Here is a 288,358-nt window from a genome sequence, read left to right as displayed (position 1 = left end):
AAGCAGAAATGTATTTAAAGCAATTTATGAAATTATTTTATTTGGTCCATCCCTACTTCACTTTGAGTAAAAGCAGAACACTTTATACCACTTTTTGGTTTGTTTTTATCCTACATGGACAAAAAAAAAGTCCAGATTACAGGGATGTGTGTAAATTATTATTATCAAAGTGACCACATACAAGGTATTGGGTGTTTTGAGAGATTTTACTAACACATATTTTGAAGGGAGGCGGAATGAACTTGCTATGGAAAAAAAATAAAACCTCAGAAACAGAGTACCCACACACATACTCTTCACCAAAGAATATCTAGAACCAGTTGGATTATAGCCTGATGCTTGGCAAATGAAGAAAATTAAAAGTTAACAGTTTAGATTCTACTTTCCTCTTGTCCCATTAAAATAAATTCATATTTTGTGTCAGTCCAGTAAACTGATATCTCCCTCCTTTCCTGAGAATCGTTGCTTGAGATATTCTTCATTTTTTCGGATGAAGGATGAAGTGGTAAAGATAAGTTAGAACACAAATATTGTATGAAATTATTATCATATTAGATGTGGTCTAAAATCATACCATAGGCATTTAACAATATATTTACTTTTGTCTGAACATTTAAAAAATAAATATTGGGTCTACTTATAAATGTCTGAAGTATTTGAGTCATTAGGGCCTGAACGAACAAGAGAACAGATTTGTATCTTAGTGTTCTGGAAGAATAAGATGCTCACACCAATGTATGCTCAAGGCGACTGTTCATTCTAGAATAGCATGCAAGTAATATACTCTTACCACTCTAGGGGACAATGTTGCTAGTAATTTGAGTACTCTAAAATAATTGAATGTTGAGGTTTTTGTGCAGCAATTTAATATTAAATTTTCAGCTATTATTTTATGAGCATGAGCAAATGCTTTTTAAAAGATTTCCTTAAAAGGCAAAAGAAACAGCCCTCCTCTGTGATCTTTGCCCTTCCCCCAAACTTTCAACTACCTCATATGTGGATATCCAAAGTAGTAGACTTTGGAAAACATTTCCTTTTCATTATTGATAACAATTTGGTGTTCTTTAAAGCCTAAACACTTATTGTTAGCCCTTTATCTTGCATTATAAATATATTTGTCTTAGAAACAATTTCCAGATTTTATTTACAGTCTCTCTCTTTTTAAATAAAGAGCAAACATTCAATATGTCTTGTTCTAAAGAGCTACATTTTCTGAGCTGCTTCTTCTTAACAAAATAAATTAAAACACCCATACTATATAACAAATAAAGTAGACATGGACAAATGGTAACTTAAAAAAAGTTCTACTGGAATAAGAATTTCATAGGTGCTAAGGATTTTTAAAGGTGAAAATTGGTATTTAACACCTTCTATTGAGAATGTAGCTCTAATTATTGTTAATATCAAATGTACATTTTTAGTATGTTTAAAATTTAAAAGTGAAGAGAATACATTAGATTCATAAAGTATAGATTTACAGTTGGTCTCATGTTCAGAAAACTTTTCTATTAGTTTTACAATTTTACTTCAGCTCACGAAGCTATCTTGTAAATAAATATATCGGAAGTATAGGCTTCATCATTCAAATTAGATTAGCAGGTTATGTCCCATATTTAAGCCTCATTTTTAACATTTATACATTGAAGTGCCAACTCTTGTGTCCTTTCTAGTAGTGAAAGAGAAGATCAGAAAAAGCCATAAAATAAATCCTTCAGAAGCTTTTTGTTTTTTAAACAAGTTTATTTTCTTTTTTTAAAAATTTTATTTATTTATTTATTTATTCATTTATTTTTGGCTGTGTTGGGTCTTCGTTTCTGTGCGAGGGCTATCTCTAGTTGCGGAAAGCGGGGGCCACTCTTCATCGCGGTGCGTGGGCCTCTCACTATCGTGGCCTCTCTTGTTGCGGAGCACAGGCTCCAGACGCGCAGGCTCAGTAGTTGTGGCTCACGGGCCCAGTTGCTCCGCGGCATGTGGGATCCTCCCAGACCAGGGCTCGAACCCGTGTCCCCTGCATTGGCAGGCAGATTCTCAACCACTGTGCCACCAGGGAAGCCCCCTTCAGAAGCTTTGATTAAAGGGATTGCCCAGAACTCAACTTCCCGTTCCTATACCCGGCTACTTTCAGGACTGCCTTATATGTTCCACAAAGCTGATTTAAAAGGTTACCACTTCACTAAAGATGGGAGGAAAGAGGATCTCTCTTAAATTCTTCAGGCTGCTTTAAACCTAAGCCAGATTCTTCTAAGATGGCCTTCTGTTGCTCTTTGGCTAAGGGGGATTGATTTGTTTGCCTAGGTAGGGAGAAGGCTGCTAAGCCTTTGAAATGAGTGGAGCTGCATTGCAATATTATGAAGAGCAGTAAATAACCATACACTGTGGTTAGACTTCCACTGCTAAGGAGGTCACAGGTTCAATCCCCATTTGGACCACTTCACTTTGTTTTGCTCTGACTCACAGCCTGCACCCTAGACCCTGGGCAGTGGATTACAAGGGGCCTCAGGTAAGAGCATGTGGATGATCCAGTACCACACCCCAAACCTCAGCATTGTCTCAGCATATGAGACATGCTACATTTGGAGTACCCCAAACTGAGCTGTCTCAGAAGTAGTTAATAGTAAGTCTAATAATAATTGCTTTGAATCTCAACGAAAAAAAAGAGAATGTTAAAAATGTTAGTTTCTTTCCACAAGCTCTCTGAAGAGAACCAGTGTGACATTGGAAAAAGAGCTCTTTGGAGTAGCGGTGGGACTGAGAACACAGGTTGGGTTTCAACAGGCCTGAAAATGCTGTGGACAAAAGGGGAGATCTCTGGTTGGATCCCTGGCCTCAGAGCAGCCTGGAGAAATTGTGTATTAGTTCCTTTTTCCTGAATTTCCACCTCTAATAAAGAGTAGTGGCTAGGGATGGGAGTCATCCCAGATAACAGTGGATTTCAGCTAAAGCAACTCCTAAGCACTTCAGTGGTGAAAGGATGACTGTTAAATTCATAAGGTTATAAAGACATGTTATAAAATGTAATTGCTCTTTTTAAAAGACATTTTTTGAAAAGGCTGCCTTTTAAGGTTGTCATCTCTGGTGTATTGAGATGTTCCTGTGCCTCATGTATCAGCTCACTAAGGTGTGTGTCTACTGTCTAAGCATCTGTGCCCTCCCATGCTGTTGCATCATCCTCTTCATAGCTTTTGTTACTGCTCAGAGCAGCTCACTTACCCCATCAGCCAAAATGGGAACAGACGTACCCACTGGCATGACTAAACTCTCCTCAGTTATTGTTAATCCTTATACTCGAGACAAGAAGCCCCCCCTCTGTCTACCCATCTTGTCTAGAGTAAAATTAGAGTCATTCCAGAGCCTGTATTTCACTCAGAATAAAGTTAATGTTCTAAAGTGCCGCCACCATCTTTGTCTGCCCCTGCCTCTCCCCCCATCTCCTATTCCCATCCTTCTTAAAAAGCACAGCATCAGAGGCCCTAACCTCACACTCCAGCCATGCACAGTTATTCGCCACTTCCCAAATGTAGTCTTTCGTGTCTCTCTGGCTTTGAACATTTTTTTTTCTCTGCCAACCACACCTGTCTCCATTTCCAGCCAGTCAACTCCTACTCATCCTTCAAGACTCAGCTTGCTCATTACTTCCTCTGTGAGATTTCCTAGACACTCCCCAGCAAAGCTGGTCCGTCTGTATGTTCTCGTAGCACTTTGTTGGGGCCTCTATTATAACACTTAATATATTGGATTGTAATGATTAGCTTTACATGTTTGTCTCTCCCTTTTGAAATTGCTCTCAGCAGTAGTTTAGCAAGCCACATCAAAGCAAATCAACAGAAACCAGGCTCATGACTTTGTAGCAACTTTCCTCGATCCTGAGAACCATTTTTACTCTTTTCCCTTTCTGTCTGCTTCTGTTAGCTTAGGTTTGTCACCTTCTCTTGCTGCCAGTGTGCTTGAGCTGGTAGGAGTTGCCGATGCTGATTGGTAGTGAGAGGGGTAGTTTAAGGCCACTTGGAGTTAGACTGAGCCGGGGGACAGTGTACCCAGTACACTTTAGAAAGCAGGTTAACGTAAGGTCAATCTCTTGTTATAAGTGCTATAAGTGATTGAATTGATGTTCACCATGGAACCATATAGCTGGAAGACATCCTTAGAAGTCATCTTAGTCCAACCACTATCAGGTACTTTAATCTCTCTTAAAGTCTCCCAAGAAATGAGCATCTAGCTTCTATCTGAATCTCTCCACTGACTTGGAACTCACTACCAGTTAAGTAGTCATTTCATTCTCAAACACCTCTAAACCCACTGCCACAGCTCCAGTTACCACATAGCTATAGTTGAAGTGCCAGAAGTCAAAGATTGCCTGTATTTAGCACTTTATCCTTTATAGAAAGCCACATTAACCAGCAGTGGTTAAACTTGCCCTCTGAGTAATGGCTGAGTCTTTAGAAGTTTAGGAGTGGTAAGATACACAGCTTTACAACTGACTCCCATCCACCCACTCATAACAATTTTAACTGGCCCCTTATTGAAACCTTTGAAGCTGCTGCCACCGCATCTTCTCTCACTGCCTACATTAGACTTCTGGAATTGTCTGGGCCAGAGAGTCCACAGATTCTGAGATAGAACTGGCACTAGAACTTTTAGTACCCCCAACAACTCATCACACAAAATTGTGTTGGATTAGAACACAGGTCCTCTGACATCACCAGGGAGACTGTCACTACAATTTCCACAATAGAAGGGATCCATAAAAGTATGTAAATTTATTTATTTTAGTTTTATGTTAAGAAGCATACAGTTTCAAGGCACCCTGTAATAAAATAATCATTTTGTAATGTAACATCTCACCGTCAAGTTATCTGCCTTGGGTCAAGTTTTTGGCATATTTCCGTAAAGTGAAGAATGCCCTTGGAGCTATTCAACCAAAACTACAAGTGTAATAGGATATGTGTATTGAGAAGCCCGAAGCAAAACATACACACACACACACACACACACACACACACACACACACACACACACACACACACACAAACTCATATATATATGAAGTGTACTCGTGTCTTAGATTTCCATTTTTTTTCCAAACATGCCTCCAACATACTACTAGTTATATTTCCTAAGCACAATAATAACTTCTGTTTTTGTGGGTGTGCTGGACCTGTCCTAAGTATTTTATGTAAGTTACCTCATTTAATCTTTTCAACAACTGCGTGAAGTTGAAGGTATTTCACTTATATTACAGTTAGGGAAAACCAGGGCTTAGAGAGGTTGAGTGACTTGCTGAATGACAGCTAATATTTACATGACAGTACCTGAATTTGAACCTGATTCTGTCAAAGTCTGTGTTCCCAACCACATTGCTATACTGTTCCCCTCCAGTAACATCGCTCCCGCTTCTCCCATGAAAGCTTCTTACAGCTATTTGTTCTGCTAACTCAACTGGTATCCCCTGGTCTCAGCTCACAGGAAAAACAAACAAACATTGAATAACTTTTCATTCGGGGACTCAGTTTCTTAACTCAGGAATCCAGAAATCTCCCTTACACCCTCAGCCTGTTCATTCCAGTCTTACTCAACTTCTCCTGAGTTCTCTTTCCTTTTAGAATCCTGCGGTGCAATGTCTCCCTCATGTGCCTTTTTTCTTCACAGCTATCCTGTCAGTCCAGTTTGGTGTTCTGAACTCCCATAGTCTCATCAGAATTGATCAGTCTCTCAGGGATACACACTTCCCAAGCTTTGATTTCTCTCTGTGCAATTTTTGCATTTAATATCAGCAAGTTTCCATGGAATACTAGTTCAGCCTTTAGGTTTCTAGTCAGGCATAACCCACTGAAATCTACTGTGACTTTTCAGGGGCTCTGCTCTTCTCAACAGTCAGTCAAAAGGGAGACATCATTTCGGGGATCGGAAATCAGTCTGTTCCTTGGAAATTATAATTAAGGAAACATATTCCAAATATCTAGGTGATTCAGGCCAAATTTATTGCCTTAGTTTTCATTTTTACAACTTGAAGTTCCTTAGGGCAACTTATAAAACAAGAAACAGCTATATAAATGGAGGACAAATATATCCATGATGGACATTTTTCTTATAGTAATAAAAAAGGAATTTCAGGAAAGACTTGTATGTATTTGGTCATGGACTATGTCGGTTTTACCAAACTTAGATTTCTTACAATCATAGGGTTTAAAAAAATAAAACGATCCAGTTTTTGTCTCTCTCTTACTGCAGCTGGGATTCAGGGATCTGAGTATTTGGAAGACAGGGAAGATTTTTTTAATGTATTTTTAAAAATCGTATGCAAGTCTTTTATGGGTGCGTTATCTTTTTTAAATTTTGAGGTGAATGGTAATAAAAACTTTAGAACCATAGGCTTTGTGAATATCTTCTGTTTTTGCCCCTGATCCATTTAAAAAATTTTCTTTGTCTAAAGCAAGTAATACATCGTTGGAAGTCTATTTTCAGGAGAGTTATTTTAAAATCTGACAGGAAAATACCTTTCAAAATTTATATTCATATACTGCCTGTTAATTATTGTAAACTTAATAGCAATGTTGGTTGGTACATTGTCCATGTCACATGTTTCTTAATAGGCTTTCAAGAATTTTGCCAGTATAAGAAGTCATTTCACATATTCAAGGTCCCACATACCAGAGACTCAATCATGGCAACATGGCAAATTAATGATGCAGTGGAGGAGAAACCAGCAAATGGCTTGGGGATGCTAGCCCAGAAATTAGTAACATATTTAGTCTTTGGGATGCCAGTGAGGCTAAACAAGGCACTTAAGTGTCATTTGTAGGCTTACGTCATAGGCCAAAGAGGTGGGAGGAAAGGGTGATGGGGGCCTGGTAGAGCAGAAATTCTGTGGAATTGTTTAATGTCAGAGTTGATTGCTGCTGTTCTGTCTCTTGCCTTAGGTGTATCCCATTTTAAGTTCAAGACTAAGAAAACCTTCCAGAAAGAAAATTGAAAAATTTCAAAGCAAATAAATTAGTAAACGCCCATGGCTGTCGAGTTTCACGTTGCAGATTCCATCTTCTGTTTCCCAAAGGATTCACCCAGGGTTTTCCCCCAAACCCCCAGAGTTACTGCTGCTTTTTTTGGTGTGCTCGTTACACACTGCTTGGTGCCTCTGTTACAGCACTTGCTTTATCTTGCCTTGCAGTGTCCTTAGTTTCTTACATGATTGTCTTCCCTACCTAGATGGATAGTCCCTTGAGGACCTGGGCTAAATTTTTCACATCTTTGCACCCCTTAAGTAGCTGTGGGGGATTAGGCATAGATCAAAATAAATGTTTGAATAAGAGAGTTCCCTTAGTATACTGAAATAATTGTTTACTTAGGTGCGTAAGGTAATTAAAGAAAATGTTAGGACCCTATGCAAGGGAAGCAGGAGATGAAGATTAAAGCATCTCTGAACACGTAAACCATAGGACCATAAAATTATTTTACAAAAGTAATTTACTTTCATTTTTAGGAACCTAGATATAACCTAAGGTGAGACATATCTGTATTTTGTTTTCTATTTATAATTTTAAGTCAAGGAGTTTTTTTAACACCTTATTTGCTTTACAGTTGCATCAGTTGTCATTTAATGAAGGACGGGAACACAGTTCTTATGAGAGGCTTTTCAAGGTTGACAGAATATTTCAGTATCCTAGTTGCAGCTGCTAAGTTTTGCTATTATAAAGTGAAACAACTGAAATGAAAGTTTAACATGTGCTTCCATGGCAAAGCCTATATATACTAATTCTACAAATGTGATGAATGAGAAACAGAAATAGCCTGAAGAAAGGAAATGAGAGTGATATTTAACATCCTATATATTACCTGTAGTGCACAATTGCAACTTATAAGCATTTGGTGCCCCAAGGCTGATTATTAGAATTGTTTCACGAGGGACATTTTATTCACAGTGGCACTACTGTCCAGGTATTTTTTTTAAGTCCTCGGAGATGGCCATTTCTGGGAAGTTTTACATGTACTTCCTAGTCTTAAAAAGGTTTGGGTTAGTGGGTGATGGTTTGTCAGAAATGATCTTTCTGTGATGGCCAGACACCTTGGGGGGATCAAAGTTTGAGGTGAGCAATCCCAGGTAATGTCTTCACGTTGTGCCATTTATTAGTGTCTAGTTAACTATGCTTGAATCTGTTAATGGATGAAACCACACAGAAAGGCTGTGTTGACATAGAAATAAAACTCGAATTCAACAAACAAAACAGTACTTCACCCCCTCTTTCCCAATGAAGAAGATTTGGGCTAGGGATTGCGACAACATTTTGATCATTGTATTTATTAGCAAGTTCAAAAAAGTCCCCTTGAGAGATGCCTCAAGGGCTCCCGTTTGTGATTATCTGTGGGAATATTCGCTCAGGGAGTGGATCCTACCCTACTGTGAGCCCGACTTTCCTTGTCATTCCCCCTGCAATAAATACTATGCAATACTTGTCTGTGTAACAAATAAACAGTTTGGGGATTAAATAGAATGCAGTGGAAAAAAAGAAGTCCTTTTGATATGCATTTGATAGGAATGTGTTAATTTCAACAAAACATCTGGTATAAAAAAAAGTTGTGAATGCAGGACGTCTGAGGGAGTTGTGGAAGAAGGGATTTACTGTGCTTAACAATTGCCAGTAGTCAGGCCACTTCCAAGTTGTGATTTTGTCAGACTTGGAAATTAAGTGGGATCAAATCTACTCAGCCCTTCAGTGGGAGAAGATCCAAATCCAGCTGCAGCAAGGAGCAGTTTACTGATTAAGAACTCAGGCTGTACCCAGTGTCTCTTCGCTAGTTTTCATGCTATTAAGGGCAATGCTTAATATTGCCCTTTTTATATTCTGGGTAAAAAAAAAAAAAAAAAAAAAAAGACTGCCTTTGTGGTTTACTGGTTGAACTTGTACAGCTGAATCTACAGTAAAAGGTCTTTCTTCATTGGCGTTATTTTACTACAGATTTCAGTGTTCTTACTGTTCTACTTATTTTCTTAATAAGGTAATTCAAACTTAGAATAGTTACTGTAGTTTCAAAGCTTGATTGAAAGATGCATTCAGTATTTTCTCTAAATAAGCAGCAATTATAACAGCACAGCTGTAGTTAAAGATAGAATTTATTATAAATCCTGACAGTCTTGCTTCTCAATTACACCAGGCTGAAATAAGGTTTATTCAGTTCAATTCCACATTTATTGAGCACTTAACTCAGCATGATACTGTACCAGGTACTGTGGAGCTACAAAGATGAACAATGCATGATATCTACCCTCCATGAGCTTGTAGTCTTGTAAGAGAGATGGATGGACACACAAAAGAACGATGAGGAAGAAAGTATAAGTGCTATTTAGATGTATAAACAACACTACTGGAAGTTAGAGGAATTAGCTGTGGTTGGACAGACTGTAGAAGGTTTTACAGAAGAACTGACATTTAAGCTGAACCTCTGTGGACATTTAAGACTCCATTTCAACATTTAAAAGTGAGGATGTGGAGAGGGTATGCATTATGTGTCCAAAAAACTTCCTGAGCCAAATGCAAGGAGGCAGAACAGTGTATGTTGTTTGGGGGAGAGCAGTAAGTAACCCTGTGTGGCTTGAGCTCCAGTGAGAACAGTGGGAGAGAAAATGATAGACTGGGGCTGGATTTTTTTTTTTTTCTAATGGCATTAAATTGCCGTTGAAAGATTTTCAGCAGAGTAAGAAGATCATTAGGGATGACTCCGGCTGCTTGTACATCGGATGGAGTGAAAAGGATAGAGATGAGAGACAGAACAGTGCAGAGGCTAATTTTAAATATTCCAAATGAGAGATGCTACAGGCCTGAATTAGATTAGTAGCAGGAAGGATGTAAAGAGACTTATAACAGAGACATGGTAGTTATAGAACAAGATGAGACTGTATGTGGGGAGTAAGGTAAAGGGAAGAGTTGACGATGGCTCCAAAGGTTCTTTCTTATGTGACGGGGAGATGGCACAGTTACAAGTGATAGGCAACACGGGAAGAGGTACATGTTTGACACATTGCTTGTAGAAGAGTCATTTTTAATGTCAAAGTAATTTTGGCTTTAATCTTAGGTTATCTTTTTTTTCTGAATTTGAGCCTTGAAGATTTTTTAAATTAAAATTTTATTGAAAATTGTTTCCTTTCAACGGCAGTGAGAGTGACGTATCCTCTTTAATGTATTATTGTCTTATTTCACTTCTGTTTTCCTCCAGTTTTGCTGAGGTATAATTGCCATACAGCACTTTTTTTTAAAATTTATTTATTTTTGGCTGTGTTGGGTCTTCATTTCTGTGCGAGGGCTTTCTCTAGTTGCAGCAAGCGGGGGCCACTCTTCATCGCGGTGGGTGGGCCTCTCACTGTCACGGCCTCTCTCGTTGCGGAGCACAGGCTCCAGACGCACAGGCTCAGTAGTTGTGGCTCACGGGCCTAGTTGCTCCGCGGCATGTGGGATCTTCCCAGACCAGGGCTCGAACCCGTGTCCCCTGCATTAGCAGGCAGATTCTCAACCACTGCGCCACCAGGGAAGCCCCGCCATACAGCACTTTTTAAGTTTAAGGTGTGCAGCATCATGACTTGACTTACACATATCATGAAATGGTGACCACAGTAAGTTTAGTGAGCATCCATCGTCTCATACAGATAAAAGGAAAAGAAAAAGAAACAAAAGTTTTTCCTTGTGACGAGAACTCTTAGGATTTACTCTCTTAACAACTTTCATATATAACATACAGCAGTGCTAATTATCTTTATCATGTTGTACATTACATCCCTGGTCCTTATTTATCTTATAACTGGAAGTTTTTGCCTTTGACTGCCTTCATCCAATTCCCCCTCCCCTCACCCCCACCTCTGGTAGCCACAAATCTCATCTCCTTCCCTATGAGTTTGTTTTTGAAGTACAGTTGTCGTACAACAGTGTGTTAGTTCCTGTTGCACAACATAGTGATTTGATATTTCTATACGTTTCAAAATGATCACCGTGATAACTCTAGTTACCACCTGTCACCATGCAAAGATATTAGGTAATTATTGACTATATTCCCCACACTGTACATTTCATTCCCGTGACTCATTTATTTTGCAACTGGAAGTTTGTATTGATACTTCTTAATCTCCTTCACTTAAAAAAATATATATATTATTTTATCGGATAGTATTATTATTTAATATATTATTTTATATAAAGGCATAATAAGGAAAACAGAGGAACAAGATCCTTGATATCATTATTTTCTTTTAGCCCATGCCACAAAGCAAAACTCAGAAAATAAAAGATAATTTTTATAGGCTACACTTGCTTGAAAAAACATTGATGTTGAAACATTTGTTAATGTACAACTAAACCCTCAAAATTCCTTTTCTAACTAAATATACATTTTGTGGATGAGAAATCTATAAAGAAATAAATGTTTGTAAACACTGGATGGTTGTTATGGAATTTAAATATCTGTACTTATTACCTAAGAATGTCTGGGTTTCAAGGCTGAATTAAAATAGATTCCAGGCTTCCTTAAAGGTAAACAGCACATCTGTTAATTTGTCTAGGATGATGGAAACTGACTGAATTTTGTATTATGATAAAAGTCAGCATCTCCTCTTCCATCTATTTAGCAATACTTCTGGGTAATCTTTTCTCCTTTGGGGAACTTGCCAGATGTTTTGTGAACATGATTCCAATTTAGAAGAATTGTTTTTATATTGTAGCTGACTGATGTCCTAACTCTGAAACTCTTAGACTGGTGTAATTCTATCCAAGGGGTCCTCTGCCGTATGTGTAGGAGTGCCCTGTGACACTTCGGCTTCCTCGACTGGCCTAGACTGTCAAAGCTGCCTATGGGGGCAGTTTCCTGGAGTCAATGAATCCAGCCCCTATTGCAGTAATTTCCATTAACAAAGAAAATAACATTTCCAGGTATCAGCCAGGGTCACTGAGCTTTGAGCAGTGTTCGTATAGTACAGTGAGCATGAACAGCTAATCCCACAAGATTATTTAGATGGTTCCTTAGGTACAAATGTCGACTTGTATTTTCCAAAAGGAAGAGAAGCCCTGAAATGTAGTGAAAATCACAGGATGGTTGCTGTTGTATACATGGTTCAAAGAACCATCTTCAAATAAAAGATTGCAAACATTTATTTTAATGCTAATGCATTGTAATAGTCCAGCATTAAGTAGTGAAACAATATTAGACAAGTGTCCAATCTGTATTATGACTACATTTGTTTCTTAATATTTCTTTAGAAAATTAATCGCCAGTGCTTAGTTTTATCTGGGTATGGATTATGCCTTCTATGATCTTCCACAGAAAAACCCTCCCAGACCGGAACAACTCGGAGCTACCTCACACTCGGCCCAGCAGTTGGCTTGTGTCTTGTGTTTGCTGACCACCTTAAATATTTGCCTATACCAGGCATAATTTCAAAAGTAAAATTCTCATCTGAAAAAAAAAATGGTTCTGAAGAACCTAGGGGCAGGACAGGAATAAAGACGCAGACGTAGAGAATGGACTTGAGGACACGGGGAGGGGGAAGGGTAAGCTGGGACGAAGGGAGAGAGTGGCATGGACATATATACACTACCAAATGTAAAATCGATAGCTAGTGGGAAGCAGCCGCATAGCACAGGGAGATCAGCTTGGTGCTTTGTGACCACCTAGAGGGGTGGGATAGGGAGGGTGGGAGGGAGGCTCAAGAGGGAGAGGATATGGGGATATAGGTATACGTATAGCTGATTCACTTTGTTATACAGCAGAAACTAACACAACAATGTAAAGCAATTATACTCCAATAAAGATGTTACAAAAAAAACCTATATATGAATAAATTGATTTTATAAATAGAAAAAAAAAGAGTCACAAGCTTATGGTGTCCAGTTGTAGATGATTTTGAGACTGTGGACCCTCTCATAGCTCTCATTTTAACACTGATACAGAGATTGACACAGATGATCAACCCAGTAGATAAAGAGACCTATGGTTTTTTGTTTGTTTGATCGTTTGTTTTTTGTTTAAATTGAAGTATAGTTGATTTACAATGTTGTGTTAGTTTCTGGTGTACAGTAGAGTGATTCACTTGTACACATATATACATATTCTTCTTCATATTCTTTTCCATTATGGTTTATTACAGGATATTGAATATAGTTCCCTGTGCTATACAGTAGGACCTTGTTGTTTATTTCATATATAGTAGTTTGTATTTGCTAATCCCAAACTCCTAATTTATCCCTCCCCATCCCCTTTCCCCTTTGGTAACCACAAGTTTGTTTTCTATGTCTGTGAGTCTGTTTCTGTTTTGTAAATAAGTTCATTTGTATCATTTTTTTAGATTCCACATATAAGTGATATCATATGATATTTATCTTCCTCTGTCTGACTTACTTCACTTAGTATGATAATCTCTAGGGCCATCCATGTTGCTGCAAATGGCATTATTTCATTCTTTTTTATGGCTGAGTAGTATTCCATTGTGTATATATACCACATCTTCTTTATCCATTCCTCTGTCGATGGACATTTAGGTTGCTTCCATGTCTTGGCTATTGTAAATAGTGCTGCTATGAACATTGGGGTGCATGTATCTTTTCAAATTACAGTTTTCTCTGGATATACGCCCAGGAGTGGGATTGCAGGATCATATGGCAACTCTATTTTTACTTTTTAAAGGAACCTGCATACTATTTTCCATAGTAGCTGCACCAATTTACATTCCCACCAGCAGTGTAGGAGGGTTCCCTTTTCTCCACACCCTCTCCAGCATTTGTTATTTGTAGACTTTTTAATGATGGCCCTTCTGACCAGAGTGAGGTGAAACCTCATTGTAGTTTTGATTTGCATTAAGAGACCTGTGTTTTAAAAGAGAGTATGTAAACTAGGAGTTTGGGATTAACATATACAGGCTACTATATAAAAAATAGATAATCAACAAGGACCTACTGTATAGCACAGGGAACTCTACTCAGTATTCTGTAATAACCTATATGGGAAAAGAATCTGAGAAAGAATGGATATATATATATATGTATAACTGAATCACTTTGCTGTACACCTAAAACTAACACAACATTGTAAATCAACTATACTCTAATATAAAATAAATTTTTTTAAAAAAAGAGAGTATAGACTTTCTTGCCCAAAACCATTTCAAAGAACATTTTTCCCTATAAAATTTACTGGCTAGCATTTCACTTTTGTTGGAACATTGACCTATGATTATTTTATTCAGTATTCTTGTGGGACACCTATCAATTTTAGTGTCCCAAATTTTCTTAAGCAAACACATTTCGTGGTTCTGGTATTTTCAGAGTCTCTATAGAAACTAGAAATTTGGGCACCTTTTTTAAAAAAAAAATCCTACTGCTCTGATTTACAGTTCTGTATATGAAAAGAGGGAGTCTTATCACCTCAACCCAAGCTAAATTAGTAGCGTAGCCACCCATGATGTGCTAGTTCTGCGTGTCTTGTGCTTAAGGGAAACTGGTAGGAATCCGGGAGCTTACAGTATTATTAGAGTGGTCATACCTAAACTTGTGACAAGGTAACCAGGCCTCTCAGGCAGTGAGCCATGTTCACAGAGGGAGCTGGAAGTCTGCCCTGTGCTAGTGAAGTTAGAGCCAGTATGGAGGTGTGAGGAGTAACAGCCTCAGGAGTACTTCCTTTGGAGAGTGATGCTACTTTGTTGGACTTTCATTTGATATTTGTTTCATAATGACTGAGTATTTAGGTTTCCCAAGGACTTTGTTGCTTTCCCTTTGATTTTGTTTGTTCTGGTGTGTAGGCCTCTAATCTAAGGGATATAAGGCTTCTTTTTGTTGTTGTTGTTCTCTCTCCCCCCTGTTTTATAGCTAGATGTAACCCAAGGTATTAAAAGTTGGTGACTTCTTTAGGTCAGACAGTAAGGAAGTGATTGAACTCAGTCAGGAGGCTTGGGCCATATTTCTGATTCAGTGACTAGTGATCTCCCGTTAAGACTTGTACTCAGAGGTCTTTGACCGTGACCACAACTGTAGGCGAGTAGCCTAGCAACACCAAAGTAGAAGTCAGAGCTCCCAAATTCAAAATAATTGCAGGAAGTCCAGAATGATCAATAAAGAATGAATGCAATATTTCTTTTAAAAATAGTTCTGCTTGGTTTAGTGACACAGGTAACTCCAAATGGGCTGAGTGTTATTAAATAGAAGTCTTCCAGAGATCTGCTTTTTCATACACACACACACACACACACACACACAAGTGTGTAATTATGATGTTACAGTGCACGTAGATGGTTAATTCTAAAGTTCTGAAAATAGTTTCTCTTTCAGCCAGTCCTGTACTTCTCTTCCAACCTTAATTACAAAGTTGATTTGCTTAGCGGAGCAGACCCTTCTTTTCCTGTCAGCCTAGGTCTGTTTGAATTAGCACAGATTTTGAATTAGTGGAGCTCAAATTAATGACGTTTTATTTTGCTACGAAGAGTTTGTTTTCCATCACTGATAATTATTTCCAGGAAAGTTAAGTCCACAGAAAATACTCTCTCAGTTTCCTTCACTTTGTTTACCAAAGTCTAAGAAGTGGCTTTTAGTTACATGGGGGAGGGAGAGCAAAGGAAAATGAGGTGCTACAACTTGGCCTCTCAGATTTGTGGAGCAGGCTCTGAGCAGCATTCTAAACCATTATTTCTTGTAAAAGGCAAACCAGACCTGGGAATGTTAAAGTCTAATGTGATTGAGGGAATCTGTGCTGGTGCGTACTAATTCTTTAACCCCCATCAGCCCGGTGGGTTGTCAGAATGTCTCAGTTGACGAGCGTTCTGCCAGCCCCACCAGAGGGGCATCACAGGTCCACCCATCTTCTCCAGAGTCAGCTCTTCTCCCTCTAGATCATTCTTATTGCCTCTGAGGGTTGATTTCCAACAAGTCCCCTTTCCCCCTTAGATGCTTACTCACCTGAAATCCCACAGAGAACCGGAAGAGTAGGCAGAGGATTTTTTTTTAATTTGTGAACTGACATCTGATTTCTTTTAGACCCATGCTCATTTAGAGAGACTGTTATCTTGTGCTTCTTTTTTCTATGCCTGCCCTTGCTGACTTGTGATTCATCCAGTTCATAAGATGTTCCTTTATAAGAAGGTGTGAAAGGCATAAAAAAATAGATGAGTAATATGGGTCCCTATATGTTCCAAACTACAGCAAAATAGTAGTAATAATCACTGCACAAACGTAAGAGGCCACTGAGCTCTTCCAGGTTGCAAAGCATCTGTGTTTTCTGCGGGGGGTGGGGTGGGGTGTGGGGGGGAGGGAAGGCCTGTGAGATCAAAGCAACTCTGTAACTCTATCAGGGAAGTAGATTATTATCTATTTATAGCAGTCTATGAGTTCTAGATTGAAAAATGTCGCCAAACTGTGCTGCACTGTGAATGCACGGTAATCTAACTAAAGACTCAAAACACCAGTTACCACCTTCTAAATGAACAGCATTTAATAGATACTAAACAGAGGAAAACACACTTTAGTGGACAGTTTTTAAGTTGATGGATAAAAGGATATTATTTAGAGTATAGGGGAATGTTGACTGTTTAATAAACTATAACCAGTGGGGCCATTTAATGTTTATTATATTGCCAATAGATGTTTATTAAATATGCAATGATGTGAGACTACCTTCCTATATTCTTTCTTTCACTCATTAAATATTGACTCACTAGCTACTGCATGCTGGGCACCGGGTATACAGTGGTGGGCAGAAGTGGGCACATCATCATCATCACACTCAAGGAGCTGACGGTCCAATGAAATTATACATATAACACACGCATAGGTGTAAGTAGTCAAAAACCTAGTTTTTGAGTTTCTGTAGGGTTTTTCTTAGCCTAGTAGATTCTCTATACGTAGCCTAGTATCCATAAAGTTAAAAGTAGTACGGCACTGTGAGTTTAAGTGCCGTTCTCTTTCTCTCTCTCTCTCTCTTTTTTTTTAATGTCTCTAACACATGACTTAGTTTGAGACTTGTACTTATCATTAGGTACTCTGAGTTGCTCATGTAAACGCCAGTTGTACCATAGTGAAACTTCTATGAGGGAAGGTGTTCCACAGGACTGCAGTTGAACAGACTATGCCCCTATGTGTAGACTTGTACTTGGCATATAGCAAGCACTCAATAAATATTTGCTGCATTAATTAGTTCACGGTCATAGATATTCTCTTCCATCAGTAATCATTAGGACTGCCACTTATTCACTGCAAGTTTTGCTGCTGTGGGGGACAGAGCTATTGTCACATGACTGTAATTTAAATTGCATGGCTTTTATCCATTGCATTTTTTCCATCCCCAAATGATGCAGTTTCCTTTTAGTATCTATTGTGGTTTTCCTAATATGTACTGCAGTACAGAATCAGCAATTGTTGTTATTTCAACAGCATATTGTGAAGCTTTTCCAACATATTTCATTACCCCATGTGCTTGTCTCATGGAAACAAAATCAAAGTAGGACCTCTTCAATGGGAGAATTATGTAATTTTTAATGGTAATAGAATGGGAAACTATACATGTGAAATTTTTCTTTGCCTTTGAAAATTAGTTTTATCAAGATATAAACCAAGCAAGAGATGAAGCGTTAAAATATCCTTTTCTCTTCGACCAGGCTCACTTTAAACATTTGTTGAAAGGAATAAAGTAAAAATATTTTCCAAGTTAAGAGACAGGAAGGTAGATTGGATTAAAGTCCGAGGGCTTTAGCAATACATGAAGAACGACATATTTCTCCTGTGCTGGATCCTTGCATGGTGGTGTGCTATTTACTGGAAAATGGGCATTGAGGTTACCTTGCCCTGACGAGCTTATAGTCTGACATATTTATATACACACAATCAGAACATAGTGTGGCATTTACAACAAGGACAGATTCTCTAGTTGCGAGAGCTTGATAAAAGGGAATTAAATATCTTATTTTAAAAATGTATAACTTTTCTGTTGTGCGATTCTTCTATGTAGCTCAGCAGCTAGGGAGAAATGACGGGCCAGAATGGATGGCCCAGACTGCAAGGGCGAAAAGAACAAGGGGAAAGCACAACAAGGAGAGAGCAACACCTACTATAAAGAGAGGTGAGGAGGGAATGGATTAGAAACGCAGAGGAGGGCAGTAGTGATGACTGCGTTCGCTGCCCTCACAGCACAGCATTTGTGCTCTGCTGCTCCCTCACCCTTATCTGCTCAGTTTGTAGGTTCTGCGTGACTTCAGCATGCTGGCAAGTCCCAGGGGCCTGGCAGTGTTGGGAAGCTCACTGCTTTATTGTTCTAGCTATTCCCCGGTGCCTTTGGCATCATTTTCTTCTTCCTACTCCGTACATCCCTGGTAGAGTATTATTGGATTAGAACAGAGTTGGTCAACAAACATGTGAAAGAATACAGGAAAGATGAGTGGATGGGGGACAAGGGAAGTCGGGAGATGCAGCAGACGAGTCCCGACTCCACTGCTCAGTAGCTGTGTGACTTTGGGCACGTCACTTTCTGCTCCAGTTCCCCCAGATGTCAAGTGAAGGGTGTGGACTAGATGGTCTCTAAGTGCTTGTAGCTCTGACATTTCGTGACTCTGTGACTATAGGGGGTCTTGTTCTTGGAGGAACACCTATTATGGTTTCTAATATAATGTAGCATTAGCTTGTCAACTTCATGAGGCTGTTTTGAGCGTCAGGATAGAAGATGTGAAGACCCTTTAGAAATTCCATGAAGAATCATATAAAACAAAGGTGATATGAATGATTTAAAGGAAACTTTCCCCTAAAGATACCACATAGTGATAAAAATTAAGGTAGTTCCATTTAAACGAATGTAAGGAAAGTTACAGAGGCCTTAAAAACAGGCGTGTAGTTATGCTTCATCGTAGAGATATACGTCGTTGGAAATTACACAGATCAAAGAAACTGATTCTGTAACCGTTGTGTGGTTAAGCAGCTAGGCTTCTGGGGGTGAGGCCCTTGACTTTTCATCCCAACCCCCATCCTTCTGCTCTTCAAGGGTATCCTTAAAACCCCAGAAAGAAACAGGCAGTGGATTGTGTACCTTCCTCTGTCACCATCACTCATCTACTTCCCGAAGGCTGAAATAGAACATTAAAACCAGTACGGAATGGAATGGGTCATCTTGACCCAATGGCAGCTGCCTTACTTAATGTTCCCATCCCTCCCCGCCAGCCCCGTTCTTCTCTTTCATCTCCTTCTTGTGACATTTTACAATTCTTTCTTCCTTTCCTTGGTAGAGTAAGAAGAGGAAGAAAATGAGGAAAACATCCAGAAGGTGGGGGAGGGGAAGAAGAGAAGGAAAATAAAGATGAAAAACATCTCGGTTGAGGCAGTGGAGAGGACTGGAGTCCTTCGCTCCCCCTTCCTCAGCAGGACCGAGTTGATAAGTTGATTTTGGACCTCATCTTCAAGACTGACTTAACCCTTTTCCTTTGTTACCTTTAGTCCCCTGTCAGAGACATCTGAGAAAATTAGAGACAGCCCCCACAATAAGAACCAGCATGCTGGCTCTCAGCAGGCCTGCACCATCTAGAACTGACAAGAGTTTAAGAAAGGACAGTAAACCCGTGGGTAAGACCAAGCCACCTTCACACACGGCACACAAGTTAGAGTGACACCATATGTTTTGCAGTTTACAGAGTTTAATTTATAGATTTGATTACCATGGAAAGAGGGAAGGAAAAAAAAATTGCATGACTCTTGTGGTGAGTATGAGAGGGCTTATTCATTCACGTTGGAAAAGCAAAGTTAAAAATCAGAAACAGGCCCGCCAGCCTAGATATGTCCGAAACTAGTACTTTGGTAACGCTATTATGACTTCCAGTAGATTAAATTTCAAATTGTGGAAAGGCTTCAGAATAAGGGAAGGCTTAGTGTCCCACTAATAGGGCTTATTAAATTTAGATAAAACAGATGTTTTTCAATGACAGCAGCTCTGAGTCACCAAGATCAAAATGGAGAAAGAAGAGAACAAAAACAAGCCAAAACTTTCACTAAAAAAGTACCATTTATCTCCGTTGCAGAACTTGCCCACACTTATAACCTAAAGCATCCAGTTAAACCCCAGGAGAAGCATTAATTGGGGGGAAAATTCCTTAAAACTGACTGAATGTGCATATACTGAAGTTGATTTGCTAACATTCTAGAAGCGGTGCTGTGAAAAGAGAATGGGCCATAGGGGCAGGCAGCCTAGAGTTCAAATGTCAACTCTCTTACCTGTTTTTGTGACCTTGGGCAAGTTGCTTAATCTCACTGAACTCAGTGAACCTCGGTTTCCTCATCTACAAAATGGGGTTGTTTTGAGGACTCAACAAGATAATACATGTCTAACACCTGGCTCACGGCAGGCGCTCCATAGATATTGGCTCTTTTGTATTTAAAGCTCTTTTTGCTCATAGTGTCATGTCTAAGTATATTAGGAGGACCAGTTTCTTAGGACTTGATTAAGAGCTTTAGATTAGCAGTCTCCTAAGAGGGGTGCACCCAGATGATCCACTGTGGGGCAGGAAGAAAAGATGAGAAATTCTATTTATGATCTTTTTATCTAAAATATAAGAAAGTACTGAAGTAGTATTAGTTTCAACTTGTGGTTTCTTTGCAGGAATCTTCTTAAACCATTTGACCATTGTGCATAGGTTAGCTAAAGCTAGATAAAGCCACTCAGGATGGACAAGTGGCTTAAGATTCCTGCAAAGGAACAATGGAGTGACGATAATAGTCATACTACAAGCACAAGGCAAGGACAAGAAAAAGGTGGAGCTAGCTGCCACTTCTCCTGCAAGTCGCCTTGTAACTTGGTCGGCCAAGTCATCAAGTAAAAATGAAGATAATCTAATCAGACCTGACAAGATGTCAGCCCCCAAATAAGAAGGAAATTATCAAGAACGTTATTTGAAATACGTATTTATACCCACTGTTTTTTTAACAACAAAACTTATTTAAGTCTATACTATGCTTTGGATATATTAGCTATACATGACAGTAGTACACGTTATGTATTTTATAAATAAATATACATATTGAGGATGTGTGCTCAGACTTCTACTGATAAGAATGCTCAGTCAAAACAGTTTGGAGACCATTGGGTTAGATGAGGAAAGCATGGAGCTTCTCAGCTCTCATTCTCTGTCTGCTGCTTAGAGAGTATTTTTGTTTTGTTTTGTTTTTCCTAAGGACTTTGCTGGAGCATATCCAGTAGGATAGAGAATAACATATCTAAATCCATTGAAGGCTAATTGAGTACCGTTCAGGGAACTACATCTCTCGGTAAACATTGTTTTTTGTATGGAAGTAAAAAAGCCAATCCCTGCCCTGGAGATTTTTTAAAACCTAGCTCAGGAAATCCAAGAGTTACATTACAAAGCAACATGTGAATGCATGGCTGCAGGATAATGGAAATTTTTGATGAAGAAGTACCTCGCTTGATGTAGTAGATTTCTTACTAGAAAAAAAATGTGTATACATTTAATTTCTGTAAATTTACTTGCAATTCTGGGTCACTTGGTAACAAGTAAACGAGTAGCAGAGAGTGTAAAACAGATCCTTCCAGGAAAGACGCTAAACCTTGTCTGACCATTCCTCTCAGCCTTCCTGTCGAAGTCTTTTACACATATTCATATATTATTTTGTAATCTACTATTCTTATATCCTCTGTGGCTCTTCACTTAATAAAAGGCATATAGCCTTAATAAATATTTTGAAAATGAAAGAAAATGAAATGAAGGCTTCTCAGAAACACCAGAACCAGAAAGGGTAGCCATTATCCCCTTTAGATGGTCACAGTAAATTTCTAGAGCAGATAACTTGCTTAGACCTTCTCATCATAAGGTTGAATGGTCAATCTTAGTCCTGGGGCTCCATTCTTTTCACCAGAACCATGATATGGAGGCAGCCCTGTGGGCATAAACTTAACAAATATGCCGAGGACCAAAGTTCTTTGACAGCCACTACTTATTGAGCACCTGGTGTATGTAAGGCACTTCTGCAGGTATTATTATTTTGTCCACTTGCCACAGTAGCTCTGTGAGGAAGGTACTAGTATTATCCCCATTTTATAGATGAGGACATGGAGGCTGGCACAGGTTAAGAGACTTGCCCAGATGTCACACAGTTAGTGTGCAATGGAGCCAGGATCCAAATGTAGTTATGTCTGACTCTAGAATCCAAGCTCTTAGCCATTCATTCTCCTGTGCTGTGTTCTATAGGACTGTGAAATAAGGCTCATGTATTAATGATGACTTCAAGTTTTCATTTTTAGGAGCTACATTTATTGGCAGTAAGTCACAGTTATTACACCTTGGAGAAGTGCTTTTGATGGCCCTGGGGAAATAATACTTGTTCAGGGTTGTGGAAGTTTTTCTAGATTCTACGAGAAAGGCAATAAAATTTACATTTAATCCAATTCGAGAGGTAGTTCAGTTTTATAGTATCCTAACTTAGAGAACACAGAGACAAGATCCCTAGAAACTTTGAAAGTCTATGACAGGTTATTTTTGTGTTACATTCTCTTAAAAGTAGAGACTATCTCACGCTTTCAGATTTCCCAAGATGGAACTTGCTGGTGGTCATACTGTTAATCTGTTTTCCATACCCACAGATTTTTTTTTTATTGCTATATTGAGAGCACTGTTTCAGTACCGTAATGAATGACCCAAGTCATATTGAGTCTTAAAGATGAACCTGACTCATTATGTCCATTACACTCTGGTAGAATATATTTTAAAAGATTTTGTCAGAAAAATAATTAAAACAAAACCCAGTTTCTAGCAGTTCGTTTCTAAAAACCGTATCAAGTAAATCCAGAAAGTCTGCAGGGAAAGCATTATGTGGATGTTACATGGAGGGAGATGAGGAATACCCACCATATACGCCAGACATTTAGCCGTATGTTTCTTCATGTACCTTGTATTTTCCAGTTGTAGTTCCACTCCACTAAATCAAATTCACAACCTCGTCTCCTAATTTAAAGGTGAGGAACTTGTGGCTAGGAGGCAGATTCTTGACAATATTGCTCTAGTCATCAGAGCATGCAGCCCACAGAGTATTTTTCCCTCCTGCTGGGCAGCTGTAGCCATCTCAGAGAGTAGAGGCTTTTAAGAATTCGAGATTAGAGCAATTCAAGAACTTTAAGCCAATCGGAGGGCAATAGGTGATAACACTCTAAAGCCTAAGGGAATCCTGTAGGATAGGAGCCAAATAACATATATGAAAACCTCCAGCACCCATCCCACTGGATTTCCCTCTCCCTCTTACCCCTCCACTCTTCCTTCCTTGTGTTCTCTCTCTGCCCCTTTGTGTGTCTCTATTTGTTTAAGTTTCTTTGCTTCCCACTTCCTTTTCCTGCTTCTTGTTTTCTCTCCCTATCCATCTTTCCTTGCATATATTTCCTTTTTCTTTTTCTTTCCCACCTTCCTACTTTCTCTTCCTTTTGTTCCATGCCTTAGTTCTTTCCTCTATTCCCTGTTAATTACCCATCATATCATGTTTAAAAATATATATTACAATGAATAAATTTTAATGTCAATGTTCATCAAGCAGCAGGTAGGTTGTACTCATTACTCTAAAGGGGAAAAACATCTCCCAATTAAGTAACACTTTACATATGGCTTACAATGGAAAATTTCCCTTTTTTGGGTCACAGCTCTCACCAAAATAAGGTTCCCTTCCTCCCTCCTTAACCATGACCATGTCCTTTGTTGCTCCTCTCTACCCTTAGGTTTGATGAACAGTCACTTAACTTTTTTGCATTTTGTTTTGTGTCTATTATTTTTTTAACGGTGGGAAGCTAACATTGCTACTTAATGTGAAAGAGAGGATATAGATAACTTTTCAGATTTGGGCTTAGGATTCTAGTATTCTAAGTTCCTGGAATTCAGACCTGTCACATGAGGAATGGCAGAATTTCCAGATGATTGAAACCCCTCGTGAAAAAGCTGTTTTTTGGGGGGTTTTTTGTCTTAATTTTAGACTAATGTATGCTTGATTTGCTTTTCTTCACCTATCCAAACAGGGATTTTTAATTTTAGTTTTAATTACTTCCTTGTCCTGAAAAATGATTGCCTGTAATTATGAAGCCCTTTGGCAGTTTGGTAACTTTCCACTGTTTAACCAATTAAGGTCATCAGTGTTTTAGAAAGCAAAGGAATGAATGGATGAGTGAGTGAATGGCTAGCTGGCTAGATTCTTAAATAATTTCTGTTGCATGCTATATTGTTTGTGATGAGCCTTACAATATCTAAGGCTTTGTCTCTTTTCAGCTGTTTTTTTTCCCTCATAGTTTCCAGGTACTGTCACAAACCCTTTGATTCTTTGATAGCTAATTCCTTTTTTTAATGTTCATTTTCATTAAAGTGCTATTTAACATTAGATATTAACTTTGACAGATGTTAATGCTGCTTCTCAATTAGGTGAAATATATTCTTGGGAGGATGCCAATTTGAATTGAATATATTTGAATTTGGTATTGAATTAAACTGTTGTTTAAACCTTAGCCATCCATCATATGGGTGATGGAGCAGCCCGCAGGTTTTTGTACATAAGTGTTCTTTTTTTTCCTAGCAATATTTAAACACTAGAAAATGGCTTCCTATTGTAGCAAAGAGAACTTCATACGAGTTTATTACAAGATCTCTTTCTTTGTCAGTTCCTTAGACTGCCTAGAATTTAAATTGGCAGACACTACTTTGGTATAAAATGCTTTCCATGGACAATATTAATATTTTAAAGTCCTTTTTGCTCCTGCAGATTTCCAGTAGACAGGAAGTCTAGCTCTATCTACCCTTCGGCTACTAATGAATGCTATTAAATTATTATTTATCTTCTTTAGGCAGAGGCACTGCAGGTATGAGATCAGAATTGCCTAGTAAAGCAAGCATTTCATTTTAAAATTAAAAAAAACCCCATAAACCAGTCAAAGGTGGCAACTAAGGTACAGATACTAGAAAGAATTGCGGACTTGAGTCAGAGAACCTGGGTTGTACCCCAACCTGTGTCACTAACTAGCTGGGTCACCTTGAGCAAGTCACTGCCTGACTCCAGACAGCATAGCCTCTCTAAAGGCTCAGCTTCCACATCACATATTCTATATACTAAAGAGAACGGGGCTGAGAGAAGCTGAATCCTCTTGTTTATCAGCCATCCACACCAGCCTAGCAGCTCTGAGGTCAGTCTCCAGCCACATTTTTCATCTTTTTCTTATAATCCCTTAAATCCTTGCTAGGCTTTCATTGCTAGTTCTTTTCCCTAGGAATTTGCATTTAGAGATATTGAGGGCTTCCTGCCTTTTAGAATTTGTCTGTATTCATGAATTTAATGAAAAGTTACTTAGAGTTGATGAAAAATGCAAGAATTAAAAGTCATGTTTGAATGAGTGTTTCTGTAAAATCAGACTGTTTCCATCATGATTAATGTACCTTCACTATTTCAGAGTTTTGAAGTTAAAACATTTGAGTGTTGGTATGGTGAGGCATGATTGTTATTTATGTTATTAGCCACACTAGCCCTCTCCCACTCACTCTTTGTTCTAAACATTCTTTTTTTAAAAGCCCCAAATGATTGAGCAACCAGCTCCATATCACGAGGAAAGCTTGCTAGCCTGATCCTCAGTTACATTTTAGGTACTTGAAAATTTCATTGATTTGAAATAGTTTGAATTGCACTGAGCTAAAATATACCTTTCACTGGTTTGCTAGGAAATAAACAAAATAATAACTTGCCTCAAAGTGTTGAGAAATTAACTGCATGGCAACTTCAACATGTGTATTTTTTTAATGTAAAAGCTAGAGCTAGATACAAAAACCTTTTCATTAAAGGAGGCCTAGCACTATAATGAAAAAACCAGACAGTAACAGGTGTTGGCAAGGATGTAGGGAAATTGGAACCCTCGTACATTGCTGGGGGGAATGTAGAATGGTACAGCTACTATGGGAAACTGTTTGATGGTTCCTCAAAAAGTTAAACATAGGGCTTCCCTGGTGGCGCAGTGGTTGAGAATCTGCCTGCCAATTCAGGGGACACGGCTTTGAGCCCTGGTCTGGGAAGATCCCACATGCCGCGGAGCAACTAGGCCCGTGAGCCACAATTACTGAGCCTGCGCGTCTGGAGCCTGTGCTCTGCAACAGGAGAGGCCGCAATAGTGAGAGGCCCGCGCACCGCGATGAAGAGTGGCCCCCACTTGCCGCAACCAGAGAAAGCCCTCGCACAGAAACGAAGACCCAACACAGCCAAAAATAAATAAATAAATAAATAAATAATTCCCATTAAGAAAAAAAAAAAGTTAAACATAGAATTACCACATGACCCAGCAATTCCACTCCTAGGTATCTACCCAAGAGAAATGAAAACATTATTGTCCACACAAAAACTCATACATGAATGTTCATAGCAGCATTCTTCATAGTAGCCCAAAAGTGGAAATAACTCAAATGTCCTTCAACAGATAAATGGATCACAGAATGTGATATATCCATAGAATTGAATATTATTGGGTAATTAAAAAGATGATGTACTTTTATAAAATGTAACATGTCAAATTTATCAAACAGAAAAAAATATATTAAAAAAGGATTAAGTACTGATACATGCTACAACATGGATAAAATCTCAGAAACATTATCCTAAGTGAAAGAAGCCAGACACAAATGGCCACATATTGTATGACTCCACTTACATAAAATGTCCAGAACAGGCAAATCCATAGAGACAGAAAGGAGATTAGTGCTTGCCAGGAGCTGGGGGGAGGGGAGAATAGGGACTGACTCCTAATGGGTATAGGGTTTCTTTTTGGTGTGATGAAATGTTTTAAAATTGGATGGGGTAATGATTGTACAATTCTGAATATACTAAAAACCATTGAACTGTGTACATTAAAAGGGTGAATTTTATGGTATGTGAATTATATGTCAATAAAGCTGTTATATATGAAAAACATTTGCGACTATATTACTATAATTATTTGAAATTATAAAAGTGTATTTAAATTACAACATTTTTGCCAAGGGCTGGGAGGAGGGAGGAATGGGGAGCTGGTGTGTAATGGGTACCGTGTTGCAGTTGGGCAAGATAAAAACCGTTCTGGAGATGGTTGGTGATGGTGGTTGTACAACAATGTGAATGTATTTAATCCCATAGGAATGTACACTTAAAAATGGTTAAAACGGTAATTTTTATGTTATGTATATTACCACAATAAAAATCTATAACCCTAAAAATTATATTTTATGTTATTCTAATGTATAAGGCTCTTTTCCCCTCTTTTGCTTTTCACAAGGAAAACTGAAAGTGTGACTGGCCTTTGGGTTTTTATGCATGGGATTCTTCTGGTCTGTATTTTAGAACTTCTCTCCTGTGGCAGGTCTGGGGCTGGGGGGACGTTACACACACACCATATATGTCTTTATCTTGGCTTTGAATGAGAACTTGAGAATATTTTTTAAAACTTTATTTGCCAGTTGGAAAATAAAAGAAGCCAAGCCATAGGAAATTTATGTTGTTAAATTATAAAGTAGTGAAGTGCTGTTCTCAGAGTATGAATTATCACAGATTTCCTGATTTTCTTGGTTAATCTTGGCTCCTCGAATGGGGAAAAACATGTATGCTTTATATATAACATCTCTATCTTTCTGTAAGCATTTTCCTCTGTATAGCAGGATAGAATGAGCACCAAAATGTATTGAAAATACTTACAAACATAGGGGTATATTTGTACAATAGAGTGAGTGAGTTTCTGAATGCAAAGGAAGGGATGGAAAAAAGAAAATCCAACAATGAGGAGCTCACTGAAAAAGGAATTATTTCCAGAGGTCATGGAACTTTGTTATGACCCAAGCAGTTTGTAGGCTCTAAGTTTTTAACCTCTAAGGATTAATCTGTGAAAACATTTTCTAAGCCTGGCTCTACTTTATAGGACATTTGGAGAGCGACGGCGCAAATGCCAGCAGTGCCATTAATATAGTGTGTAATCAGAGGTGTGTTTGTTTTCTTGACCAGGAAGTGGTTTCTTTTAAAAGTACAAGGAACACACAGTGCCTGTGTGTGTGTGTGTGTGTGTGTGTGTGTGGTGTGTGTGTGTCTTTGTATTTTCTACTGTATTTTCTACATTGTCTATTCTACTGTTGTAGGAAGAATTACGATCTTCCAACGTTTTTGTCCTTTACAGTTGGGTTTTTCTAGAGTTAGGCACTGTGGTACACTACCCTTGATTACAGGGTCCAGTCAGACTTGATGTACTCAGAAATCCATTGATGTGATTAATGGTCTCCTAATCATAATTTTATTTCCTAAGATTAGCCCTATTTCCTGAAGTTTCACAATTTTTGAGTCATATCTTGAATTATCCTTTATAGGGGGCCTGAAATCCTTGTATTTTTAGTGTGTAATTTGCATGATTATTTTCATTTTCTTTGATTTCTTTTGCTTGAAGAAAATAAAATTATCTTTTTTTGAACTCTTTATATGCTGTTCTATGGTAACTGGCCAACCTAGTATGAACCTTTTTTTTTAACAACATGAAATATGTATATATTTTTTCCAACAGTGCTAGATCCAGAAGTCTTCCCACGAGTTTCCACTACTCTGGTTTTTATTCTCCTCAAAAGTAAAATAAAACATTGTCAGGTTCTATAAGTAACAGGGAAACATACAAGGAAATAACTGTACAGGAAATGTAATTGATCATTCACTCTTTACAACTGAATTGGTCACAGGATTGGCTAGTAAACACAATCTACTGAATGAACAAAAATAACGACTTCTAAAATCTTTGGAGCCTGTGAATACACTTGAAGATTTGGGCACCTTTCTCACCTGAGATTTTTTTTTAATCTCATACCTTTTTCAAATGATTGCCTGCCTTTGAAACTAAGAACTCCCATATCTAGTGATTGCTTTAATATTTGCTTTGTTTTCAACAGTGCCCTTAAAGATAGCCGTTTTCCCCCAATGACAAGGGACGAGCTGCCGCGGCTGTTCTGCTCAGTGTCTCTGCTCACTAACTTCGAAGACGTCTGTGATTATTTGGACTGGGAGGTAAGGCTATAGAGAATTTTTAAAGAAAAATGAAGGTAACTTCTGAGTAATTGTTTAAAAATTAGGCCCAGAAAATAACTCTTTCAGCCCATTTCCTATTGTAATGGAGGTGGAGAGTAACTTGGATAAACCTCACAGCTGATCAATGAGATTGTGAGCGAAGGAGTTTTTCTTTCTTTTTTTTTTTTAAAGGCAAAGTACCCTGTGTTGTTTTACTCCCCCAAACTGAATTTGCTCTTCATTTTTATCCTATTACTTCACTACAGCACCTCATAAAAGCTGTTAACAAGTAGTAGGCAGGACTGATTGGAATTTATTTCTCCTCTTATTTCCATTCCAATGCACTCTGGCATGACTGCCATCAAGCAGTTAAGGTGGTCAGAGGATACATCACAGAAACAAGGAGCAAAAGGGTTAGGATAATACACCAGTTGGGGAAATCAGCTCATGGATAATAACAGGGTGTTGGTTAACTACAGGTAAACCATGCTAATTCATTCTTGGCTACCTTAATCTGTGTATTTACACACACTAACAGGTAAGGGTATATATCTAGGGTGTCTCTGTGCGTTGGGATTATCAGAGTAGCCTATACTGATCATATTTTTGTTCTTCGTTAGTATGTGGGGTTGAGTTGTTAAGGAAGTTCAAAGTTCTCACCATGATTTGTTTTGGTGGTTGGGGGGAGTTAGTTGAGTGTATGTCTATGAAATTTTACACGCAAACATACCCCATGTTACCTGACTGCTTACTGTATTCAAGGCATGTGCTACATGTACAAAAGTGTTAAGATTTGGTCCCTGCCATAAACATCTTAGAGTCTAATAGCAGAGAAAAGGAGTATACACAAGCACGAAGAAGTAAGTGCTATAAGAATTAAACAATGGGAATTCAGTGATATACAGGGCATTCTTGTGTGTACACACACTCATAAATGACATGACTGTATCATCATGATATAACATGTTTAATTCTACTGCCTTTTTAGAATGACTGTCCCCCATGATAACTGAGATATTTTGCTTTGTGGACAGACCACTTTCTTGACAGTTAATTTCATTTTTGGCTTTCCCCTCATTCCTTGTGAGACTTTGGACAACTTACTCCACTGCGATTCAGTTTTTCCACACAGAGAAAAAGACATTTATAAAGTTCGTAATCTTCATTGAAAAAAATCTCTGTGATATAAACGTTGTTTTTATGCCAGAGCTATTTAAAGAATTCTGCAGAGAGTAGGATGAAAGAGTTCCTTTCTGCATTTTGTGGTAGGGTTTTTTGGGAGCATTATTAGAATACGAAAGCATCTTAAGATTTTTTTCTAAAGGAAAAAATAAAATTTGTTGATAGTGTTGATCCTGGGAAAGTTGGAGTGTGTAAAATCTTTTATGGGATTAAAATTTCCTAACTGATTGTTTTCTATAGGTTTTATTGTTCCTATTTGAATTTTTCGTAAAGAGAAGTCCACCGATATTATAGAAATATTCCCAGTACTTCATTTTTAAATGGTCCCAAATCATATCCCTTACTTATTAACAAATATTACAGTTTGGGTGGTTCTTTGACTGTTTTAAGGGGACTACTCCCTCTTCTCCAGCTAGAATTTTATTCCTGCTTTCTGAATTGCAGGGTGCTGTGTGTGTATTGGTGGGGATGGGAGTGATAACAGAAAAAGCCTGACACCTAAGGGATGATTGAGCTACAAAAACACTTCTTCCCTTACTTGCAGCCACTGAGTTGGAAGTACGGTTCTGGGGGGAGGGCGTGCATTCGTGTGTGCATAAGTGTGCATGTGTGGCATGTACATGAATGTTTATTGCATAAACATGTGTGCATGTGTTCTGGGGAAAGTTGTTAAATAGGTGTGGGTAAGCACACCATCATCTTCTTTAGCCCACATCAAGTACTGTCTACAGCTAAAATGAACCTTGATATTATTGGGCTTTTATGTTCATGAGACGTATCATCTTTCTGTTGGGAGGGTGGGAGGTAGAACTCTAAGAATTGGTACTGTGTACTCTTTGAGGGTGTATTTATCCTCTCTGATCACCATCTGCCAGTTTGAATTTCTGGAAGATTCTGTATGCTTCTACTTGGTATTGTATATTTAATACATCCCTTAAGGTTTAAATATTGATGTCTATTTAGTGATGCTCTTCTTTTAAAGAAACAACAACAACAAAATACATATATTTTTGTACTTTTAATATATAAGCATTTGAAAGTGATTTAGGTACTGCTAGAATGGCTATGCTAAGAGGAAAAGACTGTCCTTTTCAGTTAGTTCATCATAGTTTAAAGTATTTAGCATAAAAGAAATTTGTTCCCAAAGAATAAGGATGAAAATTACATTTTTGAAAAGAACGTGATTTGGCCTTTAAAAAAAATGTACCATAATCAGTGATTGAAAATGGAATGGTATTATTATAAGAATGATATTATTAGGGTTATCCTTAATAATTCTGAAAAAGTATTGCTACTTTAAACACAGAATGCCAAAGTAGAATTAAAGACATTTTAAAAAAAGCATATGTCAATAACATTCCTCTCCTAGGTATATACCCCAAAGAAATGAAAACAGATGTTGAAGCAAAAACTTACACATGAATGTTCATAACAGCACTATTCACAATAGCCAAAAGGTGGAAACAACCCAAATGTCTATCAACAGATGACTGGATAAACAAAATGCATTATAGCCATACAATTGAGTATTATTCAATTGAGTATTATTCATAAAAAGAAATGAAGTACTGATACATGCTACAACAGGAATGAGCCTTGAAAACATTATGCTAAGTGAAAAGAGCCAGACACAAAGGCCACATACTGTATGATTCTATTTATATGAAATATCCAGAGTAGGCAAATCCATAAAGATAGACAGCAGATTAGTGGTTGCCAGGGCGAATGGGAAGTGACTGCTTAATGGGTACAGGGTTTCCATTGGGGGTGATGATAATGTTCTGGAACTGGATAGTAGTGATGGTTGTATAACATTGTGAATGTACTTAATGCCACTGAATTGTACACTTTAAAGCGGTTAAAATGGTAAATTTTATGTTATGTGTATTTTACCACAATAAAGAGGCACATATGCATATACATGTATGTATTTAAACCTACTGTCCATAATAATATAGTAATTCTAAGAAGAAGAAAACTTTAAAAATTCAAAAAATATAAAGAAAGAAATGCAAGCCATTTGCGGTCACACCATTCTGAGATAACCACTGTTAATAGTTTGGAATTATTTCTCTTCTTTTTCTGTGTCTTTGTATCAATAAAACTGCATATTTGTTTATGTAACTGAGATCATATTAAATTTACAGTCACTATTAAAAAGAGGACTATGGGGAAGTCTTCGTTTATGGTTTACCTTTGTATATAAGTTAATTATTTATATTGTGGATTTCCTTTATGAGGTGTCAGTCTATATTATGAAGGTATACGTTTCACTTTGAGAAATTTCACACTGTCAAATAGGTACACCTTTTCTTCCAAGAATGAAATATCCTTTTCACCATAAGTGTCTCGTTTTAACAGGAAATGCAAGGTGCTATACATGTTTATGCCAGAGAGGGAAACAGGAGATGATTACAAAATTTCAATAGAGAATTTTTAAGTCAAGGATTGGTAATGAGTATGTTTCATATGAGCAGAAGCCTCTAACATAGGGCTTTTCTGGTGGAAGTACAGTTTGAGAGTTGACCCCCACCGGTGCAGCGTGTTACTGCAGTAGAATTCCTAATTAAAGGGACAAAAATGCCCAGATCAATGCAGGGAGAGGGCAAAGTCTAGAAGTCCCCAAGGGTAGAGTTAGGTAACTTCAGCAACAAGAAAGACATCCCTGTGGTCATGAGGATGAGGGATGTGACCAGTGGTAATAGACACCTAATTTTCAAATGACAAGTGAACTGCCACAGGGCTGGCAGTTACTCTCCACCCAAGGTTTTTAACTCAGCCTGTTTGGGAGCTGTCTTCTGGTAACATGTCTCTAATTTTATGATGGCAGTTAGTAGGAAAATAGGATCTACATCAGACTTTGTTTTAGAGGCTAGAATCCTTCTATTTGATAATGTGAAGAATGTTTGATAAATGGTTTCACAAGTGGATGTAATTAATTTCAAGTCACTATTGAATTGACAGAATGATCAGTAATGCTTCCATCTGTTATATTTCCTCAAAGTAGTAATTATACATTTAAAATGAGTGTCTGTAGGTAGCCTCTCAAGGAACCTGGGTAGTCATTAAAAACAACAAAGCCAGCCACAAAAGGCTGTAAAGACAAATTGGAACAGTGGTCCCTCCCTTATCATTGCCCGCATCATGATCTACTTATTGCCCTGGTAGGCATGAGAAGAATGAGGAGTGATTGAACCGGGGGAAAAAAATTCATTGCTGATAAGTAGAAATATCTACCTACAAGACTAAAATGATTGTTAAATGAGGAAAATTGCTCCCCTAGGGAGAAATCTGAAGTGATCTGCCTTGTGTTTGAACACGGAAACTTATCACCATTGTTCTGTGTTCTTCAATCGACAACACTCTCTTAATTCTGAATGGCAGCATGGCTGACAGACATGGCATTTTAGAAAGAAAGAAAAGCTCATGCAGCATGTTGGAGTCCTCTAAAATGATACAGAGCCTAGAACTTGTATAGTTACACTATTTGGGAGCCATGCTTCCTTTGAAAGATCTGAAAGAAGATAAAACCAATGACATCACAATCCCTGGAGTTTTGACTCGTGGGATGATTCTAGGTGTGTCATCTACTAGCTGCTCATTTTCAGGGAGATATAAATGAATAAGCTTTTTGTTTGTAGAAGAACTTGTATAGCAAGTATGCTACCAGTGATCCTGTGGGGAACCGATGTAGCAATTTGCTGACAGACGTCAAAATATTTTATAAATTGTAGTCAGGCATCTTTTATCTCTGCTTTAGAGACAAGATCATTTTGAAGGTATGAGGAAGAAATATTTTTTGTATTCTGAAGTAGACCTTCAGATCATATTTCAATAGATTACTGACATTTTCACAAACCGTAAGGTACTTTTTGCTATATCTAGCTCCCCAAATCACTGAGATCTCACCTGTGTATACAGCTGTCACTTGTGGTCCTAAGGCAGACGGTTCCTTTATAGCACCCAACACTTACATGGAATAAACCCATGCTGGGTGGGGCTGGCCAGCATGATCCTTATGTGACGCCAAAAATCTGTCCCCAGACTATAAAGCTAGGCCTCAAGCCCCTAGTCTCACTCTGTCCCTAAAGCACCCAAGCTTGCTGGACTGCTGGTACTCAGAGAGCTGCACTTCACTTTGAAAGCAGCCTCCAAAGCACACCTCTTGAATGATCACAGCTGATTTCTGACGTGGTCAGTTGCAGTTAATAATAGGGAGCTTTTGTAGCAACCCTCATGAGTAAACAGATGAGATGAATAAATCAGCTGCCATCATCATCTCGCATATATTTTAGAAGTTCATGTTCTTCTTTTCACCCTCTCTCCCCACTTAAAGGTTTACCTTTTTCTAGATCCTGTTAATGTTCCACTGAAAACAGTGTTCCCATTCATACACAGATGATTAGCATGACTCACAAAGTCACCAAGTGAAATGACTTCTAGTGGTACATGTTCTGTCAACCCCCAACCCTTGGTTATTTTTTCCCAACTGTGATATACACTATGTTTTCCTTCTCTTCTAACTGAAGATTTCTGCCTCTTTAAAAAAATACATAGGCTTCATATATCCAAGAAAATGTTTTTCACAGTATTTTCTCAGGGACCTTGAGGTTGTTGTATAAGATGTCACTATCATTATGGTAATTTAGTCTTTGTCCTGATGCTCTACTTTAAATGTTTTTTCAAGTGCTGTGGAACATTGGGAAAGGAATGCTTCACGCTTCCTGGCCATCTAGAAAGAATTTGCTGTGAATCAACAATTCAATGTATCAGAAGCCTAGTGAGGAAGCAAGCCGAACAAAGTAAAGTGACTTCTAGAAGGTGATTTAATGCATAAAAATTTCCATTGGCTATTGATACTCTTAGTGAAATGGGCTGCTGTAGTCCATTCTCAGGCCTCCTCCAGTCGCTTCCTGCTTCCCTCCCAGTGTGTTGTTTGGTGGTGGGAACGTTTTCCTGCTTCTTCCCCCAAATCCATAAATTCTTCCAGCCCTTTCCCTAGTAGTTGCATTCCAGTCTACTCTTTCCTGTACAGTTTGACTCTGTGTGTGTATCCCTGGCATTTGATAAAAAGAGAGTACTGAATTGTGGGAATGAGGGGACTCGGGTTCTCTTCCTAACGGCCACTACCCAGCTTGGTGACCTTTCTGGATCTCCGTTTCCTCACCAGGAAGCTGGAAAAGTTGGACTAGATAATTCCTAAGGTTTCTCTGGATGCTGACACAGTGTGACGCTGTGACTCCCGTTTTAAAAATGGCTTGTTTCATTTTACTTCCAGGGAATCAATCACTGCTAGCCATTTAGAAGTCATAAGAGGTCCCTAACTTTTAAAATGGCCATTGCCAACTTAAATGTAGGAAACAAAGTAAAAGATAGTCCAGTTTTTAAAATTTTACATTCTAGATTTCTTTTTCACAAAAGGATTTTCTTCAGGAAGAAAAATACTCTATTCTAAACCATATATGCTTCTATTATATTACTGCATCATCCGCTAAGTCAACATTATATGTATAAATCTAAATTAAGCAAACATATTAGGGAGTGATTATTCACTTTACAAATAGATATTTTCCTTTGCAGAAGGACACACTATAGGGTTTCTTTACTATCCTCCTCATGACTTGAAGATTAATTCATTTACATAAGTTCAACCCATATGGAACTTTTTAGGAACAAATCTCTTGTAGACTGAGTAACACCGTATTGAGTCAGATACTCAATGTACAGTTGTAATGTGTATAAGATTTTTCTCAGTTTCTTATCAGGCAAACATTATTTTTATATTGGGTACATTTGCAAGAGGTATTTTTTTCCCCAGACTTTGAAAAGCAAACTAAATCACATCTCTAGGTTTTAAGAAAATTTTATTACTTTAGTTTCCTTGTCTGTAAAGTCACCCCCTTCCTCATTCCCTTTTAAAAAATGGTAGGAATGCACTTTTCTAACTTTTGACAAAAAGCAGGCTTTTTATTTAAAGGTCACCTGTGTTGCCTGAACTTTCCTTGGAAAGCTTCAGGATGTTCAATTTTTAAGGAATGCTCATTATAATTAATCATTACAGAGAATAGGTTTTCTTTTTTTTCCTTAATTGCATTCTGAGCTGTCTCTTGTTCCCTGCAAAACCTTAGAGTAAGAACAGTTTCTTTCACTGCAAATGATATATAAACATGTTTGGCTTCATAGCTTTTCAGAGCACCTCTTCATTAGCCATGCTTTATTTTAAAACCTTAACTAATTCTTTCAAAGTTCATGGGGGTGATTATTAGCTAGTCCAGGTATTTTAGAGTTGCACGTCTATTAGTTAAAATACAAGTTTTCAGATTGTTGTTCAGTGGCCTTTGTGAAACAAATTGGCAGCCTTATGTTCCTGATAGACAAGATGTCTAAGTCTCCTACATCTCCTACATGAATCAAAATTGGCACTAATTGGTCTTTTGGTAAGCTCTGCAAAAGCCAAGAATTGGTCCATGGAGACCAAACTAATTTCTAAGCTAAAGGTGTCTGATTTGCAGGGATTTTAGAGAAGAGCAGCTTATATGTATTTTGGTCAAGGAGACCTTTGCAGTTGTTTTCACAAAATAACAACAGGGGGGAAAAAAAACCAAACCTCAGCTGAGGTAGATGGTGAAGTGGAGTTTTTATAGTAGAATATATTAAAAGGTTACTTGTGCCCAAGTGATGGTTTTGCAGTCAATTACCCTTTTTGATTTATTTTTGTAGTATTTCTTCTGCTTTTAAGAGCTTCTCACTTGAAGGAGATTTGAAAGCAAGTACAGCTACAGGAACTGGTCAGATAATGGATAAAAACAGCCTAACAATATAGTCCTTGGCGACATCTCATTTGGTTCAAGAGAAGATTATTTTTTAAGTCACGAAGGCAAGAGTTGTCTCTAGCTGGTACTAGGATTACACGTCATCTTTATTTTCTCCTTTATACTTTTCAAAAGGGATGTTTTTTTTTTTGGTAATATGCATGTACTATTTTTATAAACAAAAAAAAATCCATGTTTATAATTTTTAAGGTTTACAAAAGTAAAAATTACTGAGAAAAAACCCCTGAATTGCAGCAACACTGTTTTTAAAATTTATTATTTGCCCAGATTCTGAAGTGTTAATTGTTAACCATTGTTAATTGTTAAGTGTTAATTGTTAATCAGATGGGCACTTTCAAAACTTCAGACTTAACTTCTGAAGTTGATGGGTGGATTAAAGCGTTGAGGAATCACAACTTTGAGGATTTGATGGGCAGATCTGGACAATCAATACGTAGTCAACATTATTTTTGTGTAGTCGACATTATCAGGATTGGGGGAAGTGTTTCTTTATGATCTGTGCAAATTGTCATCAGCCTTTATGATGAAAATGCTAATTTTTCTTGCTCAAATAAGAACTATTCTTGGTGGAGACCCAAGTTTGGAGTATTTTCTTCTTTTATGTGGAATTTGCTTTCATTGGGAAGAGGAAGAGTCAGTCTGCAGAAGTCTGAGCTGGGGATGGGGCAAAAGGTACCGTGGGGCTATGAGTGAATGAGTTGAAGGTGCTGCGTTATGGGTTTTGTGCTTTCAGGCAAAAGTATCACTTGTGGCTTTGTCCTCCTACAAATATTAGAAACACCAGACTCTGGGTCAGACCCATAGGTTGTCCAATGCAGTGTTTGTTTCTGTCCGTGGTACCACGGGCTGTTTTGTGAGAGAGCGTGTGTGTCTCCTATGATGCCAGCCTCTGGAAGTTAGGGGGTGTCCTCTCCTTAGAAACAGAGTCCTTCCATTCAATTCAATGGAACTGCCATACTGAGCCTGGCAGGTCAGTCTTTCATGAATGACCAGCAACTGGCTGCTTTGTGAATTGCAAAGCCTGTTTTGCCAAATGATATCAGCAACAAAGCCATGTCAGACAAACCTTCGATTCTTTGATCTCCTGATATTTTTTATTTTATTCAAGGTGAACCCACTGAAAATCAGTGGAGTGAGCTATGGCCATACCGTTACAGGGAAACCCAACATTTGGTTCGGAAAATGGGGACGAGTGGGACTAACTGTGACATTGCTAAGACAGGATGAACCTGAGGAAGTAAATTGGTTTTATTGGCCGGGATGTGATCAGGGGCAGATTTAGCTTTGAGGGTCAGGACCATGTAGGTAATTGGGGACCCAAATGGTCCAAGGCTTGCATGGAGCCTACTCCACTTAACCAGAGCACATTTTATACTCACTGATGCTTTTAGCCAGATGACTTTTTCATGTTTCAGCATATCCAGATTGTTGGCTTGCTGATTAGGCTCACAAGTAAAAGCGAGACCCTTTTGTAGCGCTGCTAGTGGATTATAGGACTAACACTTGCCTTATAGACAGACTAGGGTGTTTTAAACTTTGTGCAGTTGAGCAGAGCATAATATGGACTATGTATTATAATGAGGAGGGAGAGGGCACTTATTTTTAATGTTCCTGTGTTGAGAGTCACTGCATTAGGGGGTAATAGTTTTAAATGAAGCCACGTTTCTAACAAGGGACCAGATAACGAGGATAAATGAAATCTGCAGACAGTCTAGAAGCTTCATTTTAGCCATTATTTATAATCTCTTCTCCTACCAAACCTTTTTACTATGTAGCAAAATTGATTAATTTGCGTGTATCTCTTTTCCCTGTGCCCACATGCTCTCTGATAGAGCGGTGAACAAATAGAGAGATGGACAAGGGAGGAAAGAGGATGAGGCCGAGGCCAGGGGGAGTTGGGGATGCATAATCCCCACACTGAATAATCAACTCCAGAATAATCAAGATATATTTTAGGGTCCTAACATTAATCTTGATATTTAATCATTCTGGGTGATGTTAAAAACAAAAGATTGTATAATAGCATTAATAAAAATCACTTGCTTTGGAAAGGTTCGGAATAAATATGGCTTTCTTTTTAACATGAAATAGGAATCTGTTGAACTGCTCTTAATGTTCGCTCACAGCACACACAGATACAGCTCTGTTTAATTCCATATCCTCTTATCTATAAGTCCTACATTTAATTTGCTACCATTCGAGTTGATTTATAGCTTTGCTTAGCAAAAGTACAGTCTTGATTAAAAGGACATTATCACAGCTGATGGACCTTGAAAGCATTTTTCTCCCCAGACCTTCTAATAATTTTGAAAATGACCTGAAGACTCCGATAAGGCTAGATTTGCACGTCTCCAGCTTTTGCTCACCTGGCTGTACTTCGGGCAGTGGTGGTTAGGGGTGTTTGGTGACATAGTTTTCCCATATGCTAACTCCTTATCCATCCTGAGAAATGGAAAGTTACTGCGATAGAGTTTTCTAGCAAGTTTGCTTCAAGGAATCCCAGAGCCCTGGTTAGCTGATCTCTTATCTAGCTGATCACTGCAGATAGAGCCTTTGTCTCTTGGGACGCTGCTGGCCCGAAGGATTCTCCAGTCTGTTGAAGGGAGGATTCAATTATTACACACGAGGGTTCCATTCTGGAGTTGCAGCTGTGACAGATGCCTCCCTCCAACAGTACAGAATTCGTTTTGGTGCTCATTTCAGTGGAGATGACTTAATTTGCAAAGCCAGTGATTTCCACAGGTTGGCCAGATTGGGTCAGTCTCCACAGCAGGCCATTTTCCACTCTCCTGTTTTGATTGCGCAGTATGACTACTTGGTGGCGTCTGTGGTTCTGGGAGCAAGATGCTGTTGCTCAACAGCTGATAAAAGGCTATTATACTTTGATTCTGTTCAGAACATTATTACCATTCTCCTGATTCCACTAGTTGAAAAAAAAAATGAGTCACTCTGGCTTTGGCTTTATATCTCTGTGGAGTATATTTTTGACCTATGAAATAAGTTATTTCTCACAAAGGAATCACTTGAAAATCACCATACCTACAGTTCAATTTACAGGGCTTTCGATTGTTCAGAATCGTAGGAACACAGAAAAGAATAAAAAATTGTAAATGTGGTACTAATTCAAAATGGGGGAATTTGGGTAATTTCTTTCATGTCAAATTTGATGGGGGGGCCTTCTCAAAATACAACAGTAAATCAATTTTAGCCATGAGTAATTTTTATTTTGGTCAACATGTCCTTCCAGTTTGGTCTTAACCTCTTCATATGCATATATCTTTATTAAGATATTATTTGCATACCATGCAATTGGTCTTACCTCTTTTCATTTTTAAATTACTAGGCTTCAAAATCTCTGTCATTTTTGTTGAATAGCACAGAATGTACTCCTATGAAGAAAGGATTTATGTCTAAATCACCTCCAATTTGCGTAAATCACTTTTTTTCCCCCCAATACTTAGCCACAGTTTGTCAGAGCTAGACTGATTATTAGAGGTTATCTAGTTAACCCGGAATAAAGATCACCTGGGGACTTATTCTTTTTACAAACTATACTTGCTGAAGTAGGAAACCTGAAGTTCTGATAACCTTTGCAGCCCACACCCCGACCCCATACCAATTAAACAGCACTGATTGAGTCTAACATTCTCATCTCCCAGATAGGGAAACAGTCTTCCTTTCACAGTTTTGATGAGACACCTTAATAAACACCAAAATTCTTTTCAATTTTAACATGACAGATTTTTGATACATTGAGTTGAAGTTGCAGAATTCACCTCAGTGAATGATGGGAGCATAAATTATTTATGCCGTATGTTTTTAAAAACAAATTATGAAGGATCTAATATTGTTGAAGGAAAAAAATTCAAAGTCACTGATCAGAAAGTCAGTATACAGAAACTGTTGCAAATCTGTCATTGTCTCCATAACGTGTCAGGCACTAGGGAGATTAGTAGATGTCCTTTATCCTGGAAATGCCTGATAGCTAAGCACTCATATTTCTTCTCAGCTGTCCACAGTCATTTCCCACAGGGTATGAGAGGCCTTACTGTGTTAGTTTTTAAACAGCTGCCCTGATTGCATTTTCAGCAGAAGGATATTCATAAGAATACTGATATTAGATAGAAGAAATAGCCACAGAGATAGGCTTTAATAAAAAAACATCAACTGCTCAGAAGATCTGACAGACTCTAATGGATGGATATGTGAAGACCTGGGGAAAAAATAAAATGGATTTTCCAGAGGACTTCTTATTCCCTGAAAAACTGGGAAATTTCAGGCTAAGTGCAGAAGAAGCAAAAGAAGTTTTCATGGACCCCTTTTCCTCTTCTAGACCTTTACCTCCATACAGATGAATGGATATAGCCACCTGCTCTGAAAAGAAGCCCCTTTCTCCGGTAAAAATGTTTACCTGGTCTTAACATCTTCCCTCCTGGACCTTGGACAACCTTAAACTCCACCTGGGAACCCTTGATCTAAAGCAACCATAGATTTGGGAGAGCAGAATGGAGTTGTTATTCGTTTGAAATGTCATTTTTATTATCAGCGTATATAAAGAAGACAAGAACTTTTTGTGATCTTTAGCACTAAACACTATTCTATGTAAGACATGACGGGAAAGGACAGATTCCTTTTGACTGAATGCTAATCAAAGAAAAAGTACATTACTTTCTTAAAACATTAGCAAGAAATTACCCACACTTACTTAGGAGACCACCTTTTTTAGGGTACCATCAAAAGTTTGTCTTTCACATAATAAAGTTATAGTGGTCTCTGGGTTAGTATATATGAAACTATGTAAAAATGCCCTGCCCCAAAGTCATTTGAAATCTTTACTGCTCTCAGATTTGGCAGCAGTGTTGTAGATAGACAGTGAGGGTTTGCCACCGGCACGCTTTAAGCCATAATACATTTTTTTAGAAATACCGTAATGGGTGACGATGCAGGATCTGATTGTTAGATTTTTTTCAGTCTTATCTGTGTTTGTTTATCTACATATAATTCAAGGTTTCAAAGAGACTAGACAGTTTGGGAAGAGAGTCAGCAGTCCCAGAAGTTTTGGAACTCAATCTGAAATGGTGATTATTCCTGAAAGCAGGATGGTTGCTTGCTACCTCTCTGAAGTCGGTTCCCTTGGTCTAGTTCCTTATTGTCATGAGCCACAATTTGGGGGTGGGGGCAGGACTCTTGCCATCATCGATTGTCTTATTCTACACACAGCCTCAGAATGGTGGCCCTGGTTCCAAACAGAATGGCATAGCCCGGTGCATGCTGGGCACATGCAAAAATCAGTGTTTTCAAGTCTCTGTGGCCATCATAACGGCCTTCAATCCTCAAAGTTAGTGTTTCGGAAAGAGAAAACGGATATGCCCTTCCAAAAGCAAGGGGAAAGGAAGAACTGCATTCTCTGAAAGTTAAATTATAACTTTTTCTTTCTGTTTCTATGAAGAAGACTGTACTAATAAAACTGCCACTTTCTTTCAGGTGGGTGTACATGGCATTAGAATAGAATTCATCAATGAAAAAGGATCAAAACGCACCGCCACCTACCTACCGGAGGTTGCAAAGGAGCAAGGTCACTGTTGTACTTTATTTCATATGATCTAGTGAAGAATTTAAACAAATATACAAATTGAAATGCGTTATCTGACCTTGCAGTTATATCTGGTAATTGATCACTGTCAGATTATAAGAAATGACTCTTCCATCGCTGCCACTGCAATGTCTGTATGAAATCGGTGAATTACACAGAAGTTGAATCTCTGCACTGAAGTTTGGCAGCAAAAACATATAAAAGTATACTTTCAAAAAAAGCATAGATTTGTAAAAGTTGGGCTTTATTTTAGGCAATGGTTTACTATGAATTTTAAGTGCCATTTTCCCATATTCCACTGGGCTGTAGCCTTGTGGCATAAACAAGCCTTTAGTTTGACGATCAGCCACACCGTTCATTGTCAGTATCAAATGTTTCCTTCTTAGGTGGTTGCCATTACTCCTTCTGCTACTATTAAGATTGTAAGTTTCCCATGAAGAAAAGGAGCATTGAGAATACATGAACTATTAGTGTTTTATATGTTCCTAATCAACAAACGTTTTTTGATTTTACAGATACAGCACAAACCTTTATGAACTACCAGTATAACACAAAATAACGTTTCACTCTGTAGTATCTTGTCCTTTCTAGCCACTACTAAATTATAGTTTCATGTTAGTTGAAATGAATACCTCTTCTTTATCTCATGGAGCTTTTCTTCTCATCAGAAAGCATTGGTAATTTGGTTTTCCCATATCTGTTTCATATAAATATGATATATAACTACAAAATTTAATATCATTAAACCCCCAAATGAGAGCGTTAGTCTTTAAAGCAGCTATCTGCAGATTTATTTGGGTTGCTTTCGAAAATTTCTTAATTCTGTAGTTCCACTGACTCTGTAAAACATACATAAGAGGTCGAGGGCCTCGGGTATGAGTGTGCATCCCGTGTCAGAACCCATAAAAATGCCTTTGAATGCTGCACACAGATGCACTTGATAGCCTGCAGAAGATACGGTTAGAAACGGCGATTACCATGAGTTAGCGTGGGAGTCCTAAGTACTACTGAGTTGGCTCAATGAGGCTTTTCCTTCCCTTTTAAAGATGTCACCGTTAGAGGAGAGTACAATGTTTGTGGCTTGTTACTGAGACACGACCGAGCAGTTACTGCCAGCCTCTCAGGCTCCTTGCCTTCGAATGCGGTTGAGATAAAGAAGCCAATGTTGCTAGCCAGCAGGGATAGCTAGAATTTAAGGTGTGCCATGGTGTCCCTGCTTCTGTGCAGGATGAAATCTTAGCTCTTCTGTGTGACTGTTTTTAGGACCAAAGGGGTCGGTGACAGTGATAGCTGACCTCTACAAAGTCATTTTGTATTTAACCAAAGGTGGTTGTTACATGTGCTTGACTGGTATTTTATCTGGTCTGCTCTCCACAGGATGGGACCATATTCAGACCATAGACTCCTTACTGAGGAAAGGAGGATACAAAGCTCCGATTACTAATGAATTCAGGAAAACCATAAAACTGACCAGGTACAGAAGGCATTTCCTAGTGCAAGGCTGACCAGTACATTTTGATGCGTATACCTATAACCTTTTGATTTCTTTGGTCTCTCTAACTACACTTGCTTCTCTTTTCTGAAACAGAGTGGAAATGAATGGCAGGGCTGTACTGAGGGTGAATACAATGAACTCTGCTTGGCAGTAAAGCCCATATGATGTATGAGCCCATCCTTTGCATCGTAGCTCTGTGGGCTTACTCTGGCTTTGTTAAAGCAGGCCCTCTGAGCCTTTAGACTACATTATTGAAGAAAGTTGCCTGAATTAGAAATTGGCCAGCTTTTGACACTGCTTAGCAGAACCCCAGGATCCCGATAAGCAGTCCTCAAATTTGAATTTCACCTTAGACTTTTGGCAGTGATAGAAAGCTTGCTGAAAAACACAATTGAGCTAGACTCACAAATGCTAAATGAATTTCTGCATGGGCTCATAGGGGTACTTATTTAAAAAGGAAAATATCAAACATTTTGGGAAAATGGGTTGCTGTTTCCATTTCTTTTAATTCCACAAAACCACATTGAATGCCTATAGTCTAAAAATGGACTATTCTCAGCTCTGAGGAGTTACAAATTTGAAAATGCCTGCATTGCTGCTCTCTCTGAGTTCATATTCTAGGAGAATAGAAGGGCATGTACAAAGATAATTATTAGTATACAGCAGAATGTGATAGATGATATGAGATCATAGAGTAGGGAAAGAGGAATTCCAGGAGGGGGTTGAGGGTAACAGAAAATTTCAAAGAGGAGGTAGATGTGAGGCTGGGCTTGAAGAATGAGTAGAATATTTGACATGTGGAAAGTGGGGGAGGAAAGGGATTAACTTAAAGAGAACTTGGTGAGTCAAGGCATGCAGGTGGCGAAGTATGGGGCAAGTTCTAAGGAATCTGCAATAGTCTGATTTGGTTGGTCTCTCAGTGTACATAGAGGAGGTGGTCACTGGGGAAAATATGGCCCAGAAGGTAGAGAGTAAGAAGTTTAAACCTGATGCTATAGGCAATTGGTAGCCATTGAAGGGTTCTGAACAGATGGGTTTGGGGAAGTGTAAGATTAGAATTGGAAACAGGAAAAATAATTAGGAGACACTGTTATTATCTAAGAATCTGTGGCAGCAATCCAAAGAAGGTAAAATGGGAGCCTTAACACGAGCTGTGGCAGTGGGATGGGAAGAAAGGAAGGAAAAGAAAATATTGTGGGAAAAATGAAAGGACTTAGTCATCATTCGAAAGTAGGGAAGAGGAGCAAGTCAAGGCTTTCATCTCAATAAAAGGGACCAAGGCAGTCCCTTTTACCAAGAGAGGGACCACATTGGGGAGAGTTACATTAACGTCTTGATTCTGGATTTGAAGTGCTTCCTAGGCTATCTGTATAGAAATGTCCAATAGGTCACTGAAAATGTACGTGTGTAGAGCTCATGGCTAGAGATGGTGATTTGGGATCATCTGTAAAGAGGACATAGTTGAAGCTGTGAGGCAAGAGTTCACTGAGCTGGGACAGAGTGTAGGGGCAGAAGAACTGAAGGTAGAAATGTAGGAAACTCCTACAAGGCGAGGGTAGGATGAGTAGCCAGAGAGATAAGGAGCAGTCCGAGAAGCAGGGGGAGAACCAAGCGAGTATGGAGCTGTAGAACACAAGGCACAAAAGAGCTTCCAAAAGGGAGTGGCGCGTGGTATCCTAATGGAGAGGTCAGGCGGGATGAGGGGTGGCTTCTGAAAGAGCAGTTTCTGCGGAAGCGCGGCAGTAGAAGCCAAGAGGCACAGGGCCGAGGAGCGGTGTGAGATGAGGGATCGAAGGTAGAAAATACACGTTACTCTTCTGAGAAGTGTGGCAATGAAAAGAAACCTGAAGATGGGGGGAAAGAGGATTGAGATACCACGATCAAGACAAGTTTTTTGTTGCTACTGTTTTCCCTTAATGGCAAGACCTGAGACGTGTGGACAGAAGGAAAGGAATGGTTAAAGAGGAAGCAACGGAAGATCCCGGAAGAAAAAGTAGTCAAGTGAATGAAATGCATACATGACAGTAATAGGCTGGCTTTCCTCCGTTCTTTCCTGTTAGCAAACCGGAGCTGAGGGGGCAATACAATTTCTAGAACAATTTAAACAAGGAGTAGTAGAGTGCAAAGAGCACCGGACTCAGACTCTGGATTCCTGGGTTCTGATCTCAGCTTTGCTGCTTATTAGCTGTGTGACAGTGGGCAAGTCACTTCTTCTCTCTAGGCCTCTGTCTCCTGATCTAGAAAATTATCTCTAAGGGTCCCTCCTAGCTCTGACATTCACACGTCACCTATTTCGTGATGTTAACTTTGTCTCTTCCCTAACTTTCTTTCAGGTACCGTAGTGAAAAGATGACCTTGAGCTATGCTGAATACCTTGCTCATCGCCAGCATCATCATTTCCAAAATGGCATTGGGCATCCCCTTCCGCCATACAACCATTATTCCTGACACTGAGCCACACAACCAGTCACTGGGCCTCTCTGCAGACCTCTTCCCAGGAGACCCTACCCCTTCTTGGTCTAGCTATCTCTTTTACTGTACCATTTTATGATGATAGTTTCCGTTGCCATGGTGAAGCTTCGACATCGTCAGTTAAGATCATCATGGTAACGGGTAGGAAAATGGCATTTATTAAGATGATCCTGTTTTATTATTTTAGATCGTTTTTTTTTTTTTTTTGCAGCATATATGAATTTTGGGGTTTTCTTTCCTTACAATATTATATGGAATTTTGCTTTGCTATCTCAGTCAGGTTTGTCTTTCTGTCCTTTTTGCCTTCCTTCCTGTCTTCTTTCCTTCTTTCTTTCTTCTCTTCCTTCCTTGTGTTGACTGTGGATGGAAGAAATCATGCAGTTTCTAAGGATTTCATTTAGGTGTTTCTTTCATTTTCCTCAGTAAGATAGGTAATTTTTGATAGCTGTGTTTGGGAGTAATTCATACCAGATTCAGGTATTTGTATATTACTCTTGAATTTGTCTAAAATTCATTTTGTTATGAGAGCTTAGTATGTGGGTCTTCTCTGTTTAAGTATATGTTTTTCCCACGGTTAGAATAGATGAACTTTCGCTCTAGTGTAGAACATTCGAAGGTCCGTGATAGGACTTGTCACAGAGAGTGAGAAATCATTTATGCCTATTGTGCTGGTTATCACAGGAAAAACTGCCTCATCACTTTATAGAACCAACTTACAAACTAAAACACTGTTTTAAGAAAGTACAAGCTACCTTTGAAATATGCTACAGAAATTATTTTGAAGAGCAGCAAATATCAGGAAGAGAGCAGATACAGAATTTAGTGCCTTTGAGAAGAATATAATTAAGTGGAATTAAGAGGGGTTAGAAGAAAGGCAATTTAGAGAAATATTCTTAAAAATTTTATTTCTATATGTGAAACAACAGATTAGACAAATTGCTTACTCTTAAGTATTTTTTTAAGCTGAAAAATTTATTTTGAGCAAATAACCAAAAAGAGACATGTGTCTATTATATATTAATTTAAATTTGTTAGCTTTAGCTTTCAATAAGTCATGATTGGCCAGAGACAATTTTAGCTACCATTTAAAGAAATAGTAAAGATAATCTAGTGAAACAAAAGTTAATACATGTCGTGATTTCAGACATGTTTGTCATGGGGACAATACTGGAGTTTTAGAAATACTATAAAATTGCTTGAATCTCTTTCTGCACTACATACTTTTGATAGAAACACATTTACTATATCGATAAGATGTTGTGTTACCCCTGTAAAAACGGAGTTGGCATTTAGATACGATATAGTCGTTAGAGCCCAGCTCATTTGCAGGGCTAGTCTTCCCATGATGCATATGCAGAGAACTTCCTAATGTCAACGAGAGGTCTGTATGTATATCCCCAGGAAAAATGACAGATGATTCTGGAGAAAGATTACCTTCATTTTATGGTAGTATATATATATATATATATGTATATATATATATATGTGTGTGTGTGTGTGTGCAAAATTTTTTTCAAACAGGAAACAAATACTTCAAGTGATGAATATAAGTGTGGTGCAGAATATATAGTCTAAAACTATGAGATGTCACGGAATATCAAGGTGGCATAGCTTATACATGCAGTTGCTGTGACAAGTGACAGACTGCTAGTTCAGAATTTGAAAACCCTTTTCTAGTTTGTGAGATTAATCGGCTGAATTCCTTCTGCTTGTCCTTATGGCAAAGCAAACTGCTTTTGTTTTTGATGAGAGTTTTCAGAAGTTTGTTGGTATTCCTTCGTCCGCAGCATCTGTTGTTGGAATAACCATTTTCAGTCGTGATGCCTTAATCAAGAAGCCAATTGTTAGCCTGAAATGGAATCTCGGTAGCCAGTTCCACTGAACCTAGAGATTAGTCAGAGAAAGCTAGCTGCTGGGCTTTAGAAAGGGATTTTGAGTCCTTTCATTTCTACTTGGGAGCATTCTGGAGCAGATTAGTCTTTCAGTATAAAAACAAGTGGCTACCTGATGGAAATTTTTTCTTGCCCTTATAGGGAAACTGAGCACAAGCTGAATGATATTGTCTGCTGCAAGAAAAAAAAAAAAAAAAGTAAATAAAACAAGCAAACCGAAGAGAGACAAAATAGACCAATATTGATCCATCTTATCTATCATCTCATCAGTTCAACAGGCTCCTTGTCCTGGGTGAGCTCATGGTTAGAAGTTTTTTTGTTTTTAAAGAAAAGATCTATTCCATACGTGTGTGTGTATACTTACAATACATACATATGTGTGTGTTTATGTATTTAACGGTGCTAATCAATCTTGAGCAGGTCACGTGACTGGTCATGCGGACTCTAAAATCATATCAGATTTTTAAAAATTCTTGATATATGCAGATGTTATACAGATTTTCTTACCAGTGTAATAATGTTATACTGAAGAAATAACCATCCTGCAGGCTTCAGAGGACGAGGTCAGCAATATTTCCCACCGTGGCTTGGGGGAAAAGGATAGTTTTGTCTCCTTTTGTGTTCAAATTAATGCACAGTGCATTTGTGTGTCTAAGTAGTTGTTGACTAAAAGACTTTGTAGTGTAAAGGGTGTTATACAAACTTGTAATGGTGTGCTTCAAACAAATGCTAGACCCTTTCACCTTTGTCGTATATTACAAAGCTGTTAAATATGTAGTTTGAATTAACTTTGAACATGTTGAAATATGTAGCATGTGTTTTTAACTCAGACGAAGATTCTGACTGCACAGGTTGTGTTCTAGCCAGTTGTGGTTTATTTGTGCAGAAACACAAATGTGAATTGCACTCTTGTCACCAGAATATTGTGTAAGTTCAGCGATCTCTAAACAGCTCAGAAGTAATACTTGAACTTCATTTGAGTAGCACAAAGTTTACATAGCCCCCCTTTTAAATGTTAATTAGTTCCATTTATGTTTTCCGTTTTCAGATGCAACTGGGTATTTTTTTCCTCTTGGAAAATAGTACGTATTTTACTTTGGTATGTAGCAAAAGGCTTCCATTTCTGGAAGGGTTTTCTTGTTCTTAAACAAGGTCAGCCAGGTACCAGATTCTAGAAGAACAATTGCCCCTCCTCCTCCCCCCCATTAAGTGGCCTTCTGACTGCACGAGAAAATGTGCTACTGCCCTGCCCGCTCCAGTCTCCGGTGTGATTGATGGAGGAAGTGCAAGGCTTGCTCTTTACCCCCCGCCCCACTTAAAGCAGTTATAAGAGTTTCAGTCCAGAGCATACAGCCCCAGTGTGCAGCACACCGGAAGTTTGTATACTGGCCTCTGTTCATGTCTTCAAATGTGCAGGAAATCCGAAACTGTCATCTGGAATAGGCTCCATCTCTTGTGTGTGTTAGATCAAACCAAAGAAGCCCCCAGCCATGCCCAAATGCTGCTCCAAAAGCCTGCCTTCCAGTCCTTACAAAACCTTGCAGGATTAAATGTGTTAACTTTTTTATTTTTGTACAGTTTCTAAGTGATTTTTGCTAGTGATGTTAAATTGAATTAAGTTTATTTGAGGGGTGTGAGCACCTCCTCCATTTAAATAAACTGGTGACTTTCCTTTTATTTTATAAAAGCAGAAACCCGTTGTGTGCCTCTCGATTTAAGGGTTTCTGATTACATTATTCTTAAGACCAGCATTGATCCTTTATATACAAAGATATGTTTTCCTTGTTTTTTATTACTGTTTCAGAAGAAAATAAACCTTTTATTTTGCTCTGGACCCAGTAACTGCGCTGGTACATAGACGCACTGAGAAAACAAACTTTTGTAACCACCTCTGACTGTTTTTGTATATGAAAGTTGATTACTTTTGAAATATTTGGATCGAGTTTCTAAGTTATTTTAGTGTTTTATATGTTCCCCCAAATTACTTTGAATCGGTCACCAGCATAATGAGTTTTTGGTGATGCAGTGGTTGAGACTCGTAATGAGCAAAGCTACCTGGAGTAGCTCTTCTCCTCCTCCCTTTCTTAGTACCCTGTTTTTTGATTACAGTAAGACATCACAGATTACCTGAAACCCCTTCAAGTATAACTAGATCCTCCTTCCTTCCACATTTAATTGCTTAATAGTTTGAAGAAACTATTGGAAATGGGCATTTTATATGACATCATGTATGGCTTTAAAATATTACAAATGAAGAAAAAGAAAAATGGGAAGGTTTATGTGGGTCTGTAAGGTATGGCTGTGGAAAGATATTGTAGTAGTTTTGACACTATTGTTATTACCTTTAAAATCATTTACCCAATAAAATGTTAAAACTGAGTTACCATTTCTGGTGTCTTTCTTTAACCGGCCTCATCAGAGGATTCGGGGCTCGTGGGTACTTCTTACTAAAAGCTAACAGTTGAAGCCTTTGAAATAATATACTTAGGAACTGATACGGATTTCTTTCCAAACTGGCACTTGGGAAACCTCATCTGCTTACAGTTGCTCCCTACCGTATGATTTACCTATGTCATTCTTTTACCCAGCCGTGAATCCTGGCCTGGCCATACAGTAGTCTCTGGCCTTTATTGGGCACCCTACCCTGGCCACGGATCTGAGGCCAGCAGCAGACTTGAATTCCAGTGGCGGCATGGCTATACTTAAGCCCGCTCCAAATTTCTTCCAGATCAGTGTATTACTGGGTGTTTCCCTTTGTGAGCTGGTAGGGGGCAGTAGCAGTGCCATCCAGCACAATCATCTGGTGAGGTGGGAAGGCTTTCTTCTGCCATCAAGGCTTTCTTTGCCATTTTCTCAGTACAGGACAGAAACTGAACATGCCCAAGATGTGGCCGCTCGGAGCTTGTCCACACTCACTCATACACACACTGGGCACATCACACACATAAACGTATTTCCAGTTTTCCAGTTCCAGAGTGGTATGAGATGAACCCTGTTCGCCACTTGAGCTTGGGGAAAACGTCTTGAGTATCGGGCAAGGCAACTAGTGCTACTGCCTTCCAAGGGCCAGATGGGAGCCTGCTTCAAGCACGGGATCTCTCGGTGTGCTACCTCTATCAGCTGTTGCCTTATCTCTTCCTCTATGGAAAGGCCGTCAGGGACATTGCTGACATACCTCTGGCTCTTTCTAAATCATTTGCTGTCTCAGTTTCATCATGCATATTTCAGGATTAATTGCTAATGAATATATGCAGGACAATTTTCTGTTACATTGCCCCAAAACCCCACTCCCCGTGTGAATTTGATGACACGTGCTCACGTCAATCACAGTGGCTAAAAACAGCCATCTCGGCTCTAGAGGACGATTGTGGTTTGGAATAGAGCTCCATTAAGGCAGCCATCTGCTCAGGGCCAGTTTCATCATTCATGTTTAATGGTACACAGGATTTTTTAATGATGTAGACGATATTAATAGGTTCAGGTAGAATGAAGTAATTTAATGAGCCCACAGCATTCTCTTTTTATAGCATTAGTGGTTAACTCAGTGGTCTGGACAGATTTCAACTTCAGGAATCACACTCCACCTACCTAAATTCTCCCCAGAGTTTCAGCATTTCCTCTTTAGACTTCATGCCCCACTGGGCACCTTTTAAATTGCTCCACTGCTTCAGAGGGCAAGTGTGACTGTGTGAGTTGGCGGCAGCTCCTCTCTGTTGATGGAAAATACTGTCATATCCAAGGAGCACCATCACTGTGAGCTGGGAGGAAGTCGGCTGTGAGGAAACCACACCTGGTCTCAGAGCTGCCAGTCAGGAGCACCGAGTGAATGCACTTCCTGCAGCTCTGACCGCATGAGCCGAGACAGTGTGAGTTTGGACCAAGCTCTGATGGCTTCCCATCTGTCTGCCCAGGCTTTTCACCGGCCAGAGGAATAGCTGAATGGGAGGATGCAACTGAGGCAGGCCCTGGGTATACTGCTTTGGCTACTATATTCAGCGGCCTTCCTTGATCCCTTTAGCGCATGGTACAATCCCCTGTTCCGAACCCCCAGCCTGTTGGAAGAAATCTTTTCAAGAATCGGAAAAAAACTGCCTTAGGGCCCAAGCCAGTCCACCTCTTCCTCCCAAGAACTTGGTTATAACCATGTTTAAAATGACCCTTAATATATAGTATGTTCCGAGTAGATGGACTATGTATCTCAAATGGTTTCAGTGGACCCACCCAGAGGGCTGGTGAGGGCATACGCATTATATAAACAAACACTGACCTGCACTTGCAGATTTCCATCATGACGGATGATCGCATTAGCTCGACAGAGGTTAGATGTAGGATGCACTAAGTCTGGAGCGCGCGCTGGCGCAGGGCTCACAACTGCCCTGGCGTCCTTGAGCTCCTGCTCCCACTCTAAGAGGATGCAGCCAAGTCACAAGGGGCTGGTAATTTGTTTAGCCTTTAGTCTCCCTCCATGCTGGAAGAACCTCTTTGCTTTTTAATCAGAATCTTAGCTGGCACCTCATTAGGTTACAAGTACGGGATTAAAAACAGTATTTCACTGTTACAAAGTACGAATGCATACCAGTTACTTATAAAGTTAATGAGAACGACGGGGCTGTCTGGGTGACTATAAAAATTTGTAATTGGGGTGACAGATGACAGGTGTAGTTATAGTCTCAGCGCTCCATTGATTTCTGTATTGTTTTGGCTGTACAGCAGCAAGAAGGTCCTGATTTGCAAAGAGAAAGAGGTGGTATCTTAGTATAGTTTTATGAAAGTGAGTACATATTGGCCTAAATTATAAAACCCCGGTGCAGTCAGTCACAACCTTCTGAACCAGGCCTGACGATGGAGGCCTGCAAGAAGTTTTCAGGCAAGAGAAGCATCACGCCTGAGGTTTGAACAGAATGTATCAACTTGATGGTTCCTGCTGACCCACTGGGTGGTCTTCAATTGCCATTCTGAATGTAACACATTAGACGTTTTGGTTAGGTGTTTTGGGGTTTTTTTTTCCAGTTTTTATTACAGTGTTTAAATATTATACATTTAAACACACACACGTTTTTTGAATCAAATGTTTATGGAAACTTCGATCAGTTCCAACAGAATGCCGGGTCCCGCGGGACAACCTGAAAAACCACTGCTGCCGCCCCAACGTGCCCAGTTATTTCGAGAGCCTTTGGCAAAGCATCATTTCATCTCCTTTTCCATCTGGCCTTTTCCTCCCAAATGTCAGGCTCAACGTGATCCATCAATATTTACTGAGTGCCTGTCCCCCCAGAGGCATGGCACCGTGCTTGGTTTCAGAATAAAGACAGTATCATTTTGTAAGACAAATTAACAGTTCACTCTGAGCTAAGAGTTGTGAGTGGCATACAAGTTTGGTCTAGCTGGCAAAAGTCATTCAGACTGGGGCCCAGGTGACACTGGGCTGGATTTATGGTGTTTCCCTTAAATGGCTCCCACCTCAGAGTGGCACTAATGAGCAGAGTTGTAGCGGCGCTGTTGGGAAATGGCATTTCTTTGGCCCTCCAACGTGTTAGCAGCAGAGACCACCCAGAAACCGGGCACGGTCATGGCTCCTTGAGCGGAGGAGAGGATTTGTTCCCACAATGAGGCGATCTTGCTCCCTAGCGGGAATGCCACGGTGGTCGGGAGAGAAATTATCAATACATGACCGTATAAGAAACAGGTCTGTGTACATGCAGAGTGGCATTTGGTGGCTCAAAGTTTTGTTTTTTACCGCAGATCTGCCCTCTGAAAGGTATCAGGCCCTTTCCATGACCAGGAGAGAGAGAACAGCACAGAGAGAGACTACGCTGTTTGCTCTACGAGGCTGCCCTGAGGCCTGAAGAAAGTTTATAGTATGCTGACTAATGGAAAAACCCATTCATGGGGCAGGAGGAGAGATAAGATAGTGAGGGTAACCCACCCAGAGAGGGAAATCAGAGTCACTTTCTGAATCACCCGCTGCATAGAAAGGGCAGGAAGGCAATATTAAATTTGGATATTATAAAACAGGAAACACGACTGGTACACAATAGAATGTTTAAATCACATTTTAACTGACAGGAAGCTGCGGAGAGTCGCAGTCATTGCCTGAACACCAGGCAGATTTGAAACTAGGAGTTGCTATCGTCACTTTTCATCAAACTAGCATTTCCATCTCCACGATATTCTGGAATGATCCAACGTTAGCATATGTGTCAACATGTGTAAGTGGATTTGTGTGCATCAGCACAGGAGACAGGGGCTGGCCGGACAGATGGATGGGGCAATCAAAGTCCCCACTCGCACACAGCCTGGCAGGGTAGAAAGGGGGTCTTGGATTGGAAAGAGCGGAAAACCCCCATCTTGTTTGAAGGACAGTACTAGTGTGAGTAACGCAAACATTTCCCTAAACTTTCTCTACTTCAAACATTCACATGAATTCCAGGAACTCTGCATGGAGATATTGCCGCCCTGCTGGCACAGGCCTCAGCAATGGCCCCTTTCCCAGAATTGTGGTGGGGGACAGTGGTGGGTGGCCATAGTGACCTCTGTACATGAAGCCATACCCCTCAGTGCCTAGCCTATGTGGTCCGTGGTGCTCATGAATCATGGGGTTGAGAAGAGGAACACGGGGTTAATCCAGTTGTTCAAATAGGTTGGGATTGCTCCTGCAGGGTACGTTGGGCCCCTCCTCCCCCCTTTGGGTTTGCACCACTCCAGAAGAATCTGTGGCCTTGGAGAAGATCAAATAGAAATTGCTAATGATCAGCCCTAGGCTGGGAAAGTGCAGGCAACACATTTGCTCTTGGGAAGGTTACCCAGTGAGTCCTGTGAGCAGGGTGCACAGGGCACTTGAGAGTTAAAAAGAAATTCCTTTCTTTTCACCTCCTTTTGTTGACTTTTTTTTAATTGCGGTGAAATCCACATGACACAATTAACCACTTGAAAGCACACAGTTCAGTGGTATTTAGTGTATTCGCAATGTTGTGCAACCACCTGCTCTCTCTAGTTTTAAAATTTTTTCATCACTCCATAAAACGCTCCATCTCTATTAAGAGGTCGCTCCCCATTCTCCTTTGGCCATCACCTAAGTAACCTCTAATCTTCTGTCTCTCTGAATTTGCTTATTCTGGACATATCATATAAATGGAGTCATACAACGTGTGACCTTTCGTCACTGTCTTCTTTTACTTAGCATAATGTTTTCGAGGTTAATCCAAGTTGTTGCATGTTTCAGTACTTCGTTTCTTTTGATGGCTGAATAATATCTCATTGTATGTACAGACCACAATTTGTTTATCCATTCGTCCACTGATGGACATTTGGGCTGTTTCAATCATTTGGCTCTTACAAATAAAGCTGCTACAAACATGTGTGTCTAAGTTTCTGTGTGGACATATGTTTTCATTTCTCTTGGGCAGATACTTAAGGATGGAATCGCCAGGTTATATGGTAATTCTACGTTAAGCTTTTTGAGAAACAGTCAAACTGTTTTCCACAGTGGCTGTACCATTTTACATTCCCACCAGTATGAAGGTTCCAATTTCTCCACATCCTCACCAATACCTGTTATTATCTGTCTTTTTGATTACAGCCACTCTAGTGGGTATGAAGTAGTATATCATTGTGGTTTTGATTTGCACTTCCTTAATGACCAGTGATGTTGAACACCTTTTCATGTGCTTATTGGTCATTTGTATATCTTCTTTGGAGAAATGTCTATTCAAGTCCTTTGCCCAATTTGTAATTGTGTTGTCTTTAAGCTTTAAGAGTTCTTCATATATTCAGGATATTAAACCCTTATAGGATATATGATTTGAAAATATTTTCTCCCATTTTGTAGGTTGTCTTTTTCACATTCTTGATAGTGCCCTTTGGTGGACAAAATTTTTATAAAGTCCAATTTATTTTTAATTTAATTAATTTTAATTTTGTTGCTAATGTTTTTGGTGACAAATCTATGAATCCATTGCCAAATCCTATGTCATGAAGATTTATCCCTATGTTTTCTTCTAACAATTTTAGCCCTTATGTTTAGGTTGTTGGTCTATTTTGAGTTAATTTTCCTACATGGTGGTGTACTCCAATGGTTGATTTTCTTATGTTGAACCACCCTTGCATTCCTGGGGTAAATCCCGCTTGGTCATGGTGTATAATCCTCTCAATGTGTCATTGGATTTGGTTTGCTGGTATTTTGTTGAGGATTTTTGTGTCTGTATTCATAAGGATACTGGTCTGTGGTTTTCTTGTGGTATCTTTGCTTGCTTTGGTGTCAGGGTAATGTTGGCCTTATAGAATGTGTCAGGAAGTGTTCCTTCCTCTTCTATTTTTTGAAAGAGTTTGTATAGGATTAGTGTTAAAACTTTAAATGTCTGGTAGAATTCACCAATGAGGCCTGGTTTTTTTTTTTTTTCTTTTTTCTTTTTTTTTAAGTTGGGAGGTTTTTGATTACTGATTCAATCATCTCTTTACTTGTTCTAGATCTGTTCACGTTTTCTATTTCTTCTTGAGTCAGTTTTGGTAATTTCCATGTTTCTAGGAACTTTTCCATTTCATCAAGACTAATTTGTTGGCATACAACTGCTTATAGTATTCTCTTATAATCCTTTAAATTTTTGTAAGGTTGGTGGTAACATCCTTGCTTTCATTTCCAATTTTAGTTGTGTCTGTTTTTTCTTAATGAGTCTAGCTAAAGATTTGTCAATTTTGTTGATCTTTTTAAAGAACCAACTATTGGTTTCATTGATTCTATTTTTTTTTCTATTCTCTATTTCATTTAACTCTGCTCTAACCATTATAATTTCTTTCCTTCTGTTGGCTTTAGGTGTAGTTTGTTCCTTTTTCTAGTTCCTCAAGGTGTAAAGTTAGTTAGGATGTTGATTTCAGAGATTCCTTTTTAATACAGGTGTTTAAAGCTATAAACTTAACTCTGACCACTGCTCTCACTGTATCCCAAAGGTTTGGTACGTTGGGGAGATTGGGATTGACATATACGCACTACTATGTATAAAATAGATAACTAATAAGAACCTACTGTAAGGGAGCTCTACTCAATACTCTGTAATGACCTACATGGGAACAGAATCTAGGAAACAGTGGATATGTATAACTAATTCACTTTGCTGTACAGCAGAAACTAACACAACATCGTAAATCCACTATACTCCAATAAAAATTAATAAAAAATAAAAAAAGCATATTGCAAGAAATATATGCAGAAAAAATTTTTAAATGGTACATTGTATTTCCCTTTTCATTCATCCCAAAGCATTTTCTAATCTCCCTAGTGATTTCTTCTTTAGCCCATTGGTTAAGTGTGTTGTTCGATTTCCACATATCTGCAATATTATCAGTTTTCCTTCTGTTTTTGATTTCTAGCTTTATTCCATTTGGTCAAAGAAGATAGTTTGTTTAATTCCAATCTTTAAAAATTTAGTGATAATTGTTTTACGGCCTAAAATATGATCTCTCCTGGAGAATGTTCCAGGTACACTTGAGAGGAATGTGTGTTCTGCTCTTGTTGGGTAGAGTACTCTGTATATGTCTTTTAGGTCTAACTGGTTTATAGTGTTGTTCAAGTCTTCTGTTTCTTACATATGTATTGTCTAAGTGCTTTATCCGTTATTTAAAGTGGGATATAGAAGTCTCCACCTATTATTGTAGAACTGCCTGTTTCTCTTTTCAATTCTGTCAATGTTTCCTTCATATCTTATGGAGCTCTGTTGTTTGGTGTGTATATGTATATAACTGTTATAGCTTCTTGATGAACTGATCCTTTTATCAATTTTATTTGTCTCTGGGTCTAAATTGAGTCTCCTGTAAGCAGCATATAGTTAGATCATGTCTTTTTAAAATCCATTTTGCCAGTATCTGTCTTGTAATTGGTGAGTTTAACCCATTTACATGTAAAGTGATTACTGATAATGAAGAATTTTTTTCCTGCTGTTGTGCTATTTGTTTTCTACATGTCATATCTCTTTTTTTCCTCAATTCCTCTAGTACAGCTTTCATTTGTGTTTGATGGACTATTTTCTAGTGTACCATGTTGATTCCCTCTTCATTTCCTTTTCTGTATCTTTTATTTTCTTAGTGGTCACCATGGGGATAGAGTTAACATCCTAAATTTATAACAATCTAGTTTGATCAACTTTTTCTTTTCCTTTTAAATAGACTATAATTTTAGAGCAGTTTTAGGTTCACAGCAAAGTTGAGCAGAAAGTACAGAGAACACCCATATACTGCCTGCCCCACCTCCTCCGCCTCACACACACACAGCCTCTCCTACTATCAGCATCCCGCACCAGGGTGGTACATCGGTTGCAACTGACGAACCTACATTGATACCAAAGTCCAGAGTTTACATTAGGGTTCACTCTTGATGCCGTACATTCTATGGGTTTTGACAAATGTCTAATGAAATGTATCTACCATTATAGTATCATACAGAGTAGTTTCACTGTCCTAAAAATCCTCTGTGCTTCACATATTCATCTCTCCCCCCAACTCCTCCTGGTAACCACTGATCTCGATAACCCCTTTTTAACAATTATAATAGCCAATATTTATGGAGTGCTTACTGCACAAAAAGGACCAGGTTATACACTTTTCAACAGCCTTATGAATTTTTGATTTTACAGACTCTAGATCAAAGAAGTTATCAGTTACCCAAGGCCACCTAGCTACAAAGTGGCAGAGCCAGGATTCAGACTGTGTTTTTCAGGCTCCAGAGACAGCTTTCCATCATTCACTCTGCTGTCTTAATGAAGATGAAGATGATGGTGACAATGGTGGTGGCAGTAGTGGTGGAAATGGTAGTAATGATGGCATCTAACATTTATGGAAGTAGTGCTTACAGTGTGCCAGGCACTGTGCCAAGTGTCTTATCTATTCACTCTTCACACCCGCTCTATGAAGTAGTTATTATATTTATTATTATTATTGCCATTTTATAGATGAGCAAACTGAGGCTCAGGTTAGATAGCAATCTCCCTCAAATGCATAGAACCTACTAAGTAGAGGCTAGTGACTATGACTGAAGACTTCGTTTTGCCTATCCGCCATCTCTCTCTAGGGCTGAAGATGGCAAAAACATAGGACGAGGTCTTTCCCCGAAAATTGGTTGGCTTGGTCTTTGAAGTTCAAAATCCAGGGACTTAGACTTGACGTTACTGGGCTCTTTCTTTTCCAAGGACACATGAGGTCTGACAGCACTGCTCTCCCGCGGGCAGGGCAGACTCTGCCCTTGGCTGTCCAGCCTTAGTTATTGTCTTTCTTGTCACAGGAGGACTGACCCCAGGCTTCTGGGTACACAACTAGGGCTCAGAAATAGCCCCCTAATCGGCCTCATCAGCTTTGAAGGAGGCCACTGCAGGAGGGGCCTAAGTAGGCCAACACTTTAACCCAGTTACATGAGGGCGGCTGTAATCCGGGCTGATCATGTCTTGCTAAGCTCCCTCGGGGGGCGGTGCGGGATGGGAATGTCCCAAAACTGCTTCCTGTGCCCAAGTATCCCTGGATCTCACTGCAGACACTCCTTCCCCTTCTGGAAGAGCCTGGCCTCAAGGCTACAAGGGCCGAGCTTAATTAGAGTGGCTGCCACGACTTGAGGGAAGGTTGGTGGCAATTTCCAACCGCGATGAATGTCCATGGCTTAGGCTACCCTAGGTGCTGCTTTTCCCCGAAAGGCCCACCGCCTAACCCTTCTTCCACCTTGTTGGAGGAGGTGAGGAAGTCATCGTCTCCCTCTGCGTGGGCCAGACAGCCGCTTACATCAACCCAGGGAGCTCAGGACAGGCTGCGCTCCCTTCCCCTGCCCCAGCCCTACCAGCTCATCTCTGGCAACGAGCAGCCCTGGGAGCTCCCGAGGGCAGCAGGCTAAGCCTTCTGGCCAGGCTCTGGTTGGGAAATAAAGAAACCAGAGCTGCCGGGGGCGGCTGGCCTGGCTTGTGTGGCTCCCTGTCAGTTGGCACGGTGGGCTTCCCTGCGCAGGTGCACTCGCCTCCTTTCTCTCACGTCCCACGGGACATCTGCCCCAAGAGACAGCCCAACAAAGGGGGCTCCCTCTGGTCGGGAAGCAGAAAGCTTGCCTGGCCTGCGTGGATGCCGGCAGGGAAGAAAGAGAGGACGGAGTGTTAGAAGGAGACTACATGCTAAAAGTTTAGAAGCTTTTTCGAATGGCTCTTCTCTACCAGGAGGGTGACTCTCGTGGAGAAGAGGAAGAACCAAAGTTAACAGTGACGGCCCTTCAGTGACTCTAAGACACCTCAGATTGGAAGATGTCTGCTATTTTATGTACTGCTGAAAAAGAAAAAAAAGTTGCCGGTTAAATTGTCATGCCACTGACTAGACTAGTAAGGTGCATCTCAAATTTGGAGATTTTTTTTTTAACATCTTTATTGGAATTGCTTTACAGTGGTGTGTTAGTTTCTGCTTTAGAACAAAGTGAATCAGCTATACATATACGTACATCCCCATATCTCCTCCCTCTTGCGTCTCTCTCCCACCCTCGCTATCCAAATTTGGAGATATTAAAATCTTTTTTAAAAAGTGTCTTAGAGTCAATGAAATACAGAAAAAATGCCTTAAATCTGAGGTTAGCACCTCTCTCACACACCTTAACCGCACAGAGCACAGGAAGGCGCAGTGTGTGAGTGTAGTCAAAACCCCGACCAACTCCTGTGCTCGGAGAACAAGCCTAGTAACCACACTCTCTGGAAATAGGACCCCCTTACATTAGATAGGACTTCGCAGTTTATAAAGCCCTCTCACACCCATTTATCTCACTGGATGTCTCCCACTGCCCCGGAGTTCAGAGAGGTCTGACTTTGTCAAGCACACCTGGGACCTAAGAGCGGACGGAGAGCTGGGACCACGGGCCCCATCTGCTGAGTCCTACCGCAAGGCTTTTCCAACGACTACAGGACGACCACTATCTCAGAGAGGGTAGAGACGGACTAGTGAGGGTGGAATTAAGTGGCTTTTAAACCCTTTTCCCAATGAAACTATTTACAGAACCTCAGTGTACAAAGTGGAATAAAATTGGAGTTGTTTTGGGTGAAGCAAGGGGAAAGGCCGGGACCTCACCCACTCTGCCTCCACCCATCCCTCATCCTGAGGTGGCCCCTCAGACACCTCCCCAGACTCCCTGAAGCTCTGAGGAACAATCTGGAGTAAGGGGGCTTCAACTCTCTTGGTAATGTCCTTTTTTCGAAGCTGGACTTAGATATTATTCTTCATACCTTTGGGTATGTCTTAAAATTTTCATTAAAAGACGGCACTTGGTGTGGATGGGCAGGTCAAAGAGATGACTTCCAACCTGGAAGCTTAAAGTCAAAACAAAATCAAACAAGAAGTTTGCTTTGAATTATGAGCTGGGGTGAGGCCTGGGCATTGAGAGTCTTTGTAAAGCTCCCCAGGTGATCCTAATACGCAGGAAAATTTACAAGCCCCTGTATCAGCGGCATCCTGTCATCTCCAACACTCTGGAAATCTGAGGGAGGCCCCTCCATTCTCAGAGGGAGAAAAACTGGAGAGCCCAGGGTCTTTCTAAAAATGTAAGGAGACTGGGGACTCTTGGCGACTAGGGAAGGAGCAGCTGAAGGGACAGTACAGATGGAGAGGGAAGGGGGAGGGGAAAGGCGGCGGGGAGACCAGGGAGAACCAGCGGCTGGAGCAGTGGTACAGCTGGGGATGGGTCGTTGGAAAGGAGAAAACCGACGCGGCCCACGCTATTGGCTCTGTCGCCTATCAGAGCTTTGTTAAGGAAGCGTCTACCCTCCTTGCTATGACCTGCTGTGTAGTGAGACTCCGAGGCCACCGGCCGGCCGCGATGCAGGCAGAGCCCCACTTAAGCTAGGAGGCCAGCTGTGCAGGGCAGAGCCCTTTGGGTCATCCATCAGCAACAGGAGTAGCCTTCGCTACTGCCTTCCTGGGAGACGCTTCAGCCCCTCCGCCGCACAGCTCAGACACCCCAGATATGCACTCTAGATGCTAGGAGAACGCTGACTGGGACAGAGGCAGGTACAGGCAGTAATAGAGAGTCCTTGACTTTGGACTAGGCCGGCCTTACTGGTTGCCAAGGTTAGTAAACCACATGGCCTTTGAGTAAGCCACTGCATTTGTCAGCCGGACATCTGTGGATCTCTGTCCCCGCACTGGCCTTGGCAAACTAGGACCAGGGGAAAACTCGCTGGGGGATCAGGCTGTAACCATCAGCTGCTCCCTGCGCCCCAGAGGGGTAGGTGACACATTCCATGGGCTGGCGGGGCTTTTGCCACGTAAACACCAACTCTGCCTGTGTGCCCCGGGGAGCGGAAGGGGGACCCTGGAGGGGATAAACAGCTACCAGGGATGCAGAAAAGCGGTTGGCTGCCTCACCCACACCCCGCCCAGAGGTCTAGGGAAGGGTCAGGCGGAACAGATGCTGTCTGTCTCTGTTCTCTTTCCTCACCACACGCCTCCTCACCCTGGATCCCGGCTACCCAGGGTCCCGCAGAGAAGGAGGACGGAGGCCCACCGGCTGGAGCTCGAGGTGCCCAGGCCATCAAAGGCACGGGGCCCCATGCAGGAGAACTCAGGGGATGGGCGACAGCTTGTGTGGCCTCCCACCATTTTGCAAGATTCTGGGATAAGAGCATCGCTCACCGAACACCTTCTAAGGACCGGGTCCTGGGCCAGGGGCTAAAGGATGCATCAGATCCCTCTCTGCCCTCAAAGAGCTCAACATCTACAGAGGGAGACAGCGCCCTGATGACTTCCTAGGAGACAAATGGGGGCCCCGGAGTGAGCACCGGGGACAGTAGGAGCCGAGTGGAGGGGTACCTAATGCATACTGGGGCTCAGGGAAGACCACGTGCGGAGCTGACACTTGAGCTGAGACCTCCAGACAAGCAGGGAGAGCGGGGTAGCTGAGAAAACAGCGCGAAAAATAAGGCAAAGAAGCGGGAAATGGCAGGGCATGAACAAGTGGAGCTCAATATGGCTGGAGCAAAGGGTCTGCTATGGACGGGTCTTTGTGGGACGTAGAGGCGAGGAGATGAAGCTGAGATGTTTACAAGCCCCCGGGGGAGTGAGGCAGTCAGATCTCCACTGGAAACTGTTGCCTGCAGTAGAGGGTACAGACTGGAGCAGAGACCTTCAGCAGGGGCAGATGCACGAGCCCAGGGGACAGGGGGCCGTGGCCTAGGTCATGGGTGTTTAGCTCTTTCTGAAATGGGAGACACACAGAAAGGCCACGGGACCAACTTGCCTCACCTCCTTCCGGCAGCCTCTCCCCGCAGGGCCAGCCTTTGCCGGGCCCCTTGTAGCCCCAGCCCGTTTACTTGTAGGCCTTTCAGCTCTGCTCTGCTCTGAGGCTCACCAGGGTCAGGTTTGCTGGCAGCAGAAGAAAAGATGGGCTTGACCCCCTGCCTTGGCAGTCATGGGGCCCGCCCTCCTCTCTCTCGCCTTCCACCTCACTGCCCGGTTCTCCTCCCGTTCCCCTCAGGCCTGGGGGCCCTGGCGAGGGTCTGCCCGGTCATGCCAGCACCCCAGACAGGCAGCAGAGTCAAGGGGAGAGTGCTGGGCACCGAGGCTCTGGAGCCTCACCGAACTGGCTTCCCAGGCCAGCTCCTCCGTTGATTGATTAGATCTGAGCCTCAGCTTTCCCAGTTTCTGCCTGTTCCACAGGGACAGCATAAGCAATCAGCTCACCGTGTTCTTGAGGGGATTACATCCTGTAATGCACGTGGAGGGACCTAGCACCATGCCTGGCACACGGCTGTAGCTATAGCTTTCCTGATGGAGAAGCTGGGGTCACAAGCAAACGAGTGACTTGCCCAAGCTGGTGGTTTTGTGGCCCAGGATGGCAGGACCCAGCCTCTCCGATGGCCTGGGCGCCCAACTACTGGCCAATGAGGAAATCCACCTGCGCTGGGGACCGCCATGGCTAGCTGTGTCCCTTCTAGAAGCAGCCACAGCGGCGAAAGTCTGAGTAGGGCCCCCGTCTGGTGTAAAGGTGGGCTGGGCTGATCGCAGTCACCACGGGCTGCTCGGTGGGGAGCCCTGGACAGCCGGGTCCAACTGTTCCCCAGGGGCAGGGTTACCTCCACACGGGACGGTCTGACCTGTGTCAGCCTCGCACCTCTGCTGAACAGAGCCCGCTCTCGGGAAACTTAGGATGAGGGAGGCTGATCACGTCTGGTTTTAGAGCTGCCACCTCTAGCTCAGTCCTCCAGCCTGGCCCAGCACACATGGGGCCCCGCGAGCCCAGCAGATGCCCCCAGCAGACAAGCCCTGCTAAGGGCACAAGGCCTGCTCGGTCCCTGGCAACACTGGTGGAAGCAGGCAGCAGCGCGGGGGGATGCGAGGCCGCACGTCCGGCCACGCGACTCCCAGGGTAGAGCTGCCCCTTGGTGGTCCTCCACGGCCCGGACGACCATCGGCCCCTTTTGTCTACTTGTCAAAGCAGAAGCCCTTCTGAGAGGGTTCTGGGAAGCAAGGCCAAGACTCCTGGGTTCTCATAAACCTTTTAATAGCAGTAAATGAAGGAAACATTTAACAGTGAGTCCCATGGTGAGGGCTCCTTTTCATTCAAGGATCTTCAACAACAGAAACACTTCAGACTAAAATTCAGAATGCTAAGTACACAAATTAATGACCATTTATTTCCGAAGGTGACTGCAGAAACCACTGTGGTACAATCAAAAGGTTTTACAAAACGGAGAAAACATTACAAAATGCCCCAAGAGGCGAGCAAACTGGTAGGGGCACAGAGCACCCAAGACCCAGCTTGGCAAAAATACTCATCCTGCAGCTGTTTAGGGGGGTCACAAAGACCGGTTCTAGAGGCAGCCACTGCGGGGGCGGGCGCCAGGGAGGGGTGTGCCCAGCGCATAGCAATCCCACCCTGGGAATGAGGGAGGACCGGGGTCGGGGCGACGACAGAGGCACTGCCAATTTCCCGGCAGAAAGAATTACAAGTCGGACTATCTTATTCTATCACAGTAACACCAATAGAAATGAAGAATTCGTCCAAATACAACACAACACTGACACTGAAAGAAAGCAGGTTTCCAAAACAACAGCTCGGCTTGAAATGACTTCTTTTGTTGTGTTTGTTTCGTGCCACGAGTAGCAAACCAGTGTACAAAAATGTCACAAGAGCAGCAACAAGCGACTAGGTTTTCCTGAGCACAAGTGGCTCACTCTATATACAGAAGAGGAAGGTTTGCTCCCTCTCATGGACCCTACCCACCCCCCACCCCAGAGGGCGGGGCAGGGCGTGCAGTGACGACGCCCCTTCCCGGTAGTCCAAGGAGCATGCGAGGGCCTGCGGGACAGACAACCTCCCTTATGCCTGGCTCCCGATTTACCAAAACCAGCACCGGTATCTTGTCTTGTAGGGGCCACACTGGCCCTTCTTCTCCCCTCGCCCGCCTCTCCATCTCCCCTTCAGATGACTCGGGATCAACACGTACAAATCCATGGAAGTCTTTTTTTTGGCCAAGGGAGGGGGAGGAAGGGTCTTCTGCCAGCCTCCCCCCAACACCAGCGCGCAGAGACGTGCTGACAACCTGCTCTCCGTGGGCAGCTGTGCCCGCTCCACTAAACACTGAAGTATCAACAAGCGCTAACAGCAAAACCCCGATGGAGGCTGCAGCCGAAGGGATGATCTGAGAGCTGCACGTGAGGTACCAGACGGGAAAGGGCTCCGACGCCCCACACATCCTGGCCACGCTGCAAGCAGCTTCTGCGAATGCTGAGAAGTCCCAGGAGAAAGAGAGAAGGTTGACTTCGGGGGACAGAAGCTGTGGCTTCCTCGCAAGCTGACAGAGGACCACATCACTGGGCCTCCGGGAAGAAGATGGGCCAGATCATCTTTGGTGTACAGAAGCAAATACCACGGGGAATGGAGAAGAGATGGGGGCCTAGAAGCAGGCATGACCATCTGTACACCCTGATCTCACTGGGCCAATCCTTAGCCAAGGCTACCTGGGGGCTGGAGGGAACACTCCTTTCCCTTCCCGGGGCCATTTTAAAAGAAACTGTCCACTTCCACAGACACTCTCCCAGACACACACGGAGCTCTCACATGCTGGCAAATGGCACATGGAAACTTGGCCAGGATGGCTGGGGAAGCTCCTTGGCGCTGACAGGAAAGCCCAGGGGACGTGCTGGGCGGCCCGGGCCCACTGCTGCAGGGGCCACTCTCCAAGGCAGGCCGCCGAGGGTATGGCCAGGTAACCTCTCCGCATGGGCCTGGCCCAAGGTAAGAGTCAGGTAGAGACCAATTCAGACGCCTGCTGCTTCCCAACACCTCAAATACAGGCCACGACGCCCTGTGGAACCTGTGGACGGGACCTTGCTCTCTGTTCCTTCCCCCCACATGTTTCTGAGCCAACCTGGCCCCCAGAAGCCCTGCGTCTCCCCTTCTCATCCCCCTCCCCCGGACAGGTGCACCTGCCTCTGGCCTGGCCAAGCCAGGCACATAGCTTCCACTTTCTTCTTTCCCGCTAAGCAGCAGAAAAGTGCCAGCCAGCGTGGCGAACTTTTAGAGGCACGCCAGTGCAAGGCAAGCTCGAGCTGACTGGCACCCCGCACCAGGCCACGGAGACAGGGAGGAAGAGAGCCCCTTTCCTTTTGCAAAGAGGCCAAGGGGCACTGAAGTCTTGCCTCATCAGCCACGCCTACACACAGCCCATGGGTGGGGCGAATCCAGCCCCTCAAGAGCTGCCTCTTCCGGAGGGCAACCCAGGGCTGAGAGGCACTAAGAAAAATTCGGCCAAACCCTCAAAGATGGCAGAAAATGAAGGTTACGCATCTTGAGGAGCTCATGGGGAGCCAGAGCATTCAGTGTTCCCCCTTCCTGCAACCCCACACCCTGGGGATTGATGACCTCACTGGGCCTCGCCTTGCTAGGAGAGACTCTTCCCCACCCTGCTGCCTCCTGTAAGTCCACTTGCTAAAATCATGACCACTGAGTCACTGAAACTCAATCTAGGTCTGATACAGTAACACCTGAAATATTGAATGGGCCCAGGGCAACTGGGTTGCCTAGAGTGGGAGAGGGAGGGGGGCCCATCAGAGGAGGTCACAGAAATATCTTTTCTGTTATTAAGTAATCTATTCTTAGTAAGAACCAACAAAGAGCCAGCAAATGGCACCACCTCCCTTCTTGAGGTCCACGTATGACTGAGGCTGCCTTGCAACAAAAGGTCTCCCTTTCAGAGCACTTGAACCTCCATCCATGGGGACCTGATTTTTTTGGTACCTCCCTTTCAACCCAGACGTGGGCTTTCGGGGTGGGGAGCATGTGATGCCCCCCACGCTAAACAATTCAGCTCTGAGTCTGGCCGCAGTGACGACACTTGGCCCTAGGGAAACAGCACTGCAGGATCTGTGTATTCCCAAACCTAGGATGCCGATACATGCTGTAAAACCACGAAACGGATCGACAGGTGTCCCTCCAGAGACAGGCCCTAATGCAAGGATTCTCCGAACTCAAACATCCAAAAGCAAATGGACAAGCGAATACACAAAACCCCCAAAGCCAAAACACCCAACTCTAGCTCATCCTTCCCTGAAGCTGCCTTTAAAAAAGAGAGAGAGAACATTTAAGGGGCACTCAAAATTAAAATGTCATCTATTATCAACATTAAACTAAAAGCAAGCATATGACTCAAATCACAGTTTTCTCAAGTTACCACTGCTGTTGACTAATGTCTACGCTCACTTCTGATTGGGATATGGGTCAGTTCTCAGCTCTCAAGCAGAATTTACCCCAGGTCCTGCCTAGCATTAGCTGTGGACATTTCAACCTTGTGCCCTTTGGATTTGCCATTGCAAGAGTGGAATCTAGCCCCTGGGCTGGGTAGCGCCCCACACCTCCCACCTCTGGCAGCATTCTGGAGGGAGTGGCTGGCTGGCTGCTTGCTTTGAGTCATGGGACACCAGTGGGAAGAATCTGGCCAGTTCTCTTTTGGCCATGAGCTGGGAAATCCCTTGGCTCTCGGCTTGCCGCTGGTATAGAAACAAGGCCTCAGTCCCCTTATGGTAAGGGCTGTGCTGGAGACAAAAGGGGACCCCAGCATAAGCCTGGAGGTCCCTGGCAGTGGAGAAATGAAACACAGCCCAATCTCATCGCTTCGATGCCAAAAGAACTACTGCTTGTTGTTCCCTTTCTCCTCAACCAGATGTTGTTAAAGCAGCAACAAGCAGAGTGAAAGCCACTGACTACTGCCTCGCCATTTAAGGCCATGAGGAGCAGGGAGAGAGCGGCAAAGGGAAGGAGGAAACGTGCGGCCCTCAGCACTACAGCCCATGCTCCAGGACTACCGCCCAGGCTCCAGCACTACAGCCCAGGCTCCAGCACTACCGCCCAGGCTCCAGCACTACCGCCCAGGCTCCAGCACTACCGCTCAGGCTCCAGGACTACCGCCCAGGCTCCAGCACTACAGCCCAGGCTCCAGGAGCCGTCCTGGGGGAAGAGCCAGGGAAGGAAGAGTGGTGGAAGAAACGGACAGAGAGGAAGGAAAAAGAAACACACCAAACGTCCTCCTGCCCTCTCCCATGATGTCATCAAGAACTGGGTGTCCTCCAAGTCAAGTCAGGACTTGTTTCCTCAGGGGCAGAAGAAAAAAAAAAAACCCCAAAACAAAACAAAACAAAAAAACACAAGCACCTTCAGTCTATTTTCTTGGCTGGAAGCCGGAGCAAATCCAGCAGATATTTACACAAGGGCCCAGCCATGTATGAGAACAGGATGACCAGCTTCCCGTGGGTCATGGTCATGAGAGTCTGGTGTCCCGAGGCCCAGATGCGATACCAGGGGCCGTAGAATGGGTCTGAGATGGCCGGACACAGCATGTTGTTCAAATTCACTTCGGTGACCTGCAGGGACAAGGGAGGTAGAGTGAGCGTTCACCATCCTTAGGCTTTCTCTGGCTTCTGCCAGCTCAGCCGTGTCTACCTAATGGGGACTAGACAAGGAGGGATTGACCAATCCCCACCTGTTCATAGTGGGGTCTTTCTCCCCTACGTTTTCGGAGTGGGTCAAGGCTAGAGCCCTTTGGAGGTGACGGGGGAGGCCGTCCAGTGGAAAAGCTGGTCGGTTCTGCTCAGTCTTGCCTTCCGCTTGGGCCCAGCGCCCGCTGCCATTCCTAAGCATTTACTAGGGGCCTAGACCCGGAGGGGTGTCACGGGATAAAGGCAGTCCGCGGCACGGCCCCTGCCTGCATCAAGGTGGGGTGATCGGACTACCACGTGTGACCTCAAAGCAGACGTTGCTCACCAGCTCTTGCCCACCATGGGATCTGAGGGGTGTACAGGATGGGGGCTGAGTTCTCGGAGAAGATTTCACGAGGGCAGTGACACCTGAATGGACTCATGAAGGATGGATGGGGGTCATGGCGAGGAATGGAGTGAACGGAGCCTTCCTTGTAGGAGGCCCAGAGGTGAGACCGAGCACGGTATGTATGGTGACACGAGCACGCTGACTCCTCTGGAATCGAGGAGTCCCAGTGGAGAGCAGGTGTGAAGGTCGCACTGCTCCCTCCCTAGAGCACAGGAAGCATTCATGCTATTGGCAAGGAGCTCAAAGCAGCCCCCAGGCCAACCAGAGCAGAGCAACACGCCGGGATGGGGAAGACAAAATGACTGAGCGCTTCAACAAAGGCGCTGGTGACATCGGTTACACGCCCTAGTCCTGCCAGGTCCACGCGGCTAACGCTACATTAGTGCCGCTCGCACACAAAACCCGGCATGCCGCTCCAGCCTCGAGGACGGCCACGGCCCCTGCCTTCCAAAGCCCTTCAAGCACGTTCTCCTTAATGACACGTCCTCACCACCTCTCAGGGTCGGGGTTGCGGGCTTGTGCCGTGTCACGGAGGGTGGAGAGCGCACTGCACTCGAGAACGAGGTGACTCACCCAGAGCAGTGGCAAGGCCAGGACTTGAACTTGGGTCTCCCGACCCCAGCCCCAGCCCCAAGCTCTTGCTACTCACTTCGCCACCACTAGACACACCGCCCACGCACTCAGCAATCCTGGGCTCTGGATAACTCGACCACTGAACATCCCAGAATGCCACGGGGGTCACCCGACACCACGCTTTCACTGGACACACAGCTCAGGGCCCGGTAGTAGACCCAGAATGGACCCAAGGTCAGAAGCCTCCCCCAGGCCCAGGGCCAGGGCTAGCATCCTGCCTCGCATGGGGTCCACAGCAAACCACTTTCCAGTGCAGCTCTCTATCTCCGATCCAAGCGGCCGTGAGTGGAGGGCCTCCTTGCCTCCCCAGGGATGAAAGAAACAGTCATTACTGAAGGATTCAGAAATCTCTTTGGAGAGGCCAAGGCTGTGGATCGTAAATCAGCAGCCCAGACACAACACTCTGACAGCCTGGCCTTTGGCATCTTGTATTTTCAAAACAAAACGATACACCAGCGCCAACCAGGATTATCAAGATTTATGAAGAACGCCAAACAGAAGGGATAGAAGGGGATAGAACCAAACTTACCAGGCCCAGGATCTGCAAGACGCTGAAGTGATAAAAGAACATGAGGCCAGTCGAGAGAAGGGCCCACCGGAAACTGCTGAGGGGCTCCGGGGTATAAGCACCTGGAGGAAAAGTGGAGACAGTGAGACAGCAGGTTTGGTGACCCACTTCTCCTCCCTTGCCCCACCAGGGTGCGGGCGCTGCGGCCACAGCTACCACCTGCCGTTTACCCCCTTCTGCTGCCCTGGGTACTCCTATCACCCCTTCCAAAGTCTGTTCTGCCACATAATGCTGGGGCCATTACAAAGAGGGATTTTTTTTTTTACTGTTATTATAAAAGTAATACAGTTGGCCCTCTGTATCTGCGGGTTCCACATCCACGGGTTCCACTAACCAGATCGGTCCGTGGCTAATTGAACTTGTGGATGCGGAATCCGCGGATCCGGACGGCCAACTGTACTACACCGCTTTATATAAAGGGCTTGAGCAGCCTCAGATTTTGGTACTCGCAGGGGTCCTGGAACCAGTCCCCCTCGGACACTGAGAGATGACTGCACGTGCTCACCAAAGGAAACTTAGAAAATGTTAAAAGGTAGAAATGAGATGGAGGAAACGAAGAAAAACACCCCCAGCGCTCTACCAGCTGAATGTGACCACTGCTAGCACGTGGGTGTGTCTCCTTGCTTGCTGTATGCCTTGGGAGTTTCTTTTCTTTCTTCTTTTGATTACTAATTGGAATCTTACTGTATATATAATTGTATAGCCTTCATTTCCACATTTATTTTAATCATTCCCTCATGTTTCTAAAGTGAAACGTCATTGAGGAAGTATGGCGTGGCGGTTGAGAATGTTAACTTTGATGTCACACAGATTTGGTTTCAAACCTGGATTCTACCACTTACTGGCTGTGTGTGACCCTGGAAAAGTTGTTTCAACTCCCTGAACCTCAGCTTACTTGTGTGTAAAATGGGGCTACTTCTGAGAGTTGTTGTGAGGGGTAAAGGAGTGTATTGAGAACTCTCAGTACGGGATCTGGTACAATCAAAGGGTTCAATGCGTGTCAGGTACTGTCGTCACCGCATCGTTATTATCATTCAAGTAACTAAAGAATGTGCCATATCCAGTTGTTGTGCCATTTCCCAACCATTAGACAACTCTCTCCCCTTGGAACAGCAAGAATGATGTATTTTCCCTCTATCGTCACTCAGGAGCTCCTATCCCGGTAGGCTTGGATGTATTCTAGACCGTGCAGAGCAGGGCTGTGGCTTATAGGATGCTCCGGAATGGAAGGAACCTGGAACCCTCCACCTCAAGCAAGTAGGCGGCAACAGGACATCCTGCAGTAGTGTTTTCCCAAGTCAGTCTTTCACAGATTCATCCACTCATTCACCAGTTATTAGGCACCTATTATATTCCAAGCCCTGTGCCAAACTTTGGGGATAGGAACATAAAGAAGACGGGCTCCCTGCAGCCTCAGACACACAATCCGGCAGAGGAGGCAGACAAGCTGCTAACAATGAGAACCGGTACGATGGGTGTGATGACCCAGGTCTGTGCCACGTATTATGGGAGGACGGAACTCAGCTTGGCGGGTAGGGGGGAAGACTGATGATTTTTGGTGGAGGGGGCACCGAGCAGAGTCTTAAAGGACAAATGGGGCTAAAAGAGGGGCCTAGGCATTCCAGAGCAGCAGGCTGCAGGAAGGCAGACATCCGTGGGAGCGAGCCAATTCACAGAACTATGGGGAAGAGTTGAGACCACAGGGGACAGTGTGATGGGGCAGTGAGCAGGAATAGGACTCAGAGGTTGGCAGGGCTAGGCTGCTCCAAGCTGGGCCACGTAGGACCTCAGGAGCCAGGCTGGGGGCTTTGGGCTTCATCTTGTGCCGCAGGGTCATGACCCTAGATGCCTCAAGCCCCAGGTAGGCAGGTAACTGGGAGCAGGGGAGTGACCAGACAACAGGGATGTTGGAGACGGGCCAACTGGAAAGCCCAGGCCCCTCTGAAGAGGCCAGCCACCACTCAGTTCCACCCAATCATTGCCCTATGGGGACGCGGGCCCAGAGTTGCCAGTGTTTTCACTTTTGCAAGTGAAGCCAGAAATGGGAACTTTCATATGGAAATTCCTGATTTTTAAACGTTGGCAAATAATTCAAATTGTTTTAAGAACGTTCAACGGACCACACAAAACATGTCTTCTTGGATGGCTTTCAGCTCATTGGTGGCCAGCTTCGAGCTCTGCTGCAGAGCCACAGAAAGCGGCAGAGGGGTCTGAAGCGGGAAAGTGATGTGATCAGACGTGTGCTTGAGAAAGATCACCCTGGCCGGGCTGTGGGGTGTGGGCTGGAGCAGAGAGAGTCGAGGTGGGGGACCGAGACGGAGACTGCTTCAGGAACCCGATGACAGAGGAGGATGGATAGCTTTGAAGATAACGGCGGTGGCCCCGGGTTCTAGTTGGGCATCTCTGGGTGGATGGTGCCATTTACTGAGATGGAGAAGAGAGGAAAAGGCAGATTTGGGACAGAAGGTGGAGAAAGGAGGCCAATTTTAGACATGTTGAAGTTGAGGTGTCTGTGAAATACCCAAGTAGAATTGTCTCTTAGGTGGCTGCCGGCACTCTGGGAAATACAGCGTGACGGGTGACAGTGTGGGCACTGGAGCCGGGCAGACACAGGTTCTCAAATCCTGGCTCCTGTCGCTTATCGACCTCAGGGCCTTGGGCAAGCCTCAGTATCTCTTGAACTCAGTTTCACTCATCTGCAGAATGGGGTGCCGCCGCCTACTTCACAAGGTCATTGGGTAGATAGGATCATTTAAGCCATGATTGGAGTGCCATATCGGGGATCTAAGAAATGCTGATTATTTTCATTATTATATGAATCACAAACGCAGTGAGAAGGACGGGACCGAGCGCCCATATATAGGTGTCATCAGCACAGGACAGTAACTGAAGTCACAGGAGCATATGCAGACCGAGTGAGGAAGAAGGCCAGAGGCAGAACAACAAGGAACACCATGGTGGGGAGTGCAGAGGGAAGGAGAGGAGTGAGATGGGGGTGACTGAAGCCCCCCTGGGTCTTCTGGGGGAGAAGCTCAGGCTTGCTCTGTGAACAAGAGGCAGGCTCACCGCACATCTGAGTCAGAAGGCCCTTTGCAGGGATTGGACTCATCCGTCCACTTTGTAGATGGACAAACCGAGGCTGGGAGGTGGGCAGTGCCACAGCCGAAGTCAACAGCAGAGCACTGGGCTCTCAGACACAATGCCAAAGGACTCACTGCTCAATGCCCCCGCTGCCACTTGTCACAGACCTCCATCACACCACGTTGTACCAGCTCTTTGTCTATCTACCCGTCTAGACGAGTGCCTCGGGTCGAGGACTGCGTGGGATTCGTTCCTGTGTTCCTAGCAGATATCTAGCACAGAACTTGGAATGCGCTTATACTGTGTGCACTTTCCTGTCTGCTGGATGAGTGGGAATTGGGTACCATGTTGCCACCCTGACTGCTGGGGACGTAAAGGGGAAGAGGGGACCTGGAGGACCGACAGGTGCTTAGAGCCCTGAGCAGGTTTCCCCAGGTGTCCCTTCCCTCCAGCCTGCTTGGCTCCCCCTGGTGGCAGCTGGGCAGTAGTGACAGACCCCATGGGCCTGGTGGTGGCTGCAGGGGGAAAAAAGGACCAGAGGGGGAAGTATCCTCAGCCAGACTTCAGCAGCCCTCCCCCGCCTTCCCCTAAAGCCCCTGAACCCTGTCCTGCCCTCTATATGGGGGGAAAGGAACGCTCAGGCACTGCCAAGGGGCACGTTTCTCAGTGCTCTCACTGCAACCTCAGGACCATTCATTCTGTGTTACATCACCCGTCCCACATCAAGACAATTAGTTCTCTGAGGGAGGGGCCGTTTCTGAATCACCTCTTCACCTCCAGCACCGGATGCACGGTAGGCACTCAAAAAATCATCACTGCTTGGGAAATGAATGGGACAGACTTTCTGGAGCATCTATAAAACTATAACCCTTTGGCTCAACAATGCTACTTTGAGGACTACCCTCGAATACCTCAAACACCCAACACATGGCCCTTATTTGCACAAAGATATTTACACCTGCGCTACCTACTCTATTGAAACACTGGAAACAAACCAATTGGGGAGATAAGTTAAGTAAACTCTGGTACCTCAGTATTATGCAACAGTCCACTGCCATTCAAATAACAACCAGACAAACTATATACCTGTGTCGCAAAGTCCCTGGCTCGTGATGGCAGGTGTAAATGACAGAACACCAAACAGTACATCAGTGATGGAAAATACAGCTTAGTGGTTTAAAACAAAGGCCTTGGGGTCAGACAGCCTTGGGTTTGAGTCCTGCCTCTGTCACTGCCTAGAGGGGTGACCTTGGGCAAACTGTGCCATCCCTCTAAGCCTGTTTCCTGTAGCAACGTCTATCTCTCGGGGCTGCTGAGTGGAATAAGAGATATAAAAAAAGTAAATACAGCAGCTAGCCTGGCATACAGATGGCAGCTGCTATTTTTATCATGGCAACCACAGCCATCCAAAATCTCATAGAAGACTGGAAGACGAAAAGGAATCTCGTAAAGAGGTGATCTTTTTCTATGAAGGGGGACTTTGTGGTTTCCTCTGCCTTTTCACTGCTGTTGGTTCTTTTCATTGCAAAGGTGATCAAATATTCAATCTCTTTGAAAAAATAAAGAAAACAAAAGAAAGCACCATGAGAATAGATGACCCAGTCTACACAGATCTATGCAAATTGTATGCAAACGCACATCATTCTTTTTTTATATACCTGGATGTGGCCCTTGGGAAAATCTCAGTGAAAAACCAGTTTTCTTTTAAGAGAAAATAGAAACTTAAGCACTTCCAGAAAAATTAAACACATAAAACTTTTTTTCTTTTTTACTTTAAGAAAAAAATAAATGTGACATTTTCTGCTAGCATCTTCTACCCCAGGAGGATAGAAGCATTTCAGCTCTAAAGGTAGGGGGAAACCGAGATAATAGCTTTTTCTGAATTTGATTTCTGCCAGAAGGAAGTTTTATGAGTGCTGGGAGAGACATCAACTGTGCCACCAGCAGCCAAGACCGACCCCCAGAGGCCTCTCCCAAGGGCCCTTTCTCTCATCCTCTAATCCCACCCGGGAAGCGCTTACACCAAGGAGATGAGACGGGGCAGGACGGCATCCTGTTCTCCAATCTTCTTCCTGCTCCCTTCAACTCATTCACTTTTACATATTAGCCATTCATTCAACACGGACTGGCTGCACGCTGGGCAAACTCCATGCTAGACAGTGGGGATATGGAGGCCAAGACAGGCCCTGCCCTTCAGAACTACCCTGCAGCTTACACGTGAGCAGTGAGATGGTGTGATAAGGTAAGCGCACTAAGTAATGGAGACACTGAGGAAGGGGGGCTGAAGAACATGACAGTTTGGGTGAGTTTTGAAGAACAAGAAGGAGATGGGAGCAGGAGCTTAAAAGAAGGAAAGGACATTCCGGGCAGCAGGGTACAGCCTGGGAAAAGGTGTGGAGGCGTGAAACAGCATGCCATTTGCATGTAATCCCAAGCAGGTCTGTGTATCTGGAGCATCAAGTGGCAGGGGACACGTGCCAAGAGATGAAGCTGGAGAGACCGGCTCAGGTCATGAAGAGCCTTGTCCGCCGTGCCCGGGACCTTGGCCTTTATCCTCTTCACAATGAGAAGCCATTGAGAGGTTTGAAACAGGGGAGTGCAAGGTCAGGTTTCTGTTTCAGCTAGCTCGACTGCTCTGGCAGCAGTGTGGGTGATGGACAGGAGAGGGATAAGGTTGAAGACCAGTTCGGATGCTGCTGCAGAGATGGATGACCTGGCAATTCGTAGGACACAGAGGAGGCGCCTAGGGTGACTCCCAGGTCTATGAGTTCAGTGACTGAGAGGAGTCGATTCAGGGGAGAGGAGAGTTCAGGTTGGCGGCATGCTGACACTGAATGCCTATAGGATACCCACACGGACGTCTCCAATAGGCTGTGCAAGTCCAGGTCTAGAGCTCAGAAGAGGGAGATGTCCCAGAAACAGAGACTGGGGTATGGATAAGATCAACACGGAAGAAAGAGTCCACAGAATGAGATTAAAGGACCAAGGACAGAGCCTGGAAAACAGCAACAGTTGCCAGGAGAAAGAAGATACATGAGAAGACAAGATTAAAGACTGCCACGAGCCACACGTGGCAATTTACATTTAAATGGGTTAAGATGAAATAAAATTAGAAATCTGGTCGCTCAGTAGCCCATCACATTTCAAGTGCTCGATAACCACACACAGCTAGTGGCTACCATATCGGACAGGGCGGAGGAAGAACATTCCCATCCATGGAAAACTCCACTGGGAACACGCTTCTCTGTAGAGGTACAGTAAAGACAAATACTTCCACTGCGTTTGGCAACATGCTGGTCACTGGTGATCTTTGCTGTAGCAATTTCAGGAAAGTAGTGTTGCAGGAGCTGGGCTGTAAACAACTGCAGAAAAGCTTTCCAGGTGCACAAGGTAAGGAAGGGAATGCCAGGAAAAGGGAACAGGATATGCAAAGTCACAGAGAAATCATTAGCCAAATTCCCAATGTTTCGATCACTTCTCTGAATGTCCCCTTCATCCTTTATGCTCTTCCCTGACCTACCTCTCCCCACAAGGAGCCTGCTTCATCTCTAGCCCTCTGAAGTAGTCACTGGTTTTTTTTCCCCCTGGGCCCGTATAGGGAGAGTAGGGAACTTCTTTCTTTGCATTGCTATTTCCAACCCACTACCCTTCCGTTTCACAGTTGTCTACAGACTATCGGTCATGGTCCTTAATATTCCTCAGGGATATTAGTACCTGGCTCGGTACCTTTCTCTTCAAAAATACCCCCATCTTATGTCTTGATCTTTTCAACATATGCCTAACATGACCCCTCCAGTACCCTGGCCTCTCAGCTCCCTGGCCTCTTCTCCTCAATGATTTTGTCCCCGTCTCACTTCAGCCAGTCATTCTCAAGCTTGTGCCTGAGACCTTATAACTATGAATATCTGCAGCCCCTCGTTAAGTCAAGCATTCCCTCTTCACCCACCACTTCTATCTTTCCAGCTGACCCCCTCTAACCCTGACCCCAACACTTCTTTGACCCCCGCCCCAGAATCGGTGATCCATTGGTCCTCCCATCTTTTTTGCTGTCCCTCATGGCTCCCTCTTCTCTCCTTCAATTCCATGGCCCATCACTCGAATTATCCCTGGCATACACCTTTGACTTCATGGCATTTCTCATTATTCCCGTACTCATCTTGAAAAAACCCCAGCCCTGGTTAAGTCCCAACCTCCTCCCCCGCCTTGCCGGCACCTACACAGTTGAACACGGCTGGAGAAAAACATCCGCGCTGACTGTTCTCACATCAGATTCGTGATCACAAACCTCAAGTGCATCTTTCACGTTGCCAGACAGTCATTACACTTCCCCAGCCCGTTCACTCTCTCAGGCCACAATTTAATACTGTCTTCTGTCTTCTCAGATCTTCAACACTTCTATCCCATCCTCACTCTCAGATGATGACCCTGATTCCTATTTCACTGAGAAAAAACGAATCAAAAACTTCCAGGAGCTCTCATGATCACATCTAACCACTTATCTGCATCAGTGCCCAATGTGCTCTGCCTTCACCCTGTTCCCATGGATGAACTGCCCAGGACCCCGGCCAAGGCAGGCCTTCCCTTTTGTATCCCAATCCCATCCGCTCTCACCTACTCAATATCACTCCAGAAACGCTTTCCTCTTTCTCTTACATCGACGAGTTCTCCTCTACTGGATTATTCCCGTTAGCATATAAACTAAACATACTGTAACAGCTCCCATTCTAAAACAAACACACACACACTTGACCTCACTTCGCCCCTGCAAGCTCCTCATCCTCTGCTCATCTTCACAGCAAAACTCCTTGAGAGAAATGTCTATACCTGCCCTGCCTAATATGGTAGCCACTTCCGTACGTGGCTGTTTAACATTGAGATGTGCTACTAGTGTACACTACACTACTGTATTTCAAAGGATGTAAAATATCCTGGTAATAATTTTATACTAATTATTTGGGGGTGATAATATTTTAAATATAGTGGGTTAAATATCAGATATATTATTAAAATTAATTTCACCCATTTCTTTTACCTTTTTTTTAGTGTGACTACCAAGACATTTGAAATTACATATGTGGCTTACATGTTTTTATTGGACAGCACTTGTCTATATTCCGCTGTCTACAATTCCTCTCTTCCCATTCTCTCTCAACACGAGCTAATCAGGCTTCCGTGCCTACCTCCCCACCCCTCCCTCCACCAAAACAGCTCCCATCAAGGTCACAAATAACCTTTTCATTGCTAAATCCAGTGGCCAATTCCCAGGCCTCATCTTATGCACCCTTTCTGTCTTGAAACATTCTTCACTTGGCTTCCGGGATGCCCCTGTCTTAGTTCTCCTCCTGCCTCACAGCCTGCTTCTTCTCGGTCTCCTTTACTGCTTCCTCCTCATCTCCTTGACCTCTAAATGATGGAGAGGATCAGGTTGCAGAACGCAGAGCTTTTCTCTTCTCTAAATACTTTCATTCCCTAGGTGATTTCAACCAATCTCATGGCTTTAACACAATCTGCGTGCTGATGACTCCAACATTTACATCTCAGCCTGGACCTCTGCCTTGAACTCCAGGCTCACATAGCTCACAGTCTACTCAATATCTGCACTTGGATATCTAAGTGGGCATCTCATTCTTAAACCCAGCTTTTGATTTTGGCTCCTATGGTAGATTGTTACAGTACTGGCTCCCAGTGAATCACACCTTCCCAGTATCCACACCCTTATGTATTCCTCTCCCACGATGATTTGGCCATGTGGCCCATCTGGCTCAGCCAGGGAACTTGCTTTGGTCAATGGGACTTCATCAAAAAGATACAATCAGAGGCTTCATAATCTCTTATGAATTGGGGCTTGCCCTCTTGGAATGCTGCCCTGAGACCCCCATGCCATGAAAGGCCTTGTGGATAGAGAGGCCCAGCTATCCCAGCTGTCCCAGTTGAACCCAAGCAGGACCAGTAAGTAGAAAAAACAAATGTCTTAGTCACCTCAGGCAGCCATAACAAAATACCATAAGCTGGGTGGCTTAAACAACAGAAACTTATTTCTCACAGTTCTGGAGCCTGGAAAGTCCAAGATCAAGGCACTGGTAGACTTGGTGTTGGGTGAGAACCCACATCCTTGTCCATAGACAGACATCTTTTTGCCATGTTCTCACATGGTAGAAGGGGCTAGGGAACTCTATGGCCTCTTCTTATAAGGGCACTAACCCCATTCACGAAAGCCCCACCCCCATGACCTCATCCAACCCTAATTACGTTCCAAAGACCCCACCTCCAAACATCATCACATGGGGGGGGTGGTTAGGACTTCAACATAGGAATTTCAGGGGAGGAGACAAACATTCAGTCCATGACAAAGAATGACCCAGTCAACCGACACAACTGTGAAAAATAATAAGTCATTGTTTTAAGCTACTGAGTTTTGGGGATGTTATACAACATTAGATAACTGAAAGAGCACTTCCTTCCCCGACCCTCCAAAAAAGCAATAAACAAGCACAAAACCCCTTCTCCTAGTCTTCCTTATCTCAATAAATGGTAATTCATTTAAGTTACTAAGGTCAAAAACCTTAGAGTCATCCCTGACTCCTCTCTGTCACATCCCACATCTGATCCATCAGCAAATCCTGTTGGCTGTGCCTTCAGCATGTATCCAGAATCCAATGGCATTTCTCTGCCGCTACTGTTCGTACCCAAGCCCAAGCCACTAGCATCTCCTTCCTCTTTTATTGCAAACATTACTTATAGGTGTCCCTATTTCTATCCTGTGCCCGTAGAGTCTAATTTCAGCATAGCAACTGGGTGATCCCTTGAAAGATTAACTCAGATCATGTCAGTCCTCCACTCAAAAGCCTCCAATGGCCTCCCATTTCCCTAAGAAGAAAATGTCAAGTCCTTACAATGGTCTATGAGGCCCTATATATGATCTGCCCCTCACCTATATCACCTCTCTGACCTCATCTGCTACCACTTTCCCCTTCCTTCACATGGCTCTAGACACACCGACATACTTGCTATTGCTAGAATATTCTAGAAACACTTCTGTCTCAGGGTCTTTACACTCGTTATTTTCTCTGCTTGGCGTATTCTTCCCCCAGATATCCAGAAGCTGGCAAGCCTTCGCTCAGATGTCACATTCTCAGTGAGGCCTTCCTTTACTCTCTCCACCCATTCAGCAACACTATACCCGTTACCATGCTTTTTCTCTTCCTTTATACACTTAACATCATCTGACTTACTATATATTTTACTTATTTCTATGTACTTATTTCTTTACTGTCTCCTGCCACAAAAGATTGAAAGCTCCATGAAAGCAAAAGTACGTATCCGCTTTACTCGCTGCTTGTCCCCAGCAAGTGCCTGACACAAAGGAGGGGTTCAATACATATTCGCTAAAAGGATGAAGTGAGCAGCCCAGTATGTTCGAGAACTTTATACAGTTCAGTAGCAGTGGACTACCATGTGGGAGAAAGGGATAAACAAGAGACGAGGGCCAGTTCTTTAAGAATCCTGTTTGCAACATTAGATATTTTGGACTTTACAAATCATCTTGAGATCTTGTTAAAAGGTGGGTTCTGATGCAGTACGTGTGGGGTGGGGGCCGGAGCGTCTGCATTTCTAACTAGCTCCCAGGTGCTGCTGGTCCTCAGATCACACTTTACATTGTAAGGGATAGAGCTCCCCATCTGGCTGCTGATTGAAATAGGGCAAGACTAGAGGCAGGGAGACCAGTGTTGAGGCTATTGTAATAGACCAAGTCAGGGATGATCCGATGTGAACTAAATAAAATAGAAGTAGTAGGAATGAATTTGAGAAATGATCAGGAGATCAGATTGACTGGATGTGGTGGGAGTGGTGAAGAGCCAATGGTTCTCTTAAGATTCCTGGCCTGGGTAATGAGTGAGTGGTGGTACCACTCAGTGGGATGGGGAGCATCGGAGAAGGTGCAGGTTTGGGTACAGGGGGAGAATGACAAGTCTAGTTCCCGACAACAATGCCATCCCATCTTTGGTGCCCTCTAAATGAGACACCCTCATTTACCCGGAAGACAGAGCTCTGGGTGGTGCAAGCCCAACGCGACCACAGATGTGTGATTTCGCATCCTCAGCTGTTGAGTGCAGGCCCAAGTCAGGCTGCTTTTCATCCAGGCATTGGATCAAGTGAACTGTACCCTCTAGTCTGCTTAATGTACAAGGCTGTCCCAAGTTGGGTGTCCATGTGGAAGGTCCACCTGGTTGACCTTCTATCCTGAGGGGCTGGAGAGCCCACTCAGGCCAGGCTTCACCCTCAAACTGCCTAGTGGAGGCCGACTGGGCCACCCAGCCTACGGCTAAGGCAACGTAAAGACCCACCTTCATCCGTGAGGATCAGAGAGCCAGCCCTCTGCCAAAAGCACACAGAGTGAGGTCCCTGAGCTAGCAAAGACTCCAAGAGGTGGACCTGGCCTAGCAAACAAGCACTGGAGTCCAGAGACCCAGGTCCCAGCTTCTGCTCTTCTCAAGTTGCCGTGTGACCACCTGTGTGGATCAAAACCCCTCTAAGCGGCAGAGTCCTGCTGGCAGGGAATTCTCAGGCTCTCTGCTCCTTGCAGGAGCATCGTAGGGATAGAAAAGCTAAAGGAGCACAGAGATACTCTAGGGAAAAGTGCTACTAAACATAACCCCCCCGCGTGCCTCACACACGGTCTACAGTTAGTACTTGCTGGGTCTCTGGTGAGCTTTCAGCAAGGGGGAGCCAGCTCTTGGATCATTTGAGGCAATGAGGCTAAACCTTCAGTCTGTATCAGAATCCCCTGGGGGGTGGCTCTCAAGCGTGAGCTGGCATCAGAATCCCCTGGAGGGCTTGTTAAAAGGCATCTTTGCTGGGTCCCACCCAAGAGTTTCTGATTCAGTAGGTCTGAAGGGGGGCCTAGAATCAGGAATCTGAGAATTTGCATTTCTAACAGGTTCCCTGGTTAGGCTGCTGCCGCTGGTCCAAGGACCAGACTTTGAGAACCCTTGCCCTAGAGAACCTATGGAAAATGTAGATCCCTGGGCCCTGCACCAGAGACTAGAATCCAGGAGATCTGGGTGGACCCCAGAATTTCCATCTTAGTAACAAGCACCTCAGGTGATCGATGCTAGGTCCTCCAACCACACTGCCTTAGGGGGAATTCTGGAGTTGCAAGAGGTACCAAGAGGTCCGGGGAAAGCTACCGGTACAGGGGCCACGGTCTGGCATGAGGAGCAGTATCTCCTGGAAGCTGATAAAATTAAGGCAGGAAATACTTGAATTAATTCCCTGCTCCCACAAAGCACTCCTGAGCTCCAAATACTTCCTCTTCAGCAGCGAAAATCCCACAGTCTTCAGAAACTCACCTACCCACCCTCCTGCACAGGGATCAGCCCTGGGCCAATTTCTCAAACTCCCCAGCTTTTCCCTCTAACCCCCTAACCCATCAGGAGCCTTCAGAATCTACCTGAGTCCCTTATCCTTTCTCCTGCCCCTCGCCTGCCCAGCAAAGTGGAACTGGGAAGCCAGTGAAAGAGAACCTTCCCAGCATCCTAAAGCTAGACAGACAAGTGGGGCAGTGGGTTAACACTGGGTGGGAGAGAAACAGGGGGCACCACCTGGAACTGAGGTCGGTATGAAAACTTGGGGACATCACAGGCCGAAGTGCTCTGGCTTTAACTGTCCTAGAAGCTAGCACGGGGGCTGTGTCCCAGCCCGCATCCTGCAGGAGGTAAGTGTAAAGCCCACTCAAGAGAGAAGTGGCTTGCCCGGATCAAACAACACTGGGGTTCTTACACCCCAGTTTCCTGAGGTGTCCCCAAAGGACATATGATTTGCTTGGACTTCAAAACAACCTTGTCACCTGGGTCAAGCCTAAAAGTCCACTGTTCTCCAAGTCTGAAACAAGAGCGCCCTCTAGTGGAACCTAAAGGGGTTTCCAAGCAGCCTGGAGGTGGGGCTTGTTAGCTTTCCTGTGCCTGGCAGGGACCCCTCAGGAAACATGAGGACACTGGTGAATCCCTTCTGAGAACAAGGTTTTATATGCATAAAATAAGAGGCAAAGGGTTATAAATGAAGCCAATGACGTTAAAACACGGTTATCAAAATATTTAAACAGATTTGTAATATAGTACTTACGTTTCTTTATTAATGTGTTTAATAATAAGAGCTAGGCAACTACCGTAATTTCAAAGCGGCGATGAGCATAAACAGTATTCTGAGCTGTCTGCCACGGCTGTAACGTGATAGGAAGCCATCTGCGATTGCTACTGACAACAGATCCGCAGGCATGGCTCATACCTACATTCATGTGCTGCGTTTCTGCTAGAGGCTAGTGAAAACAAACATGTGATTATTTTTCTCATCCAAGTTAATGGACCCCTTAATTCCTATTTGTGGACCCCAGGTTAAGAAACCGTGCTTAAATAAAAACCAACCAAAAAGACCCCACAGGGATGGAGAAAAGGGAGTTCCCAGAGTGGGGAGTTGCACCACCAGCCCTGCAGGTCCTCAAGCTGGCTGCCGTCCAAGCCGTCCCGCTGGAAACCCATGGAAACCCACGATGGCGACCCTACCAGCAACAAATCCCTCTGTGCCTGCCGCCCTTGCACGGAATGGCCCTTCCACCTCCTCACCCTAAGGAGACCTGGCTCTCCTCTGAGGACACTTCTTCTCCCTCTGGCTGTTCTGAGCAGGAACTATTCTTTCTCACAGCAAGCTTTTTTTGGGGAGGGGTGGCGGGTAGGGGGTTGAGGGTGGGGAGGTCCTCTAAGCCCCCATTATTGCTTCTAGATGTTTTCTCTTTTCTCCTTCTTTCAAGCTTCAGCTTCTCTCCCTCAACACTGTCGCCCGTTGTCCTCCAGGTCACTATCAGATTCATCCCAGGTCAGTCTCACTGGGCTCGCAGTCTTCCTTTTCCACATTAGGCCTTTTGCTGCCAGCATCCTGGGTGATTTCAACATCCACGCGGCCGCCACTGCCAACACCCTAACCTCATGGTCCGGTGAACCTCGTCGACTCTGCCGATCTGCACCTCTACTAAACCTCGCTCCCCACAACTGGCTTCGGTCAGCACCGCCAACTGCCCCACCTCAGACAGGAGCATCTGACCACAGCTGCCCAGAGTTTCAGCTTTCACATCCTCATTCCTACCGTGCACGTGCCTGTGGACTTCCTCGTGACCTCCGACCCCTTGGTGCCCCTTTCCTCCCCACAAGGATTTCTTCCCTGGTGGGCATAGGGCACTCTTCATCCCTCCCGCCCCACACTTCTACCTCCCCACTTACTAGCTCATCCCCTAGCTTGCTAACGTGAGAAGAAACCGCGCACACCACGTTTCATAGGTTTGTAGGCTGAGTCCTGACACATTAGCAAGAAGAAACCATGCTAACGACAGCAAACTTATATAGTGCGAACTAAAGGGCAGGCACTCTTAGAAGCGCTTTACATACATTAAGACATTTAATGTGCATTACAACCCTTTGAGGAAGTACAGCTGAACCTGAAACAACACGGGTTTGAACTATGCAGATCCACGTATACGTGGATTTGTTCAATAAATACGTATATATGCACTGTAAATGTATTTTCTCTTCCCTGATGATTTTCTTAATAACATTTTCTCTTCTCTAGCTTACTTTATTGTAAGAATACAGTATATCACATATATAACATACAAAATATGTGTTAATAGACTGTTTACGTTATCGGTAAGGCTTCTGGTCAACAGCAGGCAATTAGCAGTTAAAGTATGGGGGGGAGTCAAAAGTTATACATTTGACTGTGCAGGGCATCGGCACCCCTAACTTCTGCGTTGTTCAAGAGTCACCTGTACTATTATTCTTATTTTACAGATGAGGAGACTGAAGCACAGAGAGGTTAAGGAACTTAGCCAAGGTCACACAGCTACTAAGCGACAGAACCAAGATTTGAAACCAGGTAGTCTAGCTTCATAATGGGCAGCACGTACTTTTCATCATGCACATCTCAGAAGAACCTGTCTCTCTGGGCACCCAGGCCTGTTCACCTTCCTCTCTACCCTAGCTTCTCAGCTCCTTTGACGGGGTGGGAAATAAGTTGAGGCCTGCTCTACAGATCTGGCCACCTTAGATTCTTAGGATCCGGAGCAGGAAGCTCACTTAGGTGTCCAGACCAAAGCTGCAAGCTCTAGCCCAGCCCTGCCTACACTGAGGTCCTGGGTGCCTGCTCAGCTAATATGAAAGCGGCACTCTGTTTCTCATTCTTACTGTTCCTTGGGTGACCCACCCTTGGTCAGAAACCCAAAGGCATGGTTACCAAAACTCTGCCCCGAACATCCCTTGCCTTCTGGATCTTCAACACCACTGACCTTACTTCCAAAGCCCCAACCTTGAATGGATCCCTCAAGCCAGATGTTCTGCTTCTGCACTCAGGCTGCTGAGCCCTCCTGGAGAAAATGGGGTAACCGGACAGACCAGTACTGGAAGAATGCAAGGAAATCTGTTTCAGGAGGGGTCCCCTCAGTGCTGGCCACCAACCAGAAGGTTGAAGAAGAGCTACGCCGTCCAACATAGCAGCAGCTATTTCAACTGCAATTCATGTTCCTTCAAGTTAAATTCGAAATTCCCCAGCCCTAGTGCCTCGGCCGCACGAGCCACACTTCATCTGCTCAGGAGCCACCTGGAGCTCATGGCTGCCACGATGAACAGAGCAGATATAGAATACCTCTGGCATCACAGAACATTCCACTGGACAGCACTGGGACAGTCTAGACTTACCTCCTTCTCTCATTTCCCACAGCACTTACTCCTCTTGTCACTATCCTTCTCAGTCTACCATCAAGCCCTTTCATTCTCAGCGGTTGTCATCACCTAACTCATCCACTCCCCTTTCTCCCAGTGCCTTCAACGTGCCCTCTCATGACCGGCCTTCATCTTAGCACCTGAACGTGCCCCAAGCCATGGGCAGAGAGGGAGGGGGAAGAGGGGAAAGCAGGGGAGAGAAACCCCTCCCTCGACTCTGCAAGGCCCTTCACCCCTCCTTCCTTAATGCCCTTACGTGCTTCTGTCCCATCCCCGCATCTCCAATGACCTCACTTTCCTGGAGCCCTCTGAAACAATGTGGCACTCCAGATCACTAGTCCTTTGATGACAATTTCTAGTGCCTTCGCTTCCAGAACAACTAGCCACTCCTCTGTTGCTCTGACCATTCCTACAATTTCCTTACCTTCTTCTTCCTGTCTATTGTTTACAGGTTCATGTCCCACAAGGCCTTTTTCAAAATTCTATTTCCTCCCCACCTACACGGTTACCCTGGATCATCTCATCATTCCCATGTTTATATCCATCACCTTTATACCAAAGATATCGAAGTCAGCCTCTAGCCCAGACTCCCCTGAACAGCTCCAGAACATTCCATTCAATGGCGTCCTGGACATCTCAACCTGGAGAGCCTAGAATTGCCTTAAACTCAAGTAAAATCACCTTCCTCCTTAAAATATGCTCCTTCCTTCTGTGCTCCCTAGGCACTAGGGGCAGCTAATCCCTCCGCCCACAGCTACCCAGACCAAACTCGTGTGGTCTCAGAAGACTTCATCCTCTCCCTTGCTCCTACAGCATCTTAATTATAATAAACACTATTAATTTAATGATTTATTATTAATTTAAATTACGATAAAATATGATTTTAATTCTACTGGGTTCGCCAAAAAGTTCGTTCGGGTTTTCCCCTAAGATGTTATGGAAAAACCCGAACGAAACCTGAACACACCTTTTGGCCGACCCAATACAGCTTCATCTCCTGAAAAGATGAAAAGACGAGACTGCCACCTAGTGGCAAAGCACAGATAAACAATTAGATATGGAATATAAAAAGTATAAGGAACTTCCAGGAAAATGTGCCTTAGGCTGCCTAGGCAAGTCAGACACAGATCCAGAGAGGACGTAGCACCTTTGAGCTAACTTGTAGAGGAGGACGCTGAGTTTGCCAGGTCCGAGTAGAGAAGCTGGTTTGTGTATTGGGCGGGGGAGAGGGGGGCGCAGGTATGACTTCGAGGGTAAAAGTAATGGAGTTGAACTCTTAAGTGATGGGAAATGGGGTCAAAGAGAAAGGCAAGGGTCAGATTGTGAACAGTCTTGAATGCCACGTAAAGGAGTTTGGTCTTCATCCTGTATGGGAATTTTAAGCAGTGGAGTGAATTCTGATCAGCTTTGCTTTCTTTAGAAAGGTATTTTGGAGACTGGGTGCAGGAGAGACTGGGTGGGAGGTAGGGGCAATCAGGGGGCAGGGAGATGAGAGAAGAATCAAAGTACTAGTCCCAGCAATGGAGGCTGAGAGCCCGGACTAGACAGGGGCGTGGGGGCCAAACTGGCCAGCATTTAGAGAATTTGGATCCTCAGAACTTCTGGGCCGATTGGTATAGGGGATGAGGCAGAGGAAGGGGTCCAGGAAGCTGCCTTGGATTTTGGCACTGGATGGTTGGTGGAGCCACTAAGATAAGAAATAGAGGAAGAGGAAGAAGAGCAGGTTGGATGGAAGGAGGAGCACGGAATTGAGGAAGCTGATTGCAGATGTTTAACCTAAAGTACCTGTGGTGTTTCTCGGGCCTGCATCTATAGATGGGGAATGCCAGGATTTCTGGGGCAGGCAGGGCAGAGAGGAGCCCAAGGTGTCATGGGGCTCAAAGGAGAAACGGGCATCTAAGAGGAGGGGCGTCAGCAGTGTTAAATCCACTGACAAACATGCACTTCGTATCTGCAAGCCTGTGGCTTTAGAAGTCAGCAAGGTACAACCCTGGCCCCAAGAGCCCACGGTCTAGTTGGAAGACAGATGCGAAATTAACGAGAGGCAGTTTAAGTGGTTAATAATAAGAACAACAATACACAGCACTTACCATGCGTCAGGCACTGTTCTGTATACTCTACATATATGAGCTCCCTGACCCCTCACAACACACCTACTAATCCTCATTTTACAAACGAGAAAACAGACACAGAGAGATGAAGGCACTAGCCCAAGCGCCAGAACCAGGATTCGAACCCACAGTCTGTCAAATCCAGCAACTACATGCAGTGTGGTCATGACGCCTGCCTGCCTGGTTTGAAATGCCAGTTTAAACTCTAGTGCAGGGGTGCCTAACCTTTGGGTACCTTGGATTCCTTGGGCTGTTTGGGGCCCTCTCTCAGAATAAAGCTTTTAAAATATAAATATATAAAATATATTACATATTAAATATATTATATTTATATATTAAGTAACTATTTTAAATATAAATATCTAAAATAAAAGATACAGGGTTATAAAAGAAAAAAATACTATCAAAATACAGTTAGTAAAATACTTTTAAATAATAAATGTCTTTAAATATTGAGGTGATGATGAAGTGAAAATGACTTTTCAAGATTATCTGTAGCAGCTGTAATCAGTAGAAAATATCTGTGATTTATATTAACAACAACATGCCAAGTACTGCAAATGCAACTGTGGGCTGCTGTCTGCGATTCAGAACTGAAGGAAATGCTGTATTTCAGTTGGAGTTAATGCAAATGAAAACGTGATTTTTTTCCCCCACATCCAACGTCATGGACCCCGTAAGTCTTAGTGAACTTTGTGCAGATTCAGTGAGATCAAGATCATCTTGTAAAACTCTTACCCAGTGCCCAGTTCATGGAAAGCGCACAATAAATGTTAGCTTGTAGGATGTATAACAGGATATGTGCAATGCGTAGTGTGTGGATATATAGTTATTCATTCATCCCTGAGATATCGAGAACGAAAGAAAAATTCCTGTCCTTAGAGTGACGGGCATGTAAACAGACACCTGCACTGCAGTGTGACAAGTTCAGCCACAGAATAGTTTCGGAGGGCTGCCTGGAGAAGGTGACTGCAGAGGTGAGTTTAGAAGAAGGCATGCTTTCCTGGCCAACAAGCTAGAGATGGGTATTCCTGCCAGAAGTCATGGCATTTTCAAGGGCACAGAGCCATGAAAGTTGCACAGTAAACTCTGGGGACCCTAAGGATTTGGGTATCACCAGAGTGCAGAGAACAAGGAAAGGAGGAACACGAAGGGAAAGGGGCAGGGCCAGGGCACACAGGGTCTTTTGTGCCCCTGGGAGTACAGTGCTCTGGGGACAAGGGGGAATCACTGAAGGTTTCCGAACAGGGAAGTGCTATGAGCCAATGCGGGCTTTAGAAACAGCTTTGGGAGTTGCCAGGACTGAAGGGCTGTTAGGAGGAGCGGGGGAGGCTGGGGGCAGGGAGATCACACAGAGCCAACTGCCATGGTAGCTCAGCCCAAGGTTGTGGCCCTAGAGATGGCAGGAAGGGGATGGCCGTGAGAGCCATCTAGGAGGTAAAAGTAGGAGAACATGGTGATCTCTGTACACAGCACCGGCACGATCTTTTCCACAAGCAGATCTGATCAGGCCGGACTATTTGATAAACAGTGTTGGGACAAATGAGAGACCATCTGGAAATAAAGCTGGTCCCTTTAACACCAGGATAAATTCCAAGTGGATAAAAGACTTAAAGGTAAAAAATAATAATAATAAATAAATAAATGGAACTACTAACACAGCAGAAGAAAATATGGGATATATTTTTTAATGACGTTGGAGTAGGGAAGGGCCTTCTACCCATGACTCAAAATTCGGAAGCCATAAAATAATAGATACATTACATGGAAATGTAAACATCCTACCTGGCAAAAATAAATCATGAGCAAAGTTACAAAACAAATGACAAAAGTGGGGAAGATATCTGCAGGTCGAAACACAAAGGGCCAACTCCTATTGATAGAGAGCTCCCAGGATTTAATTTTGTAAAAAAAAAAAAAAAACCAACAATGAGAAGAATGAGCACATGAGAGGAACACATAATTCAAGGACAAGGAAATCGAACGCCAATTTAAACATGTAAAAAGAGGCTCAGCCTCACTCAAGGTAAGAGAAATTCAAATTAAAACTAGATCAATAAACCATTGGTTTTACCCATCAGATGGGCAAAAAGTGGAAAGGTTGGAAATAAGCCAAAAGCCTCTTTTGGTGAGGCTGTGTGGAAACAGACACTCTTCCAAATTGCTAAGGAACATTTAAATTGGTCTAACTTTTCTGGGTTTGGAAATATCCATCAAATTTACAAATGCATATCCTCTTTGATTCAGCAATTCCACTTAGGGGGATTTATCCTTTAGACACACTTGCACACCTGCAAAATGGCATAGGTTCAAGGTCGTTCAGTGCAGTGTTATTTATATTAGTGAGAGGTTGGAAACAACCTAAATGTCTATCAAGAGGAGATGGGATAAATAAATTACAGTAGAGTGTTGTAGCTTTGTGTTGTGTCTAAAAGCCGCACCACCGAGTTCAAATCCTGGTTCGGCTACTTACTATCTGAGCAGCAGTTTCCTCATCTGTAAAATGGAGATAACAGTAACACCTACCTGAGAGGACTGTGGTGGGGATTCAATGAGTTAACATATGGGAAGAGCTTGAAACAATGGCACGTCACAGTGCTACATAAAGTGTTGCCATTTATATTACCCTGTATTTTATCATCCACCCAACAGAACACATGCTGCTGTGAATGAGAAAGCTTCCTATGGGCTTACTTGGAAAGCTCTTTAAGACACATTGCTAAGCAAAATAGTAACAGCAACGAAACAGTTGTGTGGCATGCCATTTGGGGATGTGTGTGTTAAGAAGAAAATAAAATATTTTTAAAACTTACTTATATATACAAAAAAAGAGAAATTCTGGGAGGATATGCAAAAAACAACAATGGTGGTAACCTGTGGACTTGTTGCTGTGAATGGGGGAAGGGGTGGGAAGGTGTTTTTTCACACAATGGCTTTCTGTATCTTAGATACAGAGCTATATAAATGAATTACACAAGAAAAGAATCAATAGGAAAAACAAGTTGATGCTATGCCCCTTCTTAAAACTTTCACTGGCTTTCTACAGTTCTTAGAATAAAGGCCAAACCCCTGACCACAAAGCCCTCCATATCTGCCCCTCAGGCCCAGGGTCATCTGCCCTCCCTCCGGTTCTCCCTCCTGCTGAGGTGCTGGCATATCTGCCATTTTGTCCAGTTGCAAGGGTTCACCTCCCTTAATCCTACACTTACCTAGTAAACTCCTACTCATCTTTGAGATCTCAGTTGAAATGTCACTTCCTCAGGGAACTCTCCGCAGAACTTCCATACTAAGTCAGCTTGTTTTGTTCTAGGCTCTCATAAAAGCATGTTCCTTTCCTTCAGAGTACTTAGCTCAGTTCTAACTATACGTCCATTTGTGTGATTACTGAATTCACATCTGGCTCCCCCCGCTACACTATGAATTCTATGAGGGAAGGGGTGGGGTCTTATTTTCGCTCATCAGGGCCCCCCAATGGCCAGTGCAGAGGCTGGCAGAAAGAGGGCACGTGTACATATGTCGCTATGGTTTGAATGTTTGTGTCCCCGAAAATTCATGTGGTAAAATTCTAACCCCCAATGTGAACGTATTAGGAGGTGGGGCCTTTGGGAGGTGCTTAGGCCATGAGGGTGAAGCCCTCATGAATGGGATTAGTGCCCTTATAAAAGACACTCTAGAGGGATCCCTCATCCCATCCACCATGTGAGGGCACAGTGAGAAGGAGCCAGCTAGGAACCAGGAAGAGGGGCCTCACAAGAAGGTGACCATGCTGGTGACTTGATCTCAGACTTCCCAGCCTCCAGAACTGTGAGCAATAAATTTCTGTTGTTTAAAAGCTACTCAGTCTGTAGTATCTGGCTATGGCAGCCCAAACGGATGAAGACGTTATGTGTTAGATGAATGGATGAAATAGATGAGAGGGTAGGGATGATTCCCAGGTTCTACCTGGGGTGACTGGTGGTGCTATCTGTCAAAAGCCGCAGGAAGAGAAGCAGAGCTGATGGGGAAGATAATGAGTGCACACAGACAAGATGAGCTTATGATATCTTGACTGTCTTGATATTATATCTTGAGTATCAAGCATATCTTGAGTATGCTTGAGATATTCAGGTGGACATGCTTGAGTTAACAACATGAAAAGGAATCTCCTAAGATTCCGGGCTGCACAGGGTGATGTGGTGGCCATCACTGCACAGACTGGTGGCTAAATTGTGTAAGCACATGAGACCATGCGGGAGTAGCAGAGCGAGAGGTGAGGCCAGAACAGAACTCTGGGGGAAATCAACATCTCGGAGGACAGAGGAAAGAAAACTCCTGCAGGAGACTTGGGAAGGCATGGTCAGTGAGGTGGGGAAGCCGGGAGCGGGGGTGGATGTTGCAAGCCCTAAGAGTAGAACATTCCAAAAAGGAGTGTTCAACAATGTCCAACTTGGCAAAGAGTGCGGGCAGGATGAAGCCTGAGAGACAGCCATTAGATTTGGTCACACAGTTGTTGGTAATCTTTAGAAGTGCTGTTTCCACGAAGAGGTGGGCAGTGTGGGTAGACATCAGATGGCAACGTTCTGATGAATGAAACGTAACTAAAAAGAGGGCTCATCAGATGCAGACAAGAGTCACTCAAAGTTATGTCCTACAAAGTGAGAGAGTGGCATGGACATATATACACTACCAAATGTAAAACCGATAGCTAGTGGGAAGCAGCCGCATAGCACAGGGAGATCAGCTCGGTGCTCTGTGACCACCTAGAGGGGTGGGATAGGGAGGGTGGGAGGGAGGGAGATGCAAGAGGGAAGAGATATGGGGATATATGTATATGTATAACTGATTCATTTTGTTATAAAGCAGGAAGTAACACATCATTGTAAAGCAATTATACTCCAATAAAAATGTTAAAAAAAAAGTTATGTCCTATTCATGAGGTGATTTCAAGTAGTAAACAGATAAACATCTTGTTTTTAATTTAGAAGTTACATATTTAAGGTGTATTAAAATAGATAACCAGTGTACTGAATCCAGGATTTCACAGAGTATAAGGCTTCTCTTAAAAACAAATATATTTTAGGAAAAGAAAAATCAACAGATCAAATATTACATACATAATAATACAGGTGATTACAATGAATAAGGCAACAATTATGATGTCCAAAGAACTGAAATTCAGGAAATATTGTTTGGACTATTTTTTAAAGATGCTTAGCTGACAGGGAGGATGAAGGATGGAGTTGTGTGGAGTTAAAGTTTTTTAGAATAGGGAAGACCGAAAAGCCAGTAGTGAAGCATTGAAAATCCAGATAAACAAGGGACTTATTGATGGGATGAGGTTCCAGAGGAGGTGGAAGGGATGCGAGGCAACCACACCGGGGTGTGGGACCAGCCATGTGCAGGAGGAACAGCACTCCCTCCAGGACGGGAGGGAGGAACCTAAGGATGGGCGGGGTTAAAGAAGCTTATCGGGACCTCCCCGGTGGTCCAGTGGTTAAGACTTCGCCTTCCAATGCAGGAGGTGCGGGTTCGATCCCTGGTCGGGGAGCTAAGATCCCACATGCCCCGTGGCCGAAAAACCGAAACATAAAATAGAAGCAGTATTGTAACAAATTCAATAAAGACTTTAAAAATGGTCCACATCAAAAAAAACTTTAAAAATAAAATGCCATTTAAAAAAAAAAAAAAAAGAAGCTTATCGAGTGGAGAGAGGTAGTTGAGGGAAAACTCCCACCGGAAAGTCTCTATTTCCCCAGTCATTTGTTGGGAGAACATCTACTGAAAGTGGAGAGGACTGGAAGTTTGAATAGACTGGATAGGAAGTTTGGGGAGGGCGGTAAAGCTCTGGCACATGACTTCTCAGGGCTGTGTGTGGAGGAGCCGGTGAAAGACAGAAAACAAGCGAGCGATGGTGCTGAGAGCACAATTATAACAGAGACCGTGGGATTTCTGCAGCCCAAATCCAAATGACCGGAGAGATTCTCTCAGTACACCAATACTGGACACTGGGATTAGACACTAATCCCAGTGGAAGGGACAAGGGAGTGAGACACTCTCGGAGCTGGTGAAGGGAAGGTTCCAGTAATTGGTCATAGCGGCACAAGCTGACTGGGGAAAAGGAGAGGTTGAAAGGAGTAGATATTTGGGTCGAAGAAAAGGACCTAAAGGCTTATGATCTCAGATAGAAGAGTTCTAGTGGAAAGCAAGGGCCAGGTGGCTAAAGGGGAGGCAGAAGTCACTGCAATTGAGAAGCCCGAACCTTGAGAAGCTGGGGGTGGGATGAGTGGTCCTCACCGGAAGGCTCTCAGGATGTAGAGTTGTAATGAAAATAGTGAGAGAGCCATGGGCCAAAGGCATGGCGGAATGTGGGAGAAGTGACCAAGAGGTTTAGGTGGTGGTGGTAGTGAAAAAGAGAGGATGGTAGAGGAGAAAGCACTGTCACAGAAGGCAGAGACGAAACAGTGGTCTGGAAGAGACAGTGGAGAGCCGCGCGGCACACAGGGCCAAGCGGAGAGAACAGCCTCCGTTAGAGGGAGTTTCAGGCAAGAGCTGGGAGGACTTTGTGTGCTGTGAAGAGCTGGGGGTAAGGGTGGGGTTGCACACGGCCAAAGTCAGAGTTGGGAGGAAAGGAAAGAGAAATAAAGAGCCCGGCTGGAGGAAAAACAGAGCAGTGTGGACAGGGGAGGTCACGTTTACTATGGTGGTGCCGAAGGGCTGCAGAAACGAGGGGGGATGAGATTCCCACTCAGAACCCCCCAGACACCCCCAAACCACAGGAGAAGCAGGACCTTGCCTTTCAGGGAAACAGGGTTCCCGGGCATGGGAGGTACCTGAAGGACAGCTGTCTGGCCTTGGGTAAAAACTCCTGAGCCAGCTATTTCTGGAAAATTACAAGACTTTTATTAGGGAAGAGAAGCCCCAAACTCTCAGCTTTTTGGTTTTCACGGAATACTCTTCCCACTGTTCACTCCAGATCCACGCCCCCTCTGCAAGGCCTACATCCAAGGCTCACGTGAAGGTAAAACCAACCTCAGGAAATCCAGATTTTTTTTTTTTCCTCTATGTGCTCATAATTTCCCCCAGGTGAACAGCAGATGACAGCAAAGAGCCAGAAAGGAAGCCAAGAGCACACAAGAGCCCAGAAATGGTAAAGTAGGGAAAGCGAACAAGGCTTCAGAAATCCTATCACGCTCTCACAGTTGCATTTGTCACGCTGTATTACACCTGTCTGTCTTCTCTCTCAGACAGGGACTCCCTGTGGAAGGACTGGGGCTTTCTGGTTCGTCTGATTCCCTAGCACAAATGCTCTGCACATAGTAGGTGTTGAACAAATCCCGGCACACCTCGGGGTTACTGCGGGTTTGGTTGCAGACCATGGCCATAAAGCGAATAGCGCAATAAAGTGAGCCGCATGCATTTTTTGGTTTCCCAGCACATATCAAAGTTACGTTTACATTATACTGTAGTCTATTAAGTGTGCAATAGCATTATGGCTAAAAAAACAAAGACATACCTTCATTAGAAAATACTTTATTGCTAAAAAATGCTAACCATCCTCTGACAATGCAGGGTTGCCACAAACCTTTAATTTGTAAAAAAAAAAAAAAAAAACACGATAAAGCAAAGTGCAATAAAATGAGGTGCGCCTGTCTGTGTTGAGTGACTGGCTGAAGCAGGGCGGGCTGGAGGGCTGATTCCCAGCCTGATGTGGTCAGGAGACACACATCTGTCTTTTAGGACAACATGGTGTGTGAGAGAATCAAGGCCAGGCTTTGAATCCAAGCTGCGGGGCAAGGTACCTAACCTTCCCGAGCCTTGTTTTTTTTTTTTTCCTCTGTAGAAGGAGGATTTTTCACCGGGTTAGTTGTGATGGGAACATACACAAAACATGCCTAGCACAGTATCCTGCACAGAAAACGCTCAATAAAAAGTAGGCATTGATAGCTACACTGTGGTTGCCATTACTGTTACTACTATTACAACCTCTTTTCAAGGCCAGGCACCAGAGGAGAGGCGAAAGACTCACTCACAGTAAACAAGTAAGTAAACTGGAACTAAGACTTTGGAATCCCTACTTCCTTATTAGCTCAGTTCCCCCAAACAGTGCAGCAACAGATTCAACAGAAGGCTGCAGTGGAATCAGCCACTTCTAGAAAGTGTAGCTTCCCAGATGGTGGGATTTTTTGAAGAGGCGGGGGACGTAGAGGCTACTGGGTATTTTCCGTGTCAGACCACTCTGGCTCGGCCAACTGACAGACTTTTATGGCACCTCAGAGCACAAACAGGTTTAACTAATAGCCATGCACATTTGGCCAGAACTTGCATCCCACACCTCAGAAACCAGGAACCATGAGTGGTGGGGCCCTGGAGCCCTGGGACAGCTTCCTGCCTGGTTCCCTTCAGAATGAGTGTATCTCTGAGACTTAACATATTATTAGGAAGCTATTTCCTGTGCCACAGGGGACAGACCTGAGAAATGGCCCAGGTCACCTAGATATTGGAACGTCAGACCTCTCTTAAAGCTCAGTGGGGAAAAAGTGTGTGTTTAGTGCAAATTAAAAGGAAGTGCTCTTTGACAGTGTGAGACCCCAAGTGGCTATACAGGGTAAAGACAGCGTCAAAGAATATTTAGAGACAGGTCCTAAGAAGAGTCCTAACTGACAGAAACCAGGGATCCTTGACTGTAAGTAGACTCCATGGAGAGCAACAGTTCCCATCCTCCAGCATGTCCCCTGGTTGACTGGTCCTTGAGGCTCCCTCGTGCCAGGAGTTCTTAAGATTTGCTAGAATTCCTGACTTAGAGGAAGCACAACTTCCAAACGATCTCCCAGTGGGTTTTAGGGTCCATGTGGCTTCACGTGATAGAAATGAAACCCTTGCTGCCTGGGGTGAGGTTGGTCTCCCAGAAAAGTCCCAGCAACCAAGACAGAGAGGCTGGTGGCTATGACTAAAAGAGGATGATTTCCAGGTACAGGGCCTTCTGGGAAGGTCAGAACTTCGAGAAGGGGGCTCTCACAGCCAGTCTCCCCTTCTCGTTTGTCTACTACACAATAGAGGGAGGGGATCATTTAAGGGTCATTGTGAGGTCACAAAGAGATCAGCTTCCTGACCAGGTTGGCGATCTCTCCCTTCATGATCAAATGAAGATTTTTGATGCTTTGTTTTCCATGAAGGCCACTGCTCTTTCACCTGCCTCTTCCCTCAATCCCATAATCCCAGTTTCTAGACTTCTTGCCCCTTTCGATACCTTTTTTAGTTCTGAGAGGATGGGTATAATGAGAAAAGCACAAGGTCCTTCTCTTCTTCTACCCTATGCTGCACACTGAGGCCGGGAGAAGGCACAAGCAGAAACGAGTGACAGAGTGCGTGAGGCTCCGTGAAAACTCAACGCCACCACGGACGAAGAGCCCGAGGCCCCGGCCCTAGGACAGGCCGTCAGTGGCACCGAGCTCACCCACACAAAGGATGGTTCTGGAAAGCCAGCAGGCTCTTTGCGGGCCTCATCCGTGCCCGTTTTCCCACTGCCTGGTGTCTGCAGAGACCCGGCCAGGCAGCACCTCAAGATCCTGATAGGCACCCAAGAGGTTGTGAGGGCCCCAAACGAAAGGGTGAGGCTAGGTGTCGGGATGGCACAGGGGCGGGGCTTGCTGGCCTTACCTCCTTTCCAGAGCAGGTAGATGGGTACCACGTAGAGCATAACATGCTGAATGTAGTAAATCTCCAGTTCAAAGGGGAGCTGTAGGGACAGGAGAGAGAGAGGTGTTTCAGAGCAGGAAATACTCATTCCAACAGATTCTGAAGTTGAACGCCCTCGCTCCCAAGGACCCACATCTTAGCAACCCCACGCACTTCAACCAGTTCAACTCCCTTCGCAATTAGAGAAAAAAGAATGAAATGAATATGCCTATGACCTACGCTGGCATCTTCCAAAGTGTATTTTGCAGAGACGGTATTTGAAAACTGCTCCACTGAGAAAGTTTGGCGAAAAGTTTAAGAAATGTTACCTACAATCTATCCCCTTGGAGATTCACCATGTATATTAGTGGTAGATTAAGGACCTGTGGGGTCTGTGCAAAGAAGAAGGCTGCTTAACACTGTTTATCCGGTGTGGCCCAAACTTATTTAGCCAGTGCCTTTGCAAAAAAAATAGCACTTAGTGTTCTGCAGAAATATACTTGGAGAAACACAAGCTTGCGTCACTTCCTGCTCCTGGTGAGTAGCTGATGGCCTACTTAAAAGCTTATTTCTCATTTGACATGAAGAACATATGGGGTAGGATTTATTATTCCCATTTTGCAGATTAAAAAATATTGATTGCCAGGTCTGGTTAGGTCTAGATCCAAGAATAAAGAGTTTCTCCACTGGATACTTGGGGTCAGTCCAGGGTTAGCCCTAATTTTGGGTGAAGACCAAGCAGCTGGGCCAGTTCTGGCGTGGCTTGCCAAAAAGAATGTCCCCACCCTCCTTCCATCCAACGTGCCCACTCATTCACTCCTGTTTCCCATCTCTCTCAAAATGGAAGCTCTAAATTACCAAAGCAGAGTGCGCTTTCAACCTGGCACGGGGACCGTGCTGCAGCGCTTGGCAGTGGGTGGAGAGTGGAAACAGCTGAGCGGCTAACTCAATTTTGGGAAAAGAACTGCAGCCGCTGGCAAGAGGCCTGGCCTCCGGGGCTTACACAGCCCTACACAGACACACACACACAGATACACACACGCACGCCCACACACCTCCCCCAACCCCGGCCAAGGGGAGGCCCAGAGAAACAAGGACACCCAGGGCAAGGGTCAGCTGCCTCACTGTGTCCAACAGGACGAGCACAGAACCAAACCTGTGAGCTCATGAGAGGACCCAGTTCTGGGCTCCCCACACCCAGGAACCCAAGGGCCCAAACCAAAAGATGGCAGAGCTCCCAGAATGGGAGCTGAGATGACTGCAGACCCTGGACAGAGTCACCGGTCTGGCTCTTGAAAATAAAAACCCACGCAGAAGGAAAATTTCCCAAGGACCCAGATGATGCTCGACTATTATTTTATGCTCACAGAAGGAAAGGTAAAATCCCAGAAAGAGAAATGAGGTTCCAAGCGTCTCTGTAGACCTCGCTGGAATAATAGCTTTAAAGGGTCATGGGGTTTCACAGTGGAGGTAACCACCAGCAGGAGGTAACTTCGGAGGCCTGAGAGGTCCACGGGGACCCTCAGAGTAACGTGGTCTGGGATCACTCTACTATCTTAAATTAACTGACTGGACTGCGGTCACACAGAAAGCAGGCAAGAAGGCAAAGGTCTCGGGAAGGCTTAGCTCTCTGGTGCCTAAGGGACTAGACCTCTCCCTGAAACAGGGCCTAGGGACCCAGGCTGCTCTCCCACAGCAGGGAGCAGAGAACTGGGCTCGCCCGGGTCCCAGCCAGGTCCCCAAGCGGTATCCCCCTTGCGGAAGTCTCAGACTCCAGCCACTATTTACCCACCTAGATTCACGGTGCCCACTTGCTTTCCCTTCCCTCACAGCCCTTCTAGAAAGCAAACTCCCCACCAGGCAGGTCCCGGGAGGCAGTTCAGCATTGCGGCCGCAAGCAAGGACTTTCGAGGCTGCCAAATTCCTATTCTAGATTTGATTCTGCCAGTGAATATCCCCGTGGCCTCGGGCAAGTCACTTAACCTCTCCATCCCAGTTTCGGCACCAGTAAAATTAAAATAGTTATGCTGTTATAAGACTGCTGTAAAAACATTTTAAAAAAATTTTTACTAAAACAAACATTTGTAGAATCCTTATTGCATGCCAGGAACTATTAAGCGCTTTGTTAACTATCAGTTCACCTATTAATTCACCTGTACTGTTCCCATTAACTCCACTTTAGAGGTGAGAAATTGAGGCACAGAGAAGTTAGATAACTTACCCAGGGGCACACACCTCATCGGGTGACAGAGCCAGGATTCAAACCCAAGCGGTCCGGCTCCAGAGTTTATACTCTTAGCTTGTACACTCCCCTACCCCGTGCCCCGCTCCTTCCCTCCCACAAACGCCTGACACCTGGGAGATGCGCAGGGGAGATGCGCAGTGGAGCTGAGGCCCTGTTAACAAGGGGAGTGGTAATAGAAGCTCATTAGCAACAGCAGGATGGGCAATTGCCCTCCACCTGGGGGCTGGGCCCAGTCCCTCCCCGTTCACGTGATCCCCGCCCTCACAGTGGCCAAGCTTGGCCTGCAATACAGGTCTCTCAGCTCCCACCGGGACTCTGGAGACACCTCGGTCACAGATCTCAGCTGGGGTGGCCAGGAGACCGGCCCCATCAGCAGCGTCTTTCCTCTGAGGGCGGCCTCTCCCCCTATTCCAAGAGTTCTCTACCTCAGAAGGATACAGAGAGTGTTCAACTAGGTGTGGGCACCACTGACAGCTAAGGCCAGGGAGAGGGAGGGAAAGGGATGAAAGAGAAGGAGGGCAACCTAAGAAAACCACACAAGTGGCAGGAGGAAGGGAGCTGAACGCGAGCACGAACCTACCAGTGGACATTTAATAACAAAGAATATTTGGAAAGTACTTATGTACCACGCATTGTGTTAAATACTTTCATGTGTCCTATCTCACTTAATTATTCCAAGATACCCGTTTCATAAACACTATCTGTAAAGTGTCTTACTTCCCCCAGAAGAAGTTCCACTTGGCTAATTCATCTCTGCCCTCCAGAACGCACATCTGGAACTCGAGTCTAATGTACATATCTGGGCTCCTTTTCAGCTGGGGGATTCCCGAGGCTTTAGACAGAAAGTCCTACATCACTGCAATTGAAAGCCAAAGGCAATAAAAACATTTTAAGCTACATAAGTCATAACTTCCTTCTCACGTCCAAGTCAACATCTTTTTTCAGAATCAATAGAGTAGACTGGCAAAGTTCTCCAGGCCTCTGGAATCGGACTGCCCGAAATATGAAGCACACGGGTTCCATCCATGGCGAGATCCCCGACCTCCTTCCTACCGACCCTCCGCCCTCTGCCAGCCGCAACACCACACTCTGCCGTGAAGACCGCCCATCCCAGTGTGCCGTATGTCCCTGGTTACTTCCGTTACCATCAGAAGCCCAAGACTCCCAGGTCACCGCCCAACACCTGAGCTCTAACCTCCATATAGCTCTCTACAAGCCCGAATCTGAGACCACCTCCCACTGCTCCCCAACGCTTGAAACGCTTCTCCTCTGGAACCCACTATCATTTGCAAAATCCCCTCCATCTTTAAACTCTTCTCTGAGCGGTCCTTTGACCTTCTTACTTTGATGAAAACCTGGTCGCCCCTCTGAGGACACAGCTATCCCTACAGCCCTCTCAAGTGGTGGGTGCTTTCCCTCCCATGTCACCTTGTACCCCTGGGCCAGGAGGGGTCCTGCCTGCCCCTCAATGCTGTCTCCTTCCTAACCACTGCCCTGATCTGAACCTCACGTCGTCAGTCTCTCCCAACCACTACTCTCAACTCTGGACCCTCCCTGTCACTGCCGTCCAACATGCCTTTGTCAAAATTCCCGGGTTTTCAATATTTAGCACACACTGGTTTCTAATGCCTTGAACTCCATTCCCCTCGAGGGTCTCACCTCCATCTCACCTCAGCCCTTTATCCCCATGGTCATACCTGTCACTGCCAACACCTCCAACCCTTCCATAAACTCTGTCATGCACCCCACTCTCCAACCACCACCTCCTATCTACCCAATCACTCCGCGCCCCTCATATCCCGACTAATAATTCTTCCCCTTCACTAGGACCCACATCTCCTGATCCTCCACTGTTTTGCTGGCCCTCACCTACCTCATGTCCTCACTTCTATACTTGCCCATCACTCCCTTCCATACATTCTCAACCCTTTTCCGTGCCTCTACCATGCAAGTAAGCACGGCTGGAGAAAAACGTAAAGCTATGCTGTTAACCCTTGAAATTCATGACTGCAAACTTTGAGCGGGCCCTTAATGCGACCTTATAATCCGACTACATTCAAATCCATTCACTCTCCTCTCTCCTGGACGATTCCTATCACTGTTTCACAACTTCTCCTGTGTTCCTCAAACGTTCCCCCATCCTCCCTCTTGGCTGGTGGCATGGCTTTCTAGTTCATTGGGGAAAAGGAGGCAACTGGAAGAGAACATCAACGAGCTCCCACCTCCACATCGCCCTCCCCCCTGCACCGTCCCCACCCATGCTGCTGGCTAAGGCTAGTCCCCATTCCTGCACTAGATCCTATCCTTTCTCGTCTACTCGGGGACACACCACCAGCAATTTGTCCCCTTTTTCTGGATCATTCCCGTCAAAAAACAAGCTACAAAGTTGTTCATCTAGAGACAAAAATTCTTTTTTTTAAACATCTTTATTGGAGTATAATTGCTTTATAATGGTATGTTAGTTTCTGCTGTATAACAAAGTGAATCAGCTATACATATACACATATCCCCATATCTCCTCCCTCTTGTGTCTCCCTCCCACCCTTCCTAAGAGACAAAAATTCTTGATCTCACTGCACCCTCCAGCTATCACCCCCATATCTCTGCTTCCCTTTATAGAGAAACTCCTCAAATGGTTTGTCTCTCCTCACTGCCATCATTTCTTCTCCTCTGAATTATCCTTCCATCCACTCCAATCAAGTTTTCATACCTACCACACCCCAACCCCCGAAATAGCTTTGATTGAGGTTACCAATGACCTCCATGTTCCTAATTCCTCTACATATTGGAGGGGCCCAGAACCAAGTCCTTGGCTTTCTTTTCTATCTACTCTCACTCACTAGATAATCTTATCCAGGCTCCTGGCTCTAAATACCATCTATATACTGATGACTCCCAAATGAATATCTCCAGCCTAGAGTCAGGCTGTTAAGACTGAAATTCTAGCTCCATCATTTAGTTGCTATGCAACTTTGGGCAAATCACAATCTTGCTGAGCTTCGGTTGGCTCATTTGTAAAGTGGGAATGACAACCGAAGCTATCTCATCAAGTTGTGATGAAATTAGGTGAAATAATTCGTGTAGAGTTCCTGGCCCCGTGCTGGCATATAATATATACTCAATAAATGCTAGCTGTTATTATAATCCTCCTCTTCAACATCAATGCAGCCAGTGAGTGGTAAAGCCAGGATTTCAACTCCAGCCATCAAGACTAATGCCAGGTCTCTCTGGGTCAAAAGCTGCACCTCATTTCACCTCATTATTCTGCCCTAGCAAGAGCCTCCAGCAAGAGATGGTGGCACCTGGGCCTGCCCAGAGCCCTAAGTCACAAATCACTATTTTAGCAGACGACTACTAGGATAACTTTAGCTTCCCAGCTCAATCCATTCTTTTGGCCCATCTCTAAGAGAGAGTTTCTCCTGGAGACTTCTTTATTTCTCAAAGGAGTATCAATACTGCTCTCCTCTTCTCACCCATGACAGTCTCATTCTTACTCTCGGCCAACCAATTAAAAAAAAATCATTTATTGAGACACTCCTAGGTGGCAGGTAATGTGTCTGGCTCTGGGTACACGGCAGTGATGAAGACACAGTCCCTGCCCTACAAGAGCTCATGGTCTGGTTGAGAAAGCTAACAGATGAAGGGATAACATCAGCACAGCAAAAGAGCATGGAAGGACCTGTATATCAAGCACTGGATTTGGTTTGATTTTTCCTTAACAGTAGGGACGGTCCTGTACGATGTACAGTTGTGCAGAGCTCCAGCTGGTGGCTGTGTGTCAGGGACTGGGAATAGAAATGTCTAAATCGAGCTTGAAGGCAGAGGCAGCGAGAGAACAGAGGATGGGCAGGTTTGAGAGAACATAAGGAAGTTGAATCACCAGGACTGAGTAATAGACACAGACGCGGGGGGGTGGGGGCGGTAAGCAGGAGTAAGAGGACAGGTCAAAGATGACCCGCAGGCTGATGGCCTAGGTGGCTGGTGGGATGTTGGGACTCCTCCCTAAGTTGGGGCCGACAGTCAAGGAAGCAGGTTGGAGGACGAGGAGCATAAGAAAAGCTGAGACCGGGCTGAGTTTGTGAGCCCAGTGTGAGAACCTCGCAGAGATGCCCATAAATCAGTGGGAATGTGGGTCTGGATCTCAAGGAGGCTGGAGAAGATGAGAAGAGTTGAAAGGCAAATGATATACATGTGTATGAAATGCAAACAGAGAAAAGTAAATGGATGAAATTCTAAAAGGCATAGAAATGCTGATATTCTCTTTATGCACCCAAATAGAACACCTTATGCAGCCCACTTTGCAGACCCCTGTCCATGGTACTCTTTCAAGAGTGAATGGATGGCGAGGGATGGAAGTCGTAGCTCAAGGGGAGTATTGATAGAATTGGGAGAGACCTGAACATAGTTATAGATGGAGGGAAGGAGCCAGTGGGGAGAGGGAGGCTGAAGAAGCAAGAGGGGGAGGAGGCACCGGATGGTGAGAGGTCCTGAAGCAGACAGGAGGGCTGGGAGCCAGAGCACAGAGAGAAGCGTTAGCCTTGGGCTCCAGGAAATGAGGAGGGAAGGACGAGCTGAAGTGAGAACAGCTGCACGAGGGAGGGGTGTGCGGGGAGCGGGGGAAGTTCACAACCCAGGAGCTTCCCCTAGCCAGCTGGGGACTTGTGTTACCAAAAGGGTCCACGGCTGCTGATGAAGTGCAAAGTGAGGATGGGTGGTCACAAAGACAGGACCCTGCTCTGAGCTGAGCCCCAGACTGCAGCCTCTCCAAAGAAATCAGAGAATCAAAACAGATTATTGCTATGGTCTGAATGCTTGTGTCTCCCTCAAATTCATGTCCTATGGGATGGTATTAGGAGGTGGAGCCTTTAGGAGGAGATTAGGTCCTGATGAAATCGGAGGCCTCAGAGAGCTCCCTAGCCCCTCCTGCCCTGTGACCCGGAAAAGGGTCTGCACTTGACCCTGCTGGTACCCTGATCAGACTTCCAGCCTCCAGAAGTGTGAGAAATCAATTTCTGAGGTGTATAAGCCCCACAGTTTATGGTATTTTGTTATAGGAATCTGAACAGACTAAAACAATAATCTATCTCCCTTCAAGGGGAAAGGATGCAGCCTTCGGTAATTCTCCTGCCAACCAAGTTTGGCTTTGGAACACTTTATCTTCATTAACTGACCACAGACTTCTACTGTGGCTACTGGTACCTCAAACTCTTTGGGACTAAATACCACTTGTTAGAGGAGCCACAAAAGGAATGCCCGCAACCTAAAACTCAACCGCGATACATTCACAGAACAGAATACCATGCTGCCATGAAAAACAACAAGGTGCCATGGCAAACAGACAAATCCCGGATGTGGAACATTCTGCAAAACAACTGGCCTGGATTCATCAAAATGTCAATGTCATGAATGAGAGGGTGGGGGACCCGCTCCTAGATTTTAAAAAGTGAATAAACAAAACCTGAAGAGAGAGAACAAAAGCAATCTTGAAACCTGACTGGATCCTGATTTAAAAAAAAAAAAACAAAAACTTAAAAAACACATTCCTGGGATAATTGGGAAAATTTGAATATAAACAGATTATTAGATAAAGAAGACAGTATTAGAGAATTGTTGATAATTATCTTGAGTGTGATTACGGTATTGTGGATATACAAGAGAATGTTCCTTTCCCTAGGAGCTGTAGGCCGAAGTATTTAGAGCTGAAGTGGCAAGATGTCTGCAATTTGAGGGGAAATGATTCAGCAAACTTACACAGAGAAAGAAAGAAAGAAAGTGAATAGGGAAAAACAGTAATTGTTGACTCTAGCTTGAGGGTATACAGTCATCGTTCACTATACTCTTAATTCAACTCTTCGGGATGTTTGAAAATTTTTATAAGAAGTTGGGAAGTTTTTAAAATGTAAATAAATTTAAAGAAGGTAAATCTATATGAACTAATATGGCAAAATCTTAAGGTATAATTAACTGGAAGAAAAAACAAGGTGCAATCATTTTGTTTTTTTTGTTTGTTTTTGTTTTTTGGGTTTTTTTTTAACATTGTTATTGGAGTATAATTGCTTTACAATGGTGTGTTAGTTCCTGCTTTATAACAAAGTGAATCAGCTATACATATACATATATCCTCATATCGCCTCCCTCTTGCGTCTCCCTCCCACCCTCCCTATCCCACCCCTCTAGTTGGTCAAAAAGCACCGAGCTGATCTCCCTGTGCTATGCGGCTGCTTCCCACTAGCTATCTATTTTACATTTGGTAGTGTATATATGTCCATGCCACTCTCTCACTTCTTCCCAGCTTACCCTTCCCCCTCCCCGTGTCCTCAAGTCCATTCTCTACGTCTGCGTCTTTATTCCTGTCCTGCCCCTAGGTTCTGCAGAACGACTTTTTAATTAAGATTCTATATATATGTGCTAGCATACGGTATTTGTTTTTCTCTTTCTGACTTACTTCACTCTGTATGACAGTCTCTAGGTCCATCCATCTCACTACAAATAACTCAATTTCGTTTCTTTTTATGGCTGAGTAATATTCCATTGTATATACGTGCCACATCTTCTTTATCCATTCATCTGTCTATAGACACTTAGGTGGTACAATCATTTTGGAGCACAATTTGTCAATATTTATAAAAAATGTTAAATACCCGTTCACTTTGACTCACTAAGTTCACTTCTAGAAATTTATACTAACAGAGACACTTGCATGTATGAACAAAGCTGTATGCATAAAGATGCTCACTGCAACATTATTTGTAATAACAAAAAAATATCTAATAACAAAAAAGCTAACTGAATGTCCACTGGCAGGAGAGTCATCAAAAAATACTCTGGAAGGGCTTCCCTGGTGGCGCAGTGGTTGGGAGTCTGCCTGCCAATGCAGGGCACACGGGTTCGAGCCCTGGTCTGGGAGGATCCCGCATTCCGCGGAGCGGCTGGGCCCGTGAGCCACGATTGCTGAGCCTGCGCGTCTGGAGCCTGTGCTCCGCGACGGGAGGGGCCGCGATGGTGAGAGGCCTGCGCACTGCGATGAAGAGTGGCCCCCGCTTGCCGCAACTGGAGAAAGCCCTCTCACAGAGACGAAGACCCAACACAGCCAAAAATAAATAAATAAACAAAGTAAACAATGAGTTTAAAAAAATACATTAAAAAAAAAAAAAGACTAAAGTTTAAAAAAAAAAAAATACTCTGGAAGATTAACTCTGCAACCATTTACAAAAAAGGAGGTACAGCCATTTGTAGGTAAAACAGAACAAATCTATATCGAACACAGCATGATCCTTTTTGCAGAAGAAAAAGGACAAATTAGTCTTTGTACTTTCAGATGACTATAAATGCATAGAAAAAGGACTGGAATGATATTTACCAAACTGGGCGGGGGAAGAGGACTGAGGAGGACAGGTCGGGATAGGGAAGGGGAGACTTAGACTTGGATTCTATGTATTTGTATAGTTGGATTTTTATGACAAATTAATGCATTAATTTATTAATCATGTAGCTGAAAGTTTAAAAGTCAAAAAAAAAAAAAGGTCACAAGAGGAATGTACACCTTAGCAGCGATTATCTCTGGGGAGTGGGTGGAGGAGAACTTTCATGTTATATTCTTCTTATCTCTGTACTGCAGGCATCCTGGATGCATTAAGGATGCATTAAGCTATTACGGATGATTCGTGTGAATTTTTTCTAGTTTTTAATCTGAGCACATTACAGGCCCCCTCCCAAGTCCCTTGTTCTCACTGTATCTTCCCTTGTGAGCCCACTCCCAACCCCCAGTACTGACAGATGCCCACAGTCCTACCGGGCGCATGGAATTCCATCTTACACTCAAGGTCTGATGTGGAGAGAGGGAGGGGTGGGCAACTGGCTCCGGGGAGCTGCTCCTTCCTTTTGGAATCCAAATCCTATCAGGGCTACTCCTGACTTCCTCCTCGGTGCTCAGAGCCTTCCAGAGGGAGAGCAGGAGAACAGAGTTGTGGCTGCCAGCTCCCTAATGTCAAACAAAATATTCTGAGCCCGTGAAAGACGTTGTTTGCTCTGGTGGTGCAGTTACTTGTGTAAGTGTATTTCCTGGTACAGCAGCCCAGGCCTGGCAAGCCCACAGAACTTTACTGAGTGGCAATTTCGGGTCAGTCAGCCACTGGCTCGCCTGCAAGGCCTCACTTTGCTTGGTTAGTTTCCTTTAACCAAGGTGACAATGACACCTCCTAGCTCCTCTCCTCTCACCTCTAACAGACTTAGGAGCCGCTGCCTATCATCCTGGGAAACCACAAAGTGCCATTCTTTAGTACTGTTGCTGGTATCAAAAGTCATTTCTGAAAAGGCAGGGAAGAAAACTCTGGGCTTCTGACCAAATAATACTAATGATGATAATAATATTAATAGGCAACCCCCGGTACCTCAGAACTTGACTCTTTGGAGATCCTTTACAGAGGTAATTAAGATAAAATAAGGTTATATGGCTGGGCCCTAATCCAGTCTGACTGGTGTCTTTATAAGAAGAGGAGGTTAGGACCGAAGAGGGAGGCCCTCAGAAGAAAGTAACACTGCTGAAACCTTGACCTTAGACTTGTAGCCTCCAAAACTGTGAAGAAATGTTTCTGTTGTTTAAGCTTCTCAGTCTGTGGTATTGGAGATGGCAGCCCGAGGAAACGAATACACTGGCCAAACGTGTGCTATGAGCCAGGCACTGTTTTAAGCACTTCACAAGTATTAATGCCTTTCATCTTCATCACATACTTATGAGGTAGCTCCTATTTTTATTCCCCAATTTTAAGATGAGGAAATTGAGGACAGATCGGTTTCTTGTAATAGCAAGATACTGGCAACAGCCAAATGCCCATCTCAAAGGGAATGGAGAAAGACACTGTGGTATGTTTCTACGATGGAATGTTACACCACAGTGAAAATATAACTACATTTATACTCAATAATAGGGATGCATCTTACAAATATAATGTTGAATAAAATAGGCAAATCCCAGAAGACTACATACAACATAATACCCTTTTTATAAGGATCAAAAAGCAACTACAATTATATAATACCTTATTTAGGACTGTTTTACATATATAAAATATTACATATTTTATTATATATAATGTATATTATATATATATTTTTTCCGTGTACATGAGAAGAGGGATAAGATTACTTTTAAAAAGAGAAAAGGAATAATAGCCAAAATTCAGGCTAGTGGTTCACAGTGGTGGGCATGGAGGTAGGGAGCAGGATGGGGGAAGAAGCACATAGGCTTACGTCTGTAAGTTATTATCAACGTGGCTAGTTGTTGGGTTGAGTTCATAGTTGTTTATAATACTCTCCATGAATAAATAAACGTACTCATGAATAAAATTAAAGCATGCCATGAATGGACCAATGTTGAAACTTGCTATGAATCGAGAATTATAAATACGATTTATGATTTAAACAGACCTTTGCACCAAAGGTCTGTTTAAAAAGAAAGAGCGGTAGGGGTTTCATTAAATAACTTGCCCAAGGTCTCAAGGCTGAGCCAGAATGTGAACCCAGGCAACCTGGCTCCAGAATGCATAATCTTAACCACTGTTGTCTATTATATATCAAAACACCAGGCTGTTCCCCTGATGGAACAGAAATAGGGTCTACTATGAAGCCTGAAGGCCTGACCCTACACACAGCTACCACCATATGGGCACTAGCCATCTAAGACCCCAGGGGGCTCCAAAGTCACCAAATCCAGATTTACTACTTCTTCAGACTGAGCCAAAGCTCGAATTTCATGTGGAAAAAGGAGAGAAGCTTTGAGTACACAAGAAGGTACTTCAGGACACAGAAGTCCAGCCCTGAACACGTTATTTGACTTTTTACTCAAGGAGGGAAAGTAAATATTTGTATGGCTCTCTCCACAGAACTCAGGGGAAAGGGTAATGACAGAGATTGTTCAAAAGACCTACAGAGGAACCAGGGCAGCTGCAAGTCAAAAGACAGTCAGCTTATGTGTGGAGGCCAAACCACACCTGCGGAATGACTGAGCCAGGGCTGGCCTCCCTGCTCAGGGTGTGTGACAAGGGGCCCCATGAGGGCCTTTTGCACCACTGACAGGACCAAGGCCTCATTCTCCTCGGCCTTGGGTTACAGATCCACACAGAAAATGTGAGCCATGTAGAGTGGAAGGGACGAGAGGAAAGGTACTAAACTTCCAGCCCCTCATCAGCCCAAGCAGTCTGTGATGCCATCTGGCTCGATTTTAGCGCCTTCAAAGGACCTGAGCATCAGATGGCTTGAAATAAGGCCAACCCCACACTAGCACTAGAGCAAAGGGAGGGACAAACACATCTGAGATTTGGCTCTTAGCCCAGTCAAAACAGCTCAAGGGCACTCAGTAGCCAGCCCACTTCCCTCAACCAACCAACCATGGAGTCTGGTTAATCTTCTACTCCTTGGGGGCCCTTGCTTGAAGGCAACCAGTGCGCCAGGCAGCCATTTGTAAGGCAGGCCTCCCTACCCTGTTGTCTCCAACACCAGGCTACAAGCTACAAGCTGGAGCCAGGTTCAGGAATCCCTAAATCAAGGGAAGGCAAATGTCACATGTCCCCTTGAGGCATGACCCTTGAGAAGAGGCCAAAAGATGGTATTTGACAACCTCCTGACATGAGTAGACTCTGCTCACTTCTCTTTCTACTTCTTTTCTTCTCTTCTGTTTAACTCTCCCATTCTCACTCTCTTCCCAGTCTCCAAGCCTGCTCCCAGGTTTTCTACGAGCACTGAAGGGTGATAAACTTGACTCACAGCAGCTCCTGGCTAATTCAACACACGGAGAATGTGCAGAATCTTTATTTTCGTCACTAATTTTTAGAGAAAGAATCCTTTCGACCTACTAGGATGGGTCCCAGCATTCTATATTTTAACATGGCTCCCTAAGGTAATCTGGATGCAGGAGTGCTTAACTTACACTTGGGGAAATACTACAGTAGGTCAGCCTCCAGAAGTCTAAATGGTAGGTGTGAGATTAGAATATTTTCTCACAGAAATGACAGGCAGTTCCCAGGAAAATGTACTGACAAGAATAATGATGTGACTAGTGTTCAAAACAACAATAAAGATAATAATAATCATTAATAATTGCTGGTACATAGCACTTCTCGGCTAGGCATTGTCCTAAGTACTGTATTAACTAACACTTCAAACAACTCTATAGGGACTTCCCTGGTGGCGCAGTGGTTAAGAATCCACCTGCCAATGCAGGGGACACGGGTTCGAGCCCTGGTCCGGGAAGATCCCACATGCCGCGGAGCAACTAAGCCCGTGCGCCACAACTACTGAGCCCATGCACCTAGAGCCCGTGCTCTGCAACAAGAGGAGCCACCGCAATGAGAAGCCCACGCACCGCAACGAAGAGTGGCCCCCCGCTCGCCGCAACTAGAGAAAGCCTGCGCGCAGCAATAAAGACCCAACGCAGCCATAAATAAATAAATAAATTTAAAAAAACAAACAAACAAACAAAAAACAACTCTATAAGATAAATGCTGTAATCCCCTTTTTTCGCATGAAGGAATTAAGACACAGAGAGATTAATAAGTGGCCCAAGGTTAGTTACAGAGCCTGGATATAAGCCAGGCAATCTGACTCCAGAGTCCATGTTCCTACCCACTGACCTACATTATAGTACCCTGATATGTGCTGAGGCCCTTTACAGTACAGAGGAAACCCCTGATTTACAAATGACTCAAATCCATGATGGTTTGATCCCCTGCTACTGAAATATTATCCTCTCTCTTCCATCCCCACTATGCGAACCCAGACCTGGAATCTTCTAACTGTATTGCCAAGGGAACTAGTCAACACTGGAATCTACCTCCATGACCTCCCAGACACCAACATATTCATTCATTCAATCAATCAATCAACAAATATATATTAAGCACCTATTATGTGTCAACTATTATGAACAAGATACAAACGGTCCCTGCCTTCATGCACTTACACCCACCTCACTCTAAATGCTGATTTCTAGGGTTTAGAAGGGCTCAGAAATCAAAAGATGGTTTAAATCAGTGCCCCAAGGGCTCACGACCTCTAATATTAATGTTTTATTAGCTATGTGACAGGTTAAATCGCTACCAGATACCTCATAGAACTTAGTACAATACTAGACAGACATATAGTAGGTATTTATCAACTTATATAGAGATATTTCAGGAGAGCACTGAGAACAGATAGATGGCCAAACCAATGAATAGAATTAGAACATCCTCCTGACTGCCCCCAACAGGAAGGACACAGACATAAGAGGGTTGGGAAACAAGACCCGGACTTCCATTTCTGGTAATAACAAAAGCTAGTTAGTACTTAAAGAGATCTATGACCCCAAAAAGCCACACTTCAGTGTAAAGGTGTACTGGAAACACAAATTACCCCACCCCTAGAATGGTAAGGAAAATCCAGTCTCAAATCTTAACGATGAGTTGGGGTAGTAGAGGGAGAAACTAGTTAGTTCCACTAAAATCTTGGAACCAGAAGCCAGCCCTCGTGTGGGTTTGCAGTCTAAATTTATACTACTTGGGTAATCCAAAAATGTTAGGTTGAGAGTTTTATTTAGCATGATTCCAGACTGGTAGCCCTCAAGCGCCTGGCAAGAACAAAGACAAATCCTCTCTAGAGAAATCCAGGACTCAAAAAATTCCCACAAATAACATTTTAAAGAAAATAAGCAATGTACAATAAAAGAACAATAACAACAGTAATATTTAAAACAAAACCTAAACACACAAGTAAATAAGCCAAGAGCCAGTGAAAACAGAGCTTTAAGGACCTCAGAATAGTTATAGACTATGTTTAGGTTTGGAAAAGGGAAAAATAATTGAAATTAAAAACTCTATTGATAGTTTTAACTGATATGTTTAGTTACTGATTAGACAGCTAAAGAGATAAGTGGAATATAGAGCTGAAGAAATTATCCAAAATGCAACATAGTAGACAAAGAAGTGGAAGATAGGAACAAAAAGGATTAAGAGGTGTGGAAAACAGAGTAAGATGAACTAACATAACTCTAAACATAGTCCTAGAAGAAGAAGAGGAGACAGACAAAATACTTGAAGGCATAATAGCTAAGAATGTTCAGAAACCTGAAGAAGGACATGTACCCACAGACTCTCAAACAGAATAAGCCAAAACAAATAAACACTGAAACAAATCCTACTAAAACTGCAGAATGCCAAAGACAAAGAGAAGATCTTAAAACCAATCAGAAAGAAAACAGATTACTTTCCAAGGAGTGAAAGTTAAGACTGACTAATGACTTTTCAAGGCAACAGTGGAAGACAGAATACAGTAAAATTACATCTTCACTGTGCTGGGAGAAAAATAATTATGAACCAAGAATTTTATATCCAGTGAAAATATCTTTCACGAATGAAGAAGGAATACAAACATTTTTAGGCAAAGAAAAACTAAGAGGGTTTGTCATCAGCAGATCATCTCTAAAGGGAATTTTAAAGGATATAATTCCAGCAAAGGCAAACTAATGTCAAATCGAAAGCCCGAGACACAATACAAAATAATGAGCAAAGAAAGTGGTAATTATGTAGGTAAATCTAAATGAACATTTTTTTCATAAAATAATAATGTTTTGTATGATTTTTAAAAGAAAAGCTAAAATAATACAGAATTAAAATACATGACAACATAAGCATATAAGTTGAGGGTGATGAACAGAGTTAAAATATTATAAGGTCCACATGCAAAAGAATCAGGTTGTAACCCCATTTCTCAGCATATACACTCCTATGGATATACCCAAGAGTAAAACAAAAACAAAAACAAAAACATGTCTACACAAAAAGTTACACATCAAGGTCCATAGCAGCATTATTCACAACAGCCATAAAGTGGAAACAATCCAAATGTCTACCAACAGGTGAACGGATAAAAAAAAATATGGTATATCCATACAATTGAATTTTATTAGCCAATATAAAGAAATGGAATATTAATAGATGCTACAACATGGATGAATCTTCAAAACATTATGCTAATGATATATGTATATGTATAACTGATTCACTTTGCTGTACACCTGAAACTAACACAACATTGTAAATCAACTATGCTCCAATAAAAATTTTTTAAAAATTATGCTAAGTGAAAGAAGCCAGACACAGAAGGACAAATATTTTATGATTCCATTAATAGGGAATGTCCAGAACAGGCCAATCTATAGAGATAGATATTAGGTCAGTTGTTACTTAGGGCTGGGGGCGGGCAGGGGTTGGGGGGCGCTGTAAGGGGACAGAGAGATGACAGCTAAGCAGTTACACTTTCCTTTTGGGGTTGATAAAAATGTTCTAAAAATTAATTGTAGTGATGGTTGCACGACTCTGTGAATATACTAAAAAACTTTACATTCTACACTTTAAATGAGTGAATTTTATGTTATGTGAATAAACTCAGTAAAACTATGACCAAAAAAATGTTATAAGATCCTTGTATTATTTGAGAGAAAAAGTCTGACTGACTCTAGATCTGGATATTTATGTTAACATTGGTAGGATAAACATTAAAAAAAACAATAGCTGAAATAGCGTGTATAACTTCTAAACTAGTAAAGGGAAAATATCCAATAAATCCCCCCAAAAGGCTAGACTGAAGGGAAAGAAAAAAGACAAAATGCTCCAACCTGGAGTTTACAACCTGTATCAAATGGTGGCAGACCAAGTGACATCCAGCAGTCACATCTGTGCTGAGAAGCAGACTCTCCTCTGGGTGCTGGAGTTTGGGATGAGTGAAGGCGCACGCCCTACCCAATCCCCTTCATCAGCAGGGTCCCTGGAGAAACAAACTCCTTATGGAAAAGGCCTGGACCCTCCAAGAAAATACCACCTCGGGATGAGACAGCTCCCTTTGGTCACCAAGGATCAAAATTATTCCTCCGATGAGTTGAGGCCTATAGGTCTTAGGTTCTAAAGGAGAATAAGTAATTCTGCGCTGAGAGGTCATCTGAATTGTGACACACAAGCTAGTTTGAACTATTAAAAGAGTGTCATGGGTGGATGACTTGTACACGTAGCCCGGTAATCCCTGGCTGCTTCAATAAGAGCCATGAGTGCACCTCGCGAATGCCATCATAGACAGGGTCCCTGCGTCTCCCTCTAGGTCAGCCTGTTGTCACAGGACACGTATTTGTGCTGTGGTTATTCCACGTATTGGAGCTCACTGATGGGAATGCTGTCTAGCCCCTGACCAGAGGAGGTGGGTACTCCCCCAGTTCTGGCTGGAGAGTGGCGATCCTAGCTCTCCCGCTACCCTTGCCTCCCTGGTCCTTCTCCCCTCCTGCACTGGCATTGCAGGGCAGGGGAAGTAAAACTGAAACACATCTGGAACGACTCTTCTTGCCTAAGGGCCTACTCAGTTAAAGGAAAAAGAATCTTCTCTGGTTCCACCTTTGGAACTAAGAGTTTAGTCTTTAACCACATGAAAGCAGCCTGCCAGGATAAAGTTCCAGGCCGTATTTTACAATGGACAGCTCTGGCCCTGCGTCTGCCAACGGCAATCCCCCTGGTCTCTGCTCCGCAGAGCAAGTCGCCATCCCTTTGCTCAAGACTGGAAACAGAACAGGGCCTATCCCTTTGGCTCAAGTTGCAGCTGACTTCTGGCCTAGCTTGGAGAGCAGGAAACAGCAGCTACATACAGTGAATGTGGTACGACACCCAAATGGGAGTGGCCCAATTCTTCTGACACAGTCTAGATCACCTACAAATTAGCCCTCTGTGTCATCAGCTACACGTGCGCACGCACACACACATCCCTAAAGCCCTCTTCATCAATTACAGTACCCACTGGTCGCGTTTCAGCGTGCCTCAGGAAAATGGAAGCGGAGAGCAGTATTCATGGCTACTTGGAAACGAATCCTGGAAATCAGAAGGCTACGGATAAACCCCTTTCCCGGCCAAAGATGTCCTGGTGGCTCCTGGAGCCCACAGTCTGTACCTGTCACAGGGCAGGGAGCTGCTGTGGATCCGAGAGTTGAGGGTTTCTCCTGCTTGGAGACTCACTGCCCTCGGAGGAGGCGAGGGGTGGGCTCTGGATCAGCAGGGATCTGCATTTGCTGCATAGAGGAAAGCACCATTCCCCCCACCCTCCTGTCAGCCGGACCTCTGCTCCCATGGGACGGTCCCCACAGAGGGCAGCCTGTGAGTCAGACCAGAAGCAGGGAGGGATCAGGCAGCTTCTGGAAGATTCATGGTCTTCTCTTCCTCTCCATTCACCCTCCAAATAACCATTTCTAAGTGGCTGTCATCTTAAAAAAAACCATACTCCTTGGTCTATATGGACATGTTCCGCTTCTTTAGAGCCCCCCTCTATATCTCCCCACCCCCACCTATTTTTGGCCAACATAATTTACAATTCCCAGAAACGCCTGAGAAGCAGTGTATGCACTTCTGGTGCCAAGCCTGACCGGTTTTACAGATTTGCATTTAGCAGGTGTCTGTTGCTAAATCAGGAGCAGCTGCTAATTGCTTTTCCTCCCTCGAACCTTCAGACAGAATGAAACATCTGGTGTTCTCTCACTTTGGGTTAAAATCAGATACCTTATCGTCCCTCCTTTGGGTTCCATTTTTATTAAAAAGCTGTCAGCTGATGCCTGGAACAGGCAGCAGAGAGCAAGCCCGCCCCAGAAGCAGGGGAATGATTCTAAGGGCAACCCAGCAGGATGAGGCTGCCTTCCATTCCCAGACCTCAGGCACAGACGCAGGGTAGCTCGGGCACCAGTCCCCACAAGGTGGAGCTTTAAGCCCATGACCGCCCAGGTTACTTGGGGCTTCATTTCTTGAGCAAAGAATCTGAGGACCTCGCTCACCTCTTGCTGGCAGTGCCCTTCCCTGCCCTGAACCTGTTCCAAAGCTGGCACCCTACGTCCCAGCCCGCTCTCCTCTCTCTTTAATATGCACATGCTTCTACCACCATGAACGGGAATCTCAGGGGGAATAAACTATATATACCAGTGTTCTGTAGCTTTTTCAGCTACCTTTTGGTTTGGGTTTTTTTTTTTTCCCCAAAAAAAAATCTGTTGGCAAGGCCCCAAATCTGCTTCTTGATTCTAAGCCAAAACCATTCTTAAAGGTACCTTATTAGCAACTCAGATATTTTACATTATTAATAAATAATAATCTTAGCTAAACTTTATTGAGCACTATTTTGTTTTCAGGAAAACAAAGTTTATCATACTCATAGGTCAGAAACAGGAGGCACCCGTGCCATGCAGAGCCTAGGCCATGGCCTTTATTAGTTTCTGCATTTCTGCAGGACAGGCAAGGCAGGGCAGGGTAACAAGTTAGGACTGGTTAGTTTGAATAATTACAGCAGGCTCTAAGCTGTAGGCGTGGTCTCTGGTTGCCTGGTACCCGGTCCTGGGGTGATTAAGGCAGAGGAATATTGCTTCCAGGGGGGTAAGGGCCAGATAATGCAGCTGTGGCTCTGGACTGGTGAGTTTTGAGCACTTACTGTTGTGCATCAGGCATTGTGGTAAGCACTTTACATGCATTACCTTATTGAAGATTTAGGAATTATTATGATAGTTCTCATTTTACAAAATGAAACAGGCTCAGAGAAGGGCTATTGATGTTGTGGAAGCAAGACTGGAACCTGTGCTCTGCTGACTGGGTATTTGATAATATTAAGGAATTACTGATAACGATTATAGATATGATAATGGAATTGTGATTATATATATATATGTCCTCTTATTTTAAAGATGTATAATGAAATACCTATAGTTAAAATTACATGAAGTTTCCTTTAAAATCATCCAGGTATAAGAGTGAGTGGTGGGAGGATGGGGGGGGGAAGCAGTTTGAGGTAGAATAAGGCGTATTGATTAAAAAAACATTGGCTATGAGTTGATAATTGTTGAAACTGGGTAATGGATGCACTCGGATAGTTTTCTTTTTCTACTTTTACATATGTCTCCATTTTCTTTAATATAAAATTACAGATCTATAGAATTATACTCACACTATCCACTGCATTTTAGAACCTCCTGACTTAAGATTTTCCCTGCCCTAAACTTCTTTGCTGGGTCAGCTCCTCTGGCCTGCTCCTACCATCAAAGTTTCCTCAACTGGTACCAGTGCAGTACTGGGACTCAGAAGTGACCACCCTCCCCTTGGACCTATAAACCTTCAGTCTGTCTTCAAGTCTCCAGTCACTTTACTCAAGGTCCTAGGTGCGTGGGACATAAAGGGAGGCTGGGAGGACAGCTGCTTTGGGAAATAGTTTGGCAGTTCCTCAAAAGGTTAAACATGGAGTTACCGTATGACCCAACAATTCCACTTCTAGGTATATACCCCAAAGCAGTCAAACAGATACATTTACACAAATATTGACAGCAGCACTATTCACAATAGCCAAAAGGTGGAAACAACCCAAATGTCTATCAGTGGATGAATGGATAAACAAAATGTGAGATAACCAACAGGACCTACAGTACAGCACAAGGAACTACACTCGATATTTTGTAATGACCGATAAGGGAAAAGAATCTGAAAAACTGAAGCACTGTACTGTACACTTGAAGCTAGCACAACACTGTAAATCATCTATACTCCAATCTTTTAAAAATGTGGTAGATTGTACAAAGGAATATTATTCAGCCATAAAAAGGAATGAAGTACTGATATATGCAACAACCTGGATGCACTTGAAAACTTTATGCTAAGTGAAATAAGTCAGTCAGAAGAGGCTACATATTATGTGATTCCATTTACATGTGATGTCCAGAAAAGGAGATTAGTGGTTGAGAGAGAGAAAGGAGATTAGTGGTTGCCAGGGTCTAGGGAGGGGAGAGCAGAGAGATGTCACTAATGCTTTTTGGGGGAATGATGAAAATATTCTAAAATTAAATAGTGGTAATGGTTGACAACTCTGTAATACACTAAATCAAACATTGAATTGTACACTTTAAAAGGATAAATTTGTATTATGTAAATTATATCTCAATTAAACCCCCCTCAAAAAAATGATTAAAGGGAGAAAGAAATAGGCAAGGATTCATTTGTGGAGTGCTTTTAAATGTTCAAAGCTCTTCGCTAATTCTTCTTTGTTATCTTTTGTTGTCTGCTATCTTTTCTTCCATAACATATCTGTGAGGTAGAGAGAGCAGATGTCACTAAGCCCATTTGACACATGGGGAAACTGATGCTTGATGAGGTGAAATGAACTTGGTCAGAGCCCCAAATCCCAGTCAGCAGCAGCGTGGGAGTGGGACAGAGCACCGAGCAGCGCTGCCCCAGCTGCACACTGGAATTGCCTGGGGTGCTTTTTGAAAAGCCTTACGTCTTGAAATTGGCTCTGGTGATTTTACGGTACAGCCACGGCTGAGAACCACTGGTCCACAGACTGGAGAGAGTGAACTCGACCACTAGCTACGGCTTTTACTGCATAAAGAAACACTGCTTGGGGGAGTGGCTCAAGGTTGAGCGAGAAGTGTTGGTTGGACGAGCCAGAGGCTGTGCCTTCTAATCGCTTTTTAGGAATAGAACCAAGGCAAAGAACTATTAAGCTCTGGAGGCAGAGGCTACTGCCTGCCATTCTCATTCACGGCTGCCACCTTCCCCATGGGTTGGGGGGCTTGGGCGTCACTGACAAACCCAAAGGTCTCGATGTTTCATTCAAATGAGAAGAAACACCAGGAGTGGGCCTAATTCACCTGTCATGAGGGAGGAGAGAGAGCTGGCCAGTTCCTTAATCAAACAGGCTGTCTGGGAAACAAATGCAAAAAAAAAAAAAAAAAAACAAAGCAAAGGCGCTATTAGTCAATGTGGAAAAGAAATCCTGCCAGGGAATTTTAATCTCACTCAGCAAGGCTAATTCTGAAACAAAGCCCCCTTCACTTCACCATCACCCAATCAGGAAGCTGGGGCAGAGGCCCTGAAGGCTAACATCAAATAGCACGTGCCAATAGGAACACGCCTCGATTTCTAAGATGATGTTAGGAATAGTAGTAACAACGACAGCATCTGATACTTACTAAACACTTACTATGTGCCGGACACCGGGCTAAGTGCTTACCCCACATATCTCAATTCATCTGAGCACCAATCTACACATAAGAAAATGAGGTCACAGAGGTTTGTAACTTACCCAAGGTCACATGAATAAAGGCAGAGGAGCCAGCCACAAAAGCAAGGACAGGCTGCCTCCAGGGCCAGCAACTTGACCACTACATTATGCTAACTCTTGACAACTAGGCAGAGAGGAGAAGACCTTGAGAATACGCTGCAAACAATGTGAACAGTTGTTACTGCTCAATGTTTTCTGTTCTATTTTGGTGTTTTTCTGTATTTTCTTTTTTTTCCATTATGAATATATTACTTCTGTAAAGAAAATATTTATACAATTGTAATGGCAGAGGCACAAAAGCCTCACGCTTTGTGGTGTTTCTTTTTTCTTGTTAATACGCTGAAAACAACCACTTTTGCATTGGTGGTGATTATTTTTTTATTTCTACTTTTCTGTATTTCACAAATTTTCTTCAGTACATATGTCTTTTGCTGTAATCAGGAAAACATCATTATCTTAAGTGGTTTAAGAAATAATTCACCTGGGAAAAATATCATCTATCGTCCCTCTGTCTTCATACCTAAGATTTTAACCTGGACATGTGTGTGAAAGATCCCTGAAATTTCTCTGAGCAAGACAGAGGTTCGAGTTGATTGACTAATTCACTTACACTCTCTGTGGATACCTACCATGTGCTGGGTGCCCTGCAGGGGACAGACACCACAAAAGACACTATCCTTGCCCGTAGACACTAGTTATGATACAGTGCTGAGAGCCTGGCAACAGGCTGAATATACAGTCTAACCAAACTATGGAATGCTAAGCAGCTACTGGAAAAGAATGAGCTACATCCATACCTGAAGAGATTACAGATTCTACTGTTAGGTTAAAGGAAAATACTCTGGAGGGATGTTTATAGTGCAATGCCAGTTGTATAAGAAACCTAGACCCAAACAAACCAACAACCCTAGAAATGTGAACATCTTTATCAGCATTTATGAGCAAAAGAAAAATGTGGCAACATATACAAACCTTTAATACAACTTACCCATGGGGGGACAGGATTGAAAGTTGATGGAGTTAAAAGGTTTGGCTTTCTCTTTATACTCATCTGTTTAAATGGTTTTTCAAGGAGCGTACATTATTTTTGCAAAAAAAAAAAATCTTGAAAGTGTAATCAATCCTCCAAATCTCTAATGGATATTGTATAAAATTTCTGCAAAGACTTGACTTGGCTTAATACTTGAAAATCAATCTAAACAATTAGGAAAGAGGAGGAAGGAAGCCCATGAGCTTTGGCATCAGAAAGACAGAAGTTCTCAGGCCAGTTCTGTCAATTCCTGTGTGTCCCTGGGCAAGTTATTTAAACTTTCTAAGGCTTAGTCTGTAAAATGGAGACACTAATGAAACCGAGGGTGGTCATCAGTTAGATTCCTTAAACCATAACTTGCTTAATAAATAATATCCTGTAACCTGCCTTCACCGACCAAGCTCGCCTTAACTGTTCTTACAAATTGTATACCCTCCAAGCTGCATGATGCTTACAGATTATATCACAAGACTCCTTTAACCATCCCCTACAGAGGTGTTAAGTTGTGTTTCAGGAACGTGGAACTAGTCTTGCCCAATTCAAACTGGTCGAGACCACCAACCATTCAACTGGGCCTGAGAGTGTCTGATGGATAACCTTTTGATATCAGAGGGCCAAAAACTCCACCCTCAGATCATGCTAAGGTCACCATTTTTCTGAACATGCAGTCCATGAAGAAGCATGTAACTCAGATACACTTGCACAGAACACGGATTACTTCACCTTCTTCTTGCCACCAATCATTTTACCCCAGGCCTCAGACCACCCTGCTTCCTTGTCCCATAAATATTCTGAGCCCCTCGCCCTGGGGGAGGTGGATTTGAGATTTGTTCTCCTTGCTTGGCTGCCTCATGAATAAATTTTTCTCTGTGGCAAACCTCAGCATCTCAGCGTTTGGCTTGCTGCGCATCAGGCAAATGAGCCTGGCTCAGTAACACTAATACCCACCTCGCAGGGTTTCTGTGACAATCAAAGACTAATAATTAACAACTAATGCTGCTTGAGGGCTTCCTATCTGCCAGGTGCTGTGCTACATGCTTTACACATATTAACTGATTTAATCCTTGGAACAGCTTTAGGAGGGAGGCACTATTATCACCCCCATATCATAGATGAGAGCGCAGAAGCCCATTCAAGTTAAGTAACTTGGCCAAGTTCCCTTCCTCCCTCCCTCTCTCTTACACACACACACACACACACACACACACAGGCACACACACACACAGGCACACACACACATATGAGTAGCACAGCCAGGGTATGAACCTACAGAATCTGATCCCTGAGTCCATACTTTTAACAACTACACTAGGGTGACATAGTTGTATTTGTGAAAGCTTTTGTGGTTGCAAAGTCCCATCTACTTGCAAGAATTCTTAGTAGTGGTGGAAAAGATAAGAAATACACATAGACCACCTAGAGGGGTGGGATAGGGAGGGTGGGAGGGAGGGAGATGCAAGAGGGAAGAGATATGGGAACATATGTATATGTATAACTGATTCACTTTGTTATAAAGCAGAAACTAACACACCATTGTAAAGCAATTATACTCCAATAAAGATGTTTAAAAAAAAAAAGAAATACACATAAAATCTAAACACTACAAGGGCTAAAAGATGTGACAGAAGCGGTGTCACAGGATGTCTTCTGGTGATTGGCAAATAAGGGGCAAAGTCTATATATACGAACTGGAGTTCATGACTCTCCATCCTGTTCTTCAGACTCTCAATGAGGAGTTTACTGGTTCCTACCTCCATGCCTCTGGCCCTGGCATTCCTTTGGTTGAACTACCTCCTTCCTCTGCAATTTGCATGCACATTCTAATAGCGCTTCAAGGTTTGGTTCAGGCTTTACTTCTCATGAAGCCTTTCTGGACCACTGCATCCAACGACCTCTCCAGGAGACAATGCATTAGAGTGCAAAGTCCTCGGGTTTAGCTTTAGTACCTACAAACCATGTAACCCTGAGCAAGTCATTTAGCTTCTTTGAGCTTCAGTTTCCTCATAGGTAAAATCGGGTTCTTGTGAGAATTAAATAAGAACATCCATAAATTGCCTGGCACATGGTAGGTGCTCAAAAAATGCTGCTAATATTAATCCTCTTCCCATTTTCTTAGAGGTCGGAACAACTGCAATTTAGCGATTGAGCCTGAATTGCCTTGCAATGTTCCTTTTTCACCATTTTGACTCTAACATTGCCATCACTTCTCAGGCATTTATGCCTCATCTTTCTAACTAAACTGCAAGTTCCTTGAAGGCCAGGAATGTATTCTGGTTGCTTTTGCATCTCCTGCAGCATACGGCACAATACTTAACACAGAAAAGTGCTCAATAAAAATCTGGATTGACTGGTATGGCTGGGCTGGATTCACGGAGGATGTAAGACTCTCAAAGGTTAATCTTGAAGTACAGGCAGTAATTAGACATATTCTAGGGTAGTCCCTAGAATTTGGTGGAAGCCCAGGCCTTCTCAACACCTTCCACATTCCTGCACACTTGGCATTCATCTGATCAGAAACACGCTGGTCTTTGTAGAAGGTTGAGGCGCAATTTTGCCCAAATCAATTCTTCAGAAAGCTAAGGCCTCTTTTGAAAACAAGCTTTTTCTATTTTAAGTACTCTTAAGAAAGCAAAGGGAATTATAGTTTTACTTCTTTGAGCTTAAATAAGAAAAAGAAATCAAATAGCTAAAAATTACATTAACTTATCGGTCACATTACTTAAAAAAAAAACCCTCAAAATTATCCTAAAATTTCTTGTATTTGTAATGTACAATTTTTCTGTTTCAAAAATAAACTCTCAAAAATGCAAAAAAAAAAAAAAAAAGAAAGCAAAGGGACATTCTGTCCCAAGTTCAGGTCCAAAACCCAAACTATAACTTTTTAAAATAGCTCAATTTGCCACTCACAGAAATAACTTTTCTAGGTCAATTAGCATGTTTCAATATGCCAATCAGCAGAGTGACAGCCGATTTGCATTGGTGACAGCCAAGTTTTCCCAGAAGCCCACATGGGTACAAGGTGTGCCGGCGGCAGTTACATCCCAAGAACATTGAGATAATGACTGTGGATGGGGAGTAGTCACCCCAGTAATGAAAAAATCATTACTAACCTCTTCCACTCAGTCTGAGAGTTAGGAACATTCAGGAGAACCATCTAACAGAGAAAAAGAACTGGGTAAAAGGGGAAGGGTGGTAAAGGAGGAAAAAAGGAACTAATGTAACAGATCAACATGGATACACAATAATGGGCAATTTTGATAATGAGATAATAATATACTTGAGGCTTTGAGCCTTGAAGAAGAAAGGCGCTTGATGAAAAGAATCATTATTCTTCTTCTCCTTATTATTCTAGTAGAAGACAGATGGCTGCAAACGTAAATACTGGCCAGGCTACAGTCTCTGGTCTGAGAAGGGGGCTGATACAGTGTCTTAAGTTTCTTTTCTGTTTCCAATCTCCCTTGCTCAGAACACATCGCATTTATAAGAAACTGTCATGGGCATTTCAGGGCAAAAGGCACAGGTCTGGGGATGAAGCTTGGGCCCAGTGCCTCATTCTGAGGACCAGACCAGCAGCTTTGCAAGGTAAGAGCCACAGCTGAAAAGCTAATATGCAACCAAGTTCCATGGGCACCCTACTTAGCCCGCCCCCCCCCCCCGCACCTCTTGGCTTGCACTTTCCAGAAGGTGGTTTAGCCTGGCATGGACGATATTCTTTGCAAAGTCCCAGGCATAGATAAGGAACCCCATCACCATCAGACCAAAAAGCCACTGGCTATTAACAAGGAGCTCACAAAATAGGCAGCTCATCTATTCTCCAAGCCATGGACTACTGACAGCTTGGGCTGGGGGGATCTTACCATGGGATCCACGGATGGGCTTATGGGCGAACGGGGCAGGAGGTGGCAGTCTGTGTCCCCCCTGAAATTGTATGCAAACTTGTCTCTGCGCATCTGGGAAGAGGCTCTATGGTCCTCATCAACTTATCAAAGAAGCCTATGACCCAACTCTTTTAGATGGAGAAAAGCTAAGCAGCATCTCCAGCATCTTGACTCACTAGTATTCAAACTCACACTGAATTTCAATCAGACAACAGGAAAAGGGCTCTGAAGTCTGAGTCAGGAGACCTGGGTTCGAGGGGCGCCCACCTTGGCTTTTTAGGCAAGTCATTTATCCATCTAAGTTCCCCCTCTAGAAGATTAGACCAGACAAGCTTTCAGCTCTCTACTGATCTAATAATAGTTCCATGATGCATTTCCCCTCCTTCCCTCCAAGAAACAAAAGGGAAATCGCCCTTGAGACACTTCATCTGAAGCCAGAAAGAGACCTACTCTGAAATCCTGGAGGCAAAGGGCACTTACTTGTAATATGGGCCATTGGAATACACGTTCCTTCTTCTAAGGTGTCAGCTTCTAAGATGAAGAACCAGGAGGAACTTGGATCTGGGTATTCTCTAGCTGGTCTGCAAACCCCAGTGCCAATGAGGCACAGGACAGAGTACTACAGCACATGGAAATTCACTGATGACCCAAATCCTTTAGCTGACTGTGGCAACTTCCTCCAACTCCCTCACTCTCTGTCTTTATATATGTGAGTGTATGTATGTCTGTGTTACTGGTATACACACCAACTAGTTCATTCTACTTTCCTTGTTTCCTCATTATAGCTAATTAGAAAAACAAGGATTAAAAAGATCAAGGGCCAAGAAGGAAGGAAGGAAGGGCAAAAGAGAAGTCAAAAGCTGACTTCCTGCCTAATTGGATCATCAGGCTTAAAGAGTTGCCTACCTTCCTGTGTCTTATTTTAAGTCAATCTGAGTTCAAATAAGGGGTTGCAAAGCAAAAAGTCTGGAAAGCCAGGGTAACCCAGGAGGGGTCCCAACCACTTAAAATAACCAGACCAAGACCAAAGCCAATTGTCAAGACATATGCAAATGGAGCCACCACCGTGAGCTTTAATCAGCTTCATTTTAGAAAAAGAGGACCAAGATTATTTACCAGAGTGATTGGAATCGCTAGTTAAGACAGAACTCATCAAAGAAGTTTCAGTGTTAAGGAAAGTTACTTGGACATTCTTGATAAGCTGGCTGGCTATAGCCTGACATTTATTTGGAAAGTATTAGGTGTCATAACAAATATAATAGCAAATCTGCCATCAGAGAGGGGAAGAAGGGCAGAGAGGGAAAGGGAGGGAGGGAAGGAAGGAAGGAAGGAAGGGAGGGAGGGAGGGAGGGAGGGAGGAATTTCTACTGACGTATATATAATATGCACCTAGAAAAGTATAACAATCATAAGGGTATACACGAGTATTTGTGGAGAGGGAGTGACTAAATCCTCAGAGAGAGTGAAGTGTAGCTGTGGTTGTAGGATCTGAGGCTTAGTCTCCACTCCCAACTCCGCCACTTAGAATTTGTGTGACTCCCTGAACGTCAGTTTCTTCTTCTGTAACAAGAGGCCATAATACTCGCCCTCACCCAGCTTAATATCTACGTTACACAATTGTTATTTGAAAAGACCTTGTAAACTATAAAATGCTACCCAAAGAGGAAGGGTTATCATTATGAGATTTAAACTATGATCTTAACGCGTGAGGCAAATTTAAGTCATGAAAACAGAAAGCAGTAGGAAGGATTTCACAGGTGATTTCTTTCCCTGAGCTTTCTAACCCAGCCCGCTAATCCCTCTGCAGCCCCACATATGGGAGTCTGAGGACAGGGCCCAGCCACTCCTATAGCTTCTGCTTCCCTCTGCACTGGTTCATCACCCACCCACCTGCCACAGTGGGATTCTACCTGCTAGCCACTGGCGGAATGTGTGGGCCAGACTGCCCTGTGGGTTTGGAGGAACAGGGAAGAAATCCAGTTCTTGCCCAAAAGGGCCTTTGGCAAAGCAGACTGGCTTTGAGGCTCCCCAGCAGATTATTCCGGACCAATGTGGCCGAGTCCACACTAGAGGCCCTTAGAACACCTAGAAGCCTCTGTCGAATGGGTGGGGCCCCCTTTCTCTTCACCAAACCCTTCCAAGAGCCTCTGTAGGCTTTTTTGGTCTGTTCTGGTTCTGGCCTAAACCGTTATTAAAGCCCTAGAGTTCCACACAATACTCTCGCCCCCATCAAGCGCCACTGCATCCAAACAGGGTTGCATCAAACCTCGACACTGAATGTGTAGATATTTAAAAACTTACATGGAGGGGTAAGGGGTAGAAACTACTATGTATAAAATAAATAAGCTATAAGGATACATTGCACAGCACAGAGAATATAGCCAATCTTTCATAATAACTTTAAATGGAGATTAATCTATAAAAATATTGAATCACTACGTTGTACACCTGAAACTGATATAATATCGTAAATCAATTATACTTTAATAAAAAAAAATTAAAAAAAATTAAAACTCACACGGGCACATGAGCAAGCAAGTACTGTTTTGTATGTTGCTGGTATGTTCCTAGAAGAGGTTACTTACCAGCCGCGTATTTACCACAGGAAACAGCAGGGCAAGAAGAGCTCCATTCAACATGTGCATCTGTAGCCTGGAGAGGAAAAGATATAAAGTGCAGGTCACACCCTGACTCTGATGCAGAGGCAGACAAAACTGTGTCAGGTTATGCCATGCCAGATGGGAGAGCATGAAAACAAGTGGCTCTCTGTGTAAAACGGCACTGGAGTTGGCACACACGCATAAATAAATGAAAAGCAGCGTATTTTGCATTAACTGAAATATTCTGAAGAGCGCCACCGCCACCTCAAAATCCCCCAACCACTTTGTGAACACGCTTTGGTTGCAGCACTTCATTGCATGATGAGCTCTGGGTTCCCTAAACATGTGGTTAGTCCCAATCTCAGCTCCAACTGCTGCGGCTCAGGCAGCATTACAAAGGGGAACTGCGGGAGCCAGGTGTTATTACACTACTGTGTTATTACAGTAGAGACTGTTTCTTAGAGCAAGGCTGCTTATTTCCACAGCCATGCCCAAGCCTTCTCCCCAAACAGAGACCTGGGCATAAAAAGGCTAGCTAATACAACCCAGGGAGCCAACTGCAGCGTCTGCAAATGCGCTCTCCCACCTTCTTAGAAACACCTTCAGGGGCTGCTGCGGGAGGTGGGGAGGGCAGAAGTGGCAGCCTTCCAAACTTTCTTTCATCTATTTTACATACTGGGTTCTTTGATTTAAAAGCAAAACACAAAAGAAAAAAGAGACAGAGACAAGAAAACCACGGGTCTCTGGGTAGGGATACCGTTTCCCAATTCCAGACTTGTTAAAACCCACGCTAGGAACCCTTTGTAAGGGGGTTCCTGACTTGCTCAAGAACAAGCAAGTCAGGAACAAATTCTGCTTGTGCGAGCTGTGGGGATGGATTTAAGCAGCTTCCTTCATCCAGGCAAGTGGTCCTTTACTACTGAGGGAGAAGCAAAGAATGACAGTCTGTTCCTCCCGGATAAAAGCTAATTTGACGGGTCACGTACAACCATCGCTGAGTCAACGTGGCTTCCGGACCTCAAGCTCACTCTCGCGCTCTCTCACACACACACTCACAGCAGCCTCGTGATACCAGGATCTCTGTTATGTCCTGACTGTGACCTAGAAGAACTTAAGCTCTTTTCTTGGCGCTCACAGACGTGTGCCTAAGACTAAGAGACAATGTTATAAGGAGCCCCAGGGGAACAGCACACAAGCCCCAAGGCTGCTGTTTGTTTCTTTCTGCTGCTTGTTGTTACCAATGCTGTGGTGATGGTGATGGTGTGCACTTGACATATTCCAGCCAAGTATCAAATTAGCTGCTTTAAGTAAATTCTCTCGCCGAATTTTTACAGCAATCTTATGAGATGGGTACAATTATTGTTTGCATTTTGCGGATGAGGAAACCAGGCTCAGAAAAGTGAAGTGACTTTGTCAGTGCCACACAGAGGACAGTAGAGCCACAATGCAGACCCAGGTTTCTCTGACTCCAGACCCCTCTCACTGTCTTGTACCAGAGCCTGCCTCCCTTCCTCCATTGCAAATATGACCTCAGGTAGAGAGTCACGGATGCTCCGTTTTCCTTCCTTTTGGTTTCAGGGGTCTCTCTTACCACCCCCTTCATTCCCTGCTCCAGGCTTAATACGCTCTCAGGGGATGACTGTCGGGAGACCGTTCTTAGGCCATGCCAGCCCAGCAGTCCTACGGTTTAACAGGGCTTAGCTTGTCCATGAAACGGAGGAGGCACACCAATGCAATGTCCCTCCTGCCTCCCCGGATTGGCCAGGCTACCATGCTTTTACGACAGCATCCTTCTAGGGGGCACCCCATGCTCTCAGAAACTGACTGTTGAAAACTCCGGCTCGAGCCTCAATGCCTGGAGCAGGGCTCATTAACAGCCATTCCAGGGCTGGGGTGAAGTAACGTGTGGCCTAACTCTGCCCCTGGACCCTCCTAAGCGACAGCAGAAACACTCACCCTGGGAGAGGAAACATCTCACTGATAGTCGAGGCAAAGCTGAACTCTAGTGCCAGGCTTTGCCACTGACCTTAAAAGAATGCTGGCATTTACACAAGGCCAAGTAGATATTTGGGCAACAAAAGTTAAAGCTTGAGGATAATGGAACTGATCCCAAAGGCTCATGGAAGGCCAGAGATAAAGAAGATAAAAGCCAACATCAAGATTCAAAATAACCAATAAATTCCTAGATAAAGACAAGCCTTGTTCTGGGTCCTCAAAATTCAGTTCCACAAGCTACATATAGGCCGAAGGGTGAACTATTCTTAATATATAAAAGGGTCTTGCATATCACTAATTATAAAAAATATCTAACATATATTGAGCAACTTTCATGTGCCAATCACTGGACTAAGTATTCAAATGCATCATCTCATTTAATCCTCACAGTTTTTATTATAATCAGTATCATTTTCAATTTCACAGCTGAGAAAACCAAAGCACTAAGTGATTAAGTGACTTGCCCAAGATCAAACAGATAATAAATAAGTGGCAGAGGGAGAAGTCACACTCACCAAGTTTCAAGACCGTGTTTTTGCTGCTGTACCCTGCACTTCAAATCCATGATATGAACATTACACATGTTGCGTGCGTGTGTGTGTGTGTGTGTGTGTGTGTGTGTGTGTGTGTGTGTCAGACAACAGACCAGGTAGGAAAAAAGGTTCTGGGATGCCCATGGGGCAGGGAAGGTCATGTCTAAGAGCGACAGAACCCCTAGTGTGTTCTGTTGCAAAACTGCCCCAATTACACAGCTGCACTGTCCTCTACAGACCCAGGGCACAGCCCAACAGGTAAACGACTGACCACATCAGGGGCAAAGGCTTTTGCTTTTGCTTTATACCACCTCCAGCCTGCCACTCAGATTTCTATTGGGTATTGGAAATAGAAAATGAGCCACTAGAAAATCCAGTGAGAGTTCCTTCATCTGCACAATGGGAATAATAAGAGTTCCAACTCACAGAATTATTATAAGGAGTTGATATGTATAGAGTGCTTTAAAAAGTACATGGCATACAGTAAGACTCAGATACATGTTTCTTAAATAAATGGTGAAGAGCTCACCTAAAAGCCTCATATTAAAAGGGGAGAAGGTTCACGAACCATGGAGGAAAGTCAAACTGTTTTAAAAATTCGAAGTGTGAGAAGGAGATCGAGAGAGAGCAAAAGGACAGACTGAAGGCCAGAACCAAAGAGTAGAGCTTGGAGATGGACTCCAGGTCAGTTAGTCACACTTATAAATCTTCTTCTTGCCGGCTAGAACACTTGGCCATTACCACTGTCACAAATACTCTGTCAGCTTTTTTTGTTTCTGTGTAGGATACTGTACTAAGTTACCTTAGTTGGTAACAACCTGGGGCAATATGGCAAGTGTTATGGGTTTGATTCTCTTTCAGGTCAGTTAATTTCATTAAATTTAGTCCACACACATTAGTCCATTAGTGTGTGTCTAATATCGTCTCTGGTGCTATAGAGAAAAGGAGATCAATATAATTAAGACCTAGTATTTGCCTTCAAGAAGCTGACAATCTTATTGAGAAGCCAAGAAATAAAATAACTAGAGGAAATGTAGTGTAATGGTTAAGAACTTGGTTTGGAATCAAACCTACATTCAAATCCCAGCTCTACCACTTACTGGCTGAGTTGACTCTGGACAAATCACTTAAAATATGTGATTCAGAGACTTCCCTGGTGGTCCAGTGGTTAAGACTCTGCGCTTCCACTGCAGGGGGCACGGGTTCGATCCCTGGTCGGGGAACTAAGATCCTGCATGCCCCACGGCATGGCCAAATAAATAAATAAATAATAAAATTTTCAAAAATAAAGAAAAAAATATGTGATTCTGTCTCCTCAATAATAAAATGGGGCTAATAACAGTACCAACTAAAAGAGTTGCTGAGAGAATTTAATGAGGTAAGACCATGTAAAGTGATCAACATAGTGCCTAGGACATAGTAAGAACTCAATACATGATAACTATTATAATCCTTAATAAAGCAAGGTAAATGAATATCACATTATTATTCACAATGACAAATGAAGCTATTAAAAAACCCTCATCAGATGACATATTTGAATTTAGCACTTGATTATAACCAAGAATCAAAAGACGTGGAACAGATAAATTCTCTGAGTGCCTGGAAAGGAAGATTCATGGAACGAAATTCTCAAAGGAAATTATAAAATATTTTGAACTGGACAAAAATTAAAATACAATATGCCAAAATGGGTGAGATGCTTATAACATGAAATTCTTATATTAAGAAAAAAGTATGGTCTCAAAGCAGTAACCCAAGATTCCACCTTAAGAATCCAAAAAAAAGAAGAGCAAAATAAACCCAAAGCAAGCAGAAAGAATGAAAAAATAAAGAGCAGAAAAATCAATGAAAGTAAAAACAAAAACAATAGAGAAAAATCAATGAAACCAAAAACTTGCCTTTGAAAAAGGTAATATAATTGAGAAACCACTAGGCAGAATGACATGGATAAAAAGAGAGAATGCAGAAGTTATCAATATCAGGAAGGAAAGAAGGGATATCACTACAGCCCCTCAGGAATTAAAAGGATAATAAGGATATATTATGAATATTTCTATGCACATAATTCAACAACTTAGAAAAAATGGAGAATTTCCTCTAAAACCACAAGCCACTAAAACTCACCAAAGATGAAATAGATAACCTGCACAGTCCAAACCTTGCCATTTGTGACAACATGGATGGACCTTGAGGGGATCATGCTGAGTGAGGTAAGTCAGAAACAGAAAGACAAATTACTGCATGATCTCAATTATATGTAGAATCTAAAACAAACAAATAAACAAAACAACAAACTCATAGATCTGAAGAACAGACTGGTGGTTGCCAGAGGGCAGGGGGTTGGGGGTGGGTGAAATGGGTGAAGGTGGTCAAAAGGTACAAACTTCCAGTTATAAAAGAAATAAGTCATGGGGATGTAATGTACAGTGTGGTGACAATAGGTACTGTACTGTATTATTTGAAAGTTGCTAAGAGGGCATATCTTAAAAATTCTCATCATAAGAAAAAAATATGCAACTATCTGTGGTGATGGATATTAACCAGACTTTTTGTGGTGATCATTTCACAATATATACAAATATCAAATCATTATGTTATATACCTGAAAGTAATATAATGTTATATGTCAATTATATCTCAATAAAAAAGAATCTGTAGTCAAAAATCTTCTGAATAAGACTCAGATGGCTTCAGTGATCAATTCTACCAAGTATTTATACAACCTGGTCCAGAAAATACAACAGAAGCAAGCATTTCTCAACTCATTTTATGAGGCTATTATTACCCAGATACAAAAACTGTGGGGCAGGGGGAGGGGAGGTGGGAGGAGGAGGAGGAAGAGGAGGAGGAGGAGGAAAACTAAAACTAAACTAATATCCCTCATGAACACAGACCCTAAAATCCTCAATAAAATGTTAGCAAATCTAATGCAGCAATATAAAAAGAACATTACTCTGTGACTAAGTGGGGTTTGTCCTGGTAATGAAAGGTTGACTCAGTATCTGAAATTCAATTAATGAATTCTACCAAATTAGCAGTGTAAAGAATAAAAAAGTATATGATCGTATCAATTGATACAGAAAAGGCATTTGTCAAAATTCAACATCTATTTATGATAACAAAAATACCAACACACTAGCAATAGGAGGGAACTTCCTCAACCTGATAAAGGACATCTAAAAAATACTATGCCCAAAATCATACTTAATGATACCGAATGCTCTCCCCATTAACATCAGGATCAAGACGAGGGTGCCCACTCTCAGCACTCCAATTCAACACCATGCCAGTAGTCTTAGCCAGTGAAATAAGGTAACAAAAATAATAGAGATTGGAAAGGAGGAAATAATACTATCTGTTTGCAAAGAATTATTATATTTGTAGAAAATCCCAAGGAATCAACAGAAAAATTCCTAAAACTAATATGATTTTAGCAGGGTTGCAGGATTGCAAGGTCAACACACAAACATCAGTAACATTTCTACACAATAGCAGTGTAAAACTGGAAACCAAATTTTTTTAAATATATACTATTTATATTATCTTCCCCAAAACTGAAATACTTAGGTATAAATCTAACAATATATGTACAGAATCTGTACACTGAGAACTGCAAAAGGCTGATTAAAGAAATCAGAGATCTAACAAATAAAAAGACATACCATGTTCAAGGATTAAAGGGCTCATCATAAGGAAAATGTCAATTCCCCCCAAAATTATCTATAGATTCAATGCAATTCTGATCAAAATCTCAGCAGGATATTTTGTAGATACAGGCAAACTGACTCTGAAATGTATATGAAAGGGCAAAGAAAGAATAGCTAAAATAATTTTGAAAAAGTAGAAGGTAGATGAAAGAATCACAGTACCTGACTGTAAGCCTTACTATATAAAATTATAGCAATCAAAACAATCTGGCCAAGAAAAGACATCAAACGACGAAACAGAATAGTCCAGAAATAGACCCACACTGATAGAGTAATTTGATTTTTCATCAGATTTGGAGGCCAGAAGGCAGTGGGGCAATGGGCAGATACATATTCAAAGTGCTAAACAGGTGTGTGTGGGGGGCCTGTCAACCAAGAATCCTATATCCAACAAAACTATCCTTCAAAATTGAGAGAGAAATTAAGACATTTCCAGAAAAGCAAAAACTGAGGGAGTTTGTTATGACTTGACCTGCCCTGCAAGAAATGCTAAAGGGAGTCCTGCAGGTTGAAATGAAAGAACACCAGACAGTAACCCAAAGCTGTATGAAGAAATAAAGATCTCAGTAAAGGAAAATACATGGGCAATTATAAAAGCAAGTACTAGTGTAACAGCAGTTTGTAACTCTAATTTTGTCTACATGATTTAAGAGATTAATACATTTTTAAAAACACAATTATTAGTCTAAAAGCTAGTGTTACTGTAACTTTGGTTTGTAATTCCACATTTTGTTTTCTACATAATTTAAGAGACTAATGCATTTAAATAGATTAAGTTTGGGGGCATACATGTATAAAGATATAACTTTGTGACATCACTAACTGAAAGGGGTGGGGATGCAACTGTAAAGGAGCAGAGTTTTTGTATATTACTGAAATTAAGCTAATAAATTCAATGTAAAATATTATAACTTTAGGATGCTAAATGTAATCCCCATGATAACCACCAAGATAATTGTTGGAGAATATATGCAAAAAGAAATGATTAGAGTATTAAATTGTTACACTACCAAAAAAAATCAGCTAAACACAAAAGAGGACAGTAATGCAGGAAATGAGTGACAGAAAGTTATAAAGCATATAGAAAACAAATAGCAAAATGACAGAAGCCCCTGCTTATCAGTACTAACTTTAAATGTAAATGGATTAAACTCTCCAATCAAAAGACAGAGATTGGCAGAAAGGATTAAAAAAAAATATGATCCAACTGTATGCTGTCTACAAGAGACGCACTTTAGATCCAAAGACAGAAATAGATTGAAAGTGAAAGGACAGAAAAAGATATTCCATGCAAATGGTAACCAAGAGAGCAGAGGTGGCTATACTAATATCAGACAAAATAAACTATCAATCAAAAGAGTTTACAGGACTTCCCTGGTGGTACAATGGTTAACAATCCACCTGCCAATGCAGGGGACACAGGTTTGATCTCTGGTCTGGGAACATCCCACATGCCACGGAGCAACTAAGCCCGTGTGCCACAACTACTAAGCCTGCACTCTAGAGCCCACGCACCACAACTACTGAAGCCCACATGCTCTAGGGCCTGCACACCATAACTACTGAGCCTGCATGTTGCAACTACTGAAGCCCGTGCATCTAGAGCCCATGCTCCACAACAAGAGAAGCCACCACAATGAGAAGCCTGCACACTGCAACAAAGAGTAGCCCCCACGCACCACAACTAGAGAAAGCCTGCGTGCTGCAACGAAGACCCAACGCAGCCAAAAAATAAATAAATAAAAATTTATAAATAAATAAATAAATGTCTGCCCAAATAAAAAGAGTTTATAAGACGAAGAAAAAAATTATTTACTAATAAAAGGTTCAATACAGCAAGAAGATATGACAATTATAAACATGTTGGTACCTGATAACAGGCCATCAAAATATATGAAGAAAAAATGACCAAGTTGATGGGAGAAATAGACAGTTCTACAATAACAGTTGGAGACTTCAATACTCTACTCTCAGTAACAGAACAGTCAGACAGAAGAAAAGCAAGAAATTTGAGGACTTGAACAGCACAATAAACCAACTAGATCTAACAAACATATAGAGTACACTTTACCCAACAACAACAAAATTCACATTCTGTCAAGTGCATTTGGGACATTTCCCGGATAGACCATATGTTAGGTGGCAAACTAAGCTTCAACAGATGTTAAAAGATAGATATTACACAAAATATCTTCTCTAACCATAACAGGATGAAGTTAGAAATCATTAACAGAAGTACAGTTGACCCTTGAACAACATGGGCGGGGGGTGTTTTAGGAGCACCAATACCCCAAGCAGCGGAAATCTGCATATAACTCTATAGTTGGCGCTCCATATCCAAAGTTCCATGTTCACAGATTTAACCAACCGCAGATTGTATAGTACTGTAGTATTTATTGAAAAAAATCCCTGTATAAGTGGACCCATGCAGTACAAACCCATGTTGTTCAAGGGTCAACTGAAAAATGGGAAAATTCACAAATTTGTGAAAATTAAATACATTCTTAAACAATCAATGGATCAAAGAAGAAATCACAAGGGAAAGTAGAAAATGAAATGCAAATCAAAATCATAATAAGATACTATCTCACACCACTAGAATGGCTACTATCAAAAACAGAAAACAACAAATGTTGGCAAAGATATGGACAAATTGGAACTCTTATACACTGTTGGTGGGAATGTAAAATGGTACAGCTGCTGTGTAAAACAGTATGGCAGTTCTTCAAAAAATTAAAAATAGAATTACTATATGATCCAGCAATTCCAATTCTGGGCATATACCCAAAAGAATTGAAAGCAGGGGTTCTATGGGATATTTGTACACTGATGTTCATAGCAGCATTATTTACAATAGCTAAAACATGGAAGCAACCCAAGTGTCCATCAATAGGTGAATGGATAAACAAAATATGCTATATACATAGAATGAAAAATCATTCTGCCTTAGACATTCTGACACATGCTACAACATGGATGAACCTTGAGGACATTTTGCTAAGTGAAATAAGCCAGTCACAAAAGAACAAATACTGTATGATTCCACTTGTATGAGGTACCTATTTAGAGTAGTCAAAATCGTAAAGACAGAAATGCTGGTTGCCAGGGACTGGGGATAGGAGGTAATGGGATTTATTGCTTAATGGGTACAGAGTTTCAGTTTTTGCAAAATGAAAAGAGTTCTGGAGATGGATGGTGGTAATGGTTGCACGGCAACATAAGTGTACTTAATGCCACTGAACCGTACACTTTAAAAATGGTTAAGATGTTACATTTTATGTTAAGTGTATTTTATCATAATACAAAATGAAAAAAGATCTCATAGAACTGTACGCCAAAAAGTCAACTCTACTGTATGATAATTAAATAAAATTCAAAAATATATGAGAAGCAAAACACTCAACTCTCCCAGCCTCAGCTTTTACACCTACAAAATAAGTGATCCTAGACTCTAAGCCTTTTAAATAGTGCTTTTCCCTCTAGTTTTAACACTAAAATTTTCCAACATACAGAAAAGTATAAAAATAATATAAAAAGAACCTCTGCGTCCAGCATCCCACTTTAATAAATTTGAACATTACTGATTTAGTTGAAGTTCCGTGTAACCTTCCTGAATACCATTCATCTCCTCTACTCCCTAACCAGATGGAGCCTTTATTCTGAAGGAGTTGGAGTCCTTCCTATGTTTTTATACATTACATTTGTATATATCCACAAACCATATACATTGTTGTTTCACGTCTATCCCATTAAATAAATGATAAATGATCTACTGTGTGTGTGTGTGTGTGTATACATGCATATCCATCCCCTTCTGCAAATTACGTTTCATTCAACATGGCTTCTTCTAATTGGCCATGTTAACACACTTAGTCCGTTTTTCACTGCTGTATATTATTCAATTATATGAATATATTAGAAGTTATTTATACATTGTCATGTTGATTGAAGTCTGGCTCGACATTTTTCCCTTCAGCCAGGAGCTACGTTAAGATTTGCTTTCTGTTATTTGTATTATAAAAACAATAGATACATTTCTATCATCCCAGAGCCTAGGGTCCTTCCATTCTGAACTTCTGTTTCCGTAAGCCCTTGGTCTCAGAGTATATACGTTTTGCTCGCTGTGTGAGGTCCCACAGCACAAGCCTGTCATGTAGCAGGGAATGCAGTTAGGATCTTACATCTTTTAACTCACTTATCAGAAAGCATGCCAAAAACCGCTGAATCTAGGTGGAGGTCATAGCCGTGCTTGGTGTACTGCCCTGTTCACCTTTCCATATGTTTGAAAAATTTCAGAATAAAAGTTGGAAAATAAAAAACGAGTAAAGAAAACCAAACAAGTATAACAGGAAGGCTTGGCTGGCTTTGCCTGTGGGCACGAAGATAAACTTCCTGGTTGCAACTGGCGGTTTCCCACTTCCTTGTTCTGGACCAAATGGGGCTACACAACTGCAGAGGCTCCAAAACCTTTCTTCCTGTGAATTTCATGAAGTTGGCCAAAGGCCCCATCTGGAAAGTTCTCAACTAATGAAAAGGGTTACTTATCCGAAGGCAGTTTTCATTCTGAAATTCTACTTATCTGCATGAAAGCAATTTTCCTTCCCTGGGATCCTAATTCTAACAGTTAAGTTAGTACACAGATGGTGAAGCGTCAGGACAAGGATAATTCTATATATTATTAACACCTATTGATTACTTAGTCTATGTTAGGTTTCACGCTAAGAGATTAACATGGATCACCTCTCATCTAATTGTCACCACCAAAGAAGTAGTTACTATTCGTAGCCTTCTTTGACAAATGAGGAAATGATGCTAAGATTTAAGCCTTGCTCCGAAGGCTTAGGAAATAGCAGAACTATAACCTAAAGCCATCTACTTCCACTGCTGTCTTCAAGATTCCACAAATCATATCTATCCAACAAACCAAATGTCGAATAACAGGGCACGGTTTAAATACATATTATGTCCATTCAAATGATGAAATACTATGCAGTCATTAGAAATCATGTTTAGAAGAATATTTAATGACACTGGGAAACAATCATAGCATATTAACTTTTACTATATTACAAAGTAGCATGTCTAAAATAATCCCAATTTTGTTTTTCATAATGGGCATATATACACAGAAGACTGGGAGGAAATTATACCAACATATTAACCGAGGAATTATCAGTTATTCTTATTTTCTTCTTTATTGTTCTGTAACACTTGATGTTTTCCTTATAGTGACGGGATTACTTTTATAATGAGAATGAAACGTCTATTTTTTCTTTTCTTTTTTTTTTCCTTTTTCTTTCTCTCTCTCTCTCTCTTTTTTTTTTTGGCCGCACCGTGCGGCATGCAGTATCTTAGTTCCCCGACCTGAGACTGAATCCGTGCCCCCAGCAGTGGAAGCGCAGAATCCTAACTACTAGACCGCCAGGGAATTCCCCCTACTTTTTCATTACCCACTGAACAGCTCCTACACAGCTTACCCAAACCTTATCTATTATCCTGTACTGTTTTTCCCTCCTGGAATTACTTTTGCCCAATAATTAGCACAGTAGATTCTGCACTTGGCTTCCAAAAGGATTAGGTGTGCTGACAAAGTACAAAGAGGCCCAAAATGATCAGTCCCCGCTCCTCTGCTGAGAACTCCTTTTCATGCTTCCCTAGACGGCAAAAGTCATCTGTATCTGCGGCCTTGCTTTTACCGGGAAATTGCGTACATTCAAGCACATGTTGAAGGCAGAACAGCCCAACGAGAGAGAAAAAAAAACAAAAGCAGTCCCTGCTCCAAAAACCTTCAGAGAGACGTCCAGGAGAGAATTTGGGGAGATGAAAATACTGAATCAGAATCTGTGGGCCAGGGACTTCCCTGGTGGCACAGTGGTTAAGAATCTGCCTGCCAATGCAGAGGACACGGGTTCAAGCCCTGGCCCGGGAAGATCCCGCATGCTGCGGAGCAACTAAGCCCAGGTGCCACAACTACTGAGCCCGCGCGTTGCAACTACTGAAGCCCGTGCACTCTGGGGCCCATGCTCCACAACAAGAGAAACCACCGCAATGAGAAGCTCGCACACCGCAACGAACAGTAGCCACTCGCCGCAACTAGAGAAAGCCCGCGTGCAGCAACGAAGACCCAACACAGCCAAAAATAAATAAAAATTTTTTTTTTAAAAAAAAGAAAGAAACTGTGGGCCAAGACTGTAGAAGTCAAAAATTCCCAGGAGAGAACAAAATTGAATATGTACACGTGGGGAGAAAGGCTGCTTCTGCTGTGTATGGAAGGGGACGGGAGACCTGTGAACAATCTGAAAGCTTCTTCCCTCTTCTGTGCATTAAGGGAGCATATGTCTAGTTGCAGGCAGCAAGCTGGCAGTGGCTCAGAGGACCGCAGACACCAGAGCAGCTTCCGTATCGGAAAGGAAATTGGTGTCCTTGAATTGCTGTTTATTTACTACGGATTTTAGGTTCCCAGTATCTTTCCCTTTGAAATCTACAGCATTCATATGTACGGCTTCCTCTCCCGTGCCAGGAACAGTCTTAATAAAGCTGCTCAGGTCAGAGGCAGTCTCCCAAACACCCTTTTCAGTAGTGAGTCCAAAGCTAGACCAAAAAGCAGCTGCCTCTGAGGTGAAGATGCCAAAAGGCTGCTGCTTTGGGGGTTCCAGAGCAGCTGGTCTGTTGAGCACTAGGAAAGGGGGTGCTGAGATGGTGAAACCATTAAGACACAACAGCTTCAGCCAGAGCCCACCTCATGAACTCAGGGCGGTCCTAGAGATATGAGTCTCCCTGGGGAGAATACTGCTGTTTAAAAATCTGAGTGTATAATAAATGGGACGTAGAAAAAGGGAGGGTCATGGGGCTACTGAACTCTCATAATATCATGTGGCCCCAAGGCCAACAGGGCATCAATCTTGCAATGCCAAGATCACATGTCAGGCTGTCCTAATTGCCCTCACACACCCCCATGCTTCCCTCACCTACCTTGGCTCACCCCCGGCCTCCAGACCTTTCCATCCAGCAATGCACCCCTGCTCTCTGTAGCACAGATGAAATTTCATCTCATCTCCTTCAAAAGCCTCTCCAGATTGAGTCAGCAGACACTCATGACCAAATAATCCTGCTTGCATCACAGGTCCACTCCCCTCCATGGGTACATGAAAATAAGCAGATTTAAGGGGTTCAGCGTTGGGAGGTGGGGGTCCCCGTACCCTACACCTCCTGAGGCAGAGGACGTAAAGCAGCTCTGGGCTACGCGCTCTTCTTACCGGGGGGGGGGGGGCAGGGGAAGAGTTCTCTGCCACGGGTGCTGATCACAACCCAAAGCTAGTCACTCCCTTTTCCTCCATCTATTCCTTCAAAATACCCCAGCTCAGAGAGAGGAACGTCCCAAAACGCTGGCTTCTCTAAGAGGTTCCTAGGCCCTTGTGAAACCAAGAATCCCATCCTTTTCTTTTTTTTTTAAATTTTTTTTTTTTTTTATTTTTAAATTTATTTATTTATGGCTGTGTTGGGTCTTCATTTCTGTGCGAGGGCTTTCTCTAGTTGTGGCAAGTGGGGGCCACTCTTCATCGCGGTGCGCAGGCCTTTCACTGTCGTGGCCTCTCTTATTGCGGAGCACAGGCTCCAGATGCGCAGGCTCAGTAGTTGTGGCTCACGGGCCTAGTTGCTCCGCGGCATGTGGGATCTTCCCAGACCAGGGCTCAAATCCGTGTCTCCTGCATTAGCAGGCAGATTCTCAACCACTGCGCCACCAGGGAAGCCCCCCATCCTTTTCTAAAGACAGTTTTCAGCTTGCTCTTCGCATCCTGGCTGCTAAGAGGCTACTGGCACTCAGAGCCCCCTGTGGTGGCGGGATCCATGGAGACAGGGAAGGGGGAGTGAGCGCTCGCTACCAAGTGATGATGCCATCTTCCTTCCAACAGAGAGCACGAAACTCCGAACTACCCAGCGCTGCCCAAGGCTGCTCCTGGCCATGCCTGCAGTTCACATGACTGGTGGCCCTTCTGCACCAGCCCCGCCTTTCAGCTGCAATAGAGAGCTCTTAGATTTCCTCCGACTTCAGCTTCAGATGGGGCACGATCATATAAATGGATCTGGATATGCTAACTCTTTTCTAAGAACAGCATTAAACACACCGGAGACCTGCTTCCCCCAGGGAGATGGGAGGCCACGGTTAGACTTTAGGCTCTTTCCAGGTCTTAGAAACGCTGAGGGCTGCCAAGGCTAGAGCTGGGAAGTTGGAGAACGTTTTCCACACCACTGAGAGAAATGTGGCTTGGGGTCCTGAGAGCAGCATTGTTTCCAGAGGTGAAGGGCCCAGGTCTCCAGCTGACAAGCAAATCCTAATGGCACAAGAATCTTGGCAAGGAGGTGCAGCAACAGCTGACTCAGACTAGCGGCTGCTCCTTTTTAGCCAGTGAACCTGTTGTGGTTAATAACCAAAACACTAGGAGTTTCTAGCCTTGGGAAGAGACCAGATCATCTACAGGAAGCATCACCAGTCGCCAAGAAGGAAGGACCGGCTGGCTTTTCAGTTGCATCTGATATGAACACTTGTAACAGCTGCAGAGGTTCCCCAAGCCTCGGGAGGGAGGAGAAAATCCCTGCTCCGATCGTTATGCCAGAAAGTGTGACTATAAACTCTGGGTATCTCTATCCCTAAAGAGCATGGGATGATATCACAAGGATGAACTGCAGCTTTCCAGAACCCCACCCCACTCCAACTATGATACTCCTTTTAAATACTCGAGAAATCTGTCTCACTGCCTTTGAGCTTTGGGCAAAGTCCCTGTCTTATTGTACACATGGAATTTCCTATTCCCTCCTCCTCTCTTTCTGTGTGCTAGATCGAATGGCTCTAAACGCAGGGTCAGCAAAATATGGTCCTCCTGTTACGTTTGGGTCGGGAGAGGGGGGGTGATTTGCGTGGTAAAACACACATAATATAAAATTTACCATCTTAACCGTTTTTAAGTATATAGTTCAGTGGCGTTAAGTACCTTCACAGTGTTGTGCAACCATCACTGTCATCCGTCTCCAGAACTTTTTCGACCGGTCCTCCTGTTTTTGAAAAGTTTTATTGGAACACAGCCAAACTCATTTGTATACATACAGTATTGTCTATGCTGCTTTCATGCTACAACAACAGGTATGTAGTTAAAACACAGATCATATCGCCTATGACACCTAAAACATTTATTATCTGGCCCTTCATAGAAAAAGGTTGCCGACCACTGCTCTAAACCAAAATATAAGGAATTCCTTGGCAGTCCAATAGTTAGGACTCTGCGCTTTCACTGCCAAGGGTGTGGGTTTGGTCCCTGGTCGGGGAACTAAGATCCCGCAAGCTGCGCAGCGTGGCCAAAAATTAAAATACATATATATATATATATATTTATATATACACACACACACATTTATACATACATACACACACACTGGATTTCTAGTTTAAAATAGCATTTGCTTAACTGCCACTAACACAGCCTCTCCCAGCTTTCCACTAAAATACCTATCAAGATACAGAAAATGAGAAAACTCCCCCAAATTACTGGAAACTTAGACTGATGGTCATCCTGTTACAATAATCTGGAAGAAATCTCCATTAACAATAAACCTAAGGCTGAAATGAGAAAAAAAACAACCTGGGGCCAATTCGTGCAGCAGAAACCTGAAACAAGATAGTAAAACACTGAGTCCTTACACCACTGTCAGCCTCATGGCTTAGCAATGCAGAGTTCATCTAGCAACCAGCAAACTGGACAGCCACGCCTCCACTACAGGGCTACTGTCTGCAAGGGAAACCAACAACGCCCAAAGCTGGTCTATATCCATTTGGAGACTCCTCCCATAAACCAAAAGGGCTGAAGTGATGGCTTTGGTACTGTCACACTGCATTCTGGGAGTGGGAGACTTCACAAGTAAAATTCAGGCACCAATGCATGTTGGAGGCTGTAGCTTTTCACATACTTTATATGTTCAGCATGTCAGAGAATCTAGTAGTAGGATTAAGCGATTCCATATGGGTCCAGCAGAACCCACCAGATGAAGCTGCTAGACACTGGGAAATGGGTTGGAAGCTCTGTGCATCAACCTGGCCACCAGGAGTGGAGCTGAGAAGGGGTTCTAACCAATACCAAAGAGAATATGAGGATACTCAAATGAAATCCACATACCCTGTGTCTTTAACAAAGAATGAATAAATCCTCCTTCTACTATGCATAAACATACCCCCAAAGACAGCATGCTTCCTATGAAAACCTCTAGCAGCAGAAGGGAAATGCGTATCATTCTGAAGACTTGGAGGAAGCACAAAAGTCTACATTTAGTGTCTGAACCAGAAGAAATATTTTAGAAAATGGCATCCTCAAGAGAATACAAGAAAACATGGACTCTGTGAAACAGGTGTAGAAAGCCACTGGAATAAAAACATATTGAGAAGGAAAGACACCAAACTGGAGTGAAGAGAAAGCTCAGCAAACCGAGGAAGAATTACAAAGAAATATTGTAGCAGCAGAATTAAGTTTCACATTGGAGATGGCGAAGAGCAGAATCTATCAAATTCGTAGTATGGTGGTCAAATCTGAACCTCTCCCAAGTATGCGGAGGAAAAGGAAAGCTGACCTTAGAAATCCAACAAAGGTTGTTATTAGGAAATCTATTAATGTAACGCACCAAATGGGGAGGTCAAAGGAGAAAACCCAAATGAACCTCTCAACAGATTCTCAAAAAGCATTAGCTAAATTCAGCAACCATTCCTGATTTTAAAAGGGGGGGTTGATAATTTAAGAATAAATTCTTTAACATTATAAAGGATGTTTAATCTTAACCAACAACCAACATGAGAGTCAATAGAGAAAACGCTAGGAACATTTCCACTAAAATCAGAAAGAAGGCAAGAATTCCTGCCAGTACTACTATTATTTAACATTGTCCTGGAAGTTCTAGCTAATACAATCAGGCTTGAAAAAAGTTTTGCTCTTTGAAGGGAGATAAAGTTATCATATGGGAGTTGATACTATTAATTTCCAAAATAATCCAAGTGAAGCAACTGAAAAACTACTAGAAGAGTTAAGCATGGTGGCCAAATAGAAAATAATCATATTAAAAAAATCAAAATCTTTCCTATGTACCAGTAATAATTAGTTTGAAAATATAATAAATAAATGATACCATAAACTACAAACTGTCCAGGAATGACGTTGATGAGAAATCTGCAGGATACACAATCCACACGCACCCCCTAGAATAAATTAAGAAATCTACCATATGTCTTTTCCTGGATAGAGAGACTCACTATGGTAATGACATTAATGAAATTTTAGATTTAGTCATTCCAATCAAAATAACAGTATTTGGAGGAAGAGTCTGACAAAAACATTTTAAGTTCATTTGGAAGGAAAAAATGGTTCAGACTAGCTATGAAAAAAGTGTGAGTAAAGGAACAGTCTGGGAAGAATGGTGAAGAGAAATCTGGCCTGCTGGCTGTTACAAATACAAGAGTCTGATATTGGTGGCAAACTCAACAGAGACATCGATGGGATAATATAACAAGCCACCCAAATAAACCCTAGTGTCAAGGAGGAAGAAATTTTCCTCTGCCCTACTAGGTTCTTCTGGCTGGTCTAAGAATTCAACTGACGTGAGACAGACTAACAGGAGAAAATCATACAAAAGTTTAATAACATGTATACATGGGAGAGAGCCAGGAGAACTGAGAAACTTGCCAAAATGGCTGGAATCCTCAGCTTAAATACCATCTTCAGCTAAGGACAAAAGAGGATGCGGAGAGTAGATACGTGGGACTTCAAAGTTGAGGAGGGTAAGATGGGAAAACAAATGTTTGGTACACGAATGTTTGCTGGGCCATGCAGAGACATAGGACACAGAGGGGACACTGATCTCTAGGGTCTGCCTACAGCTTCCCCTGGCACGCCTAGCCCATACTCGGCAGACATCTCTGGTGATAGCTCGATTTCAGAAATAGGCCCTTTATCTAAATTCTTTAGGCAGCTAACGGGGAGGTAAAAAGAAAGACTTCCTGAGTCTTCTGTCTCTTAAAAATAATCAGCCGAAATTAATCCTCATGCCAAAGAGACACATTTTGGGGGTGGCAAATTTTGCTCCCCTATGCTAGCATATATAAGAATTTATGCTTGATAAAAATGTGACAGCAATAATCATAGGAAAATAGTTAATCAACAAAGAGTGCTCAAATAAATGACAATTCGGGGAAAAATGTTATATCCCTACCTCATACTATGTTCAAAATGAATTTTAGATAAACTGACAGCTAAATATTTACAAAACATTAAAAAACTAGATTGTCTATCTGATCTTAGAATGCTAAAAGTCTTCAAGCACAAAAGCACTGGAAGAAATTACCATGGTCTGAAGGTGGTGCAGAAACCAATCACCGTGACCGATAAAAATGTAAAATATACATCAAAAGCATCGTCAACAAGTTAGAAGGCAGTCTGGGGAAAACATTTACTGCAAAGGTGATAAAGGATTAATATTCTTTATACGGGGACAACTCATGCAGATCATCAAGAGGAGAAACACCTTTACATAAAAACACTGAGAACACAAAAGTGACAATTCACAAATTACAATACATAATGAGTAATAAAGCATAGTATGCGTACGTTTGGAATTTTCTATAATGAAATTTGAAGGGAAAAAAAAAACTGAGGAAAAGGGCAAGGAGAAAGGAAAAGAAAAGCAACCAGTGAGACGTGGCGGGGAGCTGGGGAGCACCTGCCCTCTTTCCTTTCCCTTGGGTTGCAAAAGGGAATCTTATTTATTAAGAACCCAAGAGGCAGGCTGGTTCATATTATGTGACGAGGTATTTTCCCTAAAGGTAACTGAGACAGGTACCTTTTTTTGAAACTAGTAGCAGGACAGTAAGCACAGAATGTTCTCTTAAGGATATATTGGTTTTACTCAAACCTGAGTGACAGAAAGAATTCTGTGGCTTGGATATTGAAGATGGTAGATAAGATGAGAGCCACTCAAAACAGCCAAATGAATACGAAGGAAATGGCTCAGACTCAGAGACACACAACACCACTGCCTGTACAGACACAACACAACGAGCAAGTCTGGTGCTGCTATCTGAGCATCCACAGCACGGAGGAGCCAGGAACGGGAGGGGGCGATAAGAGTCCAAACGCTGCCAGGCCAGAATTCTAGGCATTGGAGGTCAAAAGAGCACCATATGCCCAAGTTGCTGCAGTGGTGGACCAGGTAGAAACCCCTTCCAGTCTTAGCTCCACGTTCTAGATGCATGCTTTTCCTTTAGGCAGCCAGTTACAGCAGCAGACTTAGCAAGTCACATGTCAACTGTGGGCCACATAAATGAAGCACTCTGGGACCCAGCCAGAACACTGGGGAACCGTCATTCCCAATTGTCAAGTGCAGCGTGGGAACCCTGTGGACAGTCCCGCCCCTTCCCCACCCTAAAGAGAACTGCCAGCCCTTGCCCAGCATGGCGCACCATAGTCCTTTCCTGCAGTGACTGGGCATCCCTCCATGAAGAGCATGCCAGCCCCTGCTTAGCTGGGAAGCAGACAAACTCATATGTGGCTGGCACAGCAAAGGGCCGAAAGAAAAAACAAGAGGTGGGTAAGACAGTGCTAGTCAATGAACCCACAGCAGTGCCTGTCTGTGTACACTGAAATTTATGAAATTTTAAATAGGATGTTGTCATGGTTTTTAACCCTTTCAATAGTACCAGAAGAGCGGAAAATATTCACTTCAGCAACATAAGGCAATGATTAGGAGCACTGGCTCTGCAGTCAGAGAGACATTGGATCAAATCCCACCTACACCACTTACATGCCACTTAAATCACATAAACTTTCAGAGCCTGTTATCTTGATCTAACTGAGGATACTATCTGTACCTCCCACATAGGTTTGTTGGAAGGATTAAATTAGATAATTCATGTTAAATGTTTCCCGCCTTGACTAGACACACAGTAAACCTGATTATGAGCATTAGCAGGAAAAGGAAGAAAGCCAATCCTGACTCTGCCACTGTGTAATTTTAGCCAAGTTATTTAAAATCTCTTGTCCCCAACTGCTTTAGCTGTCGTGTGGATATAATGTATTCCTTATCTCATAACATTATTTGAAGGATTAGATAAGATCGTTTAAGACAAAGTACTTTGAAAACAGTAAACAGAGCTATACTAATGTAACATGGAGTAATTCTTTTAAGAGCTGTCTACTTTCTAAAACACTGATTTTCAACTAAATTTTTCTTTTAAAAAAGGCAATCCCAAAGGTGACATACTGTATGATTCCATTTATATTGACATTCTTGAAATGACAAATTTATAGACGTGGAGAACAGATGAGTTGCCAGGGGTCAGGGACAGGGCACAGGTGGGAGGGTAGTGGACGTGGCTTTAAAAGGGCAACAGGAGAGATCCTCATGGTGATGAAACTATTCTTTGTCTTGACTGTATGGCTGTGATATCGTACCACAGTTTTGTAGTAGTTTACAACTGGAGGAAACTAGTTAAAGGGTACATGGGATCTCTCTGTATTTTTCTTACAAGTGTTTCTAAATTATAATGATATATTTATTATACAATATTTTATATATTTATCTCAAAATACAAAATTTAATTTAAAAATTTTGTAGACAATGTGAGTTCATGATAAAATGGGGGAAAATCTGGGATATCAAGTGAACAAAGTAGAATAGAAAACTATAATTAAAGAAGACAAAAAGTAAAGAAATAAATTATATAAATCTTGAGAGATTAGAAAAAAACAGGAAAAGGAAATCAATAAAGATAAAAAGTTGAAAATTAAGTGTATATATATATACACACACACACACACACACACAAATAAAATAAGGTAAAAAGGATAAATATATGCAAAACCATGTTCTATAAAGCAACCAAAAATAGATAAAAGTGCTTACTAATCTGACTAAAATATAAAATATAAGAGAGAGAACACAAAACCAGACAAGGTTAAGCCCAAGAAAGAAAACATGACTACAATGAGGAAATAGTATTTTAAAATTATAAAATAAGAGGGTAGCATATGCTCAACTAAATTCATGGCAACATTTTTGAAAACTTAGAAGAAATAGATATTTTCCTAGCAAAATACAAATGACCAAAATTGACCCAAAAAGATTTGAATAGATGAATTACCATATAAAACATTGGAAAGGTAATTAAGGATCTACCAACTGAAAAAGACATTGAGACATCATATTTGGGCTTCACAGTTGAGTTTTATCTGACCTTAAAAAAACACACACACAATTTCTAAGGACAGTTAAAGTATTCCAGGCCAGAGAATAAGAAGGAAAATTCTGCAGTTCATTTTACATAATTTACATAACTTTAATCCTTAAACTTGATGAAAAGAATCCAATAAAAAATGACTCCAGGGACTTCCCTGGTGGTGCAGTGGTTAAGAATCCGCCTGCCAATGCAGGGGACACGGGTTCAATCCCTGGTCCGGGAAGATCCCACATGCCGTGGAGCAACTAAGCCTGTGTACTACAACGACTGAGCCCGTGCTCTAGAGCCTGTGAGCCACAACTACTGAAGCCTGCGCACCTAGAGCCAGTGCTCCGCAACAAGAGAAGCCACCACAATGAGAAGTCCGCACACTGCAACGAAGAGTAGCCCCGCTGGCCACAACTAGAGGAAGCCCGCACGCAGCAACGAAGACCCAACGCAGCCAAAAATTTAAAAAAATAAAATAAATTTTAAAAAAAATGACTCCAATCTCACTTATCAATACTAAGACCAGGTTCTAAATAAAAGATTGACAAATAGAATCCAATAATATATTACAAATAGTAATATTATTACATTATTTCAGCAATGTAAGAGTAGTTCAAACCAGAAAATCTAATGGCATAATTCACTATATCAAAAACTTAAATTAAAAAAAGGATCAAAAACATTGAAAAAGCATTTGATAAAATACAGAACCATTTCCGTTTAAAATATCTCCAAGTAAATGTGGAAACTATTTAAATATAATAGACTATTTGACAAATACCAACAGCAAATATGGAGAAACGCCATTTCTATTTGAAATTAGTTATAGACAGAGTGGCCCACTAGCATCATTTTTATTTAACGCTGTCTTTGAGTTTCTAGCAAAACAGAAGAAAATGAAATAAATGATATAACCATTGGAAAGAAAAGATAAAACTAAAATAAAAGTTACCAGAACTAACAAAACATTAGGTAAGATAGCTAGATATAAAAACTATTTTTAAAATTAATAAACTTTTTCTATTCTAGCAAGAGGCATTTAGGAATGGAAAGGAGGATAGTATTCCACTCATAACGAACAAAAAAGTTCTTAATTCTTTAAGAATAAATGTAGCAAGAAAGGCATAAGACAAGATCTGAGCAGATGGAAAGAAATGCCATTTCTTAGACAAAAAGAGCTATAGGTTTTAAAAAATCAATTCTTACAAAACTGAAATATAAATTTAATGCAATTCTAATTAGAATCCCAATAGGGTGGGGTTGGGAGGGCTGAATAAGTGATATTAAAATGTGTACAAAAGAAAAGCCAAGAAAAATATTATTTAATCTAATGTAATCCAATCAACATGATTTAGGTACACAAATAGACACACAGATGAAACAGAACAGAGAATCCAAAAATGGATTCTCATATATAAAAAGTTTGATGACAAAGATAGCAGTTCAGTTCACAGGGGAGAGTAAGGATTATTTAACATATTATGCTACTGTCACTGGTTATCCATCTTTGAGAAAACAATCTTAACAAAGACTGAGGTGGGGGCTTCCCTGGTGGCACAGTGGTTGAGAGTCTGCCTGCCGGTGCAGGGGACACGGGTTCGAGACCTGGTCTGGGAGGATCCCACATGCTGTGAAGCAACTGGGCCCGTGAGCCACAATTACTAAGCCTGCGCGTCTGGAGCCTGTGCTCCGCAACAAGAGAGGCCGCGATAGTGAGAGGCCCGCGCACCGCGATGAAGAGTGGCCCCCGCTTGCCGCAACTAGAGAAAGTCCTCGCACAGAAACGAAGACCCAACACAGCCATAAATAAATAATAATAAATAAATTTAAATTACTTATAAAAAAAAGACTGGGAACCCAGAAGCTATAAGAAAATAATCATATTTGGATATGAAAAAAATTATGTGGAAAAATATACCATCAGTAAAGTTAATACATACAGATTTGGGAAAGATATCTATAATAAAGATGGTAGACCAAGGGCCAATATCCAAAATATACAAAGAGGTCTTACAGGTTAAGAAAAATATAAATAACCCCTAGGAAATGGGCAGATAATATGAACAGATAATTCAAAGAGAAAATCCAATTGGACCAAAAAAAAAAGAGAGAGAGAGAGAGACAAAACCAAAATGCATTAGTAGCCAAGGAAATACATCCATTAAGTTGTCAGAATTATAAAAGAACCATAAAACCTTATGCTGGTAGGGATGTGAAACAAAGAATAATCTCATATGTTACATATAAAAGGGAAAAGTGAATTATAACAGCCTGTTTTTGTAAATCAATATGGTAACAAATATTTATTTATATATAAACATTTGTGTCTGTGTGTATAAATTGAAAGCACCAGTATATAAGGGCATAAGCACAATGATGTTTAATTCAGCATTGACTGTAGTGGCCGAAATCTGGAAAGAATGTAAATGTTCATTAGTAGGGGAATAGCTAAATAAATTGTTTATCCATGAAATATTTTCCAGTCTTTTAAAAGAATAAGAGCCAAGAGACTTTGATAGATTTTCATGAGATGAAAAAAGTAGGATGTGTTAAAGTATATATAGAATTCTATTTTTGTAGAACAATTAACAAAAACAAAACATTCCAAAACCCATGTGTGTGTGTGTGTGTGTGTGTGTGTGTGTATGTGTGTGTATAGCTGTGAGCATGGAGAAAAATATGGAAGGATACATACTGGTTTGGTAATATACAGGGATGATGTGGAAAGGTAGAAGCAAGGGACAAACCAAACAAGGAAAAGGACAGGGTAAAAAGGACCACTATAAAAAAATAAATCCAGCAGTTATATTTATGTATTTTATATGTACAAACACACATAAATTGAATTAAATTTAGAAAAGATACAGTAAAAAAACTAAATGTGGTCTCTGCTTGTTAAAAGAAAAAAAAAGAAAAAAAGAGAGGCAATAACCAAAATAATCTCTTGGTAGGATTAGGGGTGGTGTTTATTTTCTTCTTTATGTTTCTGCATTTTCTATAATGAGAACTGTTACTCTCATAATAATGAAATAAAACCAATAAATGTTACTTTTAAAACATTACACTGAAAAATGGAGCCCATTTTGGGAAATCAAGGGGGGAAAACAGGGTTAAATACACCTTCCGCTTAGGAGCTGTCCAAGTAAGAGCTTATGAAATCAGGATCCATTACCCCTCATCCAGCAGAAAGTTATTCACCTTAGGCAAGAGACTAAGTGGCTATTCCAAGGAGCTATCTGAAGCAGCAAATAGGGTATATTTTCCCCTACCTAACACTTTAACGACTTAACTAAATCAGAAAGCCATTTACACCACTCTCAATTATCTAAGGATCTGCTGGGCTCTTTACTTTTTGCCCCCTCTCTCTGGCTTGCAGCCATTTCCCTGCTCAGAAACAGCTCCAAAATGGGGGCCAGAGAAGGGGGAAAGAGACAAAATTAATTGGGTCGATTTAGCTTCTCATTAGCAACTCTAATAAAAGGTTTGATAAATGAGGTGGTCACAACTCGTGGTTAAAATGAGGCTTCCGGGACTCTTTTGAGAATTTCATTTAAGCAAACTTGCCTTCAGACAAACATGATTTGCCTGCAATACACTTTAATGGATCTGATGCTTTCTATTTTAAAGAAAGTCAGGACTTGTAATAAGGTGATATTTTTCTCTCCTCACTTTAATTTGCACTTTAACAACAACAAAAAAACACATAAAAACACAAAACAATGTCCTTCAAAGTATCCTCAGTAGAGCAGCAGGACCACAGTACAAAGATTCGCTAAAGGAGGGGAGCTGTCTGGCCCCCAACATACTCAAGAGAAACTTTACGAGGGCGGCCATCTTCCAAGGGGGGAATGTCTTGGCCATAAAACACCACCACAAAGAATCGCTAAAAAGGATCTGTCAGGGCTTGACAAAAGCACAAAGGCCAAATCTCCACATACAACATTCGCCTGTTTCATTGGACCCTTGAAGACTTTTGTCCCTTGGGAAGCCCAGACACAAAGCATTGCAGGTTCAAGGTGGTCACAAGCAATGTGTTCATCATCCTTTGTTATCAAACAGACAAAGCAGTTCAGCAATGGCAACAGAAAAACAATCTCCCCTTACTTGAAGACGACGACAGCTCCCGGACATGGAGGGCAGGCCAGGAGAAAGATCTGCAATGGAAAAAAAATTAAGTATGGTTATCAAGAGAAATGCTGGACACAGTGAGACAGTGTTATTTTAATAATAATAATAATAATTAATTTTTAAAAATTAAGTATGGTTATCAAGAGAAATGCTGGACACAGTGAGACAGTGTTATTTTAATAATAATAATTGATTAATTAATATTAATAATATTAATAATTAATAATTGCAGAGAAAGATCTGCAATGGAAAAAAATTAAGTATGGTTATCAAGAGAAATGCTGGACACAGTGAGACAGTGTTATTTTAATAATAATAATAATAATAATAATAATTAATAAACTCTTACACAGAAAATGTAACATAGAAGACTTTAAAAGACAAGCAAGTGGTGTTCCAAACATGTTTGTGTTTGCACATGCATCTATGTGTGCCTGTCTGCTCCGGCTGTGTGTGTGTGTGTGTGTGTGTGTGTGATGGGGACAGGGTAGGTTGGGGAGAGAGGGAAAGAGATGGATGGAGAGCGGAAGAAGTAATTGGTGGAGAGGTAGGAGATAGGGAGAGCTTTTCTTAAGCCATTTCAGCCTCTAAAACACTTCCTCTTAACCTCTAGAAGACTCAATTTTTCAATTCTTCAAGTTCAGCATGACACGAGTAGCCAGTATGACAAGCTTTTAACCTAGGACAAGTAGAAATGGATTCTGAGATAGGACAAATACACAAATGCCATCTGGTTTGCCTCTCATGGGGGAAGGTGGGTTAATCAATACCTAGCTTTGCCAGATTTAGAAAGAAAAATACAGGATGCCAAGTTAAATTTGAATTTCAAATAAACAATGAACAATGTTTTAGTATAAGTATATCCTGAATAGTGTATGGAACATACATATACTAAAACATTATTCATTGTTTATCTGAAATTCAAATTTAACTGGACAGCCTGTATTTTATCTGGCAATCCTATCAATATTGCCACCCCCCAGGGTCTTAACCTCCCTTTGACTTTGAAGGGGAGCAGAATTTGCTACCCCAAAGTTTGTTTCTTTGGCATAAGGATTACTTTAGGCTGATTGTTTTTAAGAAACAACAGACATAGGAAAAGCTCTGAAAACTGTGTAGAAGTTACTCTTCTGTAAGAGACATCTACATTTATAAGGAAAATCTCCATTTGTCAAGGTGTCTCCCTCTAGGAAAAGAAGGAAGACTCTAAATCTCTAGAAACTCTCAACAATGGAGAAGGCAAGGACCTAAATCTGCCTAACAACCTTACCCTTGTTCACTGTGCTTTTCCTGGTCACCTCCAGGAACTGGCCTTCTCCTCCACCCCTACCCACCAACCAACACTCAACATCTTTCTTTTATCTTTGGCTGGAGATGGTATTTAAGGTGGTGGCTTGGGCCATTTCAGGGAGTTAGTCAGTTTTCCTGGGTCTCCCTCATGTATACAGGAGGTATACATGTTATTAAACTTCCGGTGTTTCTCTTCTATTATTATTATTTTCCTCCCTCACATTTGATTGGTTTGTTTCGAAGCATGACTAAGTGGGTCCCCTTCTAGTCTCCCTGCTCAAACCAAACAAAAAGAACCTGGCCCTTCTAAGAGACCATCAGTTCCATGCTACTTGGTTTGAACTAGGCCTGGGTTACAGCCTTCAAAAACCTACAGCCGTGGCAGTCTGACTGCACCAAAGCACTGGTTCTCAAGAGGGACAAGGAAAGCCCTGCAGAGCACTTATAAAATGTGCAAATTCCTGGGCTCCCCCCATTAGGAATGCTGATTCCAGAAGTTTGGGGTTCCAGGAATCTGCGCATTTTAACAAATGCCCCAGGAGATTCAAACACTCCAGGCAGCCAGATGTGCTGAAGGTTTGATCAAAGACATTCAGCAAAAAAAAAAAAAAAAAAAAAAGACATTCAGCAGGACGAAAGATTGACAAAAGGATGAAACTCATGTTTATGGAGTTACTTTACCTACGGTGACTTAATGGTGAGGATTTACAAAATCATTGATATGTGTCCCTCTCTTGTGAGCATTTATGAGCAGACATTATCTGCATTATGGGCTACTTTGGCTTTGTCACGAGTATATTCTTTATATTCTGTCCTTCAGTTCTCTCAGAATCTACACTTAAGAGGAAAGGGTACTATAAGGAAAATCACTATAAGTAGAGACACCTGCTTGAATCCCTGCCACGAAGAAGAGAAAGAATGGAAAAGAAAAAGGGTCTTGAAAGGAACACGGCCAGGAGTCCATTACCCACACAGTACTTCATCAGAGAACCCCACCAAGAAAATATCCATCGAGAACAGGCCTTTCTCCTGTGGATCAATTTGATTAAAAGTGCAAAACCAATGACAATTGCAGGTCCACAATCCTTTATCTGCAGTCGCCAAATCCAAAAGCTCTAAAAACCAAAAGTCTGTTTTTTGTTTGTTTGTTTTTTTCAAAACTAATTTGGTATGATATGACTTGAACTGAGCTGAGGCTACTTACAGACTTTATTCCATTTATGGTGAGTATTCACACATTTTCCACAAAAAGAATGTATTTTGAATACGGGGTGCTGTCCCAGACCCCACTGGGAGTGTCTGTAAAACACGTTCACTGGGGCTTCCCTGGTGGCACAGTGGTTGAGAATCTGCCTGCCAGTGCAGGGGACGCGGGTTCAAGCCCTGGTCTGGGAGGATCCCACATGCCGCGGAGCAACTAAGCCCATGCGCCACAACTACTGAGCCTGCGCTCTAGAGCCCGCGAGCCACAACTACTGAGCCCACGTGCCACAACTACTGAAGCCCGTGCACCTAGAGCCCGAGCTCCTCAACAAGAGAAGCCACCGCAATGAGAAGCCCGCGCACCGTAACGGAGAGTAGCCCCTGCTCGCCGCAACTAGAGAAAGCCCGTGCGCAGCAACGAAGACCCAACACAGCCAAAAAACAAAAACAAAATAACACGTTCACTGTATTGCCTTTCTAAAATCCAAAAAATTCAGACTTATGAAATACATCTGACCTTAATGGTTTGGGATAAGGATTGTCAACTTGGAATTTCAATCATCCAAACATGAACTTAACCCCACTCCTCAACCACACCTGTCAGGAGCAGTCCAAGAAAGAAACAAAGCTGGTATTCTTTACCACTGACCCAGCAGTAAAGTTACTCACCTTAGGCAAGGGACCAAGTTGGAGGCTGTACATAGTTACCCAGCATCAGGCCCATCAAAGGCTACATTCAGAAGGTACAGTATATAGAAAGCAGACAGGGGCTCCTAACCACCTTGGAAAGAATACTTCTGGAGTCACCTAAGAGCCATGCCAGCAGTCTTCCTGAGCTTCTGGAATACCCTAGATACTTCCAACATGCTAAAACAGAGAAGCAAAAATGCGACACTGGGCCCCACTGTTAACTCTTACTTTTCTACACCCACAGCCAAGAGGAGATAAGCAGATTCTTGGGGGGCGATTTCCCTGTAACTGCTCCATTTGGCTGGTTCTGATCCACGACAGCCCTATGCCAGAGGCCCAGAAACCTACTGAAGAAAGCAAGCCTCCAGTCCCAACTCACTCATCGATCTGATTTCTCTTCAGGTAGCTCAGCTAGTCTTGACTGTAACTGAGTTTTCCAACAGTTACTTTCCTGCGGCCATGTCATTTCCAACCAGCACGTTGGCCTTCCTCGTCTTGCCTGTCTATTCCCAGCACCAGGATAGAGGGTATCTTTTTCAAGCAACCTTTAAAGCAGATACATGTAGACACATCAAAACAGGAGATTTGAAAACTAATCCCAGGGAATTCCCTGGTGGCACAGTGGTTAAGAATCTGCCTGCCAATGCAGGGGACACGGGTTCGAGCCCTGGTCCGGGAAGATCCCACATGCCGCAGAGCAACTAAGCCCGTGCGCCACAACTACTGAGCCCGTGTGCCACAACTACTGAAGCCCGCACGCCTAGAGCCTGTGTTCCGCAACGAGAAGCCACCGCAATGAGAAGCCCGCGCACCGCAACAAAGAGTAGCCCCAGCTTGCCACAACTAGAGAAAGCCCGCGCTCAGCAACGAAGACCCAACACAGCCAAAAATAAACAAAATTTTAAAAAAAAAAGTTTTTTTAATTTATATGAAAAAGGATCCCAACTCCATCCTATTCCTTTTCCAGTAAACTCACAGTCTCCTCTGGCAACTTCATAGATTTATGACACTAAACCTCTCTGCTTTGTCACGCTGGAGCCACATCCATAATCACCATTAACCAAAGGAGAGGAGTGAAGATAACATGTTAATTCAGAGGCCCAAAGGCCCCCAGCCTTGGCCCGAATATCCCTGCTCTCTTCTTTGATTGGCTGCCAACTGCCTCCAAATTTTGTTGGCGTTTGTTTCAGCCTAGCAGACGGGAAGCTAAACTATCCCTTAAGCTGCAAATAGGGCGGGAAGAGAGGACACTTGGAAGTACAAACAAGGACGGCGGGAAGATGAGAAGGCATCTGAGCACATCCCAGCACCGACTTGGCACTTTGTGTTCATGCTGCCATCCGCCCGGCTAGGTACCTGCAGAAAAGGGCATGGGCAGGGAGCACACAGAGGAACGCTACAAAGCACTTCCACTTACCCATCGCCTGGGAGGTAAGCAGGGCCTTGCTATGAAATCCCATTTTACAGATGGAGAAATCCAGGGGGAAGGTTCTGACAAGGTTTCTGGCAAGAACCCAGGTCCCGTAACTCCCGGATCAACACACTTTCCACCTCACACCTGACATGGTCCCAGCCTCACGTGGGCTTTTCTTCTTTAGACTCTAGCCCTGACCCTTGACCCCCCAACAGAACACATGGTGCCACCCCAGGAGCCCCACACCTGTCCCACCACACAAAAATCTACTCCTTACAAGGCGAGACATCTCAAAACACAAACCTGCCTGGGCAGCAAATTATATTTACACAGATGGATTTCAGAGTCCAGCAGTCTCTAAAGACAGGTTCATCTTAGCTCCAACCTGCTTCATTCCCAGATCTGCTGGGTGCTGGCAGTTCCTGAATCCTTACAAAACTGGACTCTTGTTTGGCTGGTTTTGCCTGGAAAAACCTTCAGGTTCCATTCAAAAACCACACTCTCTCAGCTTCCCCAGGAGAGAGTGGCTCTCTAGCATCTTGCCCAGAAACTCGAAAATTCAGCTTCTTCCTAAGCACCTAATCTAGGCACCAGCAGCTGTTCCAGTTCATCCTCTACCTCTGAACCACTCTGGTTCCAGGTTCCCACCTTCGCTACCCAAGCTCTCAGCATCACTTGACCCACTCCTGTTCCTGTTTCTGTTCCACAGTCATATCAGCCCCAAGTTCACTGGCATCAATATCCAGCTCCCTGCCAAATTCTGCTCCACCCGAACATTAGATTCAGTAAACCCCCATGGTCATAACGCGGAAAGAAGATCATTTTTGTTCACAGGAGGAAGCGGTAATACTATGAGAAATGTAGTTGGGAAGGACGGCCAGTCACCAAGACCATCCTAATTGAGGGGCTAGCCAGGTTAAGCAGTGAAGAGGGATGGGAAAACGAAATGAAAGGGAAAGAGAGTGAGAGAGGGACAGGAGAGTTGTGTTTGGCCTGCAACACAATCTTCCGAGGCCCAGCCCTTGCAGCTCCAATTCTCTTGGCTCCACCGCCTATGAGGGCACCCAACTATTTGGGGGTTCCTAAAGAGAAGTGCTTACAAACATTACCCACCATAGCAAAGATCCATTCCTTGGGCTGCCCAAAGTCTGTCCTAGGCTCTGTTCACCAATGTTTATACTCTCGGGTCCTCATCTTCTCTCTCCCTGGACCACTGAAATAATTTTCACTGGCCTCTTGCCTCCAGACACATTGCTGCAAGAGGGATCTGTCTAAAATGCAGCTCTGATCTACCCTTTAAAATCCCTTCATGGCTGGCCAGTAACTACAGGAAAAGCTCAAGTTCCTTAGCATGGCAGGCAAGGCTTTCTCTACTCCAGACCCTGTCCATCTCTCCAGCGTGGTGGCCTCATGCATTGTCCCAAACTGCATCCTGAGCGTACGCCATGTCATAAACACGCTTCTACAATCTCATTTTCTAATAGCTTCATCTTATTCAATTATATGGATATGCAACAATTTACTCAACCAGTCTCCTCCTGTCGCACACGTAAGTTATGTGTAAATTTTCAGATCCTTCTCTATTTAGCCTCCATTTGTAGAATAAGAATTTCTAGGTCTTCAAAGGGAATATACATTTTAAGGCTTTTAACCGATAATTCTAAACTGCCTTCCAGAAAATGTCTTTGAATTTATACTCCCGCCAGCAACATATGACAATGTGTTTCTGCTACAGCCTGGCCCATAGGTCATTATCACTTTTTCAAAGGCAAAACACTGAAGGGGAGCAGAATTTGCCACCCCCAAATACGTCTCTTTGGCATAAGGACTATTTTGAGCTGGTTTAAAAAAAAAAAAAAGCAGATACAGGAGAAGCCCTGAAAATCAAGTATACAAGACTCTTTCTGTAAGAGACATTTACATTTGTAAAGGAAATCTCCATTTGTAAGGGTGTCTCTCACTCTGTACAAGAGATGGATGACTCTGAATCTCTAGAAACTCTTATCAATAGAAAAGGCAGCAACTTAAATCTGCATAACAACCTTACCCTTGTTTACTGTGCTTTTCCTGGTCACCTTAGGAACTGGCTCCCTCCACCCTTTTGTCTTTAGCTGCAGATGATATTTGAGGTGGTGGCTTGGGCCCTTTGACACAGTTACTCAGTTTTCCTGGGTCTCTCCCATGAACACAGGAGGTATACAAGTTATTAAATGTCTGTTTGTTTTCCTCTTGTTATTCTGTCTTTTATTACAGGGGGATCTCAGCCAAAAATTTAGAAGGGTAGAAGGAAAATTAGTTTTCCTCCACTACAACACACACACGCACACACACATACACACACTCTTCACTGCTTTAATTTGCATGTCTCAGATTACCAGAAATATTAAACTATTTTCTAACATGTTTTTTGGCCAGCCATATTTCTTCTTTGGGGATGTGACCATCTGTGACCTTGCCTATTTTTCAACTAGTATGTTCTTCTTATTGGGTTATAAGAGCTATTTACATTTTAATGACATTGAATACAGACTATTTGACATTTACTGCAAATATTTTTCCCATGTTGCCATTGTCGTATTTCTGGTTACGTAGTTTCGTATGGAAGTTTTTATATCTTTATGTAATCAGATATACTTGTTATTTCCTTGATGGCTTCTATCTTTGATGCCATGCTTTGAGTCTTTTACAACCCTGGGATTAAAAAAAGAGTCCCCGATTGTTTTCATAATATTTTAAAATTTTAAATCTCCAAATCAAGAAATTGTATCACTGCTAATCCTACTCACTCTTCCAGAATGGCCTTCTCATCTTTCTTCTTTTAGCTACCTCTTTCTTACCCTTCAAATAACAAAGGAAAGCATCATTTCCTCGATCTTCCCATTAATTCCTTGTTTACCTCTTTCTGAGAAATTACCATTTTTGTCAGTATAAGGAGCTGACAAAGAGCCTTCTCTCAAGAATTTAGACAAAAGGGAAATTGGAGTACCTACTAACAAACTCTCAGGCTTCAAAAATCAACGTAGGATAGATTTAAAAGACTGCAAATTCATTTTAAAGCCAGAATGTTCCCAGACTTGAAAGACCACATTCTAACCTGTTTGAATTATACCCAAAGAAAGAACGGGGTTGGCCAACAGCTGAGGTATAGAAAAAGGAGAGTCACAAAGGCATATATACTTGGCAGTGTCCACATGCAAGCACTATCCAGGGACCAGAGAACCTTAGCTTAAACACATCAAGTTTTCCCGTCCCATTGCCAAATTTATCCCTATTAAGAGAATGGAAGCAGGATAGGGAGCATTGCTAAGTGGTTAAGACTATGGGCTTTAGAGTTAAGACAGACTTGGGTCCACATGCTGGCTCTGCCACTCACCAGCACTGTAACCTTGGACAAGAGACTGGAGGAATTTTCATCTCTAAAATAGGGATAAAAATAGCACCTATGTCTCACGAGGTTTTGGAGAGGATCAAATGAGATAAAGCAAGCAAAGCACTTGGCACAATGTCTAGCACATAGCTAGCACTCAATACATAGTAGCTATAATTATTCTGATCTCAAAAGAAAATCCATCCCTACTGTGAGCTACATCAGCAAGAGCTTAGATTAAACTTCCAATTCATCTAACTACACTTGTTCTATTTCCATGCTTGTACTATAATGTGCTAGTATATTACTTGGCTTCCCTTGTCCAGCTGCCTACAAGGAGAGAATCCTTAAACTCTCGAGGCTCAGTTTCCTCGTCTGTCAGATGAAAATTACATCAGTACTATCTCATAGGGTAGAGGTGAAGATTAAATGCTTGAAGCACTTAGCTCAGTGCCTGGCACACTGTAAGGAATAAAATAAGTATGAGCTATTGATAGAATCATCCTTCTTGGATGCCCTTTCTGTTCTCCGCTCACTGCAAATTCCATCCAGGCCCATAGCAAGTTCTAGTTCCCGCACAAAGCCTTCTCCAATAACTCCAGGTAACACCTCTTTTTTCCCAATGGCCTATACAACTCATTAGGTACTTAGATTTTATTTAATTTGGGATATTAAATGGCTCCCTATGGCTGCACACAGTGCTATCTAGAGCTAGGATCTGATTATCAATTGTTCCCTCCTGGCGAATTTTAAATTGGCACTGGTGAGTCACTGAAAAAAGTCCAAAGTCATCTGTCGGGTAACTAAGGCTCTAGACAATGTGGCCCTCAGCTGCCTTGCCAGTTTTATTTCCCACTATGCCTCAGCTTTTCACCCTGAACTTCAGTTTCTACATTCTAAAACAGAAAATAATAATAGTGCTTGCCTCCAACATCTTAAACTCAACTGTTGTTTGATGCAGATAACAAATGTTTTCTGGCTATTTCCATCTGTATGTTATACAGGTATCTCATGCCTACCATGCCTAAATCTGAACTTGCCGTCTTCTTTCCCTAACCTCTTCCCTCGCTTAACTGCTCCCTCAAAAAATGGGAGAGAAGGGACAGCTCTTCCAACAATAGAATTCCAACTGATAAAGGCAGAAGGCATGAGGGAAGCAAAATTAACATTTGGCAAACACTGCAGCAATAATTGTAGGCAAGAACCATTGATAGATGCTGATTAGTAGTGAAAGATGATCATTTTTGCATGGAAAGTACTTGTTAATTACAAAGGGAAAATAGTAACTTTACAGTGGAAAAGTCTGGCAAATGACCAAGGTTAACATCACCAGAAATAACATATATCATCATGTACCCCCTGACATGATGCACCAAGAAGGGAAGGACATCACTTCTGTGGTATTTTTGCCAAAATTACTCAAATCTAATCATGAAAAACAAAATCAAGTTAAGTCCAAATAAGGAACACTTTACAAAGTAAATGATCATTACTCTTCAACACTGACAAGGTAATAAAAGACAGAGACTAAGGAATTGTCATGGATGGAGGAGACTAAGAAGACCTAACAACCAAATGCAATGTGGGATCCTGGACTGGATCCTGGAACAGACAAAGGACGTGTGTGGAAAAACTGGTGAAATCGGAATGATAAGTCTAAGTCTAAGTTCAAGCACCAATGCTAATTTCTCAGTTTTCAGGATTTTACCACGGTTATACAAGATGTTAACACGAGGGGAAGCTGAAGGAAGGGTATATAGAAATTCTCTGTAGTATCTTTACAACTCTTCTATAAATTGAAAATCATTTTAAAATACAAAGTTTTTGCAAACTACTATATATAAAATAGATAAACAACAAGGTCCTACTGTATAGCACAGGGAACTATATTCAACATCTTGTAATAACCTATAATGGAACAGAATCTGAATATATATATATATATATATATATATATATATATATATAAGTGAATCACTTTGTTGTACAACTGAAACTAACAAAACATTGCAAATCAACTACACTTCAATAAAAAAATTTTAATAAAAATAAAATAAAATACAAAGTTTTAAAAAACAGCACTATTATCCAATCAATTAGCCTATCTTCAAGCCTCAGAGCTATCTTTGATGCCGCCCCTCTTTCTCAGGCCCCATATGTAGTCAGTCCCCAAGTCCTGTCATCTTGACATTTAACCTTTTCGTATATCTCAAATCCACCCTCATTATCTTTTCCTAGTTCACTCCCTCTCATTTTCTTCAACTACTATAACAGTTTCCGATGTGATCTCAAGGCCTCCAGTGTCTTCCCTTCTCCACTCTAGTTCATACAGTACTGCCAGGTTCCTCTTCTTAAAACAGAGCTCTGATCATGTTACACAACTCACAAATTCTGGACGATAGATTCAACACAATCTCTATCAAAATCCAACTGATGGGGACTTCCCTGGTGGCACAGTGGTTAAAAATCTGCCTGCCAATGCAGGGGACATGGGTTCGAGCCATCGGCCGGGAAGATCCCACATGCCACGGAGCAACTAAGCCCGTGCACCACAACTACTTAAGCCCGCATGCCTAGGGCCCGTGCTCCGCAACAAGAAAAGCCACTGCGATGAGAAGCCCACGCACCGCAACCAAGAGTAGCTCCCACTTGCCGCAACTAGAGAAAGCCCGTGCACAGCAACAAAGACCCAACGCAGACATAAATAAATTAATAAATAAATAAAATTTAAAAAAAAATCCAACAGATGTCTTTATACAAACTGGCAAGCTAATAATTCTAAAGTTCATACGAAATTGCAAGGTACCCCAAAGAGCCAGAAAAATCTTGAAAAGAAGAAGAAGTAGGAAGACCCACACTGCCAGATTTCAAAACTTACTACAAAGCAACAGTAATAAAGACAAAGTGGTGCTGGCATAAGGATAGGCATATAGGCTAATGGAAAGAATTCGAAGTCCAAAAATAAACCCTCCCAACTGATTTTCAACAAGGGGACCAAGACCACTCAATGAAAAAAATGTCTCTTCAACAAACGGTGTGAAACCTCATAGATAGCCTCATCCACCAGAGGGTAGACAGCAGAAGCAAGAAGAACTACAATCCTGCAGCCTGAGGAACGAAAACCACATTCACAGAAACATAGACAAAATGAAAAGGTAGATGACAATATCCCAGATGAAGGAACAAGATAAAACCCCAGAAAAACAACTAAATGAAGTGGAGATAGTTAACCTTCCAGAAAAATAATTCAGAAATAATGACAGTGAAGATGATCCAGGACTTTGGAAAAAGAATGGAGGCAAAGATCGAGAAGATGTAAGAAATGTTTAACAAAGATCCAGAAGAATTAAAAAACAAACAAACAGAGATGAACAATACAATAACTAAAATGAAAACTACACTAGAAGGAATCAATAGCAGAATAACTGAGGGAGGAGAACAGATAAGTGACCTGGAAGACAGTATGATGGAAACCACTGCCATGGAACAGAATAAAGAAAAAGAATGAAAAGAAATGAAGACAGCCTAAGAGACCTCTGGGACAACATTAAACGCACCAACATTCGCATTATACGGGTCCCAGAAGGAGAAGAGAGACAGAAAGGACCCGAGAAAATATTTGAAGAGATTATAGTCTGAAACTTCCCTAACATGGGAAAGGAAATAGCCACCCAAGTCCAGGAAGCGCAGAGAGTCCCAGGCAGGATAAACCCAAGGAGAAACACGCCGAGGCACATAGTAATCAAGTTGACAAAAATTAAAGACAAAGAAAAATTATTAAAACAACAAGGGAAAAATGACAAATAACATGCAAGGGAACTCCCATAAGGTTAACAGCTGATTTCTCAGCAGAAACTCTACAAGCCAGAAGGGAGTGGCACGATATATTTAAAGTGATGAAAGGGAAGAACCTACAACCAAGATTACTCTACCCAGCAAAGATCTCATTCAGAGTCGATGGAGAAATCAAAAGCTTTACAGACAAGCAAAAGCTAAGAGAATTCAGCACTACCATACCAGCTCTACAACAAATGCTAAAGGAACTTCTCTCAGTGGGAAACACAAGAGAAGAAAAGGACCTATGAAAACAAACCCAAAACAATTAAGAAAATGGTAATAGGAACATACATATTGATAAGTATCTTAAACGTGAATGGATTTAAATGCTCCAACCAAAAGACACAGGCTCGCCGAATGGATACAAAAACAAGACGCTTATATGTGCTGTCTACAAGAGATCCACTTCAGACCTAGGGACACATACAGACTGAAAGTGAGGGGATGGAAAAAGATATTCCATGCAAATGGAAATCAAAACAAAGCTGGAGTAGCAATTCTCATATCAGACAGAATACACTTTAAAATAAAGACTATTACAAGAGACAAAGAAGGACACTACAGAAGGATCAAGGGATCAATCCAAGAAGATATAACAATTATAAATATGTATGCACCCAACATAGGAGCACCTCAATACATAAGGCAACTGCTAACAGATATAAAAGAGGAAATCGACATTAACACAATAATACTGGGGGACTTTAACACCTCTCTTACATCAATGGACAAATCATCTAGACAGACAATAAGGAAACACAAGCTTTAAATGACACAATAGACCAGATAGATGTAATTGATATTTTAATTGATAATGATGACAAGGAAGGATACTACATAGTGATCAAGGGATAAATTCAAGAAGTTATAACAATCATAAATATATATGCACCCAACATAGGAGCACCTCAATACATAAGGCAAATGCTAACAGCTATAAAAGAGGAAATCAACAGTAACACAATAATAATGGGGGACTTTAACACCTCACTTATACCAGTGGACAGATCATCTAGACAGAAGCTTAATAAGGAAACACAACCATTAAATGACAAAATATATCTCATATATTTAGTTGATATTTATAGGACATTCCATCCGAAACCAGCAGATTACACTTTCTTCTCAAGTGTGCATGGAACATTCACCAGTATAGATCACATCTTGGGTCACAAATCAAGCCTCGGTAAACTTAAGAAAATTGAAATCATATCAAGAATCTTTTCTGACCACAACACTATGAGATTAGGCATAAATTATAGGGGAAAAATGTAAAAAACACAAACACATGGAGGCTAAACAATACGTTACTAAATAACCAAGAGATCAATGAAGAAATTGAAGAGGAAATGAAGAAATACCTAGAGACAAATGACAACGAAAACACGACGATCCAAAAACCTACGGGATGCAACAAAAGCAGTTCTAAGAGGGAAGTTTATAGCAATGCAGCGCAACTTCAAGAAACAAGAAAAATATCAAATAAACAATCTAAACTTACACCTAAAGGAACAAGAGAAAGAAGAACACACAAAACCCAAAGTTAGGAGAAGGAAAGAAATCAAAAAGATCAGAGCAGAAATAAATGGAAACAAAGAAAACAATAGCAAAGGTCAATAAAACTAAAAGATGGTTCTTTGAGAAGATAAACAAAATTGATAAATCTTCAGCCAGACTCATCAAGAAAAACAGGGAGAGGACTCAAATCAATAAAATTAGAAATGAAAAAGAAGTTACAACGGACACGGCAGAAATACAAAGCATCATAAGCGACTACTACAAGCAACTCTATGCCAATAAAATGGACAACCTGGAAGAAATGGACAAATTCTTAGAAAGGTATAACCTTCCAAGACTGAACCAGGAAGAAATAGAAAATATAAACAGACCAATCACAAGTAATGAAATTAAAACTGTGATTAGAAATCTTCCAACAAACAAAAGTCCAGGACCAGATGGCTTCACAGGTGAATTCTATCAAACATTTAAAGAAGAGCTAATACCCATCCTTCTCAAACTCTTCCAAAAAATTGCAGAGGAAGGAACACTCCCAAACTCATTCTATAAGGCCACCATCACCCTGATACCAAAACCAGACAAAGATATTACAAAAAAAGAAAACTACACACCAATATCACTGATGAATATAGATGCAAAAATCCTCAACAAAATACTAGCAAACAGAATCCAACAACACATTAAAAGGATCATACACCATGATCAAGTGGGATTTATCCCAGGGATGCAAGGATTCTTCAATATACGCAAATCAACCAATGTGATACACCATAATAACAAATGGAAGAATAAAAACCATATGATCAATTCAATAGGTGCAGAAAAAGCTTTGGACAAAATTCAACACCCATTTATGATAAAAACTCTCCAGAAAGTGGGCACAGAGGGAACCTACCTCAACATAATAAAGGCCATATACGACAAACCCACAGCAAACATCATTCTCAATGGTGAAAAACTGAATGCATTTCCTCTAAGATCAGGAATTAGACAAGGATGTCCACTCTCGCCACTTTATTCAACGTAGTTTTGGAAGTCCTAGCCATGGCAACCAGAGAAGAAAAAGAAATAAAAGGAATACAAATTGGAAAAGAAGTAAAACTGTCACTGTTTGCAGATGACATGATACTATACATAGATAATCCTAAAGATGCCACCAGAAAACTACTAGAGCTAATCAATGAATTTGGTAAAGTTGCAGGACACAAAATTAATGCACAGAAATCTCTTGCATTCCTATACACTAACGATGAAAAATCAGAAAGAGAAATTAAGGAAACAATCCCATTCACCACTGCAACAAAAAGAATAAAATACCTAGGAATAAACCTACGTAAGGAGGTACAAGACTTCTACTCAGAAAACTATAAGACATTGATGAAAGAAATCAAAGGTGACACAAACAGATGGAGAGATATACCATGTTCTTGGATTGGAAGAATCAATATTGTGAAAATGACTATGCTACCCAAAGCAGTCTACAGATTCAATGCAATCCCTATCAAATTACCAATGGCATTTTTTACAGAACTAGAATAAAAAATCTTAAAATTTGTACAACACAAAAGACCCTGAATAGCCAAAGGAATCTTGAGAAAAGAAGAAAACAAAAACAAAACAAAAACAAAAAACAGACCTGGAGGAATCAGATTCCCTTACTTCTGACTATACTACAAAGCTACAGTAATCAAGAGAATATGGTACTGGTGCAGAAACAGAAATATAGATCAATAGAAGAGGATGGAAAGCCCAGAGATAAACCCATGCACCTATGGTCAACTAATCTATGACAAAGGAGGCAAGGATACAGAATGGAGAAAAGACAGTCTCTTCAATAAGTGGTACTGGGAAAACTGGACAGCTACATGCAAAAGAATGAAATTAGAACACTCCCTAACACCATACACAAAAATAAACTCAAAATGGACTAAAGACCTAAATGTAAGACCGGACACTATAAAACTCTTAGAGGAAAACATAGAAAGAACACTCTTTGACATAAATCACAGCAAGATCTTTTTTGACCCACCTCCTAGACTAATGGAAATAAAAACAAAAATAAACAAAGGGGACCTAATGAAACTTCAAAGCTTCTTCAGAGCAAAAGAAACCATAAACAAGACGAAAAGAGAACCCTCAGAATGGTTAAAATATTTGCAAATGAATCAACGGACAAGGGATTAATCTCCAAATAGCTCATGCAGCTCAATATCAAAAAAACAAACAACCCAATCCAAAAATGGGCAGAAGACCTAAATAGACATTTCTCCAAAGAAGATATACAGATGGCCAACAGACACATGAAAGAATGCTCAACATCATTAATCATTAGAGAAATGCAAATCAAAACTACAATGAGGTATCATCTCACACCGGTCAGAATGGCCATCATCAAAAAATCTACAAACAATAAATGCTGGAGAGGGTGTGGAGAAAAGGGAACCCTCTTGCACTGTTGGTGGGAATGTAAATTGATACAGCCACTATGGAGAACAGTATGGAGGTTCCTTAAAAAACTAAAAATAGAACTACCATATGACCCAGCAATCCCACTACTGGGCATATACCCTGAGAAAACCATAATTCAAAAAGAGTCATGTACCAAAATGTTCATTGCAGCTCTATTTACAATAGCCAGGACATGGAAGCAACCTAAGTGTCCATCATCGGATGAATGGATAAAGAAGATGTGGCACATATATACAATGGAATATTACTCAGCCATAAAAAGAAATGAAATGGAGGTATTTGTAATGAGGTGGATGGAGTTAGAGTCTGTCATACAGAGTGAAGTAAGTCAGAAAGAGAAAAACAAATACAGTATGCTAACACATATATATGGAATCTAAGGAAAAAAAAATGTCATGAAGAACCTAGTGGCAAGATGGGAATAAAGACACAGACATACTAAAGAATGGACTTGAGGATATGGGGAGGGGGAGGGGTGAGGTGTGACAGGGTGAGAGAGTGTCATGGACATATATACACTACCAAATGTAAAATAGATAGCTAGTGGGAAGCAGCCGCATAGCACAGGGAGATCAGCTCGGTGCTTTGTGACCGCCTGGGGGGGTGGGATGGGGAGGGTGGGAGGGAGGGAGATGCGGGAGGGAGGAGATATGGGAACGTGTGTATATGTGTAGCTCATTCACTTTGTTATAAAGCAGAAACTAACACACTACTGTGAAGCAATTATACTTCAATAAAGATGTTTAAAAAAAAAAAATGGGCAGAAGACCTAAATAGACATTTCTCCAAAGAAGACATACAGATGGCCAAGAAGCACATGAAAAGCTGCTCAACATCACTAATTAGTAGAGAAATGCAAGTCAAAACTACAATGAGGTATCACCTCACACCAGTTAGAATGGGCATCATCAGAAAATCTACAAACAACAAATGCTGGAGAGGGTGTGGAGAAAAGGGAACCCTCTTGCACTGTTGGTGGGAATGTAAATTGATACAGCCACTATGGAGAACAGTATGGAGGTTCCTTAAAAAACTAAAAATAGAATTACCATATGACCCAGCAATCCCACTACTGGGCATATAACCAGAGAAAACCATAATTCAAAAAGACACATGCACCCCAGTATTCATTGCAGCTCTATTTACAATAGCCAGGTCATGGAAGCAACCTAAATGTCCATCGACAGACGAATGGATAAAGAAGATGTGGTACATCTATACAATGGAATATTACTCAGCCATAAAAAGGAACGAAACTGGGTCATTTGTAGAGACGTGGATGGACCTAGAGACTGTCATACAGAGTGAAGTAAGTCAGAAAGAGAAAAACAAATATCGTATATTAATGCATATATGTGGAATCTGGAAAAATGGTACAGATGAACCAGTTCGCAAGGCAGAAATAGCAACACAGATATATGGACACCAAGGGGGGAAAAGGGGGGGGCAGGATGAACCAGGAGATTGGGATTGACATATATACACTAATATGTATAAAATAGATAACTAATAAGAACCTGCTGTATAATAGGGAACTCCACTGTACAGCAGAAAGTAACACAACATTGTAAAACAACTATATCCCAGTTTAAAAAAAAATGGTGCTGGGACAACTGGATTTCCACATGTATAAGAATGACATTTGGACCCCTACCTCACAACTGTGTTCAGAAATTAACTCAAAATGAATCAAAGACCTAAATATAAAAGCAAAAAGTATAAAACTCTTAAAAGTAAACATAATGGTAAATCTTCATGATCCCAATTTGGCAATGGATTCTTAGATGTGACACCAAAAGCATGAGCAACAAAAGAAAATATAGGTAAACTGGACTTCATGAAAATTAAAATATTTTGTGCCTCAAAATATATTATCAAGAAAGTAAAAAGACAAGCCAAAGAATGGGAAAAAATTTTTGCAAATCTTGTCTCTGATACGGGCCTAGCATGCAGAATACATAAGTGGCTCTCAAAACTCAATAATAAAAAGATGATAGTTTAAAAGTGGGCTAAGAGAGGCCGCAACAGTGAGAGGCCTGCGCACCGCAATGAAGAGTGGCCCCCGCTTGCCGCAACTAGAGAAAGCCCTCACACAGAAATGAAGACCCAGCATGGCCAAAAATAAATAAATTAATTAATTAATTTAAAAAAAAAAGTGGGCTAAGGATTTGAATAGACATTTTTTCCAAAAAGACATATGAATGGCCAATACACACATGAAAAGGTACCTCATATCATTAGTCATTGGGAAATGCAAATCAAATATATAGTGAGATACCACTTCACACCCACAAGCAAGGCTAAAATAAAATGACAATCTCAGGTATTCATGATGATGCAGAGAAATTGGAAACCTCATACACTGCTAGTAGGGATGTAAAATGGTGCTGCAATATGGGAAAACAGTTTGGCAGTTCCTCAAAAAGTTAACACAGAGTTATCATATGACCCAGTAATTCCAGTCCTATGTATATATCCAAGAGAAATGCTCATAAAAACTTATACATGGATGTTCATAGCAGCATTATTCATAATAGCCAGAAGGTGGCAACAACCCAAATACTCATCAATGGACGAATGGATAAACAAAATGTGGTATACCTATACAATGGAATATTATTTGGCCATAAAAAGGGATGAAGTTCTTGTACACACTATGACATGAACGAACCTTAAAAACATTATACTAAGTAAAAGAAGTCAGTCAAAATAGACTATATATTATATGACTCCATTCCTGAAATGTCCAGAATAGGCAAGTCTATAGAAGCAGAAAGCAGAGCAGTCAGTGATTAGAGCTGGGCGGATGGGAGGACAGGTAGGGGAATGTTAGCTAAATGGTCTGGAGCTTCTTTCTGAGGTGATGAAAATGTTCTAAACTGACTGTGGTCATGGCTACACATACCTGTGAATACACTAAAAACCACCGATTGAACACTTTAAGTGGGTGAATTGTACGGTAATGAATTATATCTCAATAAACTATTTTAAAAAAACAAACTTCAGATGGCTCCTTATTGCTTGTTGAATAAAGTCCAAACTCTTTAATTTGGCATCCAAATCCCTCCCCTGCCCCGTCATCATTTGATCTTCCCCACCAGCGTTATCGCTCACTACCCTTTTTCACGAACCAAACTGAATTATTTACCATTACCCATATACACCATGCAGCTTCCTATCTTTGTCTTTCCTCTTGCTAGTCCTTTCCCCTGGAACTCTCTCCTCACAATTCATCTTTACATGTTTATACTCTGCTTCTCTTACAAGGCCCAGTTCAAATGCTCCCTTCTATGCAAATCCTTCCTGTTCTTCAACCCTCTATGAGGGCCTCAAAAATTTATTTACTAAAAGAATGAACGTAAGTAGTCCTCCCATATGATGGTTCCCACTGCCAGATGATAATCCTCTCAAAGCCATAACCGCACTTCTCTCTTCCTTTCCTAGCTACAGCAGCAGCTCACAGCTTCAAGCCCCACCCCCCTTAATAAGTCCCTGAGAATGGTTCCAAACTGCTAGTCTCTACCTCTCCCAGAAACTGCTCAAGATGAAGAAAACTGACATTACATTATGCCAGGGCCGCCGAGTATAGTTGTGTAGGTTGTGCACTGCACAACCCTAGTGGCGCCATTCATTTATAGTCTATGTGAATGGCACCCTCTCCTAGGGTTGTGCAGTGCATAGCCATTCGTGGCGGCCCTGCTTGGAAACATCAGAATTTGGAAACAAAGCCAAAAAGAGCACTCAATGAGAAGAAATCACTCTAACTGTATTGCTGTTGAGAAGTGGGTATTTTCCAAATCTTATGAAGAAGATGAAAAAGAAACTCAGGAGAATAACATGGTCTTAACACACACAGTGTTTGCATAGAAATAGAAAACAGAAACATCCAAGAGAAAAACCGTCATTGATGTTTTTTCCAGCAGTGGAGAGAGAAAAGGACCCATGTTCTTGTCGATACAAAGGTGTGATATACCTACATGGTCTCTTTCATAAGACCATTCAATTCCATTAGGTTCTGATTTTAGGTTATTAAATAAGCCCCTGTTTAATTTGGCTTCAGGAATCTTGCTATCAGGAAAGGTATGACCTGACATAGACACAAGTGTTATGTGTCTATACAGATCTCTCTCCCATCATTGATCCATTCATATCCGCCTTGTGGTTAATCAAGCAGTCTTTTGTAAGGTTGGGAGTGTGAAACCAACATCCCTAGGCAAGCTGATCAAAATTAGGCTTTGAACCCACCAACCAAGTTGCAGAGTTAGGACCCATGTCAACTCTACTATGGCACAGACACATTCTAAGTCCCAGCCAGAGCAGCCAGCAACAAGTCCCCCTCTGACCACCACATCTAAACCGCAAGCAGTAATGTAGGACTCCTATGGGGAGCCACAAACGGCTGGAAAGATGGGCTGTGAAGACAGGTGAGCTAGTAACAGGGTCCAAATATGCCAGATGTTGGGTTTGTTCCTTTTCGTCCCCACTCCAGTTCAGCTTGGCCTCCTACTTTCATATTTGCTCTACCTGGCATATTTCATTCCACTTCTTCTACCTCCTCCAGACAGTTCCTGGATAACACTCCCCCAATTGATCATTCCTTTTCTGAACGCCATCTGCATGTATTGCTACTATACACTTATCACTCCTTACTGTTGTAAATAATAACAGTAGTAGTAGCGATGATGATGAGATTAATGTTAATAATAATAATAATAATAATAACAGCAGCAACTATTCTTTATTGAGTGCTTCACTAGGTGCCTGGCACTACATTCATGTATTCCTCATAGCAATCCTAAGAGATAAGTGCTATTCCCCACCCCAACTCACCTCCATTTACGTATGAGGAAACTGAGCTAAGGAAAGGTTAAGCAACTTGCCTAAGGTCACACGACTAAGTAAGTCAGGCCTTGAACACAGAACTGTCTGATTGCAAAGACGTGTTTGTAGCCAATACTACCTTTTGTCTCCCCCATTTGTCTTTTGAGAAGCTTCCTCTGCCTCCACGCCCCATAGTCCCTAACATAGGGTCAGACACAGAAACGCTCCCCAGGAAACCTGTGCAAGTGTGACTCTGTTCCCTGGCTACAGCCCAGCCCAAGACACAAGCTGGAAGAGGAGGGAAGAGGGGCAGTGAGTACAGAGAGGCATGACCTTTTGGGGAGCCACGGGTGTCCTCCTCCTCTGGCCCATTTAGGACAGGATCATGCTGCTACCTTGACCTCAATCCCAGAAAAATATTTAGAACAGGATAGATAACCTGGTTGTCTTAAAACTCTTCCAGACAACTCTGAAGGAACAGAGCCTGGGCCAACCCGTGGGAGGGGTGGATGGTATCCAGTTCCCTGCAGGAAGGGAACCAACTGTGTCAGGGTCACAGCCACGTGAGCCAGCAAATGTTTGCAGAGCTCTGCCACCGAGAAGCTTTATGACTATGGTCATGGAATTGGGGGGGGGGGGGGAGGGGAACAGCAGTATTTTTAAAGAAGGGAGCTATATATATATATGTATACACATACATACATACATACACACACACACCTGCCTCATTAAGCCTCAGTTTTCTCATCTTTAAAAATGGGAATAAGAACACCTACCTCTTGAAGGGTGCTGCTAAGGTATAAAATGAAAACATAATAAAAGGACCTATTGCCCAGTGCCTGCATCAGTTTGTCCTTGCTGGCGTTCTGGGTACACACAGAGATGCAAGACATAGTTCCTGTCTGCAAGAAGTTCAGTCTGTCTGACAAGGGTCTGATCTAGCGTACTGCCAGCACTCTGTCAACCAAGTACAAAGCTAGCTGGTAGATTATTACCCCAACTCTCAGCAGGTCATTTTGTCAGATGAAAATTCTGGCAGGAAAGAAAACTGCTGGCAAGAATAAAGGTTGCAGTTTATGTCTTTGCCTCCTATCTCCCATCCACACCTCCATGTTAGAAAATTGGGGAAGGGGACTCTACCAACCACTGTTTTGGAAGTGACACATGTAAACTCCATTCTTTTCCTTCACAACGCTCATCATCATTTCTCATTTGACAGTAGCTGTGTCTTTGTTAAATGTCAATCTTCCCTGCTAGACTGTAAGCTCCTGGAGGGCAGTGGCTGTGCGCTGGTCCTTATTAGAGATCCAGAAGCTGACGTAATGCCTGGAACATTCAAGATGCTCAGATACTTATTGAACGAATAAATGAAACAAACAGATGTCTCTTGTAGGTGGATAGATGTGATTACCTAATCAAAAAGTCACTTTAAAATATTCAAGCCTTGTTTATGCATAGAATGCCTCTCAAGATTTCCAAGAAACTGGTAATGCTGGTTTGTTTCTGGGGAGAAAAAAATAACAGATTAGGGGTAAGGGGTTGGAGAGAATTATACATGCCCTTCTATTCCTTTCAAATTGTTTGAGTTTTTCAGTAACAACCAATCAAACATAAAATCTGAAGGAAAAACACACTGATGGTGAGAGACAGACTTGTAGGGGACTTTTATTTGCTACATGTCATATTCTTGTAATGTTTCAGGTTTGGATCATAGGCTTGGCATTGCCTCTATGTTAGAAAAACAATTAAAAAGGAAATTTCACAAAGAATAAAAATATTGGGCCCGACTCTGTTAACTTTCTGGAGTATAAGAAGGGAGTCAGCTAGAAGTTGGGACAGATTCAAAAACCCGGAAAGCTCTGTCCAAACTGTACTGGGGAAAGTGAAATTGCTGTGCCTCCCCATAGATAAGCTCCTTCTTCAAGCAACTGGAAGATTTATTTTAATCCCCGAGACTGCCTCAAGCCACTGTTACGGCCCAGACACCAAGCCAGCTGGATACTTGGATATTTTTTTTTGAAGGGAAGGTGCCACTCTTTTGTATGTGACAGCAATGACAGGGCAGTCGCAGTGAGACTCTGTAGGTCCTCAAGCTTTACTGGCTGCATCTTCTAGGCAGGAAAAACTAAGGTACAAAAAGGTTGATCATATTTTCCTCACCTGTCTCAAACAGCTCGGAACCCAACTGTTTGGCTTTGCTGTTAAAACTCAATGGTTCTGTGAGGGAGGTTCAAGAGGGAGGGGATATGGGGACTACGTATGCATATGACTGATACACTTTGTTGTACAACAGAAACTAACACAGTATTGTGAAGTAATTATACTCCAATAAAGATCTATTAAAAAAAAAACTCAGTGGTTCTAATGATACAAATGAACTTATTTACAACACAGAAATAGATGCACAGACATAGAAAACAAACTTATGGTTACCAAAGGGGAATGGGCAAGAGAGGAGTAAATTAGGAGTTTGGGATTAAAATGTATACACTACTATATATAAAATAGATAACCAACAAGGATCTACTATATAACACAAGGAACTACATTCAATATCTTGTAATAACCTATAATGGAAAAGAATCTGAAAAATACGTACATATGTATAACTGAATCACTTTGCTGTACACCTGAAACACTGGAAATCAATTATACTTCAATAAAAAAAACCCACCTCAATGGCTCTAAATGCTGAATGCACATTAGAATCACCTAGCCAGTTAATTTAAAATAAAATCCCAATTCCTGGGGCCCATTCCCCAAAATCCTGACTCAACTGGTTGAGCCTGGGGCCTGGGCAGCAGTATTTTAGAGCATTCCGGGCAATTTCAAACTACAACCAGGTTTGCAAACCCTAGTTCTACCCACTGCTGAATACCCCAGTATCCTTTGAGAAAGAGCCCTCAGTTGCTATTTTTAAAACTCTTCTTTAAGCAGTATATTCCCCTCAAAAAAAAAAAGGCAGGCCAAAGAAGTCTGTAACCAAGACAACAAGCTAGGAGCACAAAAGACATAGGTCTTCTGTGATGTGCAACCAAAGGTAGCAGAAGAGGAAAAGTAGACACTGAAGAATGGACAGGAAACTAGAGAACAAAAGGCACAGTGTCTGAACGAGCGCCTGAACGCCAGCACATCAAACTCCTGCTTCATCTTCCGGGCTGGGTACCTTGACACACATGCCCTCAAGATGGAAAGCAGCCCTGGATTAGCAAATGAATCCCTTAAGAACACGCTTTCTTCAGAATTGAACTTCCGACCCCCAAAATGGGAATGTCTGTTTTGGTGAACCAGTTTTTTTCCTCCAAGCCCTCTCTAGCTTCCCTACCCGCAGCTGACCCTGTATCGCAAAGCAGTATGACAATGAAACATGAAATCCGCGTGGGCTTGGAGTTTGAAAAAGCGCTCTTCCTCCATATGTGTTCTGACCCTGGAGCTTGGGTTTTGTTCCCAACTAGAGGAGCACTGAGATAGATGAAAGGGCTGGGGATGCTGCAAATTGAAAGCCAAGAAGTTGGCCTTTTTGTTCCCTTTTTACAGTCGAGGACTATTCTGGAAAGCCGACATCAAAAGGAAAATTCAGCCTGCGATGAGCTGAAATTGGACAAAATGTGATAAGGCATAAATGAAAAAAAAAAAAAAAAGAAAGAATAAGGAAAAGGAGCCTTTATTTACCAGAAGAGGCTCTTTTCTGAGAACTGCCTCAAATTACACTTTTCACATTTGCTTCACTCCAGGAAGCTTTGCATTGTTACTTAGAACCAAAATGCTTTTTGTCACGTTACAAGGAAACACTGAGGCAGATGCAAACAGCCCTGAATTTGGTGGTGTGTGGCTTCCAGGATAGCCCTTCTAGGTTCATTCCGTTGCCCTCAATCCAGACAGACAGACAGGAGTTTATTCAGTGACATTAAAGAAGTGGCATGGAAGCAAAAACTGGGATGGAGCCAAGTACTGGCAGTTTGAAGGACTACAAAACCATAGGTTACCTTTTCTTAAAGGGGAGTAGGGAATGGTGTTTTCCATTCTCACTCATTACGCTATTGGCCTACCAGTCTCCGAGGACTTTGGGTGGCCTGTCTTCTTCACCACAGGGAGAAATACCCAGCCTGATATGAGACCCGTGGAGTGTGCCCTACAGAAAGGCAGGTGAGAAGTGAGCTATGCTGTCCTCTCCAGCCAACCACGTACCTTCCACAAGAATCCAACCTTGGGTCACAGGCTTACACCTGGAAAAGCCCTGCTTTCCCTTCCTCTCCAGGGACCAGCGGATCGGCGCTTCTCCTAAACGCTTGTGAACTTTACTTAGGTGAAGTTTACTTAGTGTGACCCCTTAGGCTGTTTCCTTTCATTCAGTCCTATGGCAGATTCTGTTGTGAGCAGAAGAAACACACAAGACTCATAACCAGAAGTACAAATAACATTAAGCAACAGGTATTTAAGGTCCCCATGTACTTTTTAATAGCTGACGCAGGGTCCCAAACCCAATGGCAGAAAGGCTCCTCCTAACTCTATAGGAGCTCCTGAAAAGTAATAATAGTAATAACAGCCACCACCTTATTTATCAAACCACATGCTTACCAATTAAATGTTCAATGGTATAAAAAATTCTAACTGGTATTATCATCACACCAGAGGAGTGATTTCTGTAAATCGCATAATCAAGAAATACCCACTGAGCATTCAGTCACGCTCTACACTCCGTGCAGATGTGGAATCCTAGCATAATGAAGAGTCATCTGTTAAATCTCAATTCCGTAAGCAGTGCCTTGGGTTAGCTGGACTCCCTGTGCTCTCCCCCCAGGCCTTGCACTGATGAACCAAACCTCAATGAGAGAATGTACTTTTTGCATTACTTCACCCTCCTGTTGCCCTCAATCTATCACCTGCAGTGACCCCGGTCAAGTGATCTGAGACTGCCTTGAATATCCACGGAAGGATTAAGTTGTTTTCAATGCATGCTGACTTTATTTATAGAACGTACACCTCTGGAAGAAAGTACAATGGCCTGGGAGTCAAAAGCCTTAGATTGTATTCCCAGAACAGCTGTTCACTGAAGTATGGACTCGGGCAAAAGACTTGTCCTTTCTAAATCTCAAAGCCCACATCAGGACTGGACCAGATTTGTGCTTCTCAGAACCATGTAGCAGCCCATGGGTAGGTCTCATCAGGCGAGAGAGGTGAGGCAAGTGATTTATGATGAATAATAGTTAGAGGACTGAAGTTTGCAAATTATTTACACATCTATTCATTTTTATCTTATCCCACCGATAGCTCACTCTTTCTCACTTGCAAAATGCTTTTTTGCCACATGTTATGAGGAGAAATTGAAGCAGATGTAGATGCTTTCATATGCTTTCTTGAGTCGGAAAGCAGAGGTGAGTCACAGATACAGCGGTTGGGAATTCTATATAACCCAAATATTACCTTCTTATTGACGCAGCCCTCAGCTTAGTCTGTTGAGCACACGAAGACCATCATGTGTGCAGCAGCTACGAAAATGTTGAGAACCCCTGGGCTAAATCATTCATTCACTTGCCGTATTATGAAGAACCTACCTCCTGCCAGACACCATGCTAAGTGCTGGGGCAACAACAGCGAGTTAACACAGACATGGTCTTGGCTTTTGTGGAGCATTTAGTCTGGCAAGAGGAAAGAGAAGTGACATAAAACACACAAATCACAGCATAATAAAACCTATGATCAGAGTTTTGAGAGCCTGTAACAGAGTCACCAATTGGGCAGCAGGGAAGGAGGTCGCTGGCAGAGGGAATAGCAATGGGTAAAGGCTTCAATGGCCCAGAGGTTACAAAGACACGTTCAGGGAACTCAAAGTAGCTCCTTTTGCCTAGATAATATAGAATGCCAGGGGAAACCCGTAAGAAACGATGCTGGAGAGGTGAAAAGAAGCCAGATCACACAAGGTCTAGGAAGCCATGTGAAGGAGTTTGAATTGTTCCCTCCAACAAGTTCCCTCCAACTCTCTGATTCTGCTCAGAGAGTGAAACTCAGATGTGTAATGAGGATCACAGGTCTGAAACTCTGGTGCTTTTTTTCCCATAAAAACACTGTTAGGAATCCTGGTTAGGGGCTGAGGAACTGCACTTCCATTCCATTTCAGATTAAATAGGCTTTTGCCAGCTGGTCTGGGAACCAGACCCCCAAGAATATTGTGTCCATGGGAGAATGCAATCTGAATTCTAAATAGATTTCCAAAGAAACTTTTGGAACAAAACCCATTCAACAGTTGTTGCGGAATGCTTGGAAAGCAATGAAACACAGGACCTTGCTTTCCTCCATGGAGCCAGTGTTTGAAAAAAAAGACTGAACCCTACAACCACTGTCTTAAAATAAACACAATATCCTCATTTTGATTAGTAGGGTTATATTTAGGTACAGCCATTGAGTGGCACCATGTAGTATCTACTTATCTATTTAAATTACCACTAAACCCCAAATATGTTGGAGATGACCAGCTACTTTCATTCTAGATAAAGACAATGCAGAAATGGAGAAGAGGGTGGTCTCTTTAGAAGGAAACATAGATGCAAACCAAGTCTGTAACTTATACACAACATTCCTGTGTCCCTGCCCAATCAACTGTCAATTATCCAGGCAGTAATTCAACAAATATTTGAATGCTAAGCGTCATCTAATTTTGCATGGTGGAGTCTCCATTTTTCTTCACTTTCATTTCAGTAGAGAATCCCTATCTATTTGCACTCAGAAAAATACTCTCTGACACCAGGGATGCCCCATTTTCCCCACCCACTCACTTGGTCTACTAACAGTGAGGGAAATGGAAGTGGTGGTAATTTTCCAGAAGTACCCTCCAAATCCCCTCAGGTCATTTTATAGAGTAGTCATTCTCAAAGTTCAGTAGGCATAAATATCACCTGGAGAGGAGTGGAGTAAAATTCATGTTCCCAGGTCAATTCCTCTCCCCCTTACCTGGACTCACTAGGTCTGGGGTAGGGCCCAGGAATCAACATTTTTAAGAAACACCCAAGGTAACTCTGATGCAAATGGCTTAAGAACCAAACCTTGGGAAACTCCACTGTGGAAATTTTAGCTGGCTGAGTCCCAAACCTTGAACTGAGCATATCAGTTGCCAATCAGAAAGCTGGGTGATCTGACGTGAGGCACTGACAGAGGGTGAAATAGATGCAAGAGAAAGAACGGCATCCTGGTCAACTTGCCCCCAACTGTATTTTAGTTTTTCCAAATCCTGTATTTTTACTTTAATCCAAGCAGATGGCATTGGCTTTCCAGCAATCTCCTACTGGCACCAGAAAAGGAACTCAACAGAGAGACAGCCTCCTTACCTCTCCTGATGGTTGGTTTCCATTTTTGGAACTTAATGCTGCTGTGGCAGAGAAGAGAGGCCAAGGTGGGAAGTCTTCTATTACTCCATTAATGTTCTCCCCGATTACATGAATAATCAAGAGTTGACTGGAAAGAGGAATAAATGGAAGGCAAATATTCTACTGAGAGGTTAAATAGGATAAAGAAGGCCCCCTGTTGGTTGAGAGCTGTGAGGTGTTAAATGAACAGCCAGAATCCCTGCCTCTTTTCACTCTGTTTGCCAGGAACACAGATTTAAAGCCCATAACGTCGGCATTGAGCCTGAGAGAAATAATCAGATATCTGTGTTTTTTCACTATTCCCCCATAATACCCAGAAGAGTCTTCAACACTTCATTTTAACCCTAAATGTTAACCGACTGTTGTCAATCGAGCCCCAAAGTCTACAATTGTGGACCTAGATCTGGTCTGACGATTTATTTTATTTTATTGTGATAAGAACATTTAACATGAGATCTACCCTCTAAACAAATCTGTAAGTGTATGATAAAGTACTGTTAACTATAGGCACCATGCCATACAGCAGATCTCTGGAACTTGTTCATCTTGTATAATTGAAACTGTAGGCCCATTGATTAGCAATTTCCCAGCCCCTGGTAACCCTTCCCTCCCAGCTTCTAGCAACCTTCATTCTACTCTGATTCTATGAAGTTGACTATTTAAATACCTCATATAAGTGGAATCATGCAGTATTTGTCCTTCTGTGACTGGCTTATTTCACTTACCATAATATCCTCAAGGTTCATCCATGTCATAGCATATGACAGGATTTCCTCCTTCTTAAGGCTGAATAATATTCCACTGTGCATACATACATTTTCTTTATCCATTCATCCATCCTTGGATGGCATTTGGATTGTTCCTACACCTTGGCTATTGCGAATAGTGCTACAGTGAACGCTGGAGTGCTAATATCTCTTTGATTTTCTGATTTCAATTCCTTCGGCTAAATACCCAGAAGTGGAATTACTGATCATATGGTAGTTCTATTTTTGAGGAATCTCCACACTGTTTTCCATAGCAGCTGCACCATTTTGCATTCCTCTCAACAGTGTACAAGGGTTCTGATTTCTCTACATCTTCACCAACACTTACCTTATTTTTTCTTGCTATTATCAAGAAATCGAAAGACAAGTGTTGGACTGACAATTTTTATTGAAAGAAAACAGTCCTATTCAAGCTGGCTCAACAAAAGGGAGGTTTACGGTAAGGAAACAGGTATGCCATGAGAATCCTAGTGCGGGATAAAGCTTGGCCTCAGGAGGACTGGAAGGTGGCTCTGGGTTCAAGGTGGTTGTAAGGAACAGCTACTCTGTCTCTCAGGGCATCTCTCCTTCTCTCTTACTAGCTTCTCTGTTTCCTCATGGCTTCTGTCTCCTCATAGCACCAGCTTGGACTTGGCCTGACATGACTGCTCCTCTCCCCATCATCTTTTGGCTCTTGTCCCGGCTGCAAACTGTCTTATTTAGTCTCTCAGCTTCCCAATTCTAATTTCCTAGGAGAGGAAAATGAATGGCCCAGCTCATCTTATCAAGCCCATACTGCTCACCAGGTGATCAACGGGCTGTTTTGGGGACAGGGGGCCACTCCCAGTCCAATCAACCTAAGCCAGGGAGGCAGGGTCTCTGGCACAGTTCATGGCTACTGCCCCCCAGCACAGCTGGCATGAAGCAGTTTGGACCAGAAGGCACTGTAAAATATATATGCACAAACTTGTGGCTTCACGTGTAATTTGAAAGTTAATGACATGTCCATTCAGGAGCTTCAAGCACCCATATTTTTACCTTTGTAATTAAGAAAAAAAATAGAATCCGACCCCAACACAGACCTCTTAGCCCTCCACCTCTACTATAAACTAACCTCTTTAAACTGGTAAAAGAATGCAAATATGTTGTATTAAAGGGAAAAAACAGCATGCTGCCAGATCCTTGAGACAAAGAGAAAGAGAAAGAGAAGAAAGCAGGAGATAGACAAATCCTGATAAACGGATACCTCTGGCCTTTAGCCCATCTCTCTTGACAGGCCTTCTGTCAGCTTGCTTTACACCCTATGATCATCTTATCTTCCTCGAAGTTTCTCCAAGTGGCATGTGAAGTCAGTGTTCAATGTTAACTAGAACAAGCAAGCAGCATCACAAACCGACAGATGGCAACTGAGAGCTTATCATTCTTGGATTATTTCATTCCCTGGAGTGATACGTGCCAGAGAGTAAAGCATTCTATTTTGACAGCCACCTAATAATGGCTGTCAGACACTTCTACTACTTCCAGGCTAAACCTTCCCCTCCATAACCTTCTTTCTTCCCATGAATTCCCAGTTGCAAAAATCATAAATGCCACGCCTGCTAAAGTCAATAGGAGCTTTGCTAGTGACAAGTGCGTGGACCAAGGAGAAAACAAAAACACTAACAACCATGGAGAATATCAGAGAACCAACAGGTCAGAACGAGAAAATCTGGTGGTGGCCATCTTGAAAAATGAGCAGGAGATGAAGAGAAATTAAAAGTCTGTGTTGCTTTGCAAACAATGTTTCTCAAATTCAGAGCAGGTCCTACTGGAGTTGAAGAAAAAGATTCCAAATAGGGTTTCTAAGACCAGAGCTGCAAAGCCCTAAAGACTTGTGGAAGATTTTCATACGTAGTCTTATCTCACATTTATCCCGGAGTCGCTTAGTTTATTGAAGAGTTTTCCTGGAACTCTTAACAACATTAATTGATTTGTATCTTATCACTCCAGGTAAGTAAGTTATGGTAGCTCTGGAGGAGGGAGCAGACAGAATGGTGCTCTGTTTCTGGTACCCAACAGTGGTTATCAACCTTTTTGTCCCATGTGCCACCTATTATCCCTTCTTCAAAACAGCCCTTCAAATTCCCTTACGCTTCTTTCTCACCAGAGACATTATGTAGCTATTAAAAGGAATGAAGTTGTGCTACATGCACTGGCATCCAACTCTACTGTCCGATGAGAAAAATTTCAGATTGTAAGGAATCATCCCAGTTTTGTTAAAAAAAAAAGTACAGAAAAAGATAAAAGATCTGAGAGAATAAATGCAAGCTGTTAATAATTATCTCTGATAGATGGGATTATGGAGGATTTTCACTTTCTATTTTTGACATTTTTCTTACAAAACTTGGGAGGTTTTTTTGCAATCAGGAAAAGGATATTTTTAACCCTCTACAGTTCATTGATAGGTAGTACCAACATGGCTTTGGTTTTCACCTCTAATTTGTAGGTTTTGGAGAGGCTGAAGGCGAAAGAGTAACATAGAAGGGTCTCTGAGGTTAGAAGAAAGCAATTCATTCACTCTGTTTATGGGAGTCAACACTCAGTAAGTAAATTCCATGAATGGGACAGAAGGCGGTGTAAACAGAGGTCAAATGCAGTGGCTCTGGAGTCCAGGTTCAAGTCTCAGCCTACTCTGAACTTGCTTTAAGCTTCCTCCTCTGTTGACTGATAATATGCATCAAACACTTGGAATATGTCTAGCATATGATGAGCTCAACAAATAGTAGCTATTCCTAAAGAGTTGTTATTTGAAAATCTATTTCATTTAATTTTAGTTATAATATCTGAAATTTAATTTAAAATACTTTCAGCATAGACACTGTGATATGTATGTGTATATTAGTTTTCTACACTGTAGGGCAGTTAATTAACATTTAGTGCTGTGCTGGAAACCCAACAGCACTGGCTAGCAAGAGTCGATTCTGCGCATCCCTTTACAATGCCTTTGTTACTTTAGTGAGGACAGACTGGTAATTTGAAATGGACCACACGAATTGGCAAATGCTATAAATCAGGGCTTTAAATGTTTATCAGTACACCACTGTTAACGTCTGAAGAACCCTAACTGAGAATACACACTCCAGGGGTGATTAGTTAGCAACTGAAATCTCTCATCAAAGCCCACAGTCAAGAACTCAACAACAAAAAGACATACTATCCAGTTTAAAAAAAATGGGCAAAGGACTTGAACAGACATTTCTCCAAAGAAGATATACAAATGGCCAATGAGCACAACATTAGTTATTAGGAAAATGCAACACAAAACCACAGTGAGATACCACTTCATGCCTACTAGGATGGCTATAATTTTTTAAAAGGAAATAAGTGCTGGCAAGAATGTGGAGAAGTTGGAACCCTCGTGCGTTACTGGTGGGAATGTAAAATGGCTCATCTGCTGTGGAACAGTTCTGCAGTTCCTCAAAAAGCTAAACACAGAATTACCATGTGACCCAGCAATTCCACTCCTAGGTACATACCCCAAAGAATTGAAAACAGAGACTAAACAGATACTTGTTCATCACAGCATTATTCACAATAGCCAAAGGAAAACAACCCAAGTGTCCACAGACAGATGAATAAACAAAATGTGGTGTATCTATAAAATAGAATATTATTCAGCCTTTTTTTGGCAGGGACGGGGGGGGGGCACTGCGTGGCATGTGGGATCTTAGTTCCCTGACCGGGGATCAGGTATTGAACCCATGCCCTCTGCAGTGGAAGCACGGAGTCTTAACCACTGGACCGCCAGGGAAGTCCCTATCATTCAGCCTTAAAAAGGAATGACACGTGTTACAACATGGGTGAACCTTAAAAACACCAGACACAAAATAGCATAAGACACAAAAGACACAAAAGACACAAAATAAGCCAGACACAAAAGGACAAATATTATATGATTCCACTTATATGAGGGCGCTAGATAGGCATATTCATAGAGACAGAAAATAGAACAGTGGTTCCTAGGGCCTGGGGGAGGGGAAAATAGGGAGTTACTGCTTAATGCCTAATGGGTACAGAGCTTATATTCGGAGTGATGAAAACGTTTTGGAAATAGTGGTAATGGTTGCAGAACATTGTGAACATAATTAGTGCCACTGAATTGTGCACTTAAAAATGGTTAAAATGGCAAATTTCATTATATATATATATTTACCACAATTTAAAAAATTAATAATGTAGCATACCAAAAATCATTAACTATACACTTAAAATGGGTGAACAGTATGGTACATAAATTATATCTCAATAAAGCTTTTTTTAATCTCACAAGCAAGTCATAAGGGAATTTTTTTGGGGGGGGTGATGAAAGCATTCTCTATCTCGATTATGGTATATATTTGTCAAAACTCGTAGAACTCTATCCTAAAAAGGGTGAATTTTACTGTATGTAAAACACACCTTAATTTTTTTAATGGATAAAAAGCCACACTCAAATGTTTCAGCTATGAAATCTTCAAATGGTTTGTTAATTAGAGCAATGGATACTAGAAATGCTATTTCATTAGGGAACTCCTTGGTGTTCAAGACAAGTGGATCAGTTAGAACTATTCAGGCACTCCCACCCTTGCATAAATTGGATATAAGACTCGGCTGGCCCAATGACCTTCGCCTCTTGGGAATGACACATTAGGCTCAGGAGTCCCAACAAATCTTATGTTCAGACACTTAATGGAGGATTTGGATGTGCCCTTTAATTAGAAGGCAAGCTGAATCCTATAGCTAGACTATTGTCACACCTACCTGCAGTGAACTTTTCACACAAGATAGTGGTTGGCAACAATAAGAGATAGAATGTCTCTGGGCATACAGATCAGGCTGTATGACTTTTTTGTGCCTGATTATTAATAAATGTTTGTTTGGTAGAATTTGATCTGAATTGCTTTCACTGTAATATACTGGTTGCAGGGAGGAAACCTTTATAGCCCTCACCTACCTCTAACTATTGAAGATGAATGATACCCACCAAAATAGAATCGAATAACTGTAGACAACCAAATTGGTTTATTAGATCAATTTGCAACAAATATTTTGTGGACTTCTGGACAATCAGGGATGTGTCTGATTTTGATAACTTACTTCAAGTAAAATCAAAACTGAAGAAACAAAAAACTGATCAACTTTCCCATTCAGGCTGTATGGCTAGCAGGGGTGAAGATGGAAGTTGTTCATGTTTGTTACTTATTTACAAGGTAATACTACTTTTTTTAAATTGAAGTACAACTGACTTACGATATTATGTTAGTTTCCATTGACAACATAGTGATTCGATATTTTGATACATCACAAAAGGATCAGCATGATAAGTCTAGTTACCACCTGTCATACAAGGTAATACTATTAAATGAATTTGTTTCATGGAAAGATTTCCCATTTAATCCATTGCTCACCTAGGTGTTTTATCCAAAGGGTCAAACTTTACCATAAGGATCCAGGAAAAAAAGATGACATTCAACAGTAGCAACTCTTTAAATCGAGCTGAAAGTTAGGACCCAAATATCAGTGTTTGGGCATGTCCACTAGCCTCAGAGGCAACGTGGTTATGAGCTCAACCAGTAGGTAACCTCAGAGGATGGCTGAGTGTACAGGGAGGGAGGTTCAGTGAAACAAGAGAAGGCAAAGACCAGCAGAAAGAGGTAGAGGCTTCATTCTGTTCTTTTTCTTTTCTTTTTAATTATATTACCCTGTATTCTGTCATCATGAAGTGACTGTAGACAACTCCTTAAAATACAGACAGATAAAGGCTGCTGGGAAGTCACATTCTAACAGAACTAACAGAGGTGCAGTTACAGCTCTGAGGTCTTAAGTCTCTAGGGACCTAGATCAACGGGGACCATGACATGGTTCCATTTCCCTGAGTATTTTATAAAGGGGACATACCTCGCCATTTCACTAAAAGGAGGTTGTAGCCTACAGCATAGGCAAACTGCTTGAAGCAAACCCAATACATTAAAAATCAAGATTTCACAACCAAGAAATTCAAAGGCTATAATTCACATCACCAAAGGATTTTTTCTAAATGGGTACCTGTGGAAGTCCTTACTTTTGCAAGCTGCCCCTCTGCACGTGAAGCAGGACTTAACATAAAGATTTGTATCACAAGCAGTTTTTTCTCATTCTTACAAAAGAGACAGCAACAGAGATGAATAAATTTGAAGGAGAGAACATTTGTAGCTCTTAGAGGGACGTCCTCTGAACATTTAATTTTGCTATCTGTGAATATATCTCCGAGCTGGTGGCAATGATCTAGTCCTGTGCCTGTTCGCTAGGGTCCCCCGTTAGGGCAGTAGATGTGGACGACCCCTCAGTCTTGCTGAGGGATTTCAATGTTACTGTTACACGACCCTCACCCTCTGAAGCACACCTGGCCCCTCATCCACACACCATGTGTATCACTCTCAGAAAGTTTGGCCCAGATAGTACAGAAAACCAAAATCTAGACCCACTGAAGCCCTAGAACACAACTCTGCATAGTTTTCTATGGAAGGTGATAGCCTAAGTGACTTCCGGTGTTATTTCTGAAGATTAAGAGGTCAACTGGAAAGCTTTCCTTAAAGCCAAACCAACAGAGCATCCTAAGGTGGCGAGACCATGACCACTCAAGTACGGAACAAAAGGTGTCCCTGACTCAAAAACAATATCCCCTATCCACCCACCCATTCAACTTCCTGGGAAAGTGGCCTCTACTTTCTGCACTTACTCTTGAAAAGGCCAGGAGGAGGCGCTGTCATCAATATCCTGCCCCCTGGCTTTCAGACAGGGCAGAAATCTCTCAGACAGGTGGCAATTACCTTAGGTTTCCTTAGAGAAGGCAACTCGAGAGCTTTCCCCAGCTCAGTCATCTGGTACCTAGGAACCTTCTTTCCATCAAGAAAATCTTATTAAATCCACCACACCCAATGTCTCTTATTCTGAGTATGTAGCTTCAGAAAGGCAAAAGCCAGGATGCTGAAGGATGAGGAGGAAGGACGTTGGATCAACAGGCTTAACCTTGAGGTTATTACAAACTGAAATGGACCCCTTAATAATAACAACAGTTACCTTTTATTGAGTCCTTACTAGGTCCCAGGAACTGTACTGTACAGATACTCTCTAATCCTTACAACAACCATACAAGGTAATAAGCATTATTACTCCCATTTTACAGGCAGGTAAACTGAAGTTCAAAGAAGTTAAACTCACCTAAGCTCAAATAGCTAACAACTGGCAGAACCCAAATTCTAACCCACTAGTGTCAGATGCTAGTACCAAGCAGAATTACTTGGCAAACAGCACATTCTCAGTAAATGCGTGTTACAAGAATCCATGCTCTTCACTCGTAAACTATACCACCTCCATGATCAGGACAGAAACCATTAAAAGACCATTGATCTTGGCAACAATCTTACATTGTGTAGCTCAACTCTTTCCTTTAATCGGGCAACTATGAGGAAGCTGCTTTCCTCTGCTGAGGTGAGTGCTACTCACAGTTATTCTAGCTGTATCTCGAGAGCAGGAGATGAGCTGAGGCGCACGCAGACCACCTTTACTCGCAGCAACTAGCCCCTGTTTGCGTGAATGATGTGGACAGGGCACTCTGGTCTCAGTAGCAAGGCCTGCTGACACATGGAGATTTAACTGTCAGACATCTCCAGGGCCTGCTCAGGTCAATGGTTTCTGCAGGCTTGTGGGTTTGACTTTGCTAAATCACCTTTTCCCTAAAGGGAGGGTGTTTCTGAGCTAGGCTGTGTCCCTGGGCCAAGCTGTGTCTGGAGGTTGGGAGGCAAATGGGAGCAGCTGCCTTAGCTGGGCACAATGGGGAGTGTGAAGAGGCAGAGTCCTTTTGATAGTGGTTTTCCTTTCCCTAAAAATGAGTCCAGAGGCAGATCTTTAGAACAATGCCAGCCAATCATCAAGCCTGTGTGCTAAAGTCAGGACAGGGTTATAAAAATATAACCAAAGTAGTCAGGGACATGGTGGGAGCAAAAGGAGCAGATAGAAGGAAGAAACACAAATGTTCAACCGAACTGAAAAGTAGGGTGGGGGGAAAGCAATAAGATTCAAAATATTCTAACAAAAAAACATGAGAAATTTTCCACTGGTCCTTAAAGGAAGTGGGCCAGTGGGAACAGAATGAGTGGGCTGCCAGGTTTTGAAGGCTCAGGGAGCCATCCAAGACACACCTTTCAAGGCACCAGGACCACACAGGCGGCCTTTCTCTCCCACCTCCCAACTCCGAGCCTTCCTCGCTCGATGCTGGCGTGGATCTGAGCCACAGGAAGGCACACAATAACTGGAAGCTAATGCAAAAATAAATCATTTGTGTTTTCTGATGGGACTGGGTTTTGAGGGCTTTGGTGAATCATTACTGCCCAGCCCGACCCAATAAAGGAGGAGCTAATAACTCACATCCTCTCCTAGTAGCTTGCATGCCCCTGCCAGAGATGACCTTGCAACACCACTCTCTCCTCTTCTCATGAATTGTTAATGGCTCCCTATTACCGACCATATCAAGTCCACATGTCTCCTCTGGATGTTCCAGCCTGTCGCGCTCTATATCAATCTGGCGCCATCTCCCTCCTCTCCCAACACAGATCTGCCACTGGAGGCAGTTTCCATTTTGAACCAAACTCACAGCCTCTTCTCTCACCACAGTTCTATCAGGATCTGGGCTGCCTCACCAAAATTCTGGGCAGCCACAACATCAAGGTTACGTTAGATTACTATAAACACTGAGCTTCTCTTAGCCATACAAAAAAGGGACTGTACCTTTAAATATTTTGTCTGATCCTGCACTTTCCAATATGGTAGCCACTATTACCTGTGGCTATTTCAATTTAAAGTACTTAAAATTAAATAAGGGACTTCCCTGGTGGCGCGGTGGTTAAGAATCTTCCTGTATGGGACACGGGTTTGAGCCCTGGTCCGGGAAGATCCCACATGCAACTAAGCCCGTGCGCCACAACTACTGAGCCTGTGCTCTAGAGCCTGTGAGCCACAACTACTGAGCCCGTGTGCCACAACTATTGAAGCCTGCGTGCCTAGAGCCTGTGCTCTGCGAAAAGAGAAGCCACCACAATGAGAAGCCCATGCACCGCAACGAAGAGTAGCCCCTGCTCACCGCAACTAGAGAAAGCCGACACACAGCAACGAAGACCCAAAGCAGCCAAAAATAAATAAAATTTTAAAAATAAATAAATTTTTAAAAGACATCTTATTAAAAAAATTAAATGAAACGAAAAAATCAGTTCCTCAGTTGCAGTAACCAGGTGTCAAGTGCACAGTAGTTGCACCTGGCTAGTGGCTACTATATTGGAGAGTACAAATATAAAACATTTCCATCATCATGGAAACTTCTATTCAATAGTGCAGTACTACACTATACATGCAAGAGAGGAGTAGCCTAATGTGTGTAAAAATTGTTGCTTACCAGCCCTTGGAAAACTTGAAGATCCAGATTTAACATAAAGGAATGCATAGGACTTAGGGATACAGCCCATCTTAAGTAACCAGGAAAACATTCTTATTTCTTATTACTGATCCCAACCAGCTCTGTAAACATCACAGGTAATTAAAACATCCTTTTTTTTTTTTTTTTTTAAAGTCACATGTAGCAGACTTCAGGAAACCTTCAACAAAGCATTCATAGACTAGTCAGGCCTCTGTAACCTAAGCTCTTTGCTAGGTTCTGGAAGCCAGTACAGAGCACATGACCCAGTCCCTGCCCTGGGAAGAAAGTCCATATACAGAAAACTACAGAAGGAGGCAGAAAGGGATAAAGGCTGTAAGAGAGGGACTATGGGGCAGAGAGATCAAATGAATGGGAGGAACAAGGGAGGACTGCATGGAGAGGGAGATGATTTCAGATCTGGGTTGGGCCCTAAAGGATGACTACAATTTTGAAAAGGAGCTCGGAGGATGAAAGGAGAAAACTGCATAAGCAAAAGGGGGAGCGAGTTAGGGCCCAGGGTACATTTATGGCCGAGTGAGCAAAGGAAGAAATATGACAGCTAATCAACAATGCTTTGAAATTTTCCCTGAGCATCCTAAATAATCAAAGAATACATTAACTTAGATTCCATTTTCACAAAGATTTTGCTTTAGTGAGAATATCTGTTGGCAAGGACAAGGTGAAATGGGGTCTCTTCGACACTGCTGGTGGGAATGTAAATGGGTACTACTTTTTTTGAAAAGCCCATATTAAGCTCCTTAAAAACATTCACACCCCCTGATCCAACAATTCCACAAGAAGGAAAATGGCCTACAAAATAATCTGAAATACAGAGATTTATGCACAAAGCAGTTTTTTGCAACGTTATTTATAACTAAGAAAATAATAGGAAATGATGAAGTAAATTATGATCTAGTTATAGAATGGAGTATGATATAGCCATTAAGAATTATATTTCTAAAAAAAAAGAATTATATTTCTGACAAGTTTTAAATGACATGGAAAATGTTTATGAGAATGTTATGTGAAAAAAAATCAGGGTATAAGTTTGGTAGTATACAAAACATAGTCACAACCATGTAAAACAATATGAGGAGTCGATAGCCTCATCCACCAGAGGGCAGACAGCAGAAGCAAGAAGAACTACAAATCTGCAGCCTGTGGAAGGAAAACCACATTCACAGAAAGACAGACAAAATGAAAAGGCAGAGAACTTTGTACCAGATGAATGAACAAGATAAAACCCCAGAAAAACAACTAAATGAAGTGCAGATAGGCAAACTTCCAGAAAAAGAATTCAGAATAATGATAGTGAACATGATCCAGGACCTCAGAAAAAGAATGGAGGCAAAGATACAGAAGATGTAAGAAAGGTTTAACAAAGGCCTAGAAGAATTAAAGAACAAACAAACAGAGATGAAAAATAAAATAACTGAAATGGAAAATACACTAGAAGGAATCAATAGCAGAATAACTGAGGCAGAAGAATGGATAAGTGACCTAGAAGACAGAAGGGTGGAATTCACTGCCGTGGAACAGAATAAAGAAAAAAGAATGAAAAGAAATGAAGACAGCCTAAGAGACCTCTGGGACAACATTAAAGGCAACAACATTCGCATTATAGGGGTCCCAGAAGGAGAAGAGAGAGAGAAAGAACCCGAGAAAATATTTGAAGAGATTAGAGTAGAAAACTTCCCTAACATGGGAAACGAAATAGCCACCCAAGTCCAGGAAGCATAGAGAGTCCCAGGCAGGGTAAACCCAAGGAGAAACATGCCGAGACACATAGTAATCAAGCTGACAAAATTAAAGACAAAGAAAAATTATTAAAAGCAACAAAGGAAAAACGACAAATAACATGCAAGGGAACTCCCATAAGGTTAACAGCTGATTTCTCAGCAGAAACTCTACAAGCCAGAAGGGAGTGGCATGATATACTTAAAGTGATGAAAGGGAAGATTACTTTACAACCAAGATTACTTTACCCGGCAAAGATCTCATTCAGAATCGATGGAGAAATCAAAAGCTTTACAGACAAGCAAAAGCTAAGAGAATTCAGCACTACCATACCAGCTCTACAACAAATGCTAAAGGAACTTCTCTCAGTGGGAAACACAAGAGAAGAAAAGGACCTACGAAAACAAACCCAAAACAATTAAGAAAATGGTAATAGGACCATACATATTGATAATTACCTTAAACATGAATGGATTAAATGCTCCAACCAAAAGACACAAGCTCGCTGAATGGATACAAAAACAAGACCCTTATATGTGCTGTCTACAAGAGACCCACTTCAGACCTAGGGACACATACAGACTGAAAGTGAGGGGATGGAAAAAGATATTCCATGCAAATGGAAATCAAAAGAAAGCTGGAGTAGCAATTCTCAGATCAGACAAAATACACTTTAAAATAAAGACTATTACAAAAGACAAAGAAGGACACTACATAAGGATCAAGGAATCAATCCAAGAAGAAGATATAACAATTATAAATATGTATGCACCCAACATAGGAGCACCTCAGTACATAAGGCAACTGGTAACAGATATAAAAGAGGAAATCGACATTAACACAGTAATACTGGGGGACTTTAACACCTCACTTACACCAATGGACAGATCATCTAGACAGACAATAAGGAAACACAAGCTTTAAATGATATAATAGACCAGATAGATTTAATTGATATTTATAGGACATTCCATCCAAAAACAGCAGATTACACTTTCTTCTCAAGTGCACAGGGAACATTCTCCAGTATAGATCACATCTTGGGTCACAAATCAAGCCTCAGTAAACTTAAAATTGAAATGATATCAAGCATCTTTTCCGACCACAACGCTATGAGATTAGAAATCAATTACAGAGGGACTTCCCTGGTGGTGCAGTGGTTAAGAATCCGCCTGCCAATGCAGGGGACATGGGTTCGAGCCCTGGTCCAGGAAGATCCCACATGCCACAGAGCAACTAAGCCCATGCGTAACAACAACTGAGCCTGCACCCTAGAGCCCGCGGGCCACAACTACTGAGCCGGCGGGCCACAACTACTGAAAGCCCATGCACCTAGAGCCTGTGCTCCACAACAAGAGAAGCCACCGCAATGAGAAGCCCGTGCACTGCAAGGATGAGGGGCCCCCGCTCACCACAACTAGAGAAAGCCCATGCACAGCAATGAAGACCCAATGCAGCTGAAAATAAATAAATAAAATAAAATAAATAAATTTATTTTAAAAAAGAAAAAGAAAAAAAAATTAATTAGAGCAAAAAAACCATAAAAAACACAAACACATGGAGGTTAAACAATACATTACTAAATAACCAAGTGATCACTGAAGAAATCAAAGAGGAAATAGAAAAATACCTAGAGACAAATTACAATGAAAACACGACGATCCAAAACCTATGGGATGCAGCAAAAGCAGTTCTAAGAGCGAAGTTTATAGCAATACAGTCCAACTTCAAGAAACAAGAAAAATCTCAAATAAACAATCTAACCTTACACCTAAAGGAATTAGAGTAAGAAGGACAAACAAAACCCAAAGTTAGTAGAAGGAAAGAAATCATAAAGATCAGAGCAGAAATAAATGAAATAGAAACAAAGAAAACAATAGCAAAGATCAATAAAACTAAAAGCTGGTTCTTTGAGAAGATAGACAAAATTGATAAGCCATTAGCCAGACTCATCAAGGAAAGGAGGGAGAGGACTCAAATCAATAAAATTAGAAATGAAAAAGAAGAAGTTACAATGGACGCCGCAGAAATACAAAGCATCATAAGCGACTACTACAAGCAACTTCTATGCCAATAAAATGGACAACCTGGAAGAAATGGACAAATCCTTAGAAAGGTATAACCTGCCAAGACTGAACCAGGAAGAAATAGAAAATATGAACAGACCAATCACAAGTAGTGAAATTAAAACTGTGATTAGAAATCTTCGAACAAACAAAAGTCCAGGACCAGATGGCTTCACAGGTGAATTCTATCAAACATTTAAAGAAGAGCTAATACCCATCCTTCTCAAACGCTTCCAAAAAATTGCAGAGGAAGGAACACTCCCAAACTCATTCTATGAGGCCACCATCACCCTGATACCAAAACCAGACAAAGATACTACAAAAAAAGAAAGCTACAGACCAATATCACTGATGAATATAGATGCAAAAATCCTCAACAAAATACTAGCAAACAGAATCCAACAACACATTAAAAGGATCATACACCATGATCAAGTGGGATTTATCCCAGGGATGCAAGGATTCTTCAATATACGCAAATCAATCAATGTGATACACCATATGAACAAATTGAAGAATAAAAACCATATGATCATCTCAATAGATGCAGAAAAGGCTTTGGACAAAATTCAACACCCATTTATGATAAAAACTCCCCAGAAAGTGGGCACAGAGGGAACCTACCTCAACATAATAAAGGCCAAATACGAAAAACCCACAGCAAACATCATTCTCAATGGTGAAAAACTGAAAGCATTTCCTCTAAGATGAGGAACTAGACAAGGATGTCCACTCTCGCCACCTTATTCAACATAGTTTTGGAAGTCCTAGCCATGGCAACCAGAGAAGAAAAAGAAATAAAAGGAATCCAAATTGGAAAAGAAGAAGTAAAACTGTCACTGTTTGCAGACGACATGATACTATACATAGATAAACCTAAAGATGCCAACAGAAAACTCCTAGAGATAATCAATGAATTTGGTAAAGTTGCAGGACACAAAATTAATGCACAGAAATCTCTTGCATTCCTATACACTAACAACAAAAAATCAGAAAGAGAAATTAAGGAAACAATCCCATTCACCACTGCAACAGAAAGAATAAAATACCTAGGAATAAACCTACCTAAGGAGGTAAAAGATCTCTACTCAGAAAACTATAAGACACTGATGAAAGAAATCAAAGATGACACAAACAGATAGAGGGATATACTATGTTCTTGGATTGCAAGAATCAATATTGTGAAAATGACTATGCTACCCAAAGCAATCTACAGATTCAATGCAATCCCTATCAAATTACCAATGGCATTTTTTACAGAACTAGAATAAAAAAATCTTAAAATTTGTATGGAGACACAAAAGACCCCGAATAGCCAAAGCAATCTTCAGAAAAAAACAAAACAAAAACAAAAAACGGAACTGGAGGAATCAGACTCCCTTACTTCTGACTATACTACAAAGCTACAGTAATCAAGACAATATGGTACTGGCACTAAAACAGAAATATAGATCAATGGAAGAGGATGGAAAGCCCAGAGATAAACCCATGCACCTAGGTCAACTAATCTATGACAAAGGAGGCAAGGATATACAATGGAGAAAAGACAGTCTCTTCAATAAGTGGTGCTGGGAAAACTGGACAGCTACATGTAAAAGAATGAAATTAGAACGCTCCCTAACACCATACACAAAAATAAACTCAAAATGGATTAGAGACCTAAATGTAAGTCCAGACACTATAAAACTCTTAGAGGAAAGCATAGGAAGAACACTCTTTGACATAAGTCACAGCAAGATTTTTTTTGACCCACCTCCTTGAGTAATGGAAATAAAAACAAAAATAAACAAATGGGATCTAATGAAACTTAAAAGCTTTTTCACAGCAAAAGAAACCATAAACAAGACGAAAAGAGAACCCTCAGAATGGTTAAAATATTTGCAAACGAATCAACGGACAAGGGATTAATCTCCAAAATATATAAATAGCTCATGCAGCTCAATATCACAAAAACAAACAACCCAATCAAAAAATGGGCAGAAGACCTAAATAGACATTTCTCCAAAGAAGACATACAGATGGCCAAGAGGCACATGAAAAGCTGCTCAACATCACTAATTATTAGAGAAATGCAAATCAAAACTACAATGAGGTATCACCTCACACCAGTTAGAATGGGCATCAACAGAAAATCTACAAACAACAAATGCTGGAGAGGGTGTGGAGAAAAGGGAACCCTCTTGCTCTGTTGGTGGGAATGTAAATTGACACAGCCACTATGGAGAACAGTATGGAGGTTCCTTAAAAAACTAAAAATAGAATTACCATATGACCCAGCAATCCCACCACTAGGCATATACCCAGAGAAAACCATAATTCAAAAAGACACATGCACCCCAATGTTCATTGCAGCATTACTTACAATAGCCAGGTCATGGAAGCAACCTAAATGCCCATCGACAGACGAATGGATAAAGAAGATGTGGTACATATATACAATGGAATATTACTCAGCCATAAAAAGGAACAAAATTGTGCCATTTGCAGATACGTGGATGGAACTCGAGACTGTCATATAGAGTGAAGTAAGTCAGAACGAGAAAAACAAATATCATATAATATCACTTATATGTGGGATCTAGAAAAATGATACAGATGAACATATTTGCAAAGCAAAATAGAGACACAGACATACAGAACAAACGTATGGATACCTAGGGGGGAAGGTGGGGTGGGATGAACTGGGAGATTGGGATTGACATATATACACTACAGTGTATGAAACAGATAATAAGAACCTGCTGTATAAAAAATAAATTAAATTAAATTTTAAAAAAACAATATGAGTAGAAAGAGGAAAGTTAAGCAAAAATGTTAACACTCTGGTAATAAGATTATGGGCGATTTTTATTCTCCATACCAGGGCTCAGCAAACTATGGCCCACAAACCAAATCTGACCCACTGACTGACTTGTCTATAGTTTTATTGGAACACAAACACACGTGTTTATTCTGTATTGTCACGTCTGTGGCTGATTCTGTGCTACAATGGCAGAGTTGAGTAGTAGTGACAAAGACAAAATTATTTACTATCTGGCCCTTTACATAAAAAGGTTGCCAACCCTTGTATCTTCCAAATTTTCTAAAACGAGTAGGTATTACATTTGCAATCTTTTTCTAAAATGTCTATTTCCACATTGTGAAAGGCCAGAGGAACAGGCTAACAACTTCAGATTTTATTCTACAAGTTACTGGGAGCACTAGAAGTTTCTGAGGAGGACAGGACATGATCTGACATGATGTCCACCAGTAAAACACAGAACAGCAGATCATTTAAGAGGATGGAATTTAAACTGTATGCCAGGCAAAGTCTGTGATTCATCAGCGGCTGTGACTCTGGGCCACTCTTCATTTAAAGGGGAAGGTTAACTTAAGATGTGGCTTGTCATTGTTTTCAAACTTCCTCCTCTGAATAAACCCTACGAAATGGTCTCTTCCCTGTAGTAATGACCAATCAAATTTTTTCCGAGACAGAAAGGCGGAGGCCATATGCAAATTTGTGACTTTTGCCTGGAGAGACAGTTTGAAAGTTCAGGGTGGTAATCCTGTATTCATGAAGTCAGTCCTCCAACTTCCAAGCTTTTTCCTGTCTCTTACTTTTCTTTTCTTTTCTAGAAGGACACAGGGAGATGACATTGGGTAAAGGGGGGGAGGAGGGGGAGGGAAAGGCACAAAAGGAAAGAATAAAAAGTATTAGAATCTTCCGTCTCAAGAGCCCTTAAGGAGTCCCTAGATCTACCCACCCTTAGAATGTGGCCAAGGCCCTAAATCCTATCTCCAGGGAATATGGTCCACCTGATTTTATCTTTAGAAAGAGGAAAGACCTGTTTCTCTCTAAGAGAAAGCCTCCTGTCTACAGGCTTTCTCCAGGTTCTCTGTGCCCTCACCACCTGCCTCAGGCCTACTTCCCCAGATGTACTGCAAATAACCAGTTCATACAAACCACTGTTTACACATTCTCTCAGGAATGAACACAGTGAAAGGATGGTAATGGTCTGAAGACTAGTTTCCTTGCAAATAAGCACACAACCAATCACAAAGAAGATTAATCATCTACAGAATGAGAAACTCCAAACTACCGTAATTTCAGGTCTGGATGCAATAAAAACACAGTAAATAGGTCTCTGGGTTTTGGTTGTTTGGTTTTTTTTTTTTCCCCTTTTAAACACATGATAATTTTTGGATTTCAGCAAATTAAAGTTGGGAATTTCATTTGGGGTACTTTATAAAATGGAACAATTTGCATGTAACTCTGATAGCAGTTTTTTAAAAATTGAATTATGTTGTATTTTATTGGTTCACGAGAGAGATTGGATACAGAATGCACTGAGGTGATCAATTATTTAACAGATCATACTTAACATTTCACATTTTAACATATACCCGGTGCCAACAATTGTTCTCACGAGCTTTCTGAACCATTAAGCTGCACCGCTCTCCTTCTTCTAAATCAAATATAAGTAATTTGTTGTCATAGCAATGCTTCTTCCCACTCCAGAATAGTTCAATACAGGCTTTATTTCTGCAGACAACTATCTGTCTACCAAAAATTGGTCATTATCTGCCATCTTCTTGACAAATATCTTATTAAATTTAGCTGCCTGGCTTTTACAGTCATCAGGAGCCTGTATTTCTGTGGCACTTTCTAGCACCTGTACAGGAAAGGGGCTTATGAGACCCCTGTGGAATTGCCTGGAAGCATATCACAGTCGCTGGGTGACAGCCAATCTCCCCAGTCGTGATGACAACAATCCTTTGCATTATTACCCAGCTTTACGGTTTATAGAGTGCTGTCACCCACTTTACTGTATTTGAGGCAGCACTAGGTGACGCTTTCTTATATGCTTCTTCAACTCCCTACATCGAGTGGGTTATTTAACTGTGCACATCAGTAGTAAGTTACACTTGTTCTGATCTTTCTCCTCTAAGGCCAAGTTCTGCTTCTCTACCCTATTAATGAGGTATATATTAAGCTGCTGAGGGCGATTAAATAAGCTTTGGAATTGCAAATAGAAGGAACAACTGAGGCACAGGATACCATTTTGCTAGTTGCTTGTGCAACGGCCCACTGACACATATTAACTGTTTAGATAAACACATAAGACTGCCCCTCCCAGAGTCAGCAACAACATTCATGCTAATCTCATATTTGTAGAGCACGTTAGTTTACAAAGCAGTTTCGCAGAAATGGTCTAATTTGGACTGTACCTCTTGCCCACCCATCCCCTAAGACATAAACACAGCTAGATCAGGATGTGGGTACCTAAAATCTTATTCCCTGCCTTACAGTTTATCCATTTTTAAATAAGGATGAATAACTGGTGTTTCCAAATCCAGTTCGTAAGCCCTGGCCTTTATTTCATACAGCCATATTCTGTAGAAGCTAGAGCCCCCCCTTCCCCCTGCCCCCGCAATTAGTTTGAAATTTCTTTGGCACTAAACTTCGGTAATAAAAGCAAATTGGAAGGAAAGGACCAGAGGGTGGGGAGGAGAGATCCTTTGACAGTAGCCAAAGTCTTTAAAAAGAAAAAAACGGGGTTGAGGAGATGGATTCCCAGGAAATTTCCTTTTTTCTTTATCCATTCCTATGTTTTTAAGGTTTTTTATGTATGATCATATGTTACTTCTATAATCAAAAGATAATAATAATGAAAGTTGGTCCTAACTGGCTCACCTGCTCCCCCTTCTTTGAAACTCTCTGGGAGGGAAGGAGGCATTAGTGAAGAGGACCAGCTCAGAGTGCTTATTTCAGAAATACGATCGGAATACGGGGCTGCCCTAACAGAGCCTGAAAATGAGATTTCACAGAACCACACCGGCTCAAGAGCTGGAGCTGAAAAGTTCTATTCCCACCCAAATGTGACCAAATGTAATTTGTCTCTCTGTATGACTTCCAGCTTCATGTGGTCTGATTCTATTCGAAAATCTAATAAAAGGTGTAGTCGTTGCCATCATTTCTGTTGCTTGGTCCTCGTGAGCGCTTGTCTCCCACAGACTTGATTTTCTTTCTGCAGAGTGAGCGGAGGAGCTGATTAATTATTTAGAATCCCTATGCAACTATTATCTCAATTTCTGCACACCTCACCCCTGTCAAGTGGAAGGAGAATGAGTACTACCCACATAATTACCATTGAAACTAAAAGGCAGAGAGGTTAACGGGATTTGAACCAGGTCCCACTGAAAACGCTAGGCAGTAAGAAGCAGAATGCCTAAGGGTCTGAAAACTGTCTGACCAACCAATAGTAATGTCTATAAGGCCCAAGAGAAATAAAGCTCTCCTTCCCAACCTCTCGCCCAACCCAAAAGGAATACAGCTTTCAAAACTGTTTTAATGATGACAAAAAGCCTCTGGCACTTGAGGATATGAGGGTGTTAATTTTGTTTGGCAAAGTCAAATTGCTTTAAGAATTTAATTCTATAACTGGGAAGGTGCAATTCTGATTTAAATGTCTTTCTTCCCTGGAGCTCAAAATCTAATTTACCCAGCCCACCTAGAGGGATGCTTCTGCTTTCACCAAGTCACCTTTACTAATCTATCTACAGGCTAAGTTGCAATGGGAACGCCTATATTGAACATTTGGTCAATGGACCTAACAAAGAAATGTAAAAAGTAACTTACTACCCCTAATAACACAGCTTCAAAATATATAACGTAAAAGTTGACAGAACTAAAAGAAGAACTAGATAAATCCACCTTTGTGGTGGTAAATTTTAACAACTCTCCCAACAATTGACAGAGTAAGCAGATGAAAAATTGGGTAAGGCTGTCAAAGAGCAGCAAAATTAACAAGGCTGATCTAGTGGACACTGGCCTCATGCTGGGCCACAAAGCAAGTCTCATCAAATTTCAAAGAACCAGACCACAGAGACCACACTCCCTGATCACAATGTTATTAAGTTAGAAATCAGCAACAAAATAACTTTAGAAATGTTTAGAAAAATTTTTAAAAATCCTTTGAAACATCCCATGGGTTAAGAAATCACAATGGAAATTATAAAATACTTGGAACTGAACAACACAACAAAATACTACATACCAAAATCTGTGGGATCTAGCTAAAGCAGTAGGTAGCTCAAAATTATTAGCCTTTAATGCTTATAGTCAAATAAAGTCTGAAAATAAATGAGCTAAGCATCTGACTTAAGTTAGAAAAAGAACAAGAGATAAAACTCAAAGAAAATATAAAGTATTTTAAACCGGTTTAAAAAACAATTTTTTAAATTAGCATAAATTAACAAAACAGAAGACTAACATACTATAGAGAGGACTGACAAAGCCCAAATTGCTTCCTACAAGAGATTGTAAATAAAACTTATAAATTTCTGTTGAGATTGATTTTTCAAAAATAAGTAATGTTATGAATGAAAAGGGGGTTATCTTTTTAATATCTGCAGTTTTTATAGTTAAGAGGCTATTAACAATTTTTAACCAATAAATATGAAAGTTTAGGCAAAATGGTCACATTCTTAGAAAAACTACCAACACTAATTAAAGAAGACACAGAATACTTGAAAATTCCTATCATCATGAAAGAAACTGAATCAGTAGTCCAAAATCTTTCCACAGGAAGACACCAAAGCCCTGATAGTTTTACTGGCAAGTTCTAGCAAACATTCAAGAAACAAATAACTCCAATCTCAAGCAAACTATTCCAGAGTTTAGAAAAAAGAGGAAGCGCTACCCAACCCAGTTTATGAAGCAAGCATAAATACCAAAACCTGACAGGGACAGTATGAGAAAGGAAAACCAGAGCCACATTCATTCATGAACATAGTTGTAAAAACACCAAATCAAATACTAGCAAACCATATCCAGGAATAAGAAAGATAATGCATCATGATCGAGGTCATCCAATTTCAGGAATGCAAAACTGGTTTAATATTAGAAAATCAACATAATTTACCACGCTGAAAGATTAAAGAACAAAAGCAATATGATCATCTCAATAGATGAAGAAAAAGCCTTTGATAAAAAGCAACATCCATTCATGATTAACAAAAAACAACTCAGCAAACTCAGGATAGAAGGGAATTTCTATTGTCTGATAAAAGATGCCAAAAAGATTTACACCAAACACCATACTTACCAGTGAAACACTGAAAGCATATCCTTTAAGACAGGGGAGAAGACAAGGGTACCCACTATTGCCACTTCTACTGAACATTATACTAGTGGTCTTAACCAGAACGGTAAGGCAAGAAAATGATATTAAAAATAAAATGACTGCAAAGGAAGAGACAAAAGTCTCATTCATTGTAGATTATGATTATCAACATAGAGAACCCAAAAGAATCCTCAGATAAATTAATTATAATTAATTTAAAAGCATTCAGCAATGTTGCTGGGTACAAAAAAATGAGCAAAAATCAACTGCATTTCTGGACACCGGCAACTAACAATTACAACGTGTAAGCTAAAAAAGAGAAAAAAAAAAAAACAAAAACACTAGAGACTTTACAGGAGAGTTTGTGAAGGCCCTGGTTCTGGTGTCAGACTGCCTAGTTTCTAAAACCAGCTCCACCACCAGCTGTGAGACTTTGGCAAGCTATCAGTATTTAGCTGTTCTGTGCCCTACCTTTTAGACTTCTTGGGAGGATTAAATGAGTTAATACACGTAAAGCACTTAGACCGGTGCCTGGAACAAAGTAAGAGCTAAATAAATGCAAGTTGTTATTATCACTGTGAAGAAGTAGTTAACAGGCCTGTTATCAAGAGCCCCAAGGTTCAAACTATTGGACTCCAAGACATCTCAAGGGTAAAAAATCAGGAAACCACCTGTCATAGGAGCCAATGAAACTCACCCATGTCGTCCCTTAGGCTGGGCACTGAACTCCCACAGGCAACATACAGCTCATTACTCATACACCCTGCTGTCTACAGCGCAATTAGCAAAAACACACACTTTTTCTCTGGAGATTTCCACCCCAATCTTCCCAACTCTTTTAACTGGCAGCAAAAGTCAACAACTTCAAGCTTCCTGTGAGGTTGAAATCCAGAGTTCTGGTTGGTTACTCTTCATCATCAAAAGACAAGGCAAACCTCAGCCCCTTAGGGCAGACTAATGCCAGGAGAGCTTCTGGAGATATTCGAAGAAAGGCTGTTATTTGTTACTGGCTCCACTTCTTGGGGGGAAGGGGATAGACAGTAACTAATATTTTTTGAGCATCTACTACGTTCCATGCACTCTTCTCAGGGCTTTACCAATATTAACTCATTTAAATTCTTTCTATAACCTGATGAGATAGAATTCTTAGCCCCATTTTACAAATGAGACAGTGATTAGGTGATTTACTTAAAGCACAGAGCTCATGAGTGACAGAAATTAGCTTCAAACCCAGATCTGTCTGCAAAGCCCTGCACCAAGCTAGAAGAGAAAGAAATAAAGGAGGGAAGTGGGTACTATGTGAATGAAGCTATGGATTTCAATTCTCCTTCTAAGACCAGAGACCACAATTCCAATGGGAATGCAAATAATCATTATGTGAATAGAAGACTGAAAAATCAGCAAAACAGAAGGGTATCCAAGTTAGTGTTTATATAAAGTGGCAGCAGATAAAATGCTGCTGCCATTTTGTGGCATGACTGAGCAATATTTTTTAAAAACCCACAGAAAGGGACTTCCCTGGTGGCACAGTGGTTAAGAATCAACCTGCCAATGCAGGGGACATGGGTTCGAGCCCTGGTCTGAGAAGATCTCACATGCCGTGGAGCAACTAAGCCCGAGCGCTACAACTACTGACCCCGCGCGGGCTTCTCACTGCAGTGGCTTCTCTTGCTGCAGAGTACGGGCTCTAGGTGCACGGGCTTCAGTAGTTGTGGCATGTGGGCTCAGTAGTTGTGGCTCACAGGCTCTGTAGTTGTGGCGCACGGGCTTCGTTGCTCTGCAGCATGTGGGATCTTCCCGGACCAGGGCTCGAACCTGTGTCCCCTGCACTGGCAGGCAGATTCTTAACCACTGTGCCACCAGGGAAGCCCCTAACTCCTTCTGTATGTCAGGGCTTCCCCTTCCTGTCCCCAAGTAAATAATTTTGTTCCTCCTAATGGCAGTACCTAATCTTAATGGGCAGAAGAGGAAACCGGAGCCTGGCTTTGGGGGCAGCCCCTCAGGGCCCTGCCTGATGCAAGTTGATTGATATACCCGTACGATCCAAAATAAGAGCCCCCAGGTTCAAGAACACACATGTCCACACACCCCAAGGATAACATAAAAATACTTTTTAAGATCAAAGTTACCATTCTAACTGCAGCATCACACAGGTTTTATAGATTATTAACCTTAAGTGTTCTTGAATACAAGATGATTTTTGATGACGAAACAGATAAATGCAAGGTCAACTACACTAGACCTAGTTACGGATCTACCTGCTCTTAAACTCTGAAGGGAGATAAAAGTTGCACGTACAACCTGCCGTTTAGATTGCTTCTCTTCTAGAAACCACCGTCTCCCAAAGGCCTCTTGCAAAACAGAACACAAATTCTAGTAATTCTAACCCAGACCAATAAAATATGAGCACCCCAGATTTAAGTGCCCTGTTACCCTTTCAGTCTTTACTTGATCTTTAGAAATACTTTCAGCGACTACAAAGGGCTGAAATTAAATAACAGCCACTTTAAGAAAGCTGGTAATTTTTGATGTGGGGAAGGAGCTAACTGAAAAGAAACTATTTCTTTATAAATTCCTGAGGAAAACCAGAACCAATGTGTAACTGCCTAAAGCATGATAAAGCCATCTGAGGTTAACTGACCCATCCAGGAAGCTCCTGGGAGCACTATGAGAGTCTCCCCACTTTCACACTTCTGATGCATTTTATCCCTCATCCAGTTCCTTGACTTTTCCATTCTGCCAGGAAGTGAGAAATGAACCCAAGTGTCATTAAATGTATGAGCTGGGAGGGATCTTACCCATCATCTGGTCCAACCCTCATTTACAGATGTGGAAAGTGAATCCCAGAGATGGGAAGTGACTTACTTGACCCTGCAGTGCTGGTGACTGGCAGGTCTCCCAATACAGACCGCCCCACAGTGAAACAGAACTCTACTACATGGGACTCTTCCCGTCTGACTAGTTCTTTAAATGGGCTTGCAGAAAACTGGCAGATAGTTCTTCATCGATATGAAGAATGTCATTGGTAATCTCTTTAAATGACAAACTCTACTAGCCTAATAGTTAACAAGACCAGCCTTGGAGTCAGGCGGACCTAGCTGTCCATACCAGCTTGGCCACTTTCTAGCTGTATGACCTTGGGCATGTTACCTAACCTCTCTGAATCTTGTTATCTTCACCTGTGAAACAGAAATGCCAATAACAGCATTGATCCCACAGGGTGTTCAATCAATATTAGTTGTGACTATTACCACAACCTGACACAGCGGAAGGCCGAGCTGTCAGCTCCCTGAACCCTGTCTGTGTGGGGAAGGGGCTCAGGGAAGAGCAACCGGAATCTCTATCTTGAATTACACCTGACTCTTCATAGAAAGCGCCAGACTTGGAACTGAATTTTGGACTTGGGAACCGGCAGGGAACAGGGCTAAAAGAAACAGCCTGATGCTGGCACCACTAGGAACCGGTCCCACTGCACTAATTCTCAGGACCGTACGTAACACCTCCTTCCTCTAAGGTAAGCTTCACACACACACACACACACAAAAAGGAGTGACTGAGGCAGAAAAGGCATAAACCTACTAAGCTTGGGAAAGCCCCTTAGAAAGAGTAGAAAAAGTGCCATAATTAGACACATAGGGGTTAGAGTCAGTGGCTGTTTCAGTAAAGGGAAAATGTGCCATCTTCAAGGCCTCTTGGGCCTGAGCTATAATTCCAGTGGTAACCAGTGCTGGCCCTCTCCAGGCAGGGTTTTAAGAAAGACTAAAATGCAACTCCCCTCCCTCAACCGTAAGGAAGCTGGGAGCATAAAGCACAAAGCGGAATTCTAGTTAAAGTTTTAACATGGGCCATTCGGTTCACTTGTCCTTCAACTGATCAACAGAACACTGTAAAAGGACCTCAAAGAGAGACAGCCGGCACGCCAGCCCCGGCTGTGCCCCGTCCCAAGTGGTGTGACCTTGGACAAGTCGCTTCCCGCTCTGGGCTTCTTTCCCTCACTGCAAAATGAAGGGTTTGAATTACAGGATCTTCAAAGGCCCTCTGACCTCTTATCGTTTTCCTGTTGTAAGTTCTCCACATAAAAATGCAGTAATTAGACTATAACTGAGCCTTGATAATAAGCTCCCTGGGGAGCAGAAACCGTATCTGATTTTCCTTGTGCATCTCACAGTCCCAAGCATGATGCTCGGCTCAGAGTAATTGCATAATAGATGCTGAGTGATACAGATTCGCCGCACAGTGCCTGGCATATCATAAGCTTTTCACATGCCAGGCAGTTCGCAAGCCTCTCTCCCACCAGACTTTTCAAATATGTCAGATTTTACCATTCCCGGGCTTTTAATAAAAAGCAGCATTGCACAAGAAAACAAAGCTCCTTGTCACTTCACGTGACAATGATTGAACACGTAGGTGCCAGGCGCTCTGCTCTGTACTGCAAAAGGGGCAGACCTGGGCCTAGTGCTGGCACTCGTCCTATAAGCTTTATGAGTCAGGGTGAGTCAGTTAACCTGACCCAGTGCGAGGCCCAGTAAGCACAGTTACTATTATTGAGTAACTCCTGAATTTTACATCTTAGATCTTAGATCTCCCCTGATAGGCTAGCAACTAACTAGCACACAGTGGGATGAGCACTTTACTAGTGATGCACCCACAGGCTTTGGGAATACACAGGACAAAATACGTGTATTGAAATAGTGTTAAATACACACACACACACACACACACACACACACACACGCACACAAACACACAAACTTCCGAGGGCCAGTCTAGGCTCAGAACACATTTAATCTCGTCTTCTACACTTGTGGCTTCTAATCCTAGTTGCATACTAAAATCACTTGAGGAGCCTGAAAAATTGCTGGTGTCCAGACCCCCAGCCCATACAATTAGATAAGAATGGGGTGACGGGAACAGGTATTGGTATTTTTAAAAGCTTCCTTAATGACTGTAGGTGCAGCCAGGGTTGAGGACTCCTGGCCTCCGCCTTCTCCATCTCCACCTTTAATCCCAAGCTTAGTGACAGGTCCAGCAGATAACTCAACTTGGAGGCCTGCAAAGCCACAGAAATCCCATTTTGGTCACTCACCAGACTATTCTCTGAGCCATTAAGATAACTCTGCCACTGCCAAAACATTTTTGGCCAGCAAAACTTAAAGAGGGGCTTTCTTAACCCTCGGTTAGTCAGAGAAGGCAATTAGCTAGTCCAGCCTCTGCCCCAAGCACTCTACTGGAGGCTTAACTGGCCTGAGATCTCATCCTTTGGGGGGAAGCTTCTCTACTCCTAAAATTGATATTTAATTTGTCCCTTTCTCAACTGCGCTACTCTTTGCCTCATGCAGATGTCTCCTTACAGCTATGAGTGTGCTCTGCTCCCACTGCAGCTGGGCCCCCCGCCAGTCTCTCCCCCGACCCCATCCTCTCCCTTGCCCCCCTTATATACACACGCCCACTTTGGTTTGCTTGTTTAATTCCTTCTTCATCAGCCTCTGCCTGCCTCTAGGCCACCTTGCTACTCTTCTACTTGATCCCTCCCCGTTCAGCTGAACCTCTTGGCCATGGGGCTGCTGCCTTACTCTAGCGTCTCCCTGTGCTCCCTGCTCCTCTCCCGCCAGCCACACAGGCAGCAAGGCCCCTGTGGGCACAGCCTCCCGAACACATGATGCTTTCTCAGTTGCCAGATCTTCTCTCTTGAGTCGGCTTCCTTCATCCGCTCTCTTCTACTGAAACTGCTCTCCCAGGCTGCCAACCATCTCCTTTCTTTCTTTACAAAAATATTTCTTCTTAATTACTCAAGAAATTTGTACTCACACCAAATTCAAGCAATACAGAAATGTGTTAAGTATAAAGTGAGGGTGTCCCCCCCTCTCCCTAATCACTCAGGAGTAAACACTACTGGGTACACATTCTTCTAGGCTTTTACAACGTGCTCAGAAACACGCACATATACAAGGGCCTGTGGTTTGTTTTCTTAGGAAATGGGTTCCTATCATACATACTGTTCTGCAGTTTGTCTTTTTTTTTAAATTTTAACAATATACTGTGAATATCTTTCAAAGGGAATACAGAGATCAGCCTCCCTTTTATAAGCTGCACAATACTCCACTGGCTGGATTTACCATTCTGCCACTGGCGAGCTGTTTCCCAATCTTCTCTGATGCCATAACGTCCGTGCACACAACTCTTCACACACAAACATTTCTAAGGTAACTATTTACAAATGGGTGGACGGCTGCCCACAGGACCAGCCTGTACTCACCAATTCCAAGTGCCTTTTCTCAAGTCCTCCTTGGTCTCAACCTCTTTGCCTCACATGACAATAGAGGACCTGCTTCATGAAACTCCTTCCTCTCTTGGGTGTCTTTCCACTTTTGCTTCACTGAGTCTTTTCTTCTGCCCACAAAAGTAGGCATTTCACAGAATCCTTTTCTTCTTTCTCTCCCCTGGCTTGCATGATGTTTGCATCTTCTGCCCCTCCATCTTCTCTAAGTCACGTTGCCAGCCCAACCACATCTCAATTGCCTGCTGTTCACTCCAGCCTCGGCGTCTCAAACATCTGAGACTCAACAAATCCCCGAATGAACACCTGACCTTTTCCTCTAAGCCTCCGTTTCCTCATCCGAAAAACAAAGGGAATGGACTAGACTCGATTAAATTTTCTTTAAAAATTAGGAGTCTAGTATGTACTAGATGCTGTGCAGGATAGAAAAAAAAAAATCAATAAAACACAGATCTTGCATTCAGGGAACACACACACTAAGGAGTGGGGGAGAGACATAAACAATTATGTAATATAAGGCAGAATAAAATGCTAAAATAGACAAGAATGGCTAAATCTGGCATGAAGGCTTGAAGAAAGCTTCACAAGAGGGAATGTTTAGGCTGAGCCTTGAATGATGACTGGCATCTCAACAGGAAGAGAAAAGAAAGTATTTCTGGCTGAGGGTATAACATGAACAAAGTATAAAGTCAGAGTCAAAGAAGCATGGAAGTTCATGGTACATGTGACTGGATCAGAGCACATATGAAAGAATGTATCAATACTAGAGGACAGGGACTTCCCTGGTGGCACAGTGGTTAAGAATCCGCCTGCCAATGCAGGGGACACGGGTTCGAGCCCGAGTCCAGGAAGATCCCACATGCCGCGGAGCAACTAAGCCTGTGTGCCACAACTACTGAGCCTACTCTCTGGAGCCCGTGAGCCACAACTACTGAGCCCGTGTGCCACAACTACTGAAGCCCGCGCGCCTAGAGCCCATGCTCCGCAACAAGAGAAGCCACCTGACTGAGTAGCCCGTGCACCACAACGAAGAGTAGCCCCCGCTCGCCGCAACGAGAGAAAGCCCGCACGCAGCAATGAAGACCCAATGCAGCCAAAAATAAAATATAAATAACTAAATAAATTTATAAAAAAAACAATACTAGAGGACAAAGCTGGGAAAAAGGTTGAAACCAAGAGCACAGAAGATCCTGAATCCTATCATAAGGAGTTCGGGCTGTCCCTAAAGGGTTTATCTGCCACTCTCTGACTGAGTGATAGTTGCTGCCTAAAATACTATGCTAAAGGCAATTCTGAACTTACATGGAGACGCATGTTGCGAAAGCATGCTCATGTTTTGATTAGCACGGTTGGCCTGGGGCACCGTAAGGTGTATTTATCTAGCTATATCTGCTATCCTTGCCGAAGGCAATAGGGAGCTATTGAAGGCTTTTGAGCAAGGGAATGGCAGGACCCAACATGAATTTTCCTTGTATCATTTCTGGCAGCAGTGTAAGGGATGGAGAGAGCAGAAAGACCCCTAGAGAAGGGAAGATCAGTCAGGAAGCTGCTGTTAATAAGCCAGATGGTGGTGATGATGATGATGATGATAAACAACCGGACGAATTAGGGCAGAGAAATCAAAGAAGAAAAGGAAGAGACAGATGGGAGAAATAATGGAAGACGGAATCAAAATGACTCAGAGACTATGATGATGGAAGAGAGGAATCGAAATGTGTCAAGGTTTCAAGGGATTTAACCTGGGTCACTGATGGACTGCAGTGCCATTAACTAAGATAGGGGCCATGAGGGAAAAGTATCATAATCCTTGCTTTTCACTCCAAATCCTCCAACCACTTTACTTGGCTTTTAAGCACTCTTAAGTACACTAGGAGGGAAAAAGCAGGACATACATTGCTTGATGGCCCCAGCATTTATATAACCCTACACATTAACCTACTATTCTTCGTTTTGCCAGATCATCAAAGAAATATCCACCAATATCTGATCCTAAAAACAATGGGCTAATAATCCTTTGAATGTTCATGCCCTCAAAAGATGATTTTTCCTATTTAGATAGTGTTTTCTAGTTACAAGACACGTTCAACATATCTTATTTTACTTGACTGTGAGGTATGAAGGGCAAAGATCATCCCTATCTTACAGATACAACAGCCATAACTCTTATTTATATTTACTCTACACTTGCTATGCACCAGACACTGATCTAAATACTTCACGTGTAGCCACGTATTGAATTCTTACAAGAAAAACACAAAGTAGATACTATTATCCCCATTTTACAGAGAAGGAAAACAGGCCCAGAGATGTCAAGTAACTTACCCAAAGCGACACAGCTAGAAAGCAGCAGAGCCAAGATTTGAACCTGGCCAGTCTGACTCCAGAGGCTGAACTCTTAACTACCACACTTTGTATCATATAAGAAGATCAGGCACAGAGAGGCTACCTGACTAGCCAAAACTACTAGGTTCTGTCAAACAGAAACCTACATCCAAGGCCCAGGTCTGTCTAATACTTAATCCTGTGCTCTTCCTATTACTCTACATTGTTTACCGAGATGAACTGACCTCTCCCACGGGGTTGGCAGATTACTTTGACCTTTTTCCTCTTTGACCTTTGTCACTCACTTCTGCCAAAGTTTCTGATTTTGCTCCCCTGCCGTGGAGCCTCACACAACTGTTCACTAGGATAGGATGCAGGTCTCTATTTAGAGGAAAGAAATGATGACCTCAGTTATAGTCCCAAGTGAATGGGTCCCATTTCCAAACAACCAGTTATCTCGCAGCAGATCACACTGGCTTGACATACAGGCTCACTGAGCGTACACGACTCCCTGGACCACCTGCCCAGGACAAGCAGCAAGCAATGGTGGCACTACAGCCTGGCTCCCCTGTGGAAGAGAGGGAGCAAGGGCAGAAAAACACACTGAAAAAGCAGTTGCTATAGCAGTCAGGCAGAGACGTGGCCCGCAGCCGTGAGATCCTCGCTTTCAAGGCTGTAAGACAATCATGCTCAAAAAACACATGATTTCTGTTTCTCTACTAGTGGGCAAGAACAAAAGTCCATCTCCCTTTATGCTGGAATGGTTAGGGGTGGAAGGAGGCCATGTATGGTACTAGAGAGAGACAGTGAACCGGGAGTCAGGAGATCTACCTCTGCTTCTGTTGAGCTGTGTGACTTTGGGCAAGTCACTTCACCTCTCTGGGTCTCAGTTTGCTCATCTGGAAAAATGAGGGAGGAGATGATCTCTGAGATTTTTTTTCAGCTCTGACCTGGCATCACTCTGCCATTTCAACCCAGGAAAGTATTGCTCGAATATTTTCTCCAGTATCTATAAGTCGACCAAAGGAGGAATCAGCTAGAACCGAGAGAAAGAAGAATTAGATAAAACAAAAATGACCTTTTTGTGGAAGGCTGCAAATTAGGTAATATATAGGCAATAAACTTAACCACAGTGCCTGGAGCATATAATACATGCTCAAAATGTTACAAGTATTATTATCACTACTACTCCTAACTTTCAAAGTGTACAGAGATAACCAAAAATTATAACGAGCTCTTTCTCTTAAATTTAACTCCTTTTTGTCCATCTGACCCTATTGCAGGTTTATGGTGTTTAAAAGGTCTGGGTGAGGGAGGACCCTAAATAAGCAGCGGCACCAACTGTCCTTAATGTGGACGGACAGTTCTGACCGGAAAGTGAGAACCCAACCCCAGGGGAAACTAAAGAGAAAATGTAAGTGGGAGGAGCCAGGCTTAATCCTCAGTTTGCTGCAAACTGGCCGTGGAAAGGGGGATTAAAAAAACAACAACAGGTGCGGACCACAATGTACTTTGCAAATTGTTTTTCAGTTCAGACCCAAAGCGGGGAGTAAGAAACTTGGGAAGATGATCCCAGCCTGGTTTCCACGTGTGTCCATCTGAGCAAACACAGCCCTGACTGTGAGGTATGACCAAACACCGCTCAGCCAGGCAGGAGACCCTTGTGACCCGGCGGGCTTTGCATTCTTCCCCAGGAAGCGAAAGCAGCCTCGGCCTAAAGGTCACCCCTGACTTCCCAGGGCCAAGACGGCACCCCTCCCCGCCGACAGCCCCGCCCGGGGGAGGGGAGGACAGCCACAGGCCTGGGGGGGGGTCAATCTGTTTCTCTTTGCTCACTGGCCAGAAACCCCACCAGCAAACAGGAAAACATGACCTTGGCTTGGTGCTAGCTTGCAGGGCTATGCTGAGGACAGCTGAACTGCAAAGTCCAGTGCGGGGCCGCGAGGGGAATGGAAATCCAAAGGTAAAACCGGGCGCCCTTTCCTCAGGGGGCCCTGAGAGTCCTCCTGCGACTGGGGGCCCGGGAAATGGGGAGAAAGGCCCACGTGAAGCAGCAGCCGGCAGCAGGGGCAGCCCAAGGGGCCAAGTGTAAAAGTGCTGAAGATAATAAGGCACTTATGCACATGACCCCGAGCAACATTCCTGCAGGGCGCAGGGAATAAAGTGCGGCAACAGGCGCACACGCTCAAGTGCCTGGGACGTAAAAAAGGAAACTCTTGACAAATGCAAAGCGACAAGGAACAAGTGGTGATACGAAGGAGACCCTTTGGTACAGTCTCCCCTAATTTCTCAGGGTTGCTCTTTGTTTTAGGAAGGCCCTCCAAGCCAGCTCCAACCAGGGAACCAGGATTATTACATTATTAAAACATGACCTTAACCTAAGGAACTGCCTATTTACACACAATGCTTGGGAACATGCCTGGGGGTCTTCCAATGGCCTTGCTGGGTGGGGTAGGGCACTCCAACCCCAAGGCTGTGAAATCACATGACCCAGGCCTTGGCCCTGGAAGGCTACACTTAATTAAAGGGGGCCTCCCTTTAGTGACTCGTGGCTGAGGTCCCAGTTCTGAAAGAGTAGCTGGTCTTCAAAACTGAGACAGGTTTCCTATATCCGGGAGATACTGAATTGTCTTTTTTTTTTTTTTTTTTTGGTCCATTTGCTGACATGTCAGGCAAAGCACTGGTCTACTTTTAACCTGCCTTTCTCCTAGGAGCTCTGGGAGCAGCCCTTTGTCCTCCAATAATTTCTTAACCCTGGGAACAGGCGGCACTTGAGCAAGTTGCACTCCCCTCGGTCAAAAGAAATTAATGAAAAAGGAAAAAGTAAATCCACGCACCTGTCTCTGCCCACCCCCAAACCACTCCTTTCCTACTTCTGTCATGTACTCGTTGGTTTCCTAGGCTACCAATCTCAAGATAGCTGGCACCAGAGAGCCAGCCCATTGATGAAGAGCAGCAGTAATTAAGCCCAGAGGTCCCTGGAAAGCCAAGCTTCCTACCAATGACAGCCATCCTCCAAATGCTTCAGGAAGGGCTGGGTGATTTACAGTAACTTCCAAATGCCCCACAAAACTGTCCTTAGGCCTCCAACAGTCGAGCCACCCTGCCCTGCAGAGATTATGTGGGTGCCTACCACATGAAACAAAGATGCCAGGGAAGCTTCTCTTGGGTGAGATTTTTTTTTGGGGTGGGGGGTGAGATTCTTAAAGCTGCCTTCCTGTATCTAATCTCTATCATCTTATGCCAGCATCAGGCATCCAAGCTCACAGCAGCAGCAGCCATGATAAGGATAACGAAGCTCGTGATCATCATCACACATCACATCACAGCAAAAAATTTATTGACTGTCTACTATCTTAAGCGCTTTATTAGTATTGTCTCACTTTTTCTCATTTAATTCTTACAACAGCTCTGCAGGGTAGGTATAATTATTATTCCATTTTACAAATGTGGAAACTAGGGGTTGGAGAGGTTAAGTAACTTGCCCAGGGCTACACAGTTAGTGGTAGGATTTGAACCCAGGCCTTTACCACCCTAGAGTCGGCTTTTACCCAGTGGGCCTTGAAATATATTGTACTGCTACTACTACAATAGTCCCTTGCTATCCGCAGGGGATTGGTTCCAGGACCCACCACGGATACCAAAATCTGTGGATGCTCAAGTCCCTTGTATAAAATGGTGTAGTATTTGCATGTAACCTCGCACATGCTCCTACACACTTTAAATCATCTCTAGATGACTTATAATACCTAATACAATGTAAATGCTATGTAAATAGTTGGAAATACAATGTAAAAGAAACGTAAATAGTCGCCAGTGCACAGCAAATTCAAGTTTTGTGTTTTCAAACTTTCTGGAATTTTTTTTTCCTAAATATTTTCAATCTGTAGTTGGTTGAATCTGCAGAAGTAGAACCCATGGTTACAGATGGCCAACTGTACTATGAAAAACTGCTCACATTTATTGAGTGCTGACAATGAGCCAGAACTTCTGCTAAATGCTTGATTTAAATTATTTCATTTAATCCTTGCAACAGCCCTATTAGGTAGGTCCTATTATTACTCCCATTTTACAGATGAGTGAAACTGAAGTTGATAGCAGTTACGTAACATGCCTAAGGTCACATGATGATGGAGCTCAAATACATACCCAGGAAATATGGTCCAAAAGCTCAATCCACTGAGCTGAGTTTGCATTAGGAAAAGGAGGCATTTCTAGTGCCCTACTTAACTTAGCCAGGATCCTTGCTGTGTCCCAATCCAAACCTACTGGGTCCCAGTGGGAGCTTCACAAGTAAATGCCAATGAGGAAACCTGTCTAGCCCTTCCATGTACATGCCAGCAGCTTGGACCTGACGAGCCTAGGAAAAGAGAAGCAAGACCCTTTCTAGACCCTTTCTCTCCTAGCCAATTTCCCCTAACTTGATTTCTGAAGAAAGCACCTCATGTCCAGCAGCCTCTGCTAATACTCTGCCCAGAACATCTAATAAGTGTTTACCCAGGGGCTCCCAGAGCCGTAGTTAAGGGCCTTAATGTGCAACCTGGCTCTGTGCCTTATTTAATCAGCACCTGAATGAAATGTCTCTTTGCTAGCAACAGCCTGAGCACAGAGTCTTTCTGCAAACACAGCTGGTCGACTGGCAAAGGCGATTCTATTCACAGGCAAAATACACCCTGAGTTTACACCACCACTGATGTGCGATGGAGACAGGGAGACTGGAGGCACCCGGATGGAATTAGAATGGGCTCATGCCTCCTTTCTCCTCCAGATAATCCCGCTTCTCGCTCTTCTACCCACCTAAACACCTGCCCACAGGACACGGCTTGAACTGTTCCTGCCCAACAGGCCAGTCCTCTCTAACCTCCCGTCTATTCCCTTTCCGCAGAGCCACAGGCCCAGGACCGGACTCATCCTACCCTTCCTCCTCTGGCATTTGCTCCAACAGCTACTGTTAAGGAAGCACAGCCAACGGAGAGATCCCCCCAACCCTCCCCTTCAGGATCTCGGGCTCGCAACAGGTCTGCGTCCCTTGACACACCATACGCTGATGGACATGCAAGCCATATGCCCTATTTAGCTGGCAGCTCTTTCCCTGGGAAAGAGCTCAGTAAACAGAGAGGACCATACCCAGAAGAGGAGGAATCCGCCCCAGGCCTTCAGATTTAAATCTGCTGCATCCAAGCACCCTGGAGGGAGACTTACCCTGGGGGTCCAGCAAGTAGGGTAGCGAGACACTGACAACCCCAGTTCTCGGGGGGGGGATGGTGGGGTGTGGAGCAGGAGGGCGGCCAAAAACTGGGTAAGGAACACGGGAAAGGCCACCTGCTCAAAAACACTGGGACACACCCCTCCATTTAGAGTAAGGGTAACGAGGCCCTTTTTAAAATTCCTGCCCTCCCCCAGCCCAGTTGAGTCTATGAGCCATTCGCACTTCAGTGTGAACCTCCTAAATGGAACTGATTTCTTCCTGATTTCCTGGGCGATATGACCTCCTCTGATGAAACGGGTATTTTGAAATGTATCAATACAAGGGGTTGATTCGGAGCTTTGAGCACTCTGGAAAGAGGCAAACCTGGATGGAGTGAGTCGGGGGGGAAAGACTTGGAAACAGGGAAGAGAATAGAAAAGAGAAAGGTAGGATAGCATCACATTTCATCAGTTCTGCTGTGGAATCCGTGGGGACAGCGAGCACCCCATGAGCCGCTAAAAATCATCTTCTGGTCACAGGTGGGATGCCTGCTATCTCATTTCCTGTATTTAATGTCAGCTCACTCTCATCAGTGTTCTGTGTGTCTGTCCTTGGCCGTGTGAGCCCTCCTTGGGACAGCACAGAGAACACAATTCTCTATCTCACAAGCCCCCTATCAAGGATTCGTAGGCAACTGCAGCTGTCTTATCAACGGGCCAGAAATGACAGAGCATTCCTTGGTTTGCCAAGGGAGAAATATGAAAAAATATCTTCCCCTGATAATAACAATCGAATGACTCCAGGTAAGAGTTGAGAAGCTTTCCTGTGAAACAGGAAGCAACTCTGGGCCTTTATATGTATTGTTTCCTATGCCTGGAATCCCCTTCCTTCCTGCAACACCCCTTCCTTCCTGCAACACCCCTTCCTTCCTGCAACACCCCTTCCTTCCTACTCATTCATTCACACATGTTTACTGAGCACCTACTATGTGGCAGGCCCTGTCCGAGGCGCTAGGATAGAAAACAAGGGCCCCTGCTCTCAAGGAGCTAACATGCCTCCTTTGTGAGTCAAATGTCACCTCTTCTAGGAAGCTTTCCTTAATTGCACTAGGAAAAAAAAAAGACCCTCTGTCCTCTATGCTTTGTTCAAATCTGTTACCGTACATGTCATGTTGTAAATGAGTTGATCTTTTTTCTTGCCTGTGTCATCTCAACTGTGAGCAACATGAAGGCAAAGAATGTTTCTTATTTATCTTTGAATCTCCAGTGCCTGGCACAATGTTTGACACACAACAGGCACTGGATAAATGTTTGCTGAATGGATACATGAATGAATACATTCCCATGAGCATTTAAAACAAAAGCCCTGCACATAGAAAATGAGCATGCAATAACTCTGTGTCAGTATTTCCTCTCGTTAGTTCCCAAAAATCTCAGACACTGGAAGGATGGGAAGGGAGTGTAGAAGGGCTGGAAGGTGTCAAAGGAGGCCTGGCCGAAATCCTCCACCGACGTAACCCCTAGGGACCCAACAAGCCACTGGAACTCTAAAGCTACCTTAAAATCCACCTCACAGTAACTCGGAGCCCTCAACCTCTCATTTCAGCCACATTATTTAACACCCACACAAATACTGAGGTACTACCAGAAGACTAAACGCCCGCCCAAAGGCCACCAGATTCACAACAGTCAGGAGGAGCATTTGAACCGACATCCCACCTCATACTTTAGCCGCTAGATAATGTCTCTCCAAGTGGGGTCCAATGCTCACCAGCATCAGAATCACTCGGGAGCTTCTAATAAATGCAGATTCCCATCCTCACCCTATACGGCCTAGACCTACTCAGACTCCCTGAGTAGAGAGCCAGGCATCTGCATTAGAACAAGCTTCCAAGGGAATTTTTCACAAAGAAAGTTCGAGAAGCACTGCACTCCACACCCATAGTCTCCTCAGGTCCACTCATCCAGTGACTGGCAGAAGATGCTCTCAATTTAACAAAAGATATGAAAGACCATGGATCTCCATGGGGGGTGGGGAATCCTTTCACAGTGTATACGTACATCAAATCATCATGTTGTGCACTTGAAATACCTTACAATTTTCTTTGTCAATTATACCTCACAAAGCTGAAAAAAAAATAAAGTAAAAAAAAAAGATATGAAAGACCAGAAGTTGAGAAGCCTGGCTCTTCTTGCAGAGGGTGTTTCAGTGACGTATGATGACAGTGAGCTACCTACTGAGAAATACAAAAGGGGAGAGAAAGAGATGGAAAGTGAGTCACCAGACTAATAACGTTTTTTTTAATGTGTCTGATATTAAGGAAGGAAAAGAAGAAAGTAGACACTTCCAGATGTCGAACCAAGGGATTTCAGACCAAGATCCAACAGCGTAATTTCCTCACAGCAATGAAAGGGAGCAGATACTTGGGGCAGAGAATGGGCTGCAGTTCCTAATAACCAGCTCTTTGTGATGGAACCAAAAGATGTGTGAGCTGGAGGCAAAACCACCTCTCTCCTCTGGCTATTTCAAAAAACAGACAGGAGATTCTCTTAATGGGTACAGGAGACATAGGAACAGTGCCCAGGAGACCTCAAGGGAACACAGACAGAACCACCAGAGGGAAAATGAAAAAGGGGAAGAAAACAGTCAGTCAGTCAGCCAGCATTATCCAGGCACACATTAAAAAATTAATGTGCATGTATTGTATTAAGCTCTGCAGGGAGTTACAGAGGGAAGAAAAAAAAAAGACACTACTCCTTTCCTTAAAGAAAAGTGTTTACGCTAATGGTGGAGAATGAACAAACATGCAAAAACAAGCAACCCAGTCGAACACTCACTGAATTACCTACGTGTATGCAAAGGCATATGTTAAAGAGCCAAATAGTCTGAGGAATATTCAGAGGGTCAGGAAAGGAGGACAAAAGCTGTTACTGGAATGAGTAGAATAAGTGTGGAGTCAAGGTCAACTGGGAAGTTTCACAGAGGAGACTCTTCAGGAGGATCTGCAGAGGGGAGGAACTCACGACAGACCCCACGAAGACAGCGATGAAGGAGACCCCGAGTAGGAGCCAGCCACATACTGTAACTTAATAGCAAGCTGCACGCTGGACTGCAATAACAAGTGCATGGTGAGAAAAGGCTGAGAAGGAAAGCTTTCCTCTCTGCTGGGTGTAGGCTGGACCTCTGGTCACAGCACCCAGTTTTATAGGCTGTGCATGAGAAGGGTATGCAGGCACGGGCAAGGATCCAGAGAAAAGCAACAGAAATGATTAGAGGAATGGATTCTAATAGCTATCAAGAAAGGTGAAAAGGTGTTGAGGTTTGTCAGTTTCTGAGCCGGAGGTAAAAAATCTATTGGTCATCGTCCAGCTCTGACCAGCTGTACCTGGAATCTCTGTTTAAGTGACCACAGAGTTACTCAGAGGATTAAAATCCTTTGTTTCCATGTGGCCCATTTCACGAAGAAGATGGAGATAGGAAAAGGTTAAACAATTTGCTCAGGTTCCCTAGCAAGCCACGAGCAAAACTAGCATCGTAATTTTAAATCCCAGGGCTGTCTGTGGGTTGTTTAATCCACCAATCCACACCACTTCCCTTTATAATGGACAGCACCCCCCACCAAAGACTGTAATTATGAAAGATGGAAAAATTCTCTGCAATTTCCTTGGGGGAAAAATAAAACAAACTAAAAAGGAATGTCATGCCTCACCGCTGAGGCCCATATAAACATTATCCCCTTGTGTCCCCCTGGACTGATGACACAGGACACGGTCCATCTGATAACCCGTCAGCAGATGGCTGGATCCCTCATTGTACCCATTCCCCACCGACGTCAATTGCAAGCAGGAGCAGTTATCAGCGCTCCAGACAACAGATGGGGATGAGGAGGTGTGGTTGGTCTGAAGTCAAGGAGGCGGGGGACAAAAAGCCTAGCTCTCAAATCTATCAGGTTTTCTCTAAAACAAATCCATCACAGAGCAAATGGAATACACCCGTGTATATTCCGTGAGTTCCAAAAGGTGTCACAAAAAGCTCAGGGCCATTTTGAATATGTGCCATTCTACGCTTTCAGCAAAGAGGGAAGAAGTAGGAAAATAAACAGTGAGCCAAAAGCAGGTTAGCCATATTTGGTGGAAGTCAGCCTTCTAATATATCGTAAAGACAGAAAAATAAAATAGCAATGGCAACTCTAAAAAAAGGATGGGGCTCACTAGGTATTACAGGCTAAAAACCAGAGGCTTGGCGCTCCGGGGTCAATAGCATCAATTATTATTTGGCAAATGTCCAGCTGAGATCCAGCCTGCCTTATGCACAGAGACACGGAGGGTTAAACACCATATACTGTGCCCCACTCAGTTCAGCGCCCAATCAGGAGATATTGACACAGACACATACAGAACCAACCGGAAGTGGACAATTAGACAAGACATCCAAAATTTGATCTTTTCGTTAAGTTCCTAAGACAGAGACAATATAACTGGATGCAAAGGAGATAAAAGGCCACCAGTCTTTATGGACACAATCAGTCAAATTGTCTGGCATTTTAACCCTCCTGCTAAGAACTTATAGATTTTCAGACTTAAATAGCTATGAGAATCTCTTCCTGCTAAAGCCCCAATTCCCACTGTGGCAGCTCGGTTCTAAAGCCACCTCTGCTACTAACTTGCTGGGTGATTTTTTTGGTAAACAGCATAATCAGTCAGTAAATTCATTCCCTGTAACCCATACCTGCCAAAATAATATGCACAAGGGGACTAGCCACACTTGAAGAAATACTTACTGGTGTAATGGGTAAACACCACTGATATTCAGCAAGGGGTTTAATAACAGTGCATTAACCCTGGCGCTTGCTGATCCCGAGAACCCTCAAGCATCACCGGCTTGAGTTCAGATGTGAGAAGGTGCTGCTGTAATCATACAAACCTCCGCCAGACCCCAGTTCCAGGGCCCTTGAGATATCAGACGAGGCCAAAAAGAAACCAGACAGCAGGAATATTAATCAAGAACAGAACTCAGATACAAGAACTGCCCTTCCTTATGCTTCTCAAGCTGGCGGTCACCCAAAGGCAGCATGGCTATGATGAGGGTCTGTGTAACGAGGCCTTGGAAATAAATATTTTACAGACTGAAAAATGGGAGATAAGGAGACTAACCACTTTCCCTCCAACTCTTCCATTTCCTGGCCTAAAGCAATACTGTCCTTGTTACAAACTTACACTGGCTCTGAGGAACAAGGCCTTTCTATAAAGCCATAATTGAGTCGGCCTGTTGAGAGACACACATCAGAAATGTCTCTGCTAAGCTCCCGCTTTCATTTCAGCTAATGTCTCCCTTTCCTTATTGGGACCTCTGAACTCCACAGAATTCACTGCCATAATATGGCCTAACTCAGCTAATTCACTTGCCAAAGCATTTCTTTGTACTCAACATCTCCCCCGTGGAATACACACAGTCACAGGAAACATTTTAACAACCTCTCTCCAGGCTCAAGCTCATCTAGCGTAACCCTAAAGAAGAGAATGCATGTGAAAGTGTCTTATAAACAGTTAAGAGCTAGATAAATGTAAAGTATTACTAACCATACTTACTATCATTAGTCATTGCTGTAACCGAGTCAGAAAATTGTTTCCAACCATCTGTTGTTAAATTTCTTTTAAGGACTCACATCAACTTTTAAAAATCCATACGTCCCTGCTTCCCAGGAAGCAGGTAAGGTATGGAATGTTGGATTCATCACAGGCTAAGTCCCCCACTAGGCCGGAAGTTACTATTTAAATGACACAAAGCAGTGACTTAGGAGTAAAGGACAAAGCAGGACAATCCTGCTCTGGCTCAAGAATTCCTTAGTCTGACTCTGTTCTTTGTCCCCACCCTCTGGCTTCGGAGTTTAAGCTAATCACAGGACAACAGCAAAAGCACAAGTAACAGGAATCAGTCCATAGTTCCCCAAACATCTATCTCTCTGCAGCTGTCAGCCCCGAGAGCCAACATCATCTACGTGTGTCCCTAAGGGTGGCCTGGTCAGGTGTACTTTACTGGGAAGACACAGGGAGCAAAAGATGAACGAAGATGAGAAGATGAACAAGGCCACCTGAAATCGGAAAGGAGGCCAAAAGCATTTCTAGAATAGCTCTCTGTGGCGTCCCCGGCCTCTGCTTATGGAGAAAAGAATCACAGAACATAGGCTGTCAAGAGCTAGGAATGCAACTCTGCCTCGTTTTGCAGCTGGGAGAACTGAGACCCAGGAAAAGTACTTTCCCCAAAGTCACACAACTAATTAATGCCAGAACGAAGTCTCCAGCGCCTTCTAAAAGCCTCTAAAACCCTCTGCACTAAAAACCATGGTGCTGGACTTCCCTGGTGGCACAGTGATTAAGAATTCGCCTGCCAATGCAGGGGACACAGGTTCGAGACCTGGTCCGGGAAGATCCCACATGCCGTGGAGCAACTAAGCCCGTGCACCACAACTACTGAGCCTGCACTCTAGAGACCACGAGCCACAACTACTGAGCCCGCGTGCCACAACTACTGAAGCCCGTGCACCTAGAGCCCGTGCTCCACAACAAGAGAAGCCACTGCAGTGAGAAGCCCGTGCACCACAACGAAGAGTAGCCCCCGCTCGCCACAACTAGAGGAAAGCCCATGCGCAGCAACGAAGACCCAACACCGCCCTAAATAAATAAATAAATAAATAAATAAATAAATAAATAAATTTATTTTAAAAAAACATGGTGCTGCCAGGTTTGATGTAATCACACCAGCAGCAGCCCCAGTCAGGCTGAATTTAGTTCTTTGTTGACCTTCTGCGTATGTGGTTGTCAGAGGCCTAAAGACCCCTTTGTAGAAAAGGCACCCTCTGACCCTCACCACCTGCCATCCAAAAAAAAGCTCTCCTGTCCCAAGAGCCTCACATAGCAGCGGCTGAGATGCGTTGTTTCCTTTCATTAACAAAAAGCCCATTCATCAAAAAAAAGAAAGAAAGCGGACAGGCTCAAATTTACACAGAAGGTCTAGCTGGGAGAGCCCTGGGTTTCCTGTGAATGGCATCACTTCCCAAGAAGCCCTCTTTGGAAAATGCTACCCACTCCAACCCTGCTGGACGCTTATAGCCATCCCATCAATAAGAGCTGCTTTATTCCAAAGCTGTCTACACCTCCTTGCCACATCTGCAAGACTGGAAGGGGTTTGTGGCCATTCACATTTTACAGGCTGGGAAACTGAGGCCAGGAACCTGCCATCAAAGGAGTACCTAGAACACAGAGCTAGCAAGCATGCCAGCCACAAGGAGGCGGCGCCATGCCGATCAGCATCGGCCTCTCCCCAGAGACTGCCCTGCCATTCCTCAACCCCAAAGAGGGTGGATTACCTTTCCAACCCGGAAAGCTAATTCATCTTTTGGCTGCAGGCGAGTGACCTCCCATCCCTGGGCTCCACCGGGCCTTTAAAATGGAGATAAGCATCTCGACCTCCTGCCCCACACAGGGTTATCACAAGGCTCCTGAGAATAACCTTCTACAAATATAAAAGCAATAAAGATGCTAATGACAGGTTTCAAAACTGTCCCTGGATAAAACACACCAGGTTTTCCACAGCCTGAAATCTAAAAAGGATTTTTTTTTCCCTTTCTCCTCTTCCTCCTCCTCCATGATTTTATAGTTTTAGAACATCTCTCTACACAGGCTGAGCACAGAAAGACAGTCTCGCTCTTGGTCCTCACCCAGATTATTTTTATGTATCTGGCAACTTTCCTTTTCAATCTCATTTGTTTTTCTTAGCGCCACTAATGGGAGGTAAAGAAATCAGCTGTCTGGGCACCCCTGGACCGTGACCTCAGGAGAGAGAATAAGAGCGGTAAGATGGAGAGGTTTGCAGGAAATAAATACCCTCTCACCATGGACAGAGGAAAGTTCATGAGTCTGCCTGGGGTCGGCTTCAGAGTGCAGTTAGTAGGAGCTTGGTGTTGCTCCAACAAACACCTCAGAACTCAAAGGCAGACCTCACCCTAAGAGCGTAAACTCCCAAATGAAAGAGTCATTAAGAGAAACCCGTAAAAGGATTGCCCCAAAGTACGACAGTGGAGACCAGTAACCTTATGTGACCACCTCCAGGAAAGAAGGTCACCAGGCCTCTGGGAAATTAACTGTGGCAGAAGTAATGGGGGGACTGGGCCATGGTCCCCCGCTGGTGATTCAGAAAGGGCACCTGGCTGGGGCTGGACTTCCTGCTTGTGAAAGACCAGGGCAGGCCTGGGAGGGGAGGGGCCGCGGCCTGAGTGCTCGTCTTTCCTAGTGCCCGTCACGCATTGTGCAGAGGTAGAAGAGAGCCAAATCTGAAATCCGCACACAAAGCGCCTCGTTGGAAAATCAGTTGTGAGGGTCCCACTTCCCGCAGGGATGAGGTGGTGCTCTACCCTGCCAAGTGTCCTGAGCACACAAATGACTCTGATGGCTGAGGCTGCCCGGGGTGGGGTGGGGGGAAGTCAACAGACTCACATGCATCATGGTGACCAGGTGACAGGGGTTGAGCAGGTAGATGACGGTCTTGGTGGCGAACTTAAAGCCCACCTCCACCCCGAAGGTCAGGCACAGGGCTACTAAGAGCAGATTCTTGCTCAGGCTCTCTTTGCCTTCCTCTGGCCGCTGGGTCACCTGCTCTGGCTGGCAGCCACGGCCACCCCTACCGTCCTCCTTCGTCTGCCTCAGGATGTACCGCAGGGCCACCAGGATCTCCAACAGGGCCAGGGTCAGGACCACCACACTTTCCAGCAGCCGCTGCTGCCAAGAGAGGAAGGCAGCACAGTCGGGGCCCCCATTGCCTGCAAAGCTGGGGTCCACGCCCCCATAGAGCCAGTCCAGGAGACTTTGGTAGCTATACCGGGACATGATGCAAAGTGGTTCCCCTCGACCACCGTGCAGGAAGCAAGAGCGAGATGGAACACAAGCCCAGAGGGTGGCCCGGGTGGTGGGACATGTACGGAGGGCACACCCCTGCACCCGCACCCCCCTCCGGACACCAGGGCACCTAGAGCAGGGGACGGGAAGCTACACGCGAGGCCCGGGGCAAAGTGCTGGCTCTAACTTGTCCCCACGGCTGTCTGGGGAGCCCCCCGCGCTTCTCCAGTGGCCACCAACGAGGCAGGGTGGAAACGAGCCGTTGGCCAATCTAAAAGGAAGGAGAGGAAAAAAAAAAAAGGTCTCAAAGAGGCAATTGCATCGGGAATTTACGAGGCGGGGAGGGGTAACTAGCGAGGGAAGAAAAGGAGAACAGGGGCAGTGGCGAAGCAAGCAGGGGTCAGGGGAAGTCGGAGGCCGGGAGGGTCAGGGAGAGGGCCGAGGGGACCCGGCAGCGCGGCGGGAGCGAACCGGGGGCGACGGCGAGGGGACACGCGGAGGCCAGGAGGGGAGCTGGCGGGGCCGGGCAGGCGGGGAGGGCGACGGGGCTGGCGGGGACGCCGGACTCCTCGTCTCACGCACTCGCCACAGGGGGATCGCTTACTCCTGCAACCGCGTGGCCGTCTCTGCCCCCAGCGAGCAACTTCGCCGCCGACTGGCCCCTCCGAGCCAATTTAGAGCCGTCCCTGTCCAGCCTCCCGCCCCCGGGTACACCCCCGAGCCCCCAGCTCCACCCCCCGGCTCAGACGCCCGCCCTCCGGGCAGCACCTCCCCCAGCCCGCGGCCCGCCCGGGACCTGCCCCCCTCGCGCGGGCAGCGGCGGGAGGAAGCCGGGAGGGAGGGAGGGAGAGAGGGAGGGAAGGCGGGCGGGAGGCCGGGCCAGCCGGGGGCTGGGCTCCGGCCGGCCCCCTCCCTCCATCCCGGCGCCGCATCTTCCCGCGCCTCCCTCCCGGCCCCAGGAACTGATAGCCGCGCCCTTCGGGGCTCCACTCACCGGCAGTCGGCCTGCGGCCCCGGCTGGGCGCCCGCTTGGATCCCCGCGCTCCCCGCGCCCCGGCACTCGGCTCCCCCGGCGGCTGCCGCGGCCGCCGCGCACGGCTCCTCCTCCCCGTCTTCCTCCCCCTGCAGCCGCCGCGCTTGCTTCCTCCTTCTTCCCCTCCCTCTCTCCTCCCCCTCCCGTCCGGCTCGGCCCCTCGGCCCCCCCACCACCCTCGGGCTGCGGCCACCCCGCCTCGCCTCCTCCCCTCTCCGGCCTCCCTCGTTCCCCCTGCCGCTCCCACCCTTCACACCTCCCACCCTCCCTCTTTGCGCCTCTCCCTCCCCCTCCCTCCCCCGGGCTCAATCCCCGCCTCCTTCCTCTCCTCCCCGGCCTGCCTCGCGTTCGGCACTCGCCGAGCCTGCACGCGTGCACGGCCACCTTCTTGCACCACCGTCTACGGAATTCGCCTCCTTCGCGAAGCCGTTTGGACCCACTCCACCTCCTGCGACCCGGTTCTCCAGGGCATTTCTTTGTACACCGGGCACCTAGTAGGCGCTTAGCCGGCCCTCGCTAAGTTCTTGGGGGAATGGACTAGCCTGTCTAGTGATGAGCAGCTGGTCAAGCTTGGTTTTGGGGGGGTCTGCTGGGTGTGACCTTCTACTGTTCGCCTCTCCTCCAGTCCGCCCTGAAATAGCAGACTCGGGCGGGGCCAGGAAGGCGTCTTCTCCCACCTTTCTAGCCACAGCCCTACTCTCCAATACTAGGATGAGGCTTCCTTTCCTACTTTGTCCGGCCCTTCCCCCTCCTGCTCCGCTCCAGCGTTTCTCCTTCTAACCTCCGGCCACACAGCCCACCGCTGTCACTCCCTCTCCAGGCCCTGTGTCTCCCCTTTCTCCTGCCAGGCCTTCGAGCTCAATCGTACTCTAGCTGGAGGAGAAGAAGCTTCCCCTGACCTCTTTCCCTCCTCCCTCTCTGTGAGGGAGCAGCTGTTTCCCAACCTGCGCTTGGCCGAGAGTCCTGCCACTGAAAGGCCTGCCAGGACAGTGTGGGTGTGCAGGGGCCCCAGAACTGGATAAGGGCTGCTGATTGAAACAGGACCCCCTCTTCCCTGCTGCTTCCTACCCATAGACTGTGGTTTGCTTTCCTCTGGGCAAGGAAACGGGAAAAAGACCTTTTAAGAATCTACCTCGTGTTGGTTTAATATTTATTGAAAACTCAAAAAGAGAATATCCAGAAAAACACAGTTAGGCACCTCGCCTGGGAAACACTTTCTGGTGTTGGCTGCAAGCCAGACTCAAAACATAAAATACAGTCTACTGTATCATCAGGCCATTGTCCTCCCATCCTTTCCAAGTCTGGTTTTCCCCACGTAACCTCAGAGCCAGGTAACCTTGTCTAATTCCAAGCTTTGTACAGCATCAACCATAGGCCTGATGCTCTTCAAGTGCTAATTAATAAAGAACAACAAACAAGGATTGATTCAGCGGCTCACTCATTCACTCTCCGTAGGTGTTTTGTTAAATCCTCTGCACCATAACATTAAGGATAAAGCTGTGGAGCTCCTGGCAATGACTGCAGCCTGAGACCTCAAGTTCCTATCTTCAAGGAAGTAAGAATGAGGTTATAGCACTCAGCAAAAGGCTTCATTAATCCATGCAGAACTTCCTTGGGAATTTGGCCTAGAGGGTCCTGTGTTTGCAAGATGACTGTCTTTAGTGACTGTAGCCAGGCCAGCTTCCTCACCTGAGGCACAAATTCCTCTCTTGCCAAGTGTAGAATAGCCAAGTGTTTTGACAACCAGGATTCTAATTCTAATTATACCATTTACTTGCTATGTCACCTTGGGCAATTTACCTCTCTGTGCCTCAGTTTCCATCTCTCAACCGAAGGGTTATCAGTGATCTATTATCTAATTCCTAGGATTATGCACATTTCAAATGAGTTGAATTATGCAGCACATTATGTAGTATCTGGTGCATAAAATGTGCTCGATAAATGCTATCCGTTAGTTATCCTCATCCAGTTCTGCATCTGCGCTGGCAGGCCTGCATGGGTGCAGACACACTCACATTCAGTGCCCTCCCCTACATCTGCATAAACAATCCTACCCAGCCTTCAAAGCCCACGTGAAACTGCACTCTCCTTACCCCCCACCTCCAGCTCCCAGAGCTCTCTCCCTCCTCTGAACTTCAGCAGCAGTTATTGCCTGCACTACTCATTTTATTCTGAATCACATACTGCCTTCCATTGTTCTCTCATTGTTAGTTCTGTCTCCCACACTCAGATCTTTGACAGCAGGGATGGGTCCTCATCTTTTCTAAAACCCCCTCAGCACCTAGCAGGGTGGCAAACATAGTAGGCACTACGCACAGACACTGGGGGAGTGTTGTCCCCATAGGTAAAAGGCAAACAATGACTGAGCTGAAATGGTGGGTCAGATTTTGGAAACTCATAAGCTCCAGACAAATGTCCTGATCATTTCCTTGCTGGGACAACAGGCTATTGGCTTCTTGTCTCCAAACCATAACAAGAGCACATGAACTTGGTTTCTTTTTTTTTTAAATACTTTAGAATGTGATTTTTTAAAAATTTGTTTATTTATTTATTTATTTTTATTCTTGGCTGTGTTCAGTCTTCTCTTCCGTGCAAGGGCCCTCTCTAGCTGCGGCGAGCGGGGCCACTCTTCATCGCGGTGCACGGGCCTCTCACCGTCGCGGCCTCTCTTGTTGCGGAGCACAGGCTCCAGACGCACAGGCTCAGCAGTTGTGGCTCACGGGCCTAGTTGCTCCGCGGCATGTGGGATCTTCCCAGACCAGGGCTCGTACCCGTGTCCCCTGCATTAGCAGGCAGATTCTCAACCACTGTGCCACCAGGGAAGCCCTGAACTTGGTTTTTTAAGTAGAACCTTGAAGCGCAGTGAAAAGGGAACTGGGACCTTGGGGAAAGTCATCTCTCCGTGACTCCGTGTACTCAGGTAAAATGAGTGGGGTGGACTGGAATGGTTTCTAAGATGCCTGTCGGCTCTAAGATTCTATGATTCTAGGAACTCAGCCTTGCTGCCTTTCATCCAAGTCATGTTTGAACCTTAAGGCAGAAACCTGATCTAACTGGCTTGGTGATCCTAGCCACCTTTCTGCCTGTTGAGACAGTACCCTAAATTCTTTTGTCCAAAGTACCTTCCCAGCTATAAACTCAGCTGACCTCCTATGGAATGCAAAGAGTCAAATTATTACCTCTGTCATACCACGGATGAGCAGCTCAGAAAGGTGTAGTGACTTGCCTAAGATCACACAAGTTCGTAGCAGAGCGAGGGCTAGAATTTGGGGTTCAACAGTATGGACCAGAGCAAGCTTGCTCATTGACTTGGCCATCTGACCCTTTCTCCTCCTGCACGTCATATTCTTTGAATCCACTCCTGTCCTTCTACGCACAATCTAACCTGAAAGTCAAATGCGTGCATGATCGCCTACAAGCAAAAAACAATGGGCAATCCCCATATTATACAAAATGTTATCAGTAAAAATAAACTGTGTGTATGGGGGAGAATGAAGAGAGAAGCCTTTGTCTTGATCTGACTATCTGCTTACTGCTTCTTTTTCCCCCCTCATTCATTCAACACTAGCGTTCATTCCACAAATATTTACTGAGACTCTATTACAAAATTACATATTGCATAGGAATATCCTAGACTTGTAGGCCATCTCTGCCTTCAAGGAGCTTAAGATCTAGCTAGGGAGACATGACAAACAAACAAGGAAGGCTGGATAACAATACAAGAGGGAGGTATAAATACAAACCAAGCAGGTAAGAGCTGCTGCCACCAGAGCAAATCTTGCATATTTCATATTCAGTAGTTCAACACCAGGCAAAACTCACAGCAGTTAAGGGGAACAGAATCTGTCACCCCAGAATATGCCTAGTTGGCATAAGGATTATTGTAGGCTGATTATTTTTAAGAAACAGCTGACATAGGAGAACTTACCCTTTTTAAGAGATATTTACATTTATAAGGGAAATCTCCATTTTTAAGTGTGTCTCCCTCTCTGTACAAGGAAGAGAAGAAAACTCTAGAAGCTCTCTAGAAACTCTTATCAGCAGAGGAGGCTACAATTTAAATATGCATAACAACTTTACCCTTGTTTACTGTGGTTTTCCTGGTCACTCACCTTGAATAGCTGGCTCCCTCCACCCTCAACATCATTTGTCTTTATAAGATGGTAGTTAAGGTGGTGGCTTGTGCCATTTCAGGGAGTTACTCAGTTTTCCTGGGTCTCTCCCATGTACTGTATACAAAACCGAGTCTCCCTAAAACTGTTTCCATGCTGAGTTTATGATTATCCTTTCTATCCAAAACTTTATTCCCTTTCCTGTCCTGCTCCTGTTCCCCTCAGGATTGAGGAGTATCAAAGAAATGGGGGGACTGAAATTGAGCAGGACCCTGTGGGGCCCTCCCCAGTACAAAAGTCCCTCCGTGTCCCCATTTCTTGTTTGTAGAAAAGGGCTTTAGTCTCCAAGGCCTTCCCTGAGTTCCAAAGAGCATACTCAAGCAGTTACTAACAAGTTCATGTGCCCAGCACACAGTGAGGCCAAACAAACAGAAATGTCAGAGTTTGGAGCAGAGAAAGGTTTATTGCAAGGCCAAGCAAGGAGAACAGGTGGCTCGTGCTCAAAATAACTCAAACTCCCTGAAGATTCTTGGGGAGAAGTTTTTAATAGGCAAAATTTGGGGTGAGGGCTGCAGGGTGTGTGGCTTTCTTCTGATTGGTTGGTGGTGAGGTAACAGGGTGGTGCTTCAGAAATCTTGTGCTCAGCCTGAAGTTACCATCCTCCACCTGGGCGGGGGACCTTAGTTCCTGCAGAAGAACTCAAAGAAATGCAAAGATATTGTTATGTATATTCCTTGAGGAAGAACCAGGACCCTGCACTATTGTTCCTTAATTGCTCCTCCTTTGTTTATACATTCCCTTACTTCTCTGATTAACAACTGTTTGAACCTGCCCTTTGGTACTCAGGGACGTTCTAGAGGCTGAAGCCTTTTTCCAACAAATAAGAAATGGGAGACACAGAAAGGATTTGTACCCAGGAGGGCCTCAAAGGGTCCTGCTTGGTTTCAGTGAGGGAATGCAGAAACAAAGAAAAAGCAGGTAAACAAGAAAAGTAATGACAATAGTTCAGTGATAAAACAGAGTCCTAGTTCCTCCTCAAGAGATATACACAACAATCTGACATATATCTTTGAGTTTTCTGCAGGAACTAAGACACACACACACCCACCCACCCAGGTGGAAGATGGTGACTACTTACTGAACACAAGCACATAGACCCCAGACTGGTTGGAACCAGAAGGTTGATGATTAAGATGCCAGAAACATCACTCTGTTATCTCATCACCAACCAATCAGAAGAAAGTCATGCACCCTGCAGCCCTCCCCTCAAATGTTGCCTTTGAGGCAACCCTTCCCTTAAAATCCCTTCCCTGAAAGCCTTAGGGGAGTTCAGGTCTTTTGAGCATGAGCCGCCCATACTCCTTGCTTGTCACCTGCAATAAAAGCTGGACTTTCCTTCACCACAACCTGGTGTCAGTAAATTGGTTTTGCAGTGGGTGAGCAGACCCAAAGTTCAGTCCAGAAACATATACAGGAGGTATACATGTTATTAAACGTCTGTTTGTTTTTCTCCTGTTGATGTCTTATTGCAAGGGAGTCTCAGACAGGAACCTAGAAGGGGAGAGGGAACATTATTTTTCCTCTCCTACAGCAGTTCCTCTTGGGGGGGCACTGACAGGGAAGGTGAAGGAAGTCTTCCAGAGCGTAGGCAATGCTTGTTTCTTGATCTGGGTGCTGTTACATGGGTGCACACATATGTGAACATTCATAGACCCCCAAACTTGAGAGTTTTGCACTTTACCACATACCAGTTATAACTCAGTTTTGAAAAAAATTCAGAGAAGAGAGAAAACATCTAGCGCAGGAGTTGCCAAGAACTTCTTCATGGAGGAAGTGGTGGTGTTTAATTGGAGTTGTGAATGAATCTAGGCCAGTGGTTGTCAGCTCTGTCCATGAAACCAAGCAGGACCCTGTGGGGCTCTCCAAGGTACAGAAGCCTTTCCGTGTCCCCTATTTCTTGTTTGCAGGAAAAAGCCTTCAGCCTCCTAGACCTTCATGAATACCAAAGGGCATATTTAAATAGTTGCTAATCAGGGAAGGGAGGGGATGCAGAAACTAAAGAGGAACAATCAAGAAACTATAGTGCAGCACCCTGGCTCCTCCCCAAGGGATACACATGACAATATCTTTGAGCTCTTGTGCAGGAACTAAGGCCCCTACCCAGGTGGAGGATGGTAACTTCAGGCTGAGCACGAGATTCCTGGAGCACCGCCCTGTTACCTCACCACCAACCAATCAGAAGAAAGTCACATACCCTGCAGTCCTCACCTCAAATTTTGCCTATTAAAAACTTCTCCCCAAAAGCCATTGAGGAGTTTGGGTTTTTTGAGCATGAGCCACCTGTTCTCCTTGCTTAGCCCTGCAATAAATTTTCTCTGCTCAAAACCCCAATGTTTCAGTTTGTTTGGCCTCACTGTGCATTGTGCACATGAACTTGAGTTCAGTAACAGCTACACTTAAGAATCAACTGAGTAGCTTTTTAAAAATACTGAATCTGGGGGCCCACCCCAGACCAATGCAATCAGAAGTTCTGGAAATAGGGCCTTAGTATGTTTTTTTTTTCTTTTTTTTCTTTTAATTAAAGTGGAGAACTACTATGCATCTGGTCACTACAGCAAGAATGTCTAACTAAGGCTGATGAAACACCAGTAAGTGGTATACAGTATCTCATTTAAGCCTCATGATAGACAAACCTAAGAGATAGGTACTATTATTATGATCCTCATTTTACAGATGAGAAACTAGAGGCTCAAGTCATACTGCCTATAAGTGTCAAAGCTGGATTTCACCCTAGATCTGTTCACCCCAAAGCCTGAACCCATATACACTATTGCCTGGCAGCCGATCATGTCACTGGGGAAGCAAGGGCAAATACTCTTGATAGACGAGCTGGCTGTCCATGAAGAGATCATTGCTTTTTAAATGTTCTCTTTTTTTATTGAGAGTTAACTTACATACACTAAGATGCATTATTAGTCTTAAGTGTACAGCTCCATGAGTTTGACAAATGTATACACCCCTATAATCACCACTCAGATCTTGATGTCCCACACCCAGTCAATCCCCACCCCCAGAGGCAACCATTGTTTTGATTTCTATCATCATAGATTAGTTTTGCTTAAACTTGAATGCCATATAAGTAGAATCATAAACATGTACTTTATTGTATCTGGCTTATTTTGCTTACCCTTCTGTCTGTGAGGTTCATCAGATCACTTCTTATGTCAAGAAATAAAAACTAAGAGTACAGGAGATGCCAAACCAATTACACCTGGGACCCACCAGGGCTCAGGGCTTTCATTGCCAAGCTGGGAACTGTTGTAACTGGGAAGCCCCTTCTCTACCCCTGTCACTATAGTTCCCAGCCATGTTCCCACTGCTGATATTAACAGTGGGGCCCCCGTGTTGTATTTCTACTGAATTGTTCAAGACACATTAACCTCATACAATCTGGGAAGCAGCAGAAGCCAGCTTCCTGGAGTCAGAGAGAGGTATGTACTACAGAGAAATTGGCCTCTAGACTCCAGGAGCCCCAGGAAGATTCCCAGTCCTCCCAGTTTTGGAAAGGTCTCAAAGAACATTAATTAACATTTGGTGGGAGGTGGGGAGGGCATTTCTGATGCAACCCCACCTTAGGAAAGTTTAATAAAGTCCTTATATTCCCCTCTACTCCCCATCAGAACTGAGCCCAGAATGCCATGGCTGATCCCCAAATAACACAAATTGGACACAGCTACTCTCCCTCTCCTGCCGTCATCCTTCCACCCCAAGCTAATGCCAGCCTCTTGTGTTCAGCTACTTTATTTTTGTAGGTAATTCCAAATTTCTAGATTTTCTAAGTCCATTTCTATGTGCTAGCCCTTCTTCTCATGGTAGAAACAATACAACTATTTTGAATGGGTTTAGTCATATGGACACAGTTTTACTATCCCTCTGTTCAGGGTCTCCAGCATGAGGCAACAATAACTCCAACTCTCACAATGTGCAGAGTTCTTTCATCAGGGCTGTGAGAGGCAGAGAATCACAATCCTTGCACTCTATTTCCTGGCTTTATTTTAAGGCTTTCCTTTCCATAACCTTGAACTTTGACCTTTGGACTTTATTTGTAAGTCTCCTGGAGTCTCCACACATCAAGCTAAATTTTTGATATGGCTCCTTAGTATCTGATGGATTTTTTTCTTTGATTGTTTGCTTTGTTGTTTGGCTCCCTAACTTCTAACCTACTTTGATCCCTCTAGCAGCAATTTTCACTTGCTCTCCACTGGATCGCTTGATAAGAGACCTGACCCACTAGTTGAGAAAAACACTGTGTTCAGAGACAAAAACGATCCAGGTTCTAGCCTTGGGTCCTTAACTTCCTACCTAACCGACTTCACCCTTTGGTTTCCACATATTTGGCAGAAAGGTACAAATTCCAAACTCTCCTTGTTTCACAAGTATATGTACAGGACAAATAAGAATATACACCTGAGGGGACTTCCCTGGTGGTCCCGTGGTTAAGACACTGTGCTTCCAATGCGGGGGGCAAGGGCTTGATCTTTGGTCAGGGAACTAAGATCCTGCATGCAGCACAGCATGGCCTTAATTAATTAATTAATTAATTAATTAATTAAAAAAGAATATACACCTGAGGTGCTCTGCAATCTGGCTGATCTATAAATTCAAAAGATTATTACCATCATTAAATCTTAAATAATGGGAAAGTCATGCTTTTACAAGGGAAGCCAGTTAGAAGTACATATATCAGATACATACCAAGAAAATAAATAAAAACTTCAGAAACAGCACAGATGAAAAAGGTCTTCGCTTTGGGGTAAACTAACTGAACAGAACTGACATTATTAAACCTTTTATTTATCATCTAGAAAGCCTAAGCCAAGCTGAAGAAAAAGTTCAAGCTCGGGGGCTTCCCTGGTGGCACAGTGGTTGAGAATCTGCCTGCCAATGCAGGGGACACGGGTTCGAGCCCTGGTCTGGGACGATCCCACATGCCACGGAGCAACTGGGCCCGTGAGCCACAATTACTGAGCCTGCGCGTCTGGAGCCTGTTTTCCGCAACAAGAGAGGCCGTGATAATGAGAGGCCCGTGCACCACAATGAAGAGTGGCCCCCGCTTGCCGCAACTAGAGAAAGCTCTCGCACAGAAACGAAGACCCAACACAGCCATAAATAAATAAATAAATAAATAAAAATTTAATAATAAAAAAAAAAGTTCAAGATTAACAAATTACTCCTCCAGCTTCCAAATTTAAACTTTGCCTTAATTCCTTTAATCGGCTATCAGTGGAAAAATGTTTTCTTGGCTTGTAGTCCTAAATTACCACTCACTGTGTCATCAGAAATTCAATTTGGCATTATTTGGCTATTTAAATCATGAAGCAGTCAGGTGGTTGTCTTTTTTCCAGGGGTTCCAAGAAAGGTCTGTGGTTAAATGTCACAGGCTCAGGCAGAGCCAAAAACTTGCTGTGGCATACTGGGCAGAGCAGGGAACTCTTCAGGACTTGGGTTGCTTGCTCTGTCCTTGACACAGTCTGGGAAAGGCTGGCTGGCAGAAATGTCATATAGTTCAAAGCACAGGAGAGAACTAGCAGCCAGGAAATCTGGGTTGAATTTGATTAGCTTGGGCTAGTCACACCCTTTCTTTGGGGCTCTACTTTCTCTTTTGGAATCCGAAAGGATTTCAGTCACTCATCTCTAAATTCCCTTCTAGCTTTAATAGTCCTTAAAAAAAATCAGGAATGTTGGTGTGAAAAGACAGGCCTTAAAAATATGGGCTGCAGTTTGGAATTCTGACTATCTAGCTCATTTGTCTCTTTCTATGCCACGATGCAGGAAAGAAGAAATTGCTCCATTGAATAGAGACATAAGCTGATTCATTCCAGGCTAAGCTAGTCCCAGGTGCATGGAAGATGGCAGACCCAGCATCTTCCTGAGGGAGGCTCATATCTACCGGTAGTATTTCCTCACATCCTTTGTTATCATTCTTTTTTTTTTAAACATCATTATTGGAGTATAATTGCTTTACATTGCTGTGTTAGTTGCTGCTGTATAACAAAGTGCATCAGCTATACGTATACATATATCCCCATATCCTCTCCCTCTTGAGCTTCCCTCCCACCCTCCCTATCCCACCCCTCTAGGTGGTAAAAAAGCACTGAGATGATCTCCCTGTGCTATGCGGCTGCTTCCCACTAGCTATCTATTTTACATTTGGTAGTGTATATATGTCAATGCCACTCTCTCATTTCATCTCAGCTTACCCTTGCCCCTCCCTGTGTCCTCAAGTCCATTATCAAAGTCTGCATCTTTATTCCTGTCCTGCCCCTAGGTGCTTCAGAACCTTTTTTTTTTTTAGATTCCATATATATGTGTTAGCATATACATATATATTGTTTTTGTTTTTCTCTTTCTGACTTACTTCACTCTGTATGACAGACTCTAGGTCCATCCACCTCACTACAAATAACTCAATTTCGTTTCTTTTTATGGCTGAGTAATATTCCATTGTATATCTGTGCCACATCTTCTTTATCCATTCATCTGTCGGTGGACACTTAGGTTGCTTCCATGTCCTGGCTATTGTAAATAGAGCTGCAATGAACATTGTGGTACATGTAACTTTTTGAATTACGGTTTTCTCAGGGTATATGCCCAGTAGTGGGATTGCTGGGTCATATGGTAGTTCTATTTTAGTTTCTTAAGGAACCTCCATACTGTTCTCCATAGTGGCTGTATCAATTTACATTCCCACCAACAGTGCAAGAGGGTTCTCTTTTCTCCACACCCTCTCCAGAATATATTGTTTGTAGATTTTTTGATGATGGCCACTCTGACCGGTGTGAGATGATATCTCATTGTAGTTTTTTTTTTTTTTTTTTTAAACTTTTTTTTTTTTTATTTTATTTTTAATTTTTATTTATTTATTTATTTTTAATTTATGGCTATGTTGGGTCTTCGTTTCTGTGCGAGGGCTTTCACTAGTTGTGGCAAGTGGGGGTCACTCTTCATCGCTGTGCGCGGGCCTCTCACTATCGCGGCCTCTCTTGTTGCGGAGCACAGGCTCCAGACGCGCAGGCTCAGTAATTATGGCTCACGGGCCCAGCCGCTCCGCGGCATGTGGGATCTTCCCAGACCAGGGCTCGAACCCGTGTTCCCTGCATTAGCAGGCAGATTCTCAACCACTGCGCCACCAGGGAAGCCCCTCATTGTAGTTTTGATTTGCATTTCTCTAATGATTAGTGATGTTGAACATCCTTTCATGTGTTTGTTAGCAATCTGTATCTCTTCTTTGGAGAAATGTCTATTTAGGTCTTCTGCTCATTTTTGGATTGGGTTGTTTTTTGTTTTTTGTTTTTTTTTTTTTTTTGATAGTGAGCTGCATGAGCTGCTTGCATATTTTGGAGATTAATACCGTGACCGTTGATTCATTTGCAAATATTTTCTCCCAATCTGAGGGTTGTCTTTTCATCTTATTATGGTTTCCGTTGCTGTGCAAAAGCTTTTAAGTTTCATTAGGTCCCATTTGTATATTTTTGTTTTTATTTCCATTTCTCTAGGAGGTGGGTCAAAAAGGATCTTGCTGTGATTTATGTCATAGAGTGTTTGGCCTATGTTTTCCTCTAAGAGTTTTATTGTGCCTGGCCTAACATTTAGGTCTTTAATCCATTTTGAGTTTATTTTTGTGTATGGTGTTAGGGAGTGTTCTAATTTCATTCTTTTACATGTAGCTGTCCAGTTTTCCCAGCACCACTTATTGAAGAGGCTGTCTTTTCTCCACCGTATATCCTTGCCTCCTTTGTCATAGATCAGTTGACCTTAGGTGCATGGGTTTATCTCTGGGCTTTCTATCCTGTTCCATTGATCTATATTTCTGTTTTTGTGCCAGTACCATACTGTCTTGATTGCTGTAGCTTTGTAGTATGGTCTGAAGTGCAGGAGCCTGATTCCTCCAGCTCCGTTTTTCTTTCACAAGATTGCTTTGGCTAGTCAGGGTCTTTTGTGTTTCCATACAAATTGTGAAATTTTTTGTTCTAGTTCTGTGAAAAATGCCATTGGTAGTTTGATAGGGATTGCATTGAATCTGTAGATTGCTATGGGTAGTATAGTCATTTTCACAATGTTGATTCTTCCAATCCAAGAACATGGTATATCTCTCCATCTGTTTGTATCATCTTTAATTTCTTTCATCAGTGTTTTATAGTTTTCTGCATACAGGTCTTTTGTCTCCTTAGGTAGGTTTATTCCTGGGTATTTTATTCTTTTTGTTGCAATGGTAAATGGGAGTGTTTCCTTAATTTCAGATTTTTCATCATTTGTGTATAGGAAGGCAAGAGATTTCTGTGCATTAATTTTGTATCCAGCTACTTTACCAAATTCATTGATTAGCTCTAGTAGTTTTCTGGTAGCATCTTTAGGATTCTCTCTATATAATATCATGTCATCTGCAAACAGTGACAGTTTTACTTTTTCTTTTCTGATTTGGATTCCTTTTATTTCTTTTTCATCTCTGATAGCGGTGGCTAAAACTTCCAAAACTCTTTTGAATAATAGTGGTGAGTGTGGGCAACCTTGTTTTGTTCCTGATCTTAGTGGAAATGGTTTCAGTTTTTCACCATTGAAAACAATGTTGCCTGTGAGTTTGTCATATATGGCCTTTATAATGTTGAAGTAAGTCCCCTCTATGCCTGCTTTCTGGAGAGTTTTTATCATAAATGGGTGTTGAATTTTGTCGAAAGCTTTTTCTGCATCTAATGAGATGATCATATGGTTTTTCTCCTTCAGTTTGTTAATATGGCATATCACATTGATTGATTTGTGTATATTGAAGAATCCTTGCATTCCTGGGATAAACCCCAGTTGATCATGGTGTATGATCCTTTTAATGTGTTGATGGATTCTGCTTGCTAGTATTTTGTTGAGGATTTTTGCATCTATGTTCATCAGTGATATTGGCCTGTAGTTTTCTTTTTTTGTAACATCTTTGGTTTTGGTATCAGTGTGATGGTGGCCTCGTAGAATGAGTTTGGGAGTGTTTCTCCCTCTGCTATATTTTGGAAGAAGTTGAGAAGGATAGGTGTTAGCTCTTCTCTAAATATTTGATAGAATTCGCCTGTGAAGCCATCTGGTCCTGAGCGTTTGTTTGTTGGAAGATTTTTAATCACAGTTTCAATTTCACTGCTTGTGATTGGTCTGTTTATATTTTCTATTTCTTCCTGGTTTAATCTCTGAAGGTTGTGATTTTCTAAGAATTTGTCCATTTCTTCCAGTTTGTCCATTTTATTGGCATATAGCTGCTTGTAGTAATCGCTCATGATCCTTGTATTTCTGCAGTGTCAGTTGTTACTTCTCCTTTTTCATTTCTAATTCTATTGATTTCAGTCTTCTGCCTTTTTTTCTTGATGAGTCTGGCTAATGGTTTATCAATTTTGTTTATCGTCTCAAAGAACCAGCTTTTAGTTTTATTGATCTTTGCTATCGTTTCCTTCATTTCTTTTTCATTTATTTCTGATCTGATCTTTACGATTTCTTTCCTTCTGCTAACTTGGGTTTTTTTTGTTCTTCTTTCTCTAATTGCTTTAGATGTAAGGTTCGGTTGTTTATTTGAGGTTTTTCTTGTTTCTTGAGGTAGGATTGTATTGCTATAAACTTCTCTCTTAGAAGTGCTTTTGCTGCATCCCATAGGTTTTGGGTTGTCGTGTTTTCATTGTCATTTGTTTCTAGGTATTTTTTGATTTCCTCTTTGATTTCTTCAATGCTCTCTTGCTTATTAAGTAATGTATTGTTTAGCCTCCATGTGTTTGTATTTTTTACAGTTTTTTTTCCTATAATTGGTATCTAGTCTTATAGCGTTGAGGTCGGAAAAGATACTTGATACGATTTCAATTATCTTAAATTTGCCACGGCTTGATTTGTGACCCAAGATATGATTTATTCTGGAGAATGTTTCATGAGCACATAAGAAGAGAGTGTTTTCTGTTGTTTTTGGATGGAATGTCCTTTAAATATCAATTAAGTCCATCTTGTTTAATGCTTTGCTTTAAAGCTTAAAGCTTATGTTTCAAGCTTATGTTTCCTTATTTATTTTCATTTTGGTTGCTCTGTCCACTGGTGAAAGTGGGGTGTTAAAGTCCCCTATTATGGTTGTGTTACTGTCGATTTCCCCTTTTATGGGTGTTAGCATTTGCCTTGTGTATTGAGGTGCTCGTATGTTGGGTGCATACATATTTACAATTGTTATATCTTCTTCTTGGTTTGATCCTGTGATCATTATTTGTCTCTTGTAATAGTCTTTATTTTAAAGTCTATTTTGTCTGATCTGAGAATTGCTACTCCAGCTTTCTTTTGATTTCCATTTGCATGGAATATCTTTTTCCATCCCCTCACTTTCAGTCTGTATGTGTCCCTAGGTCTGAAGTGGGTCTCTTGTAGACAGCATATATATGAGTCTTGTTTTTGTATCCATTCAGCCAGTCTATGTCTTTTGGTTAGAGCATTTAATCCATTCACATTTAAGGTAATTATCGATATGTATGTTCTTATTACCATTTTCTTAATTGTTTTGGGTTTGTTATTGTAGGTCTTTTCCTTCTCTTGTGTTTCCTGCCTAGAGAAGTTCCTTTAGCATTTGTTGTAAAGCTGGTTTGGTGGTGCTGAATTCTCTTAGCTTTTGTTTATCTCTAAATGTTTTAATTTCTCCGTCGAATCTGAGATCCTTGCTGGGTAGAGTAGTCTTGGTTGTAGGTTTTTCCCTTTCATCACTTAAAATATGTCTTGCCACTCCCTTCTGGCTTGCAGATTTTCTGCTGAAAGTTCAGCTGTTAACCTTATGGGGATTCCCTTGTATGTTATTTATTGTTTTTCCCTTGCTGCTTTTAATATTTTTTCTTTGTATTTAATATTTGATAGTTTGATTAACATGTGTCTTGGCATGTTTCTCCTTGGATTTATCCTATATGCAACTCTTTGCCCTTCCTGGACTTGATTGACTATTTCCTCCCCCATATTAGGGAAGTTTTCAACTATAATCTCTTCAAATATTTTCTCAGTCCCTTTCTTTTTCTCTTCTTCTTCTGGGACCCCTATAATTCGAATGTTGGTGCGTTTAATGTTGTCCCAGATGTCTCTGAGACTGTCCTCAATTATTTTCATTCTTTTTTCTTTATTCTGCTCTGTGGTAGTTATTTCTACTTTTTTACTTTCCAGGCCACTTATCCGTTCTTCTGCTTCAGTTATTCTGCTACTGATTCCTTCTAGAGAATTTTTAATTTCATTTATTGTGTCATTCATCATTGTTGGTTTGCCCTTCAGTTCTTCTAGGTCCTTGTTAAACGTTTCTTGTATTCTTTCCATTCTATTTCCAAGATTTTGGATCATCTTTACTATCATTACTCTGAATTCTTTTTCAGGTAGACTGCCCATTTCCTCTTCATTTTTTGGTCTGGTGGGGTTTTCCCTTGTTCCTTCCTCTTCTGCTTATTTCTCTGTCTTCTCATTTTCCTTAACTTACTGTGTTTGGGATCTCCTTTTCACAGGCTGCTGATTCGTAGTTCCCATTGTTTTTGATGTTTGCCCCCAGTAGGTAAGGTTTGTTCAGTGGGTTGTGTAGGCTTCCTGGTGGAGGGGACTGGTGCTTTTGTTCTGGTGGATGAGGCTGGATCTTGTCTTTCTGGTGGGCAGGACTGCATCCAGTGGTGTGTTTTGGGGTGTCTGTGACCTTATTATGATTTTAGGCAGCCTCTCTGCTAATGGGTGGGGTTGTGTTCCTGTCTTGCTAGTTGTTTGGCATAGGGTGTCCAGCACTGTAGCTTGCTGGTCGTTGAGTGGAACTGGGTCTAAGTGTTGAGACGGAGATCTCTGGAAGAGCTCTTGCCGATTGATATTACGTGGATCTTGGAGGTCTCTGGTGGTCCAATGTGCTGAACTCGGCTCTCCCACTCAGAGGCTCAGGCCTGACACCAGGCCGGACCACCAAGACCCTGTCAGCCACACGGCTTCAAATCTTCTTCAGTGTGTTCTTTGAGTTAGTTTTCCAGTCTGTTGGATCAAGGAGTTTTCCTTCTTCATATTTTACAAAGAATTCTCCCTTTTCTTTCCCTTTGTGTTTTCTAGTTTCACTCGCTCATTTGGTGCCGGGGGCAGAGGCCTCACACCTGGCTCTTCAGACCAGAATCCATAGTGCAAAATGGCTGCCGACCCCTCAGCCAGGCGAGCTCTGTTATTATTCTTTTTAGTAAACATGTATTGAGGGCCACTCTGTGTGAGGTAATCTGTACAAACACGTATTTTACAGCTAAAATTTCACAATGTATGTTTTGGACATTAGAATGCATAAACGCACTTCCCTTTTTTTTTGCAGAAGTCGAATAGTGCGAGAAATATTTTAAGCCCCTGATGCTGAAATTAATATAAAAATAAGTATTGACTTTATTTCATGAATCAATATTTGAATAATCAAGTAAACAAACAAATCAGGCTTGAAATCAGAGAGACGTGGGTTCAATTCCTTGCCATCGTTCCTTGATGAGCTTTGTCAACTCCAGGCAAGTGACTTAACCTCTCACAGCCTTTTTCCTCATATGTGTTATGCTATTCGAAGTATCCACCTTGCAGGTTGGTTGTGAGGATCAATGAGGTAATACATATGGAAAGTAACTAACATGCTGTCTGGTAAGTAAGCCACTCAATAACTGTTTGCATTAGGGATTTTCTCCTTTTTCAATTCCAGATATTCATGTTTTAATCCTAAAGCAGAAATCAAATGTATCCCAAGTTGGTCAAGTGGGCCGATTTTCTGTGGACTAGAATACCCTTTTACTTCCGTAGCCTCAGGTGAAACTGACATCCTGTCCCACCACAACATTGCAGGAGTGTTATTAGAAACCACACACTTTGCTGCAGGGGAGGAAGAAAAAAGGAAAGAAAGAAAATCAAGCATCTGGTACATGTGCGATTGATTTGGAGATGTGGGCAAGCTGGCAGTTTGTAGTTGTTCTTTTCCTGAAGTGCAGAGCTGTCAGAAATCAATATGCTAAAAGCAGTTTTGGAAAGCAATCTCATCAACCCCTGGGGGATTCTGAGAGCTGTTGCTGCATTCATCCTAGCTCTATGCAATCCCCTACCCTAACCTGGTACTCTGTTAAGATAAGCAGTCAGTGCACTATCTCCTCCCTCCCTGTTACAGAGAAGATAAAGCTATTCTGTCCATCCCTCGTGGGCAGGCCCAAGAGCTTTGAATCACTGTTCCAGCAGTGGAATCAGATTGAGGATAGGAGATTGATTTCATCTGACTTGAAATTACTAAGGGGTACTGATAATAGCACCCTCTCTTGGAGCAGGTTAAACAATGACCAGGGCCAAGTGAATTTGCATCTCTTCTGAGAATTCTTGAGGGGAAGTGTGGCAGTAGCAATCAACTTCCAAATTTACACTTAGATCGCAATCTACACCTGAGAATTGTAACGCTATTGGTGATAATAAAAATAGTAACAGCCATCATTTATTGAGTAGTTATGTGCTAAATTATCACAACCCTGTGGGGAAACCAAGGCTTAGAGAGAGAGAGAGGATAAGTAATTGGCTTAAGGTTCCACTGGTAATAAGGAGGAAATAAGAAGGGCAAGTTTGCAAGCCAGATCTGTCTAAGTGCAGAGCCTGACCAGCTACACTCCACACCACCCTGCCTCTTGCCCAGAGTTTTATAGGACCTGTGGCTTGTTCTTGCAAAATGACCGTCTAGGTCTGGAGGACTCATTTGTGGACAGGGGCACAGTCACTACTGTTTGGAACTGGGGAGTCAAGATGCAAATGAGCCACATAGGGTTTGAGCCCAGGACCTCAGCCTCATGATCACAATATTTGAATCTTCTGAGCACTTGGTAATACCTTCTACCATTAAAGATGGGTAGGCTTTTTACTTGCTGCTTCAAATCAGGAAGTGATTTAGCTCTTTCAAGGACTCATTTGGCATAACTGGCATCTGCTTTCAAAACACTTGGGGATTGAATATCTTCAGAGCAGTTCCCTCTTGGATGGGGTTCTCCGGATATTGATGGATTTGTTTCTAAGGAAACAGACAGAGCCAGAAAGAACAAAGGAATAAGAGACAGGAGTCCCCATTTTGCCCTTGGATTGGCCCCTAGCATGCTAATCGCTTATCTACACCAGGGGTTCCAAAAATGAACGTGTTATACTCAGATTCTTAGTTTATCCCCATGCAGCCCAGCCTCTTTCCAGAGCCTCTCCCATTTGGAGCTACCCTTCGTGGCAGAGCCTTAACTTCAGGGCCATCTCCTGCTCCTTTCCTCCATCCCTTCTCTTCATCAACTCTCCACCTATTCTTTCGTCCAGATTTCACCTCCAGATGCCCTCTTTGCCCTGTAAGGGATACTCAGCATGACGTGCACGTGACCCGTACAGCTCATGATACACTGTTAGTCCACAGCACAAGTATAGATTCTCTTCCTTTCCATATTTGACATTTCCTTTACTCTGGCTTAGAAATTTACAGGAACTATATGTAGAGAAAAGTACAATTTGTCATTAAGCAGGTGAATAATAAGATGCAGTGACTGCATGAGACTCAGATGGAAGCTTTCTGTTTTCCCCTTTGGAATAGGCCATCTCTGACTTGGCATTTCCTGGTTCTTCAGAGGTGTGTACAGCACAATGTTATATGAACATAATCATGCAGATGAAGAGTGAAGGGATCCACTAAAGAAAAATCTAATCGGACTTTAAAAAACGAATATAGTACAGCATAGTGCGTACAGTTAATACATAGTGCCTGTATTGTATATGTGAACATTTGCCAGAAGGGTAGGTCTTGGGACTTCCCTGGTGGCGCAGTGGTTGAGAATCTGCCTGCCAATGCAGGGGACACGGGTTCGAGCCCTGGTCCGGGAAGATCCCACATGCCAGGGAGCAACTAAGTCTGTGTGCCACAACTACTGAGCCTGCGCTCTAGAGCCCACGAGCCACAACTACTGAGCCCATGCACCACAACTACTGAAGCCCGTGCACCTTAGAGTCCATGCTCTGCAACAAGAGAAGCCGCCGCAATGAGAGGCCCGCGCACTGCAACGAAGAGTGGCCCCCTCTCACCACAACTAGAGAAAGCCCGTGCACAGCAACAAAGACCCAACCCAGCCAAAAAATAAATAAATAATAAATTTATTTAAAAAAGAAAGGGTAGGTCTTATGTTGTGTTCTTATCTCCCCAAAAATAAATAAATCAAGAGGGTAGGAGGAAGCTTTTGGAGGTGATGGTTATAGTTATGGCATTGATCGTGGTGATGATTTCACAAGTGTATACTTATCTCCAAACTCATCAAGTTGCATACATTAAATATGTACAGTTTTTTTGTATGTCAATCACACCTCAATAAAGTTTTTTTTAAAAAAGCAAACATAACTGGATAGAGGGTACCCAGGGTCTCTCTGTATCATTTCTTACAACTGCATGCGAATCTGCAATTATCCCAAAATAAAGTGTAACTTTTAAAAAGCAAAGAAAAGAAGATCTTTATATATAGGATTTAGTCTGGAGTTCCTAAGAGAAAGAGATCAGTGGAAAATCAGGTCCAAACACTTCTGTTTCCCTCAAAGATCAAAGAAACTCTGATTCTGAGTGCAGAAACCATGACCTTATTAATATTCAATTGATTAAAGGTAAAAGAAGAAAAATGAAAACAAAAAATATAGAGAGAAGAATGAGCTACTTCTCATGGTGCTGCTTATTCTCTTTTTTGACCCACAACGTGATGTTTTCCCCTCAGTTGTGTCCACTGCAATAACTGAAGCAGCCACATCATCTGACTGGGATGGTCAGGTCAACCCTAAACAGAAGGGATATCCCCCAAATGGTGATTCTTTAAAAAAAAAAAAAAAGGATCTATCAGCCTTCTAGGGCCATTTGCGTCCTTTGGGCCTCTCCCAGCCCTGTCGGCCTCTCTCCTTCTCTCTCTCTTTCTCTCTCTTTCCATCCCCATCACATCATCCAAAGATTGGATTTCATCCTGTTTTCTATAGAAGACAGACCAGGCTTGCCTGGAAAGAAAACATCCCTGGAGAGATTAGAATCTGACTAGTTCTCATTTCCAGCATCTAAAGGCAGAGGATTAGATTAAAAAAAAAATAACATAATACTGTGCTGCAACTGCACTACACAAGGTCCCTAATATATGGCGTTGTTAATGGCGACTGGCCAAGGTGATTCTTAGAAGCAGATGGTTGGTACTATATTGGATCAAAGGCCCTGCACACCTAGGAAGAGGACAAGAGGAATAACTTAGATTTAGAGCAGAAAAATGACTTCTGGTTTTTCTTCCTGTTCTGATATAAACATTCAAAGTCATAAGCTTCACATTGAAGTGTGTGTTTGTGCAAGCTGGGAGGAGGAGGGAAGGCAGAAATGCTATTTTGTTATAGCCAGCACCTGTGGCTAAAGGGGCCCAATAACTACCATTAAGCAGGACAAGCCTGGGTTTTCGCTTCCTATTCCTCCTGACGCCCCTCCAAAGGTCTTTCACTGCTCCTCCCTTCTTACTTTTATCTTCTTTCTCTTCCTTACCCTGTCTCTTTCCATCTCTCCTTTTCCCCTGGCCCAGAAAATCATACTAACTTTAAAACTCATCCTAAAAATGTTCAAGTAGTGTCACCTGACTTGGAAACTCAGCAGATACCGTCGTCAGTCTCTCATCTTTGTCCCCTCCCGCTCTGTGTTGGCTTCCATCTCTGGGGTGAGACATCCCAGCCCCCCAGATAGCCCACAGAGTAACACGTCTGAATCTGGCTGCCTTGTGGCTAGTGGAGGGAAGATGGGGAGCTTGCCTCTGTTAAGGGGACTCCCTTGGCTATTCTCCAACCCTACAGAGAAGCACAGTTGCTCTGCCATTTCCCTGCTTGCCACCCTCCGCATGCTCATCTGCCCGGATTCTTGCCTATTCCTCTAGGCAGGTGAAAAAACACCTGCAAAAATGACTATTGCTTCTTAGATTGCTATAACCACCAGTGAGAGCAACGTTAGAGGTCTGTAGAGGATGAGAGAGGGACAATGGAAGGGAGAGAAATGGTCTTCTCTGCCCATTAGGCCAGTATTACACATAAGACCGAGTTGTCAACTGGCTTCTTTTATGGAGTCCCTTTCCTTCCTGTAGTGACAAACGAAATCAGAAGGGGGAAGGAAGGGCTTTTAGGGAATCAGAAAAGAAGCTGAAGCTATCATGCTTCATAGATTTAATTCTTTCCCTTATCAAAGGCAAGTCAAAATGGTGGCTTGAATCCCAAGTAAGGCAGTTGCCTGAGTATGTGATGAAAAGAACAGAGCCAAGTGCCTGGAACTATCTAATGGGTGTTGTCTGAGTAGCACTGTAGCATGATGGTTGACTGTAAGAGGCTCTGAAGTAAGGGACAGCTGGTTAATCCTGGCTCCTTCCCTTACTAGCTCCACTCGTGCCCTTAAACTCATCTCTCACCTGCTTAAGAAGACCGCTCCAGGAATTCTCACCTCTCGCATCAATAATATCTTCCTCTCTATATGCTGCTGTATCTACCAACTAAAGTCCTCCATTCACCCCACATCCCTCTCCAGCTTCCGTCCCACCTCCCTTCTTCCTGTTACAACAAAATTCCTTGAAAGAACTGTCTATATTCACTGTCTCTAATTCCTCTCTGCTTCTCTCTCGAATCATCTTCAATTAGACGTTTATCTCTATCACTCCATCAAAATAGCTCCTCTCAAGGTCACAAATGAACCTCTGTGTTGTCAAATCAAATGGTCAATTCTCAGTCCTCATTTTGCTTGACGTTTCATCAGCATTCTAAACAGATGAACCCTCCCTCCTCCTTGAAAAACTTGCTCTCCGTGGCTTCCAGGGACCATTCTCTCAACAGCTACCTCACTGGCTACTCCTACTCAGTGCCTTTTGTTGATTTCTCCTCTCAATCCTGACCTGGCACCATTGGAGTGCCCCAGAATTCAGACCCCGGGAGACTTCCCTTCTCTATACTCTGCCCCTAGGCAATCCCATCCCATCCCATGGCTTTAACTACCATAGATACATTGAAGATTTCCAAATTTGTATCTGAGTTCAGACTTCTCTCAACTCCAGATGCATCTATCCAACTGTCTACTCAACATTCCCTCTTGGAGATCGAATAGGCATCTTAAATGTAACATGTTCCAAGAGAATTCCTGATTCCTCCTCCACAAACCTGGTTTTCCTCCATTCTTGTCCATCTCTGTTGATGGCAGCTCCAACCTTCCAATTGCTGAAGTCAAAATCCTGGGATCATCCTTGACTCCTCCTTTCTCTCCCACATTCCATACCCAAGACATCTGCAAAACACACCAGTCTTTTATTCAAAATCTGACCAGGTCTCGCCACCTCAATCACTACCACCCTGACCCTGGCCACCATCATCTCTCACGTGAACTACTGCAAATTGCCTTCCACTCGTCTCCTTGCTTCTACCCTTAATCTCCTAAAGTCTGTTCTCACTCAACACAGCAGCTGGAGTGACTCATTTAAAATTTAAGTTAGATCAAGTCATTCCTCATGGAATATTCTCCCATGGCTCCCAATTTCACTCAACGTAAAAGCTAATGGTCATATAATGCCCCATAAAGCCCTACATGATTCAGCGCCCCTCCCTCCCACCCCATCATTCTTACTATTTTCAACCTCTGCACCAATCACACTGGTCTCCTGGCTGTTCCTTAAACATGCCACACATGTTCCCACTTTTGGGCCATTGCACTGGCTGTCCCTCTGCCTGGAAAACTCTCTCTCTGGACAACCACATGGATCGTTCCCTTGCTTCCTGCAGGTTGCTGCACAAATGCTATCTCCTCAGAGAATGCTTACTCACTTTCTCTCAACAAATATCACCATCTGCTATATTACAATTTTGTTTGATTCATGTCTGTCTCTTCCCAATGTAAACTTCTTGGGAGCAAGGACTTTGCTTTATCCACTGCTCCACTCATTAGCACTTAGAATGAAGCCTGGCACATAATATTCAATGAATATTTTCTTTTTTTTTCTTTTCTTTTTTAAACATCTTTATTGGAGTATAATTGCTTTACAATGGTGTGTTAGTTTCTGCTGTATAACAAAGTGAATCAGCTATATGTACATATATATCCCCATATCTCCTCCCTCTTGCATCTCCCTCACACCCTCCCTATCCCACCTCTCTAGGTGGTCACAAAGCACCGAGCTGATCTCCCTGTGCTATGTGGCTGCTTCCCACTATCTATCTATTTACATTTGGTAGTGTATATACGTCCATGCCACTCTCTCACTTCGTCCCAGCTTATCCTTCCCCATCCCCGTGTCCTCAAGTCCATTCTCTACGTCTGCGTCTTTATTCCTGTCCTGACCCTAGGTGCTTCAGAACCTTTCTTTATTTTTTTTAGATGTGTTAGCATACAGTATTTGTTTTTCTCTTTCTGACTTACTTCACTCTCTATGACAGTCTCTAGGTCCATCCACCTCACTACAAATAACTCAATTTCGTTTCTTTTTATGGCTGAGTAATATTCCATTGTATATCTGTGCCACATCTTCTTTATCTATTCATCTGTCGATGGACACTTAGGCTGCTTCCATATCCTGGCTATTGTCAGTAGAGCTGTAAGGAACATTGTGGTATATGACTCTTTGTGAATTATGGTTTTCTCAGGGTATATGCCCAGTAGTGGGATTGCTGGGTCGTATGGTAGTTCTATTTTTAGTTTCTTAAGGAACCTCCATACTGTTCTCCATAGTGGCTGTATCAATTTACATTCCCACCAACAGTGCAAGAGGGTTCCCTTTTCTCCACACCCTCTCCAGCATTTATTGTTTGTAGATTTTTTGATGATGGCCATTCTGACTGGTATGCGGTGATACCTCATCTTAGTTTTGATTTGCATTTCTCTAATGATTAGTGATATTGAGCATCCTTTCATGTGTTTGTTGGCAATCTGTATCTCTTCTTTGGAGAAATGTCTATTAATGTCTTCTGCCCATTTTTGGATTGGGTTGTTTGCTCTTTTGATATTGAGCTGCATGAGCTGCTTGTAAATTTTGGAGATTAATCCTTTGTCAGTTGCTTCATTTGCAAATACTTTCTCCCATTCTGGGGGTTGTCTTTTTGTCTTGTTTATGGTTTCCTTTGCTGTGCAAAAGCTTTTAAGTTTCATTAGGTCCCATTTGTTTATTTTTGGTTTTATTTCCATTTCTCTAGGAGGTGGGTCAAAAAGGATCTTGCTGTGATTTATGTCATAGAGTGTTCTGCCTATGTTTTCCTCTAAGAGTTTTATAGTGTCTGGCCTTACATTTAGGCCTTTAATCCATTTTGAGTTTATTTTTGTGTATCGTGTTAGGGAGTGTTCTAATTTCATTCTTTTACATGTAGCTGTCCAGTTTTCCCAGCACCACTTATTGAAGAGGCTATCTTTTCTCCATTGTATATTCTTGCCTCCTTTATCAAAAATAAGGTGACCATATGTGCGTGGGTTTCTCTCTGGGCTTTCTATCCTGTTCCATTGATCTATATTTCTGTTTTTGTGCCAGTGCCATACTGTCTTGATTACTGTAGCTTTGTACTATAGTCTAAAGTCCAGGAGCCTGATTCCTCCAGCTCAATGTTTCTTTCTCAAGATTGCTTTGGCTATTCGGGGTCTTTTGTGTTTCCATATAAATTGTGAAATTTTTTTGATCTAGTTCTGTGAAAAATGCCTTTGGTAGTTTGATAGGGATTGCATTGAATCTGTAGATTGCTTTTGATTGTATAGTCATTTTCACAATGTTGATTCTTCCAATCCAAGAACATGGTATATCTCTCCATCTGTTTGTATCATCTTTAATTACTTTCATCAGTGTTTTACAGGTTTCTTCATACAAGTCTTTTCTCTCCTTAGGTAGGTTTATTCCTGGGTATTTTATTCTTTTTGTTGCAATGGTAAATGGGAGTTTTCCTTAATTTCTCTTTCAGATTTTCATCATTTGTGTATAGGAATGCAAGAGATTTCTGTGCATTAACTTTGTATCCTGCTACTTTACTAAATTCATTGATTAGCTCTAGTAGTTTTCTGGTTAGCATCTTTAGGGTTCTCTATGTATAGTATCATGTCATCTGCAAATGGTGACAGCTTTACTTCTTCTTTTCCGATTTGGATTCCTTTTGTTTCTTTTTCTCCTCTGATTGCTGTGGCTAAAACTTCCAAAACTATGTTGAATAATAGTGATGAGAGTGGACAACATTGTTTTGTTCCGGATCTTAGAAGAAATGGTTTCAGTTTTTCCACCATTGAGAACGATGTTGGCTGTGGGTTTGTCATACATGGTCTTTTTTATGTTGAGGAAAGTTCCCTCTATGCCTACTTTCTGGAGGGTTTTTATCATAAATGGGTGTTGAATTTTGTTGAAAGCTTTTTCTGCATGTATTGAGATGATCATATGGTTTTTCTCCTTCAGTTTGTTAATATGGTGTATCACATTGATTGATTTGCATATATTGAAGAATCCTTGCATTCCTGGGGTAAACCCCACTTGATCATGGTGTATGATCCTTTTAATGAGCTGTTGGATTCTGTTTGTTAGTATTTTGTTGAGGATTTTTGCATCTGTGTTCATCAGTGATATTGGCCTGTAGTTTTCTTTCTTTGTGGCATCTTTATCTGCTTTTGGTATCAGGGTGATGGTGGCCTCATAGAATGAGTTTGGGAGTGTTCCTCCCTCTGCTATATTTTGGAAGTGTTTGAGAAGGATAGGTGTTAGCTCTTCTCTAAATGTTTGATATAATTCACCTGTGAAGCCATCTGGTCCTGGACTTTTGTTTGTTGGAAGATTTTTAATCACAGTCTCAATTTCAGTGCTTGTGATTGGTCTGTTTATATTTTCTATTTTTTCGTAGTTCAGTCTTGGAAGGTTGTGTTTTTCTAAGAATTTATCCATTTCTTCCAGGTTGTCCATTTTATTGGCATATAGTTGCTTGTAGTAATCTCTCATGATCCTTTGTATTTCTGCAGTTGTTACTTCTCCTTTTTCATTTCTAATTCTATTGATTTGAGTCTTCGCCCTTTTTTTCTTGATGAGTCTGGCTAATGGTTTATCAATTTTGTTTATCTTCTCAAAGAACCAGCTTTTAGTTTTATTGATGTTTGCTATTGTTTTCTTTGTTTCTCTTTCATTTATTTCTGCTCTGATCTTTATGATTTCTTTCCTTCTGCTAACTTTGGGTTTTGTTTGTTCTTCTTTCTCTAGTTCATTTAGGTGTAAGGTTAGATTGTTTATTTGAGATTTTTCTTCTTTCTTGAGGTAGGCTTGTATAGCTATAAACTTCCCTGTTAGAACTGCTTTTGCTGCATCCCATAGGTTGTGGGTCATTGTGTTTTCATTGTCATTTATTTCTAGGTATTTTTTGATTTCCTCTTTGGTTTCTTCAGTGATCTCTTGGTTATTAAGTAGTGTATTGTTTAGCCTCCATGTGTTTGTATTTTTTACAGATTTTTTCCTGTAATAGATATCTAGTCTTGTAGCGTTCCGGTCAGAAAAGATACTTGATATGATTTCAATTTTCTTAAATTTACCAAGGCTTGATTTGTGACCCAAGATATGATCTATCCTGGAGAATGTTCCATGAGCACTTGAGAAGAAAGTGTATTCTGTTGTTTTTGGATGGAATGTCCTATAAATATCAGTTAAGTCCATCTTGTTTAATGTATCATTTAAAGCTTGTGTTTCCTTATTTATCTTCATTTTGGATGATCTGTCCATTGGTGAACACATTATGTAGTGTCCTTCTTTGTCTCTTGTAATAGTCTTTGTTTTAAAGTCTATTTTGTCTGATATGAGAATTGCTACTCCAGCCTTCTTTTGATTTCCAACCCCAGTCCTCTCCCTGGGATCAGACCTCCGAAGCCGGAGCCTCAGCTCCCAGCCCCCGCCCACCCAGGTGGGTGAGCAGACAAGCCTCTCGGGGTAGTGAGTGCTGGTCGGCACTGATCCTCTGTGTGGGGATCTCTCCGCTTTGCCCTCTGCACCCCTGTTGCTGCGCTCTCCTCCATGGCTCCGAAGCTTCCCCTCTGCCACCCACAGTCTCTGCCCGCGAATGGGCCTTCCTAGTGTGTGGAAACCTTTTCTTTTTTCTTTTGCCCTACCCAGGTACGTGGGGAGTTCTTGCCTTTTGGGAGGTCTGAGGTCTCTGCCAGCGTTCAGTAGGTGTTCTGTAGGAGTTGTTCCACATGTAGATGTATTTCTGATGTATTTGTGAGGAGGAAGGTGATCTCCACGTCTTACTTCTCCACCATCTTGAAGGTCTCAGCTGATTTGTTTTGTGCTTCTGTGATTCTGGCTATGAACCAATGGATGGAAAAGCAGCCCACAGCGATTGTTGCTCTCTGCTGTCCTGATGCAGCTGCAATCTGAGAGCTATTCACCTTTTTTTCCCCTTTGTGCTTAGTCTAGTTTCACTGGCTCACAGGATGCTGCATGCAGAGGCCTCACACCTGGCCCTTCAGACCAGAGTTCCTCATGCAAAAGCTCAATGAATATTTTCTAAATGAATGAGTGACTGGAAGAATGAATCTCTCTACCAAGACTCTTCCATATAGAACAAGTTCTCAATAATGCTTAGGCAAAGCAGCTGAAAAGAACTGCTCACCCCAAAACAAAACAGATCCACATCTCAGTGAAGAATAGCCTTTTGTATCAGAAGAAATATTGACAATTCTGCACTTGCTTTTTATGCCTGATCCTCATACCTGGAAGTAGGGATATGAATCAATTTTCAGATGAATAAAATGATGAGGCTCAGAGAATTTAAGCAACATTCCCAATGCCACCTAGTTGGTAAAAATTCATCCTTTCATCCATTCATTTGTTCATTCCTTCAGCATTTATTGAGCACTTACCCTCTGCCAAGCACAGTTCTAGACACTGGAAATACAGCAGTGAACAAGAGACATGGATTTTCTGCCCTTCCTGGAGCTTAAACTCCAGTGGAGTAAATGATCCTATGAGTAAAAGACTTAAATGTTGCTTCATTGACTTGATTTATTGCTAGTGGATCAGCTGATAGCCCTAGGACAAATCTTTTTTAAAAATGCAGGTTCTCACCTAGTAGGCCTGGGGTACCGAGACCCTGCTGGTATTGCTGGTCTAGGGACCACACGTTGAACAAAGTCTTAGTGTAAACACAGTCTCTCAAGGAAATAAGAACATCTACTTGGCCCCTGTCCTTTCATATAACAGTCTAGACAAAAGGGCTAATTACAGCATGTGGAGAAAATTTCAGGTTACCAAGACTTGGGATTTCCTGACAGGTGTGTTCAACAGGGCACTGGGAACTCTAGAAGGAGCTGGTATTCAGAGATGCAGCTGGGCAGGCAACATCAGGGAAGTAAGTCACAAGGTTTCAAGGCCACAGCCATTGGAGCCTTCCAATTCCTCTGAGGGGGGAGGAAAAGGACTTGAAAGAACAGAACAGATTCCCAGTTACAGAGGATTATCAAGGCCCAAACAGAAGCTCAAGACCAATAGGCCAGAATCAGAACAGAGAAAGACAATGGAGGCTTGAATTCAGGACGAAGGTAGAAGTCATCACCACAGTGTTATGGCAGGACTTGTCTTGAACTTGAGCTTTGAATTAGAGGCCCTTAAATCACTGGAGGGCAAGATTGGTCCCATAGATGGGGCAGAGCTCATTGGGCCTATAGATTGTGGTTCAAGTGGCTCCAGGGGGAACTATGGAAAGAGGAGGGCTTTGGGGACGGGAAACCAAGCAGATTCCACACTGTTCCTATTAGTAATTCTTAGAACTCACCAAGAGATGGAATGTGTGTTGGACTTTGTTTTGAATGGCATGGCCCAAAGGGGGAAATTTAATATTGATTATTGGCCAGAGATAATGAAAAAACACCCCAACACTGATTTCTCTCTTATCTGTCAGGATAGAAAGCCCTTGGATGTGAAGAATATTAAACTAATATTGGGAAGGAAGAGATAGCAGAGAGCTCTCTTGAGAGAGAACTGATGGGAGAGACTGACAAAAGAGGACAAAGGGAATCTGGTGTTCATAAAACTATGCCCTTGATGAGATAAGAGGAAATGTAGGAGGGACCCGAGGAAGCCAGAACCTAACACTGCGAATGTCACACCAGGCTATGTGCTCCAAGTGAACTCGGCAAAGAAGGGTGACTAAGCCCCAATTTCCTGGAAACTCACTGAGTTAGTGGTCAGGGAAGTCTGCCATCTCTCCTTCAAAAGGAGCCGGAAAGGCCGTGTAGCCCCACTGACTCAGAGATGGATACTGGGAGCAGTACTGATTATGAATGTGGCTTCTAGAGCCAAACAAGCTTGGGTCCAAATTCCCGCTCTGCCACTTTACTTCTTTGGGTCTCAGTTTCCTCATTTGTAAATAGGGATGATAATAAAATCACATACATCACAGAACTATGGTGAGAATTCAATTACTTGATGCACAAAAAGGTTTTTCTTTAATATTTATTTATTTATTTATCTATTTATTTATTTATTTATGGCTGTGTTGGGTCTTAGTTGTGGCACGAGGGATCTTCCGCTGGGCACAGGGGCTTCTCTCTAGTTGTGGCGTGTGGGCTCAGTAGTTGTGGTGCACGGGCTTAGTTGCTCCACGGAATGTGGAATCTTAGTTCCCTGACCAGGGATTGAACCTGCATCCACTGTATTGGAAGGCGGATTCTTAACCACTGGACCACCAGGGAAGTTCTCACAGAAAGTATTTAGATCAGTGCCTGGCACACTGTGTTTGCTAGGGGTTAGTTGTTACTGTCGTCGCAACAAGGAAGAGCTGGAAGGAACGTGAGAGTCCAATGCCCTCGTTGGCTAGGAAAGGAGCATGAGGTCCGGAGAGAAGCAGGCAGGTGCTCCAGGTCACCAGCAAGCTCAGAGCAGGGCTCAGAACAGAAACTGGGTCTCCTGAGTGCTCTACTCTTCCCACCACACAACATTAACTTTTCAGAGGAATGGCTTCCCAACTTCTTAGATCACACATACTTTTTACACTGTAATCCATCCATACACGCACACTGACACAAGATTTGTGTGAAATAATACTTCGACATTCTACATTCATTCACTCTACTATTTCCTATTCTATGAACAACAACAATAACAATAATAATAATTAGGAAAAAAACCCATTAGGGTCAGGAGGCAAAAGTAGGAACTGAGCGAAGCCAGCTGGAGACTATTACACTTGTGAGGGGTGACACGTGTAAGAGCCCATGAGAGGCACTTGGATGGCTATCAGACAGAGGACAGAAGAGGCCAAATCTGCCCCATTAACACTATATCACCATATCCCTTTCCTCTAATCACCACATCACACTGCCCCTATTCTGGAGAAATCAGAGGCATTAGGGGAGAAGGACTGAAGGACAGACAGAGTTCAAGACCCGCTGGCCACCGGACATGCCTGAGCTGAGGGGCACGGGAAAACATGCTCTGAATCCGAAATGGGATTGAAGATTGCAAGTAGGACAAGGCTGGATTGAACATGATGTGACATAAACTTGGCTAGAAAACCAGTGATGATGCCCACGTGATATCATTTAAGGGAAGGGAAGGAGATTTGAGCTAATCAAAAACATTAAATGTAGAAGGAAACAGTTCATGTTGGTCCCCTTGTGTTCAGATTGCTCAATAATCTCTTCACATTTGTAGAGGTACACAAAAATATACACTCACACACAGAGAGAAACTATGTTTTTATTAATAGAGAATTGATTAAATAAATTACCATAGAGCTGTATAATGGATTGCCATGTCACAGTTGAAAAGTATGAAGTATATCAGTAATGCTGATGGGAAATCTCAAACATGCATATTTTTCTTGACAAAAAAAATACAGAGGTGTGTCTATGGATTTGGCTATTCTGGATATTTCATATGAATGGAACCACGCAATATGTGATATATTATGTCTGGCTTCTTTCACTTAACATAATGTTTTTCAAGGTTCACCCATGTTGTAGTGTGAATCAGTATTTCATTCCATTTTATGGCCAAATAATATTCCATTGTATGGATATATCACATTTTGTTTGCCCATTCATAAATTGATGGAAATCTGGTTTATTTCTAATTTTTGGCAATTTTGAATACTACCGCTATGAACATTCATGTACAAGTTTTTGTGTAGACATATATTTTCAGTTCTCTTGGTATATACCTAGGAGTGGACTCGTTGGGTCATATGGTAACTCTATATTTAGCTTTTTGAGGAACTGCTGAGTTGTTTTACAAGTGGCTGCACATACCCACCAGCAATGTATGAAGATTCCAATTTCTCTACATCCTCATCAAAACTTGTTACTATCCGTCTTTTTAATTATAGCCATCTTAGTAAATGTGAAGGGGTATCTCATTATGGTTTTGATTTGTATTTCCCTAATGATTAGTGATGTTGAGCGCCTTTTTTTGGTGCTTATTTACCACTGGTATATCTTCTTTGGAGAAATGTTTATTCAAATTCTTTGCTCAAAGGAAACCATAAACAAGACGAAGGGACAACCCTCAGAATGGGAGAAAACATTTGCAAACGAAGCAACTGACAAAGGATTAATCTCCAAAATTTACAAACAGCTCAATATCAAACAAACAAACAACCCAATCCAAAAATGGGCAGAAGACCTAAATAGACATTTCTCCAAAGAGGAGATACAGATTGCCAACAAACACATGAAAGGATGCTCAACATCACTAATCATTAGAGAAATGCAAATCAAAGCTACAATGAGGTATCACCTCATACCAGCCAGAATGGCCATCATCAAAAAATCTACAAACAATAAATGCTGGAGAGGGTGTGGAGAAAAGGGAACCCTCTTGCACTGTTGGTGGCAGTGTAAATGGATACAGCCACTATGGAGAACAGTATGGAGGTTCCTTAAAAAGCTAAAAATAGAACTACCATATGACCCAGCAATCCCACTACTGGGCATATACCCTGAGAAAACCATAATTCAAAAAGAGTCATGTACCACAGTGTTCATTGCAGCTCTATTTACAATAGCCAGGACATGGAAGCAACCTAAGTGTCCATCGACAGATGAATGGATAAAGAAGATGTGGCACATATATACAATGGAATATTACTCAGCCATAAAAAGAAACAAAATTGAGTTATCTGTAGTGAGGTGGATGGACCTAGAGTCTGTCGTACAGAGTGAAGTAAGGCAGAAAGAGAAAAACAAATACTGTATGCTAACACATATATATGAAATCTAAAAAAAAAAAAAAAAAAGGTTCTGAAGAACCTAGGGGCAGGACAGGAATAAAGACCAGACGTGGAGAAAGGACTTGAAGACACGGGGAGGGGGAAGGGTAAGCTGGGACGAAGTGAGAGAGTGACATGGAAATATATACACTACCAAATGTAAAATAGATAGCTAGTGGGAAGCAGCCGCAGAGCACAGGGAGATCAGCTCGGTGCTTTGTGACCGCCTTGAGGGGTGGGATAGGGAGGGTGGGAGGGAGATGCAAGAGGGAGGAGATATGGGGATATATGTATACATATAGCTGATTCACTTTGTTATAAAGCAGAAACTAACACATCACTGTAAAGCAATTATACTCCAATAAAGATGTTAAAAAAAATTCTTTGCTCATTTTCAACATTGAATTATATACATTTGAGGTGGCAAAATATAAAAGCATTAATAAAGTCTCACCTTGTGGGCAAAATTTTATGTAATATAATCTCCAAATAAAAATTGTTAAGGATGACATAATTTTAAAGATAGTGGGCAGAGGGAATTTCAAAGTGTACTTAACCGTTGCCACATGATTTGTGACTCTAATTGGTAAACTGAGATTGCTATTAGACTTTCTCAGAATATTCTTGATTGATTAGAGTTTTGAATGTTGCAAAATCTTCAGGAAGACTCTGGAATAAAATACATCCACCTTCTATAAACAGAACATGCTTCTGAAAAGAAACATGGTGGTTGGCTTTTAAAAAAATGTCCTAATCATGAGTGAACAGCTTGATGCATTTTTAAGTATGTATGTACTTGTGTAATCACTGCCTGGATTGAGACATGGAACACTTCCATAATTCCTCAGGCCACTTCCCAGCCTACACCCCGACCCCAGAAGTAACATTATTCTGACTTGTATCACCATTATGTCCTGTTCTTGAGCTCCATTTAAATGGAATCAAGCCATTTATATTCTTTGGTATCTGATTTCTTTTGTTCAACATAATGTACGTGAGATTCATCCACATTGTTATGTGTGGGATGAGAAGGGAATCTTTGCAGAAAGAAATGGTGATAGCAGAGAGTGTGTTTGGTTATGTACAGGAAGATTAAAGATGAAGGGAGTGAGGTTTCTCACAGTCAGAGAAGGGAGTTAAAAACAAGGAAAAGGATAAGACTAGAATGAATCTTGTGGCACTGGATTTGACGTGGACATATTGATATGAACTTGTAGTGTATTAATTTCCTGCTGTAACAAATTACCACAAACTTAATGGCTTTAAAACAACGTAGATTTATTCTCTTATAGCTTTGGGGGTCAAAAGTCTAAAATCAAGGTGTCAGCAGGGCTGCATTCCTTTGGGAGACTTCAGGGGAAAAATCTGTTTCCTTGCTTTTTTCAGCTTCTAGAGTCTGCCTACATTCCTTGATCCTTGGTCTCATTCTTCCATCTTCAAAGTGCATCACCCTGACCTCTGGTTCCATCATCACATCTCCTTTTGCTGTAGTCAAATCTCCCTCTGTCACCCTCTTGTAAAAACACTTGTGCTTACATTGGGTCTACCCAAATAATCCAAGAAATATTCTTATCTCAAGATCCTTAACTTAATGACATCAGCAAATTTCCTTTTACAATGTAAGGGAACATATTCAGAATATCTGGGGTCAATATTCAGCCTACCACACAGAGTGTAAATATATACATGGCTAGGTATAGAAATAAGTGTGTGTGTGTGTGTGTGTGTGTGTGTGTGTGTGTGTACCCATGCACATACAGATCTTGGCTTCTAAATACCATTGTCCAGTAAAAGAGCTGGGGTTCCTTCAAGAAATGGCTGATTCCAAAGTTGTAGCAAGAAAAGAACAAGATAAGTCTGAAAAATCTTATTGTGCTTTTGAAAAGCAACGAAGTAGGGACTTCCCTGGTGGCTCAGTGGTTAAGAATCTGCCTGCCAATGCAGGGGGCACAGGTTCGAGCCCTGGTCCGGGAAGATCCCACATGCCGCGGAGCAACTAAGCCCGTGCGCCACAACTACTGAACCTGCGCTCTAGATCCTGTGAGCAACGACTACTGAAGCCCGCGAGCCACAACTACTGAAGCCCGTGCACCTAGAGCCCGTGCTCCGCAACAAGGGAAGCCATCGCAATGAGAAGCCTGCGCACCGCAATGAGGAGTAGCCCCCGCTTGCCGCAACTAGAGAAAGCCCACGTACAGCAATGAAGACCCAATGCATCCAAAAAATAAGAAAGGAATTTATATAAAAAAAAAGGCAATGAAGTACTAAAAAAAAAAAATAATAGAGGCATGTCAAAAGAAATATAAGCCAGCTGGAAGGGGCTCCCATTGGCCAAAGTGGGACATTTTGTGCATTAGAATAAACGATGAAAGTAACTGATTGTAACACATTGATTTATAAGGGAAATAATGAGTCTGTACTCATATAAGGAAATATATGAGAAACTAGAAAAATACACTGAATGGAATTAATAGCAGAACGGACATTGCAGAAGAAAAAAATTTGCAAACTTGAAGACATAATAATTGTATGTCTGGCAAGAAGGGCCAGAAAGAGAGAGTGAGAGCAAGACAGAAGTCAGTCTTTTATGATCTAATCTTAGGAAAGACATCCCACCACTTTTGCCTTATTCTATTCATTAAATGCAAACCATTAGTTCTAGCCCACACTCAAGGGGAAGTGATTACACCAAAACATAAAAGCAGGAAGTGGGGATCATTGGGAGCCATTTTAGAAGCTGACTATCACAGCAAGAGAAACTATTCAAAATTAAACACAAAGAGAGTAAGGAATTTTTAAAAAATGACAGTGCATCAATAAGCTGTGGGACTACTTCAGGTGGCCTAATACACATGTAATTGGATAGGTGAAGGAGAATAGACGTGGGAAAAGAAAAAACATTTGAAGAAATAATGGCCCCAAATTTTCCAAATTTGATTAAAACTATAAGCCTACAGATACAAAAATTCTACTAACCTCAATCACAAGAAAGACAAAGATAACTACACCAAGGTACATCATAATCAAATTGCTCAAAACCAGTGATAAAGAGAAAATCTTAAATACAACCAGAGGGAAAAAAAGACATGTTGTATATGGAAAAACAAAAAATAAGGAAGACAACGGGTTTTTCATGAGAAACATTGCAAGTGAGAAGACAGTAGAGGAACATCTTTAATGTACTGAAAAAAATTGTCAACTTAGGTTCCACACCAAGTGAAAATATCTTTCAGAACAAAACATTGCTTCTCATCACAAGAAAAAAGAATTTTGTAACTATGTATGGCAAGAGTTGGTAACTAGATTTATTGTGGTAATCATTTCACAGTGTATACAAATATTGAGTCATTATGTATACAAATATACAATTTACAATATACATTACATAAATATTGTCATTATGTATACAAATGTGTATATATGTATACATTATGTATATAAATATACAAAGTACAGTATACAAATACTGAATTCATTACATCTGAAACTAATATAATGTCATATGTCAATTATACCTCAATTTAAAAAACAGAAACAAAACAAAAATTAAAACATTGCTGAAAGAAATTGAAGAAAACATAAACAGAAACATATCCTGTGTTCATGGATTGGAAGACAATATATTCTTTTTCTTCAGATATTTATTTGAAAAAAATGGGCTTCCTAAATTTGGGAATAGTTAACTACCGTATTAACTCTTCACTGAACATTTTTGGATGTCTTCTTTTTTCTGTATCTGAAATGTCTTTTTTTTTCATTTTCCTCTCTCATTTGCAGATTTCCCCTAAGAAATATTGAAAACTTTCTGCCTGTTCCCTGCAAGGCAGCAATTCTCTTTTCATGAAGTTCTCTCTTTCATGAAGTCATGGAAGTCAAAGCACATTAGGTAAGAAGAATCTCAGCATTGTGTAAATAAGAAGTCCAATTTCCATCACTTGAAATGTGGAATCATGGAATTCTCAAAGTGAGAGATACCTTACAGATCATTTGAATAGCTGGCAACTTTTCAGAAATTCCTTCTGGTCACATTTGAAAGAAACCCCATCCAGTCACCAAATACATGTTGGAGTCCTCAAGCTACCACTGGGGATCCCTTCCTTCATTCCAGGAATATTTACTAAGGTTCTATCAAGCGTTGGCACTGAGATTTAACAGATCCAATCTCCAGGTGTCAACTCTTTTCTTCCCCCTTTCCAGCTTGATTGAGGTATAATTGACAAATAAATTTGTATATATTTAAAGTGTACAACGTGATGATTTGATACAAGTACACATTGTGAAATGATTATCAAACTCAAGTTAATTAACAAATTCATCACCTCACATAGTTACTTTTTTTTTCCATTTGGTGAGAATGCTTTAAGAGCCACTCCCTTAGCAAGTATCAAGTATACCATACATTATTATTAACTATAGTCACTATGCTGAATATTAGATCCTCAAAACTTACTCATCTTATAACTGAAAGTTTGTATCCTTTGACCAACACCTCCCCATTTCCCCCATCTCCCACCTCTGGCAAACACCATTTTACTCTCTGTTTCTGAGTTTGACTTTCTTTTCTTTTCTTTTTTTAGATTTCACATATAAGTGAGATCATATAGTATGTCTTTCTTCCTTTGTGTGACTCATTTAATGTAGCATGCCTAATGCTCTCTGGGTTCATCCATGTTGCCCCAAATGGCAGAATTTCCTTTTTCCTTCTTTTATGGCTGAATAATATTCATATATCTATGATATATATAACACCTTTATCCATTCCTCTGATGATGGACACTTAGGTTGTTTACATATCTTGGTTATTGTGAATAATGCTGCATTGAACATGGGGTTCAGATATCTCTTCAAGACATTAATTTTATTTCCTATGGATATATACCCAGAAATGGGATTGCTGGATCATCTGGTAGTTCTATTTTTAAATTTTTGAGGAACTTTCATACTATTTTCCATAATGGCTGCACCAATTTATATTCCCACCAGCAGGGTAAAAGTGTTCCCTTTTCTCCACATCCTTACCAATATTTGTTATCTCTTATCTTTTTTATGATAACCATTCTAACAGGTGTGGGGTGATATCTCATTGTGGTTTTGATTTGCATTTCTCTGATGATTAGTAATGTTGAGCACATTTTTGTGTACCTGTTGCCCATTTGTATATCTTCTTTGGAAAAATAGCCTGTTCAGATCCTTTGCCTATTTTTTTTTTTTTTTTGGCTGCTTTGTGTCTTCGTTAATGTGCGTGGGCTTTCTCTAGTTACGGTGAGCGGGGGCTACTCTTCGTTGCGGAGCACGGGCTGTAGGCGGTCAGGCTTCAGTAGTTGTGGCTCACAAGCTCTAGAGCACAGGGTCAGTAGTTGTGGCACATGGGCTTAGCTGCTCTGCAGCATGTGGGATCTTCCCGGACGATGGCTTGGACCTGTGTCCCCTGCATTGGCAGGCGGATTCTTAACCACTGTGCCACCAGGGAAGCCCCCCTTTGCCTATTTTTAAACAGATTATTTGTTTTTTTGCTATTGAGTTGTATGAGTTCTTTATATATTTTAGATATTAACCCCTTATCAGATATATGGTTTGCAAATATTTTCTCCCATTTGGTAAGGTACCTTTTCATTTTGTTGATGGTTTCTTTTGCTGCACAGAAGATTTTTATTTTGATGTGGTGCCGCTTGTTTATTTTTGCTTTTTTTGCCTATGTTTTTGGTGTCATATCCAAAAAAATCAGTGCCAAACCAATGTCAAGGAGCTTTTCCTCTATGGCTTTTTTGTTGTTGTTGTTTTGGCCACACCGCATGGCTGCACTGCATATGGGATCTCATTTCCCTGACCAGCGATTGAACCAGTGCCCCCTGCATTGGAAGCGTGGAGTCTTAACCACTGGACCACTGGGGAAGTCTCCACTATGTTTTTTCTCTAGCTATTTTACAGTTTCAGGTCTTACATTTATGTTTTTAATCCATCCTGAGTTAATTTTTGTGAATGGTGTAAAATGTGGGTCCAGTTTCATTGCTTTACATGGTGTTATACAATTTTCCCAACATGATTGGAAGGCTTAATATTCTTAAGATGTCAATACTACCCAGAGAGGATCTAGAGATTTTTTTTAAAAGTCCTAAAATTCATATGGAATCTCAAGGGACCCAAATAGCTAAAACAATGTTGAAAAAGTGGAACAAAGTTAGAGGACTCACAGTTCCTGATTTCAAAATTTACTACAAAGCTATAGTAATCAAAACAGTGTGGTACTAAAAATATAAAATGTTAGGATACTAAAAGACTTTTCAGCAATTATTCCAAAATATTTACCCAAGTTCATAACAATTTCTAGTCCATAATCATAAGGCAAAAAACCAAAAACAAAAGCAGTGTGGTACTGCCATAAGACAGACATAGAGATTAATTGAATAGAATAGAGAGATCCCCCCAAAAAATCCTCGCATACATGGTCAAAAGATTATTGCCAAGATCAATCAATGGGGAAAGGACAGTCTTTTCAATAAATGCTGGTAGGAAAACTGGATATCCACAGGCAAAAGTTGTATCTAACACCAAATTACCAATTAATTACCAATTGAGACAAATTACTAATTAATGAAAGAGTTGACATCAATATAGATATTAAAAGGAAAGTAAGGGAATGTTATGAACAACTTTATTCCTAAAAAGTCAACACCTTAGATGAAACACACATTCTGTGAAAACTCACTCAAGAAGAAATAGATAACATGAATAGCACTATACCTATTAAAGAAATTGAGTTTGTGGTTAAAACCCTTCCCACAAGGAAATTCTAAGCCCAGATTGCTTTGCTGGCGAATTCTACCAAACATTTAAAGAAGAAATAACATACATTCTACGCAAACCCTTCCAGAATATTGAAAAGGAGGGAAACCTTCTAAACTTACTTTATGAGAACAGCATTACTAAAGTTGGTACAAGGAAAGAAAGCTACAGAACAATATCCCTCATGAACCTAGATGCAAAGATTCCAAACCAAATTTTAGCAATTTGGGTCCAATAATATGAAAAAACGATAATACATTATGACCAGCTAGACTTTATCTCAGAAATGTAAGACTTGTCTAATATTTGAAAATCAGTCAATGTAATTCAACATCCACGAAATTAATCTCACAACTCAATAATGTGTTACCAACTGCAGTTTGAAAAACATTGTGTGGGAGAAGCTATAGACCATTGCTTTGCTTGTTAGCTTACTTGTTGGCTGACCACCATTCATTCTCTTCCTATTTGAAGGGAGATCTCCTAAGATGGAGATATTGGTACAAAGTATCCTGCCTCAACTAGAGAAGTTGAAGAATAGAGATCTTCTCCCCCTCTCCCCCCATTCCTAGGATGAAGAATCTGGAGCAACTGACCAAAAGACAGGGATGATTAGTATCTCGTCACTGTAGTTTTGACAATGCTTAGCCTCACCCACAGTGTCCCAGCCATACTGTTCCTGCTGGAAGAACGTTGCGTGTTTCTTGGTGGCTCCTGGAACCCTTATCATCTTGGAAGATTGAAGAAGATTCATATCATCTTCCAAGCCTGGCCCTCTAACCTCCTCTTGATTTGGGGAGCTCCCCCTGCCACACCAACATCCTTTCAATAAATTTTTTTTTGGCTTTTTTGTTTGATTAGGTTACCTGTAGTTGGTTTCTTCTACTTACAATCAAGAACCCTGATAAAACAGAGAAGAAAGGGGAGAGTTATGGAGAAAAAAATTCTGGAAAGCCCACCAAACTTCAATCAAGCAGGAACTAAATACCTATTTTGTTTAATAAAATTCAAAACCACTGACATGAAACCCTAGGGTAGCTTTACTTAGGGTTAAGGAAAAGAAAAGTATGTTCAGCAATTTTTATACAATAAATAGAGCCTGCTAGTTTGCTCCAGATGTCCGGACTGCAATCTCATCTTCAAAGACACTTCCCACAGGGCTAGCTTGGGTGGGTGGGCATTGAGTTTTGTTTTTCCTTTTTCTTGTCAATAGAGACAAGTTTGGGTTTATAGAGAGTGGACAGAGTGGTAGTGGCTGTTTGCCATTGTTAGGTAGCGGGAAAGATGGCTATGGGACCCTGGATTTGGACCTTCCCCAAAGCAGTCAAGACCAAATTCTCTGTCTAAGCATATCAAGGCCTTCACGACCTGTCCCAGCCTGCTGTTCTTCCATTACTACCTGTCCCTTCCCCTCTATATAACCACGTCTTATTGACTCTCATTCACTGGTTTTCAAATTGTGACCTGATAAAAAGGCTCTAAGGTTTGATGGAAATTAAACTCAAGCCAGGAAAGTTTAAAAAACACTGCTCTGGGCCACAATCACCTCTTCCTCCTCTGACCTTGTCTTTTTTTTTTTTTTTAATTTATTTTTTTCTTTATTTTTTGGCTGTGTCGGGTCTTAGTTTCGGCATGCGGGATCTTCTTTGCAGGTGGGCTTCTCTTTAGTTGTGGCATGCAGGTTTTCTCTCTCTAGTTGTGGCACATGGGCTCCAGGGCACTTGGGCTCTGCAGTCTGCGGCACACGGGCTCTCTCGCTGAGGCACACGAGCGCAGTAGTTGTGGTACATGGGCTTAGTTGTCCCACAGCATGTGGGATCTTAGTTTCCGGACCAGGGATTGCACCCGTGTCCCCTGCATTGGACCACCAGAGAAGTCCCCTCTGATCTTGTCTTGTTTTGTTTGTCATGGATCACATTTAGCTTCTTATTTAACATTTCATAGGTTATATCTTTTTCTTAAATTGAGGTAATGTTGGTTTATAACATTGTATACATTTCATCTGTACAACATTATATTTCTACTTCTATATACACTATATCCATGCTTTCCACCAAAAGTTGAGTTTCCATCCATCACCATACAGTTGACCTTCTTTACCCATTTTGCCCTCCCCCCACCCCCTTCCCCACTGGTTACCATTACACTGGTCTCTGTATCTATGTGTTTGCTTTTGTTTAGTTTGGTTTGCTCATTTATTATTATTATTTTTTAATATATCCCACATATGAGTAAAATCATATGGTATTTGTCTTTCTCCGTCTGACTTATTTCACTTAGCATAATACCCTCAAGGTCCATCCATGTTGTCCCAAATGGCAAAATTTCATGTTTTTATGGCTGCGCAGTATTCCATTATATATATACATATATATATATATACATATATATATATATATGTATATATATATATATGTATATATATACACACACACCACCTCTCTTTATCCATCTGTTGATGGGCATTTAGGTTGCTTCCTTATTTGGCTACTGTAAATAATGCTGCAATGAACATAGGAATGCATATATCCTTTTGAATTAGTGTTTTTGTTTTCTTCAGGTGAATAACCAGAAGTGGAATTGCTGGATTGTATGGTAGTTATATTTTTAATTTTTTGAGGAATCTCCATACTGTTTTCCAACCTAAATTCCCACCAACAGTATATGAGGGTTCTCACAGGTTATATATTGTCTTGGTTTCCCAGTGAAATTGGAAGATTTTGGAAAGCACAGTGCCAAGCTCATTTCTAGCACTTAATAAACACCCATTGAATGAATGAATTAATGAAAATAGTTAACATGTATTGATAACTATGTGTCAGATACCATGTTAAACAATTTGCATGCATTGTCTCATTCAATTCTCACAACAAACCTATGAAGTGGGTTTTGTTAATATACTCATTTCATAAAAGAAGAAAGTGAAGTTTAGAAGATGAAAGTGACTTATTCAAGGTCACATAGCCAGTAAGTGGCTGGCTGGCATTTAAACTACTACTAGTCTCAAAGGTAGCATGATTCAGAGCGGGAGAATGTTAAGGACTTTCAAGATCTACAGTTCTGAGATACCAGATGTTCTCAGACAGAGTTGGCAGGTAAAGTATGAAAAAAATGGAGAAAACTCATTAAATTGAGTTTTAATGAAGAAAGAAGGAAACGGAAACCATCACCAAATTAGGGCCATTGATTCACTTTCTGCTGGCACCCTCCCTCCCTCTAAGCCTTTTGCCAGACACTCAGCAAGTTTCTATTAAGTGAGAAAAGTAGCCCACATTCATTCACAAAGCCAGAATTAAGCATCTATTTGTAAAGAAGTTTTCCGTGGTTCTCAGATACTAAAACATGTACACGTGAACAGCTGTTTATGTAGAAGCTAGCACAGTGCCTGGCACATACACAATAGGCACTTAATAAATGAATCATTCATGTTATTGTTGGTGTTAATAAATAGAATGTGTATTCAGTGCCTAATATGCAGAATATTCTGGGTAATTTCATAGTTCCTGACTCGCATAAACCTCACAACCATCCCTTGAATTAGATGATTTTACTGCAGTTTAATAAATGAAGAAACTAAAGCACAAAGTGGTTACAATTTCCTCAAAGCCACACTGATCTGATACCAAAACCCATGCTCTTTATAATACCCAGTACCGATAAATAATGCGTATGCTGATACAAATAAATGGACCAAAAAGGAACATGGCAACCAGTTCTTACCAATACCCTGGAAAGAATGCCTATGGTTTGAATTCAACTGGAGGATGAAATTCATTCAAAGTTGTTGGTGGCCCCCTCCAGCAGCTCGATCAGATTTTACAGATGATAGCAGCTTGGAGAACAGATATTCTGTCCCTCCAGGAGTCAAAGTCTACTTGAGGCTAGCCTAAGGCCCATTTCATAGCAGACCACAGGACTTTGCCCTACCCCTTTCATCAAGAACCTTCTTGCTTAATCAAAACTACAATGAGGTATCACCTCACGCCTGTCAGAATGGCTGTCATGAAAAAGTCTACAAATACCAAATGCTGGAGAGGACGTGGAGAAAAGGGAAACCTCTTGCACTGTTGGTGGGAATGTAAATTGTTACAGCCACTATGGAGAACAGTATGGAGTTTCCTTAAAAAACTAAAAATAGAGTTACCATGGGACTTCCCTGGCAGTCCAGTGGTTAAGACTCCACGTTTCCACTGCAAGGGGCACTGATTCGATCCCTGGTCAGGGAACTAAGATCCCTCAAGCCAAGCTATGCAGCGTGTGAAAAAAAAAAAAATAGAGTTACCATATGATCCTGCAATCCCACTCCTGGGGATATTCCCAGAGAAAACTCTAATTCGAAAAGATACATGCACTCCAATGTTCATTGCAGCACTATTTACAATAGCTAAGAAATGGACACAACCTAAATGTCCATCAACAGAGGAATGGATAAGGAAGATGTGTATATATATAAATGGAATATCACTCTGCCATAAAAAAGAATGAAATAATGCCATTTGCAGCAACATGGATGGACCTAGAGATTATCATACTAAGTGAAGTAAGTCAGAAAGAGAAAGACAAATATCATATGATATCGTTTATATGTGGAATCTTTAAAAAATGATACAAATAAACTTATTTACAAAACAGAAACAGACCCACAGACATAGAAAACAAACTTATGGTTACCAAAGGGGAAAAGGAGGGAGGGATAAGTTAGAAGGTTGGGATTAACATATACACAGTACTATATATAATATAGATAAACAACAAGGACCTACTTTATAGCACAGGGATCCATACTCAATATTTTGTAATAGTCTATAAGGGAAAATAATCTGAAAAAGAAAATATGTGTGTGTGTGTGTGTGTGTGTGTGTAAATGAATCACTGTGCTATACACCTGAAACTAACACAGCATTGTCAATCAATCATATTTCAGTAAAAATAAAATAAAATAAAAATAAAACAGAAAGAAACTTCTTGCTTGGTTTCAGCCATGGGAAACAAGCCAGTGAACCAAGGAGTCTTTGGGGGAAAAGAGATAAGAAAGGTTATTCATTCATAATATAGTGCTCTGCCACAGACTGCTTGCTGACTCCCCACAATATTTATCCTCATGTTTTTCAATAGAAATAGGAGCTTTATAAATTTATTTATTTATTTATTTATTTATTTATTTATTTATTTATGGCTGCATTGGGTCTTCGTTGTTGGGCGCGGGCTTTCTCTAGTTGAGGCCAGCGGGGGCTACTCTTCATTGCGGTGCGTTGACTTCTCATTGCGGTGGTTTCTCTTGTTGCAGAGCACGGGCTCTAGGCGTGCAGGCTTCAGTAGTTGTGGCTCACAGGCTCTACAGCACAGGCTCAGTAGTCGTGGCACAGGGGCTTAGTTGCTCCACGGCATGTGGGATCTTCCGGGACCAGGGCTCGAACCCGTGTCTCCTGCATTGGCAGGCGGATTCTTAACCACTGCGCCACCAGGGAAGTCTGTAATAGGAGATTTAACTGCATATGCTAGGCCAGGTAAAGGTTTCATTTTCCAACATCCCAGGCAGGTAGATGTGGCCGAGTTACTGGGTTCTTAGCCAATCGGACTCAAGTAGAATGGATATTTGCAATTTCTGAGTTGTGTCCTTAAAAGAAAGACGCATATATTCCATTCCTCTCCATAGGTGAGGGAGATTAAGAGGTACCAACTTCCAGCTGCAAAATAAAATGAGTCACAGGTATGAAATGTACAGTGTGGGGAATACAGTCAATAACTATGTAATATCTTTGTATGGTGGTATATTGTAACTTGACTTACCTTGGTGATTATTTTCAAATGCATGGAAATACCAAATCACTATGTTGTGTAACATAGTGTTGTAGGTCAATTACAGTTCAAAAAACAAGCAAACAGGGACTTCCCTGGTGGCGCAGTGGATAAGACTCCACGCTCCCAATGCAGGGGGCCCGAGTTCAATCCCTGGGATCATGTGAACTAGATCCCACATGCATGCTGCAACTGAGAGCTCGCATGCCACAACTAAGGAGCCCACCTGCCACAACTAAGACCCGGCGCAACCAAATAAATAAATAAATATTAAAAACAAAAACACCCCAAGCAAACAAGCAAACAGAAAAAGGGATGAGATCTGTGGTTACCAGAGGCGGGGTTGGGGAGAGGGAAGTCGGGGGGGAGGGGGAATTGGATGAAGGCCATCAAAAGGTACAAACTTCCTGTTATAAGATAAGTACTAGGGATGTAATGTGCAACACGATAAAGATAAAGATAACAGTGCTGTATGTTATATATGAAAACTGTTAAGAGGGTAAATCCTAAGAGTTCTCATCACAAGGAAAAATATTTTTTCTATTTCTTTAATTTTGTATCTATATGAGATGATAGATGCTTACTAAACTTATTGTGATGATCATTTCATGATGTATGTAAGTCAAATCATTATGTTGTACACCTTAAACTTACACAGTATGTCAATTATATCTCAATAAAACTGGAAGAAAGAAAGAATGAAATGTGCCTTTCACTGTCCAGGTGCTCTGTCTCTATGAGCTGGAATGTTAATAAGGTGGGGAGAAACAAGATAGAAGGAGCCTGTGCCCTTAACATCTCCGAACCTCCATGTCAGCCCTGGACCACCTCCTTGGATTCTTAGGTGAGTGGAAAAAAAAACTTCTGTCTTGTTTCAACTACAATACTTTGGGATCTCTTATTAGAGAAGTTGAGCATGTAGGTAACTAATAGGAGTACTAATGTGAAGATTGTTCTGGAAGATTGTCTACCTTGGGTGTTTTGCTCTAAATGATTAGAGATAGAAGGACCTTTGTCTGTCATCTAACCCAAGGCCTTGCTATTTCAGATGGGACCCAGAGAGGAGGAAAGAACTTGTTAAAGAGTCCCCATTTAATTGGGGTTACCATCTGTTGCCTTCCAGGGAGGCTCTCCTCTTTATTTATGTACTTGGCATTATTAGAGGCCAACAACAAATGCACTTTCTAAAAATAACAAAGTCAACTTGCCCTCGTTTCCAGATAGGCCGGTTTCTAAAAGCAGGTCTGTTTCAGCCCCTTGAAGGCCAGCCTGCTGGTGGACTGAGGTGGACTGAGGTTCATAAAAGCAACGTATTATGAAGTGATGGGGTGGACTGTAAATTAGTGCCACACATTTTTAAAAATAATAATGATATTTTTCATCGCCTTTTTTCCTGGGAATCAACATAAATGCACAACCAGATATCCAGCACTGACTTTGTAAAAGTGGGAGTTTGAAAACTTGGCGGAAGTAAACATTGAGTTGGCCGGGTTGGCAGTTGAATGACAAGCGTTTAGAGTGTACCTCAAGCAACCGTTACATGGAAAGCAGGCTCTGGATTCACTCACTTTTGTAACAGAGCATCAACCCAAACAAATATCAAGTGTCCAGAATGCTGAAAAGTCAAGTAAGCAAAGGAGTCCGATTTACCTTCAGCAAGTAGGAGAGAGCACCAAAGATGGTACATGAGGACAGAGAAAGAAGATTTGAAAAAAAGATCTGGTGGCAAAATGATGTTACAAAGAGGCAGCATTAGAATGATTGTTGGAGGCAGGGTATATATAGTAAAGGCTCAGATCATGGCCTTTGGAGATGGGTAGACTTCAGTTCGAACCCCAGCTCTGCCACTTACTGGCTGTTTTTCCTTCACTTCTTCAAGCCTTGATCTTCTTTTTTTTAAAACATTTTTGAAATGGCATAATGTTATTTTATTTTTTTAATTTATTTTATTGAAGTATAATTGATATACAATGTTGTATTAGTTTCTGGTGTACAATGAAGTGATTCAGTTATACATATATATAATAGTTTGCATCTGCTAATCTCAAACTCCCAATCCATCCCTCCCACACCCCCCCTTCCCTTTGGCAACCACAAGTTTGTTCTCTACTTCTGTGAGTCTGTTTTGGTTTCATAGATAAGTTCATTTGTGTCATATGTTAGATTCCACATATAAGTGATATCATACGGTATTTTCTTTCTCTGTCTGGCTTACTTCACTTAGTATGATAATCTCTAGATCCATCCATGTTGCTGCAAATGGCATCATTTCATGCTTTTTTATGGCTGAGTAGTATTCCATTGTATGTATATGTGTATATATATATATACCACATCTTCTTTATCCATTCCTCTGTTGATGGACAGTTAGGTTGCTTCCATGTGTTAAACCTCAATCTTCTTATCTGTGAGATACAGATAATATCCCTTGCCTCACTGGGCAATTGCAAGGATTATATATGCAATAGTAATGTCCAAAGCACTTAGCACAGAGGCTGGCATAGAGTATGTGCTCAGTTAACATGCTCTGCCATTATCATGGTGTTTATACGTGGTTATGACACTGAAACCTGTTTGACCAGAAGGAGTAGGAACCCCTAAGCAAAGGTTCCTCATAGCAAGGGCAGCAGTTGTTGTCTTTTACGGTATCACAGATTTAACCAGTAAACATGAGGAAAATGCAGATACCTGGGTCCTACTACCAGAGATTCTGATTCAGCGGTCTGAGGTGAAGTTGTTTTTTTTTTTAAACTAGATTACCTGTTTATTACAAACGAATATAACTTAGGAACAGTAACATGGAAGAGATGCAAAGGGCAAGGTATGGGGAAAGGGCATGGACCTTCCATGCCCTCTCAGAGAGCTCCACTCTCCCCAAATCTCCACATGTTCACCAACACAGAAGCCCCCAAGGCGAAGCGTTTTTTCACAAGCTTTCCACATGATTCTCGTAGATGTGTTCCAAGAACTCTACTTTGAGAAAGAGAGGCCTACGGTCCTAGAATGCCTATATAGGACCTGGGGAAAGGCTGTCAGATGATTTCAACAGTCAAGCAGGTCTCGGCTAAGCACCATGAGACTGACAAAATCCTAGTTCACCCTCTTGCTTGGGAATGGGGGCGGGGTGAAGGTCTCCAAGCTCTGGGGCTCTCTCGGTTCCATTAGGTCATCGATGTTTCAGAGTTGAAAAACTTACAGTTTAATTTCCTTCAGCTGCTTTTACCTGTTTAGAGGCCTTCCGAAGGCCCTCTCTCCCACTCCCCTCTTTCGGGAGACACAAGGGATTGCTGACCAGACAAAGGGGAGGATGTTATAGCTATGGTTCATTAAGCTGTGAAGTGAGGGGCACTCCACTTAACGATTGTCTTGTTCTCATCAAAATTAGAACTGGAGAGTGGCTGATAATGGGACAAAGAAGGCATCTTCTCTGACTGGCGCATACAGCCCCTGCAGTTCAAAATCCCAGGCTCCCCTGATGCCTGTCTGAACTCTTCAGCTAGGATATTTGCTCCTTTTATGTTGAAATCAGACATAAGGACAACAGACAAACTGTTCTGCTACTTTGTGTAAGACCCCCCCCCCCAAAACGATTAGCCTGGTTTTAAACACACTTGCATGCGCGCACGTGCACATACACACACGCATCTTCTTTATTTGGCTAAGATAGTGAGAACAAGGTTGAAGTTGCTACAAAAGAATCTATAAGGCTTTAAGATTAACAAGGTTTCCTTTTTTTGTTGTTTTTTTTGTTTTTTTTTTGGCTACTCGGCTGGTGGGATCTTAGTTACCTGACCAGGGATTGAACCCAAGCCCTCGGCAGTGAAAGCGTGGAGTCCTAACCACTGGACCACCAGGGAATTCCCAACAAGATTTTCTTTGACACCATCCCACCTTACCTTTGTGATGGATACGAGGTGACAGAGACAGCAAGCATCTCATAGAGGCCATAACTGAAAAAAATGAATCTCTAATGTAGGGCAAAGAGTCTGGGGTAGGAGGACTTTGAGAGGGCACTTATTCCTTCTAGAAGATCTTGGTTTTCTCAAAGAGGCTTTCTATACATTGTGAAATGGATCTACAGAATAAGAATGGCACCTCCATTGAGATTTACCAACCCCAGATCATCTCCCTTAGGAGTTTGGTCTTCAGTAACAAGTCACTAGCTACACCTTCCCTTCCCCAGCAAGCCCATTAAAGAAGCTGCACAGAAACCCAAAGCTTTTACTTTTTCCAGAATTCGGACTCAATTAGATGCATAGAGAACCATTGGCCTTTCTCCATCCTGTGGAAAGAGGTCAGTGGCTCACAATAGCTTATAGAACAGTTTGCTTAATTCTGATATTGTCTGAAAGTCTGCCATTCCGAGACCGCACAGATCTGGTGTTTCACACCAGCTACGATGCATTATCTTTCCCGTGTGTGCCCTATCTGCTGCAGCTAGAGACCATCGTACACCTTGCTGGGCGCTCCACGTTTGCTTGTTGATGATAATCACAGGTAGCAGAACACCGGCCTGTGAGTGAGGAGACCTGCGTTCCTGTTTCAGCTCTGCTACCAGCATGCTGTGTAACCATGAGCATGTCCCTTCCCTATCTGAGAATCAATTTCCTCATCTGTAAAATGAGGAAGAAGGTCTCTAAGAGTCCCTCCAGCTCTGCCATTCTCTGAGTCCTAACATAAAGGCTTAATCAAATGTGAATGAGTCCTATCACATCAGCAACCCCTAAGCCAGTGGTTCCTAAATTCCAGTGTGCATCGGAATCAGCCAGGGAAGCAACTCTAGTTTTGGAAATGTATCTCACATCTGAAAATGGTGCATGTACAAGGTAATTCATTACATTCATTGATTGTATTAGTTAGCAGAGGATTGGAAACAACCCAAGTGTCCATCAAAAAGTGACTGGTGAGGGAATTTCCCCGTGGTCCAGTGGTTAGGACTCTGTGCTTTCACTGCCAAGGGCTCGGGTTGGGGAACTAAGATCCAGCAAGCAGCGTGGCACTGCCAGAAAAAAAAAAATGTGACTGGTGAAATAAAGTCTCCTCTATCCATATAATGGAATAGTATACAGTTGTGAAAACTAGTAAGGAAGTACTCTATGACAGTTATGGAAAGATCTTTAAGTTATATATGTACTTATTTTATGTTATTTTTTTATTGCAGTATAGTTGATTTACAATGTTGTGTTAGTTTCTGGTGTACAGTAAAGTGAATCAGTTATATATATGAACATATAAACATATTCTTTTTCAGGTTCTTTGTCATTATAGGTTATTGCAAGATATTGAATATAGTTCCCTGTGCTATACAGTAAGACCTTGTTTTTAATCTATATATATTTTTTAAAGATAAAGAACAGTATGTAAAGCATTCTAACTTTTTTGGGGGGGGCAAGTGAAAAATGTATTTCCTCTTTTGCTTGATATCTGATAAAGAACCTCAGAAAGGATTCCTAAGACTTGAATAGCAGTGGTTACCTAGGTTTGTATGGCAGGTGAGGCTGGGTAAAGGTCAGAAATGGGCAGCTGAGGACAGGGATGGGAGTGACACTTTCACTCTACACATTTTTTATATTTTTAAAGTTTTATGCCATATGAATGTGTTGTCTGTTCAAAAATTACATAATAGAATAACAATCCACTTGAAAACTAGTTAAAAATGCTGAGCTTCATGAGTCAGAACTCCAGGGGTTCAGAACCTGCCTTTTTAGCTAGTTCCCCCCTGTAGATTCTGATGTAAGTGGTGAGTGAAATATATTTAAAAAAACACTGGGCTAAGCACTTTGCAGAACAGGAAGGACAGCAAAGATGACTGCAGTGTAAGTAAGGGCCTTCTCGTTAACGATTTCTCTACCAAGCAGGCCCACATCACAATGAAATTCTAAGACTTCCAAATCCATACCTTACCTTTCTACTTTCCTACATCTTCCAGTGATGTGACCAAGCCTTCTTTGGGAAATCCTGATATTTCTTGACAGTGGAGAGCATTAAGTCTCCGGCACTTTTGTTTGTGTGGCTTTTCTCTTTCAGGCTGGCAGGACTTGCTCATTTGGAGGAATAACGGTTGTTGGTAAAGAGAAAATCCCCTCCAAAAGATGAGATCAAAGCGTGATTTCACTTGCCCTGCCCTTCTGCTGCCAGCAGCAGTAGCGCAACCGCTGCCTCCTAGTGAGGAGACCTGCTTGTGGATTTGGAGTCAGGGTGTGGGCAATACGTAGATTTTGCCTGGAATTGATTTACGCTGATACTTTGTCTGAGCCAAATCGATGTGCTTTTAAAAATAATATTAAGCAACATTTATTGCTCATGTGTGTTAAGCACTTGCCATGTTATCTTACTAACTTTTTCAACCTTGCTCTATTTCACAGATATGGAAGCCAAGGCTGGAGTAAGTGAAGTGACTAGCCACAGGCCACACAGCTAACAGGCAGCATGGTTGAGATGTACATTCAGGCAGTCTGCTGCTAGAGTGTGCTCCTAACCACTTGACTATACTGCCTCTCTTTGCTGGTGGTAGGAGGGTCAGCCCTGCTCAAAGACAAGGCCCAGTCACCCAATAAGAAGTTTCTGCAACTGTCCCAAGAGCTCAGGGAATGTCCATAGGCCTGCCTTTGACTCACATTCCGGATCCCTCTTGCGCTGGTCTGCTGTGCCTGGTTTTCTCACTAACGTTGAAGAGCCCAGATTCTCTCCCTTTGGTTGGCCCGTGGGATTGGCACTTCAGTTGGACTGTCTGATGGGATTTAATGCTCAGCTTTTCCCTTGATCACTGGCTTTCAGATCACCTTTGGCTCCAAGCTCTGATGCCCTCAGGCGGGTCTAACCTGAAGCTCAACCCTGGTTCCCAGCCCAGGCCCCCAGCATGGATGTAGAATCCTGGCATCCTGCTTGTCCTACCAGGAAGAGAAGAACAGACTTTCTTGGTCTCTCTCAGACTGTTCTATCTTAACTAGCTGCTTCTGCTAACCCCTCACCCTCAGTCACATGCAGCAAGGTCTCCCAAGTCTCGTCAACAAGTTGACTTCCTCCAGCAAACCACAAAGAAGTCAAGCCACCAGCAATGACTTATTGGTGGCCCAGCATTGTACCTTAGAGCTATAACGTCATCTGAGGGCATTTGCTGCCCCTTCCTACTAACCACTGGCATACAGCCCAGGCAGTGTGGAGACAGGAAGAGGAAATATCTCATACAACAGCCATATAGTTCATGCACTTCTTGTTTTCTCAGGATTGGGGACGAATTTGCACCAAACCAATCATTTGTTATCGCCTTGTTCTATGGTGGGCTGCATTTGAAGATAGTTGGCTACAGTGGGGGAGAGGTGCTTGGTTCTCTTAGCCATGGCGAGAGCCAAATGATGCTGTGCTAATTTGTCCTTTTTAGCACGTCCTTGTCATCAGCCAAGTCCTAGGGGCTGCGTGGAGTAAGACCACTTTATCTCCTTTTGCTGCTTTGACCACATCCTTCCCCTTCTCAAAACCGTACAGCAGTCCTCTCATCGGAACACCAGAAAAACTAGATCCCACCCATGGTCCATGAACACGGCGTAGATAGCCTGGGTTTGGGAGCCTGAAAGCCTGAGTTTTGAATCCTAGCCCGGCTACCTACAACCTGTTTAATTTGGGGCAAGATACTGAACCTCTCTGGTTCCCAGTGTTTTCCTTTGTAAAATGAGAATAAGAATGCCTCCTATCTTACTGGGTTGTTATGAGGAATAAATGAGTTAATATTCGTAAAGCACTTGGAAGGGTGTCTGACTATAGTAAATGCCATGCAAACGTTTGTTAAATAAATAAATAATAAGTATATCCCTCCATTAAACAGATATCTGTTGAGTATCGACGAGCTAGCCAGGGATTGGCAAATTTTGCTGTGGAGGGCCACATACTAAATATTTTTTTAGGCTTTGCAGGCCACATGATCCCTTGCAACTACTCAACTCTGCCATTTTAATGTGAAAGAAGTCGTAGATAGTATGTAAATGAGATGGTGTGGCTATGTGCCAATTTCAATTTATTAAAACAAAACCAACAGGCTTTGGGTTAGATTTGGCCCACAGGCCATAGGTTGGTGACCCTATGCTAGGGAATGGGGATCCAATGGTATGCAAAACAGACCCACTCAATCATTCAGTCTAGTGTGGGAGACAGATATGAACGAAATAATTATGCACCTTGTCAATTGTGATAAGTATGGGAAAGGAGTAGGGATGGGAGTGGGGGTAACGCACTCTGGAGGATCAGCCAAAGTTTCTGAGGAAGTGGCTTCCAACAGAGATCAAGGTCAGACTTAAAACAGGTGAATGGGGGTGTGTGGAGGGGCATGTGTGAGATGCCCTCCATTGACATCACCCTCAAAGACTAAGGATGTCCTAAACACCTTAAATATCTCCATCGTTACCCTTCATTGAGTCTATGGAGAAATCATTGAGATTTGTATTCAGTCCTTTCCTAAAGCTGTTTTAACTTCGGCATGTCTAATCTATTGTGAGAACAGCAGAACTGTTAAAAGCACAGACTATTGCCAGGCTGCCTGGCCCTACACAGTACTTGTGTAAGCTTGGGCAAGTTTCTTAACTTCTCTGTGCCAGAGTTTCCTCCTTCTTTCAGATGAAGATGACAATGTTGGTAGTATCCACCTCGTGGGGTGGTTATGAGGATTAAATGAGCCATTGTATGTAACCTACTTGGAATAGTGTCTGGCTCATAGTAAGCATGAATATGTGTTAGCTCTTGCTATTGTGGTCGATTATGTGTTTGATACTCTTTGTAGGGTTCACTAGGGCTTCCTTTTCTTCCTGCTAACATTGCCCCCTTCCTACTCTGAGGAGTACCACTCCACTAAATTCTCTTATTTCAGAATTTAGTTAATTAGCCAATAAGACAATGACTAACATGTGTTGGGCACTTACGTTCCAGATTTGGCGCTAAACCGTTTATGTACAAATCTCACTTAATCCTCAAATTCAAAGTCTTAATAGCCCATTTAAATTGAGGAAACTGAGGCTCGGAGAAGTTAAGTGATGAGAGACAGAATATGCAAATAGACAATGACCATACCGTATAAAAAAATAAAAGTCTGACCCACAACCTGCAGCAAATGCCTAGGAAACCATCTCCTTATCTACAATAACCAGCCCAGGAAGGCAGCCCGCTAGGTCAGACTCACACGAAGTCAGATTGCTACCTCTGGTAACATTCCAGGAAGCCAAACACTGATCCCTGTAACAATCAGCCCCAAATGGCCAGGACCTGATTAGTAATTGACAGCTCCCCTAAGTTTCATCCCAGCTTGCAACTTGGGACCAACCAAAGAAAGCCAAATATGCCCCTCTAGTCAATCGCACAGGATGCCCTGCTTCTAGTTAGCCTGCCTACAGTGTTCCCATGCCAACAGCCTCCGATCAGGGCATAGCCAAAGCCTTTCCTTTTTCCACTATGAAACTTTCCCACTCCTCTGCCTGCCCTTGACTGTCTGCCTAATCCTAAGTGACAGTAACTGACTCTTTTGTTGTAGCAAGCTCAGAATAAATAGCCTTTGCTTGCTCTTACTTGGTTGGTCTTCATTTTGTCACACTGACATCCTAAGGGTCACAAAGCTAATAAGTGGCAGAGCTAGGATTCAAACACTGGTCTATCAGTCTGCAGAGTCCCAAGTCCTTAACTTCTATACTATACTGTCTTCCGACACTTGCTTTTGGGATGTTCTTGAATTATACGTTTTGATGGCATCCTCATCACCTTTTCCCACTGAAAAGAGGTAATCTGTTTAGGATTCCCTTATGCAACAGCCCCTGCCTCCAAGAAAATTGGAGGCTCCCTCTCTGTACCTTCTCTAGCTCACTGCGCAGTTGGAGGTGCAATCTACATATAATAATTACAGGGCTGACAGCACCCAGTGTAAGAATATGTGTTTTTCTTTTCAGGGCTGGCACTATGAGTAGGCAGTGTAATCAAGACAAAGATATAATAGCTGTTGAGTTCTTATGATGTACCAAGCACTGTGTTAAATATTTTATATACATTAATTATCTCATTTAATCCTCAGAACAACTCTAGGAAGCAAATAATGCTATAATGCCCATGGTGGAGATGATGAATCAGAAGCAGAGAGAGCTCCAGCAATATTGCTGTGACTTTAGGGGATGGAGGAAACTTCTTCACTCCCCGTAACACTTCTGGGTAGCTCCTACCTGAATTCCCATTATTAACAACCATCGGTTTTATCAAAATGCAAATCTCCCTGGAAGAGGTAATACAGTCAGCCTTCCCAACCCTTTACACTTCACTTGGAATGAACATATCACAGCCCCATTTCTGATTTCTGACAGCTGGCTTTGACAGGCAGAAAAATGGAGAGAACAAGGGCATACTCAGTGAGGTGACAGACTTTGGGACCTTTACTATCATATAATGCAATCAAGGGCCAGAGAGCTGGTCCTAGCTTCTGTTTCATTTCTGCTATCCTTCCTGACTAAGAACACCATCAGACCTTCCCATTCCTGTTCTCCAAGCTTTCTTTAAGCTCTGGACCAGACCATTCCTTCCCTTTGATATCTTTTTCTGCTTCATGAAAATCAGGTTATCAAACCTTTCCCTTAAAGCTCCTTGATATCATCACTTCCTCCAAGCAGCCTTCTTTGATTAAGATTAGATCTGTTTTCCTGAGGAACCAGAGCAAACTCTTGCCAAAGTTCCCAGTTCAGCCTGACCATTCGGTGGTTATCATCCAAGGACCGCTGCCTGTTCCAATCTGTATATTAATGGACTTTTACAAAGCCCACAGACTGATTGGATAGACCTGAATTTTTAAATAAATTTATTTATTTTATTTATTTATTTTTGGCTGCATTGGGTCTTCATTGCTGCGCACAGGCCCTCTCCAGCTGTAGAGAGCAGGAGCCACTCCATGTTGCAGGTCACGGGCTTCTCATTGTGGTGGCTTCTCTTGCTGTGGAGCACGGGCTCTAGGCACGTGGGCTTCAGCAGTTGCAGCACGCAGGCTCGGTCATTGTGGCTTGCGGGCTCTAGAGCGCAGGCTCAGCAGTTGTGGCGAACGGGCTTAGTTGCTCCGCGGCACGTGGGATCCTCCCGGACCAGGGCTCGAACCCATGTCCCCTGCATTGGCAGGCAGATTCTCAACCACTGTGCCACCAGGGAAGCCCCCTGATTTTTTATCTGAACTTGATTTACAATGTTGTATTAGTTTCTGGTGTACAGCAAAGTGATTCAGTTATACATACATACATATTCTTTTTCATATTCTTTTCCATTATGGTTTATTACAAGATATTGTATATAGTTCCCTGTGCTATGTAGTAGGTCCTTGCTGTTTATCCATTTTATATATAGTAGTTTGTATTTGCTAATCCCAAACTCCTAGTTTATCCCTCCCCAACCTTCCCCTTTGGTAACCATAAGTTTGTTTTCTATGTCTGTGAGTCTGTTTCTGTTTTGTAAATAAGTTCATTTGTGTCATATTTTAGATTCCGCATGTAAGTGATATCATATGGTATTTGTGGATAGACCTGGTTTTAATATAATCTGGTTGTCCCATGTAGTCAGAGTGTAAATCACCACCCTGTCTTCAGTCCTCAGTCCATTCCATCTCCATTCCTCTTTTTAGGAAGTTTCCAAATTGGTGATTCGGAGAAATCGGCTATCACCCACTCAGAGCAATGGAAAGGAGAGAGAAAAACCGACAAATCAATATTCTGTGTCCACTATTAGCTAAGCTTTTGATCTATGGTCCAGAAATCATGCCTGAATTGGTGTTTTCATAATAGCTGCCTTCCCCGTGTTGCTGCCTAAACTAGCTTAGAGAGAGAGAGAGAGAAGGCCGGAAAGAGAGGAAAGGGAAGAGAAGAGATGTCTAAAGAAAGTCTACCTGTATGTCCCATTCTGCACCATCCTTAGCCCAAACCCCATCCCCTAAGTGAGAATGGGACTAGACAGTTGAAGGAGAGTCTGGGTTGGAAGGGAGCAGGTGGTTGGTTCTCCCAGTTCAGCCTGAGATTTAGTGACATTCTTATAGACCACGTACCCTCTGTTACATGTGCATAAGGACACCATTTCCAACAACGCTTTCTCACCTTGACTTTAACCTCCACCCACACAAATATACACGCAGACTTCCTCAGTTCTCTGGCTCTGTGTACCAAGTAGAGGTGGCTAGGCTTAGGAAGAGCATTTAAGTCTGCTTGTCCACACTCCTGCTCCTTTTGCCCAGCCAGTACTGGCTTCCCTTCAGCAGTGTGTGTGTGCACGTGCGTGTTGGTGTGTGTGTATTGGAGGTGGTCGGTGGAGGGAAGGCAGGAGAAGAGAAGAGGAGGAGGAAGCCTCCCCCACTGGTTTAGGACCAGCTCCAAGAGTGGTCTAAGCCAGGGGTCTGCAAACGTTTTCTATAAATGGCCAGATAGTACATATTTTCGGTTTTGTGAGCCATACAGCTTCTGTCGCAGCTCTCCAACTCTGCCACTGTAGCGTGAGCGCAGCCATAGACAATATGTAAATGAATGAGCAAGGATATGTTCCAATAAAACTTTATTTATAAAAACAGGTGGTGAGCTGGATTTGGCCTTTGGGCTGTAGTTTGCAGACTCCTGATCTAAACTAATGCGAACGCTGGAGATCATGAATGGACAACCATTGCCTAAGCCTCTTGCGTTGAGTGTCTTGCAGTTTCACAGGTCATAATTGTCAACACCTCTGGTTACTATCCAGACACGGAAGTGGAAATCACGCTGGAGATGGATGCAGGGGATTAGGCCTAGTGTGGCCTGACCTCGAGACATATTCTGGTAGTGCTGTTTTATTTATTTATTTACTTTTAATTTTTTTTGCTGGGGGGCCGTGCCTCCTGGCTTGCAGGATCTTAGTTCCCCCACCAGGGATTGAATCCGGGCCCTCGGCGGTGAAAGCACAGAGTCCTAACCACTGGACCGCCAGGGAATTCCCTGGTAGTGCTGTTTTATTTTTATTTTTTTAATTTTTATTTAATTTCATTTTTATTTATTTATTTATTTTTGGCTGTGTTGGGTCTTCGTTGCTGCACACCGGCTTTCTCTAGTTGCGGCGAGCGGGGGCTACTCTTTGTTGTGTTGCACAGGCTTCTCATTGCGGTGGCTTCTCTTGTTGCAGAGCATGGGCTCTAGGCACGCGGGCTTCAGTAGCTGTGGCACACGGGCTCAGTAGATGTGGCGCGCAGGCTTAGTTGCTCCGCGGCAAGTGGGATCTTCCCGGACCAGAGCTCGAACCTGTAACCCCTGCATTGGCAGGCAGATTTTTAACCACTGCGCCACCAGGGAAGTCCCGGTAGCGCTGTTTTAAAACAGGAATCCTGATAGGAGCTTATTTTCTTTCTATTTCTTCTACTTCCTGAAAGTGTAATGTGCTTTTTGTTTGGGGAGGGGAGTAGAAGAAAGGAGGACGATGGGGAGGTTTTCAGTGACTTGAGGGTCTGATGAACTGGATTCCACTTAACTGAGGTCTGTCTGCCTCCAAATTAGCAGCAGAGCAAGCTTGCTCTCCAGTCAGGGCTTAGCACTACCAGGGCCGGTGGACTTGCCCATCAGTGTTCGAGTTTCACAAGTGGCTTGATCATAACCCTTGCAGGCCTAGAATATCCCTGGGTCTCCATGCCCCTGGGCGGGCTCTGTGACATGCTGGCAGTGCGCTGTGCCCCAGAAGGTTTGAATCTGCTCAAGACCTGTGATGGCAAATAAGCCATGCCAGCAGATTGGTAGGTAGCTGCTGTCTTTTGAGGGGGATTTTGAGGCTACATCTACAGAGAACGGGAAGGTGAGTCTGCTTGATTAATGAGGGCTGCTGTGGGCATGGGAGGAGCAAGGGGAAGCATAAGGGCACCAGCTCTGCTGCAGGTCTGGAGAACTGAAAATGATATCTAGCAATGCAGACTATTTGCTGAGTCCTATCTGTTAGTGCCTGGCTGGCTGGTGAGAAACATTCCTTCAAACATCTGAGTGAATCAAGTGACTCATTGGGAAGATGGCCCGGTTAAGGCCTATATTTGTGGCCATTATCACCCACCATGCTGTTGTCTCCTGTAGTATAGTCTAGAGCACATGCCTGCTCAGGGTGTCCTGTAAGGAGGGTTGCGTTCCCTTTACTGTGGATCCTCTGTATTCATTGTGCCAGCACTGAAGCGTGCAGACAGAGATGGGGAAGAGAGAGTCTTAATCACTAAGGTTAAGACTGATCTGCAAATTAGTATCTAAACCATAAAGCAGATTGAAATACATCCTAGAAGAACAGATTAAGGAAAATGCTGTTGGAGCACAGAGGAATGAAATGAGCTTTAACCCATAGGAGATGGGATTGGGGCCTCAGAGACAGAGAGCATGGAAGTCCCTTTGGAGGAGTTAGCCTATGAACCAGGCCTTGAAGGTGAAGTCGATTTTAAGGTGTAGAGAAGATGTTGAGGAACTCCTTTCTTAAAGGTCTCCTGTCTGTGGTCCAGTGGTTCTCAATCTTACCTACACCCCAGCCTCCCTGAGGAATATGACGTGTCCCCCATCCATTCACCTGTCGAAATTTTCGAGCACCTCCAGCATGCCAGGTTGTGAGCCAGAGGCTCTGGTGGTGTGGCCTAGCCTCCCTCCTAAGGGACCATGCTTCTCAGTGGGAGAATCTCCACTCCAGTCTCCCATTCTGCCAACCCACCCTTCCCACTGCAACCACAGTCTGCCTGCTTGCTTTAGTTTCAATTTTTTAGCATTTTATTTATTTTTAATGAGAAATACATGCAAATGATCCAAAAAATGCAAAAGAGTATAAATAAAAAGGAAGTTTTTTTCCCCCAAACCCTGTCTTGTCTAACCACTGTTAACTGTTCCTTATGTACTCTGCAGGAGAGAGTCCAGATAAATACAAGCAAATAGGCATAGACTTTTACAAATGGCAGCATATCATACACATTGTTCAGCATCTTGCTTTTTTCACAGAACTATGCATCTTGAAGATGCTTTCCATAAGCACATAAAACGACTAGCTATTTTATAGCTGCATACTATTCCTTTGTATCGATTGCTGTGAATTATTTAACCCACCTCCTACTGACAGATATTTAGGTTTTCTGCAAACTTTTTTTTTCCACAATCTTTTGCTAATGAAAGATCTTTACACATGTGGGAGTATGTTTGTATGATAAATTCTTAAAAGTGGAATGGCTCCATCAAATGGTGCGGGCATCTGTAACTTTTACACATATCACCAAATTGCCCTCCATAGAGATATTGCAATCTACACACTCACCAGCACAGTGTATTGTCACACTTTTTCATATCCTTCAATCTGATAGATGAAAAATGAGATCTCATTGCAATATTAAATTGCATTTCTCTTATTATGAGCGACAATGGGAAACTTTTCATATGTTTAAGAGCCATTTGTGTTTCCTTTACTGTAAACTGTTCACATCCATTGCCCATTTTTCTATTTGCTTAGTGGTCTTTCCTTTTCTTTTTAAATTATTTTTTATTGAAATATAGTTGATGTACAATATTATATAAGTTACAGTTACAATATTATATATGT

General features: G+C 42.5%; 2 protein-coding genes across 20 annotated transcripts in view; one reads left to right on the top strand and one right to left on the bottom strand.

Annotated features, from left to right (window-relative positions):
* Window positions 1–50,858, top strand: part of AMMECR1 (AMMECR nuclear protein 1) — a 107,042-nt gene extending 56,184 nt beyond the window's left edge. For 2 of the 4 annotated variants that reach the window (XM_082447694.1, XM_082447693.1), the window contains 4 exons: window positions 28,898–29,012; window positions 42,512–42,602; window positions 43,998–44,094; window positions 46,449–50,858. In XM_082447694.1, coding sequence (XP_082303820.1) covers window positions 28,898–29,012; window positions 42,512–42,602; window positions 43,998–44,094; window positions 46,449–46,563 — 418 coding nt within the window. In that variant the 3' untranslated portion in view covers window positions 46,564–50,858. Of the gene's footprint in view, window positions 1–28,897; window positions 29,013–34,881; window positions 35,016–42,511; window positions 42,639–43,997; window positions 44,095–46,448 lie in introns of those variants that run through there. The other 2 variants (XR_014259025.1, XM_082447695.1) reach the window with 2 other exon arrangements.
* A 17,206-nt stretch (window positions 50,859–68,064) lies between these two features.
* TMEM164 (transmembrane protein 164) lies at window positions 68,065–227,979 on the bottom strand. 16 transcript variants are annotated; one of them, XM_082447722.1, is made up of 8 exons: window positions 227,829–227,976; window positions 227,022–227,105; window positions 226,436–226,717; window positions 154,043–154,092; window positions 128,433–128,499; window positions 98,589–98,667; window positions 70,958–71,058; window positions 68,065–69,332 (listed from the first exon to the last, which is right to left on the bottom strand). In XM_082447722.1, the coding sequence occupies exons 3-8, from the start codon at window positions 226,442–226,444 to the stop codon at window positions 69,126–69,128; spliced, it is 513 nt and encodes a 170-aa protein (XP_082303848.1). In that variant the 5' UTR covers window positions 226,445–226,717; window positions 227,022–227,105; window positions 227,829–227,976; the 3' UTR covers window positions 68,065–69,125. The 16 variants fall into 16 exon arrangements, with proteins under 16 accessions (XP_082303848.1, XP_082303849.1, XP_082303850.1 ...); XM_082447723.1 differs by having other exon boundaries at window positions 226,436–226,714; XM_082447724.1 differs by lacking the exon at window positions 227,829–227,976 and adding an exon at window positions 227,439–227,530.
* Window positions 227,980–288,358: the final 60,379 nt, after the last annotated feature.

Source organism: Balaenoptera physalus, assembly GCF_965194825.1.
Source record: "Balaenoptera physalus genome assembly, chromosome: X".
NCBI lineage: Eukaryota > Metazoa > Chordata > Mammalia > Artiodactyla > Balaenopteridae > Balaenoptera > Balaenoptera physalus.
The sequence above is the reverse complement of the archived record's forward strand: the minus strand, read 5'-3'. Positions and strand labels throughout refer to the sequence as shown.

Coding starts and splice junctions, on each gene's coding strand:
- TMEM164 (XM_082447727.1), bottom strand. CDS start 226,825: ATGTCCCGGTATAGCTACCAAAGTCTCCTGGACTGGCTCTATGGGGGC. Junction 98,668..128,432: donor CTGTGGTAAATACGCGGCTG/GTAAGTAACCTC, acceptor CTGTCCCTACAG/CTCCCCTTTGAACTGGAGAT. Junction 71,059..98,588: donor CTACCTGCTCTGGAAAGGAG/GTAAGGCCAGCA, acceptor CTTTTCCTCCAG/GTGCTTATACCCCGGAGCCC.